The following is a 288,358-nucleotide window of genomic DNA, read 5'->3' on the forward strand; positions in this document are numbered from 1 at the left end:
TTGGGATATTCCAAAGATGAAATATATTCTGCCATCATTTTATAGTTATATTTCTATTTTGAATATGAATATTAATTGTGGAGCACTCTAAATATCAAATCTGATTATCCAATTTTAATTTTTTGTGAGCCTTTCAAAGATTTCTATAGTCTGCTGCCTAATTTTCATAAAATAATTACTACATGTGCATCTATGTTAGTGTTTTGGTGAGTTCAGGAGTGAGCTTTTAAAGTGAATGTCCCAGTTTTTCCCACCTGCTGTATTTTGGTTTGCACCACAGAATATTCTCGAAGAACATAAATTCTTTTTCGTATAATGAAACTAGAACATGCTTTCCAGGGGTGCACCTTATGCCACCCCAGCCCCTAAGGGGCAGTCAGTCCATGGGACCTGACTGGCATTAGTCCAAAGTGAACTCCCCTGAAACACAAAGAATGGGTATTGCTTCACTCCCCAGATCAATTGTAACTTGTTCATGCAGTCATGGGCAAAGTGTTGCAACACAGCTGAGCTAATTCGAGCTGGCTTTTGATTTTTATTGCTCAGTTACTGAGGTAGTAGTATTACTCAGGTAGTAGTATTGGCACCATACATAACATTGTGCTTTTAAATTATATTTTCATGTGTTGATCAAGGCATCATTGCACCACAACATTATTATTATAATGTAGTTGAAAATCAATAGGATTGGAGGGTGGAGTGGTAAACTCATCTGAAGGCCAAACAAAACTGAGAGTAAAAGTCAGGTGTTGTGTCATGCTGTTTAAAGCTGTAAGTGCTCAACTACATTTCATAATATCATAATGGATACCAGGGGATCTGTTAATGTCATCAGCTTCCAATTATTCTCTTGATTAACTGTTTATTTAGTCTCATTATACAGTTGGATGTTCTGTCTTGCCTTGCCATTTACAATTGGCATGGTTGTCCAACGATCACTTGCACCAATAATCTCATCTTGCATTAAGAGGGAATTTTAGACAGTCATATGTAGTTCCTACTAAAATATTTTCCTTCTGTGCCAGAAGTGTGCCCAGAAAGAGAAGGTTAGCAGCTTGGGTAGTTTCTTGGTATGACTTTAAAGTAGCTTGTATATCACTGGTGGTAAACATATTTCACAGTATACTGAAGAAAGAAAGCCTCTATGGTTGCTGCTTAGAAAATCACATAAAGTTGGCATTTTCTGGTTTTGTTTGTTACTCTTCTTAACACTGCAGAGCTTTTCTGTTGTTTGATTTTAGGATTAACACCTATTCATAATTCCATCTTGAAAGGGCCTTGGAACAGTTTTTAAAGAAACATCTAGGAGGTAGATTTCTGTTTCAATATTCATATGTTGATAAAATGCAGCTAAATATGAAGGAAGCTGACATATCTCTTTCACGTTCTCTTTCTGGCACACACACAAGCTATGAATGGATGGCCAGTTAATAGCACCTGAAACTAATCAGAGTCCTCTTAAGAAGGAGCTTTGACACTTGCGTAGTTTGGAGGAGTTGATGTTTAACAGGAGGAGGTGTTAGTATGTTTATGTCAATAATATCTACACAGAAAAATAGATTATTGCAAGGGTTGGGGGGAAAGCTCAAAGACATTGTTTGGCAATGCTACGTGTTGCTTCACCAGTTACTGTGATTTCATCTTAACCTCTGACATGAGAGTGTAGGCTTTTTAAGAAGTTAAAAATCCTATCATTAAATTAAGGTGTGTGTGAACCTGATGTGAAAATGACCATAGTCAGGACTAGATCAAGGATCCACTCAGCCCAACGTCTCATATATCTGTGCCCAAAAGCAGACTGTCTTGGAAGTAGTATAAGGAAAAGATACAACATTTCTGCAAAATATTCCTCTACTCTCCAATAATTTGCAGCTCAGGGATCTCCTGATCCAGAGGTGCATCTTCATATCCATGAATCTTTATGATTCAGTTCCTCCTTGCTCTTTTGGCTTTTTTTCACTGTCTACAAGACTGCTGCAACAAGTTCCGCAGCTTAACTACACGTTGTGTACTATGCTTTTGTTTTCTTCTGAGCCTACTTTCTTTGCAGCCCTCTCCCTTTATTGAACAAGTTTTTTCTTATTCACCTTTTCTGTCACTCATGATTGCACAATCTTTATTGTATCCTCTCCCAGTTATCTCTTTCCAGCCTTTTTTTTTGATGTTTTTTATATTTGAAACAAAATTTGTATGATTGTTTCAAGGAACAAAGTCATTTGGTTTCGTAAGTAACCTATAGATTCCTTTGTTGCAAACATTGCTGTTAAAGAGATTGGGTATCTCAAATATTTGGTGCTATCAAGAAATGAAGCTTAGAAGCAATTACCACCCTAAGTAAAATATTCACCAGACACTTTTTTTAAATATGAAAATTTATTAATGCATACGTAAGAAAATACTTTGAAAAGAAAGTCTAGCAGGGGAGATTTACACAGGAAATCTTCTGTTTTAAAGGAAATATGCCTTTTTTTTATTTTAAATCTGACTGAAGGAATGATTCCTAGAAAGATGGAAGACACTTAGATGCTATGATGTTGCAGCACTTCCATGTGTATAGGCAGTCTCAATGTGTTGAATTTGAAATGAACAATTAGATCTGAGAAGTAAAACAACTGATCATTGTTCTTCTAATTATTCCAGAAAACAGAGCCCTAGGAAGGTAAATTAAAAAGGAAAAAAGGGGTAGGAAATGCATTAGGTAAGTAAATAAATATGCATTCAGTTATTTAATTATATATAAATTTAACTTCATATATAAATTATTCTGGTGTAAAACAGATTTGAACAGATTTATATACAAACAGTGTGAAAAACAAACAAAAAACCCCACCACCAAAAACCAACCAACCAACCATCCAAAAAAAACAACAAAATTTTCTTTTTGTCACTTAGGAGGCAGCACTAGGTCAATCTATATTTAGATAGCATAAAGTAAATGTATGAGCTATTTATCATTTATATGTAAATATGAATTTTCAGCCTTAGTAGTTTTTATTTTTAGGTAATTTTTAGTAACTTTTTCCCCAGAAGGATGAGAAAAGAAAACTGTAAAGAAAAAATGGACTTTTGTTCTAATTGCACTTTTGGTGAAATGATGAAAGTCTTGAAATGACATTATGTTACTCTGTAGACTAAGGTACAAAAATGCTAATTTATTGCTAGACTGCAGCGTCCAATTTGCATTCCAAATCAGACTGCAGAGCTCCCCAAATGAGTAGGTGCCCTCACAGTGTATTTAACCTATGCTTTTCCTGAGTAAATTCATAACACTGTGTGTTCATACATGCTTCCTCACATACATACCCACATGCGGTGCTTCACCGTTTTAAAAAGGTCCATTTTTTTTTTAATAGGGATTGGAAGTGTAAGGCTAATCTTGGATATTAGCAATCAGAAAAAGAATTGATGCAAGTACTGTTTTAAATCTCTGAACTGCCCCTAAGTTCCTGTTTACTGTGACACTAACAGATAATGTGGAGGGTGCATATAATTTGCAGCAATTAATGTCATGTATTAAATTGCATTTGTAGGTGTGTATAAACACACATTTGCATACAAAATGGTACTGTTATAAAGATATTTTCTAGACTATTATAAGGGTAACAGTGTATATTTGTCGTTAGTTCCAGATGATACAGATATATCAGAAGGAGGGAAATGAAGAGTCATATTATTCTTAAACGTGCTGATACAGGAGGAGGGGGAGGCGGGGGGAGAGAGAGAGAGAGAGAGAAGTAATACAGCATAAAGAACCCACAGGCATCTGGGCTTTCCCACTTCAGTGGCAAATAGGGGGAATTATGGGTTGGTGGTCTGCTTCCCGTTAGGAGGACACCCCTCCATCTGTTTTCAGTACAGCCTGTTTCCAATTTAAAACACAGATTTCAATACAAACCTCGATTTCTTTTCTCCATTTTATATGCAAAGTGAGGCTTATGAATTGGTGTCATTGCCATAAGGGCTCAAACCAAATTTCCCCCCAAAATTTACAGGCTGTTCATTTGAATACCTGCTTACAGTGGTACACAATGGGCAGCTTTGAGAAGAAAAATTGATAATCTTCACGGAAGAGTAATTTGAATGAAATTACACTTGACAGCCTGTCTCCAAGCAAACAAGGAGAGTGAGGGAGCCTTAGCTAAGCTCTGAGGACTTGCCTAAGCCTCTGCTGTTGGAGCTTCCCAGGGAAAAAAAAATCCACACTTTTTCCTACATCTGACTGAAGATTTTGATTAATTCTCTGTAGCTGTTTCTAGTGAAGAAAGGTAGCCATGGAAGAGAATATGGAAGAGGGACAAACACAGAAAGGTATTGTGATAAAATTGCTTTCTCTTTGCAAGGAGATAATGATTTTGCTGTTCCTTATTTGCTTTAGCAGCATGCTGTAAGCTTAGTGAATATCCTTATGTGGCAGATGAGGAAAGATTTTTTTTTTTTTTTTTTTCCCATACCATTTACTTCATTCGCCTCTCTGCAATAGCACCTAGAATTAATATAGTGGCTGTCATCTGATATGTAGTATTAAAAGATTCTAAAAAACGGATTTTACATCTATACTAATAAAATTGCAAGCATTTAATGCAGCCTGCTTCCCAGACCAGTCTTTGTTAACCTTCATTTATTTCATGTTTTCACGCCTGTCTAGTTGGGTCAAGGGAGTCTAGTGTGAACTATGAGAGAGCTACTCACACAATATTTGGTGCCGGTTGCAGTTGGATATCTAACAAAGTAACCAGTATTTACACCTTGAATGAGAGTCCAGACTGAACAAAGACATGGGGCATATTTCGTATATATTTAGGCAGTATTGAAATTTCCCTCTGCCTTTTTTCCACTTTTGTTTTGCGATGTGTTGAAGCAACCTTGCTATAGTGCTAATATTTGCATTTTGCTGAAATTCATTTCGCACATTGCAGCTGAAATTGCTTTAGCAAGATGTACACAACATGTTCAGAGCATTTCTGTTCCACTGTTTCTTGTCAAGTTGAAAATAACTGAACGTTATGGGATGTGTTAGCACTTAAAGATGCAATCTAAAATTATTGCAGACTGTTTATTAATTTGTGAATCTCTGAGAAATATAGTGTTTTTAGCCTTTTCACTTAAATGTTATTCTGTACAAGCAACATTACAGTAGTGAAAGGAGCCAAGGTTTATTCATTTTACTTTACTGCAAGCACAAAGGGTAGTCCTAGTGAATATTTGCCACATTAAATCATGTATACTTTTCATTTTGCATTTATTTTGAATTCAGTTCCATTTTTGAGGAGGATTTAGGAGCTCACCAAATCATTTACTACAAACTGCCTGAAAAGGCATATTTTTCTGAGCTGGTGCCATTCTGTTTTTCCGCTCCCTGATCAATCTGCTTTCTACATGTAAATGTCATGCTTTCTCATTATAAGTGACCCATTTAGACAGAATGCAGCTTTGAATGGTTTATGGTCTTGACTTGATCTAGATGCACAGTAGATAGTCATGAGAAGACTAAAGGAGGATATATGTGCTCCCTCTGTGTATATATACCTACTTATGTTTATAGATAGATTAGTATCTGTCTGGTGATTTCAGCAGTTTCTTCAGTTGAATTTTATTATTTGCAAATGGCAGAAATAATGGGAAAGTACAAGACAGGTTTGTTTTTGTTGTGTTTTTGGTTTTTTTTCTGAAGGTAAAATCAATACTTTTATTGTATGGTTCAAATTTAGTGTGCTTTACATTTAGAAATTGAAGACATGCTTTTTTTAAAGTCTGAAATGTGGGGTTTTTTTCCTTCTTTAAAACAAGTGAATTGAACTGTTTGACCACTGGATCAAAATACTTCGTTACTGAATGATATTGCCTAAAGAAACAGTATGAAATTCAAAATCCCTAGATTCTTAATAGAGAGAAAAATAAGAGAGAAAATTGAATAATTTTGTATAATAATTTTGTAAAAGAACATGTTGTTATTGATAAACTGTGTCCTCATCGTTCATATGATAAGCAGTTGAATGACCAATAGCCACTGAAAATGGTGTGATTAATAGTGTGATTACAACAGCTAACACTATTTACCCCTCACCCCCCTTTTACAATGCCATGTGTTCAGCCTTTTTTCCCTTTAGTGGTACCCAGCTGTCATCACAGACAGTGACAGGAGAATGCTAAGAGCTCACAAATTATATGTATTTTTCCTTATTGGTGTGGAACGGGATGCTACTTAGTTGCTGTAACCATACCTGCAAACCTGTCATGTCAACCTGTCGTGTTCCCACTTTGGATTATGACAACTTTTAGAATGTATTTAGAGTTTGAAGAAAATTTACAATTTAGGAGGAAAATGAAAAAATATTTTCACTTTGGAATTTTTGGGGGTGCTTGAATGTAGATGTTGGAATTATAGTGAAATACAGGGATGATTATGAAATCATGATTCTCTGTAAGGTTTGCACTTTGCACTTGAAAAATATTGGCTGTTATTAGTATGACTTGATACTCCTCTTTCATAGTTTTTGTCTTTCATTTAGCATGATCTATCTATTATGTGTTTAATTGATATCCATAGTATAGTTCCAAGTCATCTGGACTAGTTTTTCTAGCTGTAGTGCCCCAGCAACTTTTACTATAATTCATATATTCTAATTTTCATCCTCCTGCCATCTTGAGTGGAATTGTTTCTTTCTTTTTCTCCTCTGCTTTCTACAAAATCAATGGGAGTATAAATTGTCACTGCTTATCAACGCCTGTGCTCTTCACAGCAGATGCTTTGAACCTCCCACTGAACAGCATTACGTCTTGCTAGCAGCCATGATGGAAGTGAATAGTTTCATACTGATGCATTACAAATACGATAAAGATAGCTCTAATAAGAGGCTTGCAGATTTGGAAATCTTGTTATTTTAAAGAATTTTATGCAATAAGATATAAGTGCAACCACAATTCCTACCGTAGTGGTTCCAAATAATGACCTGCCTTACACAATCTCTGTAGATTCTAGTGTTTCAGTTATGATTTTTTTAATGGCTGTATCTTGGAAAATTGTCAGCAGGGAAATATATTACATCTGTTTTCTGAAAATAAGGAATTACTAGTAGTTCAAAGTAATGACTGGAAAACAGAAATGCACATCTGCCCCCCCCCCCAGTTTTCTTTCTATTGGCCTTGGAAAATATGGTTTCTTCTTGGCATCAGTACCCTTAATAAGGTAAATTGAGATAATGCTGTTGTCCAGCAGTTTTCTTATGTAAAGCTGTAAAAACTGAAACCAAGAATAATTTGTATTTATTCATTTTCTGTTTTAAAAAATTAGAAGACTTGTTTCCCCACCTCCTACCCCTTTTTTTCTGTGATACCACATTTCCTTTGCTTGCAAGCCAGTACAGGTTGGGGAGGATGTTTCAAAGGTATTTGCTACACAGCTGTCTGTAGCTGTCCAAGAACTGAAAGTGTGTAGAAAGTCTGGCTGAAATGTAAGCTACATGTGAACACTAAAATATGTTCTAACAAAGTAAAAAGTCATAACATCTCAGAAATATCAACTTGTTCACAATTTCCATAATACTGACATTATGCTACATGCCTAGAACTGTAACATACTAAGAGCTTTGATTGCAAATTTGCTGTCTGGAAAACCCAGAATAACTAAAGCCTGTAATTTATTTGACTGGTTTATTTTTCAAAAGTGATCAGCTCCACTTACAAGCAGAAGTTTCACTGATGTCTTTAGGGATGCATGCTAATTTTGAGAACCTCATGCATAAATTTGCATGTGTCAGTGGCAGGTCTCAGCTGCCAGTGTTTGAAAGACAATGACGACAAACTGGTAGCTTTGCTGTGTGGAAAAAGATATTGGCCCAGTTCCTGCAGAACAGGTCTTCCCTCTGTGAAAGCACTAAGATTGCAATGATGTCCCCAACTCCAGTCACTTGTCCCAATAGAAAACTTCTCGTAAGACAGGCACTGTAATTTTTTGCGTTGTGTGGGACTTGGTACAGTGGAGTTCAGGATTTTTCTCACCACTTATCTATTTCAGAAAAAGAGAAAGATTCTGTAACACAGCAAGACACACTTATACCACTTGCACTAAATTGAAGATAAATGTGCCTTTTTTTTATGGTTCATCCATAACTTCAATTTATAAAATAAACTCTTGGGAATGGATGGAGCATCTGTGTTTGTACAGCAGCAAACATGATGAAGAGCTAATTATACTTAAGCTCTCTTGGCTGTAGTATACCTAACAAACATAAATAAGGTTCCACTGGTAGGATAGCAAAAAAATATATTATTGTGACAAGAAATGGTTGAATGCTAGCAAATAAATAATGAGTTAGTATTTGGTCTGTGTTAGTGATTTAAGTGGATCTGCAGCCTATTATCAAAGCTTTTGCTTTTGTTCCACAGCATGCCAGTAAAGGAGAGCTTTAAGCAGAGTTTTAGATGAAACTCATAAGGAGTCTAGTATGCTATCAGTAATATGTACACACAGCCTCTTCTTCTTCAGCCATGAGAGACTGAATTGCTTCCTCTTACTTCAGTACTTTTTGGAAAATGGCAGACTCTGAGTTAGTAGGATACTATAGACTAGATGAAAGTGATGATTTTTATTTCATATTAAGAAATAAACCAACAGCCAAATACTCAAAACACTTCTGGCATCCTTTGCAAGTTAGTCTTCTAAATCTTTTTATTTACCTCTAAAAGAGAACAGTTGTCCAGTTTCTCATTTGACTGTTGTTAGAAAGTTGGTTAAAATAAAAATGAGCAAATCTCAGTATTTTGCACTTTGATTTTGTTGGGTGGCTATACTTGTAAATAAAGCCGCGGAGTTATTTTCTGTTCTTTAATGTCAATGCCACGCTAAGTGTGAGCCATGCTTGTATCTTCAGTTAGATCTTTGTTGTTAGTAACGCTGTCTAGTCTTATGGGACCCCTGAAGTACAATCAGTTTTGTGAGTAATTTGGCAACAGTTTTTAAATTTGGCCTTATAAGTAGGAAGTAGCAGACATTTGCTGGCTGATATTCTTCATACATAACTCAGATTTGCAATGCTTGATTCTTAAAGAAAACATGATGGGCAGAGGTCAATCTCTATTTCTTTTGGGAATATGTTTTCAATTCTACTCTTAGTTCCCAAGCTTGTGTTCAGATTGGATTTTTACAGGTTCCTTCAGAGTAGAATGGTCTTAACTTTCATCATGTTTATTGTTGCCTGTTCTTAAAAGTGTGTGTGTATAGTAAATGTCAGATAAAATACTCACTCACTTGACAATCACAAAGTCACTAACAGAGTGAATAATTTTCCTTCTTAATCAATGTTAAATATGGAAGTAAATTTTAACATCTGGCAAAGTATCTCACTATATTTCCTGCTTAACACTCCTTAGTAGTTAATCAGTAAGGTTTATTAAAGAAAAATGCAATAACATTCAATATGAATTTGAAGTTAATTGTTCTAATATTATAAGAGTTATTCTCCTTTATGTAATAACTACAGACTACCTTACTTAATATTCTTACATTAGAAGCAGTGAGTTCCAGAGCTGTGGTTGGAATATGTTATTATTCAATACATTAGGCTTTTATTCACCGATAATGTTGTAAATAAAATTAGTCCTGCATCCTTATTTAATCTTTAATGTTGAAATGTCTCTATTAATAGTAGAAAACTTTGTATTTCTTATGGGCTTAACATCATACTAGTCATAGGCATGAAAATCCAGCATTAAGAGGACCTAATTGTACTTTTATATATATTCTTATAGGGCAAAAAGTATTCCAACTGCCCTAAGGCAGATGGAATCCTCAATTGAATGTGTGAGAATTTAAGTCTTCATGGTAATTTTGGCACTTGTATGTCAATTTCATAACAAAGCTATTTTAGAAATAAGATATTTCATAAGTAAGAGATATAAATGCTTACAAAAAAGTGTTTAATATATTTAAAATTATTAATTTATACTAATTCTTGAAAAAATACTGTATCAAAACAGCAATATAAATTTATATAAAGCTTTTTCTAGAGTTTGTGAAAGTAAAGGCTCACTTTGGGGGAAAAGGGGTATTTTGGGTTTCTAATTTGAACAAATAAGCATTTAGTAATGATAAAACAATACTGCAGATACAGCAAAAATAAACTTGATTCAGGTTAGTGCTTAGGCTCCTTTATGGAGAAGGATTGAGGGACTGATATATCTAATATCTAAAAATTGTTCATTTTATTGTGACTATGCATTCATTTCTGATAAGCACCTTAAACAATTTTGGCAATGCAATTTTTAACCTGTTTGAATTGCCTGCCACTGCACTAAAATTCAGGATGAAAGAATGGATAGAATGCTGCTGGCCTCACATAATGACAATGTTTGCTTTCTTGGTATGATAGTTTCAAACTGTTAATTTGGTCTATATAAACAGGTGAGAATATGCTCTTTCCTCCTAATAGTTTTATATGGAGGATTAAGTCGAAAATAAGAAAAAAAAAATACACATTTTTGGGCTGTTCTGCTTCAGGTTGTAAACACTGTGTATGATTTTATAAAAAGCATAAAGCACATAAGCACCTGATGGCCATTGAAAATCAGAATGTAAAAAAGGCAAAGGTGAATATTGAACTTATATCAAATATTTTGTCAGTTAATATTCCATTTGAAAATTCTATTTCAGAAGAATTTTCAGCCAATTCGTGCAACTAAAATACATAATTCCTGCTGATATCTTACCATGTGACTGATTTCTGAGAGAGGCCAGCAAGTCCCACATTGATGTGTTGCCACAAATCTTTTGCTTGAGGGGGTGGGGAATTACAGAGACTTCAGTTCCAGCATGTAAGGAATGAGAAATAAGTCTTGTCATTTTCTCAGCTGCAGAGAGATCAAACTCAGAGGATCAAAATTGTGAGGGTCAAAGATAAACACCGAATATGGATTAACTATCAGAACTGAGAATTTTTGTACACATACGCTCTAGGGCCTTTTGAAGGAAGGCCACTGACACAAAAAATGGCTTAGGTATTCTGTTAGCTTCTCCATGCCAACTCTCATACTACAATACACTAGTCTCATGAAGGCTAAATTTTCTCTTCCCTCCCGCCCCTCCCCCCCCCCCGATAGTTTAAGCTCCTTCTTACTAGTCATCATGCAGGATTTCAGCAGTCTTCCCAAAATTTTTACTGCAGCCATCTGGGACAACATTGTTCCAAATAACAGTTCCTAAAGTATCACCAACTACTACTACTAAGTGTAAGGATTACTCTTCTCTTTACATTTATAATACCCCTGATATTTGCACTTGGACAGTTTCTGAAGAATTTGTATTTGGTTCACATAGTGAAAGTTTCATTTTTTTTTTCTTTCCCCAGTAGTGATAACAATACAACTGTACAGCAAATGAATATCACAATAAATTTAGTATCAGTTTTAACAAAAATCTGTCTTTCTAACAGTGGTGTGAGGGAAGCAGTGCATTTGCTGCAGTTCTGGTATAAAACTAGACTTCAGCAAAAGGTGAATTTGCTGCACTTTTGGTATACAAGTTTTGCAGAAAGGTGCTACTGCCAGAGTATAAATAAAACTCAAATAAAATATAGTATTTGCTGTTCCAGTAAGCACTTCCCATTTGTACCCCATGAGTGTTTTGTTTTTCTTCCTCTTTCTAAAAAAAAAAAAAAAAGTAGCTCTTTGTGACTGCTGTCCTGCTTTTCAATTTTCTCTGGAAGCACTTTCTTTTTAGCATCTGGAAGGCATGGAAATGAAATTCTACAACATTTTTTTAATTTCTTCTGGGAACATATAAGATGACAAGTGCTGCATGTTTATTAATTAAGTCATAGCTGGTCACATCCTGCTTCTCAATCTGCAGCAGGATGATTTTATATAGGTAAAATTGGTCATTAAGGATGAATTTGAAGGAAGAGAGTATAATAGTTTAGTGAAGTGATTAAGGAGGGATTGCTTTGCATTAAGGCACAATGGGAAAAAAATAGAGATGATTCTGCTGATAGAGGTTGAAGAGAGGCAATATGACGAAAAGAAGAAAGGAATAAGCAATATAACTTGAAAGACCTTTGGAGGGGTTCAGAAGTTTGAAATTGATATGGAAATAGAGGAAGACTAATATTAGAGTTAAAAGAATGAAAGATACTAACGTTTGGTCTTTCAGACAAGACCTATAGAGGGCCTTGATGGAAATTTTAGGAGTTCCTTTAGAAATAAAATGTGGTTTAAGGCAGAGTGTTTTTAAATGGCTTCCAAATCTTTACATTTTAGTCTCTCAAGAAAAAAAAAATTAAAATCTCTTATGGTGTTGATATAATGATATAAAGTTCAATAATTTTAAACTTAAAAAAACCCAGCCAAAACAAAGTAATCTGAACGGAGTAGTACTAGATTGATATTTGCAGATTAATGTCGGTAAATAAAACATTTGAGAAGTTTTACATAAAAAGTTATTAGAAGCATAAATTCAGATTATCTTTTTAAAATAGTGAACATGCAAGTTAAACACTTTTTTTCCCCCAAGTGAAAGAGCAGCCATGCTATGTTCATGGATACTATGGTAATATTGTAATATTACTATGGTAATACTGTAACTGTGAGCAGTTTCTACCCATTTTGAAGTTATGCATAGGTGAGGGAAAGAGGGAGAGCAGGTTCGGTTTTATCTTAAAGCGATGAGAGATAGGAAAGATCCTCTCAGTTGGAAAAGGAAAGTATATCATGTCGTGTTCATGGAAAAGAGTTCTCACAGTTGACCTGTTGGCCTAGATTCTCTGGTGAAGGAAGCTGGTACTGCATACCCTTGCCTAGCAAGGTGATGTAGCCAGTGTGGGAGGCTCCACAGTGTAGTGGCACCCTCCACTGCTGGTGAATCAGCTTAGCTTTCTTTATGTAATTCATCAAAGCCTGCCACCCCCTGATTTCCCACCAAATCTTCTCTTACTCTATTAAGCTATATGCAATAGTAAGCAGCTGGCATAATTTTGAATCAATTTAAAAGCTTTTAGAAAAGAAACATGGGAAGAGCTTGGGGTGTCTCTTTGCAGCTCTCAAGTGAGGACATGTTTGGCCATAGCTAAGAACTTAGGCTTGCATATTTTTATACAGGAGTAGATCCTGAGCTTCTGGTGTCGTGGCTTTTATTGGTATCTCAGTGAGTAGATGAAGAAACCAATCCAAGCCAGGTACTCATCCCTGTGCTTGGATGGCACAGAGCTCTGATTCTTGCCTCTCCAGAAGAAAGCCAATATATACATATTATCGTGTTTTATTTCCATCTGCCAAATTGTTTGCTCCCCATCTCTTTTGCCCTTCTATTACACATCTCACTTTAAACAACCCTCAACCTTCAAAAGATCTTCTGCTCTGATATGGTGCAAGCTACTAACAGTACCTTAAATGCTTTGGGACTTCTTAATACAGGCTAGAATCTGCATGCAGAAGTTGATGCTGTGGTAAGTTTCTCTAGTATGACAAGGAGAATCTGGACTGTGCTGAGCCAGATATTGTGCAGGCTGCTGAGGGTGAATCCTCCAAGTCTGCACTAGAGGTGGAAGACTATGGAAAAGTTAGCACTGTTGCTAGTTCTACTGTTCCTGTTCTATCAGTAAATAACTCCTAGGTCTTAAGACTGTTCTTTAACATTTCACATTAGCAAACATTTGCAGTTTTGGATGGTTTTCTTTCTGATATCTTTCAGGAAAAAAAGGATAGACTCTAGATATTATGCTGGCATATAAAGCCCCAAAGAAACTTGCAGACAGTCTCTTTGTTAGCTTATAGAAGTACACCGCAGAGATTAGTAAGCCTCCCGCATTTCAGGTTTTACCTGGTCATCTCCTTGGTCTCTTGGGAAAATTCAAGTCATACGTTTTGACCCATAAAGCACAAATGGCCTGAGAATATGATGTGGGAATTTATGGAACACCTTGAATTTCATGGCATTCTAGGCATGTTGCCAAAGACATCTGTATGTAGCCTAGTGGTAGAGCCCTCTCTGAATAATTTTTATATGTTGTTGTGGTTTGTGATAAGCCTTTGGTAATACTGCCAGGAACTGCAAATTCTGAGGTATTCCTATTGGATAAGGAGAATTAAATACACAGTTCAAGTAATATAAAACAGAGCATCTACCCTTCCTTACAAAGTACAGGAGAATTAACAGTTACTTATTAGAGAGGCAGAAGGACATTTTTTCCAGAGGGAGGCATACTTGTGATCTCACTTGAGGGAGCATTTGTGGATTACCTAACTGAAGTGATTCAATGGATGATTGCATTCCCGGTTAGTGAATGACAACAGACAAGCTAAAGTTACCTTAACCTTTCCAGTAAATTAATCCTTGCCTTTTATCAGTTAAATACCATATTGCATCCTCATGTCATATGTACAAAGTGATTTACATTCAGCAACTTCTTGCTCTTTACTAACCTGCTTGTTCTGTTACTTCTATGGTGAAGATTATATTTCCAACTACATTTTTCTGCATAATTAATTTACCATGTTCATGGTGGAACTTGGAGGCTGGATCTGGTCTCTGGGATGCTTACATTTGATATGCTCCCTTTTCAACGGAGGAGGCGGGGAACAACTGAGCAAAAGGTGCTGCTGTCGCTCGGAGCAGACAAATGCTTCTATGCCCTACCTGAGTACAATGTTAAACAGGTCAGGTAGCTGTAGTAGAGGAAAGGGGATGCAGTAGCTGCTACTGGGCACAGCGAGCCCAAATTCAACCTCTCTGGCTGTTGGATTAGTCTATTGTGAAAAACCATAACTAAGCAGATGTGCATGAACAGATTTTTATTTTTACTGATAATGACGATAGTAAAATCAATAACATTTTGAATTCTGCATATGGCACAAAACAACTTAAACTTTTAAAAGATGATAGTGTTTTTCATAAAGGTATATACCAATAAAGAGCATGTCCTTGCACTTATGGGGGTAGTAGGTTGCTAAATCATTGTAAATAGTAACTCAATATGCATAACTGAGGATGACAGTAAATGTCTGAAATTGCCCTGAGAAAGGGACCATTGATGACTTGCCACTGTGTTGTTCATAAAGGTATTCGATTATATTGTTGAAGTTGTATTATTGATTTTTAAACTGAGTAGCTTTAGTGTGAAATGCTTCCCACTTAACATGGTTTGCCTTTTGTCGTGGTTTAGGCCCAGTCGGGAAGCAAGCACCACACAGTCGCTCACTCACCCTCCCCCCCAGTGGGATGCAAGAGAGAATCAGAAGAGCAAAAACTTCTGGGTTGAGATAAAGGCTGTTTAATAATTCAAATAAAATAATAATAATTTTTTAAAAATGTAATGAAAAGGAAAACAACTAGAGAGAGAGGGAGAGAGAGAGAAAGAGAAACAAAACCTAGGAAAAAGAAGTGATGCAACCGCTCACCACACACTGACTGATGCCCAGCCCATCCCCAAGCAGTGACTGCTGCCCCCCTGGCCAACTGCCCCCAGCTTATATACTGAGCATGATGTCATAAGGTATGGGATAGCCGTGTGGCCAGTCTGGGTCAGCTGTCCTGGCTGTGCCCCCTCCCAGCTTCCTGTGCACCGGGCAGAGCATGGGAAGCTGAAAAGTCCTTGACTAGTGTAAGCACTACTTAGCAACAACTAAAACATCAGTATGTTATCAACATTATTCTTATACTAAATCCAAAACACAGCACTACACCAGCTGCTAGGAAGAAAATTAACTCTATCCCAGCCAAAACCAGGACACCTTTGTTCATGACTTGTTGATAAACCAGTCCTACATAGAAAAGGAACTTACTTACATTTCTAGCTGAATGACACAAATAGTGATTTACTTTCTCATGAAACAGTCTGAGTAAGTTAGATATATAAAATGCTTTTCCTATTTGTTGTGATGCTCCAATATAGCAGTACAATTGTCTTCAGAGACTTTCTCAGCCTTCTAATTTCTTGCTGAGAGGTTGACCGCTACTTCTGATCAACATACACTTTTAACATTATAAATAAGCATAACCATGCTTTCCCCTGCCTTTCCTCTTAGTAGTAGGTTGCAGTTCCTTCTGAACACCTGCAGATTCTCTTTGTAGTTCTCACACTATTCAAAAGCATCTTATTGCCGTGTTACTTAGCTAGATGGCTGAACTAGATAGAAACAAAACAGTATCTTGTTTTCCAAATGTTCATAATTAGCTTGGGACTTACTCCTCTGAGCCATAAAACTTTTTCTTCTATTTAGTCTTGACTATATTTGCTACATAATACTTCCTTTTTTCTGGAAAATTCATAGTCCTAGTAGAGTCTTAAGTACCACTTTCATTCACACTGCCCACCAACGTTGTCGAAATGAGTAGGTTTTCCTTGTAAATGCATATATTGCCCTTGATTTTAGGGTAATATAATGCTTCTAAAATTATAGATATAAGTAACTTCAAAATCAATGACCAATGCTCTGATGCTGCAAAAACTTATATGTACATATTTGATGTCATGCACTGTCCATAATCCCATTGGTTTTACACCAATTATTCACATAAGCAAAAAGGAAGATGATGCATAGTCTTTAAGATTAAGACCTAATAGTGCCATGGAGTAATTTGCATGTAGCCATTAGGTTTTTGGCAGGAAATCTGTGAGAGGTTATGATGATGCAATTTAATAGGGTCTGAGACGAGACTGGAAGGAAGGTTGAATGCAGTTGATTTATCTGCTGGGGTATTTTTGTTTATTTTGCTTGGTGTTACAGTAGATTAATACACTTTCTCTCTTGTGTCTGTCTGCAGGTTCCAAGAAATTAAAACAGCCAAAAAAAAAAAAAAAATTTTTATGGCGTTTTGTATGTGTTTTTCCTTTGAATTACTAGAATTTTGATTCATTCATGGGCAGGGTATACTGGACCTTCTAGTGATATTGAAATACTTTGCTAGCGTGTCTTGTTCTCATGCTTAAGCCAAGCTGATCATCAAATTTGCTGTGCAGATGGAATTTTCCCCAAGGCAGGCTACTAGTGACCTTCTTTTTACCTTTTTTCTGCAACATGGTCATGGTCTGCTTTCTAAGATTATCTGGGAGTTTAATTTTATTACATTCCTGCTGCTAGTGCAAGGACTAATACTGGTGTTATCCTTCTCACTGTACTCTTGTAACAAACTATAGGTGAGACTTTTGGTCTTTTAAGGCATGTCTGAAGCAGTGTGTTGGTTAGTTGCCTGTGTTTTGTGGGATAGAGTGGAGTAGATGTTTGAGAAACCCTTCTGAGTTGAGAGTCTATTCCAAGGCTTTCTGTTATTACAACGTTCTGGACTCTGACAGTGTCTAGTATGAATACAGAAAATGGGTGTTTGTTTCTGAGATTTTTGCCATATAAATTGCGCTGTTTAAAATCTTAAAGGGAAAAAAGATACTATTGTCAGCTATGTGTAGAGTTTGCAAGAGTATCTTCTGTCATACGTTATAACCATTCTATCATACAGATAAAATTAATCAAAAAAGGTGCTTATCACTGTGGCTATCCTAAGAGTTTAGTAAAACATGTATACTACAACCACACCCATGGCATGTGGCACAAAGGCCAGAAAATAAAAAGTAAATTTATTTCAGCTGTTCAACAGCATATGGAGGCTACCATTTCCCAAGGATGCCATCTTTTAAAATTATTCTGGATTTATGAACATTGTTCACTAGTGAAAACACTGAAGTAATTATAACCTAGTGGTGAGTAGGTCTTTTAGGTCAGCTGTGTTTTTGCTAATGGTTCAGACAAGATATTTTTCTCTCCCCTCCCCGTCTGGTACAGTCATTAAATATTTAAGACACAGGGGAGCCTGTTAGGGACATTTGGGGTCTTTTATTGGATTTATGGATGTGTTTGCATATGGGGGACTTTTGCTGTTCATATTTTCTTCATTTTGATCCGTTATACATGCCCATTCTATCTATATTGCCTGTGCTTCTAGCAGATATCCTTCCATTATTACCTGTCAAATCCCTTTCTAGATGAAAACATGTACTTTACTACATATTTATTGACAGCATTAACTTCTGAAATCCAGTTCAGGCACCTCAAGACTTTAAAGTACCTGTAGCTAGCTGCAGGTGTGTTTTGTGAATGTTATACACAACCAAAGAGCTGAAATATACTGTTCTTTCCTGATAGAAGAGTACAGTTATGTCCACGCCTGGGGAGTTACGTTCTAACACACAGTTATTCCTACTTGTCTGTCTTGATTTATTTCTCATATTGTTTTATTTTTATTATTACCTTTTAATGTAGATTCAACTAGATTTGATGTAGCTGCTGCAGTTGCTAAATCTTGTGACATCCTCTGGGATCTCATTTTTCTCTTTTGGTTGTTCTTGCCTTCATAATTCCTAATCTTTTTTTGAGTGCGTACGAACTCTGTACCTTAAGCTGGAAAGATGGACTGTGGACTACTAGAGATCTGAAAGTACGGCCACTCAGGAATCGCTGATCTGTAATCATTCCTCTAATCTAATATCCTGACAAGGCGATAAACTTCAATGTTGCTACAGAATGTTGTTGTTTTATTTCTATACGGGATAATTTTACTAGGCTTTTTGTAGTCCTTCAGGGACAATGAATTACACAATGGCCCAGATGTAACAAGCAATATAAGAGTAGCAGTCATTAAACTAAATTATTGCAGTCATCCTTACTGTCCTTAATCTGTTATGGTTTTTTTCCATAACAACCTCAGTGTGATAAACTGTATAATTTAAAAGCTTCTCTACAGAAATGTGACGAGGAATAATTTGACTAGGGGTAGCAGTGGGTAATAACGCTTCAGAGTTTTTTTTTCAGGTAGGCATGGTCATAAATTCTATAATAAATTAAGCTAGTAAGGACTAAAATATAGAATACTTGCATGGAATGAATGTAATGAAACAAACTTGCTCTTTGTAAGTGGGAAAGCATGTTAGAAATCTCCACAATTTGTTCACTGTTGTCAGAATATGAAAAAACTTTCTATATTTTTCATTTTAATGACGTGATGTAAAAAGAGGGCAATTATTTGCATTTGCTTTATGCAATTGCTTTGACTGCTTGTTTTTATTTTTTGTCCATTATGACTCATTTTATGAAATTGTTTGTTTTTCCTTTGTTAAGAACAATTCAGGAACCACTAGCCTCTTTTCTAAGTGTCTTTGTGGTTGTTGGGATAGAATAGCAGTTGCTCTGTCAATGTCACAGTGTTTATTTTAATCTCGGAATTAATTTTCTTGGTTGCTAGGCAATTCTACTTCATAGTTTTAATGGAAATGACTAATTCAGAGTGGTATCAGTTCAGAATATGCAATCGTTTGCTTTAAAACTGAAACTAGATTTCTCTATGACATAATGCTTGACAAATACTTGTGTCGGTGTACAATTTTATGCCTGTAGCTAATAAAATATCCAAATTTCTGTTATCCAATCCTGTATTTCTTGTACCTTCCAGCAAAGCCATTGTAAATCTAAGGTATTCAGTAGAGGCAGAATTGGGCTTTTACGTGTACGTAGAGGGTAAATATCTGCTCTATGTCTGACATTTTAGAAATTTTTAAAGGCAGCTTATGGAGCTGATTATGTATTTGGAGACGGTATCAGTTAAGTCTTTTTATGTCCTCAGTGGCAGTGGTGTAATAAGTGCTATGTGTCTCAGTTACTCAGCTTGCAGATGTATTCAGCAGGTCTTGTTTATTAGCAGTGCAGGGAAGTTCAAAAATAGGTATGAATATTCAAAGTAGTAATAACCATATTATTAAAGAAAACCTCTTAACAGTCTGTAGTTCCAGAGCTGTTTTTCATACTGGAAAAATATAATGCCTCAGGACAGTTTCTTTAAACTTTAAAATACTGTTTTCTGCTGTTTCCATACTATTCTTATTGCAGGACAAATATAAAGGAAAAAGAACTTTAAATGAAGCTTCATAGATTCCTCCGTATCAGGGTAGTGCAGAAGCATAGACCTTGTTTATTTTGTTGGTATCAGCTATGCTTTCATTTCTCCGGAGCTATCAGCTAGTGAAATACTGTTTTTTGGCTTGTTATCTCCATTCCACTCTTATGTTTCCATGCTGGTGAACTGCACGGCTTAAAAATGAATGAAATCCACGCTGCTTCTCTGTAGAAGGAGAAGAGCATCCTGTGGGCCAGAATGCCAATGACGTGCCCTAGTAGGCACTGTGCTCCTGACATTTGGCTCAAGGTTTATCAGCTCAGTTTCTCTAGCCCAGAGCATCATTCTGCTTGCTTAATTGCTCTTTATTTTCCTTCTCCCTAGTTTATAGTAAACTTGTCTTCCTGATAGTGGCCACCTTGTCGGTACAGTTAGTGCACTGAGGACCACAGCTGATTTGGTTTATCTTAATAATTTGCTGCCATTAAAAAGCTAAATGAGGAGTCTAATTTTGTCCAGTTCAAAGGCTTAATATGTTATCAAGACAGAGAAGACTGGGAATGTTATATATTTTAAAGATTTTTTTATTAAGTATACAATCTTTGCAGTATCTCTTAATACAACTAGCCTCTAGCAATATCTTCCAATTGCTGTCTTACAACTTTAATTGCAGCTGATGTTGGTGTTAGGTAAGCAACAATACTGTGCTATTTTGGAGATTGCTAATTGGATTTTAGAGGAAAAAAACCTTCTAAAATCACACAATTTTAAGTATTTTCAAGACTTTTTTGAAAGGATATAGGGGGAAAAAAAAGGTAGATAATTCAGCTGTATTCTTCATAGTACAATCTGCTTTTATTCAGTTGTTATTTATGAACTAATAAGGTGGGTAGATAGCCAGAATGTTCACAACTGTAATGATAATGTGCAATGAAAGTAAGAAGTTGGATCATTTGTATTCAATATATACTTGGGAGACCTTCTCACTTTTTGTAAATGAGAGGTGGAATATGCAGCCAAAATGCATAAGATTACATTCATGTTATTGAGCTCTCCCAGCTCATCTTAATCTGTTTTACCACTTAAAGAAAGCAGTACTGAGATGATAGTTTTCAGTTTGTGAAACTGGGTTATGAAACTCCTGCAACAGAAGCATAAAAATTTTAATGTGAGTGAAAGCGAACCTGTAGGGGATATGAAATAAATTTCTTAAAGAACATATGCCATACCCCTCATTCTGTGAGGCAGAACACTTGTATAAACTGGTTGTAAAAACAACTGCTTTATTGTAATAACATTACCAAACACCAACAATTGCCTTTCAACAAATAGGGTAAAAACGACAAAACAAAAATCCCATCAAAGACCTTCCCAAGACAGTTCCAGTAGTGTGCAGCTTCAGTAGGTACAAACATTGGACCTTTGTTCAATATATGAATACTCAGCAAGAGTACACTGTTAAAAAAAGGAAATGTGTCACAGCAATAACTTCCATCATGCTTGGTAATTCTGAAGAATGTTATGAAATAGTGAAGGTATCAGAAGTTATATTATTGGATTGAAAAGTAAACTCATTTTTCAGCCAGTAATTTATAAGTTACTGTTTTAGAGATACTGTTTTGTGAAAATTATTAGGATATCATTTAAGATTCTGGACCGAGATATGAAAGATATGAAAGATCTGAAACTGACTGCCTATGTTGTTTGTATTTTTCCATACAGAAAAAACAATACCTACAGAAATTACTACAAAATTGTTTGTGCCCTTGAAAAATCTTACTGTAACTCACTGTGTCTCGGTTTCCCATCTGTGAAAAGCCATATAAGACATACATAAGCTTTCCTTTCTTCCCATTCTGTGACTTGTTTATTGCTTTAGTAGATTGTAGTCTTTAAATTTCTACAACTGGAATCTCAGCTGAGGCCTCTAGATACTAAAGAAAGATGAAGTATGCCAGGGAGTATTTACTGATTTGTAAATAAATAAATAAATACAATAATTGCAGCCATTAAATGTTCTTTGCTATTAAATGTGGAATACAGGGTAATTGAAGTATCTTGTCTGTCCCACTTTAGTTTCTAATCAAATATTTTATTTAAATGAGCAAAACTAAAGGAGTTGCAATCATTATACATATGGCATATGTGTTGTTAAAATGAAGAGTGACAGACCTTTGATTTTTAACAGTGACATAATCTAAGGCAGAATGCTGTGATATACATATGGTGGATGTCTGTGCAGCATGCCAAAGGAAGGAACAGTTCAGAAAGTTAACTTCAGCCCCTTCAAAAGAACTGGATTTCTTAGTGACAATAGACATGTGATATGAAAAGTTCAGGACAGATATGATTCTACTAGGGATCAGTGTCTCTTACTCATTTTACAGAAGTGATACCCAACAGTGACAAATTGGCCTGTGTTCACTTGCTTGTTTGTTTAAAACAAAATATGCATTTTCTTCAGATGAATGGCTGTTTTTCTTTAGGAAGGTGACTACATTTTCAGCTAATGAAATGATGAAAAAGTTTGTTCTGTCTTTGGCAGCAGAAAACATGGACTCTGTATTAACAGCACATGATGGAATAGAACCCCAAATACAAAGAACATTTCAGGCTGAAGCATGGAAGGAGATTAGCAGACCGAACTCTTAATAGCAATGTATGCAAAAGACTGTTTCTTAAATGTATCTGTTTTCTTCGAATAGATTTGTTGTACTGCCCACACAAAGAAAGACATTTTCCCCAGTTGTGCATGGGATGTGGTCGCATCATGTCACAGTGCATGCAGTCTCTACGTAGAACTATAACCACCACCTCTATCTAATTTATCTTAGAGGAAAGAGTACACTGTGTTGAGCTCTGCACTGTTATAGCAAGATTTATTTTTGCTACTTAAGCTATCTTGTTTAAATGTTGTTTATAGATCTTTCTTTAACACTGCTGTCTGCTAACAAGATGTACGCTTAGATTTATTGTTGAAATAGGCAACCTTCTGCATGCCCCTCACTTTGTTGCAAGTTTGAAGTCCTCTTAAATAGTCACTCCTGAAATCATGTGATATGAACAAAAATCTCATCAGTTGCATTACAAAAGCAAATTTCTGGCCTTCAAGACTTCAAAGAAAAAATTATTCTGAAAATTACATATATAACATATTCTATCAATAGGATTTGGGTTATATGGAGGCTCTGACAGTGCTGATGACACTTTCAGCATGCATATGCCCTATCCTTATTTTCATTTGCATGCTTCCAAATAACTTGAAATGTGGTTTTTCTTCTTTTTCTGGGGTGAATAAGAGTAGCCCTCAGGCTTTGGTATTTTAGTTTTAGGGTCAAAGCACATGATGCACCTAGCCTTTGCCGCTAACGTGCTGAATAACAATGAAGAGCAGTTCTGCCCTTCTTGGGTTCTGACTGCAGACAACAAATGTCAAGATTAGAATGACTGAAACCAATGTGAAACTATTATAAACTTCCCTAGATATAAAAATAAGAAGGAAAGATTTATTACAAATTAAACAGATGAAGTATAAGACATAAAGGTCTCAAGTTAGGCTCTCTTGTATGTGGGTTGAGAAAAAGTGGATGGAACTTTATCTTCAACATCCAGTCAAGAATTGTAATAGCAGGGTAAGCTCACTAGAGAACATTAATGATAATGGTAAGAGGTCAGTCCACTGAAGCACTGACCCATGTACTGCATCCCTGAGGAAACATGGATTTCACATTGTATACGTGAGTCCTGACACAAATCCTATTATTTCCTTATGCTTTGGAGAAAAACAAAACAAAACAACTTTTTAAAGGTGCATCTTGGGGCGGGGGGGGGGTGGTGGTGGAAGCTTTGTTTCTGAGGCAAAGTCGTTTGTCTTAGCGTGTCTGTGGGCAGTGACTTCCCCAGCCCTGCAGCAGAGGAATTGGAACTTCTACTCCTGTGTTATGAGGACTGCAAATTTTGTTTAGTAATTTTTTATTTAGGTGATAAGCATTTGTTTCTTTACATAATGGGCAGAAAAAAATAACAATTCTCACCCCAAAGCCCCTGAATGACTCAGTTTTGTTATAATCTAATATCTGAATGTAGACCAGTCCTATTATATCAGTGCATTTGTCACTGCTTGTAATGATTATCTGAAATTGGATCCAACCACTTTCAGATGAGCTCTTTGAATTAGTACCTTTGGTGACTGTAGAAGGATCAGGCCTATTTAAATCCTGTACATAGCCAGAAAGTGCTAAGAAGTTGCTGTAACTCAAAGACACATTACCAAAAGCAAGCAAAAAGGTGCCATTGCTGTGAACTTGGGATGGTTCGTTGCTCACAAACAGTGGAGCCACATGTAAGTTATCAGGTCATGCTAGATGGCTTTCAGTAGTGAAGTGATATTCATCAACCAGTTATATTATATATGTCACATACAGTGTACAGAGGAATACTTTACTTACCTTTTTGGGGATTTTTCTCTTTGTTGGGACTGTTTTCCTGCAAAACAAGCTTTAGCTCTACAAAGTCAACTATTTTTTTTCAACAATACATTTTTTGGCCATATATTCAACATCTTAGATTATAGAGATAATGTAAACATTTCCTTAAAGTGGCCAATAGAGTTTTTAAACCCATAGATCACAATGGCTTTTAATGTCAGTATCCTGAAATGTTGTACAACTGAGCACTTGATTCTGCTAGAAATGGGGAGAGGGGGTGATGGGAATAGGGAAGGAAGAATGAAAGGGGAAACCACATATTTCCAATTTTTTTCCAAGCAAGTAGTATTCAAAGGAAAGCTTTGCATTAATTTTGTACAGATTTGATACATATCTATGAAACTGCATTTATTAATTCAAAAATTTTGGAAAAAGATTATTCTTTTCAAAATTCTATCTAATTTTATGGCAGTTCCTTGGGAAGGCTGAAAGTTCTATTCTGTTTTGCTTGATTTCTTTTATATAAAAGTGTAGTCCTTTCTTTATATTGTGACATGCATAGAAAACTATTTGTCCATAAGTAAACACTTGTTCCTGGGAGACACATATATTGCTGGAAGAGGCAGTAAATATACAGCAGATGATTGGTTTAGTCATGAAAAGTGCTTTTCTGAGTCCTGAGTAGAGGCAGGTGAAGTAGTAGCAAAAGGTGCTCAGAAGATGAATGTAATGTGTGAGCTTGCAATCTTGGGCTATATTACATGGTAGGTTGTACTAGCTGTGCAATAGCTATTGTACTTTCTGAATAAAACTATATTGTAGTTGCCAGAAAAGCAGTGTGCATAACATTTTGCAGAACAGTTTGTTTTCCTCAGTTCTGTGGAACAAACCAAGTCCTATAAACGATGACGAACGGAGCTTCAAGAAAATATTTTGAGGAAAAAAATGCATTTTGTAGAATGTCTGCCTTCATTGTGAAGCAAGGGTTATTAGGCCATCGTATTTCAGAGTCATGATATAAAACAGACCAATAAGGCTTCTTGTGCTAGCAGGGTAGAGTGCAGTTGTATGTTGGTATTCCTCTCCAAGTGAAATTAGGAGAGAGGAAAATGGAAAGTGATTGCAGCTTTCTCATGCTCCACTGTTCAAAAAAGCCAAGTAGATCTGGGGGTGAACTAGTCTGGAAGAAATAAGTGATTACCGTTATTCATTACCACTGGAGAACAAAAGAACAACAAAAGAGTTAAGAGGACTTTCATCATGAGGGAATTTTGAGCAGCTATGCAGTACATTAGGTGACTGCTGCCTGGAGTTGTATGGCATGTCTGCTTATGTTTTCAAAATTTCCAAGGACTAAGTAACAGAGATTAAATGAAAATATTAGTCTTAATGTCATAAATGTATGAAACATCTTGAAAATGTGAAGTGGATGCATTCTGAAGGTTCAGGAACTGGAAAATGAGTGAAAAAAAAAAAAGACAAAAAAACCCCCCAAAGCAACAAACAAACAAAAAACCCCTAAACTTGTTCTAAGTGGCATATGGGGTCTGATTTTCCTGTCTTTACAATTTATGGCAATTAACTTACTCTTACACACTAATTATTTTATGACAGCAAGGCTTGTGACCCCACTGCAGCTGCTGCTTGTCCTTTAGCTGTTCCTTTCACTTGAGTCATGGACTTTCTGGCTCCTAAAGCAGGTAATAACAGGGCTATTCAGAATATGTAGTCAGAGGCTCTGTCTAGGGATGTTGTAAAATGCAGTGTGTGGATAGAGACTGAGTGGATAACGTTAGGTCACTATATCAGTTCAATGAAGACCTGCACTTTCAGCAGCTGTATAGTGAAGTACCTCTGATGGGTCAGAGACTGTCAGGGCTGTATGGTGTTACACGGAGCGGGAGGGTGGGTAGCTGCTGGAGTTGCCAGTGGCTGGCAAATGAGGTAACTGGATGGATTTGGAAGTGTTTAGTGTAGAAAGGGAGTTGTTAGGACAGGAGGGTCTCCACCTTTTATTCTGTGTCTAGGGGATATGATATGATATCTACATGATATTTTACTCCTGCTAGTTGCTATCGAAGCAAGAAGCTGAGAGAAGAAAACCAGAATCACTTTTCAGCTAGAAGGCATTTCTGTAGCGGTTAGGCTGGATCCGTGCAAAGCTGTGTCGGGGGCTGCATTGGCACTGAGACTTTAGCTAGAGAGGAAGCCTTGAGGACTTTTGCATTTCCCCCAGGCAACAACAGAAGAGAGACAGAAAATGCTATGTCTGCTTCTAGCTGAAGAGTTCCCATGAACTCTTAGCCCTGTGTCACTAGCTACCTTGCAGTGCTGCGTAGGATGTGCACATTAATTTTTATAAAAACATTGCTTTGCTTTGAGCAGTAACTCTTCAGTATAGTCCAGTGCTAAAGCTGTTGTTTGGTGATACTTGCCAAAAGCTGAGTGCAGCATGTGCCATCAATCATAACATGTTCCTCTAGTACAAAAGAGTGAATTATCTCATTTTTACTGCCCTCAGTCTTTGGCTTTGGGAAATGCAGCACGGTGTCAGGAGGCATTTGTTACTGTTGAAAGTATATTGCTGCTGTTTCTCATGGAGATAGGAGGCATTGGACTGGGATCTGCTGGGAGTTTTCCCTAAGCTGCGAACTAGGAAGAGAGGCCAGACTTGTGTAAGGGAGTGGAGGGCTACCTAACAGTGAAAGCAGACAGTAGAGTCTGATTTTTTTCCCTTCCAGATGTGGTTTGAGAAGTGGAGAGAAAGCTGAAGTAGTACTTTCTTCCCTTCTGAAGTGCTCCTGTGGACAATGATATTGGGAAAGCTCCACTTCCATGGAAGCAAACATTCTGAAATCATCCTCTTACAATGATTCTCTATTAAGGATGTGTTGAGGAGAAACCTAGGCACCTTTTAGTCACTGGCAGATGCAAAACAGATGATCTTGGAGGGGGGGGGGGGAGGGCAGGGCAAAACTGGAAGCTTCATATGTCCTGCAATCAAGAGCAGCAGACTGGGCTGTGCAAATTGTTACAGAATTGCCAAGAATTGGAAATCATGGTGAGCATTTTGCAAACCAGCAGATACTCCCTCTTCACCAGGGCACCACAGGCTTTGCACATGATGCAGTCAGTTCAGGATAACTCTTCCGATGTCCTGTTTGCAGAGATGCAGGAGAAGCTGTGCTGTGACCCAGCTGACATGGACTGGACTCCTGACAGCATTTGTTCCACAGACACAGCAAATCTCTGCAGAACGTGTGTGTGTGTGTACCATGAAATTTCATGGACCAAGTCTGAGGGAATTTTTAGGAATGCTTCAAAGAGCACATATCTGAGATTATCCTATCCCATTGCCATTTTCAAGTCCCTCCTGTAAAGCCTAAAGGAGATCCTAAAGTTGTTTAAAGAAAAGATTTCCCAAGGGTAAACTAGTGTATTTTCCTTTAACTTCACTCTTTGGAATAGTGGGAGGTTTTTTTGGCTGTAACTTTAAAGATTGCAGCCTAGAGGGACACCATGCATAGCCAATTTCATCCTTAATAATTGATTTTGAAAAATTAGTAAAGAACACTGTTTTACATTGGAAAATATTGGCATAATGGTGGAAATCCCTATGTCTGAGAGAAGCTTGAGTGTAAGGAAGAAGGGAAAAGAGTGGAAATAGCAAATCAACACAGGTGTGTATCTGTATTGCTGGTGTGTAATATCTTGAAGAATGAGAGGTTATGGGTTTGATAAAATATGTATTGTGTGAAATATTAATAATGTATGTAGTTTTATAATATTCTGATATTTTGAACAGGAAATATAGAGATGAATTTGCTGTGTAGGGAACAGGGCAAGATTATAAACAAAGACAATTCTCCTGAGAGATAGAAAGGAGACCCCCTATGTTACTTTTGCATGGCATAGTACCATGGGCCTAGGGAGCACTTTGAAGATATGACAGATTTGGGATTTAATTTTGGGGAAAAAACCCAAAGCTGCAAGAGCCCAGAGGAAGGATCAAGTGCTCAGTAGTGTGGGATATAAAGAATGTGCATGGGAAAGATGGCTGGAAATGAAAGGGTTGTGCATGGTTCACCATCTCTACAAACTAGCTAAACTATTAGACAATACTGCAGGGATATTATATATAATCTAGAATTGCAATTTTTACCACTTACTGATGCTGAATTTTCTAGAATAAAGTTTTCACCTTTAAGTTTGTGTGGTATCAGTGATCTCAGGCAAGCATAAAGAACATTTGCATTCCCCCCCCCCCCCCCCGACAATAAATTAAAAAAAAAAAAGTATGTTATATGGACACTATGGGTGTCTACAATCCACATCAGGTTTGGAAACATCAGTTTCAAGATGTGAAGTGATACCCACTCTTAGGTGTTAATCAGAAGGATATTTCTGCAGGAGGCAGGTAGTGGAGAAACAGTCCCAGAATTTTGGTAATATCAGATTGCTGCAGTATGGATTCTTATAGCCAGGCAACTAATACTTGTATACAAAATGTTAGGAGTAAACATAAATAAACCCACAGTGGTTTAAAAAATAGCCTGTTCTACAGATACTGCAGAAGGCTGCAGCTATTTTCTGCTCTCTGCATGGTTCCTCAGATAATTCCATTTGGTAACTGGTGACACATGCCTTTAAAAAAAATTGTTGACTTTCATTTAAAGTGACAGGGTAATATTGCTAAGAAACTAAAGAATGTAGGTAAATACATATTAAATATATATTTTTGCATTTGGTAATATGCCATTATGTATATTTAGTTATCTTGATAGTTGCCAGTCTCGTCAAGCAATTTATATTGGAATAACCTATTTGCAGCAAATGAAATGAACAGAAAGAAACTGGGAAATGAAGCGAGGGAAGCTTTTTGAGCATGCCTGTGATAATATATTTCTGAAGGGGCAGAACAGCTTGGGAAACCTGTAACTAACCTGCACATAGTTCATTTTTAAATATAAATCCATGATGTAACTGTCTTGCAGATATCACTGTGGTGGTTTTTTTTTTTTCATGATTTGCTCCTACGATGGCCATCTGTACAAATATATTCTAAATTAACTATTACATTCTTATAGCTTGGAAGAATGTTTTTATGTTTTGATTCTGCCCAGTTCTAGCCAAGAAGGCAATATACAAAAGATATTTAATTCCCGTTACTCTTACAGCAATATTGACATAGGTTTGTGAACGTAGTTAAAAAAATAAATACACAAATAATGAATGCAGATTATTATGGTAGAAATTTCTCCTTTAAAGCAACAAATACATTGGAGGATTAAAACGTATTACAGCTAACTCTGTTTATAGTGTTCTGGCCTTTCAAACTGGCTAAGATTTTGTTCCAGACATCTTTGTAGTTCAGTCTCTGGGATTTAATCTCTGTAATGTGTTACACTCGCAATTGTCCCAGTGAATTTGTTGACAGACAGTAATTGGGTCACTGCATTGAAATGCCCGATGTAAGCCCTGAGTTCTCCCTGCTCGTTGGCAAGGCAACCAGAGTGGTCCAGGAAACATGCGCAGAGCGGGCTCCCGGCCTGCCGCTCTCAAATGGTGTCACTGGAGGGCAGGGGGGAAAAATCGCTTGGATGCTGAAGCAGCCAGCAGATTCTTCCCTATTTTCTTAATGTGTGTATTGTCTTTCAGTGGTGGTGGTGGGGATAGAAATGCAAACTTACAAATAAAATGAAGCAATGCACAGCAATTGATGTTATGTGTTATGGCCTTGTTCTTAAGTCTTTGGATATTATTTTAGTTTGGGGAGATTGAATACATTATACATCAACTGGATCTAGTTGTTCTAATGTATGACAGAAGAAAGATAAATATTTCATAACTACTTTAGATCTTGTTCTGTTTGCCATTTTCTTCCCCCTTCCTCCACACCTCCCTATAGAGAAGCAAGTGCTGTATTCCATGAATCTATAAATAAGCAGAATTCTACGTGTTGGAATTCTTCTGTATAGTACAAGTTGACTCTCTTCATTGACTGTTTTTGTGTTTGGGGTGGTTTTTTTTGGAGGCATAGTGTTAGGGAGGTACTAGTGAAGGAGAGAGAACTGCCCTCGCTTAAAGGCACAAAAAAGGGGGGTAAAATCCATAGACTGTCAGTTTCATTGTCCATCATGTATTCTTAATTCTTCTGTTTCCTTGGGTTGTTTAAAGCAAGAAGTTTGGAGATAGTTTCATCTAGAAGCATATTAAATGCTGATGAGGAAAAAAAGAGAACTTTGGTTTTTTTCCAAGCTAAACAAACTCTACAAATTCTTCTGCTTTTTGTTCAGTCTGATCCAGATTGTGACAAATTATTCTATGGAAGAGAAAAATTAATGTAATTTCTTGAGCAATCACTGAAGTTCTTAAGATTCTTTTATTTAATTTCAAGAGGTCTCATCTTAATAGACACTTTTTTTCATAGATGAAATCACCTCCTCATTGGCTTAAAAATATTTTGCAAACCTAGAATTTCTAAGTGATGAGAAAATAAATAACAGAAGCTAAGTTAGTCTTGATAGTTTAAACTTTAGTGTGGATGAAAGTGCTAGAATAGCATAGGATACTATTCTATACTACAGTATGGTAACAGTAATTAGTGCTAGAAATAATATAGTAATATTAGTAATATCACTAATAGTAATAAGCAGTAATTATAGTATGATATAGTAATACTATAGTATGTTCTCAAGAAGGTGTGATGTAGATGCATTCTTTATAGAGATCTTGAAAATTTAATTTGCTTCAGTATGTGCAGATGTTGGAATGGTATTTCAAAATAAAGCTGAAGTGAGTCATACAGTTGGGATTAAAGTCTCATCTTCAATGTTTATAGTGGTATATTTTTGCTATCCTTACAGACAGCAGCTAAAACTCCAGTTAAGTAAAAACCACCTGGGCAAAGCCAGCTTTATTTACAGTCCCCACAAAATGGAGTCTACATGCCTGCATAATTAATAACAATGAAACTTAAAAGCAAGTGGAGCTATGTATGATTTTTACTTAAGTGAAATAAACTTGGAGTCTATGCCTACACAAAAATTTCAAACAAGGAAAGAGAAAATCCTTTGTGTCTTATTGAAAAGGAATTCTGCTCTGTCCCATCAACTTATTTAAGAGTATGGGGGGAAAAAAGTAATGTGAAATTAGTTGGAGGCTTCAAACATGTAATTGATAAAATGCTTCTGTTTCCATTCTTTAAAATTACAGGTTTGTTGTTATTGTCAGAATCTCTTGAACCAAGTTTTTTTCTGATATAAACAGGTATAAATTTAAGGCGAATGCTTTTACACTGCATAGTGCAGATTCTTATCTCTCCATAAGTTAGGAAACTTCATTTGCAAGTAAAGAAGATGGGAATTAACAGAGTTGTTCATGGATGGTTTAGTAGCTTTTCTCAAATGGGTAGAAGTTTCCAAACTTTCACAAAGGTAATATAAATTGCTAGCACTTTCTATTTATTTGCTTGAGTTCAATAGTTATTAGCATTTATATTGTTACTATAAGTTAAATATTTTGATTTAGCCAGAAAAATCTGGAGTAGAAAGAACTGCCATTTTATCTTGATCTTTACTATAGGGTACTTTAAACCGGGCATCCAACATTCAAAAGGCATCAGCGATAATTAAATTCATACCAGTTTCTGAAAAGTAGTCCATGCACAGAGGAAACTTGAATTTGAACATCCACAAGTTCATAGCAATAACTGTTAATCCAATTAACTGATTTCTGCAGCTGATGCTGAAGCCTGAATGTTACCACTAAGATACTTCGCAAGAGAAGGGCTGTGAAGGGAAAATGATGGAAATAATAATAATGTAATTTCATAGAGATTAAAATCTTTCCCTCGTCCAAGTCAAGGCATCAATGAAAGTCTTGCATCTGGAGGAAACTAAGCTTTGTTAGTGGCACTGCTCCATGGACTACGTGTTCACTTGCTTCAGTCGAGTATCTGATGACTGGAAGAGAAATTATTGGACTGTTATCTTGATGGGCATTAGTAAAAATATCTATTTTTGTAAAATAAAAGCATTGTACAGAGGTGAGGGACATACGTTCTGTAGCTATGAAGTTGGGTTTGTGGTTTTTTGTTTTTTGGTTTTTTTTTTAAAAAGATACCAGGTAGGAATTCCCACAATGAGTTTTCTCATGGCAGCAGCCAGCTCTGTTTTGCCATTTATGCTAACATACGGAGCCAGGCTTCCCTGTATCTTTCACATAAGTCCCAGCTATTCCAAAAAACTAGGAATGCCAATGAATGCTGCACATTTGGACCTGATATAGCATGTAACTCTTGTCACCTTCACAACTCATGCTTCCCATCCCCATCAGCTGACCAATAGCAATTACTTCTGCTGAAGAGTTAACTCACTTTGCATGGTAAGCACTTCACACTTCATATTTTGGGCCCACAGATGTTTCAGAAGTAGCAGAAAAAAAGACAGTTTGGAACCCCTGTTATATATGAACAAAAATTCAAATTACTTGGGGATCTCAGAAGGGTTTTAAAAATAATCCTAAATATATGTACTTATTTGTCCAGTGTGCCATTGCTTATAAGAAGTAGGTAAGCTCCAATTCAAAATAGCTGAAAATGGAAGGTGGGCAAGTTAATTATAAAAATGATTAATTTCTAAAGCTGAGCCTAGGTGAACACTGAGTCATGATCTGGTGCAATGCCACATTATGCTCTGAATATATTTTAGGCAAAAGGGCAAAACTTGTGGAGCTAACAAGTCTTGGTCCTCCCAATATTCTTTGTAGGCTATCATTGTCTTCTCTCCTTTTCTCACAAACCATCCTTGTCTGACTTGATTCTTGCCCTGCATAGTTTAAATAAACTAAACTTTGAACTGAAGAGTTAAAAAATTAGTTGAGTATTATACTACTACTAATAAAAAAGACTTAGGGAGGAGGAGAGGAGGAGGACAGGAGGTCTTGATTTTTTTTAAAACAATGTCATTACAGTTTCTGAAGTAGTTATATCGGCTGTTTTAACCTGTCACCTTTATTGCCTAATTATTACCTAGGCAATTAAATGTATCTTTTTAATAAGAAAGGAAAGTAAACCCAATCATACATAAGCATTTTTAAAGGCCAACATACATCTGTTAGCTAATCTATTTGTTCTTGGTCAAAAGAGCAGAGAAAATTTTCCTTTCCATTCATTTTGGGTTTGAGTTTGGAGAAACTCCATGGCTTTTGAAAGCATTACTTATTCCTTGAATAAATGGGAAACAGTCTTGTGTAAAAGCTTTTTCAACTTTTTGCTACTATTTTTATAAAAGGATTGTCTCTTTCTATGAGGAAGTTTTCTTTTCAGTTTCTTGTAATTTTTTCTCTAATAGTTTCTCACTGTTTCTCTTCTGAGCAAAATAGCTATACATACTGCTATTCAGTTTGACCCAAGTAGCCCTCCGATTCTAACTCTTTTGTCCTTGTGGCTAAGGGCTCAGTGCTGCTTTTATGGAAATTAATGATAAAGTGCACAGACTTCACTGCTATATAGTCAGATCTTAAATTATCTGCCTCTGCGATGCTTTAAATTTTTTCAGGTCCAGGAATAAATATATCATATTTCACTGGAACGTGTTAAAGAATGTGAGGGACAGAGCTGCAGAAAAGCCAGGGACAGTAAATAAAGTCTGCCACAACTCCATGAATTCACAGGAGGGATGCAGATTTCTAGAGGCTGTACTTAAGGGGTTTATTTTCAAGTGGATGCAGAAGACAATGGAGGACATATGGCACAGCTCATATCTCACAGCTTCCCCTGCCTTTATTTCCTGTTTGTAGCACTACAACTTTCAATATGTGTTGCCTATTTTCCAAACTGAACTTTTAATTGTCAGAAGACTTGGGAATTTGATTTTTTTCACCTACGGTGATGTCCTTTCCTCCTTTAGACATCATATTTGGAGACAGCTAGTACCTGTAGCAAGGCATATCTTAAATAGTCACTGGATATCTGTTTTAACAGATGGACTGCAGTGAGCATACACGAAGCTGGTGCCAACTCCCAATCAGCAAAGTGTGTCAGGAATAAGGATATCTTTAAGAGGTTAAGGAAAAATAACTTTCTCCCACACCAAAAATGCCCAGGTCCCCCAAACCAAATAAGCCTAAAAATCCTACCACTTTGATTTTTGACAAGTAATTTACTGCATAATTAAATAAAACAACATATTAGTTTTTCAGAAAGAGCAGAAATGTATTTTAATATTGAAATTATTTTTATTAAATATTTTACCTATAAGTCAGGATGAAATGCGTGCTTTTTTCTTGGCTTGGCTGTCATGTCTTTTGAATAGCCTACTAGAAGTGAAAGCTAAAACAGATATTTAAAGTACTGTAAAGAGATGTGGGGAAGATATTTCTTTTGCCTGAGATCTGGCAAGGTGGGACTTCTTACAGACTCTTTTCCAATTACATTTTGTTTGATTGGTGGTTTTGAAAGTGCCAGATATGACTTCCACTGCCTTCTTGGGGAAATAGCGCATAGCCTAATGGATTTAAACATCACAGAGACTATTTGCATTTTCTGTATTTTAAGATATTGCAGAGTTAATGGAATGCCACTGAAGCATCTCTCTCCACATTTCCTATTTGCATAGTAGACAGTGTTATTGTAACATATCCTGCTGTTGTCTTTTATTTTAAAGTTTCTTTGGAAACACAAAGATCTTTTTGGTTGGTTGGTTGGGTTTTTTTCCTCATTTATCTTCTGTAGCGGGACAGAATAAAAGCTGAAGCTGTAAAATACGAAGGGAATGGGAGGAAAAGCAGTTGTTCTTATTGTGATGTTTTTCTGCAGTAGAAATGTTGGGACCTGACTATAATTTTGTCAGAGTTCATATGCAGAAGAAAGTATGAATGCATTTACTCTATTTCAACGTGTATGCAGCCTTAAGCCACAGTTATGTTAGCTGTACATTTTGACATTTTCTGCCACAATATAGTCAACAATCCTCCTCGGGGGTTTGCATCAAGTGTTTACGTCATGAACTTCCAAAGCATATCTATGTTTTAAAATAAATAAAAGCTAGCTCTGCTCCTCACAAAATCAAGTGTAGGAATACAAGCTATCTCATACCAACAAAAATATCTAAAAGCTTCTCATCGTGCTATTTGGTTTTGTGGAGGGTTTTTTGTGTGTTTTTTGTTTTGTTTGGGTTCGTTTTTTGTTTGTGTGGTTTGTTTTGGTTTTTGTGTGTTTTTTTTTTTCTTTTTTTTTTTTTCCCCTCCCCCAAATGTTCCTAGGTGCTTGTCCCCAGAGAGCCTCCCGCAACTCAGCTTTGGCTTTGAACTGTCAGGGAGGCTTCCTGAAGTCTGTGGCAGTAGTTCCATGTATGCTGTGATGGACAGTAGCACTATATTTTCAGGTTCCCAGCTTGAATCTCTTGCAGTTGTCCATATAAAAGGAGTGGAAGACTTAGGACCCATCCAAAAGGGAGTTAGAGTTTAGGTATGTGCATTTTAATCTGAACCTTACTAAACCTCATGAGGTTTTGCCTAATCCTGGTGGTTTGTAAAATCTGTATGTACTGAAATATCTAAGTTGCATTAGAGGCATCCTGGAAGTGCAGTTGCCAGTAACTGGTTCAGTGGGTTTCACATCTTTGTGCAGTTCATCAGCGTGCAGAGTGTTGCTTTGCCTGTGTTCACTTATACGTTTCATCTTGTAAAGCGTCATCTGAAAATGCATCAGAGATGGAGAGTGCTAAGTTAATAGTTACAGCATGTGCTTGGGATCAGTTCCTTTCTCACCCACATTTCCTGTGTCCCTGAGTATATTCTAACAGTCAAGCTGTAGGTCAGGTTGTAATGGCTGCCGTTCCATCTCTGCTGAAACTGTTGGATTTTACTGAAAATAATTATGGGTTCAGGAGAATAGAGAGGAAGAAAAAAAAAAAGGAACAGTAAAGAGAGCATGGTGATGAAGCCTAGTGTTTGCATGAATATTTTAAATAAATTGTCACTAAATTATTGAAATAAAAATTTGAAAGTTTGCTTATTGTGCAGGGCTATCAGTTTCCTTTCTGACATGTGTAATTCTTGCCCTTGCCCTGGGTAGGGAAACTGCATCTATAAAGGATTTTTGTAGGCTGCAAAAGAGATATGATACCAAGGTTGTTTTGGACTTGTACCTTAGTGTGTGTGAATCTAGATACCCAAATGAAAACAACCTTCAATCTTAACATAGGAATAGTAACCACTATGTATCATAATAAAGGTGTCCTGTTTTTTTTTGTTTTTGTTTTTTTTTTTTTTGAAAATGCAGTATGACAAATACAAAGTTCCCTAAAAGTACAGCTGATACTCTCAGGTGCCCAGCTTCTGTGGTCATTGGTCCTTTAAAATCTTCAAAGAGTGTTTCAGTTTAGCACACACACTTGTTTTCAGTCTTTTCTATAGCATTAGAATACATGGGACACTGAAGCAAGATCTTAATGGGTACATTCTGCATATATTATTAAAGGACTTAAAATCTATTAGGTTCTAGCCAAACATATTAAAAAAAAAAAAAAAAAAAGGAGCCTCTTGCCTAAACAGCTTAAATCTTAAATGTTGTTGTAAATGAAATATGAAAGATGAAGTATGTAGCTGACACTTTCTCATGCAAATATTAGGAATTTTAAAATTTTATATATTTTTTTCCTTTGAGATATTTGAAAGAAAAATAAAAGTAGTAGTTCATAGTAGTTAATGGAAGATATTTCAGGATGAATGTGCTGGGGGGAAAACAAAGCTTATATAATGGGTGAAACATAGCAAACGAAACAGTGAAAACCTTTGTTCTGATATCTTCTGAGTTAGAAGTTGTTTTATTTATATCTCTTTAGTAAATGGAGTACTCATAAAAAATGCTTGAATAATTCTATTAAATGTGATAAAGTAATAAAGTTCTGTAAAGTTTAAATTGTTCTTATCTGTTCTGTCATTGTCTAGCTAGTTTTTTATGTAAGTGCATTCCAAATCACTTTTGATACTTTTCCAGTGACTGGTATTAAATAGGACAGGGAGACTAGAAAAAAAATGGCTAGTTAACACCCATAATTCCTACTGAGCTTACAAAAGAAGGAAACCAACATGAAAGAGGGGTAATATCTTAAATACCTTTTTCATATTATTACAACTATACTTATTAGTTTTCTGATGGAATAGATATGTACCTATTTCATTCTAGTACAGTCCTCATCACCTGGGTTCATATCACTGTTTATGACTTTTCTGTGATCACAATTCATCTTCTGCCTGACTGAAGTACTTCAGCTACACTGATCCAAATAAATCATTATTTGAAGCAGAAATTTTTTAAAGATACCCTCATTTTACTGGCAGTGTCCAGAAAATATGAAGAAGTACTTTAAACTGAAGATGCTTAGTTTGCCAGTAAAAAAATGTGATTAAGATGGCACAAAACATTTTTTTCCAAGTGTAAAATGACTTATTTAAGGTGTTGAAGGCAAGTATCTTAGCCTAAGCAAGCAGGAAAAATATTAAGTCATACTAGTGATCAGTTCTCACTCTGCCTGACTATATATGATATATACTATATTTATATCTTATTACACCAAAACTTACAAGAATGAGATAAATACTGATTAGATCATTCAAAATAGTATTTGACTAGTTAGGCATACTTAGGTTTCAATTGCTTGAGCAGAAATTATACTAATATATGACTACTTTTCAGAAACTACTAAGCAATTTGTAATTTTAACCCCTTTACTGGTAGATTTGTGCATCCAGCTTTAGTATTGCAGTGGTGTTTTGCTTACTGTCCTATTTTCTTTATTGAGCAGAACTGCAAAAGCAAAGAAGTTTCTTGGGAGATTATTCAGCTCTTATGACAATGGCTAGGGTTTTTTTTGTTCATTTGAAATTAATTTCTGAGTTTTGCTTTCTTGCCTTCAGTTGTTGAAGCATAGGACTGCTTTGGTACTCAGTTCAGAGTGCTTACTTACCTGTGTTAACTGATTGGAGAAGCCAATGCAGAAAAACATATTGCCCCTCACTTCCTGCAGAGTCCATCCTTGCACTCCCTTAATTGAATTAATCTCTGCTGCATCAGAGCATCAAAGTCTCAAACCTGTTCCTTAACCCAGTCAATTAGTCTGGAGAGATGCATGCCATGAAGGGAGCCTTGACTTCTGTCTGTCTTTACTGACTTAAAAAAGCCACCAGGCAAATAACCTTAATCTTTGCCGCATTATGAAGCTGTGGACATAGACTCAAATTGCTCTGAAGCAGGCTAATAGAGATATTGGTAACTGGTTTGTTTGAAGATTTTTTTAGCTAAAAATCTGTGGCTTAATGAAGTCTTTTGCTTTTTATTTTTTCTAAACTGTACAACAAAAATGTAAAAGCCTAGAGCATTTTTTTTTTCTTTGTTCCTGTCTATGCAATACCTATGCAAGGAAAAGCCAAGTTCATTAACTTCTAATTTGGCACGTACAGCTGGAAATAGTAAAAACTGGTTTTCTAATAAAAAGTATGAATAATAATGGAATAGAATACAGAACACATTGCATTTCAACACAGTTCCAGTTTTGGGGCAATTTCTACGGTTTCATTTGTGTGTTTAATTCTATGAATATAACAGTTGAATTTGTTTATCTTGGTAACAAAGTTGTGCTGAATCAAATTGGCCAACAAAAGGAGGTGCCTTGGTTTTCTTCAGGAAGAGAGAAAATTACTTCATAGATTAACAATTAAGGCATTCGTTCCTTATGAGACACGCTTAAATTTCTAAATTAATTTAACCCCAGAAAATGCATTTCATTTTTGAGCTCTAGTTTTTGTCTTTCTTTTTGATCAATATCATCTGCTGAATTCAACATAAATTCACGAATACTTTTAACCCTGAAAAAAATGGTTTTAAATGCATCAGTAACATGTAAAAAATGCTTGTCTAGCATTTCTTGAGGTGCCTACCTGCTGTAATGGCATGATGTGGTTAGTGACTCTGCTCTCTCATGATGTCTAGGGAGAACCTCTGAAGTCTCCAGTGCACTCAGGCAGTGAGTGCAGTGATCTGAGACTCCTGCACACCCTTCTAGGCATCCCTCCTACCTGCACAGTTACATTCTGCCATAGTTTTAAATGTGAAAGCTAAAGTAATCAGTCTCTGCAAGTAAGGTTTGAAAAATCTCTCCGCCTTATTTTCGTTTAGTAATTTGCATCTGCTGAAGAAGAATATAGATCTCTGAACCTCGAGGTGACAGCAAGCTGTCTGACCAGACACAGAGTCGTATGTCAGACCATGGTAGTCTTGGCTGTACCATGCTCTGCTGCGTGTAGCCAGTCATCTCTTTCCTGAGACAGGTGGCACTCCTGCTTCGCAGGAATATCAAGCATTACGACCACAGAAAAAGATAAATGTTTGTCCTACAAATCAGTTGGAGGAAATAATTTGATGGTGAAGGCAAAGAATACACATATGCTGGATGTCAGGTAGAAGAGATTCATAGGTGCAAAATAATGTTTATGAAAATGTTATGTCACAGGTATCTAACACTTGTCTTTCACAATTAACTTCTGTTTAGAAACTGTCTTCCTCCTAGAAATCTTCTAGGTAACACAATGTTGTGAAACATTTGGTGATGAGCCTATCAGCATGCCCTTTTAATCACAATTAAACAGACATTCAATGTAGGCAAACAATTGTTAGGTATGTATTTCAGCTTCTGATTGGGAGACACAGTCATTCAATCTATTGATCAAGTACTGGTGTTTTGTGGGCATTGGTTGATCTCATAATCAAATCTTGTTTTTACATGAGTTGTGGTTTAGTATATATGTAGTAGTAATTTATGGTAGTCAGTGATGTACTTATCACTTTCAAAATGCTTCATATTGAATTTATAGGTATGCGGCTTTGCCCTTATTAAAACCTTCAGAAGTAACACAAAGCTGCTCAGGGCATACATGCCAGATTTGTTGATATTTGAAATGCCTGGCATGACAAATTATTGAATGTATTTATCTGGATTGACTTTTCAGGGCTTACTCATAAAATGGAATACTTTTTATATGAAAGTGACTTCATACTAGGAAGGTTTTGAAGGCATTCTGTATGAACGAAGCACTTGTGATATAATCCACTTAAATTCTGTCTATTTAATTTGAACTGTACAGTCAAGTACTAGTCTGGTCTTCTCCTGCATTAGCATGTCTGGTATTCTCTCTGCATTAGCATATAGCAAAGCTACTATTTTGCATATATTTCAGCTTCGTATGGGCAGCAGCTCATTCAAGATAATACCAATTTGCATTTATGGCTTATTCTTTAAAAGCTACTTCTTCACATTCTCTTCATGTCAATAATCCTTACAGTGATACTTCTGAGACCCATAAAGATTGCTTGTCTCTCTGAATACTACCATTTAGTGCTATAAAACTTCTGTATTGGTTATTTAAGTTTGTTGTGCACGCAGACAGCTCTTTTAGACACATAAAACAAAAGTTTTAAGTAACATTTTTAGACAGCTGGGAGCTACTCTTAAAAATAAGGTACTCACTGGTAGTTATTTGCTAGAATTAGCCTTTATATGATTCTATGATTTTATAAATATTATGTTAGCAAAACGCAGTTGTATCCTGATTGGGTAGTGTGACAATGGTAACTGACTAATCAGAATAAAGTCTATGGCAAAGTCTCTGCTCCCAGCATGAATTTATCTGTATGTGGAAAACATAGGTCTAAATATATTGTGAGGGGGATAAAAGTCTACTTTTAACTTCCCAGATGAGAGCTGTACGTTTCAGTAACTAACTCAGCTGTGATTTCCATGTCATACTAGGACTTTAGATGTTACAGCATATATAGCCCTTATCTAAATGTGAAAACACCAAATTGCAACTGAATAGTAGTACTACTCTTCCAGTAGTACTCTTCTAGTAGTACTATTCTAACATCCATTTCAGAGATTTTCAGGGTGAAAAGCAATAGGAAGAATAGTTAACTTATTCACACTTCACCCTTGAAGGAAAGTCTGTCTGTAGTATAATAAAGCAGATAATTTATTCAAGGACAGTTCTTTATTTTTTTTTTTTTAAAGCCTATCCTTGCAATGTATGCAACATCAGTATCTGAATAAGTTATACACTAAATTAAGGGATCACAGAAATATTTTTCACAGCTGACTTTTTTTGGAACCAATGAAAATTTTAGTTTTCTGAACTGGGCTAATTACTCCAAAACATGCTATCTGTTTTTTTCAGCCCCAACTGGACTCACCTCCTTTGTGTTTCTACCTAGCTGAGTCGCTGTTTGTACGCCAAGTGTCATGATAAATACCTAGTTTGTATGAGTTACATGAAAAAGACTTGTGACGTGATTTTCTTACTACTTTTGCATATTAACTTGCACAGTATGGTGTAACCAATCAAAGAAAAAAATATTGTGTTATATTACTTAAGACAACTAAATATTTGACCATAGAACGCAAAAAACCTTTTGGGAATAAAAGGAGTATGTTCATACCTTAGGTAAAGACACATGAATGCACCAAGGTACACATAAGGATACCCAGATTTACATTTCTGTTTTGACACTGACATAAAACTGTAAAATTTTTTGAATCTTTAGTCTTTTAAACAGAAGACTTAAATACATTTCTTGTTGCTTTCAAGGTTAGCTTTATATAATTTTAAGTTAACAGGTTTGCCAGTGCCAGTTACTCAGTATATTTTTAACTTTGAAGTTTTCTTTTTAATTTGTTTAAAGATTATTTTAAATGGAGCATTTTCTTTGTTTTTTCCTCCCTCCCACAAGTAATTACCCATGGCCAATAGGTATAACTTTTAAAAAACTTTCTAAAGCAATCAAGTTAAAATGTCTTTTAAAGTGTCAGGCAAGTGTTCTTGATAAACTGACTTCCTGTGCACAACATTCCTGTAATAACAGTTATTTTGACAATGCTGTTAAGAAGGCCACGTGATATACCTGTTCTCAGATAAAGACATTGCACTGTAGAGAAATCGCCACCTCTTCTCTCACTGTCTTACCTTTTCAGCCTGACTTGTAATTCTCTCTGTTTTTTTTCTTTCTTTATGATTCTGGTAACAATATCATTTAATTTCACCTTGCCTATTTTATGGTTTTGTTACTGCTGCAGTTTCTTATTTTAGATGAATGTCTATATCTATTGGAAAACCATTATCTTCTAAGTTAAAAAAAAAATGATCATTGCTAGATAATATGCCAGGAGCCTGAGGCTGTGAGAATTGTCTAATGTAGGTTGCATTTTCAACTCATGTGCTACAGTTTCTTTCTGAACTAAAAGGTGATCATTATTGAAAAAGGAACTTTTGCCAGCACTTAGCAGATGAATAGTATCTAAGATGTGGTAGTTTTATACCTTATTTTGAGGGTGGGTTTCAGACTAATTTCTTTTTTCTTCTGAGTAAAAGAGCATCCCTGTACTGGAGGTTTCAACATTGTATATAGTAAACTGAAATCTTTTGACGCTGATGTCAACATAAAATCCCAGTAAAACAAGGAATAAAAGTACTAGTGCATATGTTTGTGAGTCTTGTTGTCCAATGCTTCCAGAAGCGCAATTTCCAAAAATTATTAGCAATCCAAAAAGTCATAAATTGGGCACAAAGTGTTTTTTACTCAACCTTTGTTGAAAATTGGCTCTAAAATATTGAATTAGATATGAATGTTATTAGATATAAATTTGATAAAATTTAATTGTGCAAGAGAAGTGTCTATAAATTGCTATGCAATGTAATATTTTAGTAAGTGTATTTTTATTTCTATTTTTTTGTTCCTAAAATTTATTTTTTGGCATTAAATGGTAAATAATCTATAGTGAGTAACCTGTAATTCTAAAACTTCCCTGAGGCACATAACTTTTACTACTTTTTCACTGGTATTACTATTTCTTGTAAAATAAGGCACAACATTATACTTTACTTGGGATATAGTTGATTCTGACTGGCTGACTGTAGCAAAAAAGCCATAGTTGATCTTCATTTGAAGAATGCCATACAAGACTATATGTATTTAAATATCTTTGCTGTTACCAAGCTTATTTTGATGTCTATTGAAGATATTTAGTGGCAGTGATGTTAACTGCAACTCTCTCCTTCCTAGTCCCCAGATACTATAGTAGAAGTAAAGGATCTGCCCTTATAGAGATAAATGGCCATAACAGGGCATTGGCAACTAAATGTTTGACCAACATGACTGCAAATGTCCATTTCAATAACCTGCAATCCCTGTCTTAAAGTACTAAAGCTGTTTTAAAAATAAATTGGAAGTCTTTACAGAGGTGCTCTTAAAGTTTGACTTATTTTGTACTTAGCTTTCTCTAGCTACTTCTAAATACAATGTATGTCCCTATCAAGTTAGTTTCTGGAGGAAAGAAAAAATTAGAAAAAATCATTCTATGGTTACATCTTTGGTTGCCAGGATAATGTTCACTCTTCTAATTGAGGTACTTTCCTGAATTGACCAGGAAATCTTTAAAGGATTTGAAGAAAAGAACTTTATATAGTAATTTCAAAAATCCATCAACAGAGTCTTAGGAAGCATCTCATCATGTATTTAAAAACTATCATTTTAGTGAGATAAATCTATTTGCTACAAAGAGAAAAAGGCTGACTTTATCTTGCCTTAAGACAAAAGGATGGTCCAAGTGACCGCCTGAAATCTTATCTAGTCCTACTTTCTGTGATCTTATGGCTACAGCCAGCATGCATAAGAGGATCCAATTTTCAAAAATTTCTTCTCAGAAATGAAAAGCTGCACATTTCTATGTATTTGTTAGAATATTCTCTTCCTTTAAGTAACAAATATTAATGTAATATCTTGGAGGTATGTATTCACTTGTTACAGCTCTTCAAGCTCTGTGCTTATGATATTGATTGTTTAAATAGTTTTTTTTTGTTGAGGACTTCAGCAGCAGATCTATGGAACTAAAACTGCTAAAAGTCTGCTAAAAAGAGATCTCAGATAACATTGGTTGGTTAAGCAAGTTTGCTATATTAGTCTACCAGACAAAGTATTACTGGATGATTAAGTGTTGAATATTGAAATGAAATAGTTCAGTGACAAGTGGGGTTTTTTGGTTGGTTTTTTTTTTAATTTTATTTTTTGCTATTGTTTGAAGAATTAATTGTACAGTACTGCTGCTAAATTTAGTGCCAAAAAAAAAAAATCATATCCTTCCTTAGAAGCATTTTAAAAAGTCCATGGCCATTAATTTGCTCATAATTTAAAGCTTAGAAGAACAGCCGTTAGAGACTTTGGCCAATGCCAAAATACAGCCAACTGTGTCAGGGATTAATAGTTTTCAAATACTTTGATTTCATTTGTGATAAGTGTAAATAACAGCCATTGGCTCAAAATATAAGACTTCAAACCCACTGTTTATAATACTAGTAGTTTAGAAACAATATAATTTCAAAATCTTTTTGTTACTGTTTCTTATTGTCTACTTAAGCACACAACACTGCTTGCTTTGTCAGAAAATGAAGCAATGGTATTTGCAAGATATACTCCTTTCACAGTTCTGTTGCTATAGTAACTGTTGCCTTTTTCTCCTATATCTAACTATCCTAAATTATGTAGGCAGGATTACCCAATCAAATAATTTTAATGCTTTTTTTATGAATGCCATTAATTTTCTACTCATTCTTCAAGTATTTTATAGTTCATTATAGACAAATTCTTCTGAACTGCTTTTGCAAAGGTACTTTGGCTGGAGAGAGTAGAAAGAGAGGATAGAGGAGTGAAAGGGTAGAGTGGCTCTACAGAGATTTTTTTCATTAGCTTTGTATAAAGCGTGCAAAACAAAGGAAAGTTTCCTCACCTTGTTTCTAAGATATTTGTATGTTTTAAGGTGCCAACAGTAAGTTGTATAGCCTGTGCCATAGGGTCTTTGGCCTGAATTACAGACAGACATTCATAAAAATCATCTTGAATAAATAGAATGCTTGCTTGCTTTGATTTTTGGGCAAATAATCCAGAATTTTGTGTTTAAAAATATGTGAATGTTCCAATCAAATGGCTTCTGGGTGAGAGGATTTATTTCAGTTTCTAAACATAATTCATGTTTATAAAAACTGGTATAAAAGGCCCAAAATGCTTTATAAATTAACTGCATAACAACAAAATTTTAAGGCTTTTGCCCTTTGAAAAATAATCTTGGCATTTGTCATTTAAGGAAATTACATTTATTTCCTTTTTAAATGTACATGATTCCTACTCAGAAAATATCATTTGAGCTGTAGTTAAATAAAGTATGCCTTAGTATTAATGTAGATAAGAGAGTTAAGATTCAATGAAAAAAGCTTATTCTGATAAATTTCCTAATGGTGTCACAAAGCTAGTTGTCAAATGATCCCGATTTTATGTAATTTTTTTTTAATTTGTTGATAATTCTTTTTCCTTGTAAATATTAAAATGAGGTTATAGAAAGAGATAATTTGTTGAATTATTTTTTTCAGGTTATTTCATCCTTCCTATATAAACAAAGTCCCTCATAGTAGGCACTTATCCCATACTGGGCAACAAGAGACTAGGATGTTGAGATTCGGTGTAAAACCTTTAGTGCAGCACAGCTCCTTATTGTATGGTTCTATACTGCCTTGTAGACATTAGAGAAGCATTTCACAAACTTTGTCTTTTGGGACATATTCTTTTCCTCAAGCTGTGGCCCATGATGGATCTCCCTGAGCTGTCCTGGCTCTCCTGGGAACCAAGACAACAGCTGGGCCTGTTTTAGATGACATAATTTTTAAAACTGCCTGGAAGTTTTTAAATGTATAACTTTTAGATCTGTTCTGGAGTAAATGACACATCTTCCATTGGATCTTCCCCATAACCTCACTTTTCTAGTACTATTGCCAGCTGTGATCACTTTCTTTTTTCAAAAACTGATTTGTTTCATGTTTCCTCATTGAGACATGCTGACCAGGCTTATTTCATAGTGAGTTTTAATAGTAGACCAAAGGTGCTAAAGCTACTAATCCTCAACCACTTTCATCAAGGTGCTATGTATTGTATCTCAACATAAAATTAATTTCTGAAAAAATGCTTATTCTGAATTTGGGGAATGTTTTGTTAAATGATTCCATCTACTATTGCAATAATTTTTCTTTGTGATCTGTGAAAAATAATCTAAGACATCACCTAAAACTTGAATAATTAATTTTCAATATGTGCAGTAAGAATCCTCCCTCATGAGACTTCTTTCCTTACATTAACTTCACAGAAACTTAGGGGGTAGTTTTTCTGATGGATACCTATTTTTCCATTTTCTGTGCTCTTCGCATTCATTGCAGATACAGTATATGCATGAATCATGTCTGTTTGTCAATAGTAATTTTTATTATTCATAATCTAGAAGTTTTGAATACATTCTTTTAGACAAATGATTAATGATGAAAGCTGCTTTTGCTGCCTGCTTTCCATTCCATAAAATAGTGATATGCAAAGAAAACATTGAGGTTGTTTGCCTTAATGAGTTTCTGTATTTCTCTGCAAATTAGTTCATGGGACCTTGGTTGCTGTATAAGAATTCTCCAACTTTTGTATGTTTTGGTTCTGTGTTGTGAGTATAATTCATCTTGCTAAGAACGAACGTTATGGTGTAAGATTCACTTAATGGCCTGAGGGAGGTGTCAGTGTTTAGTTTCTCACTGGGACATAAGCCATTTTTCTTCAAGGCCATTTGTATGGTGGGGTTGTCTCTGTTAAATGTTAATGATTTTAGTGTCTCAAAAGCTATTTGCCAATCTTGTGTGTAGCTCTGTAGAACAGGGAAGGACTTGATGACTGTACTGAAAGAGTTTACAGAATAGTAGTGAGAGTTAGGTGGCCATCTGGGGACTAATAGTATCTCCTTGTGAGCACCGAGATCCCTATTTGCCATAGGGATCCTACTTCTCCCCCATCCTGTAAGAGCATTCATTGGCTTCTAAGGAAAACCACATTTATTAATAGTCTCCAAAACAGTCTCATATGCTATACCTGGTATAGAGGTTTGACCTATTGGGTAAAGAGGGAAGTTTATGTATATCATCAACAACAAGTGAATGAGTTCAAAACCTGGTTTTGTCCCAGTGGGAGCTCTGTGTTTCTTTGCAGTAGAAAAGTCCCACAGGGAATTATGAATATATTTTCTTCTGTGAATTTTTTACAGATTTAAGCTGCAGATCTATACATCTTTTTAAAGCATTACTGATATCTAAATCAATTAACCTTTTAAATAGAGAGGTTAGCATACTGCCACTGTTTAAAAAGAATTAACTTTTTGTCCTAGCTAATTATTTAATTTACTCTAGTTATTTTACTTTTAGTTTAGAATTGTGTCTTCACTTAGGCTGAAAATATCAACTGCATTGTTGCATGTGATGCTGGCATGCTTAGGATTTTTTTCCCCCCCCCAAATAAAACATGGAAGTGTATTTTTTTAAAGAGAATTATGTAAATATAGGTTAAAAAGGACCACAGTTTTTCCCAGTGGTGTATACACTTAACAGCATGTTTAATTCATCCCTCAAAGAACATGACAGTTCACTTTTAGGATTTCTTTCAGCTTTTGCACTGAAAACCGGGGTTTGAAATTTTGATAAGTATCTTTGCACAATACATGCATATTCTTTTCAGCCTTATGACAGTTGGTGAATGTGCATTAAGAGATCATCTTCCTGTCCCCCACAGGAGATCACCTCCACACAACATATGCAGCATTTATCTGCCAAAATTCAGAAGTCTCTTGAATCAAGCTTTTAAAAAAATTCTTCCATCTGGAGCTCTTAGTGTTTTCCAGAGATTCCAGAAATTCTACTAAAAGAAATTCCAGAACGTTTCAGAAGCTATAGTTCAGCTTAAATATTTTTTTAAAGAAAAAGTTCCTTTGAGCTTTGTGAAATAAGCAGCACATCATTTTAAAGACCTGTGTGTGTATTTCTATGTTTAAATATACAAAATGCTCTTTACATGCATGTAAAAAGCATATATTACACATATAAACAAACAGAAATAAACTGTAGCTTTTTTTTTCTTTCTTTTTTTTTTCCCCCAGTTGTAAAGAGGTCAGTATACAGGACTAGTGTCACAAAAATGTCACACTCCCTGGGAGATTGTTTGTGATGTTCTCAGCACTTCATTCATTTGATAGTAATACTGATTGCAAGTTCATAGTATCGGCAAGTGAAAACTTTGTGCTGATTTTAGACTTGAGAACTTGAAAAAGAGAAGCAAAGATGGAATGACAAAACTAAATGGAAATTGCAAACCGTTTATTCTTCTCACGCTATTCTCTTTGGTTTATATACACAGGATCTAACTCCCTAGTTGCCTAGACAGGGCAAGGAAGGAGAAGAAGTGATATTATGAATACTAAACAATCTCTTCAGTTAGTTTTCTGGCTGGGAAAATTTTAACCGTTTTTCTGCTAGCTCTGCAAAAGCATGCTTTCAGTTGTGGTGGTCAGCGCAATGAAAATGAGTACTGAAGAACAGGCAAGGGGAAAGAGATAGTGGAACTGCTGTGGTCTTATAAGGTCCCTAGACTTTGGATTATTTATTTTCAGTGCTAATAATTTGGAGAATGACAATTGCGGACTGTGATAATAGTCAACATTCACAGACCAAATGGGTGCAACTTGCTTTAATTGCAATTATGAGGTAATTTTAGAGTTACATCATATCAGCTGACTTCATTTAGCCAAAGGCTCATTTTATAGAGTACTTGTTTCCTAACAGGTTTTGAGAATCTGATTTTATGAAATGGTTGTCTTGGTAACCCATTCATTTTGCTTACATCTATGAAAAAGCAAATGAGAAAACAGTAATCTGGCTAGAATTGTTTCTTAAATCTTCCACCATTTTCTTGGTTTTATTTTCATGTCAGGTAACATACAAACTGGAACCCAAAGTAATATAAATATGTAATATGTAACACTGAATAATGTTGTCTCTATAGCTCACAGGCAGATAGATGTACTATCCTCACTTACTCAGTATATAATTCACAGGGGTTTTAATTATAAGCTCTTCAAGGCAGTGACCTCATTTTCAAAGACATCTGTAAAGTGCCAAGCATAATAATGCTACTATCTGAATAATAACAGAAAAAACTCTGCAAAAAATAGTTTGTGAAATAGAAATTGAATTCCTTCTTTATTTATAAAATAATTATATTGTATATATGTTATGCTTTCCTTTATTTACATACTTTATTAATTGTTATTTTTGTCATATTGAAATTGTTATTTTCAACATATATAGTACGATTGAGTATCTGTAGTATGACTGAGCATTTTTTTTTTCTTAACGTACAATACTTTGGGGGGTTTAATTGCCATAGGAAAATTTGGTTACACAAGAAATGTAAATAACAGGAAGGTTATTGAAAATTATCAGAAAATAAACTGTTACGAGTTACCTGAAACTGTATCAAATTAGGACATCTAATACCTGTGTTAGCAGCCTTCTTGAATTCAACCTAGAAGCAATAGCTCTAATAGCATATATCCACACAGGAATTTTAGAATCTGGGAAAGCAAATTTGAAAGGCATTGAGAAATTTAGGTAGTATAAGTGAAAAATGAGAAAGAAAATTCTGCCAAAATGGAACACAGCTGAGCAGTCTTAAAAAGCACACTGGTTAAGGCATGACTGATCACATCTCCAAGTGAACCGAATGAAAGAAACAGGAAAAAAGCCAAGTGCCTTCATGATACTGTTAAAGATGTAAGGCTGAGAAAAAAATAGCTCCCAAAAGAAAAGGGAAGCAACCAAGTAACAACAAAAATAATGTCAGCATTAGTTAAATTGGAAAGGAAAAAAAAAAGGAGATCATAAAAGAAAAATTAATTCCTTTTAGTAAAAGGGTAAGGGGATATATGAAAAGCTTTTGGAAAAGTATGAAGGGATAAAGTAGAACCAATATTAAGAAAGGTAGGTAAAATTAACGATTTTTTTTTTAAAGAAAAAAGGCTGACTGCCAAATTCTAAGGTTTTAATCACTTGATTTTTTAATTGTCTTTTTCTTTTTGAAAATTGAAACAAAAGTAAGTCTTGATTTTTCATTTTCCCCTTTCTTTCTTTTCTCTTCTCCACTAACTCCCACAGGGATGATAGCTCATAAAATTTTAAAAAAAGAAAGCAAAAAAAAAAAACCCCAACAACTTTTACATGTGAAGGAAAAGATTTGCTTTCTTGCTTTTATTGTGGAAGAGATGGGGTTTCATTTTCCACAGCTTGTTTCCTGACATGATGTTTGGGCAAGCAGCTCTAAAAGTTTGTTGCCATGCATGGGTTCAGGATCAGCTTTTCTTAACATTTATATGTGATACCTTACCTCAGCTTTATATAGTGGATTTTTTTTTTTAAGGGATTAATGTGAGAAATTGCCATGATTTCTTTTTTGTTATGCTAGTATTCACCTTCCAGTTCCAAACCACTGGAAACCAGTAGAAGAAAGGGGAAGGTGTGGCAGAAACACAACTTGCACAAAGTTAGTCTATTTGTTGTTGTCAGTTTTATAATTGATTTATAATACACTTTCTCTTATTCTGAATATAGCATGCAGACTTTCAGAAGACAAAGCATATATTCTCTAATTCCTTGCTGAAGAACCTGTTGTAGTCACCTTGTGTGGTACAACTCACTGCAGTGGCTTATGGACCCCTCACTCTTCTATTACCCACATTCTGTCCCTATGGCACTTGGAGTGAAGGATGTATCCTAATATTTTACTGAATGCCAGAGTGTCTCAAGCCTTACTCAAGTTGCTTTTGCTTCTCCTGACCCCTGCTGTATCAGCTTCTACTGACCTATGCAGCTCCAGTGAGGACCCGCTTTATTACCTGCTTGATACAGTGGAGGATGTGCTGGGGATATTGTTAAGGTTTCCCAAGGCCTTAAAAATTATAAATTCTCCATGCCCTTTTGTAAGGAATTCCTTGCTATTATCTATTCCCTGAAATCATATTTAACTTGAACCAAATTAATGAAAAATGCAAGTATAAGCATTTATTTATAGCACTTAAATCAGGCAGTATGGTTACAAATTATTATAAGATGCTTAGGTAAAGAATTGTAACAAAACCTGCTTTTAGTATATTAATGTAGCTGTGGTATAATAAGGCTCTTCCTCCTCTTTCTTCATCTTTGTTTCCATCTTGACCAAATGGTAGCAATCATTTCAGTGGTTTTTCTTGTCTTTTTATTTTGTGTTTAGATTTTGTTGTCAGTCCGCTCTTTCAAGTCTTCGCAGGGATCTTGACTGATTTAATCTTTTTTCCTGAAATTCCTTAACTTGTTTCCCTCAGTAGGAGACAGTTGCCATATGGTATGACAAGTTTGAATGGCTTTTCCCAAATTCTTCCTTTGGTGAAAACCACCCACCTTAGTGAAAACCTTACTGCCAGTAACATTGTCGTAGTAGGGAATTTTCAAAGAAGTCTCTCATACACATTTGTCTGTGCTGTATACCCTCCCTGGTTTGGTATGTCCCCACAAAGCACCAGCAGCCTTTAGATTGCTGTGGGCATACAAGTCATGTGTGAATGCTGTGCATACCTGGCTGGGTGCCCAAAGTCATTGGTCTGTGGACTTGCCGAATACAAGAAATTCCTGGTGCCTGGGCACATGGCTGTACATTGCATTACATGGTAGGTAAGATCTTGAATTTACGCACAGATGAATAGTATGAACACATAAATTTTATATTTTAATAATAATAAAATAATAATGTGGGATATAAAATACAAGATTATATGCAGTGGATTAAACACATTAATATTCATTTGAAAAGAACATTAGTACTTGGTAAGACATCCTGCTGACAGTCTTTATAGCAGTACCTCATGTATATATTATCTCTGTCCTCCCCATAATGGACCAGATTTTCCAGTGGCACAGAACAGCCCTGTCCTCCTGGTTGACTAGTAATATAAAATAGACCTGTAGTTTTGGTAACTTCCTCTCTGGTATGTATTTTAGATTCCAGAAGTATTTTTGTCATGGGTCTTTGTAAGCATACACATCTGTAGGTAGTGCTGCTCAGTTAAAAAAAAAAAAAGATATTTCCATCACTTTCACAAGACTGATTATTGCCCCCCAGATATGTAAAGAAGTACTCATTTTTTGTGCATGATAGTTTGCTAAGTGTACTGATTAAAAGTGTCAGCAGAAGAATTTTTGGTAATAAAAACAAAAATGTCACAAACCCCTGCTGTTACTTTCTGGGTTGCTCAGTAGTCAGAGAAATTTGACCCTAAAAGGTATTTATAATTGATTCTCAGCAACAGATTTATTTTTTCTTTGTTTTAGAAGTATTAAAAGACATCTCAAGAATGGCTCTTTACTTTCTTGCTTGCCTTGTAACTCTACAAAGATCATGAGATACTGTATGAATATGTGCCCTTTTTTCTCCTCTGTTGTAAATTCACTTGGCAGTTTATAGAAAACAATTTATCTCTGAGAGAGATTAATCACTGAATGGGGGAATCAAAGATGACTATATATTCCTGACACTCTACTAATGTTTTGCATGTTACATACTGCAGGCCTTAAAGATGAGCTGAATTTCCATCTGATTCCAGTGACTTGTCATGAAGTAACTTGATAGGAACAAACCCAGGTCTAAGTTATCTGTATACAGATGATGCAGGAAACCTTAGGTGGATTTTGTCATGTGTATACCTAATAGCTTAAAATTCCTCTATGCTGAAATGCTGTTGCAGACTGCTAATGGTTTCACGTGGCCTTCTAGAAAACAAAATCTTGTAACTTACATTTATATAAGCTTTATGTAAGGCAGAATGAATTTCCACTTTATTCCAACCACATGATGCATCACTGTTGGCTCTCTTAATTACATGGCTGTCGTCTGTCAAGAACATGGAGTCGCAGCATAGCGTGATTTCTTCTGGATGCATCAACACTCTCCCTTAGCTGGCATACACCTCTCTTGCAGGGAGGCCATCAGGGAAGCCTCAAGGACAAAATAGTTGCCTTTTTGTAATATCTGTCCTTGAAAATACATGCAGGATTCGCTCTCTGGTAACTTGATTGAAATTTCTCTCTAAAAATGTCTGTTGTTTTTTTTTTTTTTTTTACTGGATTGGGCGCATTCTCCACCATGCGGATACATCTGAGAAATCTATGCTGCCAGCCTCACAGGGTTGACATTGACAAAGGGGTGCCCTGGATCCTTCCCAAAAAGTTTAGGATATCAACCAGCAGATCTGTAGGCAGTCTGAGCTTACTCAGAAAATCAAGTGCCAGCCCCAGGGGTACACACAGAACACAACTGCTTTCTTGAAAAGGTCTGGCAGATATGATTCCCCGTATCACCTTATTGATGGGGCTGAATGTCAGTGTGAATCCCAGAAATGAAACCTTTGCCCCTGAAAATTCGCCTCTATTCCCTGAGGCAAATTCATTCCCAATGAGTAAAGGAACTAGTTTGTGCATTTTGGAGAGGTTCACAGCATGGAAGAGTTTACCCAAGGCTTTGCTTTTTGTGTATGCAGGCAAACCTAAGCAAGGTTAATGTTGGTCCAGGGTTTTAGGTCAAAATTTGTAAACTGGATTTTTACCAAACCCCTATTTGTATGTTTGGATGATGTTCACAGTCTTTCATAATCTTAAATGGGATGTTTGCCTCATCTAAATCTAAATTTAAAAGATAATTAATCTAATCTCTAAAAGCTATGAGAAAGTTCTTTTAATTGCAGTGTGAGTGTCACTCAAACTATATTACAAATCCAGTATATTTTGGATTTCACAAATTTTGATATGTAGTGAAAGCCTTTTTTAGGACTGAAATGAGATTCTTGTGACTGCAAGTTTATACAGTATTATCCATGATGCAGCTTTGGAACTTTATTTAAATCTTGTATCTTTGCTCTTTAAGTTCTGTATTTGAGCAATACCTGTCTCTCTCTATGGTTTTGGATGTGATATTTGTTATGTTTTTCAAGGAACACTTTAGAGGGTCAGTTATGCAAGCATCTACAGGTGGGCAGATAGTCTTTTGCACATGGGCCTGAGCAAAACCCATCATGTCAGACACCTGTAATCTGTGGTCATGTCTCCCTAGTAAATCTCCGGCTGTTTGAGCTGAGTGAGGGGGTGGTGACCAATCAGAATAAAAGGTGAAATGAACAGACTGGTATCTACCAGGTCTCTTAGATGGCATACATTTTGTCCCCAGGCTCATCCAGAAAAATATTCCCAAAAGGAAATAAATTAGTATAAGTTTCTCTGTTGCTTATGTTTGGAGAGTTTTTGGAGTGCCTGCAGTAGCAAGAGAAAGTGGCCATCTAATTGAGGTGTAGATGTCACGGTCTGAAGACTGTGCAGAAACAGAAGTCATTTAGGCAGAGATTTTTTGAATGCCCATAATCAACAGCCCTGGAAGCAATGGCTATTGATTGTTGTAGCAGAAAGTGGATGGTCCTACCCTCCCAGTAACCAGAATCACTGGAAATAAAAATGTCTTTCCTAATCATGATCTCAGGAAGCCTGTGCCAGTTCTTTCCAGAAGGCTGTCTATATAGTCTGGCAGTACATTGCAGATTGCTATGCTCTTCTAAGCTCCTGCAGCTGTGAAAATCTGCAAATAAGGAGCAGGAGGGCAGAACAACAATCATTGTACTTGAGCAGAATCCTTATAAGACTCAGATTTGAATTTTCCCCAAAGTTCTCTTGCTGTCTTGTTTCATGTTGAAATATGTACACAAAGGGAAAACTGGTAAGGAGAAACTGGTAAGGAGAAAATGATTACTGCAGTGTGGGACTAAAATACAGCTCAATATTTACTTTAGTAGAATTCTCTGGTTTGTAAGGCAGAAAAACCTTAGGGCTTTTTTTCCATCATTTAAAAATTCTGGTTATGTCCATAGTAATTCACGCCAGAGTACATGCTTGGTGTGGTTGAAATTACTTGCATTTAAAAAAAATACATTCATTTTACTTGAAAGTGATATACAGATATACTACTGATATCATAATTATAAAATATGTATGATGCCTACGTTTTTAGGTGCTCTCACAAGTGAAACACTGTAAACAACCCATAGTTGATTTGTATACCATGATTTATCTAAGAACTGAGACTAGAGCTTTTTCTCTACTTGATTATCTCACACTCTCCCTCACATTGTTCCATTGGTCTCTGTCTCCCCAACAAAACTTTCAGTAGATCACAGTTTACCTGCACAGAGATTGCTGCTGGCCCAGGACGGTTGGGCAGAAAGTTGTACTGGTTCCTGTGCTGCTTGTACTTACCCATCTTGGGCATTGTTAGGCAAGGACCCTGGGTGACCATAACACTCATCTCCATCCAGCTGGCTGATCTCCTGGATCTTCTCCCACTTCCAGGATCTTTCCTCCAGCCAGGATCTTCACCATCTTCTCTTCAGGCTCCCTTCTTTTTGTCCTCCTTCTCTTTCTGCAACCCCAGACTTCGCAATCTAAGCAGCCAGTGTGCAGAAGCACAATGCGTGATCAGCCTCCTAATTTGTGGTTCTGTCTTATGTCTCTAAAAATTGGAAGATTTGGGACATGCCACTTTTATACCAGCTGTTATAAAAATTTACAATCAGACTGTAATTGTTGCAGCTGGCAAATAGCAAACTTCTGCTTGACAGGTCAAAAATTCACTTTCTGACATTCAACCCTCCTACACACATACAACCAATTATCTGCCACCTGTTAGTGTTCTCAGTTTAAGCTGGAAGGTTTGTTTGGTTTTTTTTTTTTTTCTTTTGCCTATGACAAGTGCTGATACTCCTAAGATATCTGCAGCTGTGCCCCTTGCAGACTGACCCAGTCCTGTGCTGTTTGCTGTATGTCTGCCCTTCCCTAGAACTGGATGGTATGTGGGGTCAGTAGAGCAGAAGAGACCTCCTGAAGTTCCTCTGAGCTTCAACCTAAAGGTGTAATGGTGTTTTAAAAGCAGGTGATGATATCAGACTTTTAATAACTGCATATGAAAGATTAAGAAATTTTTTGCCCTCATTAATGGACTATGCAGAAACTAATTCCCATCAGTAATCTCATTGATCACATGTTGTGTAACTGTCTTATCTTGGAACTCTGAAGCACTTTAGTGAAGAAATACAAACTTTCTCATACCTCTGGCCTGGAAAGTACAACTGAGATAGTTCATAGTATTATCAAACTATAATTCTATAATTTCAAATTGTTTTTCTTTCACCACGTTAAGCAGTAGTTGATGAAGCAAGGAAACTTTTATATATTTTGTAAGAATAATCAAAACAACCAAAACTCTTTTTTTCTAGTTTCTTATAAATACAAAAATGTGCTTGTAAGTAAAATGTTGGGGTTTCTCTTTCCATATTATGTGAGAAATATGGATATTTAATAAAACATTCGTTGTTTGTTAATATTTTTCATTGACTTAGAGTAAGCAATCTTCATTTATCTCAGATGCAGTCTTTATATGGTACAGACATCCTTTGTGACTTTTATAACTGCACATGCTTGTGCAGTTATAATGTGCATTTATAGATGCTTTGGTGCATTAGAAAGATAGCTGATGTCCAAAGAATTATACAGAAGAGCCCACTGACATCGAGTGAGTGCATAAGATCTTTGACAGTATTTCTGGCAGTCAGTACTTCATTAAGAATCTCCTATTTATTTATAAGCTTTTTAAAACAAAACAAAACAAAACAAAAAAAAAACCAACACAAAAAAACCCCAAAACCAAAAACCCATAACACTGTACTATCACAGACTCCTGAATTCTAAATTCCAAGAAAAGATACGCTTACAGGAAGAGCTCATACAAGTAGGTTGTGTTAAAGAGAATTAGTATTCTGGTCATATCCCCAGTGACAGCTGAAGTGAACCCAGCCAAATGATTTCAGGCATAAAGCTGTGGTAGTTGCATCTTGTCTATGAATTTAGTCATTAAGAAATTGTATATAAAGAGTATTAACTACTGCCTCTGAATTTTTATATATCAAACACTGGAGGATGATATATTTGAAAAAATGAGCATGAAAAATGAGTAAAAATTTATTTTAACAGTGATCCAGGATTTTTCGAAATTATGCTTACGTTGGTGTTCACTGACTGAAAGACTGATGTTTAACTTGCATTGTTGTCTACCTTTATCAATATGAGTAAAAGAACTTAAATATTTTTCCATGGTATTTCTATTTCATAAATTAATTACTAAATCAATATAGTACAGAAATATGTTTCTGGTGTTTCTTTCTCTTCATTAATCTAGATATGAAACAGATTCTATATTTTCAGAGTTTTCATCATAGCTTGCCATTTGCAAAGGCAGTTGAAGTTAAATGAATATGATCATGAGTATTTTCTATAAGCATCATGACTGTTCACATCTGTTTATGTGGGACAATAAAACACTACCATTACTAGGCAAATTCCTGAATACAAAATAAAACCCAAAATAATCCCCAAGGTTGCTGCTTACAATTTTGTTTTTCCTCATTGCCACTGTTTGTGGTGGTCCCTAGTGAACACAAATATTTCTAAACTCTTTGGAAGGTTTATTTTGCTGTGAGGGATTTTGTTTTGTTTTGCTTTCCTACTGATTTCGTTGCATGATATGCAATGTCAGACAGGTACAAGCAAGGAACAGGCATATTCAGGGAAACTTGTAGTGTGGGCAGTATCTGGGATTATGACCTGACAATCTCTGAAGCTTCTTTAAAGCTCTATTTCCATTAAAAAAACTTGTTGCGGAAGTATGATGCCAAATATATGAAGAGTTGATGCTGTGAATTGAAGCTTGAGGCAACTGGAATCAAGTAGCAAAATATTCTGGTTGCAATTGGACTCTATTCTCTGTTTCTCAGTATTTAGAGAGAGCTTAATCCCATTGTTGCCCTGAGGTTTCTTTTTCTGAAAAATTTCTAGAAGAATATGGCCTTGAGTCATGAGTATGCCATATGGGGTTCTTTCCCATAGCTACAATTTTCAGTTAGTGGAATGGGTATTTTGGCATTCACCAGGCATTCTATTGGTATAAAAAGGTTCAAGCAAAATTGGCTGTTGTAACTCTGGTCTGTATCATGTGACTTTAGGTAGAAATGAATGGGGCAGTAAATGAAGGAGTTTGACACTAACTGGATGGCTTTTGAAGAAAAAAATATTCCAAAATCCTCAGACAAAAATAGTCCAAAATATTACAGTGTTCCTACAGTTGAGGAAATACCTAGAGGTTTTTCTGAGTGTTCAGAAGCTGTTTTTTTAAGTCCTGCTGTGTATTTGCTATAAAGAAGGTAGTATTGTGGTTTATTATATTTTACAGAGTGAAGCCTGAAGTATTCAGCCTCAAGAAATGTACATATGATAACTTTCTTCTAGCATGTATTGCTCCGGCTAAAGAACTTTTTTACTACTCTGAAGTACGTCAGGGAATGTTTTGCACACCCTGTACATTAGGGAATGTTTCGATTGTCTAGAGATTAATGATAGTGACAATAGGGTTGAGAGTTTATAGGTAAGAATCAGGGGGAAGGCCAACAAGGCAGATTTCATGGTGCAAGTCTGTTATAGACCACCCAACCAGGATGAAGAGGTGGATAAAATATTCTATAAGCAGCTGGGAGAAGACTCGCGATCACTAGCCCTTGTTCTCATGGGGAACTTCAACTTACCAGATGCCTGCTGGAAGTACAATACAGCAGAGAGAAAACAGTCTAGCAGGTTCCTGGAGTGTGTGGAAGATAAATTCCTGACACAGCTGGTGAGGGAGCCAACTTGGGAAGGCGTCCCACTGGACCTCTTGTTTGCAAACAGATAAGGACTAGTGGGTGATATGATGGTTGGAGGCTGTCTTGGGCATAGAGATCATGAATTGATAATTTTCAATTCTTGGAGAAGTAAGGAAGGGGGTCAGCAGAACTGCTACCTTGGACTTTTGCAGGGCAGACTTTGGCCTGTTTAGGAGCCTGGTTGACAGTGTCCCTTGGGAGGCAGTCCGGAAGGGCAAAGGAGTCCAGGAAGGCTGGATGTTATTCAAGAAAGAAATCTTAAAGGTGCAGGAGCAAGCCGTCCCCATGTGCTGAAAGCTCTCAGGGGAGAAGACTGCACTGGCTGAACAGAGAGCTTTGGCTGGAACTCAGGAAAAAAAGGAGAACCTACCACCTTTGGAAGAAGGGGCAGGCAACTCCAGAGGACTACAAGGATATTGGGAGATTATGCATGGAGAAGATTAGAAAGGCAAAGGCCCAGCTAGAACTTAATCTGGCTACTGCTGTAAAAGATGACAAAAAATGTTTCTACAAATATATCAGCAACAAAAGGAGAGCTAAGGAGAATCTCCATCCTTTATTGGATGCGGGGGGAAACACAGTGACAAAGGATGAGGAGAAGGCTGAGGTACTTAATGCCTTCTTTGCCTCGGTCTTTAATAGTCAGACCAGGTGTTCTCAGGGTACTCAGCCCCCTGAGCTGGAAGACAGGGACGGGGAGCAGAATGAAGCCCCCATAATCCAAGGGAAATGGTTAGCGACCTGCTACACCACTTAGACACACACAAGTCTATGGGGCTGGTGGGATCCACCCAAGGATACTGAGGGAGCTGGTGAAAGTGCTCATCAAACCACTCTCCATCGTCTCTCAGCAGCCCTGGTTAACCAGGGAGGTCCCAGTTGACTGGAGGTTAGCAAATGTGACGCCCATCTACAGGAAAGACTGAAAGGAGGATCTGGGGAACCACAGGCCTGTCAGCCTGACCTCGGTGCTAGGGAAGGTTATAGAACAGATCATCCTGAGTGCCATCACATAGCATGTATGGGAGAACCAGAGGATCAGGCCCAGTCAGCATGGGGTTATGAAAGGCAGGTCCTGCTTGACCAATCTGATCTCCTTCTATGACAAGGTGACCTGCTTAGTGGATGAGGGGAAGGCTGTGGATGTTGTCTACCTGGACTTTAGTAAAGCCTTTGACACTGTCTCCCACAGCATTCTTCTGAAGAAACTGGCTGCCCATGGCTTGGATGGGCGTACACTTCGCTGATTAAAAAACTGGCTGGATGGCCAGGCCCAAAGAGTCGTGGTGAATGGAGTTAAATCCAGCTGGCGGCCAGTCACAAGTGGTGTTCCCCAGGGCTCAGTATAGGGGCCAGTTCAGTTTAATATCTTTATCCATGATCTGGATGAGGGGATCGAGTGCACCCTCATTAAGTCTGCAGATGACACCAAGTTGGGTGGAAGTGTTGATCTGCTGGAGGGTAGGAAGGCCCTACAGATGGACCTGGACAGGCTGGATCGATGGGCTGAGGCCAGTTGTATGAGATTTAACAAGGCTAAGTGTTGGGTCCTGCACTTGGGTCACAACAATCTTATGCAATGCTACAAGTTTGGGGAGGAGTGGCTGGAGAGCTGTCTGGTGGAAGAGGACCTGGGGGTGTTGGTTGACAGCTGGCTGAACATGAGCCACCAGCATGTCCAGGTAGCCAAGAAGGCCAATAGAATCCTGGCTTGTATCAGGAATAGTGTGGCCAGCAGGACTAGGGAAGAAATCGTCCCCCTGTACTCGGCACTGGTGAGGCCACACCTCGAGTACTGTGCTCAGTTTTGGGCCCCTCACTACAAGAAGGACATCGAGGTGCTGGAGCGTGTCCAAAGAAGGGCAATGAAGCTGCTGAAGGGTCTAGAACCCAAGTCTTACAAGGAGTGGCTGAGGGAACTGGGGTTGTTTAGCCTGGAGAAGAGGAGGCTGAGGAGAGACCTTATTGCTCTCTACAACTACCTGAAAGGAGGTTGTAGCGAGGTGGGGGTCAGTCTCTTCTCCCTACTAACAAGCAATAGGACAAGAGGAAATGGCCTCCAGTTGTGCCAAGGGAGGTTTAGATTGGATATTAGGAAAAACTTTTTCACTACTAGGGTTTTCAAGCATTGGACCAGGCTGCCCAGGGAAGTGGTTGAGTCCCTATCCCTGGAGGTATTTAAAGGATGTGTAGATGTGGTGCTTAGGGACATGGTTTAGTGGTGGACTTGGTAGTGTTAAGTTAACGGTTGGAGTCAATGATGTTAAAGGTCTTTTCCAACCTAAATGATTCTAGGATTCTAAGTACAGATCAGTCTGTACAAATCCATGCTGTTTACATACTATTGTGATTTTGACAGAGTTCTAAACCTCCTAGAGAGATCAGTAGATTCCTGAGTCGTGTGTATTACCAACTTGCAAAAACCCAGCCCACGCTCTTCTTTCCTCTTGAAGGATTCTGTTTCTTCCTCTTCTATTAAGACAATAGATGCTTAGGTTTTCTCCTCATTCAGCATTTTTCAACACATTCTTGCATTATTCTGCCAGCAGATTTCCCAGTAAAAATGAGAGTACAGCTGGAAAAGAATTCTCCTTTGTATTGAAGCCTTTTTCTAGGTTGCAGCTGTAGAGAGAGCTTAATAAAGCAGCTCTTCCATTGGACCATTTCCTTGGACTGTGCAAGTGAAATTTTCTGCACTCTGACCTTCTGAAAATTCCCCTAGAAATGATTGTAGGTTCCAGATCTCGCCTTGCATTTAATGTGTATTTTTTGCAAACAAAGCTATTGCTAAAGTTTCAGTTATCGCATCCTGGGTCTTTCAGGAGACATGAGAGGCAATACCACCTTTGATATCCTCTATTAGAATACACCAACTTTGGGACAATGAAGTAATGATTTTTTTATTATTATTATTTTATTTTTTACACCATCTCTGCATGCTTAGAGGGTCGTTGTGAGGACCTCTCTTAGTTGTGATAGGCAAGATATTGATAAGATTTGGAGATTAGAATAAACTAAATTTACCAATAAGATCAGAAAGCAACCTGGCTTTTATCTATGTTACATCACTGAATACAATAGATTAATGCTGGTATTAATGACTACAGAAATTAACGGCATGCCATCTGGAAGTGAAGATGGATGCTTTCTTGTCTCTTTCAGTTATACCTCTAATCTTGTTTTATGGGGCAGCTGGTGCAGAAAGAGAGCTTTGACACATCAAGAATTGAGTGTCAGGAAGCTGTTTATGACACTTCAGCTATGGAAAACACAAGAGCTTTCCACTCTTTGGTCCTCTTCAAAGTACTTTCAAGGCTTTCAGATATTTTGCACCAACCACGTGGAGGAACATTTTGGCACCTGAAATACCATTCTGCAGTAATTGTAGGGAAACTTTGAGGAAAAGAATTTTTTTTGTTTTGTTTTATTGTAACAATGACTGACAAGTAAAGAATAACAGAAGAGCAATGACTTTTCAAGCATTAGCTTAATTCTTGCTCAACTGAGAATAAATTGTATTCCTACAGAACATTCTTTAGCATTTTAAAATCAGGGAAGATGTATTGCTGTTATGTTCAACTGTACTGTAGAATCAATTATTTAACTGCTCTGGTTGTGTGTCTATAAGCATCCAGAAAAATATAAAATTATTAATATGAAAATATTTTCTTGAATTTCAAGGAGTATGTTTTTGATGAGGATAGTTACCCCAAATATTATGTTTTATTGTTGATTTGTAAGATCTTGGACATCCAAGTTTCCACACCAGTAATGTCTTTAATTAGTGGATGTAGAAATGCTGGCAACTGAAAATATTTGCATACTTACAGAAATGTTTTAAACTTGAAAACTTGTTTAGTGACTCATTTACTCTTAGTAAATGGCTAGTGATGAAATGACGTTGTATGAAGTGGGAGAACAAGCTATGTGTTATCTCTGTAGCTTTGCTTTTATCTTCCTAATGTGTTTTTCATGCTACACAAGAGTTTCATATTTGAATTTGTTATTACATAATGTCAGATATGCCTTAAATTTCATATACCTCATGAAATTATATCACTTCTGAGTTTTCTCAGCAGTAAGAGGCAGGACAGAGATTGTAACCAGGGCTTTTTAAGTAATTGTCATATTTAACAAGAAATGAGGAATTATAATAAATGATGTAGCACATTATTTATAGTATGGTGATAGACCTATATCCAGATCCACACTCTCAAGCAAATATGTACTTCATTGTACTTGGGAACAAATGTAATTCTTGGGTCTTTGTTTCTCTTGACCTTCTTTTTTGTTTTTCCTTTAAGACTTTTTTCCCACAAGTATTCCTGGTTTATTCCTAGAAGCTTCTCCACCTTTGGAGACTTTTCCTCTCTTCTTTTATCTTCTTGAATTGGAAATAAGAAGAGAGGGTATACCTTTGTTGGCTCTCAGATGAGTAGATGAGAATGATGGCTGTTAGATGAGAATGTACTGAAAAGCTAATCCAAATCAATTCCTTTTAAAAGGAGGTGATGGAATATCCATTGGCGAGGGGTTTCATGATCAGCCTAACAGAAAGTTGCTATAAGTGCATTGGGTATGACTGGTTTCTCTGTGATGGTAGGAAACAGCCTAGGTGGCTCTTGGAGGCCTTTTCTTTCTCATTTTTATATCATGTGATAGAAATTAAAATCTCCATGTCTCAAATATGCTATACTCAGTATAGACGTTCCAGACAACTCTGCTGTTCCCTTCTGGGTTAAAACAAACAAACAAAAAGAATAAAGGCGGGGAGGCGGAGCAGAATTCAGCATACGTTACTCCTTCTATGCTTGCCTCATGACATCTAGCAGAACATTACAACTCAGTGTCATCAGTAAGCTAGCACTGGAAATAACCCATATCCCGTGCTAGCTTGGTAGGTCACTATGTTTCTTTTAATTGCATGAAAAGAAGGAGGAAGTTAGCACAAAATCTGCTCTTCACAGTTTGTGAAGTGCCAGGAGCCTCTTTGCTTTTATAGCTGATATGGTTGGGAAAGCAAAAATAATAATAAAAAAAAAGACATCTACAGCTGTGTAAGCCATGTTATGACCAACAGAACTGTTTTGAGCAGTAAACTGTTAAATCCTTTGGAAAAGCAGAAAATTAAAGGAAAAAATCTTCAAATCTACAGTTTGATAAAATGGTGCTGTAAAGACTAAAATGAAATCAGCTTTATGAGACAGGGGCAAGGTTGCTACAACTAGAAATCCATACAAGTTGAAATTTGAGCTAATTGCTCAATTGTAAACCCTGAAATATCTTTAGGCCGTTATCTTTAAAATCGACATCTGCCTTACTGATCTCATGGCTACTGCGAAATTTAGTGTTCTACTTCTGTAGTGGAGGACGTGTAATTAATTGCCCAAAAGCAAATAGTATTTTAACCAGACTAGGGGAAGCCTTTACTTAAGATCAATAAATCCTCTGGCATTTCCTCGCCAAAGTTATCAAGAATATCATTAAATCTCTCTCAACACCTATGCTGTTATTTAAGAGCACCTTATCTTTTGAGGTCAGAGCAAGATATTCTGTAAAGCATCCCGGTTGTCCCTGAGAACTTTCTCCTTGGCTGGGGAGTCAGTTACACAGTCCCACTTTTAGCTTCACCTCAGGGCTTTGACATTTGACATGCAAATGAGGCAAATAAAATAAGTCAATAATCAATAAGGCAAACAAATCTTATGAAGAATTACATTTCTAATAAACCTCTTTATTTGTAGGAGGAAAAAAACCCACTATAAAATTATGGAGATAGTATACATGTTCCTTTTCCAAGTTAAGTAAAGCTGTCCCATTCACCTTGGTAAAGACTGGTAATTAATGTCTTTTGGCAGGACAGATGATGCATCATGATTCTGAGCCCATAATCATCCCTACGTACTATCGCAACCCTAATGTGTTGCACTCGCCCTTTCGCCTAAGATTTTGTCTTCCTCAGCACTCTTCTTTGACGTTTTTAGTGGCCACTTCATCATGCAAATCCATAGGACATGTTTGTGTGGCCACCGATATGAACGTAACCCACATCTGCCAGCCCATCTTGCCAACTTAATGTGAGTGTGAGCTAAAGCCAGACAGCACCACCCTCCAAAGCTGTCAGACTGGGCCCGACTGATACCCGTGGGGACAAGTTCTGGGCAACAATACAATCTCGGTGCCAGAAATTTATTTCACCTTTATAAATACTATCAAGTGATTGGTGAAGACAATTGATAGGGAGGAAGGAACTAGAACTCCCTGAACACTGGGTCAGAGGTCATCTTAGTTACCCCAAAGGGTATCCAGCAGGACCATGAGGAAGTGTGACCTCTGCAGCTATGCCTGTTTAGTAACTATGATCCCGTCTTAAGAGAGTCATAGTTACTCCTGCCTCATAGTTACTCCCACCAGCAAGGAATCCGAATGGGAGTCTAACTTGTACAAGACTTTGTGCTCTCTTTAAAAATCTTGTGCAGGCTACATGACAGATGTATGTGCCAATGAGGCATCTTACACTCAACTGAACTCTGCAATGATCTGGCTTTGCAGTCATCAAGCACACAGATATTTTGAGGGAGAAATCAGTAGAAATCTTGTTAAGGAGCTGTATCAGACTCAAACCAATACACAGAAATAATACTAAGAGAAAACAGAAAATTTGGTGGAATTTTGCTAAAGCTTTAGTATCAGACCATTGGCTGAAGACTAAAAATAATGCTCAGCTAAGCAAGCTCATCATTTAGTCTCAAATATGCCAAATGCTGTCATCAAGAAAAAAACCCAATGCTTAACAATCTTCCATGTTCGGCTAAGGAAGAGCAAAAATTACTATCTTTAGAAGAAAGCTACTGTTTTATTTAATACTGTCCTTTATAAACAGAAAAAAATAATGCATATCCTTTTGATGTCTTCAAAATAAAATTTAAGACTCTATCACATTTATGGATGCCAAATAGGTCCCAGAAGATTACATTCTCTGCAAACTTCCAAGACAGCTGCATTTCTGAAAGATGCTGACAGAGAAGACTGTCTTTAAACAAGTACAAAGCTAGATGAAATTTCATAAATTATCTGAGGACATAATTTCCCCAGAAGCAGATGATCCTGTTAGCATGGCTCTGTTATACTTGCCTTATGAATTCATCTTTTCACTCCTTAAAACTTGCTCAGTAAATTGTTCCTTAGAGATACCTATTTTTGCTATAGCCATTCTTAGATTTTCTTTTAGGAATGTTATAATTTTTTTTTTTTTGTAAGATATGGAAAAATTATTTTAGCCATTGTTTTGTGATGAGATACACATTTATTTTCTGAATAAAGGGAATGATGTTCTTGCATATAATTTTTAGTTTTCTTGACTAATAGAATCTGCTTGAATGAAATATCCAAACCTTTAGAAATAAGACTCCCAAACACCAGTGCACATGGCTTTGAAGTCAGTGTATGCTCATAAACATAGCTTTTAAGAACTATGAATTAGTTCCCTTCTTGACTCAAAATATATTTCCCCATTAAAAGCTTAGGTTGTTGCTGACAGCCAAAACTGTAATTTAGAAATATCATTCTCATGAAAGTTGTTAGGCCACTATTTTTCTTTGCAAAAATAGTTTTTTGAGTTTTAGCACATATAATTCTTAAGACTTCTGAAGATGTTTATCAGTGCTCTATCAGGAAATGACCGTGCATAAGAACTCACTTTGTCTGAATGCTTTATTTAAAGCTGATGATTTAGGATTAGTCAGTTCTTTGTGTGCTGACATTCAGATTAAACAAAAATGTTTAACTTCCCTTATATTATTTGTAACTTACAGATCCTTGAGAAGATGAAATTCAGCTACATGAATTTATTTACAATGATTTTGTGATGGGCTATATGTGTGTTATATTTTGTCATACGTGAATTACTCCCAAACAAGTTTGGGGTTTTTTTGGTTTTTTTTTTTGGGGGGGGGGGGCGCTGAGGGGGGTTGGGTTTTTTGTTTCTTTGTTTTTAACATTTGGAGAATGGAAATATAAGCTTAGGTTATTTTAGGCTTCTGAATTTCATCTCTCTATTTCTTTCTGATACTGAATTTCACTTTTTTTTTTCCTTTTTCCTCTCTAGCTTTTTTTGTCCTCTTGGGTCAGATCATGAATTCCTTACTAAAAGGGGGAACAGAGAACTTATGTACGGATATAAGTAAATGAGAGTATATATAAGAATGACTAGTAAATTCTCCTAAGTTCTCTGGACATTTTTATTCAGTTTTCAAATACTTGTTATTTATGGGTCATCTAGTACTTTTGAAAGGTTAACACACATCAAAACAGGTATTATCACTTTTCTGCTGTTGATTCTCCTAATACTTTCACGCCTAAAGACTGATTTTGGAATTTTTGAGAATTTCACAACTGAAAATATATGATTATTCAGTGAACTTCTCTGAATTAAGATTTTCAAAGCTTCCTTCCTTAGTAATGTGCTACTCACATGGGGTAAATCTATCAGAATAGACAAAGAAGCCTGTATGTCTCATTACCAGAACACAACAAATAATTAAAATAGTTAAAACTTCTTGGTGTTCATATTTTTATATTTTTAACTTCACTACAAAATAAAGGTTTTTAAGGGAGGTTTTGTACCAGATTTTTACCATCAAAGTCAGTTTGTTAGGTAGGTTGACCAATTTTTCTTCCCCAAGGAGAATAATGAACTCATGACTCAGTTCTGACTGAATTGTTACTCAATGTATCAATGAAAATTAGCTATTTCTAGCTGTTTAGAAGTAGTTGGAAAGAAGGACCTAAAATCTTTTTCTTTGCAATTTTTTTTTCAAATGTATAGTTTATGGTTGGGTTTTTTTCCCACTTTGGCTGGGTTCTACTTTATTCTTTGTCTTCTAAAGACAAATTATTGACAGCAGTTTTAACCTGTGCTTCCCTGGGAACAAATGCCTTGGCAACTGGCCATTGTAACAGATTTTCTGGGTGACATGCATATTCTATAGTGATCTTGCCAAAGCCTGGCGTTTCAGATAGCTTCCTTTTCAAGAGCAGGTGTTCATTTATTCCACATCATTCTGCAACCTTGGCAGATGAGATAAAATTCAGAACTAGTGGGAAAAAAAGAGCTCGTTGATCCAGCTCCATAGAAAAAATTCTAATGCTTGGAGCTTGAAGTAGAATATCCAGAAAGAGGAAGAAGGGTGTGAAGTTGACATGTAGCTGGGTGGGAATAGGGAAGGATGGTGAGCTATACCTGAATTTACTACCTCATTAACTTGCCTGGATCCCGCACTTTTCAAAGGAATATGATAATATTTTGCCTACACAATTATTTATTGTTTAAATAATTTATGTACTGATTGGGTTTGTCTGGACAGGAATCTTAAAGTATTAACAAAAGTCACTTTGCAGCTATTCCTCCATTCTTAGCAACACTGAATAAATAGTTGCCATTTGATTGCAATAGTTTTATTCTTTGTTAAAATAAATCTTACTGTCTCTCTTCTTTTACTTGGAATATCTTGACTTTATCAACATTGTTTTAATTACACAGAATGTAAACCATCAAAATTTGTCATCAGTGCAAACCATGCAAACTTACATGATACCTGATAGCAAAACTGTGCTTGAGAACTGAATGTGCACTAAAAAGCCCCATACCAATAGGGAAAATATTCTCAGCCTGTGCAGTTTCATGGATACTGTACACTTGAGGCAGGTAAATATTTGATGAGTTTCATACTGTAGTAAACTTTATTTTCCATTTACTTTGATTGCCACTATCTCTGTTCCTTTGCTTATAAAATAGTAGATGTGTTTTATCTTTAAAGTATTCCTTCACCTTTGCATAAGCCATCTCAAATTAAACCAACTGCAGCAAACATTTTTGTCTTATGCATTTCTTTCTTTATCCCTAGGCCAGTGTAAATGTTTAAAAACTGTTTAGATCAGGCTTATGCCAGAAAAATAAGCAATTGTAGCTTATTAAGCCTGCTGAGAGAGAAAATAATCTTACCATTAAAGCTACAGTGTACACGTATAAAATCAAATTCAATTCAAGCCACCTAGCTGACCCACCTGCTCTGTGGACTGAAGACTTTCTGTGATGATTCAAAATCTTCTTGTCACAATGATACAAGAACTAGCTAGATGTGTCCAGAGGACCTATTGTAAATTGATGGTACTTTTAAAGGGAGGAAGAAATAAGAAGTTAAAATATGACTGCAGCTCTTGGAGACATCTCTGATCTTGCTTCAGGCATAAAAAAAGTCCTTAGATATTCTCATCTGTGTACATTGGAAATAATATAGGCCAACAACCAAGTGGGTTCTTCAGGTGGATTATGGAGCTTGTGTTGCTATGTGATGGCACAATTGCTTTGCTGACCATACCTGAACTTACTGCAGTGTATATCTGTATAATTTAGAATTCCAGGAGTTACTGTGATACAGTAATTTCCAACTGTGAACTTGAGCTGCAAACACTTTATTAGTCTCACTATTTGTGACATGTTGAATGGTCACTTTTTTAGAAGATCTAAGCAGGGAACAGACTTTCTACTCTCCAGGATTTGAGACTCCAGAATTTTTTTATCAAAGTAAAAGTCAAGTTCACAAAAACATGAAAAATTAGCTATAGTTTGTGATAAGTAAATATCTGCCTTCTGGAATAGATTCACATCTCTACTTTGAAGATAACCACAAGGCAGTTCTCTGCATTTCTGTCATACTTTTGAGCAGACATTCCAGTCTAGTAATGACAGAAGAAAATTTTGTAAAGAAAATTTAATCAAAACAGATATGTTCCTGCAAAATATTTTATTCTCATTGAACTACCCTCTTTGGAATGATTTTTTGAAGCAAAAAAATACTGATCAGCCTAACTCTTACTGAAGAAAAAATCAGGTATTTTTAGATTATCAGCAAGCCTGTAAGCTTTTCTTTAAAGGTTCAAGACAAAAATGTGTAGTTATAGTTATTGGCATCATGCTAACACTGACATCGCAGTGACATACTTTTCTCCTACATTCTGGAATCTTTTTTTCTTCATCTGCAAAGCAGTAGAAAAAGACGCTAAGTTATTACATATTTTGGACAGACTTAATTTGTCTTAACATGCTGTAGGTTAATGTTGCATAATTGAAAAAAAAATTTGCTAAAGCACTTTGATATCACAGCGTAAAGGCATGCGCATGGACGATGTAGGGGATGGAATATTGTGAAAAAAATCATTCATATTAAGTACTCAAAATATGAAAATTATATTTTGAAAGAAAAGAGCACCAAAGGATCTCTATTGGGTCTTTAACTTGATTGAATTTAGTTAGTGGCCTTGGCACAAATATTTTTTAGGGGAGAACATGGAATTATGTTTGAAATATTCTAACAAAATTTTGTACAATGCATATTAAAAGTATATGCATTCCTTAGTATTAGGAATATCTTTTATGAGTCTTCCTTTCCATAATTTTTCCTGTGTTTTGTTTTCTTGTTAAGACATTTTTCCTTCCTGAGTCTAAAGCAGGATGTACAAGCTCATGAGATCTTAAGCACAGGGTTTAATAAAAAAGTGGCCTAAGGAGTTTCATAAAATTTAACTTATTGGTTTTGTCCCTGTTCTCCCACTACATATCCCATACAAGTGCAGTTGTTTTTCCCTGCATCGCTGGCTGCCTCTTCCTTTCTTCATAGCCCTTTTACTTTCTTTCCACAGTACATTGGTTCAGGGTATATGTAATCCATGGAAAACACTTGTGTAGCTAGGGAAGATAACCAGGGGTATTAGAGAAGCTGGGCACTGCAAATCTAGTTATGAGGGCTCTAGAGAGGAAAAAAGGGATCCTAGTTGAAAAACATCTAGGGGTAGGAGGAGGTGAGGAGCAGAGTACCTATGCTCTGACATCTGGCTGTGATCAATCAAAGAGCAGTATTACTATCTTTATTCTACTGCAGGTAGGAGGCGGATTGACAAGTAATCCTGCTTTTGGTGATAACATTTTTTTCATAGCTAAATCGTGAAGACACATGTGTGTTTGCATTTTAACAGAGAAAGTCATGGTGACCTATCTAGCCTGTGTTTCTCTTTTAGGATCTTTTTTAAGGTAATCTCATCTGCAAGAGTGTTCCTACTGTTGCATCAAGTACTAGAATTTCAGAATAAAACTTAGTATTACTGGAGACTTAAAACCTAATCTTCTAGATTATGCAGCTCCTAGAGACTTTCAGTACTGTACATCTCTTTCTTACCTACAGTTGTCACACAGATGCCTATGGCTAAAACACAGCACAGGGAAAGACAAGAGTATAGATTTGGAAATGCAAACTGCAGAATGGAAATAGGTTCTAACATTTTAACTGATTTTGACAAGTGGTAAGTTCATATTTTGTGGCCAACGTTGCTTTAAGTTTGTTTTTCATTTACTGACACAATGATGTTGCATGGTTTTTGCTAGAAGATTCTTAAAACTTTTTTTTTCCTACACAAGAAAGCTCACAGCACATTAGCTTTTCCTAGTTGCTTTGCTTAATATTTGGAACTTCTTAAAGACAGAATTTATTTTGAAACATTATTTTACATATCAATAATAATAATGGTTCTGCGATTTCAACTCTGTTCTACTCCAAATTGTGACTTAAGACAAGTCAGCTTGTGTTTGTTCCAGTTGGTATCATTGTTTTACTGATATTGCCTTTAGCTAACTTTTGCATTAGGATTTGTCTTGTCTTTGTAGCACTAGTGCGTTGATGACTGCAGAAACAGTAGTCTTCTCATGAGGACCTGTAATGTGCTGTTGATGACCTTTAATATATCCAGTCTCTGCTGGATAGTGATCAGGTGAAGATTTTCTCTGTCCCTCACAAAAGATATTCCTAGAGGTCTCCAGAACACAAACCAGAAATAATATCTATTAGTCATTTTTTGTGTGACCAGGAGAATAAAACTTATGTATATGTTTCTAATGAGACATTATTAGCCTTCTCCTCCCCTTTACAGAAAAGTATGTGAGTAAAATTTTGTCTCAGAAAAAGTAAACTGGAACATATTCAGTGGTTTTTGAGGCCCATCTGGCATTGAACACCAGTGTAACGGCCATAAGAAGACTTTCAGGCTGGGAATCTGTATGTGTGACGGCATACCTTACCACTGCACCACAAATAAATATTATACCAGACTCCCAGGCAATGCACTGGCCTTTTACTCTGACAAAAATTATATATGGAGCAGAACGTGAACAAATGTTTTCGTGATACTTAACTATCCTAACTTTAGGTGTGTGGGAGTGGGCATCATCTAGAAAATGAGCTGTCTTCTTTTTTTTAGTGTAATTTCGAAGCTCATTGAGCCAGCATAGTTCTTCAGAAGCCTGCTGGTAGGAGTCTTTGAAGCTGTAGTAAGGTTTAAAAAAAAATCCAAAACAAAACAACAAAAAACCTCACAAAAACCCTTCCATCAGCAGAGCTGCAAATTGGTCCATGCTGAAATACCATCTGCTCTCCAAAAGAATGGATTTTTACTAGAATGCAGTACGTTTGGCTGCAGATGCACCCTGCCGTGTGTTTTGCAGTTTTCCTTACTTGCCCTACCACATTAGATACTTTCTGAAGTCTTTAACTTCTTTATTAAATGTTAATCAAGTGGATCTGAAATATATACTTGCTGTCTGAAGGTACACCTAAGTTTTAGAAGTTCCTTATCATCACCATGTAAAGTATTATATTGACCTTTTCATGTCTTTTTAGAGTGATTTTCCTCAGAAGATACTATTTGAGAAAAACAGAAGGAAGTCTTTTAAGGTCATTCAGATGAGCTCATATAAACGTTATCACCATTTGTGCTTTGTGGGAGTGAGCAGTTTTCCATCATTAGAGGAGGTATACTTGCAGATTCACTAGGATTTTTTTACGTAGCTTACTGGAACTTGTTGGCAAAATGTGTTGCCAACCTCCATGTTTTTGTGCTTTCCTAACCTGCAGAAAAGTTTATTTGGTTTGAGGGTCAGATGAAAATCATGCTCTTTTGGCCCTGTTTTGCTGGCCCTCCCTTGTCAGCATTTTAGGCATATGAAATTTATTTTTTTTTTTTTTGCAAAAATAAGCAGAGTAACATGTCCTTTAATTTAGAACTAAATGTTTAGGAGAAAGTGGAAGTCTTCTATACTGACAGCAAATAAAAGTTTCTGTATGTTATGTTTGGCAATTTCTGGGAACTGGAAATTTTTTTCTTTGCTTACCTCTCCAAAAAGACCTTCCCTTTAATGGGAAATTCATTTCATAAAGCTATACAATTACTCATATCATGCAAATTGCTTTTTACTACGTATATGTCATTCATCCATGGCTCAGAGTCCAAACACAGGCCAACTTTCAAAAAATCCTGTTGTGAGTCTACTGATTCCAATAACAGGTTTCTGGAGGCCACTTTGTGATTGTAGGTAACGTTTACTTTAGTTTATTCCGAAGGCCACTGGGCTACTTTCCTTCAGTATCTCATTGAACTGCAGGAAAGTAATTTTCCAGTTTCAGGAATGGGGTTCTTTCTCCTTTTGCACAGATCGGCCTTCCTCTAAGTCTCTTTCTGCAAACACTAATCAACACAGTTATTTTTATATTCTGAATTCACAGCCTTTAAAGTGTTTATAAAGTTAGTCTATTATGTTGGAGGAGAAGCATTTGTACTCTCAAAAACTATCAACAGATGATGCCTTAAAAAAGAAGGAAAAAGTAGTGTCCATTTCATCTGCATTGCCTTGGATCTTGTATCATCTAGTTTCTTGGTTTACTTAAAGACTCCTTCAGTTTCGGCTTTGAGTACTGAAATCCTATTCAAAGGTCTGTGTAACTAGTGTGAGATTTTGACTTCACTCAGACTCTGCAATAGTCTGTAAAGCTGAGTCCACTGGTAGTGGCCTGAATTTTCAGATTTCCAAGTCTGATGAATACATTTTGGTAGTGTTTCCCATGCAGAAAAGCAAATAATTTTTTTTTTTTTTCCTAATATCTCTTTTGGCTATGTAAACCTTCTCTTGGTGTGTAATATTGAAATAAGGATCAGCAAAAGCAAATGAGAAATTATGTAACTATAAAAGAAAGATGTGGCCTCTAGCTTCTACATGTGTCTGCATGCTCAGTATAGAAGCTAGTCAGTAATGTCTGTCTGGAGACTTTCTTTTGGTTGTTATATTTAAGGTAATCTTGTAGCATTGCTGGAACTCTAAATATTTACCCTTTAATATATTCAGTAAGTGCACAGCTGCCTCCCTGACCATGCGTCCTGGAGCTGCACTGAGATTTGCCCACCAGGCATTGTCTAGCTATTCAAAAAGCGACTCTACTTGCAGCGTTCAGTGAGTTTTGTGAGCTGCGCAAGGGAATTATTTACTGCAAATTGATTTTTTTTTCCATCATCTCGTTGGATGAATTCTGCTAGGCCAGGAAGCAGATGAAATCCCTGGAGGCAGCTGAATTCTTGTTCCCTGTGCTAGTAGCTGTAACCTAGCCTGATTACAATTAATCCATGATTGAAAAGCAGTTGGCCAAAAGCTTTCTGAGATTGCATGTAATGTGCTGATAGGCTCCCTGAATTAAAATGGAACTGAATATCAGCTTCTATTTTTTATAAGAATGCAGTGGAGTGGCTAACAGTGATCTGAGCATAATTTTGGAAATTTCCCATGAAATTTATCTGCAGCATGTGGAATTAGAGTCAATTATAGCTGTTACAATAGCAGTTAGAATGCTTTTCATAGTGCTCCCTGATGATGTTTGCCTGCAACATATGCAGCTCTGAAATCTTCACATAGGGAAGAGATCATTGGCTTTGGAGAGAAGTTTCATGAATTCTTCTGCACTCAGGTGCTGTTAGATTTGGCTGTGTGTAATGAAAAAGAGTAAAGGTTTTGTCTTTACTAAACTAGGGAAACAGCATTACAAATCCATACCAACAGTGTTGCGATGTTATCAAGCAAAGTATGTATAATTCAAAGATTTTTATCATAACATTTTACGCATGAATTGTTTGCACTTTACTCATGTTTCATATGTCTTAACAAACAGAGGAATTTGTAACTTTCCATGTTGGATAATATCCTGTTCATAAGATGGATATTCTCAAATCAACATTGTTTAAAAAAATTAAATAGAAAACTTGTGTCCTGGTTTCTGTTGTCTTCTATGACATCTGGTTGCAGACTCTCATCAAAATGTGAAAGCCATTAACTGTCATTTTTCTCTTACACATAGTTTATCAGTTAAATTTCAGCTTGTTGGTATGCTTTCAGTGTTGTTGACATGTAATCAGAATAACTAGAGTTCACTTAAATTTCAATATATTAGCCTATTTCATTTCACATGCATTGAGGATTTGGTCTGCAAAACAGCTCTCTTCCAAATCCTTGACTACCTCCCAATATGATGTTTAGGGCTCTCGGGTTTTTTTGTGTTGCACATTCAGAGAAGACATAGTCCACATACTTGGCAAGTGAATCAGAATAAGCTTGTCTGCAATCCAGCTAATATATGTAATTACAAATGAAAAGTTCAGTACTCTTCAAGTACCTCCAGGCAGAACAGGTAATGCAAGAGGCAAAGTAGCAAGGTTATCTTAATGTTGATACTTTGTTTAGAAGAAGTCATCAGAGAAAACCAGCGATGGATAATTACATAATGAGAACCAAGGTCTTTCCCTGTCTTGTTTTCTCAATGTCTTAAAATACAAGGAACATGAGTTGGGCACTCTGTATACAACATTTCAATACTGAAGCAGGTGAAATCTCAGTCTCTTTTATAAATTGTTAATTCAGAGAAATCTCTTGGCTTTATCAAAAGCTTCAGTGTGTGTATGTTATTTTAATTTTGACTTTATTGAAGTCTCCTTTAATATAAAAATAATTTTAAAAGAAAAATAGCTTAAATTCAGACATCCATTTGAGAATGCTAAAACATTTTAAAAACCAAAAAAATCTTTGAAAAATCTGTGAAAATCATAATTTCCCTTCCAACAGATTGGTTTTAATGAACAACATTTTCTGGAATGGTTCGGGTGTGGGGGTGAAAGCATTGCTCAAAATACCTCTTAAGGTAGTCAAAGTTCCTTCTTGCCAGACTGCATAGCTCTGTGCAGCTCCTCCACTACCTCAGAAAGAAGTCTAGTGGAAGCCAAAATAAATGAATTATCTACTTGCAGTTTGTGTGGATGATATTAGGTCACAAGAGTGGCCGATTTTTCCATTTTCAAAATTTTATCTGTATTACAATTGTAGGGATCCTGACTGTGGCCTCTTATCACACTGCAGGCAGCTGTTGAGTGCAACACAGCTTTGCTCTCATATGTAAGTGAGGAGTTTCCCATGTAAATGTGGGTGAAGGTGTGTGCCTGGAGTAATGGTGTTGCAAAGGCATACATAAGATCCCAGATGGAAGGACTCATCTTTGCATTCCCAAACCTAGACATAATTGCCATAGACATAAGAATTGGTACAGTATAAAAGACAAATTTTCCAGTTGCTTTTAAAAAAAACCCAGAGTTTAACCTAAATTAAGTTATATAAATACTTACGGATAAGTATGGTATAGATACTTATATACATATCTTTAACAGATTTTTTGTTCTTCAGATATGCTTGTCTTTGTTTTGATTTTTTTGTCTCAAACCTTTCTGTCTGTTGACCTTTTCACTTTTGTATTTTTTTATTTCCCAGGAGTAAAATATATCGCTCTTAGCACAGTGCTACAATGAAGAGACTGTACAGGAGCTCAATAAGACTTACTGAGACTGTGACCTTTTTTAAATACTAAAAGGCTTACTTCTGGAGATAACTGTGGTAACCTAATTAAATTAGTGCACAAAGGCTGCAATGAATTAATTTGGACAGCTTCAAGTTTTAAAAAAATGGTGCTTTATAACTACTGTCACTTTAATTTTAGTGTAAAAATTTACATGTTTCCCTTTCCTCTAAAAAAAAAAAAAAGAAAAAAAAGGAAGAGGTTTTTTTTAATAAAGTTAGACATAATGGTAAACTGCTTTATCAAATAGGAGTTAATGCTGTTCAGTTCATGTTTACTGAATGAATACGGAGACTTATAAATTGAAGATAATAAAATGAAAACAAATTTAATATTCACCAAGTAGTATTTGACCACAGTCACCATGGGACTTATAACAGCAATGTTAGGTAAAAATCACTGCTGTAAAAAAGACAAATGTCTGTTATTTGTATGGTAATAACAACTATGTCTTCCTAAAGCAGCTGTTGTTCACTTTCTGTAGTGACCTTGCTTTAAATCACCAGTATATTTGATAAGATAATATATTACATTAGAAAGCTTTTAAGCTCAAACCTTTTGAGAGTATGAGAAAAAACATCTGTATCTCAAAGACAGACTGGCACACCACCTGGAAATTTTCTTTGGTTAACCATAATAAAATGACTAAAAATCTTTTAAATAAGGAAAATCCAGTATAAATCTTGCATATTATAAACAGAATTTAAAAGACTTTGTTGTCACTGCGAAACTCCTAATACTTTTGTGAAATTTTCTTTTGAACTTGTTTTATTATGTGTATGGTTTCTTTCTAAACATAATATATTGGCTTCTTGATTTTTGCTTTGTTTCGTTTGTTTTCTTTTTCTGGAACTGCTTCAGTGAAATAATTTACAGGAAGGTGGATATTTCTGACTGTGAAATGTGAGATTAGAGAGCATCCCATCACAGTGGCATAATAGTGAAGAACTACAGAGCTCTCCTGCTGTAGAGCAAACCAGCAGAACAGGAGATATGTGATAAATGAGAGCTAGTCATCATAGATCATGGCTTCTGTGCAATGCTTTCTTATTTCAGGATTGGCCTATCTTTTTCTGTTTCATGTATAATGCTTCCTTTCCTTGGTATTTTGGGAAAAAGAATAATAGTTGTAATAATAAAACGTTCTAAAGCCAACATAAACTGTACTCAACTACTGCAGGCATTTCCCACTTTACAGTTAGACAGGGGCATTGGAAGATTCAACTGGTGGAGGATGAAACTAGATCTATTGAGGTTATCAGTATACTGCTGAATTTCGTGTGGTCTTGTAATTTCATAGATCAAGCAAATCACCTGTAGATATGTTGCATTCTGAATCATTTGAAATCTGTAAATTAATACTTGATTTCTTTCTAAAAAGCTATTCAACTGTAAGTTACAGTCTTAATGCAATTTTAGGTAAGGGTTAGGTTGTATAGGAGGTATATTGGCTTCTTGTAGTTGGTCTTGCTTAGCCTCACAATCGATGATTAAAAAATATATTTGTAAGTGTCTGTCACTGTTAGGGTAAAAATGTTAAATGGAAGCTTTACTTTTATTTTTTAGCATGTGTCCCACTTTTTATTGCCTTTGCTCTTTCACAGATCTTTTCTTGCTTTTTCATGTGCCCATCTTAAAAGTAGTTCCCTAACCTTAGATTTTTGGGAAGAAAAAAAAAAACTGTGGGGCATAATAATTGTATTTCACATTCTGTGCTCTTGAAGAACCCTTTGCAATGTTACCTATTACCTTCTCATCCTTCAATTTATCTTAGCTGAGAAAATAAGCCTTGCTTCTAGTTCAAAAGGTTCAACAAAGCAGAGAATCAGCAGAGAATTCTAATTTTGTGCAGCAATCATTCTTCCAAAAAATTAAATTTTTTTTCATTGAAGAAAGACTTAGTGGCCAAAAATCTTCAAAAGGGGAAGGGAGCAGGATATCTAAATAGAAAAGATACTAAGATTTCTTAGTGACATTCAGCATCCTATCTAGATTGAGTTTTGACTAAACTATAAACTTTAATGAGAAAATTGTATCTAAGTATCTTACCTATGAACATTTGTGAAACTAGAAAGAAAACAGTCTTTCAGGGCAAAGCAGCAGTTGAGCAAAACTAATATGAAACATGATTTCGGAGTCTGTGTTCTTGAAAAGGAATTTTCTCGTCTGCCTCTCATGTATTAGTTGTAAATGTCTTTTAGTATTTTGATGTACAAGAATAAATGCTTTTTCCACTTTATGTAGAGAGTGAAAATGAAATGCATGCTTAATGCAGATTGATCTTTCACTAGATTCTAATCTGTCTGGTTGAGAGTCATTTTCCTTGGTGCAGTTATTCATTCTTTTACTCTAAAAATTGTCACTTCACTGAATACTTGCTGAGATTTCTGTTCCTGCTGGAGTCGGTAATAAATGCTGTTTAACTCTAGTGGGTGATGGCCTAGGTTTTAAATGTATGGTCTTTCTGAAGCCAAGAGAAGTTGGCTACTACAGATGTTTCTGTTCAAAAGAAATATATAACTTAACTTGAGATCTTGGTAGAATGAAAGGCAATGACTCAGTTCCAGTAAAAAATTTTCAGTTTGATGTCATTAAGATTATTAGCTGTAGACCTGAGAAAATGTGTAGTATACTGGTCCACAGAGACTTTGCTTATGACCTGTATCTTTAAAGTTGTTATCAATGAAAAGTGAATGTATAAATTTGTACTGACTGAGTAAATGATACCTTTAAATTGTCTTATACAAAGTTATCTAATGCTTCCATTAAAAGATTATGGGTTTATTTCCAGAAGGAAATATTCAGAATATTCAAAATTTCAGACTGAAGCTTTCTATAATTCTTCTTTTTTCTGCTACTTTAGTTGAAATTATACTACCCTTTTGGGTAATAAATACATATGAGAACCTGTGCATGTCTGTTTCATTGAGGAGTATCTCAGTGCCTTGGAGAGGGGTGGTGGAATTAGGTAGCTAGAACAAGGATGGGGGAGAAGAGGGAGGCGATGCTGTGTTCCCACTGCTTATCCCCCAGAGCAGATGAGCTTGCTCCCTCCCAGCTTTGAAGAGAGCGAGCAAGAGTATCTGCTTTGGTTGATTCTCAGGCAAATAGGTGTTCAAGGGAATAGAGTAGCCAGGATGAAGACAGCCAGAGGGTAAAGGCAGCAGATGAAGTCAAAGAGAGGCTTTTGAGATAAAAGTGATGTAAAGCAGGAGGACATAGGATCAGAAGTTGAATATGGTATAGAATAAAAAGCAAGGGTTGTGTAATGCCAAGTAAAAAAAAAGATTTAATCACTACCATATCCAAGAGCCCAGGATTTTTGAGTTCTAGAATTCCACTGCTATCCGCTAAGAGCTGTACAACCTACATACCCTATCCACTTCAGTAGCGGAAAGATTTGTAAGGCAAAAGAGATCATTAAAGACAACTGAATATTTGGTATTTTATTCATATACTTCTTGCTACTATGTCCTGCACAGCTGCTGGAAAATTTCCTGAGATCAAAGTATTCACAACTTACCACTAATTGTATTTTTGTTATTTCTGAGTGTTAAGGACATACAACTGGAAATGACAACAGTGAAGTGTGTTTTGATTATATAAAGAGCCATATAAATGTAAGTATTCTGAGAAATCATATTAATATTATTTTGAGTACCAAACTGAAAAGTTACTTGGCAATAACATTTTTGTTTCTCTGTTCCACCACCTGAAGAAAGGAGGATGCTACTTTCTCTAAAATGAGGATGTTTAAAACCGTAAATATCTTTAAAATATGTAAGAGGTTTGTAGAACATTCCAATTAAACAGATGAATGCACAGAAGATTCATGGAGGAATGTTCTCCAAGTTTACAAGATTTGGATAATGCACTAAAAAAAGAAAAAAAGATGTGGCTTAAAGCCCAGTGTAACTCAGCCTATTTGTGAATGAGAAAAAATTACTGCAGAATTACGTTTCAGTACATGCTTCCATTTGGGAGAAATAGCTCTGTTCAAGGCTAAGGAGAAGGATTGAGGGATTGATTGTATGAACTCTAGGTGAGAGGGATTAAAAAGATACTTATTTTCTAGTTTTATGATCCATGGCATTGTAATTTGCTTTATGACAAGAGTACTAAATGTTGCATAGAATTAGTGCTCTTACAAACTGTTATTGTTTCCAGCAGATCAAAAACATAATTATAAACATCTATAATAGTTTCAATCATCATCTATGCATTACTGATACGTATAATGTGTTTGTAACCTATTTAATAATAATAATGAATTGTTAATTTATTTAATGTACAAATCTTAGTTACATGATATATAAAGTACATGTAATGGGCAAACCATTTGAATTAATTGACCGAATTCTTCTTTATTTGTATCACATTTGTGTAGCTAGTTTGTTTCATTCCTGTCCCTTTAGCTTTACAGTGATTTTGAAGCTGACAAATGCTGTCTGTGTTAAATCAGCCAGCACGTCTTTTTAAGATTACAAAGATTGACTGTGTTATGCCTGACTGATTTGTATTTCAGGCAGCGACTGCTCTGTGTCAGTAACTTTAATACTTATTAACTCCTAGGTTAAGATTTGTCTCATTAAACAGCAATAAACCTAATGTACTGAAGAGTATATAAGAGCTAATCACAACACAGTTTTCTGTACATTGTCATAATCACCAGTGTCCCACAAATATGAGTATTCATTTGTGTTTGTAGCTTCTTTCAAAGGTGTGAGTGTAAGTATTTGCATGAATACACATAAAATATTTTAATTAATGCTTTGTCTGGAAAAGTTGCATTAGTTTACATTGCAAACTATAACAGTACCTGTAAAAAGAGAGAATCTTCTCAAGCATGTACAGATCGTCCTTCCAATGTTTTCAATTAATAATCCGTTCCTCTCTCACCAGAAGTATTACCCACTTGGACACAAATAAACAAAACCAGCATGGGCATTTATAAATATCACATATGCAGGTTTTTATGCAAATGTGAAACAATTAAGATGTCACATGTCTAAAATTTGATAAGAAAAGTCGAAGCCAGATTGTGTCCACTTTTACAATTGTTCCTTATATAGCACAGCCAGGTAGGCTCTGCTTCTTCTTAGATTTTGCAGCTACTTCTGCAATACAACTGTCAAACAATATAAGCAGGCTTAAGGAACAACAGCAAAGATGGTGGCTGTCAGGGATAAAAGGGCAAGGAGATAGGAAGTGTTTCATAAGGGGCTTGACACACCAAGTAGTAAAAAAAAAATAAAAATAAAAAAGACACATATTGGCCCAAAACCATCCCTAAACTACTACTCTTTCGTCTTAGTTATATCAGTGGAAGTTAAATGTTTAAATGTTTTCATAGATATTTACCCAAGAAAACAATGAATTCAGGTATAGGGTGAGGCTTGGAAATAATTGTGGTGTGATGTCACCTAGTTCTGACTATCTGTCTCATATCCTGCATATTTTATTGAAGTTACAGTGTTAATTTGATTTTAAGTTGATGAGACAAGCCACATGTTTGTAGTCGAGCACATGCTCAATACATTCCTAAATGGAGACTTGTGTAGGCACCTGAATAGTAACTGAGCCAATTTCTTTGACAAGCTGTGAGATGTGCAGCCAGGAGCTTTTGCTTAAATTAGTTCTTTGTTCGAATTACAATTGATAGGGTTGGGAAAGGTGACACTGATACCTTAAAGGAAGCATACAGCATGCAGGATGATTATTTACCCATCCATCAAAGACAAAGAAGAAAAAAATAAAGTGATAAAAAGGAAGGCTATTTTCCTGTCTGATTGGCCAAGAGAATAAGGCATTTTACTTTAAAAAAGTAGTTCCAGTCAATCCAAGATAGCTTCCCTGTGTTGTTGAGAGTTATGGAGTAGAAAAGAGGTGCAGAGTAGCTCTTTGGGATGTTGTGCAGCCTCTGCCAAAGCTTGGACTGTACCTTCACTGCGTGAAATCTAGACCTTTGATCATGACTCATGATGAGACTTTACTGCAAAGCCACTGATTCTCTGCGGTCACAATAGCTTAGATCTGCATTCTGCCAAAAGGTACTAATCAGGTGGATTGCTTCACAGTACTCTTCTGTTAATGTATGATATTTAGCAATTCTCATCATTCATCATAAAGTTATCCAAGTTCAACAAATACTTTGGCAGAATACTTTGGTGCAACAGAGGAAGTCAACAAGCTATTTGATCATTGAAAAAAGAGTACAGTCCACTATGACAGAATATGAATTTTTGTACTCCCACCATTGACTATTGCTGAAGTAAGACTGACGAAAGATGGGATGAAATTATTGTGTGTGCTGGTTTATTCAGACTTACTTTTGTAGATATATTCAACAGATAAATTTTTTATTTCATTCTGTTCCATGCTGGACGTTGTAATAGGAGTCTGTATATACATATGTGTATATTTATCCATATCCAGCTGGGTTTCAGTTAACCAGGAAAAGAGGCTGTAGGTAGCCTTTTTTTTTTTTTTTTTCAGATTTCAGTGCAGTTAAAAAGGGTGGAATAAAACAGAAGCATGTTTGTTATCTGTGGGATAAGTAAGTACATATATGTGACTCCTAATCTAGGAGAAAGAGAGGACCTCCTCTTGCTTGCTGTTTAAGTCACCATGATATCTGCTTTGATAAGAATTAAAACCATGTTTATTTATGTTAGATGTGTCTTTAAATTTAGTTTAAAACTGATTTTTAATATAATTTAGCTCTGATATAAAATACATCTTTAATTTGGCTTTGAAAGTTTTTTATACCGGGTGACGGTAACACAGAAATTACAGATCTCTCTGCCAGGTGGATTTTGCTAACTATAGTTGTTTGAATAGTTCAGTGTTTTTCTATTTCAGGCTTCTTGAAATAATATTTCTTCTCTTTGACTAAGTAGCATATTTCATGTTATTATCACAGTGCATTAAATCTGTGAATTATTTGGAACCCATTTAAGCAATCCATTAGAGATCTAATTACCTTGAACATAACTGAACAAATGTGTTCAAGGCATATGATGAAAATGCAAATCTAAATTATATTTCTGATATAGAAGGCACCATGATGGATTATTAGTGATCTTGCTGAATTAAGTTCTTTCTCTAGTGAATGCAGTTTCTAAACATTGCAATTTGAACTGGAGTTTTGAATGCTTAATAAAAATAATGGACAGTTCTGGATGAAATTATAGCTAATTTTAAGCAATGTACAAAAATACAAATTCTGTTGCCCTTGTTCAGGTTTAATTGTTATTGTTATCCATTACTTAGAACGAGAGTATCAATATAAGTAAGGGAGGGAGGGATTTTGTGTCTTCTACTGTATTTTATTAAAATGCCCTGTAATCTACAGATCCCCATACTTCAAATGAAAATAATCATGAACAGAAAGAACTTTACCATTTGTATATGCACTAAGAGTAGTAAAGGTATTCATAAATGAATTTGTAAATCAGGTCTTTGAAGGTCATAGTAGTTTTCCCATTGAAAAAAATGCTTTACTGTGCAACTTTCTATTTTAACAAATATTGGTGGTGCTACATGGAGGTTTTGCAAACTTAAAAGAAAAAAACCCTTGCATTCCATGAGACATTTGAATTGACATTGGACTACTGACATAAGCTGGTCTTATAATTCTAAAATTTCTAACTAAAATTTCTCAAAGAATTGACTTAATTTAGAAAAAGGCTTTTTACAACAATATATCTGTAAGTCTGTACTTTCCTAGTACAAGTGCAGAACAATCTTATATTGATATTGGGGTAGAATAAATAAGCAATTGATCATTTCAATTTTATTTCTGTGAGCTTACTAAGAAAAAAAATGCTACATAGAACTGAGCTGAACTAAGCTAGGTTGCTTACCTTTTGACCACTCTATTTCTTTTGCTTTTTTTGCAGACAAGTTTCCAAATATTTTCTGGAATTCAAATTATGCTAAAGGACCAAATATTTCACCTTTACTGCTTCAATTTCAACTATTTCAGCATTTAGCCACATAAGAAAATATCAGGTCTTAAAGTTGGCAAACAAATTGTGCATCTTTTGTCACTGGAGGATTCTGCACATGCACATTCAGTTTGTGCAGTCTCTTAAGGTTCCATTTTCAGATCACTTTATTGTACTTATGTCATTTTCCTTTTCATTTTTGTTTTGAAATGCTTTTTAAGGGTTTTATAATTTTTTTTATGTTGCTGAAAGTTCTGTATATAGCTTGAAGACAAAATGCAGTAGTAAATATGATGGAAAAATGTGGATTTTTATGCTGTAATACTATCGTTATTATTGTTGGCCTGCATGTGGGGCCTATCTACGTGAGGACTTTCCATATCCATGGTGAGATAATCCCAATATCATTTGAGTAACTTAAGTCAGACTCTCTTGATGACTGAAGCTTTCTGTAAGTTAGAGAATCAGAGCACAGTCAGTTGGGATGGGTGTTGCAAAGCTAAATCTTTTGTTCCTTTTTTGTTATTGGATGAATTGTGTGAAGTTATATTTCTACAGAAGGAGAATTTTGAAGGCCTGAGAACTTACAGAGCAGCTTCTGGTTGCAGGTTGCCGAGACATTGATCCTTCATAAAATTCCCCATGGTAACAAAGTTATCCTAACCAGTACACAAAGGTGGTTTCTGGGAAATTTTTTATGCAAGATAATATAAAGGCAGCCATCTGATGAAGTGACGGGTTTGCAGGAGCTGCCTTCAAGAACCAGCATAACCAGAGAGTATCCCCACTTCTTAAAGTTCTCATATGTGCCAGTGGGATTCTTAGTAGCAAAAATGCATTACAGTAATTGTGCAAATGCACAATCTTAAGTATTTTAATTTAGTTTGAGAAATTTTGCATCTAAATAAACAAAAATCTTTTTACAATTCCTCTTAGCCTTGGTCCCATGTTAAGTGCAGCAACTGATGCAATTATTAACTGCAGAATGACTGTAAAGGCCTAAAGAATAGCATTTTGATTTTTGGTATTAACTGATTCTGATTAGCAAACATACAGTCACACTAAGAAGATAACAAGTCAAAGCAGATCCAGTAATGATACAGAATGTAATGTGTAAGAGGATACCTGCATATTTGTTTTGTATTTTCTTGCAGTTAGTTGGCCTTTTTCCTGAACTCCTTTGAAATTTTCTGGGCATTATACATATCATGTTGTTTATAACAGTTTAAACAAAATACCATGTTATTTATTTATTTTTCCACTGTAGTCTTAACAGCCAGGATCTCAGAATTAATTTTGTGGTAAAAGTAATTTTTGTTGCTTGATAGGTAATTCTGTAATAGTAAACATTCTCATGAAAAGCTAATTTAAACGAGAAGTCGTCTCCTGAACAAGACTAAGAAAGGTACTTTAGTTGTTAGTGTTTGATATAGTTTTCTTCTAAATTCCAGTAGATCTTGTATAATGGTAGAGGGTGGGAGCAGAGTGGGGATGTGTATGCAGCACTTTTTGAACAGGTTTTCCAGATCACAGTACAAGGATGATCTTTGCTGATTAATTCCCAAATGTTGCTTCCCCTTATTAGCAGCTTTGTTAAACAACATCTCAAATGTCTTGTCTGTCTTCTGTACTTGGGACAATATCAAGGGATTTGGATTGCTTCTGCCTGTTGCTCTGCTGTGATGTCTTGGAGAACAGTTTCGGCTCAGGAGGTCATGCCACATGTTGAATAATTTGGGGTTTTTTTGGTACTAGATCTGAGTAAAATGTGTTACTTTTTGTTCAGTACTATGTGTTTTGATGCATGTATTTATCAGTTAAAATATTACATAACAGTAGCTTGACTTCATGAGGTTAAGGCTAGCTTAATAAAATTCAGAACTAAATCTGCATGTTTCATGATGGTCTGTGAAACTGTATTTGAGTTGATTGGCCATGAAAGCTGTGTGACAAGTGGTACAAATTTAGATATGAAAAAATGCATGCCTAGCCAGGCATGGAAGGCAGAGAACATTTCCTTATTTTGTTTTCCATTTCAAGTTTATGTAGTTCTCCTGCATTTTACTTGGGCTCTGCTGTCCTGTCTCCTAATATTAGATAGAAAAATCTTTAAGAAAAATAAGTTAATAAAAAATGTCATTAAAATGTTATATGGTCTTCAGAGGTGCTAGTTTGCATGGGAGTTGTAGTTATCTGTGATTAATCATCCTAGATGTTCTAGCTGAAAATGCATTGTAAAGGAGGAAAAAAGCAAAACCAGAATATCCTTCTGTATTCTCTGTTTATTTTTTATTTATTTTTTATATATTTTTTTAAATATTTGTTTTCTACATGTTAATTTTTACATAGAAATCTGCGGTGGATAGGTTTTCTTAACAGTTTATGTAAAACACAGTAGCATAACTGCCTTCTGAGAGTGGTTCTGATATCATTGGTTTAAATTTCACTTTCACAGACTTATGAGGCGAGAGATGTAGGTCCTGAATCTCTTTTTTTTTCTTTTTTTTTTTTTTTAGTTTTTTTTTTTATTTAAATGCACTGGCCAGAAATGGATTGTGTGTTTTATTTGTCAGTTATATGTCCTGATCTGCACTGAGGAGAAAGAGTTCACGTATCACTAACACACAAACAAAGAAATTATTGTGGTGGTGCAATTTGTGTGCATAATTAGCATGTAAATCACAAGGACAATTTCTGCTTCTGCTTGAGATCTAAATCATTTGCCTTCTTAATGTAGAGAAGAGATTGTACAGACAAGGTCAACTTACGTTTGGCTGGTGCACTTGGAGGTATATTAGAAAACTTGCACCCAAAAAGCAGCATAAACTAGACGAGGTGTGCACAGATTTGCCTGTATAAGGAACACTTTACAAACCTTTTAAAGCAGACGTTTATATACCTATATCAAGAGTATTTCTGATATAGACAGTAATAATTTACTAAGAGGAGCAGAGGTAGTTGCCTACAAGATCTTTGCTGACTGGAAAGTGGATGTATGTAACATAACATTAATGTGCACTATTTTGATAGCTGAATATGGTCAGTATTTGGAGTTTTATTTTATCCATGTAAAATAAAATTCCTTGCCTTGTCATCTTCTATGTATTTCATTATTACATCTTCTCCGTGGAATGATTTATAATAAAATTAAAAAAAAAAGAACAGTACAGTTCTTCATGTTGAAGACTCCAAATAATAGTTTTTTTGATTACTTCCTACAGTTTATGTAAAAATAATTGGTGCCAGCATATCTTGATTTTTACCTGAGGGAAAATATTGCTAAACATAAGCAAAATAAGAACAATAAATGCTGAATTATACGCACAAGGTTATTGTGCAGGCTTATAGTGCAGAGCGAACTGTTTGAAAAGTACTGAAACCTGTATTTGCAGATGAAAACAAGCATCAAAGTAGGATACAATCTTTTTTATCTTTCCTGGTAATTATTTCCATGGCTGTATGTTTTAGCTACCTTGTGAAGATGGTGTTCAGAGTCGTGAATGACTGCCTGTCTCACAGATGCGTACACACATTGCACAGCTGAGTCACATTCTGTACGGGTGGTTCAATATCATTGTGCAAGTTAAAATAGCATTTCTATTGTTCTGTTATTAAACAGCTATTTTCACATTCTGAACAGCTAGAAAGAAAAGCATTGGAGCAAATATTACCTACAGCACATTACCTTCTGTGGGATATGAATGATGTGTGATACTCATTTTAAAATCTTAGTCCTGATTCACTGATTTTCTTTAGTTTTGATTTGATTTGACAACACTGAAAACTCTAGTTACTCATGAAGTAAATAGTGAGAAAAGTAGTAGGCCTATAGAAGAGCTGAATAAATAAGCAAAGCCTTGAGAATACCTGATAATTTGAAAATTTCCTGTGGTTGGAGAAACTTCCTTCCAATAATTTTTCTATGAGTGACAAAGTCTTAAATTGGTAAAATATACTACTATTAAAAGTTTCCCTCAAAGGCTTATACGCATGAACATTTCTAATGTGAGAGAGGAACAGAAGCACTTTTTCTTCACAAACTATAAATCTGTTTCAGTTATTTCTCAAATTTTGAAAAAATTGGAAAAAAAAAGGGGGTTGTTTCTGATGAAATTTTTCATTGGATTGCACCTTATTATATCTGTTATCACTTTATTGTATTACACTGTTTTTACTCTGTTATGCTATTTTACTGTATTACACTGTGTGGTGGGTTGACCCTGGCTGGATGCCAGGTACCCACCAAAGCTGCTCTATCACTCCCCCTCCTCAGCTGGACAAGGGAGAGAAAATATAACAAAAGGCTCGTGGGTTGAGATAAGGACAGGGAGAGAGCACTCACCCATTACTGTCACAGGCAAACCAGACTTCACTTGGGGAAATTAGTTTAATTTATTACCAATCAAATCAGAGTAAGGTAATGAGAAATAAAACCAAATCTTAAAACACCTTTCCCTTTACCCCTCCGTTCTTCCCGGGCTTAACTTCACTCCCAATTTTCTCTACCTCTTCCCCCTGCGCGGCACAGGGGGATGGGGAATAGGGACTGCGCTCAGTTGATCACACGTAGTCTCTGCTGCTCCTTCCTCTGCAGGGGGAGGACTCCTCACACTCTTCCCCTGCTCCAGCGGGGGGTGCCTCCCACCAGAGACAGTCCTCCACACACTTCTCCAACGTGAGTCCTTCCCACGGGCTGCAGTTCTTCATGAACTTCTCCAGCGTGGGTCCCTTCCACGGGGTGCAGTCCTTCAGGAACAGACTGCTCCAGCGTGGGTCCCCCATGGGGTCACAAGTTCTGCCTGCAGGATTGTTATTGGTAACAATACTCACACTTTTAAATACAGCAGTTATGTGAAATTAATGAAATTTATTCTAGTTCAGACTATTAGCTAGTTTTGTTCCTATGTTGTCATTTCTTTAACTTTCTCCCTTCCACTTCGCCTATCTCAGAAGGTGAAAAAAGAAATCTTTACAAAATTTCTCTTCCACCTCCCTGCCCCAAGCTATTGCAATATTAAGAAACACTCTCCCTAAAGTCCATGTGTCCTTGTAAATATTTAGATCTACCTTAGTTTTTCATCTTTGACTTTACAGGCCCTCATACATCACTCCCATTATCACTCTACTGTCATCTCTCCCCCTCTTTCTACTTTTTTGTATAATTTGTATGTGTACAGTGTTACTAGTTTCCTGAGGCTTTTTCTGTTGTTATTCCATGCTGAAAATGGCAATGGGCATTTTGTGATAAGCTCTGATATTATGCGACTATGTATTTCCCTGCAATCCTTGTTCAATATATATATTTTCAATATATATTTCTTATTTCTATGCCTTTTAGACAGTAGATTATCCAGTGAAGGATCCTTTTCTAATACTTGTGTAGGCTTTTAACCACTAAGGAATTAACTACAGCTATTGTTAAGGGTAATCTTAGAAAACAAGACTGAAGGATTTTTAAGAGATTTCTCATATTTATCTGCATGCAGAATTAGTTACTCCAAAAGCATTTATATGTTTTCCTAGTTTGTTCCTAAGACCTCCCACTGATGGAAAGCCCACAGACTTCCTAGGTATGAACTCCCATAGTCTAACAACCACTGAAGAAAGACACGAAGTGATCTACTGGACATTCAAAGCCCTGTGCTGCTGAATAGGAAAGCTACCTACTTAAGCAGAGTAGGACGTCATGAATCGCAGGAAGGATATATCCTTCAAGCAGGCTCATAGGAGCTCAGAGGGGAAAAAAAAATAAAATACTGTTAGCAAAGTGTTGGAAGGGTGGAAGGTGTTACACCCATGCAGGTGTGTGATGGCTGCTGGAGGTGGGTGACCTGTATAACAGGTTACTTAGTAAGACTTTGGTAGCAGTTTAAGTATATGAATTTGTACATTTTACATTGGTATTTTACAGTTGGCTGTGATATAGTAATTTGTCCTTAAATGAATGTAGTCTCAAGCTATATCTTTCTTTCTATTTTTATACAACCAGCATACCTAGTTGGGAATTACCCCACTTTTTGAAGTCTATATGTCTTGTAGATGTTTAGTATATTCCTTTATATTTTTCTTACAGGAATTATCCAGTAGTTTAAATACTGCCTTCTGTAGTACCTATACTTACAAAATTTCAATAGACATTTCCATTTAACTAAAAACCGTGTATATTTGAAAATGGCTTAACCTGTTCTCTTCAGAGAATCTTGTGTATAAATAGCTGCTAAACATATATGTGTGTATATATATCTATATATAAAGACAGATTGATATTTGTTCATTAAAAGCAGAAAATTAATACTTGAACAGGTAGAGGAGTTATCCATGCTAAAGGAAATAAGAACTTACTAACTTACAGGACAAAATAGGAAATTATGTGTAGAGGCTACATGTACTTCGAGCAAAGTAGACATACTTTCTTTAAAGAATGGCTTTTTTGTGCCTTTTTTTTTTCCCCTTTTAATATATCTCTGGTATTCCTATGATTTAGCATAGCCTAAAGCATTTGGAACATGTTAAAATATATTGACTCACACCTGTTGAACATCTTGTAAGTAATTTTTAATTGGCTATTGTCTGTATAAGCATTTAAATTTTATAGGCCTCATCTTGTTTTCTATCCAAATCCTTTGTGCATAACTGGTAATGCTTAGGAGAAAATAAAACTTTTGGCTACTGAGTCAATGCATGTTTGCCTTCCCTCAGCCAGTGGTTCCTGCCTTTTCTGTCCTTCCAGAAGGGAATAGGCAGGGCTCTACAGGATGTAAAAGTCATTGTGGGAGTGGTGAGATTTGAGAGAGTCAGAGAGGCCGCATTCATGAAACTACTTGACAAACTAGGCAAGGTAGTGCCAGAAACTTGAGCACCCTTGCTGGGGAAAGGGTTTGTTGTGGAACTGGGCAGCAGTTTAGACACTCCGATGGCTGGACAAAAGGTTGGCCTTGTATAACTCAAGAGCAATTGCCCTCATTTAAGAAACATTGCACAGGGTAAAATATATTGAGAGAAAATTCAGCTTCTGTAATTGTTTCTAATTCTGTGCCTTTTTAGTGGATATCTTCATTTATCCTTGTGAGGTATTTGAGTGATGCACAAAGAATTGGTGTTGTGAGTGGGAACGATTCTGTGTCAGCACTGTATGGATAAAAAATGGAATAATCCTATGGTGATGGAAGGAATTGAACTGGATATCCTCTTTCTGTGGTTTTCGTGTTATTAAGGGTCCTCCTCAGTAACCCGATAGGTGAGCAAGAGGAATTGTGAATATAGGTATAACCAAGGATTGACATTGTAACCTGCTCTGAATAAAAGCATGAAACTGTACAAGGAATTAACTGTTTAACGTTTCATGTTAATCAGCTGGCATGTCTATGTTTAATAGGTCAAGTAGCAACTGAGAAAACTCAGAAGTTGAATTAACCTGTGTCCTTTCACAGATTTTCTGACATTATGGGTTGTTAGACTTGTTCTAATCTCTCTTTGGCCTGCAGTCTTCAATTTTCAAGTGTTTCTCAAGAGTAAAAGCTTTCTTTTTGCTTTCTTGATATAATATATTAACACACATCTTTATTTACTTGTAGGGTGCTTTGAGTGTTGCATCAAATGCCTGGGAGGTATTCCCTATGCATCTTTGATTGCTACCATCCTGCTGTATGCTGGAGTCGCGCTGTTCTGTGGTTGTGGACATGAAGCACTTTCAGGAACTGTCAACATTCTGCAAACCTACTTTGAGATGACAAGAGCTGCAGGAGATGTTATTGATGTCTTTACCATGTAAGTTAATACTTTCTTTTAATTGTTTCCTTTTAAAACTGCTGAAAAATTCCACAGGGCATATAAATTTGACTCAAGAAAATGTGTTGTAATGAAAATCATAGAAAGAATGATTTGGATAAGCTCAGCAGATGAAGTTTTGACAGAGCTGATATTCTTACTATTTACAAGTAATTTATAATACTATTTAATATCCCATATCTATAGTTTAATTTATTACTAAACATTGCTTCACATAATATTGATTAATCTGTTCCATACATGCTTGCTTTTATCCTGTTTATCCTGCGATAATTTCTTTGCTGAAATATGTAAAAAAAAAACAAACCCAAACCTGAAGAGTTGTGCAGAACCCTGACACTTAAAATATCAAAACTCTATTGCCTCTGGTTTTCCTAGAATTCATCCATTTTGAAGGTTTCCTGCTTTGCTACTCCTGAAAATCTATTTCTGGAAGGCCTTTGTTTTATTGAGTGTCTCCTCACCTTTGGTAAATTAATTACATTTAACAAAGTAGTTTACTGTAACCTGAAATTAAATGATGTATTTTCTAATCTTATTGTCTCTTTAAAACATGATTTTCTTAGATATTTGAAATCCAAATTCTTATCTGGCTGCTAATCGTCATAAATAAAGCTGAAGAATCCTATCCTCAAATTTGTAAACCTTTTCTTTCATGAATGTTTTTTTGAGAAGTGAAGTGATTTGATCATCCATCAAAACATTGACTTCTTATGATAGATAGTTCCATGATAATTGCAGTTCAGTGCTTAGCAGTGGTCAAAAAGCAAACCAAGTGCCAGGTACTACTGGGAAAATCATAGAGAAACAGAGAACATACTTATGCCATTGTATAAATCCATCTTTCCTACATATCATTAATACTGTGTACAATATTGGTGCCCCAAAGAGGGCAAAAAAAGATGATTAGAGTTGTATAACAGAGGCTATATGTTTAAAAATTGAGTATAGTAGGACTCTTCAATCTAGAAAGAGAGTGATTAAGAGCTGTTGGGCTAGAGGTCTGTAAATTCACAATGTTATGAATAAGGAGTGCAAGGTTAGATTATCTGTCTCTTCCAGTACAAGAAGTTTGAGATATCAGAGGAAACTAGTAGGCACCAGGTTCAGAAGGAACAAGTGATGGTTCTTCAATTGTTGTATAGCAGACCTGTGAAGCTAGTTGCGTATTGTGGATGCCAAAAGCTTACATGGGTTCAAGGGCAGACTGGATAATCTTGGAAAACAAATCCATTGATGGTTTCTAATGGCATACAGACTTATCCAGCTCAGGAAGTCCCAGAACCTAGAACAGCATTGGGGTTATCCTATTGACTTGTCCGGTCTTACTTTTATATTCATTGTTTGAGACAGGAAAATGAACAAGATACCACTGTTTTCATGATAGCTAGAAAGAGAATCTTAAATCTCTTAACTTGTGTAGTGCTGTATTATCAACATCCTTTCCAAAGCTTCTCTGTGAACGTTAGCTGTATTGTCTGTGGGATTAGTAGCCAGAAGGGAGAATGTACCAAGTAAGTATGTCACTGCTACGGCATATCCAAATTTCTTCTTAGGACTGAGGAATTTAGATGTCTATTATAATAATATATTGGGTTGATGTGAAGTATGTGACTCCTGCTTTGCCTTTTTTGGCTTTTCATTTAGAATAATGGGTCTGACTTGACTTGGCGGCTAAGGTTCATTGTTATCCTGAATGAGAGATCAGTCATTTTATTAGGCTCTAACTTATTTTATTAGTCCCTAGGAAGCCATTAGTGCAGAACAGCCACAAATCGATGCTTTCTCTTCATAGCAAGTTTTCCAGCTTCCCTCTGTCAAATACTTAAGTGAAAATATCAGTCAGGAGCCATAGTTCAAATGCATATAATTCACTGGAAATGATTAAGGAACTGTAAAGATGGTTTTGGTTTTTTTTTTTCTTGGTATTTAATTGTTTGGCTTAGCTAGTAGCTTTTTAATTTGTTTGGGTTTTTTGTTTACTTAAAGATATACTAAACCCAATTCTTTCCTTGGCAGACCTACTGGAATCAAAATTTCAGTTTATTCAGTTGTGAAAAATGTCTCTAAAGTTACGCCTTGAAGGCAGAAGGAGCAAATATTTTGACTAAAAGCAGATGAGCCATTGCTTTTAACTGGATAAACTGTGTGATTCTCAAAGAAATTTGCACACGTTAATTTTCTACCTGCTTAAGTAGATATTACTCTGCTTTTTAAAATAATTTTGTAGAGAGAAGAAATGCTTGATATTTTTTCACAACTATTGATTAACAGTTGGGTCTACAAAAGCCCTATGGTAATTGTATTGCTTTGAAAGGCCAAAAAGCAGAAAGAAAAAATATGTAAGTAGAAACAAACAGTGCAGTGTCTACATTCTTAAAACTATACTTATTGAAATGGAAATAAAGCCTAATTGTTTATTGTTCTGATTAGAAATAATAAGAATTAAAAAAAAAATCTAGCAGTGTGCCCCACTAAATTCTACTTTTTTAAGGTTATTTATGACATTTTGGCTCTTAATGCTTCTAATGCTGTGAAGTGTCTGAGGCTGACTTGGAGTCCATCCTTCTGTGATAAATGCGCTAGGCAGATGCTGCAGTGGAGTCAAGTGTGTTAGATATTGTTTAATCACGCTTGTGGTTTCTGTCTGTATTTTTATTAGCACAGTGGATTTCAAATGTCATTCAGAATAAAAATTGATCCCTATCTGAGAGCTACTTATGTGGGTGGTAAGAGATAAGGGCTTTTTTAACTGTGCCCACAACTGTGTTCGTTCTGAACTCAAATAACACAACTCACAAGCCACCCTGTATCTTTTATCTTTGTCAATACAGTGACTCATTGCAATTTAAAAGAAGCAGCAGACCCCTGTAGACAAAATAAGGCATAATGAGGGCATAAACAAGATCTGAAACACTCTTTAAGTGCCTAAAATAAAAGCCAAAGTACCTAATTCCAACAAAGCCATTCAGAAATGTCCATGTCAATGTCCCTGAGGGCACCAACAGCCCTGATTGTCCCTGCCTGGCTTCAACCTGTCCATGGTCCAGGATCCCATTTCAGCCCAGCCTGGGGCTCTCAGTCCCTCAGCACGGACTCAGACTCTATGGGCTGGGGCTGTCCTGGCTGCCCAGGCTGCTCCCTGGCTGGGGTGCTGGCGTGGGCCCTGGCTGCCCCATGGGGAGCCCTCGTCCCACGTGGTGCCCTGATGCTTGGGGAGAGATGAATTAATTAAGAAACTACAATAGGCCTCGAATTCCCCTGGGAGGGCTCTGCCCTTGGGCGCTCAGACAAGAGCAGCAGCCCCATGGGATAGAAGAGGCGGTCTGAGTGCTGGCCCTGCAGAGTGGATGTGGTCCCTCATTCCAGCTCCCCAGACTCTCCTCTGAGTTCAAATAATATATAGCAGCTGCAGCCCATATCTGCTTTGGAAATACTAGTAAGTAGTAAATATTTATAATTTTAAAAATGAAGAGCAAGATGGTTTTAAAATTCCTTAAATGCCAGGCAGTTAAATAAATTTTCTCAAATTTATTATTTTCTTTCCAAGTTAAAATATGGAATGATCATGGTCAATAATTCTGAGGTATTGGAAATATCCTGGAGAGATGCTGTGTGGGGTAGAGATAGTGCTTTTATAGCAAAGGTTTACAGTAAAGAATGCTCTTTTTCTTGCCTGTTTTGAGGAGGAAAAAAGAAAACCCAAATTTGTCCTGTAATAGGGTGCTAAAAGCAATAGTTTCTAAAAAGTAACAATGATTTTTTTTTAAAAAGGATTTTGTCTCAAAATACTGGATTACAGCCTGACTTGAATTTCTTCAGGGCGATGCAGGTAAAACAGGTACTCTAAACTCTTGAAAAATAAATCAAATGTATTCAAATTCATGAGAACACATACTGTATAGACAGGTATTCCTTATGGAGAGAGCATATCTTCAAAAATCACAAAGCTGAGTGAGGTAGACTCTTCTCTCTTCACACAGTCATTTCTAAATCCATGAACCTTCAATGAATTGGATGGTTATAAAAAGCATTTGGAATTATCAATGAGTGACTTTTCATTGGGACTAACTGCTAATTATATTGCTTTCTGAATCACTTCTGTGAAACTTCATTCCCCACGGTCTCAGACTTCTTCACTATCAACATTATCACTGCTCTAATGGTAGCTGCTTCCCCCCCCAAGTGAAGAAATGCCTGTCTGGGGATTTAATGTACAGAAGTCATAAGCTGTTGTTTGGGATGTGGATTCCTTCAGTGGACGTATAGTAGTTATTTTAGTTCCTTGTGTTTTAAAGGGATCTTAAGAAAATAAATATGATGGTTTAAATTATCCTGAAAACTGCCTTTATGATATTTTAACTGTAATAGGTAAATGGTTTGTGTTGCCCACTTTGTCAGTTTAACAGCTCTGTAGGCTTCACTGAAACTGAGTAATCTGCTTGAGGTAGATGTGCTATTCAGTCATTCTTTTAATAACTTAATAAACTGCAGTGAACACTGTATCTGCAAAGTACCGGGTATAACTAGGTTCGCTTACTTAATCACTGATTTTGACAAGAGTCCGAAGTCAGCAGAAATAGATGTAGAATTATCAAACGTGTATTGTATGAGCTGGATTTTTATATTTTTCTGGTGTTTGGAACAAATTCCAGAAGATGTTTTTTAGGAAATCAGCAGCACAAGGTACGTTTGGTGTATCTCCCAGCATCTTTTCACAGTTCTTTCTCTTTAGTATGCAAGGCCAGTTAGTGCCATCTGTCACATGGTTGTGATATATAGGCCACAAAACAAGGGAATCACACTCTTAAAGTGGAAAATGAAGAAATCTTCCTGATGATAGAAACATTAACAACATTTTCCTACTACAGTCAGATCTAATTCAGGTCGTTGTAAATTCACTTCCTTTTAAAGGTGTGAAACCAAATAGTAAACTAAATGAAATTACAATCTGGAAATCTTTTGTCACTATCTTCTCTGTTGGAAGTGCCACAGACGTTCTACTGGAGCCACCTTCTTACAGCTAAAAATCTTCCTTTCAAAATGTGAAAGCCCGTGTATCAGATGCTGTTGTCTCCAAGTTTGATGCTTGCTGATAACTTTTCTGTTAGTCAGTGTATAGTCATTGTTTGTTAAAAGGGTATTATTTAGTAATATACATATGTATGTGCAACTGTTTTCTTTTGAGGAAAAAGAGCACGTGTAGAAGCTTTTATATCCCCCCTCTTAGTGTTTGAAACCAGTGTTTTGCGAAGTAGATAAATGGTTGTTGTTCTGATCTTCTGCTGTTCTTTGGTTTTGTTGGCTTTGCAGCTACCACAAGTTAAATATTGATACCACTAAAAATATTATTGTTATCATTAATATAATTACACTAATAATGGAATACTGTGAAAGGTATTACAATGAGACCTGTAGTAAAGGATAGCTGATACGAAATACGATATTTATAAATATTTGCATTGGACCCTGTGATGGTTCTGGTTTAGTCATCTACTTAGTATGCAATAGTACTAATCTGGTTTTCCCTGTACATGCTTGTTCTGTTACAAAAGCTTGGCATTCTTTAAATTTGAACTTAAATTATACTTTACACGCTATTTGTATTATGGGAAGCAAAACGAGTAAGGCTCTGTATCAGGACAAGTAATTGCTAACTTATGCAGGGCTGTGTCATAGTATGTCTGGAAACAGCAACCATCCTAAAGAGCCCTGGCAGGTAACCCCAGTGATTCTGTAAGGAGAAGTTTCATCTGAGCATGGATTCAGCTATCTGAGCCTACGAACGGGAAGAAAAGACAGGAGAGAAGTGGAGATGTACACCCTTTGCATATACCAAACTGTTAGGGTGACTGCCTGTGAGTGAAGTCCAGGCTTGTACAGTCATTTGTTTGAGGTGTATACTGCCTTTTTCAAGGTGTAAACTGCCTTCTGGTAAGGATTGTTTTCACACTCCTGATTATATAATAGTATCCAAGTAGTTATGTAAACAATAGTTTACTTTTCCTTTATACCTCAAATTAATATGTTATCTAGGGAGTATGATCTAAAGTTTTTAGCTTCATATTTGTAAAACTAGTATTAAAAGGTTCTTATAAAATGATAGTTTTATATAAAAAAATTTTTTTACAGTATGCCCGCTTAGAATTGTGTTTGGTTTTAGATAATAGATTTTACTGTTACATTAGGTCAATTTGATACCTCTAAAAGTATCAGAAAAAAGTTATGTATCTGAAAAAAGTTATAAATATCAGGAAAGATATTTTATTACAAAATATTTTGCAAATGCAATGCTTGGAAACTATCCAAAAATCCCCGAATATTACTACATTGATACATATGAAGTGTAGTTTCTTCTGTGACAGCAAATCGTTTTCAATTAATCTTATTTCACGTAAGTATTGTAGAAATCCTAGCTTGATATCTAATACTGTGTGTCTAATCTGTATGCTGCATAGGCTGATAATCATCTTGCACTACAAAAAATGGACAACAGTGAGCTGAGAACAGCCTTATTCAAACCCTCTTTTGAAATCTACAGAGAATCTGCTCTCTTGGTATTTTTGAGATGTAAGCTCCGAAGATGTAGTCCAGGGTTAAGTGGAGGAGTCACAAGGCTACATATGCATTAGAAAGCAGTGTTAGCACAATAGAAACTGATCGGTAGACCTAAATACTTGGTGCTAATAACTTGCTGTTCATACAGTATTTATTTCAGGGACTTATTTTGGACTCAGTCTTGCCTGATACAATGGACTGAATATCCATTAGCTGCTGGAGTGCAGTAGGAGCACTTGTGGAGCATACTTCCCATTTAGCTTAACTGGAAAGGAATCCATGTTGTGCACTCTGAAAAACATGATGCAAAATGTACCTCAATAAGTAGGGACAGCTGCAGAACTTGCTTAAAAAAAAAAAAAAAAAATCCATTCCTGAACCAAAACTCTAATGGGGATATACCGATAATCCCTACGGCTGTAAAGTTAAAGGTTTGTTCTCTGAGCTCAGTGGTAAAAAGACTCCTAACTAGGCTAATGAGAGTTCCCACTAATAGCACTCTTTGAGTTCTTGTACCTGGATTCTGACTAAATATAGAAGAATGAAGTTATCTCTGCAAGGAAGGCCTAACTTTGGCCTACGTGTCTTGTTCGTGTATTATAATTTGACAGGAACCACCAGAGAGCGCACAATGTTATCAAACGATGCATTTTTCATTTAAAAAAAAAATGCAGTTTACTTAAGGAGAACAGTTTCTATTTCACTGCAATGGTTCAGTCACACATAAAAAGTAACACTGGACAAATATAGCATATTAAAGATTAGATGCGGAACATAACATTTTACATCTGGTATCATTTGGTAGATGCACCAAATCTGACAAAACATGGCAGCACCTGAGAATATCACCTTTGCAAGATTATACAGTGCTGAAAAGTCACATTTACAACCTATTCAGCTGTTTTATGTAGCCTAGTGTTCTGTATTCTGTTAAAAGCAAACCCAGTAAGAATCTATGTAAATAAAATTTAGGATTTGGGAGGTACCTGCAAAAATGTGGTCCTCATTTTATGGAATAATTGAATAAGGAAATTCATAGCAGTGCATGTGAATAACAGCATAATAATTACATAATTGTTTGGTCTTCATCTGTGCAAATGCAGTCTACTACTTTAAGCAGACAGCTGCATTATTTAATACTGTGTTAAGCAGCTCTCTTTCTTGGTTGTCTGGAATTTTAGGTTGGCTATGATCACTGCATGCCTGTGATTTGGAGCACTTGCAATAGACCTTTCTTAGCAGGTTGTTCATGTTCATAGGAAACATCTTTTTCTCTTTTAAGTGCCTTTGTTTCCTTTTATTCTTAGTTTACTTTATAAACATATAAAATGGAAAGCATATATTCCTTTGTAATGTACATATTGCTAAATCTTGCTTCAGGTGCCATGCAAAACTAAGATAACTGGCCTTTCCACAGGAGATCTGAAAAAGGTAAAATTAACTATTACCATCCCAATCTGGAGTTTTAGTATCAAGTTGTCAGTCTTACGCTATCAGTATTTACTGTGTGTGACTCATCCTGTGATATGCTTTTACTACATCTTTTTACACTTTATTGCTGTGGAAGTTGCCTGGGAATTCAGTATCCATAGTGCACAACACCATCATGTAATTCTGCCAGAAGTCTGCACGTTACTGTGCGCTAATTCCAGTCTTTTTTTGGTCGCCTTCAGGCAAAGAGGGCTCCAGATGTCTTCTGTAATTAACATCTTTAAAAATGTTTCGAAGAAAGTAGTTTTGCTAGAGGTGAGCAGACAGAACAAACCTAGATTATCAGAAACAACTTTGAGAAGCAGCCTTGTCCATATGTCATAGTCAGAATTTCGTGTTTTGGACTCAAACATTTCATGATTATTTAAATTCTTATGTTGTATCCTTTCCTGTTCCAAGAAAGTTACAAGATTCATAGGGCAGAAATGTGGTTTGTGCTGCTATTGCTCCTCTTCCATTAGGTTGTGAATTCTCTACTGCTTTTCAAGGTGCTCCATGAAATCTCAGCTCAACTGTCCCATTCCCAGGAAGGAAGAAACCATCAAGCTTTTAGAGGATGATGGTTTAGGGTTGGATTCTGCATACCTGTAGAGAGTTGTATGCCACAAATTAATCTGTTGAAATCAAAGGGATCTTATGTCACATCAGCTTCTGTGCAGAGTAGAATAACAAAATCTGTCGCTTGCAGAATGTGAGTGTAACTTGCATATTATAGTATGATGATCTCTTCTTTATATAATCTTAACAATCTGGCTTTAGTTTTGAGGAAATGATTTGTACGATTACATACAAAATTTATTCCAGAAATACAGAATCAGAAGTTTCTGTTTTCTTTTTATTATGGTTTATTTCTACTTTAACAAAAAATACTTTTAGGTCTTTGTTGCTCTTATACTTCATCTACTGTTAATCCTTTCTGCTTTTATCATTTCCTGACAAACTTTAAATGAACATTCTGTACACCAATTTGTTTTCTTTCCACCTGAAATTTAGAAATTTAGACTCTGTATTAACCTAATCTCAGAAAAATCCCTCATGGATCTATGCTGATATTTTCGTACTAGTTTCATTTTTCGCTTCTCCACAGTGAGGATATTTCAGTTTCTTTTGCCTCATTTATGTTGTTACCTGGAGATTTTTGGTCTTATTTTGCAGGTAGTACATGATTATTAATAAATCCTTCTCTCTCCCTGCTGGCTGTATGTTTTCCTTCTGAAGTTTGCCTTTTCTTGTCTCCTCCCTTTGCTAACAATTCTTCTATGCTTCATGGTACCAACTATCTTCTTTGCTCAAACTGTTTAAGTGAATAATGTCATGAACTTACACCAAGAAATTGTTCCCAGCTGGTTTGCAGGACAGCCTGAGCACCTGTTTTAAAAACTTCCATGGGGCATGGCTTCTGCATACCCTAAACAGACCCTCTTGCTTGCACACATCCCCTTATATCTTGTCTCTCTTCAAAAACCACATTTGCAAAACTGTTTGTTCAAGATTGAGATAGCTTGAGGGGGTAGGCTGCTATCTCAGTCTCTTAACAGCCTCTTAGGATCAGGCCCTCTGGGGACGAGAGGATAAGCATGAAGGCCAGCATTGCTGTTTTACAGATTAACAGAGATTATTGTGCATTCTAGATGTGAACATCAACTATTCAAAGTTCCTTGTGATTGAAAAAAATAAATAAATGGAAAAAAATCCCAAACCCGACCTACCCCACTGACAGTGATTACATGCATTTCTCATCTTTCTAAATTGTCTATGCCAGTTAAAAAAAGAAAAGGCAATTTTCAATTAGAAATTTTACTATGATAATATAACTTTTTGGTCCTTTGATGGCTTTGGTATTTTGTTTTCTTTATTGTGTTTTCTTAGCTTGGAAATAGGTATAATTGCCTGAATCTACTTGCATTCAGAGAGTATAGCTACAGTTTGCTGGCAATTATGTGCTGTTCGGCACCTGTAGTATCTGAATGTCTTTATCTATATTTGGAGAAGTTATGTTATAAATTCAGGAAGAGAATGTGAGATGGAATTATAAATGCTGGAAAACTAGTTCCACAGCAATACCTAGTACTGTGGTGGGCTAGGCCAACTAAAACCTCTGTAATATTAGGCTTTTATCTCTTGTTCCAGCTGAAGTGTACACATACTTTATTTGAATAAAAAGGTTTTCTGGACAGCATGAGAATCATGTGTCACAGGGCAAACTGATGTTTTTTTTGTTGCTGTTAATTGCAAATAAATGTCTGCAATGCATTTCTATATTAGCCAAATTAAAGAAAAATATCCCTAGGTGCATGTAGATTGTTCCAAAGAAATATTAAATAATTTTGATAGAAAAATATATATTGGTGTTCATTAGCTGAGTACCAACTTTCAACATTGAGGGTAGAATGTGTACCATGGTTAAACTGAACAGTGTAAATTCTTCAGGCTTACTACAATTTGCAATTCCTTTTAGGACACAGTAAAATATAAAAGGTCAATGTTAACACTTCTTGGCTTATCTGTTGGGGTATTTATTATTATATTAAATATTTATTATGGTGAGGCAGTACTGATTTACTCCAGTGAAACAACTAGTTCCTCAAGCCCAAAATGTTATTACTTCTAGACACAGTTAATAGAAGCTAATTATGAATATTGAAATACTTTTGAAACAGGATGTAATAAATATGAGCTCAGTTGATTGAAGGAGTCTCAACAACAAAATAATGACTAATTTGTTATAAAACACTTTTCACAAAAGCCTGCTACACATAGACATGATCATTCAATAATTAATCTTATTGCTTGCTAATTTATTTTATTTTTTAATCCTTGAATTTTCCAAAGCACCATGAAAATATACAGTAGGAAATCTGCAACATTTATCCAACTCACTGAGAATGTTTTCACTCACCTCTGACTTGTCTCTGCTGGGATAGTCTACTCTGTACTCAGCTACAACCTTTTTGTTAAGATGTTAGCATTGATGGCTTCCACCAATAACTTCTGTCAGAGGAAGAAAGTGTTTTCTCTAGAGCTATTTTAATACTCATCTTGTTGGATAGAATCCAGATTCAGATTAATGAATTAGGAAGACCGCTTAATATGGAATAATTAATGACCCAGCAGCAGAAAAAGAACTAAAAATTGAAAGATCAGCTTGATTTAAACCACAAATTGAAAACAGTGATGTTTGTGTTTTTAACATTTCTGAACATAGTTTTATGAGGAAAATCAGATCTGGAACTCATGGAGCCTCTACAAGATTAAGACAGTGTGCAAAATATGTTTTAGATTATTCTATTAAAAAAAGGCTTTTACTAATTTCAAGATGTTTTTCACAATTAATTTATGTTTAGATAATCATTCAGCTTATTCTACCCAGCAACCTAGGTTAATATGTGAAGATTGCATGAGCAACGCAAATTTGTTAAGATCAGGTTTATCTTTGCAATCTTCATTGATTGCCTTTTAATAGAAATGTTTCATGACTTTAATTATATCATTATATAACATTCATAGGACTTCTGCATTTAGTGAATAGGTATTCGAGATTTCTTTTTGTTCTTCTCATGTACTGTAGCTTTAGTCTTCACCTAATGTATATCTTTCCAATCCTGTCAGGAGTGCAAAGTTTATCTTTATAATTTTGTCTCTTCTTCCTTTGCTCCTTACCCATCTCTTTCCTTCCATTCCAGCCTACACAATGTAAGCCCTGCTTGTCCTTTTTCTTTGTCCCTGCCCACCTTGCCCGCTGGCTCATGTTCATCACCCCTTCTGCCATTCCCTTCTACCTCTCTGGCTGCTCTCGTGCTCTGTCTGCGGCATTTGAGACTTTGCTGAAACAGATGGCAATTAATCTCCCTGCGTTCATCCACAATGAATCAAATTCTATTTTAAAGAAAGGCAATCTCCATTTTACAAGGCCTATATTTTATTATCTATTATAATTTCATTGGAAAATCAAAGTTTATGTGAAATTTATTAGATGCTGCAGAATAATTTAATACCAACACTATCTTCAAAACTATATATATATATAAAATGTTATTGTTGTAATACATTTTCTTTAAATACAGCACACACTAAATGTAGTTATATTGCAATACAATCCTATCTGAATTTTAAAGAGGTAGCTGAATGATTGTTTCACAATTTTTGTTTATGTTTTTACTCTTTGCATTATACAAGATCTTTTCTCCTTGTAGTAAGTCTGGCTATTTCATCTTATGTAGTCTGATCAGTAGAGATTTTACTACTTCTCTCTGTAGAGAGCGTATGAGGAAGAAACTGATTTCTATATTTGGCTAGTGTATAGCTATATATATTTTTTCCTTGTAGGAGGCTTAAGTGAAAGTGATTCCTTTAGTTACACATAAGGCTGAGGAAAAAGCAGAGATCTTTTAGTATGCTTTTTGATACAAGCAGCTCAGTGGGAGGCTCAACACAGATGGTTTAAAGGGCTGTTGCAAGGGCTGAAGTAGTCTCTGGACTTCCTAAAAGCCTTAATCTTTTTAGGACAATGATAGCTTGTAATTTCTACAGCACTGAGCACACTGAGGTCTGTGAGGAGCTGCTGCTGGCAAAACTCCCACACTTAAGCCACTGGTGAAGGTCGCAATTTTATAAGGTGATAGCAATTGGAAGAGATTTTATAGAATAGTCACGAAGTTTCTGTCTGTTTCTTGTAAAGTTTATTTTCATCAATAATGACAGGACAGGCTCGAAACATCATTTTCCTGTTAAAACAGTGTTACACTGGCTGAATTACTATAAAATTAGGGAAACAGGATTTTTTTACAATGTAATCGGCAATTATATGTATTAAAATAAATTTCATCTTTGCATCACCTAATATTGTCTATAGCATTAAATTTATTTCACCGTTTTGAATAGTTCATGTATGTATTCTGTACAGATATCAACTTACCCTAGTTTTCACTTGAGTATGAAAGAAAAAGTGATGTAGGAAAATGCTGAGAGGGCTTTGTTATTGGAATGCTAGGGAAAAACATATCCTGTCTCATTCCCAGAACCCTTCAGTTATCGCCTTCTGAAAAATGTTACAATAGGTGCCGAAAGCATTCATTTACGATACTTCTCCCACCCCCAATCAGGTCATAAGTTTAATTGCATTTTTATGATACTAATGCAAGCTTAAGATTCAGTGAAGTTGTAGACACAGTCATATATCTGAAATATCAACTGTAAACTTGAATCTGACCTTAAATCTCTTGAAAACCATCCAAACTCAAAGATATTTTAATGGGGTTTTGAGCTTTGTTATTGTATTGTACATGTAAAACATATATTGAGAGTTATCTTTTGGGTGATGATGAAAAGTGTGATCCTAAAGAAATATTATCATTAATGGGTCTCTAGCTTATTTTTTTGTCCTACTTTGTTATGATCTGTTGCTGTCTTGACCTGGACAATATGACTGAAACTTACTAACATCTTAAACCTGCATATTACTGTTTTCTAAAGAGTTGCACAACTCCTGCTGAGTCATATTGATAAACTGAAAGCTTACTGTGGCTAGTTTTTTAGAGAAGTCCAAGTAGGAAACATTGAAACCTGCTGATCCAAGGTAATGGTCACTAGCAATGTTTCCAAGTTTAGACAAAACACTTAGAGCAGAGAGGTGCTTTCAAACATCTTTTCACAAATGTGGTCGTAAGAGAACATTTAGGAGGCAGTCTCCTTGAGCCACTGTTGAGCTTCTAGACGGTGCTGGGCAGGACAACAACATGACAACCCAGGTAATTGTCTCTGTAATTAATTGAGCCTTCTAGGGCTCTGCATGTTACACTGTAAGCCATCCTTCCATTTCTTGAGCTTTGGGTCTGTGAAATTATGTTTTTAAAGCCCCATTATAGAAGAACACCAGATGATCTGACCTTATTACTTCGGTAATAACATGTTTCTGGTTTGAAGTTAGGGATCTCTCTTGATGATTTTATTATTCTGTGTCAGACACTTTGTCCATTGAAGAATAAGTGGAAAAATAATAATAAGGAGAAGATAGCATAGATTGGCATTGCATCTTGAGAACTACTTGTACGTGTAAAAAGGTTTATTGAAGATTGTGACAAATACCTTTTCTATAACCTACGACCTGGATGCAATGTGTTACTTGGGAGATGTCAGATTATTGTTTCCTTTTTCTTTTTCTTTTGCCACTTTATTTAGAGGAAAAAATAAAATTAAAATTAACTGACTTTTAAATTATTCTGACAAATTGTTCTGTCTTACCTACACAGATCCATTTTTACATTTTATTAAATTAAATGGCCCAGTGTTTCTTATATCAATGCTATTTTATTCCAAAGTTCACTCCTGTCCTCAGCTTCAGCTGTCATTATAGCACATCAGCACTTAAGCTGACTCCAGTGTAGAAACTTTGAGGCTCAGTGGGTCTGATTATCTCACCCTGAAATTTCGGAGTCAGCTTTAAATATTTATGCAGATAAATAATTTTTGCTGTTCCTATACAGGATTGACATCTTCAAGTATGTGATATATGGTGTAGCAGCTGCATTCTTTGTATACGGCATTTTGCTGATGGTGGAGGGATTCTTTACAACTGGTGCCATCAAGGATCTCTATGGGGATTTCAAAATCACCACTTGCGGCAGATGTGTCAGTGCCTGGGTAAGTGGTTCAGAAAGCTTTTTGTACTTACGACAATTTCAACATGTTTTGAATACTTGTAGTGCTTTTTGATGTTCATTTTTTGTTTTTTGTTTCTTTAATATTTTCTGATACTTCAGTTTAGTGGTTAAAAATCATAGCAAAGGAGAACAGAGTGTTAGAAATGTTCTCTATATTGGTTAATCGCTAAGTAACTCTTAGGAGCAATTAATTCCACCCGTTGAATGGGAAAACTTATTCTCTTAGCAACACAAGCTGTTTGGGACAGGACTAAAAGTGTGTAATGCCTTCAGCTGCACTGGGCAAGAAATATTTTTCTTACTAATATTTTCACTGGTATTTTAGAAATCCTGCCTCTTCCTCTTTGGGACAAGCTGAGACCTGTCATCGAGTTTTCTTTTGTTTTTAAATGGCAAACAGCCCATTACTTACTCCTACGTTATCTCTGGTTTGGAGAGACCAGTTACTTATGACCCTGGAAAACCTAGATTAAAAAAATTCTGATTTGTACTGGGACTTAAACGGAGGTTTCCCATACTAAAATTGGTGACTATTTGAACTGGGATTATTTTAAGATCCCTGTTCAATATCAGGTAAGTAACTAACTTTTTTGGTATTTGACTCTTCTGCACCTAAGGTAAGAGGCCTGGACACTTGGTAGCTGTTAGAGTTGGATATTTCTGCAAACACCATCAGTAGCAACAAATTATATTTTCTGATGAAAAATAAATTATTAAATACAGCCAGGTAGATCTGGCTGCTCAGGTACACTTAATGTTATACTATATTTACAATAACTGATATATAAAATAATAGCCAGAGGAGGGTTTCCCATTGTACCCTCCTAGAAATATGAACACTTATTAAGCTAGAATACACACTAGGAACAAATATCGGCAATAGAGAATATCTTCCAGTCACAGTAAAGCCTATCAAAACTAGTATTTTGGATATCCTGACATTTAAGGTTAAACTGAACACAGATAATCTACACATTGGAAATTGGGGAATACAGCATGTATGCCATCCCTACATAGATATAACATGCTCCACAGTAATGATGTTTTTTAATCTTTTTTTCTTTTGTTCCTGTCAAATGTCATTGTATGATTTTGGCACTTCGACTAAGAATTGTTTTAAAGCCTTTAAATAAATATATAAATAAAGACACAGAACATTTTAAATAAAGAACAATCATTGCTTATATCAATGGTGTTTTCATCTCCTGGAAAGAAATCTCTAATCTATATTCAGTGAGAACCTACTAAATTGGTTCAAATTCTGTAGAGTCGCAAATTTTTCAGAACACTATTTTTTCTTCACAGCTCCCATTAATGCCTGTCCTCAGTATTGCAGCAGAGCAATGCTGTATCCTCTCACAGTTTTGATGACCTTGCAGTATAAACTGTAATTCTGTAGTACGTGTCTAGAAGAAATGAACAGTTAAGCATCTACTCTACGGTTAACATCACTGTTATTATTAATGATTCATTAAATTTTTTCCTTCAGCATTTTCCTCTCCTCATCAGTAATTTGTGATGTTTGTGTTTTACTTTAAGAAACCTTGGATTGATATATATTGTGCAGCTAAGGTTGAGGCTGTATGCTGTTTATGATCACAATTAAAATATGCCATCAATTATTTTGAGTTAAATATGTTGTTGTTGTTATTCTTGAAGTTAGTGGAAAGTGGAAAGTGAAGTTAGTTTCCCTGGAAAAGAAAAAAAATGTGAAGTTTGATTGCTTGTCTCATTCTGATGACATATCAGTAAGATTGCTATACAAATGTCTGGAGCTATTTTGGGTTATTATTCTGGCTTTTGCTTCTGTGCTCTAGAGGTTTGAGAGTAAGATAGTATACACAGCATTTTTGTCAATTAAAACTTGATACCCTTTTTGACTAGGTTTATTGTGATTATCTCCTATTTAAAATTCTCAAGGGGCAAATAACAGTTTACATTTTAAAAAACCACTTGGAATTAGAAAATATTTCAGTCCAGCACTGATATGTTTATAATTTATTCAGTTCCTTAAATCATGCAATGATATGAAGAAATAAGTTCTAAGAACAAAAAGGTGACTGGAGAGGTAAATTGAACCTAATCAGTACCCTTGTGTGTCAAGCCCAGATTGTTCTATTGCTATGCAAATTTGCTGTAATAAATTTTTTTAGGTACAGTTGCCAAAATGAGATAATGCTATTGAAGAGGGTTGGCAGATACTATGTGTTGCAAGAAAGCTTCCTTGTATAAAATTTTGAGATAGTAATTTTGTAAATATTAAAATCTAGGCTGTCCAAGACAGCTTTGGTTTCTTTGTTGGTTTCTTTTAGCAATGCCCTAATACTAACAGAAATGTACACACAGGATATTTGTTGTTTTGAAGAATTAAATGACAAAAATGGCTCCATATCAAAAATACCTTTGTAAAAATCCAATTGTGACTATGATTTCACATCAAATTTGCTAATCTCTTTCTAAATACCAGTTTAGTATGTTAAAGTCTGAAAATGAAGTCCTTCCTCTTTACCATTGCCACCAATTACTTCTCATTAATATTTTGCATGAGCATATTTATTATGTCTGTGACTAAACTTATTAGGAAAATGGAGGAAAAAAGAACCCAAAAAATTTCAAGGAGGAAAAGCTCATTTCAACTTTGTGTGGACAAGCTATATTTCTCACTGGAAATATGAAAAATAACATCTTTTTTTCTTTCTTACAAAAATATTCTTTGAAAAGCAGGCTTTTAAGAACACCAAAAGCCAACATCTACAGAAACTTTTCATGTGCCCTTCCTCACATCCCTCTTTCACTGTGACTAGCTCACTTTCTAGCTCTACATGGGCAAAAGGAATTTCTTTCTCCTGAAGTAATGGAAAAAGAATAGCTCAACCTAACCTTTCCAGTGATTGTATAATTGATTAATCAGCCTATATGAGCATTCAGAGGCTTAGCATCCAAGTCATGCCAGTGCTGCTGTGGAGTGTACCCTCCCAGATCTGAGAGAAGGCTTGTGAAAGTGACAGTGAAGAGTCTCACTGGCAGTGTTTTTGGAATTAATTTACTGTGAAAAGTAAAACAAAAGCAGCATAACAATGCCAGTCACATTCGAGAAGGGATGGCTGTGTTTTTAGTCTTCATTTTTCAATGCCTGAACATGCTTTTAGAGAATTAAATAAACAGTTATATGTAATTGTGCTGCAGCATGATTAGTGAAGAATGGGAGACAGGCCTGAGGCCAACTGTGACACTGTTTGCATATTTGCGATTTAATACCCTTCCTATTTGTATTCAGCTACCTTGATCATGGAAAGCCTCATCTCCACCTTGTTTTAGAATGTCTGCTTACAGAGCCGACAAAAAAATGAAGAAACACAAATGAGGCTTCTTTCCTTGAAAAGTTTTACTTTTATGAAAATTTTATGCTATGAAATGGGAAAGAAGTTCTTTTTATTTCATCAGAAAACATTGGATAAAGATTTCATCCTGGCAGTTGTATTTCTATTTCTTTCTATCTTACCTTTTAAAAGAAACATGTTAAGGCTCTAGAGAAAGATGTTTTATATTCTAAGTCGCACTGACTAATATATCTTCTCTATCTTTAGTGTTTAGGAACCTTTTATTTTAATGAGTGAAAGGGATTTTTCTGCCTTTGAAAATTATTTTGGCTAACTGAATAACTATGTGCTATTTGACCCATGCTTCCTGAGTGCTTAAACTAAAATTTGAACTTTCCAAATTTCCAGATTTTATTTTGCAAGAAAAACCATGGAAGCTTCGTGAATGTTTTGAAAAACCATCTGTAAGGGATGTGAACTTGTTCCTTCATTGTGCCCTTACCAGACCAGTTATTTTAGAGGCAGTGAAACTGCATCGTATTGACATTTGATTCTTTGTGTAACAAGAGGAACAGAGTTCAGTGCAGGCTCAGCTGGCTTTCCCACCCAGAACAGATGCATAATTTCTGAATGCTAGAAATGAAGCTCTCATTTCTGAAAATCAGATACCATATCTGGATATTCTGGTGGCAAAATGCTGAGCTGGCAGACAGAGAGACCTTCCTTCTGATTGAATACTGCTGTGTCTGAGGAACACAGAATTCTTCATACCACTGCTGCTTCATTTATGAGAAGTAAAGAGCGTTCTCTCCAAGACAGCAGATGTACTTATGGGTCTAGAATCCCGTAATCCAATCTTAAATAAGGAAAGTGTCTAACAAAACTCTCCCCATACATGTTAAGTAGCAAATGCTTTAAGTAGTTTCAGACACTGACATGGGAAATGGAGAAGGTGAGATTTATATGGTGGTTTGACCTTTCAGACTGCATAGTTAAAAACCAGAATCATGAATTATTGCCACAAATGACCCAGAAGCTGACGAAGAAGTTAATTTCAGAGGGAATATATTGTGACACAGATGTATCCCACCTAACTAGGAATGTCGCTAAGGTTGCCAAGAGAAGGGCCTATGCTTCTTCAGTAGTTAAAGGAGAGAAAGGGTTAGAGAGACTTTCTCAGATGAGCTGAATTTTTCTGCAAGTGACTGTCCTATTTTCTGCAAAGAGAATAACCCTCAAGCCTTTTAAGTTAGGTCTTTTATATTAAGCACTTCAGTCAACTATCTAAATTTAGTAGGATGTATCCTGCTTGGCCCCTTTTAATTGGAGTTTAGCTGAATAATATTTGCTATCCAAACACTGGTGGAGTTAGTAAATAAAATAAAACATATTAACGATTTTATAGGTTTTTGGGTGCTAGATCAGTGTTAGAATTTTTTGAGAGGACTGGGTTCCTTGTAATCTTCTGTGCTTGTTCTTGAAATAGGAAGGACAAGCCCTAGCAATACTTCAGAATTCAGCTGAGCAGTTAAGAGAATCTCTCATCTTTATGTCATTACTCTCTCAACTACATTGTTAATATACATACGGTTTCTTAAAAAAAAGAATGCAAGTTATTAATTTTTTTCTCTATTTATTATACTTTTAGAAATCTTTTGCAGTGAGCTCAGAAATCATTTTTTTATATATTTCTAGATGCTGACTGTAATTTTGGTCTGTCTTATTTCTGTAATCTGGCCAGCTTGTTTTGTTTTTCTTTATTTTATACTTCCAGATTTTCTCACTCAGGGATATGACATTATAAAATCATTCTTTCATCTGATTCTTCCTCTTCTCACATAATTTACCGTGTGTTTTATACACAGCCCCTTTGTTGACTGTAGTGTTCATTGCTTCATTTAATAGAGGAGTGTGCCAGATATTATAATGTGCCTTGCCAGCAGCTTCTCAGCTTCTCTTGGTCTTGCTGCTCACTGACAGAATTGTTATTGTTGGTGATAAACTGGACAAAATGTTTTTGCTTCAGATTGTGCTGTAAGTGTATCTTTCACATGAAGGACAGAAGTTTTCCTTGGCATGTAATCTCAGTCAATAAGTAGTTTTTTTAATGAAAGTGTTTTCTAAAAATGTGCCGTCATACATTTCCAAAGGGTACTTGACTGTGGGAGTCATTACACTTTCTCCATGGGCTTTACTTTTGTATTCTGAACCACCATAAATTGCTCAGGATGATAGCTTTATTTCCCTCAGGTTCAGATAATCCTTCTCAGTTTTAACTTGAATGCTTCATCAGATGATCACAGTTTTCCCTGAACCTTGTTCCCACCTGGATGCCTTATTCTTTTTCACTGCATCTAGATATCTTACTGTTTTTATAGTTATTCAAACCTATGAATGTCAGTGGCATTGTCATAAATTCACAATTTTATGGTCAAAGATGTGTTTTTTATCCACTTCCAATGTTTTCTAGCCTGCTTGTTTTTCAGTTCTCCCACTTAAAGTTACTATCCTCAAAATCCATCAAAACCATACACAGCTTTTTGTTCTTCATATCAACTGCATCTTCCTACTGATGTCTTATAAATTCATAGTTACCATTGTAAATGTTTTTTGGTATTGCTTGCCCAGGAAGAAGGAGAGAAACTTGTAAATTTGTCCTCTCGCTGCTTGAATCCTTTTATTTGTGCATGATGATTAGCGTTCAAGATAAGCTGGTTAGACTTAGCAAACCAGGGTATTTTTATCAGTACTTCTTTCAGCTGAAGAGCTTTAACATTTAAGGTCACATTTTTAGAATCCCCTGGCTGATTAAAAGCCATGTTATTGACTTTCACTGCTTGGCAAGACAGCAAACAAGAAAGGAAGGTCCCTACCCCTTGATTCTCTCAGGCTTCTCAAGCCCTGTTAAGAACAAATCAGGAAAGAACACATGTTCTTATTTTCACCAGCCAAGCATTCACTTTGAGTGACACATCTGTTTAGAGAAGTCATAGGAGTATTATTTCTGCTTTCCAGTTTAAGCTTCACTGTCTTGTTCCCAAGTATAGACCATGCAAACTTCTGAACAAAAATCGCAGTCTTGGCAATGCGAAAAATGTAAACAATCTGTAGAGTGCAGTGTTTTCCCAGCTGGGTGTTATCTTTTTCTGTGTATAGAAAACTTGTCATCACTGAAAACCATTAGAATATGGACCAGGTTTTTTATAAATAGGTTATCAACAATTTGGAAACAAAATACCTGGAAAATTTACTGCTAGGACCTGCCTATGTTGGCAGGGAGTGGGTCACGATGGAACTGATTGGTTTTCATATTTTATGTTTTTGAATTGAATAGTTACACGGCATGAACACAGTCTGAAGAACCCATGAAGCAGCAGTATTTAATGAAGATATCTACTCAATTTTTTAAAAAAGCAGTTTTAAAACCATCTGTAATCACATTTAAATACAGAACTGTTAGCTTAGCTATATTCCCAGCGAGTATATCAAAGTGTTAGAAACACCACTAAAAAGAAAAACAAAAGGAGGAGGAAAACTTCAAGAATGTGAAAATATAAGCATATACATTTTGAGAAAAAGTAATTCCTCTCTGGAAGATTATAAAATTAAATAGGAAATTCTGCTGCTGTTAAACAGCAAATAAGATCCAATGGTCTCTGTGGGATTTCAGAAGCCTGTTGGACTACAAAAATGATAGTCTTGCCTGAAGGACATATAAAATAATGAATGATAACATCTTTAAGCAGCACAATGCTACAAAACCATCAACATTCTAAAGAAGATTCAGAAATAAAAAAAAATAGTATAATTAGTTTATAAGGAAGTCCTGAAAAGATAAATTCTTGAGGAAAAACCTGGTCTTGCATCAATGCAGAGCCATTTTCTTCGAACCGGGTATGTTCTGATAGTTAGTGGATTTAGTTACAAAACAAAGTTTCAAAAAATGAATCAATTTGTTAGAGAATCTTCTTATTTCTGATACAGTTGTGGAAATCTCCTCCCCCACTGCTACCAGTAAATCAATTTGGAGTAAATCAGAAAGTAAACCAGCTTTTTATAGGCATCTAAATAGTTACAAAGCAATAGACATCATGTGTAGAATATTGCAACCTTGAAATACACATTTAAAGGAAATTTTAGAAAAATATATGTGCTGATGAAAAGCAGAAAGTAAAAGTGAGAATTGCTTTTAGTTGTGTCAAAATGAGTTTTTCATCCATCTAAAATGTCTGTAGAAGAAAAATGTATTAAAAAAAACCCCAAAAACAGTTCCATAAAATGGATGCTTCAAAATTTAAAATATCAGTGCTGTAATAATTTTCTGGTAATAAATTTTAACAATCTAAGGAATGTCACATTAACTAGTATTTAGTATATGGATGAATTGCAATTAGGCAAACCTGAGAAGTCTGTCCCGCTATGAAGAGAAACTTGGACCAATATTGGCTTTTTTTTTTTTTTTTCCCCTTCTCTTGAAGCAGTTGACTTGAATGCAAGCCAAGAAGAATCAACCACATGACAGTAATAGCATAGCATGAAATGTATCCATGTTTCAACAAGAGTCTTGGAGCTGTGCCTAGGAATGTAATATGTCAGACAGAGATAGGATGAACATGTTTTGTAGAGGCAATAATAAATATCCAACAAGTGATTGTTAGCAACGAGAGTGATATTTTAGACCAAGCAGAAAAGACTTTGTAAGTGTGTATTTTCTGTGATTCATAATGCATTTAGTGGTAATATCAGAACACCAGTCTCTTTCTTCCAGCAGCATTATATGTAAAATGAGATAAGTTGAAATACTTTTGCTTCATCTTTTACTTCTGTTCAGGAGTGAGACATGAATGTAAGAGATGCTAGTCAGCACAGAAATGAGAATGTTAGAGGAGGCCATTTGGTTGTGAGCTAAACAGTCCTTCTTAAACATGTTTAGATTTCATACTATGTGCAAGAAGAAGGTGTATGAATACCAGGAGAGGTTGGCTAGGGTGGCAAAGGATGATCTGTAACATATTAAGCGTTGATATATCATGAGTTTAAAGACATTTGTATAATTTTTTCAATTTCTCATTTGACCACTTAAGAAAATATTATGATTTATTTAGATTTAAATAAATAAGAATAGTATTAGGTTCTAGGCAACCTAACATTTTTAATTAAGCAGTAAAGGCTGTTTTAGCTTCTGCAATGTTAAAATCCTTTCCAGAGGAACTCAGCAAGTTTTCCATTTGCTCTCTCTTGTACTTGCATATAGGGAACTAAACATTTAAGATGCTGTTGCAAAAAACATTAGGAAGAAGTTAAAGTATTTATTTAGAGATTCTTCTTTAAAAATGCAAAAATTGCAGAATTCTGTTGGATGAATTCTGAACCTCCCAAAAGTAAAAAGAACTAAACACCTGTAGTGTAAAAAATACAGATTGTGAACAGGAACAAAATACCTAATATTTACACTAATCTATGATAAAGGTTTATTGATCAAAGGAGGTAATTGAGTCTGGACTGTAGATGGAAAGTGGTAGGCAGAACCCTACATTATAGAAAATTGAATGCAAATAAACAATAGGTCTGAGGTAGGAACACATGTAGTACTTTTAAGTCTGACTTCTTGTAAACTGCAGAAAGAACTATGCACTCTATCAGTACAACTTCATCAAGACAAAGTTCAGCATTTGAGAAAATATGTGGCGACTGCAATAAATCATTTTAAAAGGGTATGTAAATGTGTTTATGCAGAATGTGCACAGGGTAAGGAGCCAGTAGCATTAACCCAGAGGAATTTCACCTAGGAAAAATGGTCAAGACTGAGGCAGAAGGCCTGAAAGCCAAAGGACATTTATGAATTTAAAGCTAGGCAAAGTGCTAAAGCTAAATAACTTTTTATTAGTATTGAAATCAAATGTATAGATGATTGAAAGTGAACGTGACATTAGAGAGACAGGGCAATTCAGGAAGAAATTGAAAAGATCTTCCTGTTCATGCTTCTGAGTTGCCATCAAATGACACACGGGGCCTTGTTCTGATGTGCAATTGGGAAACTGGACCCAGAGCCAGGACTACAGAAGGCACTACAGAGGTCAGGTGCCTCCCAGTATTCCAGTCAGAGACAGCCAGGCTAACCCTGGGCTCATCTTCAGGTGATGTTCTGGGCTGGCAGGGTTCCATGGTGAAGCATAACAGGCTTTTGGCAGGATGGAGGTACGTGATCTCTGTAGATGCAGTTTTGATCTCTGCAAAAACTGTGAACGAGAATTTCTGAGCCTGTGAAGAGGCTTGGAAGGAATCTCTTAGATCGTTGAGCTGAAAGTAAAAACAGGTTTTTTGTGTGTGTCATTGAATCATAAATCTAAATGAGATATAAACACAGCAAGGTGTACATCTTATAACTCTCTGGGTTGAGAGCTCATGTCAGGGAGTTCATATGAAATAAGTACATGATTAAATTGAGAGGAAGTGTAAATGTAAGTACTGAGTGGTTTGGAACAAAGATAAAATTACATGGCAATGTGAGGTTTCTGGAGTTAAGTTTTATTCAGGCACTTTTGAATTTGTTGCTATGTTTCTATATTATTTTTTTGTAGTAAGCAGCAGTGTCCTTATACAATAAAACGACTGGAGTTTACTTTGTTTCCATTTCAATCAATCTCTCTGTAGTAACAGTACCTTTTAGACATGATTTCATGCTCTCCGTCCCTAGGGTTACTGAAGCAATCATACAATGTTTCTTCAGGGGCATTAAAATATTTATAACAAAACTAAAACAAGAACAGTGTTTGAAGTTCAATGAATATGCTTTTCGTGGGACCAGTACCCATAAATTTTAAAAAGAAACCAATAACTGAAATCCTGATGTTATTAAAATAGATAGGATTTGGGTAATGTTTTCTGTGGAAACAGGATTTCAACCAGCTATGACAACCATGAAAGCTGTTGTACTGTACACACGCCATTTCAGAACATGCTCTGAAATCTCTACTTCCTGACATTGATCTGTGCAACAGATTTTATAAAAAAGTCTTTCCAGAAGGGTTGATGTTTTTGCTTACTTTGCTAATTTATTATTCAGGAAAGCCATTACTGGCAATGAAAAGCTTATAAAATCTGGCAAGAGGGTTTTACCTGCCATGGTGTTGCTACAGGAAATTAACCGCTACAAAGGCTAAAGATTTCTTTTGTTCAAATAATTATCTACTTCAGCTATTCTTTCCCAATGTGAACTGAGAATCGATTAGTGAACTTTCATCTTCATGATTTGGTAGACAAATTTCACTATCACTTCCAGTTTGTTTTGGGTTTATGTGTTCGGCTTCTTAGAGTGAAAACTGAACTGATCAGAGAAAGTAATTTTCACTACCAACGCAATACATAGCATACTAAAGAACAAACTGTGGTACCTCTTTAAGATGTCGTACTGCTATTTCATAAATCTTTGGCTTGTCATGTAGCAGAATGCTACTTCAAAGGAGCAAGATCCCTTTGAATCTCAGGAGGTTGAATTCTGAATTTAATTCCTGGAGTGAACAGGCTCCTTAGGCATTTCTTGTAAGGTCTCTAGAGCAAAGAGGGAAGATCGTAACAGCAGAGAAAATTATCTAAAAAAAAAAATACTTTAGTCCTTCACCTGTGGTTTAAAAAAAATAATTCACAATTTCATTCCATTATACCAAGAATTTATAACACCTTCTATTGCTAGAAACTAATAACTTGTGCAAGGTTAACCTTTTGCTTTTTACTGCCCCTACAGCAGAAAGTGTATTATTGCCCAGATCACATTTTTGTGGTTTGCTTCACTGAAAGCAGTGATAGCAGCTTCCAGGGATAACTTGTAGCTACCAAGTGATTTAACATAAAGTTTTGCTTTCTAGTTATTCTTACATGAAACAACAGAAATTTCTCTGTTTTTGTCCCTGTCTTCTTGGTGTTATGACATGAATTTGAACATACCATTGGGCACTGGCTCTTCTGTCAAAAGTGACTGCAAAAGGAAAAATAAAGTTCTTCCTTTTCTAAAATATGTTTTTAAAATGAAATCAGCATTTGATTCACTTTTTCTGACATATTTGACCAAACAGATTCATGTTTTTAAAAGAGAATCCCTTCCATAAACAATTCTCTCTAAGAAGGCAGCTCTTGTGACTCCCAGTTGCCATCATCTGACAGATTTCTTCTGCTCTTATTCTGTGCCCAAGGCAGATTTTTTTAGAGGCTAATAAGCTCTGGTTTTTCCCCTCTTTGCTATACCAATGCTTTGTATTATCTCAGCACAGATTTTTAAGCAAGCTTCTTAAGCGAGCAAGGCTACAGAGAGTTTCGTCCCTACTACAGATCAGAAAATAAAAAGATATTAAATAGGAATTGTAATGCTCACAGTAAGGCTGATCTTTTTCCTATATTTGGTGGTAATCACAAAATAGGAAGATTCCGGAATCTGTGTGGAGCCCACTCTTAAAAACAGTTACTACAGTTCAGTATTATAATTAATACCAAAGATTTAGTTCTCCATTAAATTATTATTCATGTACTACACTAAGAGATGTACTAAATTTATGAAATATTATTTAATTCAGAAATTCTAGAAGGAAGCTGAAAAATAAAGCCTCAGACTTACCTTTTTTTGGCAAACTCATAGAATATAAGCTAAGAGGCTAGTTTTACCTTTAAAATACTTCTAGAATATAGTAAACTGGGAATTTAAAGGCTGTTCTGAAAACACACTGAGAACCTTCCTTCTTATTTCTTGCTTCTGCTTTAGAAAAATTGAGTACAACTCTTTAGCTTGATAATAAATTAAGATCAGACATAGCATTTTAGTTGGGAATTCATAGCCCTGAAGTGAATCTACATTTCCAAGTAGTTTTCCAAGTAATTATTTGTAAATGAGTGCCTGGGGTTGAACCAGATGTTGTCTCATTGGCTTTAACACTGTAATATGGAAAGAAAGAAAACAATAAAGGAGCAATAATGAAAAATAAGTAGGAGTGCATATGGAACAGTATTTACTTGTATTGACTGTTTTCTCTGCAATAGATGGAATAGAAGTTCCATTATATAAAGCAACTGACACACAGAAAAGTCTACTGTAACATTCAAGCATGTATATTTATTATGGACTTTTCTATTACTTTCTCTATTTTATCAATTGGTTTTCTAGTAAGTGTGGGTTTGGGAAAAGCTGGAAAGGAAGATAACCATTATCTGCATGAATACATTTTCAAAAATCTTTAAGCATAAATTAGACACATCAGTTTCCCTTTTAAACTAGTTTGATATTAGGGAAAAGTTAAAATGGTTCATAATTTACAAACTGGCAAGTAAAGCTGAAGTGTTGAGTACTAAATAAAGAAAATGACAGAAAGCAGATACCCAAAGTATTAAACAGAGTACTTCTATTCTTTGTTCCACTTTATCTTTTACTTTCCTGCATCCTTCTGATAATTATTTTTAGTGCTATAAATTCTCCAGCTTTTCAAACTACTGCTGAAAGACTCATCTACCTAGGGACAATCAGAAAAATTAATCTGAGTTGAATTTTAAACTGGATTAATTAAACTACATTAAATCCCTATGTAAATACACTTCCTCAGAATTAGAATGGCTTTTATTTAATATTCTTTGGAAGTGAGTTAAAGTAAATCAAATTAAGGTCTCTCTAATATTGCTTGAGAATGTCCATTCCATACCTTCAAAGTAATAAAACTCTCTCACCTAAAATTCAAACCTTTTTTCTTTTTGATTGCATTTCCTGATCAGATCCACATGGACAAGCCAGCCCCTCTAACAATTTTTACTACTTTTTAGAACCCTTCTGAGTCTGACCTTATTTGATTTCCACAAATAAAATCTGTATTTATCTTAGGCTTTTTGCTTTATCACCTGATGTGAGAGATCTTACATTTATAAAGAACTAGAAAATGTCTTCCATTTTCCCCTTATTTACTCTTTAAGGTTTAATTTTAAGCAGATTGTGGACCAGCTTATTCAGCTTTCAAAAATAGCTCAGAGACCATGTTTTTCTGTGGTAAGCAGCTACAAAAATGTTAGTGTGCTGAAATTTTTTTGTTTCAGTAACGTGTTTAGATTCATCATCATTTCTGAAGCCATCAAATCTTGGGGCTATTTGGATTCAACATTTAGAGGTTGATTTATCTTCCACATTTAACCATGTAGCATCTTCATATCCTTTCCACAGCATAAAAAGAAAAGGTAATTTGTTATTGATGAATATGTCTGCTAGTTGTCTTAGGTTAGCACCAGTGTAGTAATGTAACATGCTTACATATTTACAGAAGCTGGGCGTGCCAGCATAACTACCGTCCCTGAAGGCAAGTAGAATTCAATGCCTCCTACAAGCAGGTTGCTATACTCCTGAGGTTCATGGCTAAAAAAAGAAAATGTGTAGCCTTTGGAGAACACATGTTGCACAGCATGTAACTTAACGCGTTTCTTATTAACAAAAGTAAGCACCCTAGTTTGTTCTGAATGACGAATTCCCTTGTATGTAGACGTCAAATATGTCTAAATATAGTAAAAAAATGACAAGTATATCGTCTCATTGGTTCAATGCAAAATGGATTTGCCAGTGAGATTCTGTGGCAGCCATGGATAATGACTCGTTTTTATTAAGATCCAGATTTTAAAAGCAAAAACACGTAAAGCCTATAGTATTTCATTCTAATTTTTTGCAACATGATTGATAGTGGAAAAAACAACCATGTGGCTTCTTGTCTTAACTATGGGGTAGTGGTGATGAGAGAGAGGAAGAAACATGCTTCACAAAGCATGCAGCTGTCTGTACTTCAGAGGTGGTGCTTTGCATCAATCATAGGCCCAAGAGTGACAGGAATGTGGAGTAAGCTTGCACTTCTGGAAGCATAACTGGTTGTTCTTCAGAAACATCATGTTAGTGCTCTATCACTCACTTTGACCATATCATGAATTGATTATCAGACCAAAACTGTAATTTAAATAAGGACAGAAACAGACAAAAATAGTCAGAAATTTGTTTGTTACTTCTCTGTGGTTCCTTTTTTGCAATGGAGTATCAGTTAAGTTCTGACTTACCACTGGTTTTGTTTTTTCCTCTTTTACTGCAGTTTATTATGCTGACATACATCTTTATGCTGGCCTGGCTGGGCGTTACAGCTTTCACTTCTCTGCCTGTTTACATGTACTTCAATCTGTGGACTATTTGCCGAAATGCCACCATAGTGGACGGAGCTAATCTCTGCTTGGATCTTCGCCAGTATGGTATGTCAATGAAGAGCAAGAAATATATAGCAAGATTTCACAAAAGAAAGCATCATATTGCTTTGCTTCTATATACCTGAAATGAAATGTTTCAGTGTTCTGAAACAATTGTTAAGCATTTTTTTCTATCCTTTTACCCACTAGTCAAGGCACTATGTTAGAGATGCAGTGCATTTCCAGGCCTGACAAAATAGAATCGACATTGTCTGTTTTCCCAGAGTACTGAAAATTTGGCTTGGGGCTTCTGTTTAGTCTCTTCTTTTGGAATTGCTGGAACTTGTCTAAAATGCTTAATTAGTCATTTATCTGGAGAAGGATGCTTTAATCTTGTGGTAGGACACTGATTAGGAGATGGGAGATCCTAGATTACCATCTGTCTGCAGAGCCTAGAGGTGAATTGGGACAGGGCAAGATTCATTGCTTGCAAAAATTGTGATGAAAAGCAACAATACAAATAGTAACACTCTAAGAGGCAAGTGGAGGGAGACAGTGGGGCTAAAGCCTGAACTGTGGAGGTTAGAATAAAGCAGGGATATACACATATGTGTATTTTGAGGGGATGGGAAATTTGGACAAAAGGGGGTTTGGAATCTTAAAAAGTCTGAGAATTCTTGTGTTGGTGATGATAATTCAATTCCTTTCTGCCAAAGACTGATTTGAATCTAGATGTTCTGGCCTCAATGATTTCTCAGCCCACAGAGCTTTGGGTACTCATACTCTTGTCAGGCAGTTCCTTCAGTCTTTCGTTGCCTTGGCCTAATATAAAACCACAGGATATTTTTAATTGCTATTTTGAGATATAAAAAATGCTATATTGCTTGGGAGTGAAACAGTTTGGTTCATATTAAACATTTCACTTAACCTGAAACAAATTTTTTCACATTACTGTTTTCACGAAAGAACAGTACCATTTTTCATCATGACCAAGTTATAGCAGTTTTCTTCAAGCTAGTCTGATTTAGTACCCAGACATCAGCTAAAGGAAACAATACAGCAGATTCTAGTTATTCTTGCTGATAGAGAAACTATTATTACAATAAAGTATATGTTTAGGTAATGCTTTTTTATAACTTATGAAAGAAGCTTTGTACCAGATCAACATGTCTGAAAACACTATATAGCACATTTCCCCACATGAGAATAGAGAATGTTTGTGAACAATGTGGTAAGTATATATACTGCTTGCAAATAATTTTCTGGTGTTTTGATTATTGTGCTGATCAAAATCTGGAATGAAGATATTTTCAAAAATGGCTGAAAAATTATTACCTGCATGTTTCCTACTAGGGCTTTTACTAAACAGATGATGTTAGTTTTGTGATGGCTAAATTGTCACAGAATCATAGAATGGTTTGGGTTGGAAGGGACCTTAAAGATGATCTAGTTCCAACCCCCCTGCCATGGGCAAGGACACCTTCCACTAGACCAGGTTGCTCAAAGCCCCATCCAATCTGCCCTTGAACACTTCCAGGGAGGGGGCATCCACAGCTTCTCTGGGCAACCTGTTCCAGTGCCTTACCACCCTCACAGTAAAGAATTTCTTCCTAACATCTAATCTAAATCTACCCACTTTTGTTTTAAAACTGTTACCCCTCATTCTATCACTACACTCCTTGATAAAGAGTCCCTCCTCATCTTTTCTGTAGACTTCCTTTAAGTACTGGAAGGCTGCTATAAGGTGTCCCCCAGAGCCTTCTCTTCTCTAAGCTAAGCAACCCCAACTCTCTCAGCCTCTCCTCATATGGGAGGTGCTCCAGCCCCCTGATCATCAACAAAATCTGATTTTGTTGTTAAAAAAAAAGTTCTGCAAAGCAGCTAAGAATTTGTATTTCTTAGCTTTTCTGACTCATATGAAGTAAGCTGCTATGTACTAGGAATACTAAATGCTGTGAATATTTATTCTGCTCCAGGTATTGTTACTATTGGAGAGGAAAAGAAGGTTTGCACCACATCAGAAAGTTTCATCAAGATGTGTGACTCTAATGAGGTGAATAAATGTGATAATATTTTTGGCAAATCCGTAATATATGTTATAGTAGGAAGTAATTGATGTGTATTTTCTTCTTACTCTGAATATTCTAATTCTAGCTATGGTGATGAAATAAAATCCCAGTGGAAAATGCAGTCAGCAAGTACTTTTCCTAGTCTTTTACCATGTACCATTTGTTTTGTAAATACACTTGTATTTTTTTTTAAGAATTCCATTGTCATGTACATTTTTCCCCAAGATGTTTTTGAAAGCTAATGCACCTGCTGCACAATGAATAGGTCTATATAATGAATCACTGTTTGAAGATCTTATGATTACTGTTGTGACAGGAGAGTAAAGATTTCAAATGGATTTGACCAAATCTTGCAGTGTGTTAGGATAATAGCTCCTACTACATTTTTCTTTGTAGTTTTTCCCTTAGGCAAAGGCCACCTATTTCAGTGCAGCTGAGGTTTTTGGTTTTGTTTTTAAATGATCAGGGATGAAGACTGGACAAACAAAATTATGTCTATCTAAAACAAAAAGGAGAGGCTAAAATCTTGATCCTTCTGAAGTCAGAGGGTGCTTTGCTAAATATTTCACTGGTTCTTACTATATTTGAATAAATCTTCTTAGAATGAAGGTACACAATCTGTCCTTATACCAAAATCATCTAAGAAAATGCAACCCTTGCTGTGCAGTCAACACTCAGTGGCTGCTGTGTAAATCAGATTACTGAAATTAAGAACAAATGTAATCATTTGGTTTCGGGTGGGGTGAAGAAGACAGTTAACTGGGATTATTTAAGTAACCTGGTTTGTATTATATCACTATGAACAAATTTTACTGGCAAATTTGGGAGGGAAGTAAATCAGTATATGAGGATGGAAAGCTAAACAGCTAATGAAGGGAAATGGGATTTTCTTTGGCTGTCTCTGCCACTAGAGAAACAAACATTTGTAGATCTAGTAAGGTAGTATTGTAACTGTAGAAAAAAAAAAAAAAAAAAAGGAAAGGAAAAAAGTGCTGGACTTTATTTTTAAATAATTGGTTTTTTTAGTATTTTATAATTTAAATACAATATTTTTAAATAGATTTATGCTTCATCCCTGATATAAGTATTGTAACAAAACAGGCACAAGCACAATGTCATGTAGTGATGTCAGTCTTTTTGAAAAAGTATTAGTAATCATTATTTTTGTAGAAAGGTGGCAACAGGAAGGTAGTTGTTTGCTCTACATTATTCAGACTTTTTGTTCAGTTTATGTTGAGTGTACCACCATGAAAGTCTCTTTCTTTGTCCCCCTTTGCAGCTAAACATGACATTCCACTTGTTCATTGTGGCACTTGCAGGAGCCGGAGCAGCAGTCATTGCTATGGTAAGCTACCCAACACTCTGTACTTCCTTCATCATGTGAATTGCTAATACATTCTGGTTGTTACTTAGTATCACTTATTCAATTTTCATACCATCACTCAACCCTATTACTAAAATATAATTCTGTAGTGCAATACTCTCTCATCTTTTCTTAATCTACGTTGATGGATTCCCTTTGAAGTAGAATATCACGATTACTTTTTTGAATAAAAACCCACCTGTGAGTACATGCTAAGAATTTTTACTATTCTCTTATTGTGTTCAGACAAGTGTCTGAACTCGCGTGTCTGTCTCATGACCATAGTAATATCCTTTTATGATCTATGCCTTTCTGGGTATTCACAAGCTTGCCATGCTGCTATTTTAGGAGCAGACTCTTGTTGTCAGTTCTGTACATATATGTGAATGTGTCAGTTTTTCTATTAGGACTAATTTTTGCTTTTTATTTTATAATGAAGATTACCTTGAATTTGATGACATTTTGCCAATGAGAATGTTCCACTGAGAAAAAAGTGTATGAGCTGGTGCCCTGCTCTTCTGCCTTTTGTCTGCCGTGTCTGCTTAAACATAAAGATATATTTAGAATGGGGATTCTGTACCAGTGTAGGTTTGTATAATACACACTGGAATGGGAAATGAAAAACGACTGTTACATGGTACTCATGCATTCCATAAGAAAAGTGTTAGTGATGTTGATTACTACTACTACTACTGCTACTAGTAATTTTTCACTGAATCTTAGGGCCATAAATTTTTTGTTCTCCTTAGAATTATATTTATAAAAAAGGACAATCAGAGAATATTCAATGAAGCTAGTATTCCTGTTGCATTAGTGATTTTTTTTTCTTCTCTGGCATTTTTTCAGTATTACATGACACCTTGCCAACACAGCAGATAGCTAAATGAAAAAGATATATTTTCGATGTATTTTTTGTTTCAAGACCACAAATAATAAGTATGAGAGAATATAATTTATATTAATAATGTAATTGATTTTCCAAACTGAGACTTTTCTGCTTCCAGCTGAAAAAATGGTGACCAAATAGTAATTATTATAATATCTATATTAGTGTTAGGAAAGTATATTCAAGGGACCATTAGTTCTCCGGTGCATTATTGTTTTGAAGTATATTCAGTAGTAGTTATCAAATGCTAATATGTTCAGACAACAATTCTGCATTTCAAAGAAGAGTTTTGAATCAGAATAGTCACCAAAAGATTTTCAGTGAAAACAAACGCATCTTCAGCGGAAGAAAATTAAGTGGGTACATTGAGCCACGTAGCTTAAATACATGACACTTTCAATGAAGTTTAAAAAAAAACCCTTCAAAGCTCACAGTACCATATCAAAGATGCCATAGATGTGTTACACCAAGCACTAATCCACTAGGAATTCACTTTGATGGCTTACACGTATTCACATATTTTTGAAGGGTTACCCATACCCAAGTATGCTTTTTATTGGATTCTGTGACTGCACAGAGCAGGCATGATAACACTCTGACTGTTTTAACAGAAATATAAGTTAAGGATCTAAGTGCTAGTAAATGGTGTAGTCTCCAAATGCTAGTCAATGTATGGTTTATGAAATGTTTGTAACTGTGTTGCCTATGTTTCAATTTTGTAATTAAATTGTTTGTCTTTAACCTACCACTGTGATGTTAGGTCCCTGGTGAAGACTAGCACATTCCACTCTTTCATGGTGGTAATTTTTAAAACTCGCATACCAGACCCCATTTATAGGTTGAGCAATGTGCTTCACACTTGGCACAGTAGCCCAAAGGCTGAGGACAGGACATGAGGGAAAGTTCAGAATTTTGTGGTTGGACAACCAGATATAAACAGGTTCTCTTTCTTTGAGAGAAGCTTGCTTTCCCAAGGAAGAAGTAATTTAGGGGAGGGAATATTAATTTTGGGCCCTAAATTTCTCATATAGAAAGAAGAAAGCATCTTTTTTCCCCCAGATCCTATGCTCTAATTAGTAGAAGGTCGTAAGGTATCAGCAATGGGCTAGGTGAGGAATAAAGTGTGCAGAAGCCATTTAAGTCACTGGAGAACAAACATGCTTCCCTATATGTGCTGTTGCAAGAATAATCACAAATAGGATTTAATGAAGTTAGTGTTTAATGAAGTTATCCACAACAGTAGCAGATCTCCACTGGACAATTTTAAGACTCGGCTGGACAGGGTGCTAGGCCATCTCGTCTAGACTGTACTCTTGCCTAGAAAGGTTGGACCAGGTGATCCTTGAGGTCCCTTCCAACCTGGTATTCTATGATTCTCCATATTTGTGAAATTTAACAAGACTTCTTAACCGAAAAATGAGATTAAAATACCAGTCCTTTACAAAAGAGAAAGCTTATGAATTTGTTGCACTTTAAAAACATTGCTTGCAAACAATTACTGTAAACTAGAATAGTCTATCTGACTGAAGTAGTAAGTATTTTGTATTTATTACCAGCCAGTAACAGTAGCGCATCATCAAAGAGATTGCTGAATAACTGAATTGGCAAAATCTGCTCTTTTAAATGACATTTTAAGTCTTGTCATTGATATACGCCACTATATCCTCACTTCCGGATTTGTGGACATTTGCAAGAATCAGATTATTTAATATGTGCAGATTTCTTTAACTCTTTTAATGTCAATATTTGTCATGAAATTCACCAAAGAAATCAGCTTGTTCGTAAATATTAAGACCATCTGTCACCAGGATACTTTTCACTAATCTGCATTTTTGAAATATATTTTAGAAAAATTTAGTCATTTATGGAAAAAAAAAAAACACACACACACAAAAAATATTTGTTAATACTTGCAAAACCATTTGGTCACAAGTCATAATCTTCCCATATCTACTACTTTAATCTGTCTCATGGTTTCAGATATTTATATGAATGTTAGAATTTTTTTCACAATTCACTAGCTGCCTCTTTAGTCTCCAAAGGAGAATGCTGTTTTGAGGTTCTAAAAGGGAACTGACCTACAAGTTAGGACTGATGTATAGAAAAACTCATATATTTTTTGCAGTATATGTCAGGGAAAGCTTTGTTTTGCAGAGAAGGAAAATATCAGATAGTTTGTTTTGAAAATTTATTATTCTTAGACTTCAGCCCATGATGAAAAAACACTGACGGAATTATTTGTGTTGCACATGCTTTTTTTGAGTCTTGAGAACAGAAAAAATAGCCAAGATTTTGAATAACGCTTAATATGGACTATGTATGATTCTGAACATTACTGTTCTTTCTCATATCTGAATGGACAATAAATGGATACAGAAATAATCATTGAAGTAATACATGTTAGTTTTACTGTTTTCAATGTTGTGTCAGATAGAAACAGAAGACATGAAGTTGTTTAAATGTAAATTCTAAAGGATTGATTGTAAGGCCACCAAGCATCCTGCCTGTGCTGTTTTCCCAAAACCACTACAGCAAAACTGAATTTTGAGATACACAGTTTCCCTTCTCAAAAGTTACCATGTGAGAGGTACTCTTCTGCCTGAACTTCCACAGAAGTTATGTCTTGTAAGATGGAGATGCAATCAATTCTGAAACAAGAACAGGGGAAATGTATAAGTGGTCTAGTTTCTCTCCCCGAGTAGGATTGTGTTCTTCTGCAGGATATTAGATGCGTGTAAGGGGAGGAAAAAATTATTTAGACTTCTGCCCTGTTAGGATAATGACATGTCCCAAAAGGAAAACAAAACCAAAACCCTTCCTAGCCTAGATACAATTCTACAGTTTTGAAAGATTGAAGCATACTTTCACCTTATGAAGAAATCTACGCAGGAATGTTTTATAGAATATGGAGAGATCCTGCACTGTCTTGCATATGTCTGTAATTGAAACATTCAGAGGCAGACTGCGGAAGCTGCCCTGCTTCAATTTGAATAAGCCTTGACAGGGCCCCACTGGCTTCAGGCTATTCAGGTCACAGAAGTGTGAAACACAATTAGACAGCCACTTAAAGATGACCTCCTTAGTGTGTTATCTAGGAACTTGGTGTTAAACAAAAAAACAAAGGTGGTGGGACTGCTAAACATATGTGTCATTATATAGCAGGGATATGTATTTGAGCTTATATTCATTATATAAGCTAAGTAGTTGCTTCCAGGAAAGTCATCCTACTTATAGTGAATGTGAACTCCAAGAGTTTTCAACAGTTATGCCAGAAATTTGGTTCTGTAAATTTTTAAGGAAGGGATGGGTGAAGAATGGGAGTTCAATGAAGGTCAGATTGTGGCCAATGTGCCTTCAGAATAGTTTGTCTATTTTTTTTAGTAGAAGAAAAATGCCAAGTGAAACTGCAAGACGTAAGGGTTAAATTTGTCTCTTTCTGGGTTGTTACCAAATATTTTGTGATGATAAGAAATGTGCCTATGTGGTCCCATTTTCATCACGTGTTCTTCAATTGCAAGGTTTTCTGGCAGATGTGTTTTAAAAGGTCAGGAAGATGTGAGTACACTGCTCAGGTACCCCCCACTTCTGTGACTCTCATGTCTACATCTGTTCAAGGTTCAGATTGTATTTTTTAATTGAAATGTTACCCTCAAAGGACCAGCACTGGTGTTTTCATTGGATGCAAATTGTAACTGTCTGAGATGACAGAATTGTTAGGATTACCAGCCTGTTTCCTTTGATTTTTCTCAGGAGTTTTACTGTGGAGGAAATTTAAGGCTTTTAGTTCAGTGCAATGGGGATTCAGCATTAGTGTCTCGCATTTGATCTAGAAATGCCTGAGCCGGAGACTACTCATGGTGAAAGCTTTTGGGACAGCTGAGTTAGATACAAGGTGTTTCTTTTTTCTGCATGCTAAATTATGACCAGGAAGTGTCCCAGAGTAACACACTACCTGCTGCCACCTCCAGCACTTGCACTATCATCACAGGTTGTGCTGCCAGTATTGTACTGTAGGTATTAAGAAACTCCTAAAGATATGTGGAAATACTACCTGTACTCTTTTCGTAGAGGTAAGATTCTCTGAACACTCCTTGCTACTTAATGACTCCTCAACTCAGACTGTACTCCTCAAATAAGGATTAACTGGGTGAAAGCTTGCCATAAACCACCAGGACAAAAAAGACACCGAAAATATTTGGTGCTTTGAAGGGTTTCAGAATGCTTTCCTTGATCTTAATTATCCAGATTAAGAAATAAATGTGCATTAGCCTGCACTAATCAGCAACAATTGCCACCAAACATTTGTGGAAAAAGCCAACATTGGCATTTCCAAAAAAGAAAGAACACACTAAATTGGTTCTGTTCATTTAGTATGAATCTAAGATACTCGTGTATCTACAACAGTCCAATATGAACAGGAGAATTTGCATAATCTCAAGGTGTTTTTAAGATTACTCTATTCCATTTTCCACTAATTGAATCCTAATTTAGTTTCTCGGTATCTTAGGTGAGGTGGAATCTTTTGATTTCAGGAAATTATCTGTGGCCTCTGAGGCAGTTGATTAACATAAATATAAGAGATGTTCTCATCAGGAAGTATCTGAAAGCCTGCTAGGGGAGGAATAAGTGTCCAGAGAGTCCTACAATAAACCAGTTGAATACCGTTACTGAACATTTTTATTTTCTGACTGAAGACAGAGCCAACAGAGCACATCCTAAACTGAGAAGGGGACAAGTTTTGAGACGGTCAGAGGCTCCTTGCAAGCAGGTCCAGCAGACTGAAGGTAGGACATTTGAGGTCCACCTTTGAAAGGAAAGCTTTCAAAGTCTGCAAATGTCCTGAAAGGCCCAGACTTGGAAACCTGAAGTGAACAGGAGAGCAGTTTGTTGCTCTAACAGGCAGCCAAAGTAGACTATAGATGGCCTATAGACTATAGAAGCATGAAGACTAAGCAAACTAACTCCAAAAGGGACTGAATGCAGATAGCATGTGACTGGCGCTGAAGGAGGAGTTTTGAATAAGGTATTTTTGGCAGCAGTATACTTTGAATAAAGTATTTTTGGAGGCCTCAGCTTCATTCCTTGTGCTGGCGTTGTGTTAAAATTTATCACTTGTTTCATCATTCATTGCCACCATTCAGAAGACTGGACATCTACCAGTTGTTAAACTCAGTCACTGGCAGCCATACCATGTGATTCTTATAAAGTACTAAGCTCCATCTCAAACGCAATTAGGGTGTTTTACGTCCTCTATTTATAATGAAAAACATTTGCAGAACATAGTTTTTCTACTGGTAAGATATCTTTAACTGACTTTCAGGTTAAATTTATTCAAAGCCACATGAAAAACATCTGTTCATGTGACAATATTGCCAATATTCTTTAATTGGTGTTTAATCTTCAGATGTATTCATAGACATTCTGTCCTCCCCATTTGCTAACATAAATAAGCCAAGCTCTCTGGGAGTGTATCGTCATAGCTCATCCAGTGATATGTGTTGGCTGCAAGTGAGTCAGGTCCAATCTCCAATACCCACCAATAAGTTGTATAATAATCACAGGCTGTGGGTTTTCTCCCCCTTCTTTTCAGATAATTTTCTATTTTGTTTTTGGATGGAACACTTGGAAAGCTCTTAATTTTGTTTTCTTAAAAAAATCAATAAATGTATTGTTACATATGCAAAAATTTACATGGAACATGAACATTGTTTCTGCTCCATTCAAGATGTATACAGAAGTTGTCTTTTAAAATCACACAAATCACTTTTTTTTTTTTTGTTTTCTATGCATTTTAAAGAATTGCATAAATAAATTGTGGTATAACTACTACAACAGTGAAATAAAATTACGAAATTAAATGGTGACGTGTGTGCCCTTTTAAGACCTCGAGTTTATTTGTAACTATATCTTGTCACATTTTGCCTAGCTGAACATATTTTTCAATTTTTGACTTTTTTTCCCCCAAATTAGCTGGTTTTGACAAAATAGCTAGGGAAAGAAATCATGGCTAAATGGAAAGTTAATGCTAACTTTAACAAGAAAGAAAAAGCAAATCTTTCTGTAATTATATTAGATAGGTAATCATAAGACTACAGATGTGTCTACGGCATATTTCTATCTTAAGCAACTACTTTAACAAATAATGATTCAATGGGGAAAAGTCTATAACAAATAACCAGAAGGCATTTTTTCCACATACATTTGCAGACTAGCTGAAATAGTAAAGCAGGGATGATTTGTTGATTTTTCAGTTCTTTTAACTTTTTTTATAGCCATTGCTACCAACTGCTAGTCACGGTGACAGTAACAGCTGTAAACTGAGTAATCTGAGGATTAATGAAGCTCAAGCTTGAACTTCACATCGTATTGCTATACTACTTCTTGACTTAACGATGCTTAGTTCCTTCTGTTGAAAACCCAATCTCTATCCTATAGCTTTCAAGTTTGAACTTGTCTATTCTGACTAGCTGTGTTGGTTCCTAACTCCGTGTTACCTCTCTTACAGGTCCATTATCTCATGGTCTTGTCTGCCAACTGGGCCTACGTGAAAGATGCTTGCAGAATGCAAAAATATGAGGATATTAAATCAAAGGAGGAACAAGAGCTTCATGATATTCATTCTACTCGCTCTAAAGAGCGGCTCAATGCTTACACATAAAAGAAACCTTGTCTTACTTTCTAACATGTGAATGCTTTGTTGTTTAACTAAAGGCCATTCAACCATTTTAAAAACAATTGAAAGTGCTTCTCACAAAAGATAGTTTGGGTGACTTACATACCACCCATGTACAATTCTTGGTTGTCTAGCACTTGGTTTCTTAATTAGTTCTTACTTTGTGTGACCATTCTCTACCACAAAGCTCCTAAATAGCCTTTCCTGAATCCTTTTGAGCTAATTAGTTCTGCTAGATCAAGGATACTAAACTATTGTCAAATACAAATATGTGTTTGATTTTTTTAATCACTTTGTATGTGTTATGCATAACACCTTTTGCATTGTTTCTTATATGTTTTTTGGAAAAAAAGTAGCTTTTTATACTTTTTAGTTTTGAGTTCAATAACTACTTTAACTACAGGTATACTTCAAAGGGACCATTGTACATGATGTACAATATATAAAGAAAACACTCTGATGACTTTCCTTTATATTTGGAAAACTTGCCAGATGGACCCTGGTCAACTTGAATGAAGGTCCTAAGAACGTTTTAAACAATTAAAGGTGCAATTTCTAAATTTGTAATAGTGGGTAAAAAAAAAAAAAAAGAAAAAAAAAGATAAAAAAACAAAAAAAGAAAAAAAAGAAAAAAGTGCTTCTTATCTTTGTTAACATTGTATTATTATTGATGTTTTTAAAGAATATTCTCTTGTTCCAAGTTCCATGGGTGATAATTCCTGTTTGTATTGTGAGCATGCAGACCGTGGTGCTAACAATGCATGGCCACTTGCCTTTTGAAGGAATTCAATACCACGGCTACCTGTTAAAGAGTTATGGTATATAGACAATTGTTAATTAAGTGATATAGTTATCCATAGTTTTTTACAGAATGATCTCTCTTTAATTCAATGATGGTTATGCTAAATTGGAGCTGTTCATGTGATGATGTAAGAAATTACTGCTTAGCTACATTTATGAAAGTAATATATCAAAAATACAGTGACCGTAGGAGTCAGATGTCTTTTTACCTGCTTTAAAAATTTAAATGGATTGCACCTGTCTGAACTGTAAAAGATATATTAAAGGAGACTTCCATAAATGTTATAGCTTGGCTTCTAGCTTTCCTACACATATTGGTTTACCTGTATTACGTTAAAGTAAGGTGAAAGACCACTACAGAGCTTATTATTTGAAAGTGTAGTAATATATTTGAACATTTATTTTGATAGGAAAATGTTATCAGAAAGATAGGTCATCTTAATTTGAAAGAATTGCCTGTATCAAAAACAAAACAAAAAACCCTATTTAAGAAAAGTCAGTATTATTGGACCAAATTTGATGGATTTTTTTTTTTTTTGCCTATTTCTAATGCTACAAGAATGCTGTAAAGTGTCTCTTAAAGTGATGTAGCCTGACAAGACATTTTTGTCAGTGTTAAAAATCTTAGGTAGTTTTGTGCACTTATTGGACCATTGTGAATTCTCTCTCAGTGTAAGTGCATTTCTAATAAAACTTCTTGAGTAAAACTCTTCTTTGTACTATTACTAGTCATGCATCATCAGTAATTTTTAACAATTCTTGTAGTAAGTAGAGGGTAATACTATAGTTATTCGTGGCATGATAATGCATTAAGTAGTATTAGTTGATTGATTTTTTTTCTTTTTCTTTTCTTTTGCTTGTTTTGGGGGTTTTTTGGTTGTGTTTTTGATTTTGGGTTTGTTTTTTGGTTGGTTTTTTTTTGTTGTTTGGTTGGTTTTTTTTTACACTTAGGCTGTCTTACGGGGTCAACAGTTTTCTGATAATGTGCAGTACCGGTATTACAGTTCTGCAAAAGTATTAGGAACCTCTTCTGGATTCTATATTGTAGTGTTTCAGTTTTGTGTCTTAAAACGTTTGTGCTGATTTTTAAAACTATGTCTTTTAAACTAATGTAATGATGTTAATGCTTTTGGCTCTTCTCTGGTATTAGAGTTTGTATTTTCACAAAGAATGCTTTGTAGCAGGCATTACAATTAATCTGTTTTGTACATAAATGTGCCAACAGCTTGATGGTGGCGTTTTTGAAATGTAGAACAAAGTGCTTGCAAAAATGTAATAAACACACTTGTGTACTTTGTGTACTTATTAATTGTTTGTGTTGTGGTTTTTCTTTGCCTATACTGGACAAATCATTGTAACCAGAGATGGAAGAAGCTTGTTCTTTCTATTGTCCTTGCTATTGGAGGACTGTTCTCAGTATTATACATTTTTTGTAAAACCTACTTTTAGATGTTCAAGGAGATAGTTCCTTTAGCAGAAATTATGAGAAGAGTAAAATTAAAAAAAATATTAATCTGGAGATGTTATATTAATTATAGAATATGTCTTTGTCAAATCTGTGACAAAAAAATCTTATTGTGATGAATAATTAAAAAAAAAATCCAAACTCTAAAGAGTTATATTTTTATCCCCTTTCATGACACAGTTTCCTCTGGCTGTACCTTTACAAATCACACATAGGTAAAAGTACAGTGTGTAGCCTTCCCATGGTTAGAAATTGTGCCTTGGTTTTGGGTAGTTTGTTCCACTGAATTAAAACTCTGCATCATTGCCCATGCGTGGACTACTTCAAATATGTCTCTTGTATTTAGTATCAGAATTTATATATCCTAAGAGAGTAAAATAATTTCTAAGAGCAGAATTTCATAGTCTAGGAAAGAGCATGGTAGCATGAGCCATAAATATTTTTAACATATCAGTTGAGAAAAACTGGGCAAGATTCACATTACTGTGGTGTCATTTGGAAAAAGCTCAAGAGAAGCTGGTCTGACGTCAGTTTGAATGTTGCTGAGGGTACTAACACTTGGATATTACAGTAGCTAATACTTTAAAGACTTGGTAACAATACTATATTACTTATGTGCATGTAAAGTAATTTAAATTATTAAGAGAAATCTATAGCTGTGCCAATTAACATGGTATCACTAAGGAAAATTAATTGAAATACAGTTCCACAGTTTGTTTCTCAGTTATATAGCTATTTGTGTGCTCTTAATGAGGACACGTGCCACAATGGCAAGCAATTTTTTGTCAGCAGTGCAAGCCAAGGGAATAGAGGAGCTTCCCACAGCACATCAGTCATAACTGATTCACTTCAAAGTCTGCGCACATTTGGTTTATTGCAGACTCCTCTCTGTTTGTTGACAGCCTAACCTGATTTATCCTGAGGTAGGTTGCATGGATCTTGATTTCTATAGACTCTTCTGTGCTTAGTCTAAACCTGTGACTATTTTGCTTTTCAGAAACAAGAAAAACAATTGTAGATGAACCTGTTTGGTGCAGGTTTTTGCTGCACAAAAGGGTGTAGTTCAATGAAAATTCAAATTTAAGAAGTTTCCAGCTCTAGATCCTCAGTTTTGCATTTTCTTCACAGTTTACTATGCCCCATCAATAGTGCTAATAGCATGTTACAAAACAGATTGAAAAATTGCTTGAGTTAGAAATCCTTCCCACCCATTTTCCCCTACCCACATTGCCTCATTTTTTTGCACAAGTTTATTTTATCCACCATCAGGATCATATCATCATTTCTGTTTTCAGAAAAATCAGCATGATTTAGGCAATACTGAAGTGCACTGCAGCCGTGGGAATGCGTATCCGCAGCAGGGGTGGAAAGAAAGGGAATTTTTAAGCCAGCCTCATTCCTGAGGCCAATGTATCATACAGTTGGGTGGTATAGTTAAAAGCAGGAGGCACTGAAATGATTTGCTAATTTCATATTTCTAAATAGTTAATGATTTTTTTTTTTTGTCACAAGAGCTAAAATAAAACCAGAAGATTTCTACTATAACTGGAAATATATCTATTAATTCATTGGTTTTAATAATAGATGCAATTATTAATCTTGACTTAGAACACTTATTTAAATTGTCATATGTATGCATTGGTCATAAGTATTTGTTCACCATGACCATGGTTGCAATTCACCTTCAGTTGGTATAGTAGATTTTAGGACAGAACACTTCTGTATTGTACTTCCTATAACAATCAACGGCAAAAGTTTATAGAGTTCTTTCCATCATTAAGATCCAATGCATTTTTCAATTATTCATTTCTAGGTTACCACGAGTATTAATATAGCTGGTTTTCTGAAGAACACAGCTCCATTTAGCTAAGCCATAAAAGAGCAGACTATAATGCATTTCATCCCATGAGGGGGAAGGTGGTGTTTATACAAGCTCTCTCTTAAAAAAAGCAATATTTTATTTCCATTGGGTTGCACAGAAACCCCGCAAATAGATATTGTTAGGCAGCAAACTAATTTATGTCTCCAGGTGATATCACATTTCAGCACTGCCTCCATTTTAGGTAGATATCAATTGACGAGAACAAGCTCAAAGCACTTAATATATTTAACAGCTCTTTCTGTCCCATGTGAATTCTTCTGACTTGTATTTGTTACAAAGGAGGAACTCCAGCAGTTTCTGAATTTTGAGATTTTCAGCTACAGTCTCTTGTTCTTTCAGATATTGGCAGAGGATCCCAACACTTCAGAGGATTACTCCTGTCTTTAACAGTTATTAACAACGATGGCAACAGGTAAGTGATTCTGCTGGTACAGTGAGAGAGCTGTTTCCTAGTAGAGAAGTGGATAATCTTCAGTTTACAGTAGTCTAAGCATCAGCCAGGAGACTTTCAGCTATTCTGCAGGGAGAAATTTGTCCTGAGAAAATGCTTCTGCCCACATTGTAGAAGCTGCTGTGGACTCTTTCCCCAAGTCAAGTGAAGTCTGGCCAGATACATGTGAGCCCCAGGGAAGATCATTTTAGTTGTTCTTTGAATCGGCAGTTCTGATCTGCCTGCTTTTCTTTTGCATTGCTGAACTTTCTGTGGCTGAAAGGAATGATTTGGGGGCAGGTATATCTCCTCTACTAGTGGTGAGGTAATGTTAAACAGAAGCTCTTTTCACAGCAGCTGCCACAGCTATAGCAATGACACAGCAACAACTGAAATTTTGCCACTAGATCCCAATCATACTAAAAAAAGACTTGAAAAAATTAACAAGAGGCTTGCACGAATATCGTATGGTTCTGCATGTTGAATTACGCAAGCCAGAAATGCTGCGTAGGCCAGAAAAGTGATGATAAGAGCTAGATTTTCCAGTGTGTCTAAATGTTTTTTCTTCTCAGCTGTCCAGGAAAAATGATACTTATATACTTATCACTTTCCCACAGTTAATAGAGAATATTTTGGTCTCTGAGATGGCAAGTCCTGCATTTTTTTAAAGAGATTTACTCACCCATGTTTCTTCTTGAGGATAAATATTAATTTAAGAATGAATCTCTTCAGGGAAAAAAAATTATCCTCAACAAGTTCATGTCCCAGTTAAAACATGCAAATCAATGCCTGGAATTTTGTAATTCAGCCAGTTTAGTTTGCATGTACAATCACACCCTCACAAGTTCTGTCTTTTGGAATAATAAACTAAATCACATGGTTAGACACAGAGGCAAATTGTCAGGTTCATCAGCTGGCTGGTTTGAGCTGATTAAGCAGACTGAAACCTTTCTCAAGAAGGCAGTGTTGAACCCCTCATATCAATGCCATCTTTTGAAACATGAAACATGTTCGGCAGCAATACCTCATTAAGGTATTTATTTCATGTATGTGTTCTCCTTCCGTGATTTGCTTTTTCTCCTTGACATGCTGTTCCTTCTGCTGTATTTTTAAGTGGAACTGAAGCAACATAAAACTTGCCGCTACTGAGAAGGGGAGATCTCACCAATGCGACAGAGTGGTGTACCACATGGCTGGAAACAGGGATGAGGACAGTGAAAAAGAGCAAGACAGGGACAAGGAAATGTAAGATTTTCCCTTCCTAGTAAGCCCTAGCTGCAAGCTAATAAGCTGGGCTCAGGACCTGTACCTTAATCAAAGAATTATATACAGGTATGCCTCATAGGACTCATGGGCTCAAGGAGTCGTGAGAGTTTCTGACAAGGTACAAAGGGCAAATACTGCCTGGAACATACTGATTTCGGGCAGTCTGAAGCCATGTTTCTCCTTAAAGGAGCAGATGGACGAGAGAAACCTGTAGCTGCAAGTCATCTTTAATTGTCGCAGTCGGACCAAGTCACTGGTGGTCTGGCCATGTGTTCGCAGTTTCCCTTCCCAGCATGAGTAACAGGATGGCAGAGCAGATGTGTCACATAGGCAGCTGCATGGAGCAATCAGGTAGAGTTTGTGTCATTTAAAGCAGCTCAGGGGATGATGCAGAAGAGGACCACCACTGCAGAGGTAATCCTGGCCCCACTGAAGCAAGGCTGTATTTCACTAACAGAAGAGAACAACGTCAGGATTTGAGGTAAAGCAGTCTGGAAAATCTGGTGTTTGTATCATTTGTTTACAACCAAGTGAGACGTGTTAGGATTTTTTGCAAAGTAATAGTTAAAATTAAGTGATTGCATTTTTCATATCTGTTAAATATACACACACACACGTGCATACAATATATAGTCTGATAAATAGATTTTTTTTTTTAATATACAGTTAAAGAGTGCTCTGTTGTCTGAAATTGTACTATTCCAGTTATAGAAGAAGAGTCAGCTGAGGTCCTGCAGACTTTTATAGTATTCTGATGTCCTGTGGGCCTTTAAACCCATTATCTTTATTCAACAGGGTTTTTTTAGAATCTACAGTAAAAAAATACAATTAATGGGTACCTGGATAAATCAAATACACTTGAGAAGACACAGCATGACTTTTATAAATGGAAGTCTATTAACAAACCTGCTGGAGTCTTTTGAGGGTGTCAGCAGCCATGTGGTTATCTGCAGTCTCTTTCATTTCCAATTTATTTAGACATCCAAAAGGCTTTTGACATAGTTTCTTGTCAAAGTATTTTAAGACTAATCAACCATAGGCAAGTCCTTGTACGGGTAAATAATTGGTTAACAGATAATAAATAACAAGTTCTTACACTGGAGGAAGGTCATTTTTGGACTCTGGCTTCATCTTTGAAGATGGTTGGTCCTGATTCTGCACAGAAACCTCCATCACTCTCAGGAAGAGTATCTAGTCATTTCTGTGTTTTGTAAGGATGGTTGTTTTGGACTTCTCTGTCTTTTGGGACACATGGCTCTCTTTTCCTCGATCCTAGTTTGAATTCATCTTACCTTAGTAATTCTTGATGCAGGGGAAAATGTTTCTGCTGTGGGTGGTGAGCAGCAACCTGTTTCCTCACTGAAGAGCTGCCACTTCTATTGCCCCAATACTTCTCTTTAGCTACGTGGCATGCTCTGTACTGAACACACCCATATGCATCCCCTCCTCCTCCTTACACAAGTTTGTAACAGCTGTATAGTCAGAGAATAAACCTCCATGCTACGCCAATATTAATGCCACCCTTAAAGGAAAATAGGAAATTCAGATGAACTTTTCTTACAAGAAATGGCATTTATTTCACTTTACCATAAGTATCAGATACTTGTGCAAATGATAAGATAATCTATGAAAATAATAACAGCTTTGACTCTTGTTTATGAGCCTATTCAGCTTGTTTTGATGTCTGCTAATAGCAGGCCTCTGGGCCTTCATGATGTTATTTTTTTCTCCCTTCAGATCTTCCAAACAAGCTGATGGAAATGTTAAGCATCATAGTACCTGGGATTTCTCCCAGAATTTAATGTGTGTGTAAGTATGTACGTGAGCAGAATTTTTTTTCCCTGTCTTTCTTTAATAAACTAAATACTGTTCTTCCCCTCCCTATACAGTCTCTGGAGTGTAACCTCCGGTGCTGTAACTTCATGCTTGCTTTGTCCTAACCCTTTTCCTGGTAGCCCCCTTCACCAACATGTCTCTGCCCCCGGGGAAACCATTGCTGGGCCCAGCTCCCACCTTCGTCTCTGCACATCAGGTCTGCTCCGGCAGCGGGCAGCTGAGAATGGCGTTGGGATTAATCTTACCTGACTCTGAGCACACGTGAAGCTGTACCCAGTTAAGTCCCTGCCACAGTTATTCATCATGCTTCTCCTGACACGTTCTCAGCCTGATTATTCAAATTTGAGGAATAAGCAGTAATGTGGGTACCCTGTGAAGACTATGGAGATGATGTTAAGTAAGGAGAAAAATCTGGGCTCCTTAAAGAAATTTCTATCATCCTTCAGTATTCTTAGTGTAAAAATAAGAGAAAACCAGGAGATGGGGGAATCTTTATAGAGACAATGTCATGTTACCATAAATCCTATGCAAATTTGTGCTATGCAATACTTTTCAATTGATATTCAAGATTTATTGTTGTTCTTTAAAATCAAACAAAATCATAAATAATAACATTAGACAAAAGAATATTTTCCTAAATCTGGGGAGGGGTGTTCATCTGGGTCAAAGCAGCTGATAATAAAAACCCCAAATCCACTAAGTTCATGAAAACACTTTTAAAGTAATAATGTGAGTTCATACCATAATTTATATGATATACTTAAGTGAACTATAGGAGGTGTTAATAATTTTCCTTAAGGAAAAAAGTTTATTGAAAAAAGAGAATAAAAATTCTCCTTATTTAAAATACAAGACTGACTAACAGTATTCAGGAATGACATGCATGTTCATGTTCTGGTAATTTGTGTACGATGTGATATTTTTGCATTTTGACAATAAATACACAGATTCATAGATCTATTTGTATTTAATTCCATTAAAATATAATAGAGAGCCACGTGCATTGATGGAGCCATCAAACTGTGAAAGTCGTCTCCTCTTTCCAAAGGTTTCCCTGTGTGCCATGGGGAGCAGTAAGAGTTTGTTCTCTGCATTAGTCTCTTTAACTGGATTAAATTCTTGAGAACAAAATCCACTCAGTTCCTGGACTAGTACATGGGCCAAATCTGTGGGACAGGTATTTATGAACATACATGCAGACAATTTGACTGTATTCCAGAAGATTACAGTTAAACTCTATGTCACAGATTTTGCCAGGAGGCTAACTGAGAAGATTGCATAATTTGTGACTCTTTTTAGGGTCATAGTCCTTCTAATAAATATATGGTTTTGTGTTCTTCTATCCAACTGAAAAAAAAAATTAAAGAAAAAAAATATAGAGAGCCTTCTGAGTGAAAACAAATCTGTGTTTGATCCAACATTGTTTTGGATACTGCTTGTGAATTTTTGGTTCGATGCTAGACAGGGACAACAAATACATAATCTAGTGTTACACTTTAATTTGATGAATGTTGCAGAGATTATTCTTTTCTTCTCCATTATGAAGCATAGATCATGGTTAACCAGTATAACAGAATGTATTGCCTTGAAAATCTGCTGTCAAAATTCCCGTTTGCTTGCAGAAAGGTACCCTTACTTATTCTATATTTTTATTTTGGCAGATGAAGTCCTGAATTCATATACTTAGAGCTGACCTAATTTAATTTCTTCTGTGTTGTAATTAGAGAGACTTTGTCAATAGCATTCCGTTTGTTTGATGTTGAAGTTTTTGGTCATTTTAAAAACATTGTTTATTATTTTTTTAATACGTTATTTCTGCATGAATTTTTGAAAATGCAATAATCTCAGCTTTATTTCTTTCTAGGAATTTGTTCAGACTGCGAAATCTAACTAAACTAACTAAATGTACTTATCCTTTCTTTTTAAAGCATTCTAATTTTCAAAAGGTCTCTGAAGATCAAAGTGAATCTTTCTTCTGCCTAAACGATTTCATTCACAAAAACCTGGGTGTAATCAAGTAGAAGTGCTGTGGTGACACTGAAATTGGATATTAGACATATTTTTCTGTCCTGAACTACATGTCAGCATGTGCTGCAAATAGCCTGTGGAGTGCCCTGCTGGTTAAACAACCATCCTATGAAATTCAGGCAGTTTGTTTCTTACTGACCAGACCCATCAGACCTGTCTGATGTAAGTTAAATAAACATCAGTGAAAACCCTAACAGAAGTGAAACTATTATGGAATTAATATTTTTTTTCTGCCCATATGACAGAGATCAGTGTTTTAATCATAGCCGTGTAAGACACCATTGTGGGTAAACTGAAAGCATGTTGATCTTCATGCTCATTCCTCATTACATTTAAGTATCTTTAAATATGACAAAAAAAAATAAACACAGCACAAGGAGATTACCCACGTAAGGTATTATTTTGTAGCTTTTAACGACAATGAGGAAAATGGTTGAAGGGGAAGACTGTGGTAAATCCGTTACTGAAATTTGTAGAATACTGACATCTGGTGGTAAAAACACTTAAAACAGAAAGATGTGGCTAATCAGTCACTTCGACAAAGTATGATTTTAAATAATAGCTTTCAGTAGACTATTCCAATCTGTTTCTTTTCTTGTTCTGTATATTTAGAAATTATTCTGTAACACAGCTTAAACACATCCAAACACTCTGTCTTTATATAAATATATACGTAGATTAAATCTTAGTCATTATTGGTAAATTGACAGGAAGCGAATAAGTAAAGGATTTCAGTGGTGAACCTGATTTCTTGGCATGACTTACTATTCTAAAAGGATTTTTTAACTTTTAGCAGTTTTTGCCACCTACTTTAGAAATGGCATTTGTATATAAGTATTGCTGCAAGATAATATTCTAAATCACACACACACACCCCCAATACTACTTATTTGTCTAGTATGGGGTGCTTTTTAATATTGCAGATACAACTTATAAAAATGCTATTTATGATGTTTACTTACCTTACCTGGTGGGAAAACAAGACTGCTGGCCTTTTATGAATACTTTATCACTTTCTAGAATAAGCATACATTTAATTAAAATAATGAGTGGTAGTAGCGGCAGCTTCCAGCTATATCTAGATCTTATTTGGCATTAAAGCAACTAGCATAGCTCTAGATAAACTTGGAGCAGAGCTGTGCTTGGTTAAAAAGCCATGGATGGTCTCATGAGACAACGACGAGACAACTCAACTTGGTATGGATTGTGGTAAGTGGTGTTACCTCCGTAGACATGGGAGTTGCATGTTAAGCTGCCTTGATATCTAGCTAGCCAAGCAGCTGTTCAAACCCAAGTTGTGTTCTCACTAGAGCCTAAAACATAAAGGGGGACAGACTGGATGACACTTATGGTCATTTTAGATGCCTTAGGGTATCTCTCCTGGTCTTCAGCTACTACTCCAGAAGGTGTGTCAAACATGACGTCTCACATCTGTTAGCCCTGTGAAGGGCATCAAACACCCTAAACCATGCAAAATGACACTAAATTACTAGGCTTAGGTAAGTGTCTTGCATATCTGGATCTCCAGTGTTTTGTCTGGGGCTTCTCAGTAAAGGGAATTCAGTAGAGGTAACCCTGCTGCTGCTGCCTCTGGTTCAGGCCTCCAGTCTGGGCTCCTTGGCAAGAAGACAATACAGGCAAATCCATCTGTGGCTCTTCTGGCTCTCACAGGATCCCGGCTGGAGGAACATGTACATACATCACGCATGTAGCCCTGTTCTTGATATAGCATTTCCTCTTAACAGATAATTAAAATATAGATCTGATTAAATAAGGAAAATAGGAAGGATTACATCTTAGGGCAGATGAGAAACTTAACCTTCATGTTCTGGTGTCTTCATAAAGCAGACTTACTTGATGACTGAAATTCAAAAGAATAATTATATTTAATGTTAAGAAAAACATTTTTTAAAATGCATTAATTCAATTCAGCTGTGTTTTTTTTTAAATGAGGGGAACCTTATCAGGAATTAAGTCATTATCAAAACAAGATTTTAGCAAGAGGAGCAAAACCTTTGAAATAAAAAATGAGCTAAATGCCTTGCCAAACATGTAATTTGCTTAGTTCTTCCTTAGTTCAGTTTAACAATGAACAGTCCCTTCCCAGGAGGAAAATTCCAGGCTAGCACGAAAATAGTGTTCTAAATAAAATTGTCAAAATGTATTGTGATATTTTTAAGTATGGCAAATGTGCCTTTGACACTGCTTAATTTTAGAAAATACTTAAGCTTACTTGCATATAGATCTTGTCTAGATGACAATAGCTGGCATAATTACATGTTGGTTTCTTGTTTGATTGAACCAATTGTTAAGCTGAATTGGAGACATTCCTCAGAAGAACTTGTTTTCTCCCCTAAAATAACAAGCATAAAGAACTTAATTGTTGGTCATAAATATGTATTTATCACTTCTGGACCCCACTGCATTAAGACTTTCCAGATATCCAGACTAATTTTATTTGAATTTAGGATATTGTACTTTTGTCTTTAATGAAGTATTCTGTAAAACTCTTTAGCTAAGCCCTTGCTTCTCTATGAGTTTTAGTGGAACTGTTGTTTCAAAGAGCAACGCTCTTTGCTTTAGTAGTTTTGTTGGTTGGTTGGTTGGTTTTTTAAGATTCGTAAAAAGAAGCATATGATTTATCAACATCCTGAAAGAAGGGTCAGTAACTGTTACCACAATTTTTATTCAGTCTAGTATACATGAGAAAAATGTGAATTACATCTTACCGGAGATGTTCTGACTGGTATTGAAAATTACTTTCTTTTACTGTAAAGTCTTCATTTATTTAACATCAAAGAAAATGCAGAAGTGACATTTTCATCACTTTTAACATCATAGTTTCCAGCAAGAGTTAATATGGTAATACAAACTCTTGCTGTACCAAATGTAAAGGTCTAACAGATTAATTATTTGATTCCATTACTATATGAAAATATAGATTGTTAATGCAGCAATATGATAGAGAATGACTTTATTATAACTTGTATACTAATGTAAAAAGTCATTTGAGTATAAAATACTGATTTATCATTGACTATCCATATTGCTTGATTCGATAGGCATTTACTGAGATGTTGTAGGCTATCCCACTTGACCTCCAGTTGCCAGTACAGAAAGATGTAAGTCTCCTGTAATTCTTATGCCAGATCCATCGAGACAACTGCCACCTTCATGCACATATCGCAGGTATGCTAGGACATCATCTCAGAAGGCACTACGTGCATTCAGGTGGCTGAGTTGAACCTAAGATCTAAACTGGCTATAGCAAGATCTTATATACAAACAGCTAAACTCGGGTGTTCAAGCATCCTCATACTTCAGAAACTTCCAGAAGTAGGAGTGTTATTTGAGAAATAAATACATGATCAAAATGTACAGAGGTCCAGGACTAATAAAGGGGTGCTATAAGTATTTTACGTTTTTTTGTGATAAACCCAAGGTCCAGGACTAATAAAGGGGTGCTATAAGTACTTTACATTTTTTTTGTGATAAACCCAATCTAGGCCAAGAAGTACGACCTTATGAACTCAAGCTAGTTTAATTAGAATACAAGTCTAATAGCCAAGAAGACTCGGGGTACAGGTCTCCTCTCTCCTTGCAGTTAGGGTTTGATATACAGCAAGACATCCAATGCTGAGCAATATCTGCTTGCATATCAGAGCTGGGTCTGCTATACTGTTTGCTTCCTTCTGCACACAAATCCTAAATACCAGAGGCAATGTCTTACTGAGATGTCTGGAGCTGTTTTCGCTTTTGGAGATCCTGTTTTGCCTTCCTGCAGACTCAGGCAGACATTCATGTAGCAGATATGATGGGGCTATATTTTTAAGGTTTTCAAGTGAAACCTAAAGGCTAGAGGTGAAACGAAAGGTATGCTATGAAATACACAGAACTCAAGATAAACGCCTTCACAAGCTTTTCAAGCACAGAGCACAGGGAAGAATAGCAAATGACAAAGAAACAAGGACGACAAGTGAAAAGGGAGAGGCAAAAGAGCTGAATCTCTGTACTCTATTAGAGGAAAGAGGTTGCTGAGATGTGACCATATGAAGCAGAGCAGGAGGGCTGCAATATATGACTTGGGTCTGAACAGTTCAAGCAGAAAAAATGGCTAGAGAGAGGTCATCAGTGAATCTGGGCTGAGAAGGGATCCTCACTGGGTTCCTGAACCCTAGACTTCCTTTCTGAAGCGACCGAGACATAGGCTTCTTCACAAACATTTTCTCTTAGAAGCAATTCAAAACTGGCTGCACGGAAAGCCAGGCTCTAAGTCCAGAATAAGGCACCCAAATAAGTGACTAGACGAATTAAAAGACAGAATATCTGAAGTCAAATTTCTAGTTCAAGGGGAAATGCTGGCAGAGTTTAAAAGCAAATTAGCTGCCAAAACCTGAGTTCAGTCGTTCCCCCCTCCCATCCCCAAAATGTGTGAAATATCTTCCTGCACTCCTCTCGTCGTTACTTTGCAGCCTCTGCAGTCTGGAAAGAGTCCTGGAACTTGGCTTCTGTCACTAAACGCAGGTAAAGGGACTGTCAGCACATAGTTTTAAAACATACTTATCTGATCACTTTATTTGGTGCACTACATTTTCCATATATTACTACTTATGCTTATGATGACAGCATCTCTCCTTAACCGCCACATAACCACCTGTGCTACACATAGGCTGTTAAACATTTTGTTAATTTGTGTACGCCTATCTCAGAGTTGGTGTGGAGAGAGGAGAGCAAACTATTCCAATGAACGGGTGCAGGCAATGAAACAGATGGATGTGCAAAGCAATTGATGGAAAAATGGGCAAATGGGTATTGCCAGTAAGGCAAAGAGGTTGTGATAAGAAAAAGAAGAGAGAAGACAAAATGAGAAATGACAGGGTAACAACAACTAAGGGCCTTAAGGGAATGGGAGTGAATCAGAGCTTGACACGATGTAGCAGGGAGCCCTGAGAGTAAATACAGAGCAGGGACAGGTCATGCCCAGAACAAGGGACGGTGTGAGAAACCCACTGAAGCGGGGAGATAATCATCAATCTGGTAGGAGACTAGAGGGCAGATTTGAATGAGCAGGAAAGAATTGAAAAAAAAACATGTGCTGATAGATGTTGAGATGAGATACGTAAAACTATTTAGCAGTATTTGGAGATCCTGGACATGAGTTCAGAGAAAAAGTAGTCATGGACAAATTACAGACTGTGAGACTTTGAAATGAAAAATAAAGAGCTGTCAAGAGACATTCAAATATCTCTTTACAGTAAAACATCTGGCAACACCTGTAATAAGGCTGAAATACAAAGCTAAAAGAAAGATGAAAGATCTTCCTCTGCAAGTCTGTGAGTCACTTTGCAATCATTGAGACCGAGGAAGATCACATAAGAACAGGGAGCAGAATGAAATAAGAGTATTTCCTTTTGAATCTATCTGTAACATCAGAATTATAGCAAGCAGCAAAAAAGATTTTAAACCTCTGACAGAATTTCTCTACCATGTTTTAGAAAAGTTGTGTAGAGTATTAAGAATTTAGACAGCATATAATTACAGGAAATAAAACAAGCATTCCCAAAGGTAATTTCTTTCCATAAAAATGTAAATGTACTTTATACTGCTGTTTATCCAGGCTTCTGTAGTTTGCTTTTCTACTCAATGACTTTGGAAATGGAAAATGTCTTACTATATTGAGGCTGAGTCTTCACATTTCCAAAACCTATTAATGTACCACCGAACACCACAAAGGGATTTATAGCCTGTGTGATTAAGCTGGTACCACTTGCTGGTAATGTTTTTAAATTATGAAGCAATAGTAATGAAAACGATAAACCTAACAAACCCAAGGAAATTAAGTATAGTGCAAATGTTTGCTTTTAGGTTCAGAAGGTGTCATACTATGATATTTGTGTCAAGACATATCCTTTATGGAAAATGGATTTGTCTGCGCTGCTGCCCAGCCAGGAGGAAAGCAATGGGCTGGTCCCCCAGGAGGCACACAGCTTCTCCAGCTTTCAGCCAGAGCCGATGCAGAGCTCGTGCCGAAGCCTTCTAGATCCATCTTAGGAGCCTCTCTGATATGAGGCGAAGGACAAGGCAACACCAATATTTGTCTTCTAATACCTGCTCATTTTGTTATGTAATCATCCCAATTGTCCTTATCAGCCTCTCTGCTTTGTCCTTTTGTTGCTGTTTTGGGTGATAAGAATTGCCTGCTGTGCTACTTTTCTGTGAAGCCTTTCATTCAAAGGGGGACTGTTCTCTGGCCCCTGATAGATGATGATGTGCACACAGCGTTTCACGTTGGCTAGTGTTATGTCCCAGTTTCCTTTTGTCTGCTGCATTTTCTTTTCTACACAGTTTTCCAGCTCTCAGGAATGCAATTTTTATCCTATGTTTGTTTAGCAATAAGCACAAAACCGTACTGCCTTGAGGATGCTATGCGATACAAATATTAGATACTTTTAAATGAAAGTTATGAAAGATTGCCTAGTGCCTTACAAGTGTTTCTGGTCTATGCTGGTAAGGGTCTGTTCAGATTAGCTGGAGGATACTATAATAGGCAGAGGGAAGTGGTAGCCAGAAATTCGTGAAATTCAGAAATGTTACTATTTCAGTGTGTGTAAATAGAATGAATAGTTTAAATTTCAAAAATTTTCAAAAAAAGAAAAAACTCTAAAAATACGTTGCCTTCTGCATTGTGTGAACACATCCTTCTGTATTTTTGTTGCATTCTATTTGAGAAATTCTGAAATGGAAATATTTTTTTCAATCATTAAATTATTTTGCTTTTCCTCACATGAATGACAATTCAGGCTTCCAGTATCTCCTTGCAGGGCTGCCATGGTGCCATGCAGACTTGGCCATCAGAGCTGGTTGGCCCATAATGCAGATCTTCACACAGCTTTCAGAGCATTAGGGAGCTCATCTGAGGGACTGAAGGCTCACGTTACCTCTTCCCCAAAGCGCCATTCAAAGGAAACAGTATAATGTCTTAGGATTTTTAAAATCAATTTGAAATGAAACATGTCGGGTAGCTTTGGGTTAGGTAGAACCAAACCAAATCAAACCAAACCTCTTGATTTCAGTTTCAATCAAATCCACTTGGAAAACAGTTTCCCAAATAACAGTTTTGTTTGGAAGAAACTATTTTCATGAGAGGAGTCACTCCAGCAGAAAATAACTGGTTACCTACTGTATTAAGGCTTTATAATAATTTTTTTTCCCCTGAAGGCTAAAACCAGATCTCCTCCTGCCATCTGGTGTTGTCACATAGAGTGGTGGGAATAGTTACCCATGGCATTGTGTAAGTTTCATAATATTGTACTTTCTAAACAGCCTTTAAACAAGGAGAAAATATTTAGTATATGATACAGTTTTTAAGCAAGTATGGGAGATTTTGTTTGTGAGACTGAAAGATGATTCTAAACCCTATCCTTCTCACTAATTTAATAATGATATAAAAATGGCAATGTTATACTAATTGTATGGACCTTTTACTCATGCAAATACTCATATGAGAAAAAAATTTCTGGGGTTAGGCGCTATGCCAGAATGTCAGCCGGAGGTCCGTTTAGGTCTCTGCTCTATGTATGCTTACATATCTGCCACTCCCAAAATCTCGTGCTTACATACCCACGTGAAAGCATGCACACAGCTGCACCATTAAAAAAAAAACAAACAACACAAAACAAAAAAAAACAACCCAAAAAAACCCAGCTGTCAAAATGCTGCTTTAACCAGACTGAAGATGGCACACTTTCTCAGCCAAGAGGAGATGGAAGCAGGGATCTGTCCCTCCCTGCAGCCAAAAGGCTGCAAATCTCTCACAGGCTGAATGAAAAATTCGTAACTGAAGAATAAAACCAAGAGGCTTCCGTATAACTCTGTAAGACAGAGAAGAGTGGCAACAGCATTTCCCTGTCTGCCAAATGGTAATCGCTTGGTGACTGGAATGTGGCTCTCTCCAGATCACTGGTCCTCGTGGTTTGAGAAAGGCCTCTCAGCTCCTTTCAGATTTTCTGCAGATTTAGGTAGATAAGATATGTTTTTAGAGGTTTATCAGAGAAAAAGAGGAAAGAAAAACTAGGTGTTCACCGTTATATATAAAAAAAACCAAACAAAAACCAAAAGAAAAGGTCACTGATATTCTGATGCATTAGATGATTATTACAAGCTTCTAATGTCCTCTGCCACCAATCCTGCAACAGCACTGATGCGTTGTCGATCTCATAGCCGTGCATCAATGAAGTACTTCTCTTGCATATTTGACAATGTAATTACAATATCCCACAGGAAGCCAGTTTATATGTTTTGCCCTTAAGATGACATTCTGATTAAGGTGAACTTAAGCACTGAATGTCTGGTTGTTCATTTTGGTTAATTGCTAACTTGGTTTGTCAACTGATACATTTTCAGACAATATCAAGGTACAGTTCTTGGGATGGTGTGCGCTAGGCAAAATGGCTGAGATGATTGTGGCAGGTTTGGCCTGTCACCTTACAATGTCCCTTACCAGTAACTCAGCAAGTTTGTTGCCGTTAGTTTTCCATGCTTGCATATAAAGTCTGTTAACACCCATCCTCAGTTTCCCATGTAAAAACATCCTGATGGATTACAATATGTCCTTCATTTTATATCTTTCACTTTGAAATGTAAATAATTAAAGAAAATAACAATTATGTTATAGAGCTGTAAAGATACCATACACAGGCTAGAGGAGAGACACAGCCAAGAGCTATGCAGTATGTATGCGGCCACTCTGTACTACTGAGGCTCACATTGAGGTAATGTTCCCTTGCCTTGTTCTATTTGTTTATTTGTTTACATAATCTTCCTTTTATCAGCATTTAGCTGTCAGCAATTTGTGTTCTCAATAGTGCTTTTGAAAGGTATGACATTCTTCTGTTAAGATATATGTTGGAGCAGGAGATTTAAAATCTTCTGGAAGGCTTTATACAAGAAGTAAAACACTGTCTCTCACTAAAGTCAGAAAAAAAACACCAATTTTTTTTCTTATTTTTCCCTAAGTTGCAATGAAAAATAGCATGTAAAGAATAGCAGAAATAAATATACCGGTTACAAAAATATTGAGACTACTATTTAGAATCATAGAATCATAGAATCGTTAAGGTTGGAAAAGACCCTTAAGATCGAGTCCAACCGTTAACCTAGCACTGCCAAGTCCACCACTAAACCATGTCCTCAACCATCACGTCTACCCATCTTTTAAATACCTCCAGGGATGGAGACTCAACCACTTCCCTGGGCAGCCTGGTCCAATGCTCGACCACCCTCTCGGTGAAGAAGTTTTTCCTAATGTCTAACCTAAACCTCCGCTGGCGCAGCTTGAGGCCATTTCCTCTCGTTCTATCACTTGTTACTAGGGAGAAGAGGCCGACCCTCACCTCGCTACAACCTCCTTTCAGGGAGTTGTAGAGAGCAATAAGGTCTCCCCTCAGCCTCCTCTTCTCCAGACTAAACAACCCCAGCTCCCTCAGCCGCTCCTCATAAGACTTGTTCTCTAGACCCTTCACCAACTTCGTTGCCCTTCTTTGGACACGCTCCAGCACCTCGATGTCCTTCTTGTAGTGAGGGGCCCAAAACTGAGCACAGTACTCGAGGTGCGGCCTCACCAGTGCCGAGTACAGGGGGACGATTTCTTCCCTAGTCCTGCTGGCCACACTATTTCTGATGCAAGCCAGGATGCCATTGGCCCTCTTGGCCACCTGAGCACATTGCTGGCTCATGTTCAGCCAGCTGTCAACCAATACCCCCAGGTCCCTTTCCACCAGACAGCTCTCCAGCCACTCCTCCCCCAGCCTGTAGCGTTGCATGGGGTTGTTGTGACCAAAGTGCAGGACCCGGCACTTAGCCTTGTTGAATCTCATGCAGTTGGCCCTGGCCCATCGGTCCAGCCTGTCCAGGTCCCTCTGTAGGGCCTTCCTACCCTCCAGCAGATCGACACTTCCACCCAACTTGGTGTCATCTGCAAACTTACTGAGGATGCACTCGATCCCCTCATCCAGATCATCAATGAAGATATTGAACAGGACCGGCCCCAGCACTGAGCCCTGGGGAACACCACTCGTGATCGGCCGCCAACTGGATTTGGCTCCATTCACCACCACTCTCTGGGCTTGGCCGTCCAGCCAGTTTTTAACCCAGCGTAGAGTGCACCCATCCAAGCCATGTGCAGCCAGCTTCTCCAGGAGAATGCTGTGGGAGACAGTGTCAAAGGCCTTACTAAAGTCCAAGGAGACAACATCCACAGCCTTCCCCTCATCCACTAAGCGGGTCACCTTGTCATAGAAGGAGACCAGGTTAGTGAAACAGGATCTCCCTTTCATAAACCCATGCTGGCTGGGCCTGATCCCTTGGTTGTCCCACACGTGCCACGTAACGGCACTCAAGATGGTCTGCTCCATGACCTTTCCTGGCACCAAGGTCAGGCTGATGGGCCTATAGTTCCCTGGATCCTCCTTCTGACCCTTCTTGTAGAGGGGCGTCACATTTGCTAACTTCCAGTCATCTGGGACCAGTGTAGTTTTGTTTTTTTTTTTAACCTGACTAGCAAAATTGCTTCTCTTTTGTTGACTTGGAAATATGCAATACCATATTTACTACATATATTGGATTTGAAACCACGCTAAACAAAAATTAGGAAAAAAACATTTAAAATATGGTATTTTATTAGCTGAAAATAAATGTGAAACCCTCTTCTCTCATTCTACTGCTGGTTGTTTCTCTTCTGTCCCACATCAACAAATAAGTTTTCCCAATAGAGTAAAGGAAAACAGAACAATTCAAGAAGAAAATTGATCTCTTCTGAACACATAAAACTCAGGCAGAGTGGACAGTTTCTGCAGAACTGTGATACTGTTGTCATGCTCACTGAGAATAAACGCTTTAATATGATATCAGACGTACCTTGTGTAAGGTCTTAGCTAAAACACCATCTGTAGTTCAAAGGAGTTGACTCCAGCAAAAATGCATGGAAATATTTGAAAGATGAGCAGGTAAATGGGAAAGAGGGCATGAAGAGACTGACATGTTCAGCCAAGCAAAGCAAAAACAGAGGTGATGTGGTTCTTGTCTATAACAGAAGACTTGTATGACAGTGAACACTAGGTAAGGAGAAATAGTTATTTAATCTATTAGCTAACACTGGTAAAAGAATAAATACGTAAAAATTAACCGTCATGGTTTTAGGCTGGAAATAAAGAAAAATATTCCAAACCTTTAATGTAACTATTTTCTGTAACAACCTTCTAATTGGAAAATAGAAGGAAAAAATATCTTTTTGAACAGAACTTAATAGTGATTTTGAAATAATTCTATGGGTTTTTTTATAATAGCAAAGAACCAAACACAATGATCCCAGGGATCACTCTAGGCCTGCATTTCTGCCTTCATTTCCTAACCATTAAATACCAGAGGAAAATATATTTTCACTGCCAGAAGAGAACTGGGAGAAGAGGGCTTCACAGGGGAGCTGTCAGTTAAACAAGTTTTACACTGCAGGACTCGCCTCCAGATCAAGGTAAGAATTTTTTGTTAATAATTTCTCCATGTTTCCAGTTTCTTTTTGTATAAATGAAATATTCAGTGTTTCAGTGAATTGTTTTGCGGATGGATAGGATTACTGCTCAGAAATATAGCAGTATTCTACAATATTCTACAATATCAGATCAGCTCAGTTCTTCTCTGTCCTGGTTTTGGCTGGGATAGAGTTGATATTTTCTTCCCAGTTGCTGGTAGAGTGCTGTGGTTTGGATTTAGTATGAGAGTAATGTTGATAACACACTGATGTTTTAGTTGTTGCTAAGTAATGCTTACACTAGTCAAGGATTTTTCAGCTTCTCATGCCCTGCCAGCGAGAAGCTGGGAGGGGGCACAGCCAGGACAGCTGACCCAAACTGGCCAAAGGGCTATTCCACACCATACGACATCATGCTCAGTATATGAACTGGGGGGAGTTGGCTGGGGGACAGCAATTGCTGCTTGGGGATGGGTTGGGCATTGGTCAGTGGGTGGTGAGCAATTGCATTGTGCATCACTTGGTTTGTATATTATTGTTATTATTATTGTTATTGTTATTGTTATTGTTATTATTGGTTTCGTTGTTGTTGTTATTATTATTATTATTTTCCTTTCCTTTTCTGTCCTATTAAACTGTCTTTATCTCAACCCACAAATTTTACGTTTTTTTTCCTGATTCTCTCCAGCATCCCAGTGTGGGGCGGGGAGTGAGCGAACATCTGTGTGGTGTTTAGCTGCCCGACGGGTTAAACCACAACAATCTCTTAGTATCTATGTTTCAGGTTGAAGTCTGGATTCAATAATCTTTGGAACAAAAGCTGAATCTGAATTTTTACCTGCTCTGATACCATGATCTCCTCTCTTCTCCTCTCCTCCCCTCTCCTGGTGATTCTGATAAACAGATTCAGCTCAGGCTCATCTAAATAAAACCCAATTTTGGGGCTATAAACTCCATGACAAGTTGAATTTAAGAGGATCTCTATGGATACATTATGTACCACAGCTACATTACTAGAATGGTTCAGATCATACCAACAAATTTATTTTTCAGCTAAGTAATACTGTATGCAGAAAATTTCCACAAGGTGGGGATGAAGTGATGTTTCATACCAAGAAGTTTGCTTTGTACAGGACTTTATAGTTTGTACTCCTTTACAAAGTTTCTGGAATAGAAATTTCATCTTACAAGTCAGGGATTCAAATAAAATATTCATGAAAACACAACAGCTTTTCACAGAGTGATGTACGATACAATATAGGCTTGTTTTAATAACTTGAACAGTATAATCCTGAGAGTTATTAAGCACTGGTCCTGAGAGAGTTCCATTCAATATTGTTCACTTTGTTTGATTTAAAATTGATCTCATGCTTCATTTGCCTAATGTTTTATTACCCTGTGTTTAAACTTCAACGTTCTAGTTTTATAATTATGGAAAAATATGCCGGTTTATAAAAGTACAAGTTCCTCTTATAATGCAGGATCCAAATAAGAATGGTTGTTGCAGCATAACATAAAAGAAAATTAAATTCAAAATTTATAATACACATAAATCAGATCCAAGGAAATTATGAAGTAAGTACAACAGGAATAAAAGGTTTTACATATTCATGGTATTAATGAGTTATTTTACAAGAACGTTTTGCTTAGTTTGGCTAGTACTCTTATTTCAGAAGAGACACAAATGACTTCAGAACTTGCGCACTTGCTTGTTTGAATGAGATTTTAAAAGCTTTTGGTTATTAAGGAGGAAGTTAAGCATTGGCTTGATCAAGAGCGACAGGAAACAGAAAACTCATGGTATCAGAACCAGAGTGCTAATCAATCATGGTAATTTAACTGTGTGTCGTGTAACACAACACCTACAAATGGAAGAAATACTGCATATAACAACTTTAATCAAGAAGAAGAGGCACGTGCCTCAGTCGAATCAAGAAGAGACTTACATACATTTGCCTGTTTGCAAACTGAGCACAAAAATTTCCGGTTTAGATTAATTCTACTAAACTGTGACAGGTTATGTCAGGGTCCAGTACCCTGTGAATGGATTCTTTTAGATATTCCACATAGGAAGGGTTCAATGTTTTAATACCAATTTTCCTTATTTGAAGATGTTTGACTCTACATAGGGTTTTGATTTAGCAGCATAATACAGCAATATATTGAAATCAGAACATAAACACAATATAGCAATTGCAATATACTGCTGGATCACAATACAAATGTGATTCCCGTTACCAGTGTCTATATGCTCACTGTCACAATGTTGGGTCTCCCCAGTTGCTGAGAGGAATACATAAGTCAAAGCTTGCTCAAGTCCTCTACTCTCTTCTGAGGTCATTTAGTTGGTTGCTCAGATTTTATAGTCTATGTTGGGCTGAGCCACTGTACGCTTCCCCCTGAGGGTCTGGCTAGCTCTGGAAGACATTCACACTTTTTTTGGTGTTATCAGACTGGTTCATCAGCAAAACTCCACTTGACACCAGAGTTACCTTCCACTGTTTTGCACTAGGATAATAGAGTAGGTAGGAAGTGTAGCAACTGGTATATGTGCTGGTGACCAATTAAGTGACAATGAGTTACAGCCACACAGCAGCCTGGATCTGAGCTGTGGATCCTAAATCAGTGACTTTTCATCTATTCATCCTGCATCTATTAATTATGTATTATGTCTCTATCATGTCATTTCTATTGGTTTTATTCTTTTATCTGGTTATTAGGGATGCACTCAAGTTCCAGTCATAAGCAACACCATATGTTTAATTCAGGCCATATAGATTTACATGTTACATTTGTTTTTATATTCTTTTCCCTGTAACACTGCAAGTGTGCACTGCATACTTTTCATTGGTTTTTAAGCCCATAAACATCCTTTTCAGTACTCTATTCAGAAGTTGCTTATAAATTGCATGTTCAAGATTGAATCCATAACATGGCCCTAGTAATTAATATTTACAGTTTTCAGGCCTGTGTATCATTGCTTTATCTTACATGTTTGATTTTAAAAGTATTGCTCTTGATCTTCTGAATCATGGTCTATGCTAGACAATTCTATTACTAAAAAGAGGCATTAGCATACAATTTCTGCAATTCTTACTCATGATGGAAGTTCATTGTAGATGGCAGAATACTTTTATTATCAGTAAGACACAAATACATTAATTGAAGCTATTTAATTGCATATATTACTTAATAACACTTTTATTAGCTGTTAGGAATTCCATTAACACTATTGGGTCATTAACTTTGATACCACAGACAACTGCAATTTTGTTGTAATCAAGAAAGTAATAAAAGGATAGTTTGTGCACCGCAGGACAATTTACAATAGCAATAAAGTCTAATAAATCCTATTATTCACTCTTTCCTTTTAAAGGTTGAGTTTAGACTAGGATATCAAACATCTGGGGAGTGAAGCAGACAAGAGAGGGGGCATTCTGTCCTAACATGGCATTTACAGTTTGCACTCAAGAGATTAGAATGAAGGTATAGAAAATAAGCAGATTCCCATGGGTGATGTAGATATGATTCTGTGATGACAATATTTTGAGTCTCAGAGGAAACCTGTTCTTCAGCGTGATTGTGAGTCAGTAAGACTAACCTCAGCTAGATTTTACTTTGACTGTTGTTACAGCATGAGATCCCACTGCTGGGTTTTACGTTTATATGAAGAGGGGTCCAAAAAAGAAATTGTGGATTTATCCAAGATGGGCAGACAGCTTTGTTTTCCCTCTGTATGCATTGGCATTAGGTTTGGCACAGGCTGCCTGGTCACAAGAAAGGTTAGTGAGGCTATGAAATCTCACTGTTCCCATCAGGTTTGCACCCACCCATGTCTTATCACAGTCCTTTTGGAACTTTGTGTGCCGAATAAGATTTCGGTGAAAGGTTAGAGTAGAACAAAGTAGTGGGACCTGATCAGGACCTGCATTACATTGAACAGATATAGGACTGCTTTCCAAGGACCTGTCGGTTTCAAGGTTGGAGAGAGGCTTTGAATTCTAGAATATAGGGAAGCCTTCTGTGAGGCTCTTCTTAGAAATTTTCTGTGTTTTTTAAGAAACCTCCTCAAAGGCTGGGGAAGAAACTGAGGGGGCTTGAAGCTGTGCTCTGTTTGTAATCTTGAGATTATACCTTTTTTTATTTAATGAAAATAAAACACAAAACTAGAAATTCATCCACACAGCCAAATGTCAGAAATGGGCTCTGCCTTCTGAGGTATGTGCTGTAGCAGTATGTAGCATCATGTCTAGGCCTACGATGCTCATATTCTTGGCTGCACTCTTGATGAGATTCAGCAGGAAGCACAGGAAGAATGCGTTACACTGTAGAAAGCTATGTAAATGACCTGGTGGCTAGGACAATCTCGTGCTTCCTTTTTTCCCTTTTTCCCCCCTTTTTTCCATTTTCTTTCTTTTCCTCTTTCTTTTTCTTCTTTTTTTTTTTTCTTATCTTTTTTCTTTTTAAGTGTGACAAGTGAACTTGAGCCTTTCACTCGCTCATTAGTGAGGAAAAGGTTGGATGAGGTGAACTCAAATGCAGTTTACCTTGGGATTTGTATACGTGCTGCTAGTCCCCCTCTTTCACAGTAACAGTTATCCAGTTCCATACTCTTTCCTGCCTCCTTGCTCCTGTTATTCATGACTGCAGTGGGACCCCAAACCATGCCGTCATCTAAATCTTGCTTCTAACTTCTACCACCTCACCAACACGGTACTCCCTTGGTTCTATTCCAGTATCCTGAGGGAGAATGCAAGCCCAGGACCGCCTGCATTCTTTGACCAGACCTTGTGAGTAGCTTGCATGGAAAAGCCAAGAGCTTCTAATGAGTTGATTGATGTTAGCTGCCAGTCAGCTGACAGTGACAATCTATTGTCCGGCAAACCAAAACAACATATGCACAATTACTGTCAAACAAGACCTCCCTGTGCTTGTGTCTGTTCAAGTACGTCAAGAGGCTGGCTGCGTGCAGGTGGTTTGAAATCCCTGCATAAGGCTGTTCTGCAGAAGGTGGTCTTTTTCTGCCTAATCAAACAATTCTAAATGAATTCCATTTTGTCTGTTGGTGCATATTGGATCAGTGTCCTTAGGGAACCAAGGTGCAACCCTGTTCATTTTCTGAATTTCAAAGTGCCTGAGGCAACTGGGTTCATACCTCTGTCAGGAGAGTGGCACCTTCTGGCATATGCCTTAGTAAAGATTGCCAGCAGATGTCTAAGGCATCTCCAAATGCAGAGTTATACAAATTTTGCTCTATCTTCATTCTGGTTTGGCTGCCAGTTTAAGCAAATGAACAAACAATACTGTAGTTGCAACTTGGTGAAAAACATGTATGACTTTTCATTTATTAACTTGTGAGCTACCAAATTTTAGCAGAAATAGAGTAAATGGAGAAATTTAAGTTAACTGGAAGGGCAGGGAGATTTTTTTACTCTGAGGAAACACTGTCAAACACTGGAATAGATTTCCCACAGAGGCTGTAGAATCTCCGTCCTTGGAGATATTCTGAGCAACCTGCCTCAACTTGACCTTCTTTGAGGAGGAGCTTGGACTAGAAGACCTCCAGAGGTCCCTTCCAACACATTTGATTCTGTTTCTATGATTTGCAGCTATTTGCTAGCATTGTTGCATATGCTATTGATCAGCTCAAGTAAGCAGGTAATAGAAATGAGTTTATTCACAGCAAATATGGGCAGTTATTTTTTGCCAAAGGTTTTCAAGCCTGTGCTTTTCAGTTTAAAGCATACCAGTAGGCAGTTAATACTGTTGGCACTAGCAAGTCATTCTTAACACTGGCAATTTCTAGTCCATCGACTGCACACTAGTAATAGTTTAAAAACTGCAACTTGCTACCAAGAATGAGGTTCAATTCCATGTTAGACCTAGACCTTGAATCTCACTTACAATAATTTTTGGAGGAAGTTCAGCTATTGAGAGTTCACCATTTTTCCCATGCATCCTGCTCATTTGTATTCAACAGGTATATTTGGCCACCTTCACTGGCAATCGTTGAAGGAACTGTGTTCTCATCGTGCTTCCACTTCTTTTTCTGTTTCACTGCTGTGCTGCAGCATTCCAGCAGCCTCCTTTTGCCAAAATCCTTTTGCTGCCTCAGCCTTCACCTCATGCTGCTATTGCTTCTTGATACAACTGATCATCATATTTGCAGTCTGATGTTGACTCCTTCTCCAGTGAAAGTTTCAGCCACTGGCAAATCTGAGCTCATCAGCTCATATCCATCCTGCCAGCTCCTTCTGTGAATCTCCATTATACTGCCATTATAACACCATTATATCCCATTATACTGCCATTATACTCCCATTATAACACCATTTCCTACCCCTCAGCCAACTGATGACTCCACCAGTGGTCCCCCTGAGCCAAAATGCTGTGTTTTACATACCCCGTACTTCAGCCAAGTCCTTGTGTAACAGTATCTGTGTTCAGTGAAGAGCAATAAATAAGCATTTCATCAGATTTACCACACATAATGTTCAGGAAAATCAAGCATGGCTGTACAAATTTTACATTTAATAAAGGATGGGCAATGCTCTTTTTTTCAATAAATTCCCTCTCAGTCCCCCCAGAACACACACTTTGAATGTATCTATGGAGATATATACATATATGTGCACATATATATATATATATATATAAATTAAAGTATATTTATAATTCACTGTGACCTAGCTCAAAGGGAAAGGGTTTGAGCACTGGATTATCTTCATGAAATTGTCATGGTACTTTCATGCAATGGTCTTCCAAAAGTATATAAAAAAAAGAATCTTTGAAATCAAATAATATACCGAGTTATGCTGCTGACAATTCCTCAGTGAACCATGGAGAAAATAATATTATTATTTTTATGAAGGCATATAGCTCTGCAAAATGTGAAATTAGAAAGTTGCTACTCTACCCAAAGGCAGACAACTGGCTTGCAAATGTGTAAATGTCTATCTAGGATCTGAGGAAATATTAAAATAAACATTTGCAATGGATCCTCAACTTTTATCAGGCTTTTTCAGTTCACAAGCAATGAACTAGCAAAGGAGGAGAGGGGACATGGCCACTGCTTTTCCCGTTATTAGAAAGTGAATATCTAAGGAAAAAAAACCCAAACTGTCATATAAAGAGTTCACTTCAAATTAAGAAGTCACTGAAGAAATAGTCAAGGAGTCAAAAGTGTATAAGAAGTTGGAGAAATCTGTAGACAGATAACATAACAGTCATAGTAACATTAACATTTGCTACATAGCTCTAGGTATACATACATATCCCAAGAAGTTTATTGCAATTCATATTTGCAGAAAGGGAAGTGAATGAGTATGGATACCTGATCAAAATATTTGAGGACTGATGGAAAACAAAAAAGTGCAACTAGCCAACCAACATAACAACCATCCATCCCAAACAACAGAAAGAACAAAACAGAACAAGAACTTCCTGAAGATTGTGCAAAAGGGTCTATTTTGGACCCGACTTTGTAAATCACTCCCTTTTAGGTTTCGTTTCCACCTTCCTAATGTTGCAGATTTAAACTCATCTATCAGCCTTTGAAAGCCTGAAGTCTTTCAGCCATCTCTTACTCAGTGTAGTGTAGCCATTTTCACAGAAGATGGCTTATATGAAAAGTTAATTAGTTAATCTTCCACTGACAGAAAAATGGAGCAGCTGGAATGGCTGCTCGTGAGTTGGAAAGACCAGGCACTGCTGTCACAGGCAGCCATCTTATACAGATGCTCATCAAGGTTAAGTTTTCTGTTCATGCAAGAAATATTTCCAGGGAGGTCGGTAGAAATTTTCATCATATTAAAGATCAGACCAGAGTAGCCACAAGATGTCATTGTGGGCCTACTAAGATAACGACTGTTAGGGTCATAAAAATATAAATACATAAATAATGTAAGTTAGAAACCACAGCTAATTTTCTATTTCATGAATTAATCTACAATAAAAATACAAAGAACTATCTTATTATATGTTAAAAAAATATTTTGGAACATTTTCCATAGTTTTTATCTGGACACTTTGGAATACAGAAAATTTAAGTATGCAGGTTCTTTATATCAGCACTTCAACACTGCCAGCCTTCTGGAAGACATTCGCTGTTGGGGTAAAAACTATTTTAGATGAGATGAAACATATGCTTATACGAGGTAAAACCAGCAAATAAATAAAACACTGGGAAAAAAAAAAAATAAATCAAAGAAATGCTATGAATGTTTAGGAGTTTTAAAACATTCTTTTCATGCAGTCTTGAATTTTAATTATTCCTTCTGGAAGGATTCCTGCACATAGAAAATTAAGATATGTTTTATATTGTACACAGTTCTTGAAAGCAGAGATTTACATTCTTCATGAATACCTCATGAATACGAGGGTGTAATAAAGTCAAATTTTTATGACTAGTGTATAATTTTCTCCCAAAATATGAACATTAAGAAATATAATGGAGATTACTTTTGGCACAATAAGATAAAATTTTCAGACTTGATTGCTTTTAGTTGAGCTCCCAAGATCAATTTAATCATGGGCCAAAAGGTTTGCAGGGAAGCTTAGACTCTTTGATGGATATTGAATAGGTCACAATATAATTTAGGTGTTATGATATTTAAATTTAACAGTTAGATGTCTCACCAGTTAGAAAATTTCCAAGAACTCCATACAGTGATTTGGTATGTGAGGTAAGTAGGTATTCAGGGATTCATCCTAAATGATGCATCACTGAAACACACATAAAATGCCAATACGAAAGTCTGACTTAATTCTTGCAGAGGTGAGGTGCCCAATTCCATGACTCAGAAAGGCACTTTCACTCTTCTGAAACTCACAGCTAGCTATTAGTGTGGGTTAGTATTCTCCAAACTATTATAACGAAGTTCACTATTGAGAAATGCAATGTAATTAATGCTGGAGGGAAAAAGAAAAAAAAAAAACCAAAAAACCAAAACCATCTTAAAGGGTCTATATTTAGTATACTTATGTAGAAAAGGAACCTGGACAACACATTGACCTATAGTGATCTGTGCTCAAAATCCACAGCTGAGATGCATAGGGGAACAGAGAATTCTTTGGAGAAGTTGCAATATTGCTCTTCTGAGAATTCTGATTCTCTGAAAAATCATGCCATTTCAGAATTTCCTGCTCCTAAATGAAAAATACAACCTTTCCTATTAAAAAATGAATGCAGTGTAAGGTTGTCTTTTTGTTTTGGTGTCACAGACATTTCTGATCTAATTATTCTACATGACCAGGATGGATTTGGTGTTTTTCCGAAGTTAGCCCATGTTCTGTTAATTAATGACCTGGGCTTCCATTACATCATAAAGATATTTACAGTAATTGAATGATCTTCAGATTCTGTGATCTGACTCCCAGTACAATGATTATGAAAAAATTCAAAGGGGACCCTTGTTTTTAAATATAAGCCTTTTTTTCTGATTAAATAATTACATATTTGTTCAGCACCTCTTAGACATTTTATGAACTTCAAATAGAATTAATCTGGCTATGCGAAAAAGAAATATTATTGCAAAAGGAAAAATGCAAGTGATGTTTTTGTTACTTACAGTAACACAATTTTCTTGGCACTGATAGGATTAAGATATGGTTATTGTTGTTCCTTCCTGAACATAGAAATGCTATCCAGAGAGCGACAAATGATTTTAGCATTATAATAAGGAATATCTCTGCCTTCACTATAAGGAATTGTTTTATGCTTTTTGGACAAATCCTTTGCAACAGCTAATTATTCTCATGTGTGACAAATCTCACTTTTCTTGTTTAATTTATAGGAATCTGGCAATAAGAAAAAAAAATGGGGAGAATGTGGATCAAAGTTATAGCCATAGGGCACTTAATAAAGATTTACAGTTAGAATGCAAAATACATATATATTTTTATGGTGATATGTGGAACAGAAAGTAGCCATTAGCTATTTTTATTAAACTTTGCCTAGGCATCTTTTAGACTGTAGAGGAAAAATCAATTCTTATTTCTTTTATTCTTTGATTTTATTGCTATGCTTATGTCTAAATTTATCAACAGAAATTTTGTACTTCAGGGGGAGCACAGCTGGGGTCTTACAGCCAAATCCTTGTTAAGTTTTGGGCTAGATAATAATGATTTGTAAACCTATGCAGGTTCAGAATGTAATAGAGGAATAACAAAGTCATCAGCAGACAGTAGCAATTTTATGGAAAACTATTCAGTAAAAACATCTGAGCAAACTGTAGGGGGAGGAATGTTCAAATAACAGCCTCAAAGGGTCTATTGTTGCAGTAGGAACTCCTGTTGCTAAGATGATGAGACATGGGATGGTGGCAGACACTGACGTTGTGCCAGCTGAGATGTTTAAAGCAGTGGTGTTGAGACAAATGTTGTGATGACAGACTGTCTTAACATAATCCTCTCCACTGGAAAAACATGCAGTGAATGAAAAAGGCAGATAGTGTCTTTGAACTATCTTTCAATGTGAAGACAATATGTAGAAAGCTAGTGATTGTTTAGTAATAATTCATATGAAGGAATGGGGAAAGGGAATTACCAGAAAAAGGCTTTCTGAGAACCTGAACCGCTGGTAAAGAAAGAAAAGCAAGTAATGGAGATGGGTTTTATCTGTTTGTTTGATGAGGTGATGCCAAGTGAAAATCTGTGCCTCGGGTAATGTGAAGATCAATATTGGAAGAAATAGAACAAGTATTTTCTGTGGGAAAAATATGTCAAGTGAATATGACTGGTCATCCATCACATAGGTATAGGAATATTAATTGTTGAGGAGGTTTGATAATGACCTTCTGCTACCAAAATGAGAATATTCTTTTGAATGCTGAATAATGTAAGATTTGGTAGGCCATGCAATAAATCATGTTTTGGGTTACTCCCATTGCGGAAAACATGAAAACTTTTGGCCGAGGTTCCTGGATCATGGTGAGACATGAGATACATTAGTTGGACAAGGTCTTCATGAAATAATAAATAAAAAAAAGCAAGGTCTTCATGAAATAATAAATAAAAGCAGGGAAGGGGAAGCTAGAGAGTAGAAAAACATTAGCCTGACATCGCATGACCAAGGTCATGGTAATACATAAAGCATTGATTCAGTGCAAGTGTTTACTAACCTTCTGATGGAAATAAGATGCTTTCCATTTCTTGGTGGGGATTTCCATGATGTACATTTGCATCCACTGCCTGGGTCAGTCATCCTCCTTATACTCCCCATTGCAGAACTGGGGGTTTGGAAGCTCTGTCTGCTAGACTTCTGGCTCCTCATCAGTCTGCTAAGAGTATGCAAGGAACTAGGAGCCCAGGTATACCCAAGCTCAATTTTATTTTAAAACTTTGCAAATAAAACTCAGTTATATAAAATGAAATTCCTCATTGTTAGGAAATTTCCAACTTTTTTTCTGCTACAAAATTGAACGCTTTCCCCTCCCCCAGCCCTTCCCATCAAGTTCCTGCAGAATGGTGTCTTGGTTTAACCCCAGACAGCAACTAAGCACCACACAGCCGCTCGCTCACTCCCCCCCCGGTGGGATGGGGGAGAGAATCAGAAGAGTAAAAGTGAGAAAACTTGTGGGTTGAGATAAAGACAGTTTAATAGGTAAAGCAAAAGCCGCGCGTGCAAGCAAAGCAAAGCAAGGAATTCATTCACTACTTCCCATCGGCAGGCAGGTGTTCAGCCATCCTCAGGAAAGCAGGGCTCCATCGCGCGTAATGGTTACTTGGGAAGACAAACGCCATCAGTCTGAACGTTCCCCGCTTCCTTCTTCTTCTCCCAGCTTATATACTGAGCATGATGCCATACAGTGTGGCATAGCCCTTTGGCCAGTCTGGGTCAGCTGTCCTGGCTGTGCCCCCTCCCAGCTTCTTGTGCACTGGGCAGAGCACAGGAAGCTGAAAACTCCTTGACTAGTGTAAGTTCTACTCAGCAAGAACCAAAACATCAGTGTGTTATCAACATTATTCTCATCCTAAATCCAAAACACAGCACTATACCAGCTACTAAGAAGAAAATTAACTCTATCCCAGCTGAAACCAGGACAAATGGAAATTCTGGTATTCTATCAGCTCTAATCACAAATTGCTGCTTGAGCAAGGAAGACCCATTTGGATATATTACACTGCAGTGAACTTGCAAAACAATTTAAATCTGTATCCCTGAATTGTTCAGAGAATTTGAGGGAATGATATAAAAAATCACTTCAGTTCACCCTCTTTCTGATGTGATTTGATCTGATTTGACTTGACACAAAAGCGCTGCATAGGGCAGGGAGCATGATGGGACCTATATGTTGAATCAATGCATTATGTTTTGTCACTAAGTATTGTTTTGTCATGGGTACTCCTGACATCTAAATTATCATGTTTTGTTTTTCTCTGTCATTATTTAACTAAGTTATTAACCCAGTATATTTCCTCTTCTTTCCTTTTGTGCAGAAAGTGGGTTTTTTTACTTACTGTCCTCAAAGTATGAGCTAATAACTTCATTTGAAAAATGTATCTATAGTGATATAGTTCTGTGAATATGCATATGCATTATGTATCCAAATAGCGAAATCGTTATTGTCAGTATTTTAACATACATGGCACTGTTCTTCATTCTGCTTCAACTAGGGGTAGAGAGCAGTATGAAGACCATAGGTTTTTCTCCATATGATTTAGAAAAAATAAAATTGAGTTAGATATAAAATTTGACTCAAAAAATTGAGTCAGAGATCAAACAAGATTTTTCACCTCAGAGCCACCTTTTAAAGATTGATCAATTTGTGTCCTGGCTCCTTGCCTGGCTCCTTGTTCTTTTGGTTTCCCTCCTGCATTAAACTGATCAGTCTCAGCCTTGCTCAGGTTAATGTGCTTTTGCAATAGGAGTGATGATTGACTCAAACCAAAATTTTCAGCCTGGTAGCTTTATTTAAAAATATGCAAGAAATACTAGGTCTTCCCTGTGGAAAGATCTTTCCAAAGGAAACCCCATTGCTTAAAATGAAACTTGTCACTGTTCTTTGTACTTTCTATCAAAGTCACAGTATCTTCCTGAACACTTTCTTTTAGGTGAGAACATCAGGGATAGTCTCCTTCTGTGATCCATTGTGTAAACCTAATCTGCACTATTCATATAACATTCCTATGTTTATGTCTCGCGGACATGGTTTAGTGGTGGACTTGGCAGTGCTAGGTTAATGGTTGGACTCAATGATCTTAAGGGTCTTTTCCAACCTTAACGATTCTATGATTCTATGATTTTATGTAAAGAGCAGGGATACCCTGTGTTAAATCCCTCTATGTGGAGTGGAAACACTGTATTTATAAAAAACTGTGGAAAAGATGGATATGAAATGAATAATGTAGCATTTAAGAAAGGAATTTTTCTGTAATTGATCAGTTGCAGTAGCAATAGCAACTAGTAATAATAATAACATAAAATACTGTATTTATTATTTGGGATTTACATAACATCAAAAAAGGTATAACTGACATACACAAGGGCTGTTTTTGCAATTAAGTATTAAGGCAACAATTTCAGTTTTCCTTGATTCCATGGTAGAATTTTAATTTCTTATATTTCATTTGGTGAAGAGTCTGGAGTGAGCAGCATGATGGAGAAAGGGAGAAATCACAGGAATATGGAAGGAAGGGCGGGCAATCAGTTATGTAAGGACAGAGACTTTTTGCTGGAAATACAGTAGTTAAGGTTAAATAATTGCCTGTGCAAGCAGTCACTCTCCCTCCTTAACCCATTCTAGAAACACTTAAAGATGATTTTCACCATTCCAGTGCTTTGCTCTTGACTACACCCTGTCACTCAGTTATATAAGCTAGCGTTACTAATAGAAATATTATGCTAATCCCTAGTGACATTCAGTATACATGAGTGTCTGTATATTTAATGTGAAAATTTATCCTTTGCAAAATATGAATACTAATCATTTTTCTCAGTTCAAGATCTTACCTTCCAGTTCCATACTCAAAACTGTAGCTAATCCTCCATCTCTCTGAAGAAAATATACGTAAAATGGAAGTCTTATATTCTGGTTTTACATCCTCATACTAGTCAGAATCTGAATTCTTTAAGTTAAAAAGAAGTTGACTGTACTGGCATTTTGATCTTTTCCCACATGATCTTACTTGTATATACATTTAAGACATTTTTTATCATGTCAAATGATGAAATGTCATTGGTCAGTATTACACCAAAATGAATGTGGTTGATGAAAAATATAATGTTGGTATTTTAATACATAATTGAAGAAAATTAAATGAAATGTATAGAGTTCGTGTAATAAGAGTTGTCCACTTCATAGTTCTAGTAGATTAATCAGTCGATAAAAATGGAAAACAAAAAGATAGTAATATGTAAGAAGTATGGTACAATTCAGTGAAATTTGCATCTTTTAATTCTGTAATATAAGTTTAAGTTTGTGATATAATACATTTTTTAGATATGTATTGATAGTGATGGGATGGTTTTTACATAAGTATTATAAAAAGCTTGGGTATGGCCTACTTAGACAAGTAATAAAGTATGAAATTCTTTTTGTGGCAAGTGATTTGAATAACTTCAGAATTAATGTGTGGTCTAAACCATTTGGAATTTATTTACTCTAGATTCAGAAATTATGCACGGAGGTAATTTAGACCCCAGTCCCTCCTCTGCTTTTTCAGATTTGCTTCCATGATAGATACAGTAATTTGTATTTTCATTGATATATTTTCTTTAGGTATTTTGCCATCACCCCATGCTTGAGTTCAAAATTGGGAAAAAAACCCCAAACAACCATCACCACTTGTTTTTTTTTGAGGGGAGGGATAATCCTATATTATCTTCTAGTTCTTATTGCATAACTGTCTTGCACTTTTTTTTTCCCTCTGATTTTCTTTGTGTTTATATGGTTATGGAACTCTACAATTTGTTTTAATATCTTTTGCAGGATATTACGTACTTGGTCTTTAAACAGTTCTGTTCTTTTTTAAAGTTTTTATTCACTCAGAGATCAAAAAGAAGCAATAAGTACTACAAATAGAAATAAAAATAAAAGATAGTGTTAAAAGAAGGCATACTGTGAAAATCTACGTCTCATAACGAGCAAAAACTAGCCCTGACTAAAGAGGAACTTTGTCATTTGGGACATGTGGCAGCATATTTGGTTTCAAGAGTGGCAGGAAGAATGCACAGTACTCCAGCAGTAGTTAATGTAGCAAAGATACCGTCATTTGCAAGGTGAGAAAGGTGCAAATCAGCAGATTTTGGGCTGTACCACCATGCGTTCCTAATTCTTTCCTAAAGTTCTATACTTAAAAAGAACTGAACTGAGAGGAGTCAGAAAATACACAGTGACAGGAAAAGTGACAGAAGAAATGAAGAACAGTATCAGTAACTGAGCCGATACGAGATGACTGACATGAGATAAAAATTGGCAACTAAAAAAACCCCTTGTGATTTAAAAAAAAATTCAGTAGTTTCTGGAGTTCCCCAGTGTGATGAGAATTTTTGCTAGCGTTTGAATATGTACATAGCAAATGACAGCCCTGGTGTTCTTAGTTATGTGCTAAGCAGAAATGACATGCAAAAGCACTGGGTGGAGGGAGAAAAACAGAAAATAGAAGTGACTCATGGAAGGTCAATGGCCCAACCATGAATGGGATGAAGGTCTGTGCTTCTGCGCAGTGGCCTTTCTGCGGAACTACAGTTTGCCTAGTCTTATATGACATTGTTGAGAAGAAATATGTAGAGGATAGAGAGAGAAAACAGAAGACCCAAAAAACATAGTTGAATTATTTTATTAGTTCACCACCTACACCATTTTCAATACAGCTTGTCAAGTGGGCATCATCTGATGCATATGCAAGAAGGATTGATTGTTTTTCCCCAAAAAGCATAATGTATCACTGGTAGGAAACTGTGAGGGAAGCACACAGTAATAGTCTTAACGAGTACAGAAAGTTATTAAGGTACACATAAAGCAGACTCCTGGAAAAAATGAACTCTAGGACGCAAGCAGGGGAGAGGGTCAACAAAATATTCTGTTTAGACCTCCACTGCATATGGATGTATACATGTATACTCTGCCTTAAAAAAAAAAAAAAGAGAGGAAACCATCATACACAGAGTGAACTACAAGCATTTGATAAATAAAAGTGAGGGTATTTTATTCAGCACTAATAAAGTAAAGAATATGTATTTCCTTCAGCATTGCAATATCTGAATTAGCCAGAGATATTGCATTATACATGGAGATTAGACCAGAACTGAATTCAGCAGAAATGGAGAAAGAAACAATAGAATTTTAAGCGGTTCTGTGATGCTGCAGCCTGTGTGGCTGCTGTGAAGATTTGCTGTCCCTAATGAACAATGCACAGAGTATGATTTCTGTCAAGGGAATAATAGGCTGTCTAATGAAAACTTTGAAGGAGGTTACAATTTACCTGCCTGAAGTGAACCAAAAAGAAAAAAAATGCTAGATACCCTATTATCAAACAAAATAGTATCAACCCTAGCAAAAGTAAAAAGCAGCTTATTTGTTCTCCTAGTTTCCAGTTATTTTATCATTTGTTTTCTATCTGAAGATGCCCCATCAAAAATATGACATTTCCCATGTTAAAAAAAGCAGTGTGCACCTCGCGAGATCAATATATTTTTTCTTTCCATACTGAAGTAAAAAGATTAATGACAAGATGTCATAATGCACCACTGAAAGCTAATTTCAGTATGCTACCCACCAGCAGTACAAGAACATGGAATATTTACTTTGCGCATTTTTTTTTCCTTTGTCTTTTTTTCTTCATTAACTTTCAAATCAGGGGAGCCTTTGCTTGAGTGTATCTGTTGTTGGATATCACATTTGACACTTGTAATTTTGTCCGGAACGCATGGATGGCATGCATTCCCAGCAAAATAACAAAGTGTCAGGAAAGTAAAATTAAGCAGAATCAATATGTCTGTTGAGTTTAATGCAAAGACTTTTATTCATCTGTAAAGAGCTGAAGGCTCTTCAGTGACTTCATTGCACATGTGTGTCATATAGCAGTAGAGAAGGGAATGCATTCTAGAATACCAATCATTCTGTGAAGATTCCTGAAAATATTAGCATAATTACTGAATGGTCTGGAAGGCTGAACGACTGTCTGCTTGTGTGGGATCGGCACAAATACCGATTCCGAGTGAATTAGCAGAACTGGATGTCAGGTACTTTAATATAAAAATTATGACTTGTTTTGGTTTTGTAACTAACATGGTAAGAAGCAAGCACGCAGTGCCTTGAAATGACATCAGAAATTTATGCTAAATGACTGATAAAACAGAACTGTTAAATGCTCAAAAGCCATACCTTATGTCCTCTTGTTTTAAGTATACCGCATTGCATGATCTGATTCTGCTGCCAGTTAGATGAAGGTACAGCAGAAATAAATCCACTGAAATTGCTAGGGATGGGCTCAGAGTCAGACTTATAATACTTGAATGAAGAGACAGAAAAAAATCCAGATTATTTCATTTAGAAGCACCCTTTCAACTCCAAAGGGCTCAAAAGTAAACCCAGTCTCTACGCTCCATCTCTGCACATTTGAAAAAGTCTACTTTGTACTGCAATTAATTTAAAGATATTTGGTGATTGCTTGGTTTGTCAACACACAGAATATTCTGCCTACAGTAATGGCTTTGCTAAAGTGCCTAGGAAGGAGTCCTGTTCTTACACAACTTCAACCGCTTCTGTCAGCTCTGTAGTCATACAACACCTGGGGTTACGACAAACGTTATTGCAGAGCCTTGGGCCCAGGAAGTTGCTGAGTTTCTTACTTTACAAGGAAGCATTTCCCGGATCATCATTTCTATGTGAAATTTAACTAAACCAGCTGTGCAAAAATCAACCTCACCATCCTTCCTTAATTGCATTTACTTAAGTATAGAAAAATAATAGTAAATGGTCAGAATTCATTTTCCAAATGATCATTAAAAAAAAAAGCACTATTTTTAATGCAACAAAGCCATTCATTTCAAGATTAAAAAACATTAGCTGCATATGGTTAACAGAAAAATACAGAGTTATTGTAACTGTTGTAAGAAAGATTCTGTGGCAATGACATTAAAAGACTGTTCCAGCATTTATCTATTGTCTTCAGTATATGTCTATGTATATATGGGAAAAGACAGGATTAAAATGACATGTATTTTTTTCTGCATTTACTAAAAAATAGCCAGAGGAAGAAAATTTCAGCTAGCATTGGAAAAACATATATATTCTTCTTTATAGCTGAATAACCTATTTGGTACTTGGAATTCTATAAAGAGAAGTTCTGCTCTATGAGAAGTTAAAATGAAAAGGAGTATGTCTGAGGTCAAATCACAGTACTATATAATATGTTGGCTTTATATACTCTCTCCTTGTGTAGCGAAATTTGTTAAACATGCATTTCATAAATAACATTTAAAATACAGTTCCTAAAAGTATGTCATGAGCTACTGTTCCCCATGAAAAGCTAAGTAATTGTCTAGTAGGTGATTAATTATCAACAGAAGACATGAGAAAATGTCATCAGTAGCGTAGCATTAGTGTTGGATGGTTGATCATATATACTAATGTAAATTTTTGTATTATATTACTATAATATAGTATAATAAATTTTATATAACAATAATTAGCGTACATGAAAACTATTATGATTACATAAGTGGTTTATATGGATTATGTATGAAATAATGACATATATGTATATGCATATATACATGTACACATGTATGTTCACTAGTATTAACTCTTCTTTAAGTGATTACTTTCAGCAGCATAAAGAGAAGCAACACAATATAACTCATCATTTTATTAGGAAAAGCTTTACAACATGTGGGATAAATTCTTGCTCTTTCTTTCAAGTCTTGCTTTCTGAAAGACTGCAAATGGTCACTAAAGGAATACATTTAAAATCCTTACGTAAAGTGCTGCTAATTCTAAAGCTTTATGTAGTTAAAAAGCATAATTAAATGTTGTATATAGCAATTCTGAAATTAACTGATAATATAATTAGCTCTGAAGTCTATGATCTTCCTTCTTTTTCCTTGATCTTATGGGATACTGGACAGTGGATTATTCACAAGATTAAAGCTATGCAATAAGAATGATGTAGAAAAATGTAGCTGATAAAGAGTTGCTCATTTTTACCAGACATGCATATTAATATTTGTCCTCAACTTGTGCTTTTTCATTTGATTTTATACGTTTTCTTAAAAGACAGGCAAACACAGATAAAAATATACAGATGTCAAAATTGGTCACTGTCATGGTAACACGCTTTTATGCAGGGATATTTTAACAGGCCTGCTGTTACACTCTTCTCTCTATGTGTTAATTAGTGCACATAACCTTTTTCATGTAAGTATAGCTTAGTCATATCTAAAATGGGTATATGATTTGAACACCTCAGAGGTGCAGTTTCAAGTTGAATTACTCAATGTGTCAATGTAATATGTAATATAGTCTGACAGCTATGAATTTACTGTTATATTCATTGTCAAGCTATGCTAAACAAAAGGGCAGGAAAGGTATTGTTTTGAAAGTATTCATTTGCCACCCAAGAGTGGTGGGCTTCCCAGAAGTGCTCAGTCTTGATCTCAATAGCTACTGAAACTAATGATAGATTTCATGAACCCCAAATGAATTCCCTCTAAAATTAGAGGAGTAAAAACATCAGTGTTATCAGTGCTGTAATGTCAGACAACTAGGTGCTTGCCAGACTCCGGCAGTAACTGCACCTTCTGAAGCATAATCACAGTCTTGATTCATGGCAAAGACTTGACGAGGTTTATGGTCTTCCAGTTATGTCTCTAACAGGCTTCCTTTGATAAGGTGTTAAAGCATGTGCCTCTAACAAGGCACTGGCACAAAATCATGTCCCATGGGACAATATAAAACTTTTATGGTTTCTGTCTCAGCTTTTAAATAGGGATCAAAAATAATGATATAGTAAATTACATTTGTATCCCAGCTTTGATGTACACATTTCATTCCTGTCACAGGGGGCTGGGCCACCTTATAGTCAATGAACTTTTCTTTCTTACTTCTGCAGGACTGCACATCCTGTACCATCCTTCTGACTCTCCTAGTCCATTCTTCTGTAGATCATTTATAAATCACAGCTTCTATAGAAACTGCTTTGATAAATATTTTAACAAATATTTATTATGAAGTTATATACAGTAATCAGCATCATAGAAAGATCCCTTTCTTCTTCCCCCTTTTTAGAGAAGACAACCCACTCATCACACTGGAAAGTCATGAGGTACAGAAACAAGATAAATTGTTGGGACAGGGGCTGTTTTATAGCCATCTTTAATGTATATAAAGACATTAAAAGCCTGTTTGTCTGCAGTATTGGTCTGCACATTCGCTCATAGAATGTGTAGGCTGTTGTAATGCAATTATTTTGTTCCAAATACCATGTGTGGGAATATTACTGCTGGGATTTACTGCGAGGCAGCCTGTTTATAAATGTTGAATCATTTTATATGGTCAGTGATAATAAGCTATAACTGATGCAAACAAATGATAAAATTCTTAAGTTAAATATATCAGTATATTACTGGATGCATGTACATACAAAGAATTATGAATTTATAAAGAAAAATAATAAAATATGATAATAAAACCCTACATCTTTAATGCTTACCACCTTTTCCAGCAGTATAAATACTTGTCCAGAGTTTTTTCAGACTGTTTGATTTTGAAGTCCATTGTAATCTTATTTTATATTTTAGCGCTAAAGAATAAGGTATGGTGGGAAATAGGTTCCATACTATGTGCTTTTGTATCTAAAGCATCGTTTTTTAATATTTACCTCTTTCAGGTTGCGTCTAGTCCTATAAATATAAACACAATATATTATCAGTAAACATATATTACAGAAATGTGTATATTGGAATTAATGCATTCTGCCTACTTTCTAAGTGACTCAAAATGGTAAGTCCAAAATTTGTAGTGGATAATTTTAAATTCTTGCTGTTTTAATGTAATAATTTACATTTATAACAATTTATGTTGCTTCTTGCTTTACAACTACTGTGGGGTTTTTCTAGCATTGTGTGGCCTTTCCATTACATGTTAATTAATGCAGAATAAGAAATCTGAAAATGTGTAACAGTTTAAGCCTGGTCTTGAATAGAGTAGGGCTTCCTCTGCAGCTCTAACCGTAGCATCAGATTGCTGTTCTCACAGCAGCAGTTATAGAAGTAGTTACAGATGCAAGTCTTCAGAACTCTAGCAAATATTTTTTTCAACTCAAATATAGCAAAGGTTTGCAGGAGTTTATATGAGCAGAAGCAACTCTTTTCTTCTGATTACTTGAGCTGCTATCAGCATTCACGTCATGTTCTTTTGAGTTTAAAATTCTATTTAGCAAGCATAACCAATGCGCGGGACTTCAGAGACAGCAATATTGTTGATGTATAGTATTCTGAAAAAATATTAATGATTGCTGCTCTTCAAAAAGATATTGAAAAACAGTTTACTATGGTGCTCTAAACAAACTGCAGGTATAAAATATGCATAACAGCACAACATTGGGCATATACTTCTAGATCACTAGTCTTGCGTTTAGAATGCTATAATATATTTTACTTGTCTGTGCCTCTATTGCATTCATTTTATTCAGCTAACAGCTGAGACACAGATTGAGTCTCAAGTCTCTCAACCTATGGGACACAGTTTACTGTCTGTAAAATGAGGATATTGTATGGCTTTTCTTATTTAACCATTCTCTGTGTTTCCTATTCACCCGACTTAACCAGTCTCTATTTTCTCATAGGTATCTATGTGCTACAATAATAGCAAAGGAAAACAGTTTCAGCTTTCTAAGAAATGACTCTATTTCCTTATTTCATGAAAATGACATCAGACTATTTTAAAGTTAATTGAGTAACTATGAACGATGATGATCAAATCTTTGCCGCAAATACAGAAAAATAAGCAAGTTACATAATCAACAGACATAGTCTAAGAATTTGCTACTGTGATGATACCCAAGGCCATGTGAAATGTTTTTCTTCAAAACACTAGCCAAAAACTGTGTTTTCATGTTGACTAAGAGTATTTGCAAATTTGAGTCGAAATTGTTGAACTTCCTTCCCCAAGGAAACAATTTCATTGAAATAGTGTTCTACGTACACATTTACAAAAGGCAAGGTACCAGTTTTCCATTATGATTTTTTTAAAAGAAAAGAGAAATCTACATTTAATATAAAGACTTTAAAAAAAAATCAAAATGGAAATGAAACATTGTTTTGGATGAGACGCAACTTCTGGTCCATCCCAAATTGGGTTTGTTTTTTGATTTTTTTTTTTTTTTTTTGAGAAAACCATAGAAGCAATTCTCTTAATGTTGAGTCAATTTTCTACTTGATCAGTGAAATGAACTGTCAGCTTTTGCATAATACCCTTCTATGCCAGGTGTCAATTTGCCGGTATGGTACTAGTGCTGTTTAAACAAATCTGGTTTTGCTTGGTTGCTGGCAGCTGAGACAGTGAGTTGTAATGATGGGAACTGGAATCAGCTGTTCCCTGGAAAATGCAACAGAGTGACTCTGAACAGGGATTTAACTAACTACATAAATGTGCCATATTTGCATCATGAATTTTTAATGAGCAGCATTTCAAATAAAAATTTGTTATTTCTATGACTCATGAATAAAAATTTATGGCCACTTTAACTGTGGTCAGCAAGAAACTGTTCTTGCCTGTATATCAAATGGTAAGAAGTGTGAATACCTAATTAAAAGCAGCTTACAGCACTGTGATTTTCTAGAAAAGCAGCCAGACTGGTATAGCTGCCAGTAGCAAACTCTTTTTATTTCATTTCATAAGCTTTTAGTTGTTGGATCAGGCCCAGCCTTACAAAACATTGGACTTTGCCAGACATGTTTCCTAATCAGAAAATAAAGACAGCAACTCTGAGACTTCCCTCCCACTTACAGTTTACTAATTACATGGTAAGCAACCAAGCAGATGTGATCCATGTACTAGTTGCAAAGCATTTTGTGTGCTGAATCAGGGCAATTAAAACTCTATCAAGTTATATACAAAACTATAGTAGTAATTTAGAAAAACATAAGCATGAGAGCAATTCCTCTAGACGAGTTGTCAGTAGGAATGGCTAAGCATCATACTCTAAGATTTCTTCCTTTTCAAGCTTCAGATTCGGTATTACAGGCAGCTACAGCCAGGTGGTAAATATTTACTTCTGGCAGTGCTTATTTGGATTAAATGACTGCATAACTGACAACAGTTAATTGAAAACAGCTTGGAATCCCCCAACATACTCTTAACTACTTTCACTTCGATTGTGAGTGTCTGTAACACTCTGCTGTCTGATATATAGGGCAATTGTAGAGCAAGTGAAGGAAGATTAACAGATGGCTCAGAGATTGGTGTAAGGAAGAAGGGTCTCAGATGCTTGTATCTTACAAAGTGAGCAGGGTAACCCTCCTGGTGGATGGATTTCACCTGAGTACCCAGGAGAGCTTTCCAGCCTTCAAGTTGGTGTGAATGGTAAGAGCTATGAGACACTTTTGTAACCCTCAGTTTTAACATGAGGAATAAGCTGGTCTTTCCAACTTGTTCTATAAAACGCACAGCCTGCCATTTCCTTGCAGATTTTTTATAGTGGTGTGTGTTAGAGGATGAATCTTCTTGCTTGCTGTTTATATGAAAATTGTTTTATACCTTTGGTAGTTCTTGTTGCCTAATTTTTTCTACTTCTGTAACATCTTCTCTTGAAATAGGGGACCAAACCTTCTCACTCAACATGCAATTGCACCATGGACTTATACCTTTGCATGTTTTTTTTTTTCCTGTTCTCTATTTCTTTCCCTATGATTCCTAATATTTTATTTTCTTGCTGTTTTGATGCTGAAGAAGTGAAACAAACTTTTGTGTAGCCTTTTCTCTGCTAATATAAAAAATTATTTCTAATTTATAACCTGTTTGAGTTTTGACCACAATGCCCACACTAAAATGGTTTAGCAGCACCATATTTTCAAGAGTTATATAAAGAATTGACTATTGCAGTATTTCAGCTTGTAGTACAGTAAATTGGTTCTGGATGATGTGGGAATATCTTATTTTTTGAATGACAGTGGTTTGATATCTCTGTTTTATTAAATTGTATGCTGCTGCTGACATTGCTACTGTTAACAAGTAATATAAATAACAGTAGTAATATACTGTTTGTTAGTTGTATTATTTCTATTATTTATAAAATCCAAATAACATTGGAGTTTTTCAATGGATACACATAGACCAGAAAGCATGCCATTTGGTGCGTTTATACAAGAAGAAGCTATTATGTCACATTATTTTATTCCCATGAGATTTCCTGCTGCTGTAGAATACAAATAGTTTGGACTACTGCATTTATTAACAAGCCAACATTTTAAATGCAATATATAGTGTTTCTGCGGAGTTTGTTGCTACAGGAGATTTTCAAGGGAAATGTGACTTTTTTTAAGGGTTGGAAAATACTGTAAACACTTTTAGGATTTGGACTTTTTACTAATAGTAGATAGTTATATTGGTAACGCGACACATCTCTGCATCACAAAAAACATCTGCATATTCTGAGTATCACAGGAGAATTGAAGCCCTGATATTGGACTAAGAGTCAGATACCACTAAACGCAAGATAACAAATTAGACAGGCTAATAAAAAGCTGTGGTATGCCAGATTCTGTGTAAAAAATAAAGTCTATGGTACTCCTGTATGTCTGTTTCTCTTATCACTAACAGAAGTTCATGCAGCATGTTTGCCTGCTTCTGGATTTAAAATGGATTTCCTCTTTAGCCACAACTGCAGCTCAAGTCACTATTTGTCTCAGAACACCATAGAGTATAATTAGTTTTATAAGAGCTCCAGACTGATGCATCCCTGAGAAAGTTACAGATGTGTTAAATGATGAGATGTAATTTGATATTTCCTGTTAGAAATCTAGACAAGATCATGCTTTTCTGTCAGTGTCTCCTAGCTGTGTAAGTATCTCTTCTTTCTTTTTCCCTCTCTTCTTTTTACTGTACCAACGGTGCTTGTACCTTCTTCCCCAGAATCCAGTCAGTACACAGTGCATCTGTCTACATCAATACTGATGAACAAGCTGCTTAACTGCACATCACATGAAAATCCAAGCAAACAGAATTACTCCTTTGATCTAAGTCACAATTGCACAACTACAGTCCCAAAATGGATGGTGGCTTTTAGTCTCATCACACTCATGATATGTTTTTTTTCTAAAGCACATCAGCTATGAGAAGTACCAAGGCTGCTTTCTTAGGTAGAGCCATTGCTACACTCTTCAGTATTAAGACATGCTATTGATGAACGAGAAGATAGTTTATATTCCCTGGTGTTCTTCAAGCAAAGTTTACATAGAGCTCGTGGCAACAAAAAGTGCTTAAAAACAGGTAAGCACTGTCCTCTTGTATCAAAACACTTTTTTTTCCTCTTTTGATTCTTGATCTTTTTTTTTCCTTTAGTTTGCTGTTGTGCCTCTAACACAGGAGACCAATATCTGGCATGTTCACTGCATTATCCAGCTGCATCCATCAACTTCTGCACTCCCAGAAGGTGTGACCTCTACCAGGTCATTCAGCCTCACATTTAGCCATGGGTCTAAGGAGGAGAACAAGAGTGCTCAGGGTCTCAACTAGCACTATATCTGGATAAAACAGAGTACTTTCTCCAAAGGGAAACCTCACGATCTTATCCCTTTTTTTTTTTTTTTTTTTTCTTTTTCCCTTGTCTTTCTCTTTGAAAACATAGAATTAAGAAAAATTCAGTGACCCTTCTAACCAGTATTTCTATCCTTTTTGATAGATCGTTTCACTTTTACTACTAAGGGATAATAGCTTTTTATAAATATAGGCAGACTTTGAAAAAGAAATAATAAACTGTCTTTTTCTCAGAATAGCTGTACCCTATAATGCTTTTTTTGTTTAACAGGGGCAGATTTCTATATTTTTAGTTTGGGCAAGACAGAAGAATTCATGTCTGCTTGGAATGCTTTCGTTGCCATGTGCAAAGGTGCTCTGATATCAAGGCAAGCCTTATAAAATAAGCTGGCTGGAAGATGTGCTTGTTTGAAGAGACATGAAGTTTACAGAGGGACTTTTGGGAATCTCTTCTAAAGAGGTTAGTGTCTTAAATGATAATTTCACAGTAAAAACATATTTGGCAACAAGCAGTATGTGTTCCTTGTCCCCATTCCTTTTGTAAGTGTGCTCTTGAGTTTGGGTGACCAAATCTATTTCACTGGCTCCTCCTCCCTCCACATTCCCCCAAAAAGCAAAAGAGGAAAAGCAAACCCTTTTGTCTACAGCAATATTTTTGAAGTTAGATCAGTCCCCAAGCCTGATGCCTAGCACAGCCAGGCAAACTTTTGTTCTAACAGGAGCCAGAGCAACAGCTTGTGGATGGCAGGGCTGGGACAGGTAGGAGGTTATGGTTTCCTCATCTGCCCTATTCCCACTTTATTTGTTTTTCATCCCTGCACATTTTAATTCTCAACTGTTTTAAGACTGATTTGCACCAGCAGGAAGCATGCATCAGTTTTTTCTTCTCACCCCCCCATATTTACTTACTTGTACAATTAATTTATTTTGAGAATGCATTTTTATAGATATCTTTTCATCAGGTTGTACTTATTTTTATCATGTACAGCCAATGGAAATAGCATTAGCATAAAAGGAGTTGCTTCCCATCCATGGAAGTTAAGCACTTGTTTGCATTGTCTTGATATTAAATAATCAAAACCTATAGAAACAAAGACGGCCTTAAAATGTCTTTAGAAATAGTTATTTCTTTGTGCACATTATGTTTTATTGTTCTTCTTGACCCTTTTGCAAGAATTAAAAATTATTCTCAGAGTAATATCAGAATGAAAGAAATTACTTTTCCAAAATAATACAGCTATTCTCAGTCTGTGAGTTAGTTCCAGTAGATAAAACCACGGGTATTTCTACACTGGAGCAAATTATGGTCACTATCATTTGTTAATCTGCTCCTACAATTGACAGACTTTTCAGCAGGGTGTGCAACCGAGTCCTGCAATGGCCATTTCTGAAACGTTCTTCGCAACTTCTGATAGTAAGCGGCCCAGGATCGTGTTAAGGGTTGTACCTTATCTCTTTCTATTACTTCAATTAATATAACTGTACATGTTCTCTTCATCTTATTTTAATACTATTAAGCGCTTTAATTTTTGTGGCATCACCTGGCAGTTAATTCCTCAGGACAGTACTGATGTCCAAAAATAAGAATTATATATCCCCCTGATGTGTTTACATCTGTTGTATTCAGAAGGCCTTAAAGCATCTCAGGTCAAATATTGGCATTTAATTCACTTTACGTCTCTCACCTAATATGTTACCAGCCACCAGACAGTCCAAGTCCGACAGCCCCTAAATTTTTTGGCCAAATAACTCAAATTGTATGTCTGGATGGATACCCTGGAATGCTGTTTCCTATATTAGAAAAATTAACTGTTCTGCAATTCAAGGTACTGGTAGGTTTGTGTTTTGAAATACAGCTTGTTAGGTTTGCAGGTGATGTATAGTACACTGTATGATTCAATGAAATAAAGCTATTTTCACCTGCTGAAGGTATGGTAGGTATTTGCTTTTCAGTTTTGAAAGGAAATTCCTTGCTTTTTTGCAGGAATATGAGTTCTTTTAACACCATGCTTTGCTATGTCTTCATTGTCAAAAAGCAATATAGGCTTGTCCTTGTTTAAACAAATCACACTAACATGATGTGAGAACTTTTATTCCAATATTAGTAAACAGGCAAAGCCTTGAAAACACGAAGGAGAGATCCCTCAGAGAGCAATACAGCAACTCCTGTTGCTAGGAGACCATTTTTCTTTGTTTTCCTTCAAAATGACTGAATCATTTTATGCCTGGCTTCAAAGGCAGCTGGGAAGATGGGAGCAGAAGGAAATGCATTTTAAAAGTCTCGCCTCCTCTCCCCCCTTCTTTCCAATACAAGGAGAGCAACAAGTTAATACAATTCAGGGGTATATATGAATAAATGATCTAAGAGCAGTGGGGTCCGTGTGTGGGTGCGCTGTGCGAAGCGGGGGCGGGTATCTGGGTGAGCACGCAGCAGAGCCATGGGACCTCCCCGGCTCCCGTGGGGCTTCCTCTCACAGCCCCCCTTGTGCCACCTCCCTGCCACCTGCTCCTTCCCCTGGGGTACCCCAGGTATTTCTAGCAGCTCCTTTTCATCTGCATTTTAAGGTTCTCTGGGTCTTTCTTTTCCTTTTCAGTCTGCTCTGTCTCTTCAGCCTGGGGTCCCCCAGAGAGAACGGGTGGGTGGCAGCCATGGTGGCTGTGGGCCCTCACTGGAGGAACAGGGCGGGCAGGAGGCAGTGGGGCAGGAGCAGGGATTGCCGGGGGGGAGGAGGTTTGGGGCTGCCTTTCAGGCAAGCTCCAGCTGCCTGGTGAAGGGGAGTGTGGGTTGGTTATACTGGGTCCTGGTTTAGGCCAGTGGGAGAGCGGGGGAAGATGGCTCCGCAGGGGGCAGCCATGGGGGAGCAGGAGCTGGGGAAAGGCCCCATGGCCGCTCGCTCACTCCCTTGCTCATCGGCCTTCTCCCCAGTGAGCTCCCAGGTGTTCAGTCCTTCTTCATGTCAGGAGTTTCCTTATCCTGCTTCTAGCTTTCTCCTCTCCCCCGTTTCCCTCCCTGTCTTGCCATATCCCTTGTCTCTCCTGGTGTGCTCTGGTCTGGGCTGGACCTTGAGCCACAGGTAGTGAAGGGGATTTGCTGGGAGTGGATGGGGAGCTGGGTACTGCTTGGCACCTGAATTGGAAAAAACTGAGAACCCAAGTTGCTTATTAACTCTTAAAGTTATCAACTATGACTCCAGTAGCTGTTTTTGTTCAAGGAGGAAAAGCACCAGTATAAGCCTGCAGGGCAGTAAAGGGTTTGTTGCCCCTCACACCAGTACTTCACACAGAAATGTCTGCTCTCCACATTTTCTCCTGGCAGGAACCAATGGACTTTGGGTGGATGGTGAAGTTTCATGTAAGCAAAAGCCTTTGACTTTATTCCTTCCACCCACCCAGAAAAGTGACTCTTTCTGTATATTTTGGTCCAGACAATTCCCTCAACTTAAAGACCCTCTGGTGATACCTGCTAAGGAGCACACCTGACCCTACTGCTGGCCATGACTGTTGTGAACAGGCCGGTGAGGCACTGCGCGGTGAAACTGGTTATCTCAGCATGGAGAATCTGGATACCAGTGGTATGAGTGACTGTGCAGGACTTGAAGGCTGGCGCAAGTTGCCTCCCTCACCTCCTGGGCTACCAGATTCAGCCAAGAGTCATTTCACAGGTGAGTGGGGCCTTGGTGTGCGTGGTGTCGGGGCTAATGTTTTGTATTGTTCTCCGGGCTTTTATGTTTGGGCCGGGCCAAGGGAGGGGGAGGGGGGGTCATGTTCCTGCATTATTGAGTTATTAACTAATTTGTAATATTCAAATGTGTATACTAGGCTCTGTTTCTCTTGGCAACCCTTTTTCCCCTGCAGTTCCTGTATGCCTGGTCATAAAGGTTTTTAAGTTTGAGAATAGGATTTTATTTTTTTATTTTTTACTCTGACTAAACTGATCCTAACTCACTAAAACTGAGCAAGCAAAGAACAGTGCCTATACTATTTCAGGAAAGTGTCGCTCTTCTTAGCATGGAAGGCATCTTCCATGGCAGCTGTCAGCCACAAATACAGAAATCCAGTTCATTTTTGTTAATTTTAGCAAATGATATTAGATTCTAATATAGTTATTGAAATATCTACTTCTTATCTGACCTTGTGGAATGTAGTAATTCTAGAGTTAATATGAACCTGGTTTGACTAATTTAACCCGTTCTGGTCCAACCTAACTAGACATCTGAGAACTGAATAGGATCACTTTAAAAATTATTTTAAGCCTTTTCCATTTGTTTTGTGAAGCAAGGAACAATCCTGTGTGAATTTTTTGTTGTAGTTTTAAACTTCTGAAACAGAAATGTGTACATGTTGTGTACAACATGCATAAAACAATCTGGATTATGCTGTCCCTGTGCGATTCCTTCATAGCACGTTTCTTTTGAAGAACAATGGACAAGAATAAGCCTTTCAAAAGCTACAGAAAGGGAAAAGTTGTGTTTCTAAAAGCACAGATTTAAGCAAAGTCAAAAAATCTATAACTGTTAAAGTTGCTATCTGTTGAGAGCAAATTATATCTCAAAAAGCTATGTTTTTCCCATCTCTCCTTTTATCTGACATTTACATCTGTGTCCTGTAGCTGTGTTAAGTTACCACTGTTTTCAATAGAACCAGTATCTTGATGGTATGTGTCCATGTGTAATGTATATATTACATTTACACACACATCATCTACCTACCTATATATACACATACATGTGTGTACGTTTATTGATCAACTCTTTCCTACCACAAACTCATTCTGCAGAAGTCATCTAGATCTTTTTGCTACTATTAGTTCAGTTTATGCAGAAAACATTAATTATGTCAATTGAAGTATTAAGCTCTCAAACTTTGGCAGCATCTATATTTAGTCAGGTACTTTTACAATATCTGTATCAATACATTAGATTCATTTTAAAAAATATATATTCTACAATCTCTACACACACTGAACCTGTTTTGACTAACTATTAGCAAGTCTGTGCTCACACTATAGAGAGAGACCTGGAGGGGACGAAATATGTAATGATGTTCTTGTTCCTATCCACTAAGTTCAGCTGCTCAAGAATTGCTGGTGTTTCAACCTTAAACTGGATTTAAGCAGATTCACAGTTTTAGTGGAACATGAAATAATGATTTATTTACAATAATAAATCTTATTTACAATAACATGACAATAAGTGATATCCAATATTTTGCTTCCACAGCTCCGGTTGCTTGGCAATTTACAATGTTTCTATCAAACTCCTGAAAATACTCAAGTCTTTAGAGACATAGAGAGGGAGGTTATTGCAGGCTGACCTTTGGTGTCCTTAGATTATATTTTCCCTTTTCTTTGGGTAGCATTTTACCCTCAAAGCCATATGGATCCCGAAGGGTTCTATCTCAGTATTAGCAGAGAGACTTGTTTTTAGGACTTAAATGCAGCTAAAACCAGTGTTCCCATGTTGTGGGATGTACAAAAGCAAAGCATCATCCCAGTCCAGCTCATATAAACTGTCAGTCTAAGAGAGTGGGGAAAGGGGGTGTGTTTTGTTTTGGGCAGCACTGAAGACTGGCGGTTAATTCAGAGTTGAGGAGGAGTTCTTGCCTGTTTTCAACAGGCTCTGAGTATGATCCTGCATAATTCTCTATCAAATGAGAGGAGGGGCTGCTGCTTCTGTAACTCAGGTAGATTTGGAAAAAAAACAATACTGTAAATCAATCGTTCTGGGGGATAAACCAATTAGTAAAAGGTTTTTCTCTTAGCAATGGTGTGTGTTTTATTTCCCAAGATAATGCGTTTCAGGAGTTACTGAGTGCCGCAGGGATCTTTTTCTGACTAATCATATGTCATTCTTGTTAATATCAGCATGGCTTAAGTGGGCACCCCAGGAGAGAATCTGACTTTAATTCTGTTACTTGCAGTTGTACTGTTTGCTGTTGCAGTTTATAAAACGGGTTGTTCTGCAATCTGTGTTGCTATGGATTTTTCCTTGTATTTACTGAGAAAAGAGAGGTGATTTATTTGTCCAGTGGATTCCTTCCTGCTGTGTTTAGTTTTTTGGGGGAGGGTTGATTCTGATCTCTTTCAAATTATGAGGAATAGTCGTCTTGGTTTCCAAAGTTTTTAACAGTCTTCATGCTTGTTTATATATAGGAGTTAACTGAAGTAGGATATCTCTTAATTGTTTTAAAACAGACTTTGTTTAGACTGGCTTAGCAGGTTCTCTTCTGTCTGTGCCAAAATGAAATAGTGCATTGAGAAGGAGCAGAACTGAGGGACGTTTCTGTTCTCTTCATGCACTAGATATGCAAAATTTGCCATATTATTTATAACCTAACACAATTCTAAAATCACTTACTGAAAATTTAGAAACAGCTGATAAGACAAAGTTCTGCAAAATGTGAAAAATGTAATATTTATTGGTGGATGCATTGTGCAATTACTTAACTGCTGTTGCTTACTGATAAGACGTCAGTGTAGCTCCAAAAAGTGAGGGGAGAGGGAGGAGGGAGAGCCCACTAAGGGAAACCAACAAACATTAAAGACAAAGTCTAATCAGACTGTCTCTCATTTCCCTCAAAACCCTTTCCCAAATGGCAAATCCTATAGCTGAAAATAACTGCATCAGAACATTTGGGGACAGATCGTTTATGTGGCTACTATTAACGTTTTCTGTCAGTGTTCTGTGACATTAAAGAAGTAAATCCTAACACCTGTAACATCAGTGTCTCTGTCCCAGCCATCTGGCAAAATACAATTCCTATAATGTAAATCATGGGAAGCTTTAGAAGAAAGATGGGACATAGAAAGAAAATATAGGGCATAAGTGGAGATGAACTTTATTATGTAGTGGTAAAAAGAAAATAGTGTTTGCATGGTATGTTTGCATATAGTCTTGCAAATATTCCACACAATTAAGATAAGTTTTTAACTGCACTGTTTCATGAACACTTCCAGTAAATGAGATCTTGTTCTGCACAAATTCTTATTCTGGACTGCTGTTACTTTTGTTTGTTTTCTTAGAGCTGTCATGTCACTTCTCTGCTATTTGAGACTGGATGGCCAGCTTCATTTTTCCTTCAGATGTGCAAAAATTTCCAAAGGATACAGACAAAAAGATTGTGGATTTATAGAGCTATATTCTGTCTAAGCAAGACCTAGGCCTATAAACTAGCAAGTTAATTGTATTCTGTCATGTCTGCATGCATTCTGTCTTTGGTTTCCCTGAAGGAGGAAAAAAATGGCAGGAGAGCTGCTTATCATGGCAGTTTGGAGTCTTTTAAAACAAACAGCCTTCCTGAGTACATATACAGTGATGGTGGTGGCAGCTTTTAATTTCAAAATATCAAGGGACAAGTTCTGGCTTTTCAGACTAATTGGATCAAGCTAGAGGCAGCAGGAGAATATGGACTCTGGCTTCACTTAGGTTGATGTGTTTAAGATTTCACCGAGTCTGGTACAGAACGACAATAACTACAGAAATGGGCACCAAGGAATCTTTAAAAAGCTTAATAGCGTTCTTATATTCTCAGGTGCATTAGCTATTAAAAATGTTTCAAGTTGCCAGCAGAATGTCTTGTGTGCTTGTGTGCAGCAGATTAATTATAATAGAACTGGTAGTAATCTGATTCCATCTTCTGTTTTATTCTTTTCAGAGAAATTCCTTAATGATTGACATTGCCTCTGCTTGTTTCCCAGGAAGCAGGGAACAAATGGTCTGTGATGTGTTTAGTCTGTAAAATTAACTCAGTATGAAAAGGTTTTACCTTGGGATGTGTTTAAATATTCTAAAGATGCTAGGTGCCTCACAAACTAACTAGAACTGGTAAAAAACTTTTTATGAAAATTCTTTCCTAGAGGAGGAGGATTTTCAGCAGCAACAAACTTATCTGTGAATTACTGTCAGGTACCGACTTTGGGAAAGACTTCTAAAATTAAAAGGAAACAAAACAAAAAGAATGAAAACATCTTGGCAGTTTCTAAATTAATCTTTTGATATATTTTCTGTCTTGAAATTACTTCTGAGTTCAGATTCTTTTTTATTATTATTATTTTAAAGGGTAAAAATTCAATGGATATATTCTCTAAAATCCAGAAAATTTTCAATTTCTGAGAATTACTGTTAAAATTAAAATAGAATTCTGAGTTTTCTAGTCTGCTCTAGTATATTCCTCATCTTAGACTTCTACTGATTCCTTATATTTTACTTGTTCTCTTTTTTTTTTTTTTTTTCTTCCCAGTCATTTTAATTTCAGCATGAAAAAATCCTTCCCTTTCTATTCCAACCTTAATCTGTCAAATTCAGGAAGAAAAAAAATACAGCCCTTCACTTTACTTTTTGACTACCAACAGGAAAGGAGAGTTACAACCTCATACTTAGGAATAAATAGTCTATTTAAAGCAATGCTCTGCAAATTTTTGAGGTAATTACCAGAGAGACCTGTTGTAAAAGTGAAAGAAACACTCTGGAATTCAGTTATAAACACACATTTTGTAAATTAAATATTAAGTAAGACTCAGCAGTGTGGGGGACAGTTCTGTTGGACAAATCTTTCCAGATTCTGTGTTTTGCCAGTAGAATTCGAAGTGGTACTATAAAATATTGAAGTTCTGAAATGGTGCTTAAATCTATTTGTTTCACAGTTCACCAGATGTTCATTGAAACCCTTACTGATGTAAAAGGAAGCAAATCAAACTTTAATATTGTTTCCTCATGTTTACTGTCTTTCCTGCCTCCTGAGTTTTGAACGATAGTTGGAGAAATAGGAAGGTAATGATGAAATGCTTTTGCAAGGCACAGAGTTAGGTCAGTGCCCCAACACCTGCTGAATTTCTATAATTGTAAACATGACAGCCAAGTTGGTTTAAAATGAGTACTGGAAAATGAAACTCGCACAGCTTCTTTGATATCATATGCTAGTTAGGAAATTGAATAAAAATGTCCCTATGGTATCTTCACTCTCTTCAGAGGTTGGAAGAAGTCCAGCAAAAGCCAACCACAAAAACCACAACTTCTTTCCACTTGAAGTGACTCTTACTTACTCCATTGGAGTGGTAATTTTACCTCGGGAATGGCAGATCTTTTTGGCATCTTGCACAATTTGCATATACTCTTTTATTAACAACCAGCTTAAGCGTTTTTGTTCTATGACAGAATATTTCACTAATGCTGACTTTTAAAGTACTTATTCACCAGTTCTTAGTTGCAATTATATCCACATCTGTCTTTGTTACCCTAGAAAGCATACAGTCTTTAAGTGCTTTAAGGCTGCTGAGTCCAGTCATGCAACGTTCTGCAGTCACAAATCTAATCGCCTTGCATGTTAGTGATAGCTGCTATTCTTTGAAGATATTTCATAACTTTTGTAGCTGAAAATTTGGCTTTTATTACATAAACACAGTTGAAAACAAAACACTTGTTGGGAGGAATGTGAAAGAGGTAGTTTAAGCAGAAAGCAAAATTTTAACTGTAGAAAGCATATACCAGAACTCAGCTGCAGGCAAAGAAAGATAGACATGAACAGGGGAAAGTAGGCTTTGAACTTCATAACATTCTTTTAATTTGATAAAGAACTTCTTTTTTCATCCTGTGCCTTGTTCTATTTTTATATACACAGTAACCTTTTCTGCTTCAGAAAAATTCTGTGGGATGAGAGGACCTTTCACTGGTACAAAATCAGCATAGTGACCTCTGTGTCTGCTTTCATTTCTGCTCTAGAAAACAGGCATTTATAAAAAGCATCTCCTTCTTAAGCATTCACCAAAGCATGTTTGTAAGGAGAAGTAATATCTCAACAGATCTGGGGAAGGGATATAGCCTTTGAGAACTTGTCTGCTTTTTTACCTATACTCACTATCTAAGATGTGTTGCCTATCCTTACCAATCCTGCATCTGTTTTATCTCCAGACCTCAACAGTAATGCCAGCAGTATATGAGACTGTCTTCATAACGACGAATTTCCAGGAACTGAAACCATTGCTGTCACTGAAATGACACTGAGCATTCTAGCGCATAAAACGGTGCACAGAACAATTTAACTTTTATACTTTTGAGGTCAAATGAAATTGTTGTGAAATCAAATCCTCACTTGGGAAAAAGGAAGATTAGTTTGCTCCAAGTCCCTCATCTTTGAAAATATTTTCAGTTCATCCTAACATTCCACACCCACACCACAACAGAATTGTTCTGTCTGCTTCCAAAACCATTAACCCTACAGCTCCTGATACCAGGGAAATGACATGTACACCTTCCTGCTTTGTCCTTTTTCTGTTCCCTCCTTTCTGGTATGCATTTATGTTTTTCCTTTCTAATCTGCAGGAGGGAATATATTCTTATTTTATGTATTTCCCTGTAATAGTTTCCAGTATTGTGGTATTCCACCAGACTGAGATTCAAATTGGAAATTCAGTTTAGAGACTGGTTAGCAGCCAGATGATAGGTGAAGGATAGAGTCATCTTCCCCTCTTAACATCATGTCCAATTCCATTCAATGTCAAAGGAAAATTCATTTTCTGGTTATTAACTCGTCAATGAATGCTACCTGCTGGTTGGCATAGCACTGCTAAGAAAACTAAAAATATATGTTTATATAGTCACTTAGGAGCAGTATTTGAAATCATTGCTTTTATTTTTTTTTTTTTTTCAGGAAACAAAAACCAGATAAAAACCTGCTGCTATGCTCATCATTTCCCCAGTTCTAACAGAGTCATGGATAACTTCCAGTCCATGTAGACCAGTCACGCAGTGTTCAATTAATTCCTTTGTGACGGAAAACTTTAGGAGAGATTATTCTACTACTACACTGTGGAATTAGCCTAACTAATAATAACAGCTTAACTTCATAGCAATACAGACGTTTGGAATAGAATTATGGAAAAACTTGAGAGTAATATTTTTGAAAAAAATGGAAAGAAACAAGAATTAAATGTTTGAGTTGTGGGGTAGAAGTGTGAGAGGCAATTTAGCCTTTGAACAGCTTGGCTATATAAATATGCATAAACACACACTCATTTCTGCATTAATTGATATATATATGTGTGTGTGTAAGCAGTTTTCAAACTCTGGATGTCACAATAAGGAAGAAAAGTTGTTTCTTTCCAGTTGTGTCTAATATGATTCAGAATAATGCTTTAAAGGAAAAAAAAAAAAATTGCCTTTTGCCTGGAAACCAAGCAGTATGAAAGAACAGAATGTCTCTCACGTTGTTTCCTAATGCTCCTCCAGGAAAAAAAATAAAATGTTGCCTACAGATTGAATAATAAGATGATTGTGGTTTTTTCAGGGCACAAAGAACTACACTGACCTCTTATCAGAATATTTCAGGAGCTTTTCTTAATGTTAGGCTGCTAAGCATCATATCCAAGGACTGACGTTGTGCTCTGTAGCTAGGGAGTGATGAATAATTTGTTCAATAAATGTATTCCCCGTTCACCATCTGGAAATTGTCTGAAATACAATAACCTTAAATTTATTCACTAATAAAAATTCATTGATTTTTCCAGCAAATAATTCTTGCACTGTAGATCAATTGTGTAAACTTATTAGGATTACTGTTTGCAAGTCTGACTTCACTGGTTAATTAAGCAAATCACTTGATGTTTCTGTTCTTGTCTAAAATAGGAATCTGTACAGAAAGAGTCAAACTCTGCACCTTTTCTGCCTGGTGGCTGTAAGAGAATAGATGTAGACCTTCCAAAACTGTTGCTAAATTTGTAGAATGAGGCTCATTCAAGAATTTAACATTGCCATTTTTAGACTAAGTGGAATGCTTCAAAGGATCTTGCTGTCATGGCCTATTTCCTCTCTTGTGTTGGTCCTGCAGTAAGGAGAGAGAGAGAAAGAAGGTGAAAGAGTCCAGATTTACTATTGTTCATTAAAAGCTAATGCTGCTGCCGATGACCTATGTCTTAACTTTCATTCTTGTGCCATTATTAGATATGAGTGTTCTTTGAATGTTCTTGTGAGGATTTTCACTTGTGCCCAAGTGAGGCAGTTATTCATGTCTAATATGGAGTTATAACCTAACTGCAAGTCTCCCTGGGAAGTTACCATACCACTGGAGAAAATGGTAAAGCATACTGTTAATATTAACTCCCTTCCATTTTTGGCAATGCAAATGATGTTGTTGGGGACAAATGAACATGTTTATCTAATTACCTTAAATTTCATGGAGAATGACCTTCCTTTTTACCTGTTTTAATTGACAAATTTCCTCTTTCATCAGTGATGATGCAATTAATATTTCTCTTGTGTATAATGTAACTCTGTATAGATACTACTTTTTTAAATGAAATTGCTTCATTTCTCCTTTTTATATATCCTTTTCTCCCCATGTCGTTTGTAGTAAAATGAGAGAAATAGACAGGTGCTCATTAATGCAAAACTAGTCTCTAGTGCAGAGAAGATTTCACAGAATATTAGAATGTTAAGCTATTGATATTCATGATGGCCAAGGCCTTCACTTCACAGTATGTTGCTTTTTAACTGTCTTGTAGGATTTTGACAGAAAGCAATCTGTAAAGCAGTATCCCTCTAAAACTACAGTATATTGATTTATCCACACCAATAAAACAAAGTATAATATATAGGTAAATATACTGTTTCACTAACAAGCACCAATAAACTGACATATTTTCTTAAAGCAAAGAAATTAAACAAACTCTCAGGGTGATTAATGGTATTGTAGCTGATATAAATTATTGTAGGTCTGACGCAAGCTCAATGAAAACAGTGTAAATCGCATTTATTGTCCTTGAGTTAAATCTAAACATCACATTGTTGTTTGGGACATTCATCTTATTCATCTGCCTTAAGGTCTCTATGCACCTATTTAAAATTTCAGCTGGATTTGTATCAGTTCCTTACAGTAACGGTAATGAGTCGGAATATATCTTGCAAATTACTTATGTGGGGGAAAAATCGGTTTAAAAACACAAATTGTTTGCCTTGGGTATATGCTAGGAGCAAATTCTCAAAGATTTTTAAAAGTTTCTTTGGATATCACTACTTAAATGGTAAACCTTTAGAAACTATAGCTTGCATGCAATTGTAAGTTCCAAATCACTCAACAATGGCTCATGGAAATAATCATCTCTATTTATGCTACTGTTGCAGCACAAGTATTTTAAGTAAAAATATTTAAATTAAGTTTATGCTTAGGCACAAATATGAGTAATTGAATTTTAATAAAGAGCATTACTAATCTTTTTAGAGTTAAGGTGTTTATTAATTAGTAGACATTCAACTTATTTTTAGTTGAATGTGTGTACTTTTATTGTTGTTTTCCTGATGAGCTAGATATGGAATAAGCTCCACTTTCCGCCCTGTAGAATTTTGTAAATGTAGATTTTTGTAACATAGTCTGATACTGTATATTTTACTCATGAGGTATTTTTGTATCAGTAAACTTGTAGATAAATGATGTAGGTATGTCCAATAAGTGATCCTGTCATCAGCAAATCACTGAAGGCTCTATTCAGGCCAAGTTGTCATACAGGTTCAGCACAGTAACAAACCATAACGAACATTCCCACTTAAGATAATAAGTAAGAGTTGTTTCCGGCTGTTTTTGGAAGAAATTGTACCAATGTTAGGTTTTGTTACAGTCTTTATGTGTCTTGAATGAAAAGTAATATGAATAGAACTTAATTTATGCAGAATGTGAAATGAAGGGAGAGAGCATCGGACTTTTTTGGAGCTAGAAGATGCATCTATAGTGCTTATCTTGGCAAAAATGATCAGCAGTGTTTAGTTTGGCATGGCCTCGGGTGTTTGCTTTCCATGCAAACTTGAACTACAGCAAATACTAGGAAAAGAAATTAAAGCTGGTCTTAAGTAAACACTGAAAATAATATATAAACTTCTAAAATAAAGCCTTATTATTTGTGTATTCCCAGCACATATTTCAGCTTATGACATCAAGAATATGTGAAATATAGGAGAAAAGGGTGTTTTTGATAGGTCTGCCCTGCAGGGTGGTTGTTTCAGCTATATGAAGAGCTGGGATTGTTATCATTCTAGCTGCAGAACTTGCCAGTCATATCAGTAATAATAACAAATGCCTCAATGTATATTTAATTAAAACAGAGCTCTACTGAAAATGCAAAATCCAATAATTTCTGATTTGCCTTCCGATTTTTGCATTTTGTCACGTTAATTTGTAAATGATAGATTTATCCTCCACAAAAAAGTCTTTGTTATGAAAAGCTAAATGATTTTGTAAAGCCAATAGCATTTTTTGCCTTAAAACAATGCATGCCTGAAAATGACCATGCTTTCTTGACTTTACCTGCCGGGAACACTTTATGTTGAGAAAAGGAAAGAAAAAAAAGTGTCTTGCATTAACTAATCTAAGTTGTGACAAATAAAATTCTGGCAAAGATTATTTTGTTCTGAGACTTAAGGAGGGCTTAGGGGACTCAGGGCGAACATTGTTGTTTGAGTCAGTAACAAAAATCACTCATTTTAGCAGGATGAATTTTTTGGCAGGAGTGTTCTCCTGAAAAGAAAAGAAAGTGAGCTAGACTAACAGCAGTGCTAAATGTTCGCATACCTTCTGGACACTGCCGTTCTTAACCAAGCATTTTTATTGTCCACGCAACACCCGCAGAACTGTATAGGAACTTCTGAATAGACAGTGATTTTAAGATCATTTTGTAGATCTGAGTATCTGACCATGTTTCTCAGCCCTGAATCAGAGAGATATGAGCTGAAGAGACCAGGAGGAAAGGATGCCATATGAATCTGATTTGATTATTCAGTGGTTAGTGTAATAGAGTGCAAGAGATTCTGGTTTGTTTCTTCCCTCTGTCTAGGGATTATTTAAATGCATTTTACAGTTGGTCTAGTCTCAAAGCTGTTGTGCCGTCTTGTTGGATACATGGGGGTTTAAGTCTCTCAGTCATTGTTGCTGAACATATTCTCCTTCACGTAACAAAACAAAAACAAACTTTCCTGGTCCCAGTGAATGTTTTTCTCACATCAAACTAAATCTGTTTTAAACTTGTTGCTCTTGAACTTGCAGCTCTGAGCATTGCAATGTCTGGACAGACTAGCTGGTACAGCATCTATATAGTTGCATTAATGTAATACTCATTAATGCCCAGAAGCAAGGTTAACTAGCCTAACTGATATGTGATGTAATTGCTACAACGGGGCTGCTAATTAGCCTGTGGGGAGTGTGGTTCTAAAATGTTTGCTGCTTATGAGGCCAGAACTAGCTTGGGTATCATTGCAAGGTACTGTTTTATTCCCTGAAACACAACCTGAGCTTCAATCTTCAAAATAAAATGAGGAAAGGGAAAAATTATTAAGTAGCTAGAGTTGAACAACCCCTTTTTATTTTGTATCCAGTAGAAATAGGATTTTAACTGAAACTTGGTATGCTTTTTAATCTTACAGGAATTTCATAACTATGAGTCCATTTTTTATTATAAGACTATTCCCATACAGTGAAATATTTTACACATCTTTAGTTTCATATATGTAACAGATTTTCCTACTTGCCTTTTTGTCAGCCTTGCTCCTCAGATGGGCATGCTTGATAAAGATTTAGGTCTTCAGCAAAAAATAAATATTCTGGTTAAAAGAAAGTGTTTAGAACACTGCAGTATGTGTAATAAAAATAATAAGAAATTGTGAATCCCTACCCATTTTACTTTGGAATCAGCAGTGGAATTTTTTTTTCTTGAGTAGGCAAATACATCCATTTCTCACTGAATCCATGTAAACTCTTTGTTCAGTGTGCAGGCTCCATGGCCATGTCTCATTACATGTACTTCACTTTTGGTTTAAAATGAGTCTTATCCCTTGGATAGTGCATTAATCTGCATGATACAGTATATAGCTGAATTGACCTTTGAATAGTTCCAAAGGTCTATGGGTCTGCCTGTAGCTTAAGGATATTTTGAAAATTTTACAGGAGATGGTAAAGAAGAAAGATTCTAATTCATCAGTTGGACAACTTATTACTTTGATGCTAGATTTGGTTCTTTAAACAATCATTTACCCTGACATGTGAGTAAAAAAATGAGCTTATCAGAAGCTTAGAGAACCATTGTTTCTACTTATAATGCCAGTAGTAGCTCATCATTTTCCTTTCTTTTAATACAGCAAACGCCTTTTTTGCAAGGTCATTCTAATATGTCATTCTAATTTACCTCTATAATTTCTTTTTCTCTTCTTCCTTAAAAAAATTTTTTAAGAAAACAATGATTTCTTTTTTTCTTTTTTCTTTTTTCTTTTTTTTTTTTTCTTTTTTTTCTATTTCTACTGGAAGCTTGGTTGAGGTAATACTGCAGCGTCATATTAAGCTGGATTTTTATCAGTAACTGATGATGAAATTTTTCTATATAAATTACAAATTGATTTAGAAGTCTTTGGGCAGTAGTAAACCAAAGCTTGGAAACTATAAGGTGAGAAAGAAGGTACTAGCTTGGGAGACTATGCAAATGAAGTTTTATAATACTAATATGGAAATAACTCGGATTTGCAAATTAACAAAACACAGAGGAATGGCTTTTCAAACAAAAAGCTGACATTGACTGTATTTTGGGAGGCAAGAGTACTAATTAATAACTTGGGAATCTGGTCATTTGTTTGGATATAGTATGTTGTTAACAACCGTTACTCTAAATGGTCAAACTTGATCCATCTTAGTCTGGTTTTTGGTATTCATCGCATACTTCAACCTCTGAGACTCACACTGTGAGGGCGAACGAGGATACAAGAGGAAACAACTGTAAAATCTCCTCTGTGGCCTGAGGACATGACATCCAGAAAGAGAGGGAGTCCATGAGAACCGAGCAGTGGGCCTGCCTGTAGCCTTGTTCGAGGAAGCAAGGACATGGGATGGGAGATGAGAGGAGGAGGGAATATTCGTTGCATCTTTCCAATTACCATGAATTTTTGGGCCCACTGAGGCACAGGTCCTCAATAGTTAAACTCATATTTCCATTCCTCTCTTCTCTCTTAGCTCCCAGAGTTGCTTATACCTGCTTGCCTGATTTTTCTCTGCTGCGCAGAAGAGTGAGAGACGGCAGAAAGGGCTTATACTAATGCATGGATGTGCTATTACGAATGCATTTGTTAAGGAGAGAAAAAAAAAAAAGGCACGTATTTCACTTTTTTTCACACAATGTACAAGTGAGGAAATTCAGACTGGATGGCTTACTTATGCAATTTTTGCAGAGCAGAGTTACACGATCATTGTTACAAATTCTAAAACTTTTACAGATCTGCATACATGTTGTCCAGGGAGCCCTTGTATCTTCTAAATAAGTTAAGCGTTATGTCTAATAAGTTTTAGAAGTTTTTATGAAAAATGAGCCTGGAGGCTGCATGAAGGAAAAACAAATTTTCCAGAATAGTGTAGCAGCTCTGTACAGATGTTTACTGGGGGAAGGTGGGGTGAGAGGGGATTGTGTGGGAGGCATCTGTCAGGGAAACCAAAGATTTCCCACGAGAGCAAGATCAACTTAACTGTAACACAATGGCTTTGTGTAGAGAAAATTACTAGATTAATACCACGTCAATTAGTTTAAAATTTAAAATTTATACAATCTAAATTAGTATTTGCCGGTTGTAGATACAGTTCGAATGGCATACGCTTCCCTGTGAATCAGTAATCTTATACTGTCTATGATTATACAATTTTAAATGTAAAAGTGTTTGTTTTGTTTGCTTTTGGTAGGTTTTCAGTTAGTCTAACTAAATACATGAAATATACCTATAGCAAGGAGGCGAAATAGTTGCTTTTGATTCCAAGAACATTAACTTTGTGTAAAATTACATTTTTTAAATAGAAGGAAGTCAGATATCCAGGATACCGATGAGGACTGCACTGAGAAAATGTCATGGTTTATGGGGCTCTTCCTTCTTGGGTATGCACACATTGCAGAGCATCTGTGGGCATGTGACCTAGCTCATAGTCTTTCTATACTCATTTTGTTCCGCTGATTCCAGTTCCTCCCTGTGTCTTCCTCCCTCTTCTCGCTTCTGCCCCCCCCCACTGTATGATGGAAAAGGCCTGATTTTCACCATCATATACTATACCAGGAACATGAACCAGAGTTGGATCTCGAGGTTAGTATTCTTCCCCATCAGTCTCCCAGGTGCTACCTACGTTAGCCAGAATACTCATCTGTAAAGCATATACCTGTCCACATAGACTCAGCACTTCTGAATGCCTTTACGAAGCATATCTGTAGAGGATTTGGATTACTCTAAATGTTGAAGACACCTCAAAAATGTAATGGTACTTTACTGTTCCTCATAAATGGGAGGCTTTTTAAAGATTTACATCAGCAGTGCATGGTTAGGAGTCATTCTTTCTCTCCAGCCTGGTAGTAAAACAATTGAATATAAAGTAAATGTGAACATAGGTCAGACAGAATATGAGGTATAGGTAAAGAGGAAGCTTGCATATAAATTATTTTTAACAAAATAAATAATAAAATTATTATTTAAATTATTATTTATTAAAATAAACAATAAAATAAATTATTATTAATAGTCATCCTGAGAGACATGACCCTGACTTTTAGTAGAGCAGAAGCAAGGATGGGAATGGTGAACATAGGGTTTAGGGTGGAAAATAAATCTAGTTATTGGATATGGACTCCTCTTTTTATTTGTAGTCTCCGTAGCCACTGAAAGCGTATCAATCTCTAAGAAAAAATAATACCTGTCTTGTCACATATGTAGTGGGTTGTTCAACACGTATGTGGTGAAAGTTCTGGATGAGACCGTTTTCTCACCCCTGGTTCTCACCTGGGAAGAACTGTATTTTCTAGCCCGTCCCCATCTGCCATACCTCTTACTGTGTATTATCAGGGCTAGGATGGAAAAGCTGGTATGTAAATACTTTGCCTGTCAACTGTGCTTGAAATCCGTGGACAGGAACATTTGCAATGCTATTCCAATGGGTGCCAAGAAAACTGGTGTTAATGCTTGGCTTCCTTGACTCCTGGCATACAGTGGTGATAAGGAAAAGAACATAGACATGTACTTGTCTTGAGGCTAATGTTGGAGCAGAGTCCAGGAGAGGGGGCATGTTGTCTTTCAGTGTCAATGAGCTGAAAGAAGGGAAAACACTAGGTATTCGATTTTATCTACTGCTTCTGTTTGTCATTGGAAGGGTGACACAGATTCTGGTTCTGGCTGTGAAGACAGACTAGACTTTTATTAAGTGATAGTACAACTGAGAGCTCCTATGACAGCACGAAAAAGCTATGTAATGGAGGACCGGCCCTGGGCTTGCTCTGGCATTTCTAAGGATAATTGTGCTTGCCATCATGGTATTCTAGTGTTGGCTTTTATTATGCTGGTCATGGATGCGTGTTGGTGAAGGGAGGCAGCACCAGACAGGATTGAAAGGCTTTGAAATACTCAGATGGATTTAAGGTTTTCTTTTCACAAGTTTGTCTGCCTGGGCCACATGCAGGAAGCCACTGAATGTGGTCTGGGATTAAAAGAATTTGAGTAGACAAATAATATGTATTTAATATCCTGGTTAATTACGATAGCATTAAGGTGTTAAGCTACCAGAAAAAATGAAAAAACTATGGGTGGAATGAATCTTTAAAGATCTTGAACCAAGTATATTTTCTGAAATTAGAGCAGCAAGCTTTATATTTAGTGGTACTTACTTGCTTAAAGCAAAATTCTGTGCTCCAATTTTTAATATTGTTGAGAATTTAGCTTAAGGACTGGAAGCACATCTAGAGTTTTGAAGTGGTATGAGTAACAAGGGATTCAACTTGTTGTATGTGAAGGAACTTTAAGTTATGTTACTAATGTGTTTAAGCAATTTTTTTTCAATGATGGGAAATGCTGTGCAAATCAGGAGAAAAAAAAGGGTTTCAAACCATTACATTGGAAAGATTCTATAGTGAGAGAGAGGTCTAAGAAATCAGGTTAAACAGGTATCATTAGTCTAAAAAAAAAGAAAAAAAAAAAAAGGAGGACTATGTTGAGAAGCAATGTATGAGGAATAGTGCTCTCAAATTTTGACTGCAACTCTATCTATCTTTTGGTCCTCATTTGTCTGTTCTTTTAGCATCTCTACTTGTCTCTCCTTACATTTCTCCATCCATCATTGATGTTAGTTCAGATTAATCACTGGTCAGCCAAAATGATTTTAGATTGTAGAGTGTTTTTAAATCTGAATATTTGCAGGTAGAACTAGCATATGTCAAAGTAGTAGAATGAAGCTAAGATGCATGAAGCTAAGATGTGTCTGACACAGCGTGGGTGCTGGACAGATGTTTAGTATGTGGCCTTTTCTTGAAGCATTAGACATAATGCTCATCTACCTTAGGCAACAATTTTTTTCCAATTATTTTTGGTATCTGCATGTGTACTCCTTGTATTTACTTTGTTTTAGCTGAGACTTGTGGATGTTTGGCAGCCCGATCAGAACACAATTTAAATGCACAGCAACTGGGCAGCTCAGGAGTAGTAAATATGATATTTGCTGAAAAAAAAAAAAAAGAGAACTTTTTCTGTGCCTGCCTGTATTACAGTCAGTGTTCAGACTGCTACATATCCAGAAGTTTCAAAAATTACTGTAGCATGTGAGTAGTTACCAACAAACCTAGAGAACTCTCTAAGGTCATGAAAATCTGTCTGCCGAATATTACCTGGCACAAAAAGAGGACACTCCAGTGCTTCTTTTGTCTTTATTTTCTTAAACTCTACGTGCTGTTAGAAGGTTTGTCAAAGACATCTGGAATTTGATAAATGGGTTTGTATGCAAATTAAAAACAGAAAAAGAAAACAAAACAAAACCATACATAGAGGACTTTTTCTGACTTATTTGCAACATTGCCTAGTCCCTGTCTAGGGGTAACATAGCTAAAACAGAGAGCAACTGGAGTTCCTCATGCCACCTTGTTCAATCTCTGTCACTGTCAGTCTGAGAAGCCTGTTCCTTTGCTTTGTGATGCCTTAATTTGCCTCCATGTAAACACAACTAGAAACAGGGTTAGGGCAAGACAATTCAATGCAGCCATCACACCATGACAATTATTTTGCAAAGAAGTTGAGGAATATCTCTGGTTCCTGTTACATTCTCAGGAGTGTGGTAGGAGTCTACTTTGGGAAAGCGAGTGCAAGAAGCAGCTTGCTAGTACAGTATGTGTTGGCTGGGTTGCATCTGTCCCAGGTAAGCTAAATCACATGTATTGTTCTGGTTCTGTCATGTCAATTGCAGGGAATTTTGAGATTAATTCCATATTAAACTTCATAGACTTTTCTCACAGCTACCATTTGAGTTTGACTGCAGGCTAAGAAAGATATCTCTTCTTAGATTACAGTTGGATCGCTTTCTTCATTCTCATAATTCTTAGCTTTTTTCACAACTAGAAGCACTCAATACATCCTTTTGTTGTAGTTAGTAATCTGCCTTAATCTCTCTAACTCTAGGAGATGGATTTATCAGGATGTGCGTAGTTTTCTGTACCTCAGTCCTGCCTCACAATAGTTTGTGAGACTATTATAACTAAATTTAAGAAAACAAAAATTTCACCTCTGATTTCACCTCAAAAGCATCAAATAGGAAGTATCAAAAACATAGCAGGCATTTGAAATATGAAAAAAGTAATATGAGTGCCATTTTACAGAAGAGTTTAGAGCAGCATATAAATGTTGCATGAATTTCAACTTCGAAGTTCTTGAAAATGAAAACAATGCCGGATATTGTGATTGTTCCCAATTACATCTGTGAGTAGGTGCTACAGCACTAGCAGCTAATGTGTAAATTGCCATAGAATTCAGAGTTGATAACAGTTTCTAGAAGCCTGTAGCTTTAAAATAAATTGTTTTTCACCTGCAGATCCCTGTGTATGACACTGCAGACCTCTGCTACTATATCTGTACTGGCAGGGCCCCTGTGTGAAACCACTATATTTGCTGAAGGAATTTTTTCTGCTTGCATAACATTTTACGTCTTAAATTGCATAGAATAAGTCAGTGAAAAACAACTCTACTTACAGGATTTGCAAAAAACCACATCACTGATGATTGTTATACCAGCAAAAGCCTGTGCTAAGTTATTTATCCCTGTGAGCAGAGCTTTGTAAAGTAGACCAATGCCTTTGTTCTACCCAGAACATACTTTAATTTTGTTTTTAAGTAGATGTGTGGAAACATAAGCGATCACCTTTTTTTATTCTCTCTCAATATGGTTTAAAGGTGGGATACTTAGTTATTTTTTCTGTAAATTTTCTTTCTAGAAAGATATTTTCTGAATTTAGAACACTGAACTGCACTAGGGTGCTGAAATATTGTTAAGACAGGTTTATTTACTGGGAAGTAAAAAGCAGTGTAAATAATCTCACAGAGGTAGACTTAAGAAATCTAAAAGCCTGAGGCAGTGCCTTAAGGTGAAGCTCTCTGTGGGCCAGAAAGGAAATCTACTGATACTTTGCTGAAAGCTGTCATTTCCTGGACTCCATGAGTTATTTGGAGTTCTCTTTAAAGTTTTATAGTTATTCAATACAATTAGGGATTTATGCAAGTTCTCTGTCATCCAAAGGATACAGTTAATGGTTATAAATTTCTGTTTTGAACTATCTCCAGTACAACAGCTCTTGAAAACAGCACTTGTAGTATACTGAGTAAAACAGAAGAAAAAAGCCAGTCTTCAAGAGAGACTTTAGTATGTTAAAAATACAAACCAAGACTGGCTCATACCTGAAAAACACAAATTTCTCAGCTTCTTTCTTAGTTTTATGTGCATTCTGATGCATGTCTCTTCCTTACAAGCAATGTGTCTTCTTGCTTCTTCACTATATACTATCATGGTGGTTCGTGTCATTTCCAAAACTGACTCAAAACTGACTTTGATGGATATTAAATTTGATGCAGCTAAGCATGCAACTATATTTAGATGAAGCTGTAAAAAATTAACACCCCCTTTCCTCTGAATGTAAAAGACCATGTATTTTCTAAGAATACATGCAAGTCAGTGTTACTCACAAAGGACTGACAACCCAAACAATGTATAATTGTCATAACCTAGCGGTATTTTTATCCGTCGTACTGAACTGTGCAGGCCGTATTTAGAGCATGTACTCAGGCTTCCAGTTTAAGCTCTCCAATGGATTCAATTCTGGTTTCAGCTGTGTTGTTCAGACCCATCTATCAAAAGTATAGGCTCTACCTAATAAGGAGGTTTGGTGACTTTGCCCATCATCACTGTGTGAGGGTACTTACCTGTTTTTTCTGTGCTCTACCCACATATTCTTTAGCACGAAACACACTGAATGAGTATATTTCTTTGTTCAGAATTTAAGAGTAATTCTTCTCAAGACAATCATATCTTCTCTGATGCCTAAATCAGTTTTCTTCTTCGCAGATTTTTCTGTTCACATGAATAAATATTTTTTAATTTGAATATTGTTTCAGCCTCAGCAGAAAAACTGGTGACTAGTGCTATCAAGAATGTGAGGCTAGGGTTAACTGATGTGACAGAAGGTAGAAAAGAGATGTTTTAACTTGCTTGGGCTGATTGGATCTAGAAATTAAGACTAGCGCTTCCTGATGCACCACCCTAACTAGCTGAATATTCTCTATGCAAAAATGCCGCCTTCTGTTTCTGAGTATCTAAAGAATTCAAATATATTTTTATATGCTCCCAAACTGTACTGGGGAATAGTAGTCTATAATCATCTCTGCCTTACATGCCTGAAATCTGCCTAACCTCAGTGTACAAGAATTCAAGAATATTTATTAAGATATTAAACTTCTGTCCTGAAAACAGGAGGTGTCCAGAATTGTGACTGTCATCTATTAATAGCACTGTAGAAGAGACAGAAACCTGCATGTGTCAAGGCTCAAAGAAGTTACTTACATTTGGGAATTAATATCTGGCTTTTAATATGAGGTGACAGATTAATCCACTTCGGGATTTTGTGTGCATGCTTCTGAAACATCTGGTACCAGACACAGATGGATGCAAGATTAAAGATGTGTGATGCTGAGTTTCTGATTTGACCTTTATGTTTTGTATTCTTGATAGGGCCTGATATTTGGGCTTGGGATTTAAGAGGGTGGGAATATCTGTCTCTTGAATATCTGCCATAAATTCTGAAGTAACTATATAATGGCAAACAATGTAAAAAGAGATTTATACCTCTAGATAACTTCAAGTACCCCCGATCACTTACAACTGCACAAAGTCACCTACAGTGTTTTATGCACAGCTTCCTTGCTTGCAAGTGCATGTGTACAGCACAAGACGTGGGTCTATGTCTGAAGTAGTGAACTTCAGGAACCTTCAACTTCCATTTAGGGGTGAGAGGTGGGGAGGGAATAAGGGCTCCCACCTCACACGGACTATGTTCCATCCAACAGGAACAGAACTGAGCGATATTACTAATTGGTATTTGTGAATATAATATGTGTGTGTGTATGTGCACGTGGAAGTTTGGCTTCTGATTTCCTGAAATTCTTCTTTTTCACAGAGAAACAGATAAATATGTAGAAAGAAAAAATCCCCCCAAAAGAAAAAAAATCCACCATGCTTTCTACCTAGTTATATAATTAATTCTAAAATACAAGCAGCAGCATTGTGCACGGACAAGGTACATTATTGTGGAGAAGCACAATCACATACCTTGTTCCGTATAAATGAACTTTAAAATAAAGCTTGACAGTGTAAAGGGACTATAGTTTCAGAATATGTTGATGTGATGATGTATAAGTAAGTACAATGTTGGAAAAAAAATCCTTTGTGGTCTACTTTACATTTTTGCAGATGTAATAGAGCTCAGTCATATTAAAAATTAATTATGATTGTGTGACTCAATTTTTGTGAATCGTGTTAAGATCAAAACCACTCAGGAAGAACAAACATATAGATGTTTGATGAGATAAGAGGTAATGTCAAGATATGCTGCCATTCATTGAGAACTTAAAGTCTGGAAAAAAATATGTAGCATGGTACACTACACTACGTAGCACATATTGTTCTTGCTGTGCTTCATAAAGTACTTACGTTTCAAGAGAGCCCCATTTATCGTGGGCATTCTCCTCAGATGAATAGAAAAAAATTGGAATTACTTTGGACAGATGCGATCTCTTTGGAAACTTGAATAGGTATACTTGCATACTGATTTTACTTGGGTTAATATACCCTGCTTTTCATCATGGTTTGTGGTGTGTGGTTTGTAGCTATACAACTTTTGGACTGGAGCAGCTTATGTTTGGCTGACACGGACTATGGCAATTTAATTGTGGCTGCTTCTAAATATACCAAACTTGGATTTTAATATAAAATGTAGTTTTGGAAAAGGATATTGCTTTGACTTAATTTCTTTCTTTTTACCCATTTTGCACAAATATCATGGAAGGATAAACATAGTGTCATCATATTGAAGATGCATCTAAATTTTGTAATGCTTTTCAGGAAATGTCTTAATTGCCCTCAACAACTGTACTGCTTGTGTAATGATGTTCTGGCTGCAGAAAAATGCCAGTTGAAGTTGAAATATTATTGCACCATTCATTTAACTTACCTTCAAAGTCTCTGGTATGGTACAGTACACAGACTACTAACCCCAAAACCTTACCAGTTGAAGGTATTACCAGATATATTTTCTCTGCTATTTGCCATTACAGTCTTTAAAAATTAACCTTAGCCTAATTTTTCATGTTTGTCAAAAGGATCACCACTGACTAAGCATTCACAGAATCACTGAATATTCTGAATGAATGCTCATCACTCTAATTTCTGAGATGCAGAATAATCTTGTCTTCTATTGCAGTGGGCATATTCAAACAGTGGGGTTCATTTCTTACATGTCATTATTTACAGGGAATTGTTACTACTGGTATCAATTTATCTTGGTACTGCTCTGATTCATTGAACTATTTTAAAAGCCACTGCCACAGCCTACACACTATGAAAAATGACCAGTGCTGAAGAAAACTGTTCACATGGGCATCTAAAAAAACCTCTCCCAAAACTCCTCAAAAAAAGAAACCAAAAAACTCCACAACCTGCGTAATCTGTGTGCTGTAATGGGCTGTAGTAGAGCATTAGGGGCTGTGTTGAAGAGGAATCTCAATTCTTAACCAATATTTTTTTCCTAAATTGCCACTAATCATTGCATCTTTTTGAGTATTACATATTTATTAAGGGAATAACAGAGAAAGTAAGTTATCACGAGCATGTAGGGTAGTAAGCAAACTCCCTATATCTGGCTGCACTTTAGAAATTGTGACTGTGCTGCTCACAGTGGAAATCTTGCATTTGGGCAGCTGCTTACATCATGCCCTGACACAGATCTTGGCAACAGAGAGCTGACTAATACAGATTGTGAAGGAAATGGCTCTGTTCTGCTACTTTGCATTTGGAACTTCGTTTGTTAACTTTGACTTTGCATGTGAGCTCCAACAGGGCGTGGGAATGCGTATTGTGTTTTATTGTGGCAGGAAGCACAAAGTTTCATTAAAGGTTCTAGACTGTAAATCCTTCAGCTGAGTCAGCATTAACTCCAAGTGTGATTAGGTTCCCAAAGATAAATCTTTCATACTCTCTCGCACTGAATGTGGAAGTGTTCTCCTTAATTAAGCAATGACTGCAGAAATGCTCTGTGATTGAGATATCACATATAATGGGGCTATTCATGCTTTCTAAAACACACTGGAATTAATCAAATGTGCTCTGCTACCCTTGGGGACAGGGATGTCTGTTCAGTAATAGCCTGTTTCCATAAGGTCTTTAATCTGTGTTAACAACTAATGGCACTAAAAACCAACCAATTCACTGATTGTGTTTCACAATAAACCATAGTCAGAATGAAAGATTTAAAGAAAAATGTTATGATAATATAATAAAGAAAGAACCTCCTAGTATCTGATTTTTGTAAACTAGTTTCTGTCAATGAACATGGTTCAGGAGAGGAGCACAGGTCAGCTGAGATGCTAAGTCAGTTGAGAAATTGTTCCTGTGCTGTGCTGATGATTTGGAGGGAGTATATAGTACTTCCTGATCCAAACAGATAACTGCAAAATCGAGAACTCCCTGGCTCCACTTTTGATTGTACCAAGATAAGACCAAGATCACTAAATTAAATTTATATTCAAAATAAGCAGCCCGATTTCAGCAGTGGAATAGGGAATAAAAGACAGAAAACAAGGAGCTCATTTTAAGGATACCCAGAAAACAGAGAAAAACAGGAAAGAAAGCACAGGCAGAGGAGAACAACCTGTTGGAGGAGGAAAAACCAAACCAAACCTCCTCCCATACAATTCCCACATAATTGACTTGTTATGAAAATTACTCAGGTGTAATATATGTCAGTGTAATAAATTGCAATATAGAAAATTTCTGGTTAAGAGAATATTATCATCATGCCAATCTCATTTGGATGTGTCTTATTACATCAAATACCATGACAAATTCACTCATTAACTTCCCTGCTCCTTAGCAAATTCTCCACTGGCAAAGTATTTACTGATAGTGCACCAAGTTCTCCAAGGACTGTCTTCAAATGAGTAATTTGACTTCATACTGTTATGTAGAATTAGTGAATTAGCAGAAAATTAATCTTAATCTAGATGGGATATGAAATGTTATATTTGATCATGACTGTAAGCAATGAGTACTAGGATTACATCCAAGAACTGAAAAAGAATTATGGAACAGCCATGGCTGAATATTTTGAATGGTGATACAGGGAAGGACCAAGAATGGGAGTGATGTAAATGACTTTTCTTTATTTTTGTGTATGTGTGATTATCTTGATGTAAAATACACTTAAGCAAATTTAATTCTAAAATTGTCACGTCCTCTGTATAGAATATAGCATTAGTTGCGCAGAATATGTAAAAGTTTTAGTTTGCTTATGAATTAATTTAAATAACAAACCAAGCTAATCTAATCAGAAACTTTCATTAGATTATTTAACCTCTTGGCTACTGTGCCACTTATTATCTTAGTACTCAGCCTTTCGACTTGCAGTTTTGCAAGTCTTGTCTTTCTCAGCATTATTTTTTTTTGTTGCAGTAAAAGAAATATTTTGAAGGAGTCTGCTAAAATCATTGATCTTTGCTGCCTGTTTCTCTTAAGCCAGCATTTATATTCATAATTACTTACAGGTAATTTACAAATAAAATGGTAATGCTAAGCTAAATTAATCCTCAGTATCATATAAATTCTTTAACAGAGATGTATTAAGTATGGATTTGTCATGCAGTATATTTTTAAACAAGATGACAGAAGCTTATGTATTACTTGGAATAAGAAAAGAGATGTTTTGGATACATATTTGTCCCTAGATTCATGTTTTAATCTCTGTTTTAAATTCTAGGAGATAAACCAACAAAGTGTGAAGAACCATTCCCTATACTGCCTATTCAGATATAATTTTTTACTGTATTAAGACATTGGCTTGGTTTTGAAGGATTTGGGGAATCAGTGGCAGGCCAGAAGTGAATTCTTCACAGAAGTGGTGCCTTAGCTGGATATCACCTGTGAAGATATGCCCTGTTATCAATATTACTGGTGTTTTACACAACATAGAAGTAGCCATAAAATAACGAAGGGATTATTTAAAATGACATGCCTATCTGCATTTTCTTTCCAGCTAATAATTACGGTAGCTGGTGAAAAAAGATTAATATTAGGAAAAACTTTGAAATAATTAACTTTAGAAAAACCCACCTTTTATGTTAGTAATCTGTTTACAGCAGTGCCATAACTGAGAAGCAGAAACAAGTATTTTGGAGATGAGATGTTGTTAGTATCTTAGATTAGCTTTGCTGTTGAAAAAAAAAGTGATGTCAAATTGCGTTCTTAAGAGTCAATTGTCATAGATAATTGCTGCAAAATTCTTTGGAATGGTTCATGATTCATAATATTTCGATACCTAAATATACCTAATAATCTAATTTGCAGTTTAAGGTGTCTTGTACAAGAGGATATAAATTTTGAGAAATGGGATTGGAGGAAATCAAAATGGTACAAGTCAGCCCACTGGAAATGTGATGGTGATAAAGATGATTAAGTTGTCAAGACCACTATGAATGACTGAGAATTTGTAAAGTGAACATGGCACCCATGAGGATGTTAAAGTACAGGCTTAACTTAAAATGATATATTTTCAAACTTTGGAATAAAAGTCAATGCAATGCATGCAACCTCTCTCTTTTGAAGCTTCCTTTTGGATTCACTTCTGCTGCTTTGCACCCTCCTCCTCAGCACTCCAGATATCCACAGCAGCCAAATGGAGACACTTTTCTAGGAGGCTGAGAAAGCAGTTCAGTGGATTTCCCATGCCAAAGAGCAGGATTCTGATGGGCAGCAAAGAGGGTAAGAAACTGGTATGGGGCCTTTTTTCAGACAGAAATGTGTATAGAAACCATGTGGTTGAAAGGGGAGGGGAAAAGAAGGGCTCCCATCCAAGGGCTTTACAAGTTACTTAACCCTGTAGCACTCTGAAGAGACTTAATTTTTAAAGGGTATTGTGAACTTGTGGAGGACTTGTGATCTCTGGAAACATGGAATTTTCCTGTAAAACTGTTTCATCACCCTTAACTCTATCTGTTGCATTTCAAGGGAGTTCAGTCACTGGTTTTGACCTTTGAAAATATCTTTTCATGGCCAAGTGTTGGGGTTTTTTTAGCTTTCCAATACCTTTGTTAGTATTTCTTAATAAGTGACAAAGTTTTGCTCTTAATGACTTACATCTGATTGTTTTATTAGAATAAACCTAAGAGGTAACTTGATAATGAATACTTTTTATTAGGGAAAAATACTGTATGCTACAGAAGTGGTATCCTAAATTTGACATATAAACTAGGCATAAATTTTAACACTGAGGGAGATTAGTCACTGGAGAAACAACAAAAGGAAATTAAGATTTTTCTGTCTTTTGTTAACAAGGGTAGATGACTGGCTTTTCAGAGATGCATTTCAGCCAAACAAAAGCTATTTGGATCAATAATGAGACAACTGGTGGAAAGTCAATACCCTGAGTCATACAAAAAGTGATGCTAGATTAAATGCTCATATCACTGCTATGAATAATGTATATAAGTATCAGGAAGTTTTTGCTTATGGCACACATGCATTTCCCCTTTCATAATCATCTTTCATTGTGCTACAACAGAACTACTTTTGTTATATTGAGTACTATTTCTCTTACTATCAGAAGTACTAGAGCTTATCTTTTCAGTCAAAATTATTTTTCATTGGAAAAATGCTTTTTCAGCATTTGGGGACATTTTCAAGTGAAAAAAAATTCAGAAACTTTGGTAAGACTTTGGGTTTCGGTACTTTTATGAAATAAACCTGATGGGGTTTTATTGGTTTTTTTTCTTCTTTTTTATGTTAAAGAGAAATTTTTATTCTATTCCTATTTTACATAATGCTCAAATCTGAATGCTGCCCATTATCATATCTACTGCATTCTTGGAATGTACAGGTTTGTTATTACTTAAATTCAAATCAATATTATAATTTGATAATATCTTGCAGTGAAATCCTAACTCCCCAAACTAAGAGAACATCTAGAATTGCAGCTTTCATTTCTTAAGGGACTTTTCCTACCGTCTGACTCCAAAGAAAAACTTTAAAATACAAACTGAGCCAGTGGAGTCTGGGCATTTCCATTTTGTAAGATATTTTGAAATGTTAGATTTTTTCTGACCCCTTTCACAGGGAGTTAGAGATATCTGAGTGTTCTCTCTCACTTAAGCTGTGATTTTTAGGATTTCCATCTCTCTCTGCTGAAGAGAGGACAATTTAATGCTCTTAGTTCATAGCATGAATAAATCCTTAGTTTATACAGGCCACAAGATATCCAGCTAAGTCTGAGAGAATTAAGATTTTCAGTCTTCTTGCTGCAGAGATGAGGACCAAGCCCTGACTAGAGAGTGAACTTCCAGGACTGCCTGGTAATCTGCACATAGGCCTCATTTAGAAGGATAAATATGAGAACTGTAATTGTCCATCAGGTACACTGACTGGAAACAAGAGAGTAGCTTAATGAAAATTCACCAAAAGTAATATTTGTGAAAACATCTCAGCATTTATGTGTTTTCCCATGTCTCTGTATTTAATCAGAAAATTCTGGCCTCCTAATGCTTTCAGATATGTATTCAGAATGGTTGAATCATGCCCTGTTTCTTATTTTTATCAATCCTAAACTACTTTCAACATTTGAAACAGAGCAGGATATGTTTGAGAGCAAAAGTATGAGTAGATACACACACACACACAAACACAAATACATATGCACAAATACACACACACATATATATATATGTGTACACGTACGCATATAGGTAAAACATTTACAAATATAAGAAAAAACAAAACTGCAGAGCTAGACCTAGTAGGATGTGGGAGTGTAAATTTAAGCTGCAGATAGAGACAGGTTCGTAGGTTTGGTCTGAATTTAATGTAGAAAGAGAACTGAGGCCAGTGAATGTACTTAAGACATATGCATCTCTTACATTTGTAGGCTAATATCTTATTTCTAGCATACAGGCTGAGATAAAGAAATTCCCATGAGTGAAATAGTTCTGGACCATTGGCTGGGATTTTGATATTGCACTGTTTTTAAAACCTCACTCATGCTCAGAATGAGTTTGTTTTGTTTCGTTTTGTTGCTTTTTTAAAAAAAATAAAAAGGTTGAGGAAATAAATAAAAGGTAAAGTTTGAGGCAAGGTGGATAATTTCAAAGTGATTAAGTCTTTCAGGGTAGAGAATTAAATTCTCAGAGAAAGTATAGCACTTAAATCCAGAGAAGACATACAATTCCAGCGATGTGGATACAAATCACCTACAGTTAGTTATGTAATTACATCAATATTTGCTAGTGGCACGTAAATAGTGACAATAACAAAAATAAATTACTTCATATTTTGTGTGATATAAAACCTAAGCAGTTATCTTCATGATATGTTTGTTGTGGTTTGAAAGAATGAAACTATAGTAACTTTAAATGTTATATATTTTCCATTATCTTTATAAGCAAAAGACCTACTTACAGGTCAGAATCAAGAATGACATATAATTTCTTTAAGTGTTCACGCAATAATTAAATTGGTTCCACTTTTTTCCTCACACAGATAACACAATAATTTAATAACAAATATGCTTTATCCACTTCTCTCATTTAAAGAAATCTGGCAAATTATTTTATTGGCTCAAGACTGGGCTTCAGAAAGTGTCTGCAACCTTTCATCTATAACCCTGTTCAATAAAGTTCTCTCAGTACACCTTCTGTCCCTTAGAAATCTTCAGTTTGCTGCTTTGTATTAGTGTATCAGTCTCATACAGGACTGGCGTGGTTGAATTAGAGAATGTGTATAAAGCAAATGGCTCTGCTGGCATCATGGACTGTGTAATTACATCAAATAGTGATGGATAAGGAGAAACTCTCTTTTGCCCTGATGCTTGAGCTACATGTAGTAATTCCTTACAGAATATTCTGAAAAAGAAAATGCCAAAAAACCTTTTACTTCTTGATAGTTCATTCTGATGTATTTCTGGTTTTGTTTTTTTGGAGGCTGTTTGGTTTTTTGGGGTGTTCTGGGTTTTTTTTTTTACTTTTAACTGTTGAGATTTGGCCACTATTTCAGCTTCATTTATTTTTCAGATATGCTCCATGAATAATCCAATGATAATATCCAATAATCTATCAAAGGCTCTTTTCACACATAGTACTGAGTGTATTGTCTGTTCTGATAATAATGTATGGCATAGGTAATAACAAGGATTGGTCAATATTCAAAGTGTTCAATGTGCAATATACTGTAAAAGAAGAACCTCATAGGTGGTTTTGAGTACACGAACAATGCCAACTCCAGCTGGCTTCTGAAATCCGTATGACTTAACCTATTTAGTATGAATTTACTAAGGTGTCATATGTCACTGCAGGTAGATTGGACATCAAAGTTAACTGGACATGCATTTAAGTAGACATGCATGAGCTTACTTTGGAATTGTCCGGAACTGAGCAGTAAATAGGAAAAATAATTTTCATTTTCATTATTCATTGAAATGGTTTACCAGCTCTCCTTTTAGAGCTTATCGCTCCTAATTTTGTAGTCATGGAAACACATTCTTGGTTCCTGTACTTATGTCGGACTTTACAGACTTCAAAATCTGCTTCTGATTCACTTTCTGAGGTAATGATGACATGATAGTAAAGAATACTGAGGAGTTAGGAGGCAACATAAAAGAGCTGTTATAGTATTATATGACAAGTCAATAGAACTGTCATTTTTGATTGAATTTCATAAAGTTGTTGATCTAAGTCCAGGAAAAATATATCATGATATTAAGAGCTGCTGCTATCTGCTAATGGTATTTAGTTTGAATGGTTAAGATAGCTGCTAAAAAATTCTAGCAGTAATTTTTAGAACTGCAGATCAGGTCACCTTAATAAGGCCTACCTTACCTGTAGAAATACAGGGCATCTGCTAAATGATTTTTTTGTAGCCAAGTATGATTTCTGTAAATTAAGCTATGTGTTTCAACTTAGAGAAATTTCTGTCTGTGGTGTACTGGAGAAAAAAATATAATTTGGGATCAAAGAAAATTTAGATAAAGGAATAAACCAGCTGAGCGAGTAATAAATTAAACCTTGTCAATAGTATAAGTTGATTTGACTGGAGATTGAAGAGCAATATTTCCCTCCATTCGGAACAAGTACTCTGAACATGGGTATTAAGAAGTAATCTTGGTTGAAATGAGCATACAGAGTTCTTTTCTATCAACATCCAGTCTTTTAAAAAATAGTGTACTGGTTAGAACACTGATACATAAAACTGGAGATACATCTTTTCTGCCTTTCTCAGTCTGACAGAGGTCAAACTATATCTCTTCTCATAAAACTATCTGAGCTAGCAAGTTACATCTAGAAGAGTAGCTAAGCAAGGTGGGTAGGCTCCATTGTTCTGCTTTCCATTCATCTTGTAATAGTCCTGTCATTATGAGACTATCAAGAAAATAAAGCCATGAAATTAAGGTTCTTGTGGCTTGAATGAGAGAATGCTAGAGGAAATATTCCTGTGAAACCAATGATGCCTGAGGAAGAATAAATCTGTGTTTTCTGAACAGGAGATTATAGTCTGAACTTCTCTTACTGTATTACTTTTAGCTTAGATGGGGGGGGATCAGAAATATTTTTGATAAGAGGCTGTTTTTTCAAATATGATTTAATGAAACCAGTTGAGAGGGTTTCAGATGACCTTGTTTGATCTTCTAGTGTAGAGTCCAGATTAAGCCAAATTTAGACTGAAGAAACTCCTACCCTGAGGAGGTACATGCAGCCTTGTTTTTGAGTGTGTTGCAAATTCTTCCTTTTGGGATAATTTTATACATGATCATTTAATCACCCATTTCTATCTAGTCATGTTAACAGATGGGAGAAAAGAAGTTGTTGAGCTTGAGGGTGTGCAGCTGAGCCAGTGAGTGAATGTTATTGAATCAATTTTATCTATAGCTTAGAGGTGCTTTTTTAGAAATGTACGTCTAATAGTACAAGAATGAACAGTCATTAGAACAGAAGTGTCAAAATGTATCTTTTCTTTGCTATTCTATGTCAGCTGACAGCCACTGAAACTCAGTTCCTCTTTGCCCTCCACTAAGAGAATATTACACTAATTTTCTGCAGGTAAATGGAAAACATCTCCAAAATTGCACAGGTGTTTTACACTGAGAAGAGAGAGTTTTCATTTCAATGATTGACAGAAATCCATGGTCAAAAGTCAAGTAATTTCTTGATTTTATTATCTTCAGAATGAAGATTAAAAATTGCAATTGTTAGTTGACTCAGATGTATTAGTGCAGAACAGCTGTGTTAACTAAATCCCTCAGAATTACCAATTTTCAACAAGTATAAGGGGATTGCTTTCAAATGGTCTTGTCAGGAATTGCTATCTGATGCAAAGAGGCTGCTCCAGAATGAGTGTTGATGAGAATCTTCCATACTAAAAGCGTTCCTTTAAAAATACACTTAAAACCATACATTATGTGTGATTTTCAAATTTTTAACCACCATAGCAGAAATTATTTTCCAACAGTGAAAACTTTGGCTTACTTTTTAAAAAATTTACTTATTCTCTGGGTCATTGTACTTTTGTTTTGAGAAGCACATTACAAAGTATTAAAATACTGAAGGGTCATGTGTATCCTTTCAGAAGCTAAGTGATTCTGAATAAAGACATCTTTCTTTCTGAATATAATATTATATATTTTAGCTTTATTTAAATTTTTAGATTTCAGAAATGTAATTAATTAGAATGATTAGACACATGAAAAGTACTTTTAAATTTGTTTTAAGCTACATGAGAGCTAATTAATTTCAGCTTTTATCTATGCCACTCTCCGGTGGTCATTAGTCTTGATTCAATCTTTCTACAAGCACACCACTGATATGCACTGTTATCACTCCTCTTGCAATTGAAAAGGCCAGTGAACTTCTCTCAGTTGCAAAATAATAATAAAAAAAAAATGCAGTACATGCTTTGCCTAGAAGGCAGAGTTAGTCTGTGTCTGTGATATTCCAAAGAACCTTAGGCAATGTGTGAACCTTGCCATTTCATAGTGCTAGCAGCTCCTACTATAGCTAAAAAAAAAATTAAAAAAAAAAAAAATAAATTGAAGGCACTCTTCTGTTTTTCTCAGGTCCTGGTGCTTGTGGAGCAGTAGCTCTGCTCTTATTCCATTTGTCTCATAGCAGTGTTTATGATCACTGAATGTCTTTTGTCTAAATTGTTTAGGTTTCCTCCTTCTTACTGAAACATTTTTCCCCTTTTCTACTTATAAATCCTATATGTCATCTATATTTTTCTGTCTTCCTATTCCTATGCTGTGATAAGAAAGAGAAAAGAGTCTCACTGAATCCATTTTACAGCCATCACCTCATTACAAACATGAGGCATTCAGACCCAGAGCAGCTGTAATCTAGCTAACAATTCAATTAATGAAACAAAATTCTGTCACTGATTGAGGCCTATGGGAATTCCTTGTAGAGGATGAGTGATCTGTACTTTTGAAATTCTTGCTGCAATTCTTTCCAAAATCAGCGACAAAAAAGCTATATCCTACTTTCCTAGGCATGCTGATCATAGCTCTGCCTGCCACATTTTTATACACATAACTCTTACTGTGTGGATTGTGTATCAGTTTTAAAGGTAATTTCTTTGTGTCACCAAGCATATGGTGCAGCATCTGCAGACTAATCTATGCCATAAGCATCCTACAAGTGAGGACTTTCACACCTGCTTTAAAATCTTATTTTCTTTAATATGCTAAAGGTTGTTTTTACTGCCAGCCCCTTCCAATTAATACCATGTTTTATTATGGTTTGTTAAAACATACATTGATAAATCTTAATTTTGGTGTACTCTCTGGAAATATTGATACTAATGCAAGGTACTGTGGAGCTGTAGCAAGAGATGTAGTATAAAGCTCATGGGTATGAAAAATCAAGCAACACAAATTTTATATTGTTATAAAACATATTATTTGCTTCTTTCATTTTCAGTGGCAATTTTACTGGGATGAAAAGATTTACTCATTTTTAATACATTATATATCACAGGCTTTAATCCATGCAATAATCCTTGTAAATATTAAAAATGTGGAGAGAATTTGAGATAAGCAATACAGATGTAGAGTTACTGCTCTTCTGATATGAGTCATCGGAGAAGGCAGAAGAAAGTTTTTCAGCACATAGTTTGTCTTTTTATTCAGAAGTCCTATGCTGGAACTTTAGTTAAATGGGGAAAAGCTTTACATTTTAGCAAGTGTTATTATCAACACTATAGTAGAAAATCATAATAGATTTTACAGAAAGGAAATACTGGTAATGGAATTTCATTGAACTCCCAGTAATGTGAACACTGAGCAGATTGCTTCAAATCCATTAAGCTTCATAATTTACATTTAAACAAAAGAAATCACTCAAACTAAAAATGTCATATATCTTTTGACAGCTATGTAGTAGAGCTAGGGGGTTTTTTAAGAAAATTTTTTTAAGAAAAATAATCATTTAAGTACCTTTCTGTTTAATAAAAAAAATCTAAATTATATAATATTCTATTAGAAACTGATTTCCTCCCACTACAAGAACATTCTAGGTTACAAGAAAATAAGAGGATAATCATTCATTTGTGGGTTTTATTTCCTATCTGCAATACCGTGTTCCTCTTAATTCTGTTCCTTCCTCCATTGCCCCTTACACTCCTTGATATCATGGTGTCTTTGCTGCCTCTTAAATTCTTGTTTATTGAAATAAAGCTCCTCCTTTATGATGTCTTTGCTAAGGTCATAAAGAATCATGTCCCTTGGGGGCCTGGTAAAGATATTGTGAGCCATTTTAGAGAGATTTGGATTAGGTTCACCATGAGTAAAATAAATGAAAATAGAGTTTTTCTAGCACTCACTTCTCTATTACAGCTTTATCCATCACAAACTTTTTAGCTTTGTTTGGAACACTTGATGTAGAACAAAACATACTTCTCATCACATTAGTACTCAGTTTGTTCTTATTTTTTGCCTGCCCCTCCTCCCCTGCATATATTTTATCAAAATATTAGCATACAATATTTTGGTAGTTTATAACCTTATCACAGTTCTGATCAGAGCCCTTTGGTTTTTTTTGTTTTTTTTTTTTTTTTTTAGCTTTAATGTGAAGTGAAACAGATTTTGTGTGGTGAAGTGAGATTTTTCCTACCTTAAGGGAGATGGACTAGAAGATTCACCTCACTGCATATTTCTTCTGACAGTCAAGGCCACACACAACATTAACTTCCCATAGTTCTTCATATGGAAAATGGGTTATTTGCTTCAAGAGCATCTTATTTAGATACTGACATTCCAAAGAAAGGGTTCAGAGACTGGAGTATGGTATTATGCTTTCAGACTCCAGTAGCAGAGTTGACTTGAGAGACATAAAAAATAGTGACTGCCAAAGAAACTCAACAATTCTGACTATGCCAATAGCCCAAATGCCTCTAATTTTACTTCCGTCTGCTGAAAGGGGTATCTAACTAATATTTGCATCAGTCAATATTTTATCCTCTGGATCCTTCTTCTTGATTAGTCTTATATTCTACAGATAAGGTTAAAAAAATCAAAAAAACCTAGAACACTTACTGCTTTGTAATTGTTCATGCATAAATTTCCACAGTTATAAAACTTTTCTAGATTTTTTTTCTAGATCTTTTTCAGCTCTTTATGACATGAAGTTTAACAGTGTTATATCAGAGGGTAACATACTCTGATTTCCTACAGAAGTGAACGAGTTTAAAGGATGTGTTCTTCAAGGGTGTGGAACTTCTATGAGGTCAGATTCAGGGAAAAGTAAATTCTAAAGAAGGATAGAAATGCCAGATTTGAGCCCAGATACTTATACACTGGTAAATTTAACAGTTAGCTCCACACTCTGTCTGCAGTTTATACATATGAAAAAGTATTCAGCCTTCCAACTTACATTTTTTGCTAGAAAAGATAGAAATTACTGAATATTTTTTGAGTTTCTCTGTTAATTGCTGCACAGTGGAGTTTCCCTGGTTTACTATTTTTGCCAGTGTCATGGTGGTAGATTGACCTTAATTAATGATGCTTTACAGTCATCTAAGTCATTTTCAGCCACTCTTGGAAGGACACAGTAGTATGGAAGTATATTTTTTTCAGAAAAAACATTGTTCAATGATAAATGCTCTAATATAAAAGGGACTCGGGTGAAATGACTACAGGAATAACCGTTTATATCTTTATTCAAAAAGAATAAACTGTTTACAGCATAAAATGCTGCTAACATTTTCTGAAGATATATTGTTTTAAATCTTTACAGCTTTATTATTGCTCATTTATTACAGTGTGGAATCTTGTGCCAGGAAAAAGAATATGATTAGGATGTTTGATATCTCTCTTTTTTACAGGAAGATTATGAAGTGTTACATTTTAGGTATAGCAGTTAGCTGCATCTGACATATGCAACTTCCTGGCTCTTCACCAGAGGAAAATTGTTTCTAGTTGAAATGATCAACCATACTGAACCTAATGTACTTTGAGAGTTCGTTATGAAAGTTGGTGATTTAAAGGCCATTCAGCTGTAAGCTAATGGTTTCTAGAGTGAGATGATAGAAGCATTGATACAGAAATCACTGAGAAGGAGCAGAGGAAATATGTGCATATAGAAAAACATTTCAAAACCTGCTGGCCATCTATGATTTTTTTTCTTCAGCTGATGTGCATTTGGTTTGAGCTCAACCATCATGCTTAAGGACATACAAGCAGATTCTGTGCTTAAGCTAGAAGATGTTCTGAAGAACTTTTCAAGGTTATAGGATTAAAAATATTTTTTTTTTTTAGGTAGAAGAGGGAAAAAATAGGGAAGTGCTCCTCTATGGAGAGAAAAATATGTCTTCTGGGTAGCAGTAATCAGTTGGCCTACTTTTTTTTTAGAGGGACTCAGTTTTCTGTGTAATCTCCCATTTTTTTTCTCATTCATTTGTAATGTGATCAAGAATGAAAAGCAGCCAAAGGAGATGATAGATGCCACCTGTATACTTCCAAATAAAAGAAAACAGGGAGAAAGCTGTATTTTTTTATTGTTTCCAGAACATGTTAAAAAAGAGCGTCTTGTCTTTGGAACTCTGCTTACCCAGTTTCACTAACATTACCCTTTGAATTAAATTGTTGCTTAGAGATGCTTGGTGGTAATTCAGAATATTTTGACATTCTTGTACATTCAGGATATGAATTTTTAGAATAAAACTCCACTATACCTAATTGGAATGCTCTTCATTAGGATTTATTAATTATGATTTCTTCCTGCAAATCTACTGAAGCCTAACTAGACTTAAAGAGTAACTGACATTTAAAAGTAGCTATAATTTGCTTTATGTCAGCTGTGACAGAAGTTAATGGTACTCATGTTCCTTTTGTGTACATCAGTCTCAGAAAGCTCAATTATTCCTTAGCTCTGATGAATGTAGAGATCTTATTTATTGCTTCAGTGCCATCTCTTCCTATATCCTCTTTCCTTTCTCTATTTTAAAGTTTTAAGGACAAGTAAAGAAGTAATTGAAAACATTATGGCCTTGTTTGTGTGATCATATTGATCATCAGCATTATTTTCTTAGTTTTCCCATTTGAGGTATATCTTTTTGCATTATCTTTTAATTTAACCTTATATCCTAATGAGAACATCTGATTTAATCAAATGAGAACCATTACCATTAAGATCTAAGCATCGTTCACCTCATTATAAATGTCAGTGGATCTGCATGCTGTGAAGTATAGTACAAGTCCTAATGGCATACTGGAATGAGTCTCACAAGGGTAGGAAGGCAGGATCATCATATGAAAAATAAATGTTAGATGTCTAAGCTAAATCAAGATCTTTGTGAGTAGGGGAAATCCCCACCAAAATTGCCTTTTGTGAATATGGCTAAGCTGAAGGAACTCAGAATGCATTCTGACCACATGCTGTCTGTGTGTTCGGATGGGATCTGCATCTTGGCCATTGTGCCCTGTTGTCCCTCATGCCTAGCTGCGTGAGCAGAGAAGAGTGGGATAGTGGTGTGCTTCAGTAAATTCCTCAGTCTGATTATCTGGGAACAAGAACTGAAGGTTGCACTCTTCTCTGAGTTTAGTTACAACTAGGATGCTTGTCCTAGCAAAGCAAAAGGATAATTTCTAAAGGATGTCTTGAAGAGCAATATATATTTTCCATGGTCTCCCAAAGAAATTGAAATGTATTCACGTTTAAGTGGGAGCATACAGGTGTAACACAGTGCCTCAGAGTAGCACTGAATGAGAACAGATGGCTTAAGTATACCTGGCACAAGTGTGTGATGGTTCGCAATGATGCAAGGCATTTTTTAGTTCACAGTATGGTATCTAACACCAGTATGATGCTCTATTTCTGTTTATTGACCCTGTTCCCAACAGTTTGAAAATTACTCCTAATCTGGGCAAAACAAATCTTAATATAAGAAGAAAAAGAAAGCTAGACCTTATTTTTATAAGAAAGGGAGAAAATAATACCTGATCATTCATACACCTATCTATCTAATGCACTAGATAACATAATAACATCTATGATAGAGTGAGTACAAAGCTACAGATGAAATGATCAGCAAATTCTAAAGACCAATGTTACCTTTATTTTTCTAACATTTTAGTAACTTTATAGGTGAAGTCAACATAATCAAAGTAATGTCTCATCAGATGGAGCGATTTAATCATGAAAAGAAAGGAAATCATATTGTTAGTATTTCAAAAAAGCTACCACTGTTCATTTATCAGAGCTTGATTTTCTCTTGGATTTCGATTTGTCTCAAAGTGTTTTTTGCTGAATGCTCGAGCTAATCTTGTCATACTGGATGCACAGATGGAGATATTTCTTTTGGAGTATAGGACAATCAAGCATGGTGTCCTGCAGTCCCTGGTGTTGAGGGAAGAAAACAAAAATTTTGGAAGCTTATTTAAAAAGGCCCTCTTAAGAACCCGGTAGCCTCAGGGACCCATAGTCTATCCTTTGGGCCTAAAAAGATTTGAAGAAGCTTTGGGGAAGCTTTGGGGGATTGCCAGGCAGAAAACACTGCAGGAAGGCAACCTTAATCTCTAGCGATCAAGGAGGATCACTAGAGGATGTGAGGATAGCTATTTTTTTAAGAAGTTATGCATTCTAATTCATATCTATTAGTATTCCTTCTGTACAAATTACAAATAACTAATCTGTAACTACTTTTGTTTAGTAAGTTAACCATGTGCTTAACAGCAGTACTGAATGTTAAATCAAAGGTTTTGTGTCCAGGCCAACGAGTGCCTATGGATATACGCTGTATATTTCTCTTGATATAAATACTGAATAATGAAAACTGGTATGACAAGCAGCTCTGCTGAAGACTTACTCGCTAAAAAAATCAATTTATTTTTGTCAAAGGGTGAAAAAGAGAAAGTTCCAAGACCATGTGATACAGTGACATTTCAAAATCAAAGATAAACTTGTGCTTTGCAAATTTACTGGAGTTTTAAATGTGGGAAAAATTACAGGAACACCTATGAGCTAGAATTATATGCATGTCTTTTACAACTTCAGAAGTATTTTGAAGAAATATAGGGACTCCTTCATCTTCAAATAATAGATTTATCTTTATTTTACTGGTTGCTTACTTTCTGCTTCTGTTACAAGCTAGTTCAGAAATAAATATATTCTATTTTTCTTGAAGAAAATGTTGCTAAAGAGATCTTGTCTTGAAGCTAGGCTGTTGGTATTCATTGCAAATTTTTCCATTGCTAGGCATATGTGTTATCAGCAAACAAGTTGACTGGAGATCTTTTAAGTTGTTCCTTCATATATTCTGAAATCTGACTGATTGTAGCCTTTGATGGCAGAGTTTATAATAGGATTTCATATCTATGTCCTGAATCGTTGCTTAACATATTAGAACGATATTAAGAAAATGAGATATGTTCTCCCCAAATCACTAATGGATTGAATTTTGAGGGAATAGTCCCCCCTTTTTTCTTGAAGAAATTTTACATGTAATTTCACCAAGACACAGGTCAAAGCAAAACAAAGCTATAAAAAAAAAATCTCCACTGCTTTTTACTGGTTTAAATTTCAGAAAATCCTGAAGAGAGGCCAAGGGTGGTTCTTTAGGAATTTTCAAGGGATTGGATTGTCCCAAGTGGATTTGTGACACAGGTCTTCTCTGTCAGCAGATCTCTCCCTCTGAACAGCTACACTCTTTATTCCGTCTGAGTTTGAACCGTTAGTGTTGCAGCAACCTTGCAGCAGTGCTGTAAAGCCAACTTATGAGTAAAATCTCTAAAATATAGAGGAAAGACTAAATACACAGAATTCTAAGCAAGAAAAAAATTAGTGTAGCATTATCCTAGAGGGAAGTAAATGTTTGAAATGCAATATGTTAGTGTCTCTGTTACAGCTCCTTGAATTCACAAACATTAATATCTTCTGCTTCTTTCAGAAACAAGGATTCTTTTAATAGGATATCAAATTTTGACTCTCCTCCTGTACTTTATCTGTAATGTTCAGGAAATGAATTGTATCACTTTACAGAACAATGCTGTGTATTTCCAAGGCTCATTCACTGTATTTATTCTATTGTATCCTCTAATAAATGGAAATGGACACGTTTCTAACTAAAACCAATAATTACTTCAACATTTAGAAAGCAAATGTAATTTCTTTTAATGAAAAGATAAATTTTTAAGTTTCTTTTCCTTTCTTTAACTGTTTTTAGACACTTAGCAATGAATATTAATATTGTTTTCAGTCTGATAAGTACGGAACTAAATAATTAGCATACATGAGGTAGAAAATATTAAAGTAACATGAAAAGAAAAACCCTGATTTGTCCAAGAGAGAAGAGTAACTTTTTTCCCTTCCATTCTATTGAATGACTTTGATACTGATATTTCACTGAAAAGGCTTTTACTTTCTTCTACAAGTCAAGCATCTGATATTTAACTGCATTACTGAATAGAAGTTATCTGAAATAACCTCATTACTAAATAGAATTAATATTTTCCTTCCAGGTTCCCATATTTTGATGCAAAATTTCATTTGAATGCAAAACCTATCTTGTTTACTGTTATGTTGTTTAATAGGTGCTCTTCAGTTTTAAATTGTCCTCAATGGTTTCATAAAAGTGCTGTCTTAAATTCCCACTAACAGCTAACCTCTGTTGATAAAGACAGGAAAAAATAATCAGAAATATTACACTTTCTTTTTCCCTGGCACAGTTCAAACAATAGATAATACTGTGTAAGACACAGAAAAGACTTTTATGGAAAAAGAAATATGTTCTGCCAAACAAATCACAGTGGACACTTTAAGCAAATTTAACAAGCAGGTAGAATAAATATGGTGCTATATGATACATATTTTATGAGACCGCAGGCCCTTACACATTTTTTGATAAATTTTTAAACGTGTGCAATTTTCCACTCCAATAATTTAAAATGAAAAATGTTTTACCTTTAGAGAAAATTAGTTAAAGCACTGAAAACCATTGTATGAATAAAGAAACTTTGGTTAAGACAAATAAAACAGATTTTTTTAAAATGAAGAACCCATTTACATCGTTTTGCTAAATGCTTGAAGTAGAAAATTGCATAAGCAATTTAGGAGTGAAAATTGTCCTGGGTTGGTCAGGACTTCTTGTAAATTACAGTGATGTTTCAGAAAATGCTCCCCATTGGTTACAAAACATATTTAGGCAGGAGTCCTGAAATTACTGTTGTAAATAAGACAAAGCACACCAAGGCTTTCACTGACCAAACATAACAGAATTCAGCTTTTCAGTGAAAAGCAGGCTGAATTGTCTGGCTGGTGTCCTCCAACAATGTGAAGGAGTTCTATTTATTTCTAACTTCCAGTACTCATCCTGGAAACTGTGATGGGACTATGTATGAAGAAGTGCACTCTATTTGTTCAGAACAAATTCTGTACTAATTTAGGAACAAGTGGGCCAACGGCAATCATTTACTGAAGTAAGAAGTTTTTATAATAAATCTATTCCCAATGACATACAGATACTATATTTCAGATTGATTATGGCAATGAAAATCTCAGGACCCTATTACCTGTGAAATGAGAAATGCAGAGTAAAATTCCTTCTAACTTTAGCATGAAGAATAGGATGTTTTTTAAATGGTCCTGTATGCATCAGAGCTTTAATAGGTTCTGGAGTTCTCTAAGGTCTAATATTATGTTGCATGCTGCACCCAGTCATGAAACCTGATTTTTCAGACATGCCCCACATAGTGTGACAGGTCCCACGTCAAATCCCATTTCTGCATTGTGATTTATAATAAGAAAACCTTGGAAACTATTGCTTGAACACAAGTAATAAAGTATAAAAATAATTTATGTTGTTGCTCAAATAGAAAGAAACTCCATGTGCAAAGGGTTAGCTATGAAAACTCATGTGTGGTAGATGAATAAGGTAACACATGACCCGATCCAGTGGTGAATGCACAGTAGATTGATATGAAGTTGTTTGCTTATATTTTAAAACTAAACATTAGTATCAAAATATAATAAGTGTATAATAAAATGATAAAGTTAGTAGAATAGAAAAAATATTCAAGACAAAGTAAGGATTGTTTCAAGATAGTGAGCATCTGGGAGTCAATTTTTGTTTATTATTTATGTTGTCACAGTGTTCAGGAGTTCTTGCTATTGACTGGGGCCTTTCATGCCTAACAGTATGGAAGCAGAGCTTCAGAGAGTTTGCAATCTAAAATATTTGTTAAGTGGTAATATATGAAAATACAAAGACTCTAGAGGACATGGGAGAAATCAGTATTGGTTAGCTATGTAATTGTGTCAGTACAATGCAGACTAAACATACTGAGTTTTTGTAGGTGCTACAAAACTGGATGTTTAAGTAGAATTAAAGGGAGAATAATTGGATAGTTACAGCAGTATGAGAGAAAGCACAGAAGTGCTTGTTAGAAAACTTAGAATCATAAAGTAATTCAGGTTGGAGGGAGTGTTATGGAGTCATCTAGTCCAGCACCCCCCCCCCCCTCCAAAGTCAATTGGTAACAGATAGGTTGTAGAAATTAAGGAAATTTTGAAAGAATTTTGGTACTGAATTAAAAGATGTCGATTGTGGTTACAAAAGGTCCTGAAGGGTCTGTGCCTTCAGAGTGAAGATGCATAATAAGTTCAGTGTAAAAAAATATGCAAGTTGGTGAAGGGATGTGAAGGAACAGGTACAGGTCCAAGCCAACAGACTAGAAAATGATCCTTACTGAAGCAGTCTGAAAGGATAGGAGAGGATTAATTCAGTGTTTGTCAGTACCAGGTAGTTGGGTGCTGCAGTTGTTGAGATATGACATAAAGCCTGGCTGAGAGTGTAAGTTGGGTAGATGGACAGGGAGAGCCATACACTGGTGGTACTGCACAGAAAGGTCTCAGTCAAAGGTGGCTGCTGAAAGCACAGCCTGAGGATCAGCAGAGTGATATGGCAAACAGTGACTGGGGAAAGATTAGGAATTATTGAACAGTTGCAAGAGCACTGCTTAGTCGTATTCACCTTTAGCTGATGACTAGACCCCTGTGAGGAGATCTTCGAGGCAGAGAGTAAGATTTCAGTTCAGAACAGACACATGGATCCTTGAGTTTCTGCCATAAAGGTGGTGGCTAATTTGTGGTGATGAATGGAGGTGCTGTGCTAACACAGAATCTAATTATAAATTAGCAAGATTACAATTTACCTCTTTTTTTTGTTTGCCATTCTGAGAAATGGTCATACAAACTATTTTTACAAGGCATTGAGTTCCTAGCTATTTTCACATAAAGACTTCCATGATTTCTATGTTATACTTTATTTTTCCCCTGTGAAATAAAGAGACTTTTTTAGCTCCTAAATAACTTATTTCATCAAAAAGAGCAATCATACAGTCAGACACAGCAATAAATTTCCAAGGTGCATAGAACTTACTTTTTATTAACGTCTAAAAATTTCATCTTCTGAGTTTTATTTTAAATTTCTATTACTAAATTTCTACTATTGAACAACTGGAACATACTCGCTTATTTAAAAAAGAAGAAAACAAAAAAGGCTTTTGGAAAATCCTTTAACAGAGCTAAATAAAATAGTGTTATCCTTGGTAACATTGTCAAGTAGCATATGATTTCTTATTTGCAGAATTTGTTTTTGATAAAAAAAATCTCAGGATAAAAAAAAAATCTCTGATAAAAAAAGTCTCAGGACTTCAATCTTTTTTTGCAAAAGGAGAAGAGGGATGTATTCTAAATCTTGTTCTACTTAATTGTTTATATCTTAATTCCTTTTTATATTTTTAATAATTATCTTTTGAAAAGTCATTTCAAATAATTTCTGAATATTCCTTATATATTCTAATGATAGAGTTCTATACCAATTTTTTAACTTCTAAACAAAATCTGAAATTTCTTCTGTAGCAATCAAGTGGACAAACTTGTCCTGAGGTCTGAATCAACTTGCATTCCTTCCAGCTCTCGCATTAGCTCAAATAAAGATTGGCAGCACATCTTGATGTATTATGCTTGCCTAAAGATATATTTAGTTGATTTTGCCATCCCTGTTAAACTTACTTTCATTCTTGTAGTTAAATCCTCACACTTCAGCTGTAACCTTTCTCTTTGATATCTCTTTGTGTATATTAATTTACTCAGCTTAATGTGAATATGACCAAAACATTTCTTAATCTCTCTCCCCAGCCTTTTTTTCATTTAAATTCTTCCTCAGTTAGTATGAGCAGTACCATAGTCCTGTCTGTAATTCAGACCTGTAGCTTAGAAGCCATTGACAACTCAGACCTCTTAATACAACTGTAGAGGAAAAAAAATAAAGTAGAAAAAAATCTGTATGGGAAAGGAGGACATGAAGAAGGTCTGGAATTCGTGCCTCCTTCTTGACTTTTTTCCTTGCTTGCCTCTCCTTCCTAGTGCTGCCCATTTTACTATGATCTCTTCCATTTTCTTTTGCCAACTTCACATTAGCCGCATGCAAAAGTAGGGTTTTTTTTGTAAATAATCTTAATTTCTCTGTTCCATATATCTGACAGAGTCATAAGATCTCAGGTGTCTTACGAGTTAGAGATAAAACTATAAGAATTACAGATGTGCCACTAGAGAGTCCTTTCTTCTCACCTCTGCCTCTGAAGAGACAAGTTTGTAGATTTTAGTATTTGTTGCTTCTCATTGTCAACTCTAAAGTTAGGACCTGAAAAAAAAAAGTACTGAAGCAATTTTTCTTTCCTCATCATCAATTTATACCATCCAATCTTAATCTACAAGAAAGCAGGTTTGAGATTTTCTAACTGAAGATTAGAATTTTGCCAGTTATTTGCTGTTCTACTTACATTCATAGCATGTGATGTAATATTGATAACAATAACTAAAATTTTTACACAAAAGCTGGAAAAAAATCCAATTCTGTGCTGAACACCTCTGTTTCCTTTACATCCTTCTTCAGGAATAAATATGCTGCTCCATGCTGCTTTCAAAGTTGCTAGAAAATCTGAAATTTGTTTTTGGTCTTCATCTACAAACACTGAGCATAACACATGTGTAAAGATTTTAAAGCAGGCTCTTAAATCAAGCTCAAAATTGAGCACTACTTAATGTATGATTGAAAGGCATTTGGGGACCTTTCAACCCTTCATTGATTTTTTGGTACTTTGAAAAGTACTAAACCATTTTAAATTCTTATTTTAGGTAATCATATATGACTCACAATATCAACAAAGATAAGAACTTTTTAGTAAGAGAGTACTATTTTTAGATGACCCTAGAATGCAGTTGTGATGATAAAAGGATTTGAAAGAGTACATTACAGCATTTCAGCTGAAAATACATATTTTTATGAAAAATATTATCAGCTTTGTTGTGCCACTGGGCTTTAAAATATGTCATTGAATGTTACTATGTAAAACATTCATGGTAATTGGAATCTGGGCTGTTCCAGAAGATATTTTAGTAAGCTCTAGTTGTCATTGTTTGCCATTGTTCATTTTAGCGTTGTTTATCTAGAGGTCCTTTACATAAGAATAAAACCTTTTTTTGTCTTATTATCACTAGAAAACTGTCTAGCTTGTTATTTTTTACATTTACAAAGTGCACTGCCCTGTAGAGCATCTTAAATGCATTTATTTAATGCAAACAGAACAGGGCAGCCTGAATCATTAATTATTAAAATGAGTAAATTAGCTAATTATCTAATAGAAGGGTCTGATGCTGCAGCCATTCACTTAGGACAAGGAAATGACACTTACAAAAGCAAAAAATCATTTGCTATTAAATAATGGCATAATTTGATGAAAGATGAAACTTAAATGTGAAAAGGTACAAAACCATAAGCTGGTTTTCTCAATATTTGGTTCTCTTGTTTGTTCACTCATGCATTTAGTTTCTTTCTTGTGTTTATGATTTGCTTGGATTTTTGTTTGTTGCATTTTATAGTCTTTGTACATTGAAGTAATTTGTCTGAACTGTGGATTCAGGGTGAACAGTGATTTCATAAATGAAATTAATTCTCTATATAAAATATTTTTGTTATTGTTGTCTGCAGCTGATAATCTGAGTATACACATTAACATCTATCACACTGTGTTCTATGCAGCTACCTGCTCAGGTCTCCAACTCATCCACTTGAACTGTACTGAATTGTGGTAAACCCAGAACATTTTAAAAGCTCAAGATAGGTATGAAATATTTGTTCAACAATGTTAACTAAAGCAGTAGGACAAATGAGAAACAGACATTAATACATCTTAATATATACTATTGTGCTAAATTAATTTTGTGAGCATTACTCACAAGAGCTTTCATTTTCTGACCATTATAAAAATATTTTATTTCTTATAAATCCTCTGTATATTTCCAGCTCATAATTTAAACTTCTGAAGTTCATATGCTCTGACTGTTTGCCCAGTGGGACATATGACTAGCTGATGATGCTGGCTAATAGCTTACTTCATAGAATTTGCCAGTGCATGACTGCACCAAGTGGAATCTGTAGATTTCCTTGTTCCACTATTTTCTTTTGGCAGGAACAGGTGGAATTTGGATTTTTCTTTCACATTTTCCATGAGGGTATCAAAATGTTGATCAAGTTGTTATTATATTTCTAAATGACTATAAAAAGGAATTGAACACGTTTTTTTTTTAAGTAAAAAAATGTAAATTAACCATATTAAGCTATACTCCTACCCATTTACATAGTCTCCATTATTTTGTCACTAACAGCTTGAATCCACAGATGTATTTGCAGGTGAATGACCGATCAGTAGGCATCCCTTTGCAAGGGAGTTAGCATATTTTGCACAGGAAGTTTATGTATTAGGGTTGTAAACATGTAAAAGATCAAAAAAATTAAAAGGTAAAAAAGCACTGATGTCTCACATCAAGCTCTTAGAGAAGAGGGAGTAGGAAATATTAAGGCTGCTAATCTTTTCCTTCTATACGTTTGAGGTGACCTGACCTCAATTCTGTGGTGTCAGTTTTGTTTCGCGATTGATGTACAAATACATAATAGTCATCAAACCCAAATCTTTTAGTCAGAAATTAAATAAAATTCACAACTTAAGTTGCTTCCAAGAATTATTGCCCTACTACAGCATAGAAAATAAAGATTTTTCACATACTTTGTCTATGCTGCTTTTAAATACTATCATGTTTTGTGATACCTGTATTTCTTAACCTATTTAAGGCAGTGTTCTGTCTTCTGTGATACCAAAGTTGGTATTAGATCTCTCTAATTTCTGTTTTTACAAAGAAATATTTTCAAAGTTGTAGAGAGCAATATAACATCTGGCAACTGTTGTGCATCTGAAAACACAGACAGAATTTATTTAGTGACCTGCCTGTGAAAGCAGGAAAACACCATCTGCAGTGTGCAAATATATTTGATCTTTGATCCATAGCAACAAGTTGCATCAGACACATGGATTCTTTATAGCCCTCAAAGTGGTGAAAGAGGAAGTGTTTTGAGGAAGGTTTTTTTAAGTTTAGGGATCTGCTGAATTAAGATCTTTGTAACTTTCAGTAAATATTGTCTTGGTTTGCTGTTTTGTTTGTTTACATACTGAACCAGACATAATCATGGCAATCTTTTATTTTTACAATGTTTTATTATAGTAGGGTTTTATTACTATCGTTATTTTATTATATTGCAAAAATATAACTACTGATAAGCAGATGCTATGAATGGTCACTCTTGGACTGTGATTCTGTTTGTACAGCCCATAGTAACACAAATATAAAAAGAAAGATGCATTATAACTCACGTACCTTGCTGAAAAGTGCCAATGGTTACACATTTTCCACTGATGAAGTATAAGTTTTACAGTCTATAATGAGGAATAACTTACCCACACAACCAAAATCAGGACAGTTGAGTTTTGGAATGCATCAATGGCTAATTTATGGGAAAAAAAAAATTGATACTGCAGAGAAAAACACATCTTGTGTACAAGGTCTTAGATAAAGTTTAGATCTGCTCCAGTGCCTTCTCTCTTGAAAAGACAGCACTAAAGGAATGGAAGGTAGAGGCTGACTACTGCTGAATAATTGTTAGGGTATACTGTAGCTTGTTTGCTACTTAAGCTAAAGGAATAACCAATATCATTAAGCTTAGAAGGTCTCCATGAAACTCTGATTCCTCTCCACATTTCATAAAGTCCAAGCTAAAAGCAATGCAGAAGGATGCCATCAGAATTTGCTGGATTCCATTCAAATAGTGTACTTGGATCCCATTCAGTTAAAGCAAAGCCCAAATAAGCCAGGCAAAATCTGTGCACGTATTTTGGAAAAACACCATTATTTCAGTTTTCAGTCAGAAATTACTTACTGATAGATATACCCATAAGCCTAACACATGGGTCTATCTGTAAAATAGACCATGAAGCAGGAAAAAAAAATGTGTTTACTCAGAGGACTAGATGATGAAAACTGAATTTCTGAATTTTTTTTATATTGTCTGTAATTAAGTTATATGAATATACACTCATAGCTCTGACATTAATACTCATGAAATTAGAAAGTGGACAGCCCTAAGAGTTCAAAAGACTGGATAAACTAGTCATGATGTAGGGAAAACTGATGCACAGAATGATAGTTTGTCAATATAGTGTTGGGATGGGTTTTATGTAGCTGGAAAGACAAAGAGCGATAAAAAGCAGCCTGGAGCAGAATGCAAGAAAAAAAGAGAAAAGAAGAGCTTGAAAGGCAAGTATAAGATATTACATATTTTCTTACTCTTGATACTGTGCAATAAATTATATCATATTTGTTGCTACAAAGTGAAATGAAGGCTGATTCATTTTTCCACTCTCATTGTATTTCTATATCAGGACAACAAATTCATGCTTTGATACCAGTCTCATTCTATTAACAGTGTAGATTTCTCCACAGTATCTGATCTAACAGGAAATTCACTTTAGCACCCTCTCAACATCTCCAAAGACATCTTGTTTACAATGATTGCTCAGTAATATTTCTTTGAAAAGTGTGCATAGCTGGAGCAAATAATATTTGCATCTGGTTAGAATCTCTGAGTGAATTTTCACACAGTGGGACTGCTATATAAGTGCTTGTAAAAACCATGAAACCATCTTGTGCCCAGTCTATTGCCTGACGTATTTTTTTTCCTTATCTCTAAACAGGCTGCATCATATACAGACACTTTGATTTATGTTATCTGATGTCATACATGTCCTTGCTTCCAGTTTTAGACTTTTAAATGAGCCTTAGCCTCAGATGCATCCTTTACCAAGCAGGAAAAAGGTTTCCTTTTTGACACTTGAAACTCCATTCTCCTATCTTCAGTGCAGACTTCAAACAGTATTCCCATCTTAAATAACCTTGGTCGTTATTACTGGAAGCACAGGGGGCTTACCTGAAATATTACACTATATATACGATGTAATATATACATACACTATGTTTTGTGGTTTTGATTACATATCCCAAGATATTTTTCTGGTAAAATTAAGGAAAACCAATGAGATAAGAGTTTATTTGCAAATATACATGCACAAATTATATATACACATACATTAACTTTTGCTCCTCTTTGCAAATCAGTAGCATGGAATTAACATGCAATTTTTCTGTCTAGCCACAGAATCATCGCTTCTTTATTAAATTGCTGAGTTTGTTATTTATAGTCAATGGTGCCTCTAAAGCAGTATTGCTCTTCAGTAAGCATTTCTCATCACATGCAATGAAAAAGGCTGGTTCGTGGTTATTTTGAAGCAGAGGGAATTACATCTACCAGTGGAAATGCTTACATCTGGGTATTAAAAATATAAGCGCTCTCATTTTGTTGTGCAAGTACCTATGACAGCTTTCCTTTCTGATCTTATACTTTTCGATGATACCTCATTCCTGTGAACTGCCTGTATTGCTTTGAGACTGCTAAACCTACAAATTATTAGAAATACTTTTTTAAAATGATACTTTGGGTTTCTGGTTCTCATCTTCCTATGAGTAATTAAATCCTTCATTGTTGAAATTAAACAATTGCCTATGATACCTTCTGTTTGTCCTGATACATAAGGATTTCTTCCTTTGTCAGCTAGAAATCTGGCAAGTGTGCTGTCTGTCTCCTAACAAGCAACAGTTGTGCTCAAGAAGCAGATCAAAAAGGGAATGAAAGTGTTTTTACTGAGGATCTAATGTCAAACGCCTGGCATTACTAGTTGGTGAGGGTCTTCGCAGAGTTGTGTCTTACTGAGATGCCACATGTTAATGGTGGTACTTACTAAAATGTCTAGTGAAATGTTATGCTACTTCACTAAGATGCCCTTTTTCACTGTTTTTCATGAATCTCTATAATATTTGCCATGCTACCTGCATTTACACACAGATGTGCTAGGTAGTGCTTTTCAAAGCCCTTTCTCCAATCAGAAAAGAAACTCAGTCCATTGGGGAAAGACTCTACTTGTATTACCCTGAAGGGAATCTCTTGCATGGCGTAATTCCCTTTCTTCTTTCCTGATGATCTACCTCTTGGTGTTGCGAGTATTCTTACTTGGGGTATTTTGTCTCACATGTTGCAGTTTGTCGTTGTTTAAGCCCAGCCAGCAACTAAGCACCACACAGCTACTCACTCACTGCCCCCAGGTGGGATAGGGGAGAAAATCGGAAGAGTAAAAGTGAGAAAACTCGTGGGTTGAGATAAAGACAGTTTAATAAGTAAAGCAAAAGCTATGCATGCAAGCAAAGCAAAAGAAGGAATTCATTCACTACTTCCCATCGGCAGGCAGGTGTTCAGCCATGTCCAGGAAAGCAGGGCTCTATCACACATAACAGTTACTTGGGAAGACAAACGCCATCACTCTGAACTTTCCCCCCTTCCTTCTTCTTCCCCTGGCTTTATATGCTGAGCATGACACCATATGGTATGGAGTAGCCCTTTGGTCAGCTGGGGTCATCTGTCCCAGTGACCAAGTGACTGTGTGGGCTTGGCTGCCTACTGAGGTTAACCCACAACATCCAGGTTGCATGCTTTCACCAACTACCTTTAGCTGGCTCTGGTGTTTGTCAGACCTCTCCTCCAGTAGATTTGAATTGCTCAGGCAACACAAAGCTGCCATCCCTTGTTCTCCTCCACCACTCTGTTTTGCTTGTTTGCAAGGATAATTTTCTACTGTTTGATATGTGATACCAACAAGTGTCACAGGTTGTGCAAACGACTAAGAAATGGTGAGGCATTCTTCATGATTACCCTCATCTGGAGACAATAAGCTGCTGGATTAGTGCTTGCTTTCTTACTCTAGGAAACAGAGAAACCTAAGCAGCAAAATAAGTAAGTGCTTACCCTTTTTTATGATCTCCACATACTTAATTTTCTCTCTTGGTTTCTCAGTATCTCTGTTTCAGTCTCAGAAAGGGGAACAATGTTGCTATATGTGAAGTTACCAGGATTGTATCCCAAATCGTTTAACCTATCTGTGTGATTGCATACGTGTATTTAATTCAAGCCCTAAAATATTTCAGTAACAGTGGTGTAATTAAAATAATAATCACTGGTTTAACCTGTAAGAGAAATCATAGTCTAACTATGGATTTATTTGAAAAGCAAACTGTGAAATCTCATATACTTTGCTATGAATCTTCAATTATGTTCAATGCTGCTTTTAATACAACTAAGGGTTTGTTTTATTATCTGGGGGAGTATATATTTCTTGGTTGTTCTCAGAGGAAGCTGCCTCTGGAAAACCATAAACTGCTAGTCACTGAATATATTTCTGATCCTTATCTTTATTTTAATATGATTTTTTTCAGGGTCAGCCTGTGTGCTCTGAAATTGCTTTTTTTAAACTCAGATTCTCATAGCTAGCTTAGACTAAAAGCTAGAGACAAGATAATTGGGATTTCTGGGACTCAGTGCAGAAACAAAGATGCAGTGTTTCCAAAGAGCTGGGAAATTTAAAAAAAAAAAACTGACAATTCTCATTCTTTCATAGGAGACTCCTAAAATAAAACCACTAGCTATCTAGGACTGCCTGATATGCAAACAGAACAGATCTTAATTTTTTCCCAAGTTGTTTTCTTTAAGATGCTTTATCTGTCAATCTTCCACCTGCAACCTTTTTCTGGCAGTAAATGTTCTCTCTCTTTCTTGTGAAGAAATGAGCAGAACTCACCTCACCCAGTTCTTTCAGCACATTTAAAAAGAAGCTTCTTTACAACAGTGTATTATAAATTATTTTATAAAAATAAATTATTTTTCTAAATAGAAATATTTCTTATTTTCAAGGGAAGTTGAGTCATAACCACATCTCTTGCCCTTTCCTAGAAGAAGCTTTTGTGTAGCCTGAGGAGGACAGACTTTCAGCCAGGCTGCTAGAACAGCCCAGCTCCAATGGAACGATGCTGAAACAGAAGCGATACAGACAGATATTACTTTTTTTTTTTTTAAATTGCTTGCATTGCTGGATCTGGTGTATATGGCATTGGATCAATTGTGCATGTGCAGGCTAATAGCCATGTCTGTGGGATTTCCAGACATTGGCAATTCATCAGATCATTGCTTATATGGAATTACCATTTGCCACCTGCGTAGTCTTTAAATGATAATTCTAAAAGAGAGGATATAGCTTATTATGGAAGATGGCCTGTAGAAAAGTTTGAACAGTTTATTGGCTGAGTGAAGATTAGTCTGTTTAAATCTTGAAGTGATGCAAAAAGTTGTAGCTGGGACTTTTTGTAGACTGTTCCATTCCTCCTAACGACTGTGACTTTCTGCCATAAATATATTTAAGTATAATGTAGACAGGATAAGCAAAATATCCATACCAAAGGGTGGACATGAGAACTCAGACACTTTGTAAATGGGTTATAAGAACAGTTTGGTGCACTAAACCTACAGCATTTTGCAGTGTAGGCAAGTGAGTGATTCTTTTCTCTCACTTCAGCTTAAAGAACCACAGAAGGCAAAGACCACAGACAAGTATTTATAATTTTAAGAAAACTAACATACTTGTAAGAGTTCCTCACACTATTAGAAAGATTCCTATCTGCTAGCCTTTAGCAATGAGCCTTACTGTATTTTCTGCTTTTCACTTTTTGCTTTTCTTTGTTTTGCCTCTTGTAACCTGCAAGAATGTAGGATAATACCTGAACAATACTGTATTTTCTTCTCACAGATGCAGTATCTGAGTGCAAAACAGTTGGCTGTGGGTGGGCTGGATTAACTGAAAGGACAGAGAAATTCAAATAATGGTGTTAATAGTAGCTGCTTTAGAATTTACATATTTTAATTTCTCTGGATTGGCTATAACTTTCAGCCCACTGAAGCTGACTGTCCATAAGTCTTTGGCTCTGAAATGCAGGTGAAAGCAGACACATTTTTTCTGAGGTGGAATCTGTGACTTAGAGAATCCTAGATATTTCTTGTAGCACCGCCCAAATTAAAGGCAGCTCTACATTTGAGTTGTCTGCTCCAGGGAAAATGCTGTCTTAAAATAAATGAGCTCCTTGGCTGTTGGGTTGGTTTTGTTATTTTTCTGAGTCCCTCTCTCCAACTGTGTGTGGAAGGGCTGCAAAAATAACAGTCAACTGGAGAGGATATTAATGAGAATCAAAATGGAAATGAAAGTAAATATGTATTCTTATTTACTAAATATCAGCATGTAGAAACAAATGCTAGGCCTCCTCATTTGAAAATGAGAATTAAATTTCTGTGATATATCCAGGTTAAGTTACTGTAACCTTGCAGCTGGCAAAGAAAAGACAAGAAGTTTAGTCAGCTTTTCATTCATCTTGGATTACTTTGTCTACTTAGAGTCACTCCAGTGGTGTCCTTTTGGTTTTTTACTGAAGTGTTTCAAAGTCCTTCTAAAGGTCTAATCTAATTTTCAGTGGTAACAACTGAAGGAAAAAAATGCCTGGTCTATAAATATGTTTAAAAAAGGAGGTCAACTAAATCTTAGCTGACATAGGCATATGTCTACTGCATTTACTCCAGTGTCCACAAGTTAATTGTTAAAGTTTTATAAGCACATTCATTTACTTATACAGCAGTACATCTTATTGCTGTGTTTGCCAGAAAACAAAGTGAAACTTACTGTGCCTAAAGTAATCTCATAGCCTGACAGCATTTCTACTCACTAAACTTGCTGAAATATGTACAGGCCTTATGTCCTACTGAGGAGGGTAGAACTGCTTGCCCTAGTCCCTTAGCTTAAAATCAAAACAAAAAAGCAATGTGTTCTGGTTCTTCTGTTAAAAAATTTGGGTTAAGTCATCTGTGAAGGAGCTATCATATCTCCTTTAACTGCTGCCACTGGTTACATCCAGAGGAGAGTCTTTACACTGTGTTCATACATGGGTTGGCAAAACTCCCAGAGATTCCTCTTTATGCTGGAACAGGAATTTTTGTACAAGCATATTAAATGAAAACCTTACTTGAAAATACATTCTGCAATATAGTGATGCTAGCAGAGAACAGCATGTTGTATGGATGAAACTCCTTAATTTGTTGAGCTCTCACTGTTTCTAAGGTTGCCATTTTAATACTTCTTAGTCTTGTTATAGCTGGAAGAAGAACTCAAAAGCAAAGACAATGAGAAAAAAAGAATTCACAAAATGCAAACGTAGCCTATACTTTTCATACTATATATTTTCCATTTCTCTCACGCACTTTATATTTAATATCTCTCTAAATTGATTTATTTGTGATACATAGTATTGTCCTTTTCATAACAGATAGAAATGTGTAAGAAATAAAAAATTACAGCTACCTATGGATGTAAAAGCCACTTGACACAGACCCTGAGTTTTTTCTGGTGTTTGAATGGAATTTCCTGGAATTACAATTTGTGCCCATTGCCTCTTGTCCTGTCACTGAGCACCACTGAGAAGAGCCGGGCTCCATCTTCTTTACTCCCTTCCACCAGATGTTTATACACATTGATAGGATTCCCCTGATCCTTCTCTTCTGGAGGATAGTCTCCCACCCATTTGTTGCAGTCAAATTTCTCTTTTGCACAAGGTGGGTAAGACATCTTATATGTAAGTCAAGAATTTATTATTAGTCTAGCTGAAATCTTAAGAGTCTCATCAAAACATTATTATTAGTCCAGTTGCAGTGTTGCTAGGACTTAGAGTTTTAAGGAAATACAGTTAAAATTAATATACACAAACTTCTGAGTATCCATCTCTTTCTCTTATGCTTGCCTTCCTTCCCCTGCCCCCCAAGTCCTGAGATTGATGGCTTTGGACTGGCAGCAGGCAATGATGTGGCAAGTCAGCAGTGTCTCAAGTTCTTTGCCAGAAGTATGATGTTGATGGTTTCTTCATCCACATGTGAGAACCCACTTGAAGTTGTTTCTACACATTGCTAACACATTCTCTACACCTTACTCTTTCTTCCTTGGTTCACACCTCTGTGGTGCATTCCACATTTGCTATCTATGGTGTTACATACTGTTCTTTGTTCTCTTTGTTATCCCCAACACTGTTTTTACTCATCTCCCAGGGCCGCGTTTCTTTGATAACCAGTAACTGACTGCTGGTGAGTAGCATTGGTGAGTTTATAGCCCTGGTGCCTCTGGTAGCCTCCTGTGACTGTACATTCAAGGCTCCTGCTATAATCGTGTATCTGTATTCACGTTGTGCTTTATGCTACAGTCAGGGGCAGTTCATTCTACACATAATAACTAGTTCCTATTAGTAGCCATCTCCTACAAGCCCCATATATAACAGTAGGTGTTATGCCACACACCTCTACAAAGCTAAACAGAAGCTAAAACAAATTTGGCAATAGTCACCAGTGTGTTAGCTGCTGCTACAAGCCAAATCACAACTCCAGACAGGCTGAGACAAGCCCAGAGTCTGAGATATCCTGAGGCCTGTGCTGTTAGTTCAACAGCAAGCCTGTGTCCAAGTACAAGCAATATTTACTGGGCTACAAGGATACAAAAGCTTTCAGAAAATCATTTCTGAGACATATATAGCTGTAAAAGAAGAAAATATAAAGTGTTTTGCTATTTTTCTTACTTTCTGTGATCTTGTCTTAGAGTTGCATTAATAAACCCAGTTCTCATGTAACAACAAGATTTGTAACAAAGTAGAAAAAAGCCTTCCAAATCAGAAAGTGACACCACTTATCGCTTGACTTTTGACCTTAGCAGAAATCTGATTGAAATGGTGTGGATATCTCAGTGATGACTTAATTTTTGTTGCTGTCTTCCTTTTTTAAAGCATTCTCTATTTATTAAACCAGGCCCTTATTTAAACTTGCAAAATACAAAGGTGAACATTTATTTCTGCAGCTATGCTGCATCATCCTTCATTTTTCTCTGTACTGTTTGAATTTCTTAAGTGATAATTCCTTGTGTCTACCCATGTTGTGTTCATACCTTATTAGTTGTCCTTCGGTGGTTTTCTAGATTATGTGTTTCTACAGCTGCACTAAGCACTGAAAATGCCAAGTTAAACAACAAATAAATATACTATTTTTCTAGTTCAAAAAGCTGTAAAGCCTAGAAGTCCTTTGCAATTTATAGTGTTATGAGTTATTTTCCCTTTGGACTGTGTCTTACACGTTCTAAACAAATAGGGAAGTTGGGAATGAAACAAAACTGTTTGGTTTAGATAATCAAGCAAGAAAACCCTCCTACAGCAAGGATTTCTTTAGTCCCTTGGGATTTTTTTTCAGGGCCAGTGAAGTTTCTTTGTAACCTGAAGATGGGAGATCTTACTAGATGAGAGAAGCAAGTGAGCATTGACGTCCAATATCAGAATGTGTCATGATGTGCAGTTTAATTGGTACAATATAAATAAGCTACACTCATTGAAGTGGACTAAGTCATAAGGAAAACCAATACATAATTCTGCCTCTAAAATTGTGCCACAGAATCAACATTTTGACAACATTTATAGTACAAAGGAGCATTAACTTCTAAATGGGCCTGTGGACATTTCAACTTATCATTGATCTTTATTAAATAAATAGCGTACATAATAAAAGCAATGGTAAGCAGTATCTTTTCTTATGCCTTTAGAAGGTTTAGCTTAAGATACAAAATTAGCTAGTGGTAAAGGTATGAGTTAGGCAGTTGGATTCCAGCTTTGTCCAAATAAATCAGAAATTGGTTGGGTTTTTTTTTACTATCTGTTTTTTTGCACAGAGTAACCAAATGACTATCATATCTGTCACTGATCATCTCTCCTTAATTTTCTCTAAAGAATTCTGTCTCATGAAAGCGTACCATTAAAATGCTACTCTGAAGAAAATTGATATATTTAAATGTAAGGTACTATCACAAAAGCTTTGACTATAGAAATCACTCTGGTTTGGGGTTTTTTGACCATTATATTAGCTGTTTAACATAACCTTTGGACTTGTTTGGCTTTTTTAGCTTTTTTTTAAACATAATTTATATTTAAATCGCAGGGTACCCATGGCAAGCAGTATTTTAAAGGTTCAGAGGGCTCTGCCTTTGTGCTTCCCGACATGGAACCCAGTTGTTAAAATAGCGTTTGTTTCAAGTTATGGGGTTTTTTTGTTCATTGTGTGTTTTAAAGAGGCAAATTAATCACTGAGCATAACTATGAATAGAGGCAATATTGTGTATGTAGCTAGCATTTTTTTCTCTCTCTTCTGTACCTCAAACCTTGTTACTTGTCTTTAGTAACCTAGATCACGTTTGTTTTCCTTTCATTAATTGTGCTGATTTTGACTGGGATAGAGTTAATTTTCTTCATAGTAGCTAGTATGGGGCTATGTTTTGGATTTGTGCTAGAAACAGTGTTGATAATACAAGGATGTTTTAGTTATTGCTGAGCAGTGCTTACACAGAGTCAAGGCCTTTTCTGCTTCTCACCCCACCCCACCAGCGAGTAGGCTGGGGGTGCACAAGAAGCTGGGAGGGGGGACAGCTGGGACAGCTGACCCCAACTGACCAAAGGGATATTCCACACCATATGGTGTCATGCTCAGCATATAAAGCTGGGGGAAGAATGAGGAAGGTGGGGACGTTCGGAGTGATGGTGTTTGTCTTCCCAAGTAACCGTTACATGTGATGGAGCCCTGCTTTCCTGAAGACAGCTGAACACCTGCCTGAACGTAGTCTTATACTAGCTACTATGAAGAAAATTAACTCTATCCCAGCCAAACCCAGCACATTACTTCATAGCTTATATCTCTCATTTGTGTCTGCTTAGAGTTTCTTCATTTTTCATTTCCTCTTTACAAAAAAGCATTTTTTTCTACGTTTCGATATAGGAGAAAGATTTGCTCCTTTTATCTACTTCCTCATCTTGCTGAAAAAGCAGGGCTGTTTTTCTCTTGTTGTATCAGGATGAAACTTAATTTCTCTTGCTTCCTGCTGTTTCTCTGATAAACTTGTGTTTAATTCCGCAGACTTGTAGGCAATATTTTGAGTAGGAAGTATTTTAGACAAATGAAGCAGTTCTGTGGAAGAGTCAATATGGTTCTCTGAGAGAGACATATCTCTACATACCTCTGCAAACCATTTTTAAATTTTTTTTTTAAACAACATAGGCTCTTTTTACTCCACCTATACTCAATCATCTTTTGTACAATTTTGATATCTGATACTGGAGGAACTTTCTTTGAATAATGTTTTCTCCTCTGGGTCTCAGACACTGTGTGACCTTTTGTTTATATGGCAGCAACTAATCTGCAGTGAAAGGGTTGTAAAGATGTAGAGAATAAATGGAGGAATAATAGCTGTGTGGGAACTGGTTACCTAGGAGTAGAAAAGAGAACACTGTTACTAATGGGAAATTGTAAGGCATATCTTACATTTATATTTAATGTCCTATCAAATATGGAAAAACTCAATCAATAACTTTAAGGTGCTTATGTTATAATGGCATTCATCTAGTGTTTACAGGTAGCAAATTATTATTTTACGTGTACATGTTTTCCACCTTAAGGCATAAAGATTACAGGGAACAGAAAACAGAATGGAACTTCTCTCGTCCTCCCTTTTGTATCCAAATACAGAAAAAAAATGAGAAAATTTTGCATTAGATTTCCAGCCTGGATACATGTTATATTATACACCATTATTTGTGGTATATGGAAATGATAATTTGAGAAGACATTGATTAATATATTTTAATTTGGGGATAAAATTCATGAAACCTTACATCTTCAAAGGCTTGCTGAAAATTATAAAAAAGTATGATATATAATCAGACACTTTTGGGTTTCTTTCCCATTCCTAAAGATTTCAGAGCAAGGAGATGGATTCTATTCTGTATAAAGGAAATATACAGTGATACTAGAAAGCAGAGCAACAAACAAGCAGGTTGCTGCTACCCCAAGTGTGGGACTGCTTCTGTGCATCTAAACCAGTTGGTGTGGCTGTATTTTCTCTCTCATAGGGTTATGGTCACACAGATCAGCTAAATAGGCTCTACTGAAAGGAGATCCAGATATCAAGGGAACGGTCATATAGGGATATTTGACTTTTGTGCTATTCAGGTGGTTCAAATAATTCTACAATGTAGGTTCGTATTACACTGGATCCTTTAGAGAAGTAGCATTTTAGTTTCAGGTCAAGATTAGGGTCTAGGGTAAGCATTCACATTTTACCTTCATCCCGAAATATTTAATGACTATTTTTAGACTGCTGCTTTATTAACCCCATGTTACTATGAAAGCACATATGCTTGCAACAGTTTCCTCCACCTTGATGTATGATCATTCATATTTAATATTGCAAGGAGGCATTTCTTGAGTTGCCTCATCATTTAAATATTCAAATACTAACAAATGTACATAATTTTTATTTGGGATATTGTTGGGATTATTGATAATTACATTAGGGAAAAATATGTGGGGATTCAAAAAAAAAAAAAAAAAGAGGTTTGCAAACTTTCATATCCCATCTATATACAAAATTTTTCCTAATAGAAATTTAATGCCAGAAAGACATGCTGATGTCTGTCACTATCTGAATAAATTTATATTACTTAGGAATGTTATTTTAATGCCAGTTATTGAATTTATTTTTCAGGAAAAAAAGTCGATTTTTGAATGTGGGCGATAATAGAATTGTATCTCTACCTCTGTATTGGACTGTAATTTTGAGGAGCAGGGAATGGAAAAGGGAAGAAGAGGGATCTTAACAGTTAAGATCAATCAAGATTTACTATTCCCTAACTATATGTAAATATTTACAAGAAATGTTTCTACCAAGCAGAACAAAAAAGTTTTCTGTCCTGAACTCTTAAGAAGAAATGAAGCCCCCTGCAATGTGTTGAGGCTGAGTAGGGGTCACCTAGAATAGGCACAGCCCCATCAGCTGACCGCCTGCTCAGACCATGAAGCTTCTAAATAAGAAAGTTCTTTTAGGAAGAAACAGCCTATGGAGGAGAATAGGGTGGTGAGCCTCTGGAAGAAAAATGACACACAAGAGAGTGGCAGAAGCATATGATATTGTAGCCACTAGGTTGCTCTAGTCTAAGTCAAAAATGTATTTTGGTAGTGGGTGAAACTACTGAGGCAGGGGTGCTGGGTCCACTTTTGAGACAAGTTAGTCCCTATAGCCATGTAGTGTGCTGGGGAAGTAATCCAAAAAACTTCAGTTTACTGAAGCCAACAGAAATTTATAAACAAACTGAATGACACTGGCAGACTCAAATGCAACACCCAATCCTGTGTTTAGCTAAGAAGGTTTTATTAGGTCACAAACTGTGACTCTTAAAGACAGGAAGAGTGCATGCAACAATTAAATCAAAAGTGTTTTGGAGGAATTTTATATAGTAACTTGTGCACCATTTGACATTTAATACCCTTGAAGTCTAAATGTAATACAAACCACAAGTATAGATATTTTATATGCTTTTCTTGGAAGCAGCATCGTTCCATTAAGTAGTGCAGAGAAGAATAAGGGAAAAGATGTCCTATTTCACTAAATTGTAAAACTGATGGCTGATTCTCTGTTCAGATTAGGGACACTCTCTCTCTCTCTCTCACCCACCCACCCACCCTGCTGTTATAGGAACAATGTTGTTGTATTTTGCAGAATTTGAAAAGGTACAAGGTCCTTAGAAAGAAGGGTCATTTTAAGGAAATCCTGCAAGACATGGAATTAAAACAGGAATTTCAAAAAGTGTATTATGTATGAATGTAGTGACCTTTCTGAATGTTTTAAAAAATGTTAAATATTTGAGGAGGGTTTTAGGGAGTGGATTTTGGGGTTTTTTTGTTTGTTTGTTTTATATTTCAAATATTTTGAATGTGGCTTTTGTTTTTCAACAGAACTGAAAATCAAGGTCTTTATGGGTTTGATACAGATGAAGAACCCAAAACTTAAGGGCACTTCAGATTTAATCCAAGATGTTAATTCTGTAATAACCTCTTAGGCACCATTAGATCGTTGTAATTAAAATGCATTTCCACACTGACAAACTGAGAAGGAAACCAGCTGTTAGCAAAATTGTATCTACTTTTGCTGGCTTGTACTATAGGTTTGTAAGATGTGCAAATTTTTCTTCATTTCATGAAGTCTTACAGGGTTTTTTTCTGCTGTTAAACAAAGAAGATTTAATATTGCACAGGGGCTGATGATGCCTTTTTCAATTCTGTTACCTGAATTATAGTGCATTTCCAGCTCAACTGTCATGAAGGTGATTTTCTCTTTTAAACACTTTGTTTCCTGAAACGTTATTCAGATTACCTTGATATTTGCTACATTTTGATATAGGGTTTGTGACTGAAGACTGTTATTAACTGACTAAGGAGTTATTAAGGTATGTAATGATTGGCTTCTCTGGCCTTCTCAGAAGCAAAGTACAAGCATACCTTTCTTTATTTAAGATTTGCTTAATGTATTTCAATTCTGACACCTGTGGCTAGAATTTTAGCACTATTCCAATTCTGAATAGCCTTCACCACGCTGTACTAGCTGAGTTAGTACCTACTACTGCTGCTGGTTAGAGGAAGCAATTGCACAGACACACACCACCCTGACTGACTAGGAGTTATCTGAAAAATTGATATATGCATAGACATAAAAACTGCCAAAGAGATTTCTATGAAGTAATGCTAGTGTGACCTGAATGAATCAAAGCAATATGCTGTGAATCTCACCTGTTGTCAAGGTGATATGGGGTTAAAATCTAACTTGACAGGGTGGCTGCTGTGGCCTTTTTATTATTGTTTTGGGCAGATTTAATTTTTTAAAAAAGCAGTTTCAGAAGGTAGTTAACTATTGTCCAGAAGAGACTTCATGACCAAAGTAATATGGGTATAGAATGCCACACTGAGGAGAGGATGGTGGAGAAAGAAGGTCTTTAGGAGAGAAATAATGATGATGAACATTGTTGTGTGGGAGAGCTACCTTGGGTCAGGAAAACTGGAGGAGGATCTGGAGAGTGAGGGGGGGATAGTTAGAGAGTTACGTGAAATTAGGTCTGAGCAGGAGCATCCAGAGCATCCAGAAAAGTTTATACACTGGTCATCAATTTGAATTGTCTTTATTTAAAAATACACAGTGAAAGACCTTAGCCTGTGGCTTTGTCATGCATATTCTCTATAGTCTGTGAATTTTCACACAGAATGACGCTGACTTTGGGATCGCTGAGAGACAGTGAATGTGTAGCATGAAACAGCAATAAGTCAAAATGTAGTCAAGGCTCAGCCATTCATGATCCAAGAGGAAATTTAAAAGTCAACTCACTTAACATTATCAATCTAAAGGAAGTCTGTATCCAATCCAGAACAAGATGCTTCTGGGTTTGCCTAGTCATAACAACAAAGTTTTTGCTTGCCTTATAAACTCTGCCATACCAATGCCTTTGCTGATCTTCATTTGAGGTGACAAGCATCAGTGTTACTTCAGGTCACAGTAGTTTAGATTTTGTGGATCTTTGAAAATCTGAGTCTCAACTCAGGCAACAATGTTTGACGTATGTTCATCCCTAATGAAATCAAAACTGAGTTGACCTGATATGGACTGACTCTAAATGAATCAGAAGGATAAATGTTTGGAGCAAGACATAATTATTGTCAAAAAACAGATAGGAAATCCCACTTTTAATCCTATCTGTATGCATTTTTATAGACCTGAATCTTAATGAAACAGCAAATATATTGATGTGGATTTTTGAACTAATTAATGGGTTAGCGGTTGTTATTATAGTTGTTCAAATTACTAAGACCAGCATTTCACAGCAACTGTAAATTCTTTAAATTACTCCTTGGTTTTCAAAGACACAGGGTACATATTGACATCTATTCCAAAGAATCTGTTTATGAACATTAACAAGTATGTCATCTATTTTAAAAGTGAGACTGTCATTAAATAGGTAAAATACTGATGTGTTTTCATTCTCCAACAACTAATTTAAACATCTAATCCCTAAACACAGACAGTAAAAGTAAGAACGGAAGTCTTATTTGTAATATGGGATATGAAAGAGAGTAAATCCATGCTTTCTGAATGAAAGAAAAAAACCTTTTAATTGGCAGATATTAAAAAACCTATTGTATTTTTGTACTTTTGTACTTTTATGTTGTGTGTCTTGGTACTGAATTTACTCTTTTTTTACACAGATAGGACATTAATAAAATTGATACATACAAAAACATATAAGAAATTCAATTACAATAAACTATAATTTCTTAAAGACACAGCGAAACCATCCCAGATGTCATATTTTGTCTATCTTTCAATAACAAGGAAAATTTCAGTGCAAAATTTTTTCAAAGGTGAATTACCATTATTCATATTGTGCAAATAAATAAAATTGGCCTATTTTCTTTCTCACGAGATAGTACCCCTGAAAAATCAGACTAATTTTCTCAGGTACTCAAGCTGAGTGGAAAAGTTTAGATAACCAGCTCCAAAGGTACTGAATTTTCTGCTTTGAATATTAATAGATTTTTGACAGATATAAGCTTTGTCATATAAGGTGGGTTCATGCAGATGTAAGTTCTGCATTATACTCCTTCAAATTGCAGATGAATTCATGTTAGTAGTAACTGTACACTGAGATATCCTGTACAAATATAACTAGGGTATGGTAAGCCAGACAATTTACCATGTTTCTAGCGAGAAGTGGTAGAAACATTATCTTCATGGCTATTATATTTGTCCAGCTTTCAATTTATTAATACTTTCAAGTGGCTGTGGGTTTGAATTTTTTGTTAAGTTTACTTGGAAAGTTTCCTTCTTACCCTTTCCTTGTTCTGTGTGCTAAGTTATATTTTCATATTACATCCTTGAAGACTGTAGATTATTGAAGACTGGTGACTCTGTTTACTTTCTACTGGCCTGCATACATGGGTACTTCACTAGAACCCTGAACCCTTGCAAGGTTGAGCTGAAGTATGCCTTCATTGTAATGGCTCTCTGTAATCTTCATAGCAATGTGCAAAGTATGTGCATTTCTTTATCACACAAATAGTTTTGTTACAGAGCAGATACTAGAATAAGTATTACAATGGGAAAAGTCATATCCAGATCTTGGCCACTCAGTAGAGAGAGAGGTGCACAACATAAAATTTGAATAGGAAAGATGATTTACAGGAGACAGTTTGAGGAACATCTAAGCCCTTAGAGGCCCTGCTTAGGCTGGAGAAAGGAGCAGAAACCTTTCCCAAAGAGATGTGCTATGGAGAAATAGCCAGTGATTCTAGGGAGGTTATTGTCAGCTTAATTCATATTTGATTGTGTGGTTTTATAGGTTGTGTGTGTTTTTCTTTTCCTCCAGCCTGCTTAATGCTTATGTAAACACAAATGATGTAAAATTTAAATCATCACCTATGTAGAGTTGAGATGTTTCCATTAACTAATCAGGACTGATTTTTTTTTTTTTATAATTTATGTTTGGGGTATTGTTTGATTTCCTGATGTCATCTCTTGGCAGGAGGAGTAGAGTAGATTATGTCCAGATGTCTCTTCCAGACTCAATTATACTGTGACACAAAAATATTTATATTTGCCATACGGAATCTGAAAATCTGAGGTTTTTAAAATTTTTGTCTTGGAGTATCTCCTCCTGAATAGTCCCATTTACTTACTTTGATCTTTGTATTCATAAAAAAATTGTTCAGGAAAAAGGCAAGGTCATGATTGTGTCCTTGATGCTTTTCAAGGGTTCTGATAACTAGAACAAACTGGGTTCAAACAGTTTCATGATACCAAAAATAACTTACCTGTTTCAAAATTGAACTTTAAAAAAAAATAAATGTTGCTAACAAATCTTTACTTTCCATTCAGGAGTATGCTTCATTGTTGTATTTTTTTATTATTTTTTACAAAATTAGAGACAATGCAGACCATTAAATACTTTAAGTAAAAGTATTTCTTTTATCGTTCAACCTGAGAGGCTTTTTGTGATTCAGATTTCTCACACAAGTCAGAACTTAATTAAAAAAAAATTGGAGTGATTTCTAAGGTTCTGTTTCTCTCCAGTGAAAAAGACCAGGTTCCTGTACTGAGGAGCGTGGTAGTTACAACAGGTTTGAGAGAACTGTAGCTTGTTTGTTTGGGGAGTTTTGTTTGTTTGTAATTGGGTAAAGAAAAATTATACTAACACAAGCAAAAGCATTCGCTATTATAGATGGTGTAGAGCACTGAAGCATGCTGGCTTTCTGGAGAGCAACCTAAGGAGGATTGCAGTGCAGGTTTTCACTTTTTGTAAATGTGGCCAATTGTGTGACAACTCTGTTGATCCCCTTTGTAATAATGTTCAACTATATTACCTTGTTTCCAGTAGATTATACTTGAACTTAAAATATTTTAAAGGGTGCCATTCCTGTAGGTGGAACTACTTTTTATAGTTAAAGTGGATACTACTGTAGAAGTTCAAAGACAGGATACGAAGACCAGTTTTCGAATTGATGTGTCAGTCCCCTTTACATATATATAGTGTACAGATGTTTGGTTTCCAAAGTATTATTTCTGCTTTCTTTTGCCAATCAGTGCTCCCATCAAGAAAATCAGCTGCTCTCTGTTTCACAAGTGAGTCATTTATTTGTTTCTCAAAGATACTATTTACAGCTTTTGGCTCCCAACAGTGAGTCACTTCTTTCTGTTTTTTCAAAAGCTCAGTTTTCAGCTTTCAGGTCTCTCAACAAAATTCTCTACTGTATTTCAAAAAACCATTAAACAGAGCTCATACTTTCTTAAAATACTGTATCACTCCTGGGATCACAGTATATTAATAATTTTGTGTTATCAGATGTACTGAGAGGAGTTTTTTCTACTAATTGCAACTAACTAATGCTCTTTCTAGCAAAGAAAATCATTATGAAAAAGGGAAGAGGAATTGTTTTACTAAAGACTAACAAATTCTCTTAGTGTCTTTGAGCTTTAAAATCAAACCACTGTAAAATAATGTATTGCATGGCTTGTATGGCTAAATTTGTTACCTGCTTAACTTAAGATGTTAATGTCTCAGAGATCAAAGTACGTGTTCTGAGTGGCAACCAGGTCTCTTTCAGGCTTTACAAATGCCCAGACTTAACCACAGAACCATGTATGCCAAGGACTCTCATGTTTTAAATATAGACAAGAATGCACCTTACTAGTCCTTTGAATCTGAAAGATGATCAGCTAGTGGTTACTTTAGCTTCAGTATTGAAAAGAGTGAGTAGTTTTGCCTTAAAGACAAACAAAACAGATCTACACTCTAACTGCAGCCTCTACTAATTTCGTTCTGATGACTCTACCATAACATATTTTTAAACTCAAAATGCTGAGGAAGTACAGCAGTATAAAAACTGCTAATTTACAAAACAATTATTTTATCATAGAATAGTTAAGTTTTGGTAACATGAAAGTGTCATAGTGCTCTGTATTTTTAATATTACATAACATCAACATCTATTGGTTTGCAGAGAAAAACTTTTCTCCTGGTGTTTCAGATGTACAAACTTAATACAACATAAATCTGAGTAGGATGGACCAGATATCATGAGGTAGTACAGAAATAGAGAATTCTTTTAAACAGAAACTGTACTATAAGCAATAGGTTGCAGAAATGGAGCTGTTTTCTACATAGTAAATGTATCCCAAAGAGCAATTTTCTTACTTCCTAGAACTGTTGCTAGAAAATGCATACAAAAGATTTTTTTGACCTAGAATACAAACATCTTACAAACTATTGAAATCCACAGAAATATTAAACATTGTGCTTTGGTGCCCATTATTGCTTTATGATGATATATTGTCCTAACTAGGCAATGTTAGACATGCAATACTTGAGACACAGAAAGTATCATGATGGTCTGGTTGCATTGTAGACAGAAATTCAACCAACTAAGTAGTCTGTCAATCAGCTTATGAATTGAAATGGATGGGTGCCATATTACTCAATGCAGATTCATACAATATTGTTTCACTCAGATAGTACACCACCACGGCATAGAACTCCTTCATGGTTTGGTTCTAGTGAGATGAAGGCAGGAAGAAAGTAGATATAGTGGATAAATCACTATCATTTAGATGTTTCCCTGGAACATCTTAATCAAAGAGGCAGTTGCAATAATTTCACTTTTGGGACTCTAATTTCATTCAGATTTCAGATTATACTTGTTTAAAGATTAGCTTTTAAGATGCTATATTAAATAAAAAAAAAAACCACAACAGTGTTTAGTTTTGGAGAAATATTCCTCAGGCAGTCTTCAAATGGTTCTAGTTGCTGTGGCAATTATACCTTTATTGTTGGAAGCTCGCTGAATAATTAATATTTCAGGCATTAAGTAACATTTCCTGAAATGTGTGTTTGCAATATTGTGTAAGTAAATAAAATACATAAAAACACAAAAAAACATTTACAGGAAAATTCCTTCTCCTTTTCTCATAATTAGGTGAGATGCACTGTCTTGGAACAGTTTCTTCATAAAGCATTTTGAGAGCTGTGATAGATTTTAGTGTATAATAGGTCTGCAGCAATACAATTGTCCTTTAAGAATTTGCCTGTGCTGTTTTTTTTTTCTTTCACTTTTTTCCCGAAGAGCATGTTGTTGATTTTTTTATTTAACATAAGCCCTAAAAATTGGAAATATACTGTATTTTCATGTGCATATCCTGTGCATTGTCTGGAGAAATAAGTAAACACACTGGCTAATTCAGCAGAATGTTGTTAATACAAGGTGAAGTTTACCCCTGAATCCATTTTTCCCAAGTAGCTTACCGGGTCTTGTAGCTCCGCATTCTCTGCCTGACTCCCAGAACCAGGGTGCCACTCTCAAACTTTGAAATTTCCTGTATTGGCAGCTACATTTGCACATAAAAGAAAATGTATTGTTGATATGTTGTTATTGTATGAAAATACAGCACGTAAATGTTTATAAAAGATAGAAAGACCATCCTGTTAATTGTGATAAAATTAAGACATGATGCTAGATTAATATAAAACCAAAGAAGATTTGCAGTGTAAGATTTGCATAATATTCTTACAAACTACACTGAAGTCTTTTCATCTTTTGTTAGCTTACCTGGCTAAGATCAAACAAATGCTTCCTAACATGTACCCTAACATTTGAAATGGTCTTCCTAGAAAATATTTAAGTTTTCAAACAGAAGAATATTCTCTTATTTGGAGTAAAAAGAGTACAGTGGGAGATAATACAGACTATGTGACAATATTCTCTAAAAAAATTTTTTTTTTTTTTGTATTACACAGAGGCTTAAGAAGAAACGATAAAAGCCAAATGAGTAATTCCTGTATGTAGTCATTAAGCATTTATGAGCAAGAATGGGTTATGGAGTCGGATTCGTTGTCAGTCTTTCAGTATCCCAGCCAGCCCTGTGTTCAGAAGTGAGTCTGGAGAAGTTTTCCCTGTTACCTTGCTGTAGACAGAGAAAAAAGAAATGTGCTATTCCATACCTCTGTGTGTTTCAGGTTACCTGTAATGCTTTAGCTAATGTCCCAAAGTGACTGGAAGCAAGTCACTGTCAGTTGGAGGTAATACTAGATTGGAAAAATAGTAACCACTGCCTTAATACCAGATATACAAAGCATGCCAATAGATCTATATGATAGTTGCTTTCTCTTTGCTTCAGTCCCAGCCTTGACAATAAATATAGCCTTGAGCAAATCACCTTATTTTCTCTTTAAGTCTCCGACCTCTTAACTGCCCTGTGATACAGAGGCTTGCTATCTGTTAGAATGAAAATTGAACCGATGACCAGTCATTGCAGTACATTTGTGGATTTAGCGTGTTCAATACTCATTTTTCAAAAGTCTGTTACATTTATAACATGGAAGTAATTTGAAAACGTAATATTGGTGATCTATTGCACTAGCTCTCTTTAGGATAGCGATATTCATACCATGCTGATAGCTTAATGTTAATCCTTTACTAGTAAACAATGTAAAAGGTCAAACAAAGATTCTGTTTTCCTGAGCACTGAGGATCTTGCTTCATCTTCAGGATACCTTGCAGGTTTGGGATTTGGGGAGATTGTTGTTGTTTGGGGTTTTTACAGTAGGTAACAACTCCAGCACATGGACCAGTATAATTTGCTAAATTTCAGTAGTTACTAAAGAGTATAAAAAGTAAACTGATTTAGCAATCTCATTTGCTGACCTTCTGACAGAGTGCTAAGGGTGTCATCTACTTCATTGCTTTCATACTGGTCAGTACTATTCACCAGTTTTGCTAATTTTATCTCCAAATGATCTTGATGTTTATAATATAAGCAAGTTCTGTAATGATGAAAGGAACACAAAGAGACAAGTCCTTCCCAGATCTCTAAGATACATGCCTTTTGCGAGTAACTTCAGTTGGAACCTGAAAGGCATTTTCCTGGCAGTACATTTTATAGTCCTTTAAAATGAAGTGCTGGGAGCAATAAAATGTGCATTTAAAGAAATAAAAGGAATAGTTAATTTATCTTGTAGTTCTCTGTTAAATAAGATAGTTTATTAAAAACCTATTGAATGATAGTAGGCAATCTATGAATGTTATGCAGATAAGACATTAAAATGTCAGGTAAGATATTTTGTAAGAAAGCTGCTTACTTTTTCTTTTTATTATTTTAGCTGGTGCTATAGTACACTAAAAATAATTTTCTTGTAGCATGATTAAATACTACGGATTATATATAAGCAACAGCAATAATGAGCCACATTCAGATATCCACAGAATCAAAAGCTAGTTTCAGTTTCACTATATACTGAACAGAAAATAGGAATTATTAAATTAGGTTGTTTCTGATATGATGTTAAGATTATATTTTTAATAGGCTGAACTCATCCCAGTGGGTTTTCAGGCATGGAAAGGTTAAATGAAATGGGGTATAGTGCATAAATATACAAGCGTTTCTTCCTACAGGACTAGCTGGTCTCACTGCTCCAAGGAAACAGAGTAGGGCAACCCTTTTATCAGTGCTGCTACATGTTTAGTTCATGCAACCACTCACATTGTGCTGCATGGCAAAAAAAAAAAAAAAAAAAAAATCCCTCTTCTTCCGCTTTCATTAATAGGGAACACTGAACGCATTGAATTTAGAATTTTGTAACTCCACACCTGACTTAGAAGTTTTATGAGTATGAATGAAATTTGGCGTGGTTGTGGTTAATTACTTTTGAAATCCATTTTGAGCTTCTGATGGTATAAGGAAAATTTAAGTTTTCCTTTGATGTTTGCTACAGAGTTCAAACATCCACAGGGTGACTAATACATTCTCATCCTCATAGCAATATCAGCTAATCTATTTATTTATTCTGCTCGCAAAATGATAAATTGGTTTATATTTTTCAATTCTAGGTACAATTTCAAAGTATTCCATAGTCACAAATTTAATTAATCTTTATTTTAAAAGCTATTAGTCACATGAGTAGACATAGATTTGCTATTTTCCTTAAAACTGTTAAAGTTTTATAAAAGTTTCCACTAAACAAAAACAGTACAGAGGATTGCCATTTACCTAGACATCTTAGTTTTAAAAAGGAAATGTTTAATATCAGCAAATATATTGCAGGTTCTCCAAGGTAATGTGTATTTCTAATGACTTGTATAAAGCTGAGTGATTTAGCCTCTGTGCTGCATCATAGCATTTTATGAACCTTTGAAAATGGAGTAAAAGATATCTTTTGAGATGAAACAAAGAAGTACTAGAGCAGTGTATATGTATATATATGCTGGTTTTAAAAAAAGCAGAATGACATCAAAAGGGCATGCAAAGATAATACATTTTTCTCCACATACTTAAAACATTTGTTGCTAACTGAGTTGTAACATGAAAAAGCCAGAGGGGAAAAAAAAAACCCAAGGGTGATATTCGAAGCAGTTTCAGACCTTGCTCTCTTTTTTTCTTCTTGTCTCTCCCACCCCTGCTTCCTTTTTCTCTCTTTCTCCACCCCTCCAGCTTCAAGGTGGTTTAAAATTTGGGTTAGAATCCCTAGCTAATATTTAGCGTTAAGAACTCTTTTAGATATAACGCGTTCTGTAAAACTGTATGAACTAGTAGCCATCTTAATGTTTCATATTTTATTTTGAGAAATACTAAAGTTACCATTCAGTTAACAGCTTTAGATTGGAGCATTGGCAACCATTGATGGCATGAAATATAACAAGAACAAATGCCAGATTCTGCACCTGGGACAGAGTAATGCTGGGCACAAGTATAAATGGGGAGAGGAGTGGCTGGAGAGCAGCCCTGCAGAAAGGGATCTGGGGGTGCTGGTCAACAACAGGCTCAATGTGAGTCAGCAGCGTGCCCTGGCAGCCAAGAGGGCAAACCACATCCTGGGGCGCATCAAACACAGTAGAACCAGCCGGTCACGAGAGGCGATTATCCTGCTGTATTCAGCACTGGTGAGGCCTCACCTTGAGTTCTGTGTGCAGTTCTGGGCCCCACAATTCAAGAAGGATGTTCAGGTCCTGGAATGCACCCAGAGGAGGGCAACAAAGCTGGGGAAAGGGCTGGAAGGCATGTCCTGTGAGGAGCAGCTAAGGACTTTGGGCTTGTCTAGTTTGGAGAAAAGGAGGCTGAGGGCTGCCCTCATGGCTCTCTACAGCTTCCTAAGGAGGGGAAGAGGAGAGGGAGGTGCTGGTCTCTTCTCCCTGGTATCCAGTGATAGGACGCATGGGAATGGTTCAAAGCTGCATCAGGGGAGGTTTAGACAGGACGTTAGGAAGCATTTCTTTACTGAGAGGGTGGTCAAACACTGGAACAGGCTTCCTAGAGAGCTAGTGGATGCCCCAAGCCTGTCAGTGATTAAGAGGCATTTGGAGAATGCCCTTAATAATATGCTTTAACTTTTGGTCAGCCCTGAATTGGTCAGGCAGTTGGACTAGATGGTCATTGTAGGCCCCTTCCAACTGAAATATTCTATTCTATTTTCTATTCTATTCTACCCTGTCCTATCGTCTAATTACACTTTTGAAAAGATGCATCCTAACTGATCACAATATCAAAGGAAATAGTAGATTGTAGGCTGTGAACTCACAAATGTGTCTTCCAAAACGTTTGGGAGCTGACAGATAAAATGATCATAAAGGAAGCAAGATAAATGAAACCAAACATGTCCACACAAAAAGTCAGGAAAAATAATTCCAATGTAAAAATAAAACTTGTTTTAAACTGAAAAAGATCCAAATATTTTATAATTGTAATTTACTGAATTATTGAAGTGTTACGTGGAATGAAAGTATCTTGAATTTCATCTCATATGATCTTCACAGATCAGTCTGTAGTCCTTTTGACATCAGTGCCTTCTGTCTGTGAGATAGATATTACCTGGTAGGTAACCTAATAAAAACTCATTCATTCGTATGTCATATTGATAACCTCTTTTCTACAACAGTTACAGAGGGCATGCTGAGTAGAGCAAAGCTTGGTATTTGTCTGTATTTGGTCTTTAGGCCACAGGTGTTTTCTGACTTTAATGCTATCAGATACCACATAAAAGCTGTGTTTTCATTCACTGACTTGCTAGTTTCCTCCCAGCTCATGCCCAAAGCCTTTATATAAGTAATTTAAAAGTGTCCAACCTGAATTCCTGTGGACCTGTCTCATGGACTAGCTCTCAACAGGATAAGAAGGGAAAAGGCTGGATAGATTGTAAGTATTCCTTTTGACATCCCATGACACATCTCTTTCATGAACAGCTTTCACCATTCAAAGGCACTTTCTTCTGGAACAAAGTAAATGTTCACCCCTATTAAGGAACTCAAGCTGTGTTAAGCCATTCTAAATTTGGCTAGAAACTAGCTTTTGAATTTTATTTAGTTTGCGTATATGTTACTGCTGTTGCCCATAGGTTCAAAAGCTACTGACCTTCAAAAAAAGCCACAATCAGATCCTATTAATCCAAAGCAGTAGATTCACTTCTTTCATATGTATGCCTTCAGTTTCTAGAATACTGAACAGAACTAAATCTTGCAGTATCAAGAAATGTTTGTCCTTCAGGAAATAGCTTTTCACCTTTGTAAAGTTTAGATTTAAATTGAAAGCTAAAACTTTATTAACATTATTGTTTACTTGGCTCATGGATGGGTTTTTAGTCTAACAATCAATGTGAAATAGCTTTATTTGTTAATTGCCTACTGATTTAAATAAATGCAAATTGTTCTGTAACTTATTATATATGCTAATGTTGAAATTTTCAGAAATATATGCATGATTGTTAAAAGCCTAGAAAATTCAATTTTCCAGAGCAGTTGCTTGGAATCTCTAAGCTTTATTGGTACAAGATAGATGTTACCTCATTCCTTTCTAGGTTCTTGCATAAGAACAAGGTCTCATAATCTTTTCCGTTCTCACTTATTTAGCTTCCAGAAGCACAGGGTTTTAAACTTATTTCTCTCCCAATTCACTGAATCAGAAACAGAGTTTTATGTTAAATTACACTGTAATGGAATCTAGAGGTCCCAGATTAAAGTCTTAATTTCTGGGCAGTACAAGTAGTTTTACAAGAGAATAATAATAATAATAAAAAAACCCAGAACTGTAAGGGAGAATGGAGAGTTCCCCAGCTGTGAAACAGAATGATGTCTCCATAGACCATTTTTAGCAGATATAAGAACAAAAGTTTATGTTTTCTTTTTAAGCACTTACAATGAAAGGGTCTCTACAACCTCTGAGCTGATCTATATCAGTATTTAGTTCTCTCTACTGTTAGATTTTTTCCAGTTTATCAAACTAATATTTTTTTAATTTTTTTTTTTTTTAAATTAGGAATTGAGCCAACTATATGTTCCCATTTTCCCCAATAGGGAATATCCAAGTCTTTCAATGTGCTATGTGTTCTAGATGTCTTTTTTCCCCAGCTTTTCTAGATTTTTTTTTTTTTAGGAACGTGGTGCCAGAAATAGTCATCAAATAGTCAGCTGCCACTTAACTAGTGCCAAGCAGACTAGTAGTTCTAAAGATGTTCCTATTAACCAATCACTTGTCAATTCATTCAGTTTTTGAACCTGCAATCTTGGTGGGATGTGATAGAGGTGTTAATCTCAATTTTTTTTTCCCAACGCTTCACCCCCAAACTACTGTTTTCTAACCAGACTACTTTTTATCAGAGAATTTGTTTTTCCTTCCTAAACTTAGTTTTTTCTTTTCCTTTTTTTTTTCTTTTGTTTGTGTGTGTGTGTGTGTGTTTCTGTTTTGGCTTGGCAGAGGGTCAGGGGATTTATCACCAATATAAAAAAAACCCACAAAATTTAAATTTTAATCTGCTATTCAAAGTGTTGACACCCCTTCTTCCTCGATACAGTAGAAACATTTGAAAGTTATATTCTGTCCTCAATTAGGATAATTACCATTTGATGGTGAGCTACTAATAACTACTCTGTGAGTAATTTCTTCCCCAGTCCCTCTCAGTCTGGATATTTAGGGAGGTTAGCTTATAACCCTTTTATCTCACTTTCTAAAATGGAGGAAATTCAGTAACCCACACAAATTTTGAAAAATAATTGCTATTGAGGTAGAGGTTACTCTAGCTAATTTCTTCTGCAGTTTAATGTGAATTCTCTTCAGTTTGGTACAACTTATCCCTTGTATTCTTTCCTCTGTTTTTGTATTGCTTTATAAATGCAATTACCTTTTAGGAGGAAGGCTTAAGTACAAAATTAATGATGTAATTTTTTTTTCCTGTGTCATTCATGAATCACTTTTTAGATTAGTAAAGATCTGTTCAACTCTATTTTATAAGAACACATAAAAAATAGTATGATCATTCAACATGATAACAAGCAATGGTTTGTAAAATCATTCCCAGTAATGACTGTTTCTCCTCTTTTTTTTCATATCTGTCCTTTTTCTGTCTTCAAGTAGCTTCCAAATAGCTTTTCAAAATAAGGTATAAGTGAAAATTTCAATTCTTGAATAAACCACAGGAATAGATAGACTACAAAAGCAGAAACTTTCATCTAAAATTGGGACTTTTTCTTATGTGTCAGCTTTACACATCAACCTAGAGACCTTTAGGACTCTGACTGTATCTTCGGTTTCATAATACTGATGTCTTTGTCTGGGTAATGATAACACAAATACATCTGGCTTTAACTTCATAATGGAAAAAGTGATCAAGTTCAGATAACTTGTTTGGAATGCCCTCTCTTTTGTGTTGGTTCATTGAAGGAAACGGCCAGCTCTCTACTGCATAGCAAAAGAACTAAGAGGGCAAACATTACTCCCAAGAATTCTAAAGGATACATATCAACCTTTTTTCTGGGCTCAACTAGCCTGCTGTCAGCCTGAGTAAATTATTTCATTAGTCCCAAATCTTTCAGAATATTACTTCTCTTCTTACTTCTTCATTCTTTAGTATTACTTGGTTTATTTTAATGCGTGTTTGTTTTTTTTTTCTTTTGCTTTGACTTTTTTTATTAGCTGAATCTACCTCTATAGGTCAAATAATTTTTTTTTTTTCATGGAAAGAACGTATAAGCAGTTTTTCAAGACTCGTAGAAGTAGAAAGTGTTTAGGAAAAAAATACCTTTTTTTTCAGAAATATAAGAGTCAGACTTTCTGTGAAACATTCTTATTAAGAATGTAACACTAATGTCTTTCACATCACCTAACTTTACTGTTAAGATGACTGTAATTTCAAGAGGTGTTTAAGTGATCTTGACTTCACAAGGAAGGCAACCTTATTTACTTTATTACCTTTTAGCTAGAACACCCTAGCTGTGAGAGCTATAGTCATATACAACAAGGCAAAACAAGGCTGCATGCACTGCTAATGTGTTGTGGATTTTAGAAGACAGATTTCATGCTTTTATCTTGTTGTCAGGCACTTTGGATTAGATCCCAACAGGAACTTTGGGGACACAAGACAAGGATTGCCAAATTTAACTTTAGAAGGCATCTGACTGCAGGGTAAAATGCTGAACTCTAAGTGAAAAGCCTGGGTTTTTTAATGTGTATCCATACAAAAGATTAGGTACTTCAGAATAAGAGCCAAACCACATTTAAAAAAAAAATAGGTACAGTAAATTAAAAGCCTATTTCAACTGGTTAAGATGGAAATGCTTAGATTTATTCTCTATACCTTTGTTTCTAATTACTCCTATGTTTCAAAAAAACCACCCAAACCGTATCTCATGATGCTGTTTAGACAAAACAAGATTCTTCTAGCCCAGTGGAGACAGACTTCTTTTGTCATCTTCTGCAAGCAGTCTTAACATCCTACGTGAAATGTACAAGCAGCCATAGGAAAAGCATGTGGAATCCAGAGTTTGTTTCATTTTGTGGAAAGTGGAACAAATTCACTGGTAAGGTCGTAAAATCCTTGACTGTAAGGAATCCTAGAGTCTGGATTTGCTCTATCCTATAGACTAGGGTCTCTGCTAGACTTCCTAGGAAATGTTATTGACTCCTTTCATGAAGAAGATAAAATGGGTCTTCCAGGTGAGCACTCTCAGCTATTGGATGATTCTCCCCTCTCTTCCCACCATGGGGGCCAGGTGGATGAATGTGCTCATGAATATGTACATTAATAAGCACACTGCTTTGGAGAGGAAATTGAGACCTATGGTGTGAATTGTTAGTGTGTCAACTGTGGTAAATTGAATGATGAGAAAATCTATAGGTGTTATTGTTAACATTAAGAATAAACCAGAGGAGGTATTCTGATTTGTGAAGAGAAAGAGATTAAAGATATAGATGGAGGAAAAAACACTGTTCATACAAAATTTCTGAGTGACCTTGGTAGCAAATGCATAGGTTGAAAGAACTGTCTAATTCTCATGATTTGTGAACTGAATAGGTTACTGAATTTCAGAGTTTTCTGGATGTAAAATATATGCCCAAAATACTGATTTAAAACTCATAAAGGTACAGTATGAACCACAAGGAACATGGAGCAGAGCTATTCAAAGGAATCATTTCCACAATAGCGGTAATTGTAGGAAGCATTAAATTAGTCTTCTGAATGTTGCTTTGTGTGCAACATTGTTGCATTGTGTGATACATTTTGGATCCACATAAATACCTACCTGCCTGCAACAGCCTGCCAAAGTGTAGTAGTGTCATTTCACACCAAGAAAAACCTAACATAGAAATGTACGCTCTGCATAAAAAGCAAAATAATCTGCAGAACGAGGGCCACTCTGGGGCAAATCTCTGTGATCTTAATAAGCTAAATGGCACTCCTCTGTAGTGTATCTTCAGTACGGAGTATTTGGAAATGAACAAATATTAGGTGAATACTTATGTTCGGTCCGACTGTGAAATGTGAAAGAAACCTCTAGTAAACAGAATCTGTTTGAGTTTTAGCCTATAAATACTCCAAAAAACTACATGATAGCTTCAAAGTTCCCAACAATTGTTGCCGTAGTTTTATCCAATCAGGTTGGTCTTTTAGGTTAATGGTTGGACGCGATGATCTTAAGGGTTTTTTCCAACCTAAAAGATTCTATGATTCTATGATCATTTGGACAATACCATAATAAGCAAGTGAACTACATTTAAACTTAACAGTAGTATAATAGCTTAATTCTTAGGATTGAGTCATAATGAAGCTATTACCAGAAAATCTATTTGTTTGAAGGCATTGCATAGAAGTATGAGTTTCTAAGCTCAAAGCCAATCAACTTATACTGTTCCAATGATGCCATGAATTTTCTTCCTCTTCTACATAAGAACCCTTCAGAGAAAGTGACCTCATTTACATTCTCTAATTGAATTACTCTAAAAGTACCCACAGGACTGCAGAAAATAAGTTTCATCAGTATACTCACTAACCTGCATAAAAGAGAATACATTTGAGCAAATTGAACATTTCAATACATACTAAAATAAAGGAGAGCTGCATTTCTAAAGTGCTCTTGAAGATAAGTGAGAAGAATGCAATCATGTTCTATGCAATATCTGTAAGAAAGGAAAAGGTTTTCCTACAAAAATAAAGCCATTAAAACAAAGTCTGAATTCTTTCTTTCCCCCTCCTTAAAGATGGTATCCAATTTATAGTTGGAAAAACTCTTTAGAATCAACATCAAAATGCTGGGGGCGTCAGAACAGACAGGTACTAGGATCTTGTGAGATTAAAACCAAGTAAAATTCACAACTACACAATTTAGATAACAATGAAACACTTTTGCTGAGAAAAATTACACCTTTATTTGATTTTGTGTATTTTAAAAAATGCTCTAACTGTAGCTCCACAAGTTCACCAGCCTCTGCAGATTACTGTTATTAAATAAGATTCTATTATTCATAATGGTAACTATATGGTGCAATAGTACCTACAGTATTAAAGTGTTATCCAGTCCAGGAAAAAGACGTGCTTCTTGTTCAGAAAGCTTATTACATAACAAAATAAGCAGCATAAGAGGAACGGGGTTGGGAGGAAGAGTAAATACAAGAAATGTGGTGATAATTTCTCCCCCAGGCCCTTCCAGGACTTTGGCATACAGTATTCTATCTAGAAAGAAAGAAGAAAAAAAAAAACAAACAAAAAACCAAAAAAACAACACCTAAAAAAAAAGAGAAAAGTCAAACAGCTCTCTTTTCTTTCCACAACTTAGCCGGGATCACTGACACTGAATTGTACTAAAGAATTATTGCTGACAGGAATTATTTTCTTGTGGCTGATATGTATTTTTCAAGATTATAGTTTCAATAAAAATGGGAATAAGAACTGGAGATTTCATTTTCTGTGAAGAAGAAATTATGTCAGTTATGCATATTGTGATAAAGGGGTGAATGTATTGTCATGATATTTGATGGATGGAGAAACCTAGGAAAGAACTTGTGGATCATTTTGCTGGCTGATAAATATTTATAAGGCAAGAGTGAAACAGTAAGTTGCATTTTATTTCCCCTTTTTTTTTTTATTACAACACAGAGATTTGATATCTAATGCATGCTGCCTATTAAGCTAAGTATGTAAGAACCACAATAAAGTGATTCAGTTCATCAGTAGATGCTGCATTGCAACTTACTAGCGGTTACAGAGGGGAATAAACTAGTTTGCTTCTGTTAGACTGAGCTGTCACATCAGTTCTCCTGCTGTCTTATCAACAAGGAAGAGCTGTAAAATTCTCTGGTTTTCAAGGTGAACTTTCCCTCCTATCACCCCAAAGAGAGAAATCTGATTCACTGAAACTGAAACACTTAGTAATCTGCTTACAATTTTTCCAAGGGGTAATCTAATTCATTTTAAACAAAACTAACAATTTCAATCTTCATTTTTTTTCACATGGATCTTTTTGGGGGTGCATGAAGTTTTTCAAATGTATTTCTCTTCTGCCATTTCTTGGCTACAAAGGCAGTCATGAGTAAATCCCAACAAGCTGCACAGCTATATATATATAATTTTTTTTTAGATGCTGAATTTTCCTTAGATTAGCTTTTTCTGTAATGTTTCTGCTTTTTTTCCCCCCGTTTTTATTGCATGCACAGTAGTCTAGAAAACCAAATAAAGCAGAAAGGCCTTTAAATAAGCCATCACAGAATAACTTGTAGCCCAAAGTCTTCAAGTGAGAAGCAGAAAAAACAGATTCTCAGAGGTGTGTTATCCTGGTTTGAAACAGGACTCTTTGTCTTCACTCTCCTGTGTTTCTCCATTTTAAGTAAGGTTCTTTGCACAAAATAATTAAATAGTTGTTGATCCAAAACAGAATAAATCCAAAAGTGGAGCATGACGCTTAACTTGAGACATCAAACCCTGAAAAACACCAGTTTATTTTCTCGAGATGAAGTTTTCAGTTTAAAATGCATGTGTTAAACTTCATTAAACTTAACTTTAAAAGTAGATTTAACAATAGTTGTAAATCTCGTACTATAATTTCTCCTGTCTAGCACTGCTGGATCAACATATGCTTACTCTTTTAGTCATCGGACGTGATTGGAGGCATGTAGTTATGCCGTAAAACCAAACACAGTACAGCTGAGTACAGCTCAAGAACTACGGTTACTTCGTTCTTAATGAGTACATCTACATATTGGTCTAATAAGAAATTGAAAGGTGATTTTGGTTTTTTGGGTTTTTTGTTTGTTTGTTTGTTTGTTTAATTCTGTTTAAGTTGCCTGTGAATACAATTTCCTAGTATTTGTAGATAATATTTTTTTTCATTGATGTTGGAACTTTAGTTTGCGTAATACTATTTGCTTGGAAGTATATGAAGGACCAGGTAAGATATTTTTTCTATAGAGAAATCATGATAAAAAATTCAAGAAATCTTTAATTTATGTACCTATCATTTGTTGACCTCTCCATGATCATCGTATTTAGCAATGAATATATTTCTGGCTAAATAGAATTGCAAGTTTTTACTACAATTCTCTGCTGACTGCTTCAGACCTAAAGGGTGCCAGTGTACATATTTAGTCAATCTGCAAAATAACTTTGATGAAAATATAGGTTTCTTTAAATGAAATACTTGAAAATCATGCAAATAGTTCCCTTTAAATTATACATAGTGATCAGATAGCCACGATGAAATCAGAGATTCGATTTATTTTTTGACTGTAGTTAGACTTGCACCTGTCTGCTTGCAAAGCTCCCTTGATTTACTGTGTGTGCACAGCAAGTGTGTGTATATATATATATATATAGGTGGAGAACATCAGAAGAAAATTACATCTTGAAAAGTAGGACGTGAAAAGTACTAGAATGGAAAGAATATTCTGAATGTTTTCATTGTTGAATCTAATTTAGTGTTCCATTATTGTATCATTTTATAATCTCACAAGTGCATGTCATGTTTCAGCAGGGGGAAGGGGAATAATCACGCTGTAAATGGGGCTTTACAGAGGAACCCTGACTGAGCAGCAGGAGGCTGCTCCTGCCGTTTGTGTATTCTGCAGCAGGGCTGATCAGCTTTTATATGTAAATTAAGGGTATTGAGGGAGAACTGTTCTGCAGTCTTATGAGAAATAGTGAAGAATGAACTCAAAAGATCAGGAACTGGTGCTAGGAGGCCTTTGTGTTGCCCACTTTGAAAGACGGTGTATGTATGAAGGGCAGAACAACCTACTAAAGCTAAACCGTGGTTGTACAGAACTGTAAGACTAGAGAGGGGAAGAATTTACACTGATCTTTGGAAAAGCACATGTAAAACAAATCTCCCTAGAGAGCAGTACCATTTAATATTAGCAGCTGGCAGGGAGTGAGGTAGTGTGAGCAGCGTGAGTAACAAGTGTCCCCCCTGCCATGTTGGAAAGGAAAGAAAGGAAAAGAAAGCAGACTACAATATTTGGCTCTAGCCAGGAGCTGTCAGAGGGGAGATCAAGGCCTGGTTAATCTAGCCAAAGGAAACACAGATAGAAAGTGTTTTATTTCTCCACTGGGGATTCATAATCTAGAACCCTGTCATAAACGTAAGCGCTTGTTGCAAAAGAAAGCATCTTTCTTGCTGAAAAATTGTTTGTTTTGAAGGACTTCATATCAAATGATCTTTATAGTTGATTCAGTTTACGGCAAATAACTTTAGCTGGAGGAGAATCTTGTTCCTTAGAAATAAAAAACATAACAAATAAGGATTTAACTCAGAATACAAAATGAAAAATTACCCAAAAAGTTTGATTTGAAATCAAAGTCTATTACAAATTCAGGGGGTTGTCACTGTCCCTGAACAGATGAGACTGTGACTGGAACAACAAAATCAGATTCTAATTAGAGACAAACGATTAAACTACAACAACTCACATGAAACTTGAGAGCTGCAAACATTTTGCTTTCAAGAAAACTTGAGTATAGCTGTACCAGAACAAGTAGTGATCTAAAGATGTTTAGAGATACCGTACATTACTGTCTATATTATGTGTTTGATAATTTGATTATAGATTTTTCTAAGCTGAGTGATACCCAGATGTTACTGTTGTTAACTTTGAAAGTTTGTTGTTGGGTTTTTGGGTTTGGTGTTGTGTTTTCTTTAATGTTCTAGCTAGTGCTAGGTGGAGTGGGAGAATACTAGTGAAATTTTTCTTAAGCAAGTGGTAGGCTTTAATTCACAAAATAAAAGGATGTATGATTCTACTGGATGAATTAGAAAGGTGGGTTTTAAAAATTACTGTCTTTAAGAAAACAATTGCTCTCTTCCTCCTCACCATTGCCTCATTCCATTCAAAAAACCTTTGCACCTGTAGGTTCAAGGTTATCTGTGAACTAATCCACAGCATCTGTACATTATTTCTTTAAAGATATGTTCTAAATACAGCAGAAAACTGTTTAAAAATTAAGATTTTGTAATTAAGGCAGCATAATTTATGTTGCTCTAGAGAAAAGGAACTTGTCCATGATTGTGACTCATTTTAAAAAAGGATCCTTGGATGGTCACTTAAATAAGACTTTCAGGTCAGTACTTTTGTGCCAGGCACAGATAATGCAATCAGGCATCCAGAAAATAAGGTCCTGGGGGCCTGATGTGCAAAACTGAAGAGCACTTAGAGATAAACTTTAGTTAAATGTACTCTGAGCATATATCTGTGAGCTTTATACCCTGCTGAATTATACTTATTCTTAATTCATTTATCTCAAGCTAAGCATCTGCTGAAATATGCCTTAATCAATGTGATTTAAGGTGTACTTGAGGGTTTCCCTGAAGATTATTTTTAATTCTTATTTTCTGTTTTAATCCCTTTCCATTTATTATTTGGTAGCAGAGCACCTTTGCCTGAAGAACGAAAAGGACTAGCAGTCAAATAGCAGTTCCTTCATTGGCTTAGTTTATATTCATGTATATACACACAATTTTGAGTGCATATAATGAACTTTATATATTTACAATATATGAACCAGCTAGTAGTTGCTCTTAAAAGCATAATGAATACAGGAGCTTAAAAGACCTGAAAGTCCATTGCAATTGTATTAATATACAAGTTTCCAAGCATGCCTGATCTAATGCAGGAAAAAAACAAACGCCAAACAGAAAAAAACCCAGGCCACTTATCTTTAGAAAACAGATTATGCTGAGACACTGTTTTTCTGTATAAAACTGCCTCTTTAAGGGGAAACAAAATGAATGCTAGCCTCGCAATAACTGCATGGGGCCACACACAGAAGCAAAAGAAATGGGGCTCACGAAGCCTTCTTGGACTTTTCTGCTTGTGTTCCAAGGAAAATAGTTGCAAAAAAGGAGTGGAATTACTTAGTTTTAAGATAAGTGAATCCTCTTTCTGAAAGTATTTTCAAACCTTAGATTTTTTTTTTCACTAGCTCAGAAAAAGAGAAGCATTACAGAGAGCAATGACAACTTGCTGAAGTTGAACTGAAGAAGACAAGAGAGCACTAATTGCCAGAGTGAAGATGAGAGAGAAATAGACCAGAAGTCTAAATGCAAGCCTGGGAATGACAATAATTAAAGACAAATGATGCAGCAAAGAGAAATGAGAAAGAAGGCAGTTCTATATTCAGATTTAGAAAGACAATCTCAGATGCCACTAGGATTTGAGAGATGATACCTCAGATTCACAAGGACTAGAGTTCAAGCAAAGGTTTGGGACTCTACACAGGTTTTTTCAGTTGAAATTCTACAAACCCAGAAGGCCCAAAATAGAGAGGAAGAGGAGGAAGATACGAAGAATCAAAAGTAAGTTGCAATGCTGAAACCATACTAAACAAATCAACTGGGGGGGGGGGGGGCGGGAAACACACATTCTTTTTATTCTAGTGATGAAACAAGTAAAAAGCCTTTGAGATTACTGTGGTAGCTCTTCAAAATCAGACCAATTTAAGCTCTTTTCATTTATAGTTCTTGTTGGTTTTTTTTTATGGAAAACCTCATAGATGACTTTTTTTTTTTTCCCAGAAGGTTATAATCAAGGACAGACTAGACATATGGTAGATAACATAAGCAGTCAAATTAAAGCCTATCAAAGTTATATATAACTTCACACAGCATTAATTCTCAGCATAAAACATCTGTAATGTACTGTGAGCTAAATTATGAATATTCAATTCCATCTTGCTTTAACTTTATTAATAGTATCAATATTTACTATGCCATATGCAAAGATAATTAGAATAATAGCATTACATTAATATACATGAGTTATCTTCATTTGCATGGATCATAAATGTTTTATAAAGCTGAACAATGAGAACACGTAGGTCAAATTCTGTTTCAATTATTCAAGTCAATTTTACATCTGTTGGACTTGCTTGAGTTTCAAGGTATGACAGAGAATATACCTTGTCATGATACACACAGGAATTACTTTGTTCACAAATGAAGTGCAACCATCCCTAGAGTGAACATCTGCTGTTTTTAATAGCATGCTGCAGCATTACATAAGATAAGAATCAAAGTGTACACTGACTATTGAATGGCCAGGGTGCTTGTAATACACATAGCTTATCCATCACGTGATACTTCTCCCAATTTAATGTCTTCCTGATAGCTTGTTGGCACAAAAATGATACACAGCGGTGTTTAAAACACTACAGTTCTCCTGATGTAAGCAAAGCTAAAGTATTGTGACATCCACTCACAGATTGCATTTTAGGTAATCTGTGTGACTCAAATTTCAGAATTTTCAAAATCACAATTCTGGACAGGATAAAAACTATCTGTAAATAATGTTCCAGGAAGAAATGCCAAATAGGAGAAACACTAGTGAAAAAAAAGAAAAAAAAAATGTTCACTATGTGCAACTTGCCCATATATTAAAAGATGAGATGTGATGTACCATTCAATTTAACTCCGAAATAAGGAAAAACACAAATATAAAAATTTTTGAAATATTAAAGAAAAAATGTTGGCTTGTGTCTACTTGCCCATTGGTGTTACAGATACTGAAGGTAATGCAGAGCCTATCACAGTCTACATTCGTCTCCATGCCAGCCTCTTTCATGAGGTAATTTCTTCAGATAGTGAAACCCTCTCAGCCTTGGTGGGCAAGCATTGTTCTGACTGTGGTTAATACAAAGGAAGAACATCATTATCTTCTGGGATTTAAGCTTGTGTGTTCACAGCTGAAAAGCAAGTAACATAAATTAACCCCCTCACACACAACACATATATCTTCTGAATTTTTCCACGTCCAGAATCACTTTTCACTATTACTTTCCCTGTCCCTGTATGGCTGCCTTCCTCCACTCTTGGACTCAACATTGAATTTTAAGAAAATTATATGGACTTATTTTTAAAAACTGGAGCAAATAAATTTCTCCACGTCTTAAAATTCTTCTTGTTCTTTTATGACTCTCAGCTGTTTAACCACTCTCAACTATGTAGAAAAAGACTTGATTATGTGCCATAAGGGAAGCATATAGCTTTTTTCTGCAATCTTCATTATAAATGGTGCAATATTGTTTTGATTATAAGACCATTTAATATTTAATGCCTAATGAAAGGTAAAGCTGCAACAAGATAGTTGATTTCCAGGGGGATGTCACAACTTAACTGTAAGTGCTCAGCACCAGATTGGGGGGTACAAAACCCCCAAAACCCTAAAACTTTTTGGTGGTGTTTTGGTTTGGGGTTTTTTTTTTTTTCAAGGAAAGGTTTCAAATACTGGCTCAGAAGAAGAATACTGACACAAAAACATTCAGAAAAAAGGGATTTAAATGTGACACCAAAATTCCTCATGTGATATTCACACAATTGATAATGGGAAAAAAGCAAACAAAATAGTGCCTGCATTTACAGAGGAGCCCCCGCAGCAAAAATAATAGCTTTGGGCCTGCTAGAGTGTGGAAGTTTCAGCTCACCTTGGCAGAGTTTTTTTTTGCCAAAACAAGGGCAATCCACATCATCCTTCAGATACTCAAGAAGGGTGAGTGGTGAGGAAACGGCTAGGAGCGCAGCGCAGTCGGTCCAGCACGACAGTGCGTTCAGTGTCCATACAGACAGTATGGGGGACAAGTCAGCACAAATCTAACATTACAGATGTGTGTGTATCCTCATGCCTGGTTATATGATTGTATTTCTGTTAGCTAATATCACTCTTAAAAAGAAAGCCCCTGAGACATCTGACGCATCCACCCAGACAGATGTGGTAAGAACAAAAATCATCAGTGCAGGCGGTAGGTTGCAAACCCTTCCCCTAATGAAGAGGTAAGTACCTGCATAAGGTGCGCACAGGTCGATGATCTGTTACATCAGGTGGCAGAACTGCAGGAAAAAGTCAAAAGGCTGAGCCGTATTAGAGGAGCCAAGACAGAGATAGATAGGTGGCTTCAGAGCCATGTTCCTATGGCAGACACCACTGAGAATGAGGCACCTTGGACCCTGGTGACTAACAAAAGCAGGACTCCACATCAACCTGCACCCTCCACCATCAAAATCAAAACCAGATATGAAGCCTTAACAGCTGAGGACACCCATGAGCAAGGCCTGCAAAGCCCCCTGCAAGGGGAAACTGTACCAGCAACACACAGTGAACACCGTAAAAAGAAACGACGAGTACTCATAGTGGGTGACTCTGTTGAAGGCTACTGAGGCACCCATCCGCCCACCTGACAGGGAGTCATGAGAGGTACGCTGCCTTCCAGGAGCTAATGTTTGAGACGTGGCCGAGAGGGTGCCACAACTCATCAAGAGAAGGGATTATTATCCATTGTTACTATTTCATGTAGGCATGAACAACACTGAAAGCTGAAACCTGGGTAAAATCAAGGAAGACTTTCAAGTCCTGGGGGTGCAAGTGAAAAACATTGGTGCCCAGGTTATCTTTTTCTCCATTTTGACAGTTCGAGGGAAGGGGGTAGCCAGAAATAGGCACATAACGCATATCAACACCTGGCTACATGGCTGGTGCCGTCATGAGGGTATTAACTTTTATGACAATGAGGCGTTCTTCGATGACTATAACATACTAGGGAGGGATGGAATCCACCTGTCTAGAAGGGGAAAGGGAATCTTCAGCAACAGGCTGGCTAACTTGGTGAGGCAGGCTTTAAACTGAAGGACTTGGGGGGTGGGGTCCAAAACAGAAATGCTCATGCCACCACATCCAACTTTCAGGCCAACCAGAGCAGCAACGGGTGTTCCTTAGCTGTCTCCCAAGATGTGTACCAGAGGAGCAACCACCTCAAGTGTATGTATACAAATGTACAGAGTCTGGGAAACAAACAGGAGGAACTGGAGCTCTGTGCCCAGTCAGAAGGTTATAACATCATAGGAGTAACTGAGATATGGTGGGACAACTCACATGACTGGGGAATCACAATGGACGGTTATAGGCTGTTTCGCAAAAACAGGCAGGGAAAAAGAGGTGAAGGAGTCGCAGTCTATATTAAGGAAAACCTTGAATGTATCAAAGCCAACTACGGTGATTGTGAGTGCTCTATTGAATGCCTCTGGGTTAAAATCAAAGGGGTCGTCTCCAAGCAGGACCTTACAGTGGGCATCTGCTACTGACCCCGAAACCACGACGATAAAGCTGATGAAGCAATATTTGGGACACTAAGGCAAGCTTCTGATCAATAGAACCTGGTTCTCATGGGTGACTTCAACTACCCAGACATTTGCTGGAAGAACAATACAGCAGCTAGCATGTCATCCATCAAGTTCCTGGAATGCATAGAGGACTGTTTCCTCTTACAAGTGTTAGACGTGCCAACTAGGAAGGAGGCACTACTGGACCTGCTATTCACAAACCAAGAAAACCTGCTTTGTAATATCTCGGTCAGTAACAACCTGACTGCAGTGATCACAATATTGTGGAGTTCAGGATCCGGCTGAGCATGCTGAAGGTTAGCACAAAGACAAGGGTTCTAGATTTTAGAAGAGCAAACTTCAGCTCACTCAGAGCTCAGTTGGGAGGGATTCCGTGGGAAGCTTCCATAGAGGATAAAGGAGCCAGTGAGTGCTGGGAGTTCTTCAAGAATGCTCTCTTGGAAGCACATCTATAAAAGAAAAGGAAATAAGCAGAGCAAGAGGCCCCCTTGGCTCAACCACGAGCTCCTGGATCTGCTTAAAACCAAGAGAGATGCGTACCAGAGATGGAGAAGTGGAAGATTGTCCACTGAGAACTAAAAGGGCATTGCCAGAGTGTGCAGAGATGCAGTTAGAAAGGCAAAAGCTCAACTTGAATTGGAACTGGCCAGAGACATCAAAAATAACAAGAAAGGGTTCTTCCAGTATGTAAGTTGCAAGCAGAAACAGAAGGAAGACATAGGCCCACTGTTAAACAGTAGAGGTGAATCAGTCACCAACAATGCTGAAAAGGCAGATGTTCTCAACACCTTCTTCACCTCTGTCTTTACCAACACTGTTGGATCCCAGGCATTGGGAACAAAAATCCAGGAGGATCCAAACATAGACCCACCGTCAGTGAAGAAGGAGCTAGTATGTGAATTATTACAGGAGCTTGACCCCTGAAAATCGATGGGCCCTGACGCCATCCACCCGAGGGTGTTGAGAGAGCTGGTTGATGTCATTGCGGGGCCACTCTCTATAATCTTCAAGAAGTCATGGAGATCGGGGGATGTCCCAGAGGACTGGAGGAAGGCAAATGTTACCCCTATCTACAAGAAGGGCTCAAGGGAGGATCCGGGTAATTATAGGCCCATCAGTCTTACTTCAATCCCCGGGAAAGTCATGGAATGGATCCTCCTGGGGGCCATCACGAGTCAAATAAAGCACGTGATTGGAAAAAGCCAACACGGCTTCACAAAAGGCAGATCATGCCTGACAAATCTGGTGGCCTTCTATGATAAAGTGACCTGCTTGGTTGACATGGGGTGAGCGGTCGACGTTCAAGGCCTTCGATACGGTTCCCCGTGGCCTCCTCCTGGAGAACCTAATGCATTATGGCCTGGACAAGTGGTCTGTGCAGTGGGTGAGGAACTGGCTGCCGGGCCACACCCAAAGGGTGATGGTAAATGGCTCTTTTTCAAACTGGCAACCCATCACAAGTGGGGTCCCCCAGGGATCGATATTGGGCCCAACGTTATTCGATATCTTCATAAGCTATCTGGATAACGGGATCAAGTGTAGCCTGATGAAGTTCACAGATGACACCAAATTGAGTGGGGAAATAGACACTCTGGAAGGGAGAGCCACCCTGCAGGAAGATCTGGATAGGCTGGAAGAGTGGGCTAACAAGAACCTTATGAAGTTTAACAAAGACAAGCGTAAGGTCTTGCACCTGGGAAAACATAATCCAGGAGTGCAACTCAGACTGGGATCCACCTGGCTAGAGAGCAGCTCCGTGGAAAGGGACCTCGGGGTCCTGGTGGACAGGAAGCTTGACATGAATGAACAGTGTGCTGCTGCAGCCAAGAAGGCCAATAGGATTCTGGGTTGCATCAAAAAGGGTATCACCAGCAGAGATTAAGAAGTCATTATCCCACTCTACTCAGTGCTTGTAAGGCCACACCTGGAATACCGTGTACAGTTCTGGTCCCCGCTATACAAAAAAGACGTGGACAGGCTAGAGGGGGTCCAGAGAAGGGCCACCAAGAAGATCAAGGGTCTGGGAAGCCTGCCATATGAGGATAGGCTGAGAGCTGGGTTTGTTCAGCCTTGAGAAAAGGAGGCTTAGAGGTGGTCTCATCACCATGTACCAGTACTTAAAGGGGAGCTACAAAGAAGATGGAGACTCCCTTTTTACAAGGGGTCACATGGTGAGGACAAGAGGTAACGGGTACAAGTTACTCCCAGGGAGATTCCAATTAGACACGAGAGGTACATTTTTCACAATGAGAACAGTCAATCATTGGAATAATCTCCCCAGGGAAGTGGTTCACTCCGCTACACTGAACACATTTAAGACTCAGCTGGACATGGTGCTGGGCCATCTCATCTAGATTGTGCTAGAAAGGTTGGACCAGATGATCTTTGAGGTCCCTTCCAACCTGGTATTCTATGATTAAGAGAGAAAACATGCAAAGATCTGTTGAGGAGCTCACAAAAGGGAACTTACAAAATGTACAAAGAAAGGTATTACCTATGACACAATATCCAGGGTGACCTTAGGGAGACTGACAGATTATTTCAACTTCTGTTTCCCTCTAGCCTGCTAAATTTGTTTCTGGATAAGCCCAAAATAGCTGAACACAGCAAAATGGGAACATTTTCCTTTAGTTAGAGGAATTTTCTTGGGAAAAGGTGTCTGATTCCAAATACCATTTTACACTAGATGGGTTAGTATGTAGTTAGTACATTTGGAAGATGCAAGTTGCCTAAACTACTCTATGGGCTGTGTTTAACATCTGAGCAAACACAGCATGTCTTATGGTAAAAGAAGAGTACTAAATTATGGATGAACATTTTCATTCTAACTAAAACATTGTAAGCTGTAGCAAGAAACAACACTAATAGTAAACAAAACAGCAAAAGTAATAAACCAGTAGAAATTACCTGAAAGAGCCATTAAATACATACAGATCATAGTGTGGTTGCAGTTGTCATCATCATAACCATATGCTTCCTACAATGGTCCAGAAAAGCATAGAAACATTCGGGGGAGGGGAGGACCCCAAACAAAAAACCAAGACTACTAACCTTATCTTTAATAAATCAGTTTTAAAAAGTAATTTGAGAGTGCCAGTAATGAGAGATAACCAAAGGGCAGAGGATGCAAACCTTAGAGATATCTGTGAGAAACTGAACAAGTTGCTGAGCCCCCTCCTCCCCCCAGGCTCTGAGGTATTGCACAGAAAGCAGTAATAATTAAATTACTCACATACACTTATAAGGAGAGGGCTGTCAAGTGTTCTCGCAACAGCACAGTCAAAATTAAAAACCTGTTTCTTTTCTGCTATGGGCATGAATGAAGACTGAGCATCTGTACACTCAAATTCAGAAAGCAACTTTCACCTTGAGGGTTACAAACCATGCTGAGCGAGCCCCTTCCTAGCTTAAAACCCCTTAACTTAAAACTTAGCTTAAAACACTACCAACAAGGAAGATTGTGACTGATGGTGTAGAAGTCCTGTCCCTGTCTGCCCTCATCTCCTTGCCCATTATCTCTCCCCAAATCCTGCACTCTAAATAATTACCTTGTTCCTTATTAATCTGTTCATTATCAGCATTCAGGAGCAGTGGAAAACAAATCACTTTTGTCCTGAACGGACTCTGAAATAAAGGTCATTATGCTTGACCCCTTTTTAAGTCATTGCGGAGGGATGGGGAATTGTGTGGATTTTTTTAGCTTAGTTAGGTACTAAAATCACGTTTAACCTACTTCCTCCAATTTGTTTGTGTTCCAAAAAAGAACCAAACAAAAATACCGAAAAGGTATTTTTGCCCAAAAGTAAGAGACACAAGACATAAAGACACCCAAGACACAAAACATACATTGCACATAACTTGTTTTTTAACCTACTCCACTTATAATCAGCTGTGCTTTAGAAAACTCTATTTCTCCTTATTTCCAGTAATTGCCTGAGAACATCAGACTGCTGTGGCATGGATAAAGGTCTTTAACAGCCACTAGCCCACCCATTTCTCCTCCTGCGTCTATACTACAGAAATTGCAAGAATTCCAAAAATAACCTTCACTTTCTTGGGGCTAAAAACACTGTCACAAAAGTTTCACATCTTAGAAGCGTTTATGTGCATAATTGTAACGCTTCTTTGTTTCAAAGCTCTAATGTAGAAACAGAGAAGCTTGTATTTATTGTATCAAAAGAAACAACTCCAAGATTCTGCTCTAGTATCCCATTATGTGGCAAAGCAGTGGATGCCTATTGACTGTCTAATCTGCTACCAAAGAGAAAGGGAGACAAAATAGTCAATGGGGTAATGGCTTTCAGGGCCACGGGTGTAACATAACCCCCTCATGGAAGTTTTGGAATACTTAAGTATGGATAGTAAGCATGAAAAATCTGTATTTCTAAATGAGAATTCTGTACCTCATGCCCCAACACTCATTAGAAATGTGTATTAATAGAAATGTAAGGGGTTTTTTAACCCAACAGTGGCCTATCTTTTCACCTTCTGTCTCTGCAGTAATACCCTTACCCTTTCCTAAATAAGGATTTTGGATCAGACTGTGCACCGTTCTGGGCAGAAGTTCACCATCTTTCCTTCCTCTTTCACTAGTTCTGTCCCTCCCTGCCCCTCAGACCCATTCCAGCACTCTCCTAGGTAATTTAGTTTCTATTGTGTGCCTGTCAAAGGCACTTCAACTTTATGCATCACAGCTGTAGCTGTCTCACTCTCCATAGGATCAATAAGTTATTACATTACCTGTTTTCCAGCAGCTGCCCTACCTATATAAACCACCTGCTCATTTTATTCTGAAAACCTTGCTTCTCACAGCTCTTGGTAACTGTTGTCCCTCTGCCTGTGGCTGACTTAAGATGCTCGGTTCCTAATGTGTCCTATCTTTGGTGGCTGAGCTTCTCTTCCTCTCAGCATCTCTTGTCCTTTCCAGGGAATAAAAAGGGACTTTTGTCATTTATTGATCCAGGATTTCCAGGTGGTCAGCACCTCAGACAGACTAACAGTCACAAAAAAGTCCCACTCTGCAAGTCAACCATGTTATGAATGTGTGGGGTTTCATTGTTTTCAACTGTCAGCTGTGCATTGCTTTTCCAGTATATTGGAAAAGTGCCACAGTTATGTCTGGGACTCGCCGTGGAAGGCCCCAAAGTCATACCGAGCCCAATGCTCAGCTCTGGCTGAGGTCAGTATCAGGTACCTGGGGGAGGTATAAGAGGAGGACAAGCTTGTAGTGATATGGCTCCTGCCATACTGTTTCCAGCAATCTGCAGTTCATGACCTTCCTGATTTTATTTCTTTTAGTTTGGTTAATCACGTTTGAAACCTGGTAACCTATGAATCTCTTTGGAATCCTGTGAAATGTGGCAATTATCATGGAATATCAAGCAAATAATTAACTCATTTACCGCACAGCAAGTCGTACATTTTCCTCCACTCTCTCAGTTGTGAATGCAGCCCATTTGTGAGTTACCTGAGGCTACGGCTGCCACATTTTGTCTTTGCTGATATGTTCAATAGCTTGGGATGTACTGTGCTAAACAGATAAAATGTTTTGAAACAAGCGGTTCGGGAAAAAAAAAAAAACAAAAAACCAAAAAAACAACACAGTTATATAACTGAAGGGGTAGGGAAATAAAATAACAAAAAAATCCTGAAGATGTAGTTTGCTTAGATTGGCCACTTCCATGCTAAACTATCAACATAATAAAAATGTTTCAAACATCATGTAATAAAGAAATAAGGGTAAACAGATACATACATTATTTAAAAGGTCAGTGATATTGGCTTCAGAAGTTTAAGAAGTATAAGCCCAAGACAAGCTGAAAAAAAGATCCGTTTAATAACAATTTTTCAGAAGAATATGAAAAGTAAAGGTGATTGGAAAAGATCCAAATTTCAGAAATCCCACCTGTCTGGCTTTTTCTTTATGCCTGCAATACCTACATTGTGGTAGATTAAACTTTGTACTAAAACAGTCACATTGCATTGCATACCTCTTAGCTTCAGGGCTTAAGAACGCTCCCACAGTATTCATTTTTGCTCTGCTCAAACTAATGGTTTGCTTCCTTAGAAAACAAAGCATAGAAGTACATGATACATGGTGAAAATTTACAAATGCCATAGGTTAAAAATTTGTGAGGATCTGACACTGAGTACTTCAGCAAAGCTGAACACTGGCTACAATTGCTCACATCATGGGTTTCTATCCTTAATGTATTTTCTTGTCCAGTACCAATCTAACCTCATATAAACACCTGGCATCTGCAGCATCCCGTATGAAGGCCTGTAAGTCCTTGTACTGCTTTTAGACCTGCCATCTTCTACCTTAACTTGATACTCTGTGGTTTTTGTGTTGGAAGAGACAATGACTATCGATACCTATGCTTTCTGCATTCCAGCCATGATTTCATAGACCACTTTCATATCTTCTCCTAGTTCTTCAGAAAAACTCCCAGCTTACTTGTCATTCTTTGCATGGAAGCTATTCCATAGCTTTGAACATCCTTTTTTATATTCTCTAAGCTGTTTCCTATTCTACCACATCATTTTTAAGTTAGGAGGACTAGATCTACGCACAGTATTTAGTATTTTAAGACCGGGCATAAATCACAGACATACAGGCTAGTATAATCATGTGGGGGTTTTTGACTTCTTTTGCTCCCATAATTATTCCTTTCTTTTAATATATTTTTTTTTTAAACACAGTAAGGACCATACTTCCCTTCCTCCCTTGCATGTAGGATTTTTGTGATTGAAAGCTCTGTGATAGCTGTTTGGTGGTCTTATATTACTGTACCATGAGCACATCCCACATGACATACCAACAAACGTGATATAAAAATGTCTGCCAAAAAATGCTGAAGATTCATATAATGTGAAATAGCTTCTCTAGAATCTAGATTCTAGGATAAAAAATTTGGCCAAAAATATTTTTATATATACAGGCACACACATACATACACATGCACACATATATAAACATACAGAAACATGATTGCAGAGCTCGTGCTACTCCCATTCTGTACCAAAACCTCTATTAACGTCAGTTTGATTCTTCACATATCTAACCACTGGCAAAAATAAGATTTTAAAGAAGTGTATGCGTCTTCACTGATAAATGTGGAGGGTAAAATATCACCAGGTATGATTCCACTGACTCTAATGATTCTGTGCTGTGCACACAATTTGACCTCATATACATTACAAATATTTAAGTGCATTATTTTTGCAAGGTCATGAACATTTTGAATATTCTGAAAAACTGAGAGAGAATAAAGGCAAAGAGCAAGACAGAGAGAGAGCGAGGGAACGTCCAATTAAGAATGTCAAAAGGATTTAAATGCTCTGTTTTCAACTGCTAGAACTACTTATGTGTTTGGAAACCCTGGCTGAAAACTTGTCTACCCTCCTTTAAAACCCATCATTAAATGTCACAGCTCTCTTTGACTTCACTCAGAATACATCATGTTTTCATTTCTGCCTAATGGCAATATATTTAAAGCTACTTATAAAACACGTTTTCCAGAAAGTATCTTAACATAAGATGCACAAATTGGCAATTAAAAACAACTCTATCTTTTCTTTCCCTCGGATAATTTTAGTTATTTTCCAGCTTTTTAAAGTTTACAGTTTAAAATTCTGAATCTATTTTTAAAACACAGCTGACACTGTCCTATGTTGAATAATGTGACACAGAACCTTTTAAACTGAATCATAAAAGACTTTGTTTGATTGACTGTTACATGGACTCGATATGTTCTGATGTGTATGATGCGTTGAAATATTTCTTTAAATTCTTTGGCTTTACAAAACAACACAAAATGAAACAGTTATATCAGCCCAACAATCTACGGTCTATACAGGGAATAATACAGTGTGTACACTAGTAATTCATTCAGATACTATGAGATTTTTGCAGTTTGATATTTCTTGCTTACCAGCGCACCAGGGGATAGAATTATAACCTGTTGCAAGGTTAAAACCTTCAAACAAAAATCTGTAGATATAGTGTAGCATCTAGGTAATGAAATATTTTAATATCGGTATTGCTTATGGGAGAATATTTCCTGCTTATTAAAAACATTTCCTACAAAAGATGAGGGGTTGGTTGGTTTGTTTACTGTTATTAGATGGTTACTATGTGAACCAGCTCTGTGCTCTTCTACTATGACAACGCATTTTAGACAAAAATGATTGGACTAGATCCTTGACATGTAATACACTCTTATAGGATTTTAGACCTTCCAGTTTGCAAAAGGTGATGAAAATCACGTAGCACATTTTTCATAATGTGATTATACTAATAAGTCTTAAGTATGAATACATATCTTCTGTAAAAGACTACCTAAAATAATTACAGTAGCTATAACTCTTGATTACAGGTACCTACTTATCTCTCTGATTATGAAAACTGGATACTAACTTAGGCTAGCCTGAAGATGCTAGTCATTTAAACTCAAAAAAAGCAATTGGTATTATTCATTGGAGGATTATAATTTGTCTGCATTTTACATCTCTGCAGCCACATTTTAAACTAATATCTGCTCACCCTAATGTCTTTGCCATATTCTAACTTTTGTTTGCTGAATTTTGCCAGCCCTGCATTTTAGCTTCATTTACTTATGGCATTTTTCTACATCTTCCTCAATACTTTAGGGGTTGAACAACTCACTGATTGATGCGTAAGCTGAATCTCTTACTCCAGTAAGAGTTTGGCTTCATGGATAGTCACCAGAGAGACTTTGAAGGCATACCTTCCCTTCTGGCATTTCACCTTGGGTGATCTGATGTTTCCAATGCCTTGTGCCTTGTTCCCACTTGTAAAGTGTGGATAATGATTCTTTCCTAGGGTGTGAAATGCTTTGAGATCTACATACCATGAAAATTAAAAACAGTTATCTCACTTTCAGGTAATTCTCATGTTCAAGATAAATAACTTCGCTCTTTTATCTGTAAAAGAATTTATGATTCAGGGGCCAATGGCAGTGAAATGAGATAGCTTCTTTTCTCAGAATATAAAAAATTCCTCCACTCAATTAACAACAAACAAACAAACAAAGGGTTAGGCAAGCAGAATTTAATACCCAGCCTGGATTTTTGCCAGGACTGAGACTGATATGGCTATGTCTAAATTCTTTTTTCTAGCCCCACATAAGCTGGATCTTTATGTCGAATGTCTTAACAAAAGACAGCAAATCTGGCTGCAGAGCAGCAACAACGATTCAGAGCTAAATGAGGAATAAGAGTTTATCTGCTGCTACTAGATCACCCTGTGAGATAGCAGATCCTTCATCCAAGTATTGACTTGGTTTTATCCTATTTTATTTGTTTAGACAGCAAGGTTACAAATCCAAACGTTCAGATAAAAATTGGATACCAAAGTAAGACTCTACAAACTGTAGAGGCATTAAGTCCGTCAAGACTCTACCAGACATGTTTGTGACTGACAAGCTAGGCTTTGTAAATTTGGGGGTGGTTAATAATTAGTTAAGGGAAGGTCTTCTGCTGAATTCTAGAAGTTTTGTATAACTCAATATGATGGAAACAGTGAGATGGTGAGACAGATTTTTAGAAGATAGAGTCACCTTTTTCATTTTGCGCTTTGATTTAACATCAGCAAAATAAAGTAAAAAGGAGTAGGAATACTCTTTTTTTCTGAATTCATCTGCGTACGGTAATCACTGACCTAAAAAAACCTACACCAACATATGCTGTAGGAAAAGCTTCAAGCAACCTCAGTATCACTATGCAAATTTCAGTAAAACATCTGTTAAGTAAGACTCAATTATGGAATTGACATGATTGACGTTATATTAATATTAATTTCATAATAACAAATTTATTTCTCAACTTCTGTTAAAATGAAAGTCCGGCAGCTTCTATGCTTTCATTGTCACAAGACTACCAATGCCAGGTTTTTTTAGTTCATTTTATTTGCTTCCTAACGAACAACTGTGGTATGTGCTAACAATGCAGAATTGAAAGTGCTTCATTGCTATTTCTGGAGATAGCAGAGCAGCACATTGATGAGAGGTTGTAGGTATTTAAAGCATCAGCTTTTTTAACTGCGGAGTGTTTTCTTCAGAGTAATAAGAGGAAAATAATTTTTGTAAACTATACTGGACTCTCATCTGTCAGGTGCTGTAGAAATTCAGGATTTGGTTTGGTTGGTTTTTCTAAATAAAGCATGAGAGACTTGGGTTGGCTCAATATAGTTCTGGGACAATGGATTCTTCTGAGTACATACAACTCTAATACTTAAACTGCTTCATCAAGAGATTCAGAAGTTGTTCTGTTATATATCTTTTAGTTGGTTCTACATAGCAGAGCCATGGCATACTAAAGACTACAGATATTAATTCAGCACAGTTATTGTCCAACAGGATGCTAGAGTTGTCAGGCATAAAAACTATCCACTTCCTTACTCCTATTTTGTGTTATATTTGATAGCACTATCCATGCTATGATAGCTTTATTTTAGAGCACTCCTTGGACATTATTTCACCAGCACAGTATACTCTTTCCTTTACCATAACCCTTTATGTTTTCAATGCAACACTTTCTTGCCTTCGACTCTGCCACAAAACGGTAATGTAGAATAAAATAGTTCTTGTTCCACCCATTTATGTAATTAGCAGCTCCTCCTGAAATATTTTTCATTCCCAGGTGAGTGACGTAGGGGCTGGGAACTGTACTGATTTTCTTGTACCGCTATAATCTGTGGCCCCATAAAAGCTGTATGGAAGGATAGCAGGTATGTATAAATCCCATCAAGGAGAACTTTTGTTCATTTACAAAATGTACTAAAATATCTGTTACCATTACTCTTATTTTTGAATGCAGGTTTCAAACTCAAAAATATACTTACTTTCAGCTAAAAAAGAAAAAAAAACAAACCAAAACTATGTTTGAGGAGAAACTTTATAAATTCAGTAATTTTAAAAGAATTTTCTGTGTATACTTGAATCACATTTTCTCTCATGCCCTCAGACTTGTCTTCCTACAAACTCTGAGGCTGTAATTGCAGTTGGAACTACGTGTTTTTAAACATTTTCGTGATATAGGACTGCATAAGAGGATCAACTATATATATATATTTTTTTTAATGACAGGTTAACCACCAAGTTCATAGTAATTTTGACTGGAAAGTAGCAGTATGCTCTCAATCTAATTTCAAAGTCTGGAAGATTTTCAAATTGTCAGGACTTAATGAGTGACTATTAAAACCAAACTAACTAACTAACTAAAGGAAAGCTAGCTAACATGTTAAAACATTTGAGCACAAGCACATGGCTATACCAAAATGGCCTAATCCAACACCTTATCTGGTCTAAGCAAGGCTAGCATTGTTACTAAGATGTATTTCAGTTACATCGAGATGAAGAGGGTGAAGTACAGAGTAGTCATATAGTTGACCCTTCTATGAGAGTCTTTGATTGTTACAGTTATGGCACACTCAGAATTGAAATAAGAAATTCTGGAAGCCAGGTGAGGGAGCTGCATTTTTTGCTTCCTTCTTCCTCAAAAATATGTGCAAAGATGCTGAAAGACTAACAGGAGGTCTGGAGTAGCTACAGGCTACTGTAAGAGGGCAGGGCTGTTCCCGGCATTACTGCATGGAAAGGCTCAGGACAGATTTCACTCTGCCCTTGCATCTCTATCAGAGCTAATTCTGGAACTAGCAAAGCAGGAGAGAAGAGTGTTTGCAGAGTACGGGAGACATCTGTCTCCCTTCTCCCATATCATGAGGTCTCTCCTCGCTCTTGCCGAGTACAAGAGTCCTTTCTGAAGCCCTGCTGCATGTGCTGCAAGCTCAAGCAGGAACTCCTGGCTTGGCAAGCACCAAGTTCTAGCTCCACTCGAGGTTCAATAGGTACAAATTCAAATGATAACATATAGAGGGTAAAAATATAACTTACAAAGTTCCTTCAGCGTATTTTTATGATTAAGTTGAAAACAGACTAGCAACACTCTCCACATTCAATACCTTAGAAAACGTTTTTCTGTTCCTCCCATCACAGATATTTTTCATCTCTTTTCCTTCAAGATGAAGCTAGCTACTTGACTTTCCAGTAACAACACACTTGAGGCTTTCTGGCTCGCTGTTGCTGTTGTTTTTGCATAGCCTAAGGCAACTTCCCAAGGCTTGGTTACACTGAACTTCAGCTTTCACCAGCCTTCCTTCATGTGTTACAACACCCTTGCCAACTAGAAGACCTCTCTGAACTTACCCGTTGCTGCTTTCAACAAAGAAGAGAGAAGAGCTCTGAGATGGGAAGATGCCGGGGGGGTGGTAGCGGTTGTGAGTTGTCAGGTCTCTCTCCGTGGACATTACTATTTAGTTTTCCACATCATGCATAGTCACAGTTAGATAAAGAGCATTTTCCTTTATGCTTTCACTTCATCACTGACATCCAGTTTAGTTTTCTGTTAAAAATAGAACCCAATTAGTTGTCTGTTTAAGCAAATTATTCCAGGCTACATCAGTGCCATAAAATTAATATTATTAGTCTCCGTTCCTCTTCCCCCAACAGTTTCTACTGTCTCTATCCCTTTTCAAATACTTTTTTCAAAAATTTTCAAAATGCTCTATTCTTTTTAACTAGGAATAATTTCGCTAAGAAACACAAGCTCTTGATCTTGCATAAATACATAAATGGCACTTCCTTTCAGTGTGTCCTACTGCCAGTACAGGGTAATACCCTAGCAAACAACTCAAAGTTTTGAAATTAAATGTTAGGCACCAAAAAAAAAAAAACCAAAACAAAACCAAGCAAACAGACTAGCTGTAAGTGGAGAAACAGATGCATCTATAAAATATCTATGAAGTACTATTTAATCTTCTAGCTGGCAAAGATATTATTCCAACTAAAACTGTTTGATTTTGCTTGTTACAGAGTGTCTATGAATAAACTCGAGTGCAGTCCCATTTTCCAAAATACAAGATACAATAAAAATTATCTTCCCCTCCCTCAAAAAAAAAAAAAAGTATTTTTACTATGAACAAAAATCTTCAACAGCTATTATTCTGGCTTTCAAATAACTCTCAAAAAAAAAAAATCTACAGTAAAAGCATATAGATAAATTATCAGTTTCCCTACCAGAGAAATATTATCTGGAAAGCATGGATTAGACTGATTAGACATTCCAGGCCATGTAAATTAGTTTACTGAAAACATATCTATAGAAATTAATTTAGGTAAAGAATAATTAAAATAAATTCAAATTATGTTAATGAAAAGCATAAATTAATCCATATTTTAACGCTTTCTATTAGATCTAGGTGTGACACTTGAGCACTTAATACTACCTGGCACTGGCAGTAAATGCTGAATGCCTTACATATTGGGTTTGCTTGGCAAGGTTTTGGTAGTGGGGGGGCTACAGGGACGGCTTCTGTGAGAAGCTGCTAGAAGCTTCCCCTATGTCTAATAGAGCCAATGCCAGCCAGCTCCAAGACAGACCCACTGCTGGCCAAGGCCGAGCCCATCAGCAACAGTGAAAGCACCTCTGGGATCACGTATTTAAGAAGGAGAGGAAAAAAAGAAAGAAACAAACGCTTGTGCACCTGCAGCCGGAGAGAGGAGTGAGAATATGTGAGAGGAACAACTCTGCAGACATGAAGGTCAGCGAAGAAGGAGGGGGAGGAAGTGCTGCAGGCACCAGAGCAGAGATTCCCCTGCAGCCCATGGTGAGGCAGGCTGTCCCTCTTCAGCCCATGGAGGTAAACGCTGGAGCAGATATCCACCTGCAGCCCATGGAGGACCCCACGCCGGAGCAGGTGGATGCCCAAAGGAGGCTGTGACCCCATGGAAAGCCCATGCTGGAGCACGTTTGCTGGCAGGACTTGTGACCCCGTGAGGGACCCAGGCTGGAGCAGTCTGTTCCTGAAGCACTGCACCCCATGGAAGGGACCCACGCTGGAAAAGTTCATGAAGGACTGCAGCCCGTGGGAAGGACTCACGTTGGAGAAGTTCACGGAGGACTGTCTCTCATGGGAGGTACCTCACACTGGAGCAAGGGAAGAGTGTGAGGAGTCCTCCCCCTGAGGAGGAAGGAGCGGCAGAAACAATGTGTGATGAACTGACCGCAACCCCCATTCCCCATCCCCCTGCGCTGCTGGCGGGGAGGAGGTAAAGAAAATCGGAATTAAACTTAAACCTGGGAAGCAGGGAGGGGTGGGGGAAAGGTGTCTTTAACATTTGGGTTTATTTATCATTGTCCTACTCTGATTTGATTAGTAATAAATTAATTTCCCCAAGTTGAGCCTGTTTTACCCATGATGGTAATTGGTGAATGATCTCTCCCTGTCCTTACCTTGACCTATGAGCCTTTCATTATATTTTCTCTTCCCTGTCCAGCTGAGGAGGGGGAATGACAGATCAGCTTTGGTGGGCACCTGGTGTCCAGCCAAGGTTAACCCACCACACTGTATCACTTCAAAACAAAGAGCACTAGGTCCCAGTATCATTCTTCAATATGTGGAAGTATAGATGCTTTCTGCTTCAATGACCTAAGAATAGGAAAGTATGCTCAGTCTTTTACAGTCTCCCCAAAATAAATCTTAAACCACTGGAGTTTTTAATCATCTTAAATATTTGATCTTTTTTAATATAAAAGTAAGCTATGATGATGAAGTAGCTTCTTGGTGGGGCATGCCTGTCCCAGCTGTGAGAGGATTATAATGATGTCTTAAACTTCCTTCTACATACTCCATATCTCCTCAACAGAAATCTTCCCTTCTCTCCTGCTTTCAGGGAAAAGAAAATGGAGATCTTCAGTTATTTTCACATCACCCTGTTTTATTATGTCCATCCATATGCAAAAGCAAATAAGCAATTTTGCACTAGGAAACCAAGTACTAGCAAGCTGTTTCTCTAGTTCGTTCCAAGCTGACTCCCTCTTTTGCATAGCTATTGCTAAAATTCAGCTTTAATAATTTCCTTTTTAAATGACAAATCAAGTAGATAACATAACCCACTGTTCAAGCACATGAATAAATCAGGTGATGTCACATCTCATGTTACAACACTTGCTCCTACCTCCATCACCCTCACCCCAAGAGGACTATGTGCTAACTGTAGAAGATTTATAATGCCAAATGCTGTAAAACCTTTAGTCAGTTTTCATGTTGGTTTTAATGTTACTTTCCAGTAATAACTACAATTCCTGTGAAATGTTCTGTACAAAAGTACTTGCCTGACTAAGAACCGTTCTGTACTACAGCATGTAACTATTGGAGCTGGCACTTGTAACACAGCGTGTGTCTGTTGCCAGCAACCCTCCAGCTGTGTTCACACAGAGCATAGCGTCTGGCCCACAGCAACCGTGGGTTTGATGGCCCACATCAAAAAATTAAACTATGCTTAATTTTTCCTTGCCTTTTCTGAAGCACAAACAGTATAGTAATACCTAGGTAATATTTTAATCCCACTAGTGCATGTAGTCAAAGAAAAGGGACAGCACTTTACTTATTTCTTCTTATTTTTCCTCTTTTTGTCTTTTGAAATTGTGGATGAGGAACTGAAGATTTTTTTCAGTGGGACTGGATTAATTCCACTTTAATTCAGATGGCTAATTGCAACAACTATTTAGGAACTTACCTGAGGTCCCTTCCCTAGTGAACGGGGACTGCGGACTGACGACACTCATTTGTTGCATCTATGTGTTCACAGTGCTCACTGGCTTGGACCTTTCTAAGGTTAGACTTAGATGTTGAATCTGCGTCTGGGACTCTTAATAAACTCTGATCTGGACTTCCTTTATTCCTGGAGAGAAACAGCAAGTGATTCATCAAATCTAAAGCCCAAACCTAAAACAATAAACTGTGCTCTGAAACTGCCTGTTTCACTTCACTGGTGAAAACGGTTAACACATATATAGATGTTTACAATGTAGCCAGATAGAGTAAAATCTGAACCCGACAGCATAATTTCCGTGCAGTCCTTCTAAACATCAACAGCAGTACAATAATGGTAAATTATTACTATTGCTATTCAAATGTAAGAATACACTTAAGGTGTGAGGTTTTCACACAGTATTGCCATCCCCTTTTTTGGCTAAAAAGTACAAAGCTAATGTGATTGGTAAAATATGGCTTACGGGTATTATAAATCTAAAAAAAAAAAAAAACCAAAAAAATCCCCAGTGTTATTTTGATATCGGCTTTTACTGCTGCAGGAAGAAAGAGCAAGCAAGATTGACATGGAGAGGATGTGAAACTGATCTTTAGTTTTTCCCTAACCAAACTTAACCTGAATTTTTTATTGCTGATACTGTAGCAGACTATACCAGGCTTCAAAGTACTAGCCCAGTGTTGGCTATTTCCATTTTCAGGATGGAAATAAAAAAGGATATTTTCAGGGGAAGTTTAGAAGTAAAGAGCAGAAGCAAACATGCAGAGAAAAGCGGAGGTCAGCTCTCTCCCACCAGAGAATCTTAGCAGCCAGAGCGGCTCTGCGGAGGGCGAAGGCAGCAGAGCCTTGCAGGAGGCAGCAGGACTCTCCACCGCCTGTGGCTCAGCAGCTCAGGTTGGTTCTCTCCTCTATCCAAGCGAAGCAAGTGAAGGCAAGAAAAGAAAGTTTCTTTTCATTGCAAAGGAAGCAAAAGGAATAGGAGTTCCTGCTGAGTGCTAGAAACAGGAGTAACAGAGGTTAGGGGACCCAGTGTTAAAGTAAAGACCTTATGTTAAATTTTAGACATGCGGAAATTTGTTTATGAGATCCTTTCTGATGCAGTCAGCATAATGTCTGGGTAGTGTCTCCCAACCGGGGGTGCAGCCTATATGTGTAAATAGCATGGAAAGAGAGCCTGCATGATGGAGCTACAGCAACACTGACGTGATTAATTTAGGAATCACTTGTATAAATTTTCATAACTTATGACTCATATTTCAGCCCTCTCAACCAGGTCATATCTGCTAGAATTGCTACAGTTTCTTTATCTGACAGAAAAACCCCTACTCATTATCAGAGAATTCAAGAGATGGAAGTTTTAACACTATTCAAAATCCCTATTAATGTTTTTAAACAACTGAGCTTATCTGTCAGATTTTGTTTTCTTGGTAAGACATTTTTGTTATCTCTGGTAACTCCCTTGCAACTTATTGTTTCCAGCAATGTTGTGGCACTCCACAGACTATTATTCTGGGGAAAAACAAAACCAAAAAAACAGACAACGTAAACACGCCAAAAGAAAATTATACATTAAGGGAAACTATGACTTCTTTCTTCTCAATATTTAAAAGCATCAATTCAGTACTGGAAAGGAAAAGCCAGTTCTATTCTGAGGAAACAAAGTGACCTTTTCAGTTCATAAATGACAGACTTATCCTTGCTGTTAGTTTCTTTTTTCAAATTGTCAGAAAATAACTATAAAATATAGTATGAATGTAATAATTTAATCTTTAACTATCTGGAGTAGCTAAAACTAGATCATGTCCACATTAACAACAAATTATACTAATGATGACATCTGATCAGTAAGATCAGTGTGTTGGAAAATGTCTGGGCAATGAAGGCAACAATATGTTACAGAAGATACCTGAACGATTTTACTACCTGGATGTCTAGAAATGTATGAACTGCTGCCATGAAGAGCGCAGTATCACTCCCATAGGAAATTTCTGCTTTATTTTGGGAGCTCCCTTGTTGTTGGATACAGTGTAGGAAACTAAAGTTCATTTTATATTAGCCAAACACGCAGTGATTTTTGAACAATATGGTGTGGAATGAAATAGGGTACATACCAGGATATATTAGGTAAGTTATCTTCATCCCGTTGATATGTAGAAACGCAGAGCTGTTTACTAAATTTCATCTGTTCCTCAGTCGGACCTTAGTTGTATTTAATCGTGTTCAAGAACCAGGGATGTAAATTTGGGACTGGTGCTGGAAATGCTATTAGAGTGACTTGAAAAATG

General features: G+C 36.3%; 1 protein-coding gene and 2 long non-coding RNA genes across 4 annotated transcripts in view; 2 read left to right on the top strand and 1 right to left on the bottom strand.

The window, feature by feature from the left end:
• Positions 1-3,743: 3,743 nt before the first annotated feature.
• On the top strand, positions 3,744-134,871 carry GPM6A (glycoprotein M6A). The gene is made up of 7 exons (XM_009474803.2): positions 3,744-4,308; positions 92,352-92,544; positions 107,097-107,253; positions 121,687-121,840; positions 123,751-123,827; positions 125,123-125,188; positions 132,598-134,871. The coding sequence occupies exons 1-7, from the start codon at positions 4,272-4,274 to the stop codon at positions 132,748-132,750; spliced, it is 837 nt and encodes a 278-aa protein (XP_009473078.1). The 5' UTR covers positions 3,744-4,271; the 3' UTR covers positions 132,751-134,871.
• A 42,492-nt stretch (positions 134,872-177,363) lies between these two features.
• On the top strand, positions 177,364-191,184 carry LOC148051418 (uncharacterized). 2 transcript variants are annotated; one of them, XR_015699894.1, is made up of 5 exons: positions 177,364-177,525; positions 179,263-179,430; positions 179,969-180,157; positions 183,123-183,359; positions 189,603-189,667. It is a non-coding gene; the product is annotated as an uncharacterized LOC148051418 (long non-coding RNA). The 2 variants fall into 2 exon arrangements; XR_015699893.1 differs by lacking the exon at positions 189,603-189,667 and adding an exon at positions 190,342-191,184 and having other exon boundaries at positions 177,367-177,525.
• A 94,900-nt stretch (positions 191,185-286,084) lies between these two features.
• The window catches only part of LOC148051419 (uncharacterized), a 3,359-nt gene continuing 1,085 nt past the window's right edge, over positions 286,085-288,358 (bottom strand). The window contains exons 2-3 of the long non-coding RNA XR_015699907.1: positions 288,185-288,358; positions 286,085-286,205 (exon numbers count right to left, since the gene is read on the bottom strand). The exon at positions 288,185-288,358 is cut by the window's right edge and continues 6 nt beyond it. This is a non-coding gene — a long non-coding RNA (uncharacterized LOC148051419). The remainder of the gene's footprint in view (positions 286,206-288,184) is intronic.

The sequence above is a fragment of the Nipponia nippon genome, unplaced genomic scaffold (genome assembly GCF_047370975.1).
Source record: "Nipponia nippon isolate SJK-2023a ecotype South Korea unplaced genomic scaffold, ASM4737097v1 scaffold_6, whole genome shotgun sequence".
Lineage (NCBI taxonomy): Eukaryota > Metazoa > Chordata > Aves > Pelecaniformes > Threskiornithidae > Nipponia > Nipponia nippon.

What these genes read in the sequence shown, in the direction of transcription:
- GPM6A (XM_009474803.2), top strand. Translation starts at nt 4,272, where the DNA reads ATGGAAGAGAATATGGAAGAGGGACAAACACAGAAAG. An exon ending in GTTATTGATGTCTTTACCAT is followed by an intron (nt 92,545 to 107,096) that starts GTAAGTTAATAC and finishes GTTCCTATACAG; the next exon opens with GATTGACATCTTCAAGTATG. An exon ending in GAGCAGCAGTCATTGCTATG is followed by an intron (nt 125,189 to 132,597) that starts GTAAGCTACCCA and finishes CCTCTCTTACAG; the next exon opens with GTCCATTATCTCATGGTCTT.